Genomic DNA, 288,358 nt, shown 5'->3' with positions numbered 1-288,358 from the left:
CAGATTACCAATAAACCCAGAAAAAAGAGAGAGTCCTTACTTTTGTGAGGTACTTCGCCAACCACTGAGGGAGAAAGATGCGAGGCAGAGACAAACCGACGGAAGCGAAAGGCAGCGACGGCGACAGTGCCGGCGAAGGAGCGACAGGCTCGGAATCTCGTGTGAGAGTGAGAGACTGAGAGTGAGAGGGCAGAGACTGAGAGTGAGAGGGAATGAGAGTTCGAACTTAGTTTTTTTTTTTTGTGTGTGTTTGGTGTGTGCTGAAGTGCTTTGTGTGTTTGGCTTTTTTGAGTGCGTTTTGAGTGGCCTGCGATGGTTGACACGTACACAAGGAGGGTGCTTTTTTTTAAAACAAACCGAGTTCACGATGGTTGACACGTACACAAGGAGGGTGCTTTTTTTTAAAACAAACCGAGTTCAATGAACTCAGTTTGCAAGAATGGAAACCGAGTTCATTGAACTCGTTTTCCAGTCTTACAAAACGAGTTCATTGAACTCAATTTATACCTATAAAAATTGACTTCAATAAACTCGGTTTGAAAGAATACAAACCGAGTTCATTAACCTCGTTTTCTAGTCTTACAAAACGACTCCTACGAACTCGATTTCTGGCATATCAGACCCACCTCGGGGACTGGCAAAATAGGAAAATCGAGTAAACCATACTCGATTTTATAACGCAAAAAACGTCCCCTCTGAACTCGAGTTGTTATATTCCAAATTAGTTTCAAACGTTTCCTAACTAATGATATTGTTTGAATTTTATTGTTATTTTCTAAAAAACTCCCTTAAAACGTTGTACCTAAGTTTTGTCATATATATATATATATATATATATAAACCAAAAATTGATTTGTGGTTAGGGTACTAGTTGGGCTGCTCCTTTCATCATGATTTCCACCCTCACCAGCTAGTTTTAATAGTGGGCTAAAATCGAATCTTCTTATTAAAGAACTTGAATTCCTTTACATATGTAAGTAGTTTGTCTTAAATTCTTAATTGCATTGTGAATTCGTGACAATTATATGCACAAGTCACGAGATGGTATTAGGGTGGTAAATAGTTGAGAGATAGCATCCAAAGAATAAGAAGAAGAAAGTAGAGAGGAGTTGGAAACGTAGGATAACTTTGAAAAGGTGTTATATTTTCTTAGTTACATATGCCTAGCATAGGACTTTGCTTCAAACTTTATCTTTTCTTATATATTTTATTGAAGACTCTTAAGGGCCTGAATGTCAGTACATTTCAAGATTCTTGCACATATTATCAGTGAATGTGATAAAATTACTATTTGGCTAAATTATTATTAGGCGCGAGAGCAATAATGCACAATTTGCTAAATATTCCACAATATTGTATTATGGAAAAATATTATTATATGCTTACTGGGAAAATGGGCTTTTGCCCTTATTTTTTAAAATATTTAGCATAATGTTCCTGTTTTGAAACTATTAAGCATCATGTTTCTATTTTGAAACTCAATTTAAAAAAAAAAATCAAGTTACAATTTTTAAGTGAAACTCGACTTTAGCAAAGTCGAGTTTCACTTAAAAATTTTCATATAACTTGATTTTGAGGATATCGAGTTTTATACAGAACTTGATTTTGTCAAAATTGAGTTTCAAAAGCAGGGACATCCTGCTAAATAGTTTCAAAATAAAGATATTGTGCTAGATTTTTTTAAAAATAAGGGTAAAAGTCCATTTTTCCCCACGCTTACTATTGCACATTTTGTACACACTCTTTAGAAATCTATATTTATATAACATCTAAAAATTAAGCATGTAATATAATTTATTGTCTTGTTGAGTAACATCAGTGTAGCATTTTGGTCCAGTTTGGTCTATTTCAATTCAATTCGATCTATTTTAGTCCACTTCGGTCCATTCAGTCCAATTTGGTTCACTTTGGTCCAATTTAGTCAACTTCGGTCCATTCAGTCCATTTAGTTTATTTTGGTCCAATTTAGTTCATTTCAGTCAGTTTCGGTCCACTTTAGTCCATATACACACTTATATAATATTCTTTTCCATGTAAATTTTTTTTAATAAGTACATAAAATGTAAAAGAAGTCTTCAAATTATTCTAGGTATAAATTTGCTTACAAAAAAAAATGATTCTACATATAAATGATAGTGTTAGTTTTTTTTTTAAGCTTGTAGTTATGTGCTTTTTAGAGTAAAAATAATTACATACAATTTATAATTGACACACACATCTATAAGTACAACCCCAACCCCCCCCCCCCCCCCCCCCCCCCCAAAAAAAAAAGATCTTCTAGCTCCAAAATATGAAATACTCAAAATAATGAAGATAGTAGTAGGTATTTATTGTATCTTAGCAGTTGAGCACAACAAATGGTGTATATGTATATGATTGGCTTGTTTCCAAAATTTGGTTGGCTCATGGCAGATAACGATATTTTAACCTGAAAATTGGGTTACACTTGCACTGAACACTGATCTGAGTGCAGACTATAAAATTTCTCTGTCAATTAGGGAGTTTGGCAATGCAATGCTTGACTGTCTTGTATATGATAGGTGCTGTGGAATTTACTCCATGATGAATGGCAAAATGGCATGGAGCTCTCAGCTCTGGATTTGCATACTGCCATACTGGATCCCAGGAGAATAACATTTTTTCTGTAACTCGTAACCTTCAGTTGGAAGAAGAATATCTGTTCCCTAATTTGTTGCCTTTAGCTGTTGAAGTTGTTTGAATATATGGTGGAAACAAAACATTAGGTGTATATGCAGAACATTTTGAACTCCAGTACTTTGTGTTTGTTTCATCTGTATTTCTTCCCTTAAAAGCGTTTTCTTTTTTTAGGCAAGGATGAAGAGTCTGATGTATGTATAACATTTACGAGTAATATCATAATTTTGTCTAATAATTAAACCATCAGATGTCTTTTTATCTGATATTTACATATTTGAAAGAATCAGAATTTCGTTGAACAAAGATACCCTACCAATACAGACCAACAGGAAAACAGAACCACACTACTGCAGAAGCTACCTGCAGCACCAATCTGTGAACTGGCACACACTTTACGTGAACAGAACCAAACAAGTACCAGTGGACTGATTAAGTGATTATAATTCAAACTATAGATACTCAATTAACACCATCTGGGCCTCTGTATAACAAGGCAGTATTGATCCCCCATCTACAGCAAAGAACACAGTTCAATATTGAGTCTTTCAATAACATTTGGCCTTCAATTCGTCCTTGGACATCTTTCTTAATGACTCTAATGAGTTGTTCTTTAGTGTAGAACCCCCTTGCATGGATGATAGCATTTCTTTGATTCCACAAATGGTACACAGTTGCCCACCAAGCTAACTTACACTAACTAATCTAAAGCCTCTTCCCTTATGGCGAACCACACTCCAATCAATCAACTCCTGCTAGTTTGACTTAGGACCAGATAATAGACAAAAGCTCATGATAGAATCCCAAACTCTTTCTGATATCCCTTTCCTTTGAAGCTGTATTTAGTTTTGGTGAAGCATTGAGATAAGAATTTAACGTTCATAAATCAATTTCAGTGGCGGGCTTTTCAGTTGTATGACCCGTCAGCAAGTTCTTCAATACTGGCGTGGCATATACTAGACTTGTTATATTATATTCCTTGGTTGAGTTTAAGATTCTTGGTTAGCTTGACATCTCTCTCACTCTAGCATTTTAGTATTTTACCCTTCCCCCAACAGCATTTTAGTATGTTCTATAAATCCCAAATAACACCATTTTGGTAATTACAAAACTTCATAAAGCAATGACAAAAATAAAATTTTGTATTTCATCTCAGATTTATTGCAAATAGAAAATAGAAGTTACAATAGACTGGCAGTTGAGTTTATCAAAAACATGTTAAAAAATGAACCGATTAGAAATTCCTAGAGTTGATATACCAAGCATAAATTAAGCCGGCTTGTAGTATTTTGTTGGTACAAATGGCATTTTCGTGACTACCCCATCGTAGGCCTTTCCTCGAATCACAAACTTAACTTTGGTGCCTGCCTTGTGTGATCCAGATTTCACATACCCCATAGCTATATTCTTCTTAAGGCAAGGGCTAAATCCTCCACTGGTGACTTCCCCAATGCTTTTTCCTTTGTCATCCTGAATCTCACTGTGGCTTCTGGGAGGTGGTCCTGAAGAGAAAAATCCAACACGCCTGACAGGTGGGCCAGATTCAAGTTGCTTAAGTATCACCTCAGCACCTAGAAAACCACCTTCAGCCCTTCTTCTCTTCCCTATGGCCCATGTGAGTCCTGCCTCTACAGGAGTTACATGTTGTTCCATGTCATTACCATATAAGCAGAGCCCAGCTTCAAGTCGGAGACTGTCCCTAGCACCTAGACCAGTCAACCTTACCTTCCCTTCAGATTTCTCCAAAATTGCTTTGGCAAGATCTACTGCATTCTCTGAAGGCACAGAGATTTCAAAACCATCTTCACCGGTGTACCTGAAAATCTCATAGGAGAGACAAAAGGATAATCATCTATCTTTCATGCCACCCTATGCTCTCAATAACAATGTTTTGTTATGATTTCTGGATGGATAGGTACAAAACAAAACTTAACCATGCTTCATTGATCTTCTCATTCAATAGAGAAATGCATACAAGCCCAGTAACTAATCACTATGGGACTAAATCAATATAGACAAATTGTCAATAGAGAAAAGAAATTGAAAAAGAAAAATATACCCTGTCCTTGTTAGAAAGCAGTGCGCTCCATTGATATCCAAGATATGGAACTCCCCAAAGTAAATCTTGCTCAAGTCCTCTTTTGTCAAGTGCTGAAGAGTTGGAGCAGCTAGAGGACCCTGCACCATAGAAATCAAACAGAACTCTTTTTGCACTTAATGGAACAATAAACCAACTAAAGAGTCACTATCTTTCAATCAAAGTAAAACCATAAGCCCACTTCTTTCTCATAATCATAGCAACATGGTTTAAATGGCTCATACACAAATATAATTCATGTTTCAATTGAATATAAAACCCAGTATCTCTTAGTAGTTGCAATATTAATAACTTTCCAGAAAATATTCATATTTTGATATAAGTTTCATCTTTCAACTCAACATCAACCCCACCATCTTTCAGCTATACTATTTATGATATTGTTGTAGGAGAATTTTTTTTTTATATATATATAAATAAGGAGAAACAAAAAAAGGAAAAGAACAAGAAGGAACAAAGGAAAAACACAATGTATGGAGTACTCTTAATGTCAATAATCTGTCATAACAATTGAGCAGCGCCAATCATGTTATAAGAAGTCAACCCATGTAATATGGATAAATACCTATTAGAGAGAAAAGAAAACAAGTCCTTACAGTTTCCTTAGACACTATATCAAGACATACATAAGAACAACTTTGAGCAGCTGAGGAAAAAAAAAGCATTAAGCTTGTAGCAGTTAACATGCATATTCCAAGGCAAAAATTTAAGACATAGGAGAACATGGAATGAGGAATCTAGCATTGACCTGGAGAGCTAGAAGAGACCTCTCATCATGTATGTGCCATGAGACATCCCCACCTTTAGCCTTAAATGCCTTCATATGCTCTTCAATGTGAGCCAGATCCTTATCCCTACACCCTGCATTGACGACCAGATATAAGTGATCATCCTTCACCTTTGTAATCACTGAATCATCAATTGCTCCTCCCTTTTCGTTTGTAAAGACAGTTAGCGTCCCAGCTCCGGGGGCTAACCCAGCAACATCAGCAATGACAAGCTTTTCAAGAAAAGGTACACAGTCTTTCCCCTTGAGGCTCAACCCGCACATATGGGAGACATCAAAAAGGCTACCATTCTGCCTACAATTTAGAGTAGAATCCATGATTGAGTCCTTGTACTGGATGGGCATGCTCCATCCAGCAAATGGCACCATCTTCCCACCATGAGCAACATGGAAGTCATAAAGAACTGTCTTTTTGAGCTCTGCTTCTGAAGCAAAGTATCGACGAGCTACAGTCTTCTTATCAGACTGAGCAAGACGGCGGGTTATTGATTGCCCAAGTTGCCACAAACCAGCCCCTCTCATCCTTTTAGCAGAAAATACCTGATCAGAGGAATTTGAGGAAGTTTCAGATACAAAATAGAAAAATCCAAATAGTCTCTAACAAAGCACCAATGGCTTCTCAACAGAAACAAAACAATACAGAAACTTCTCATTGCCAGCATAACTCATAGTAGCACTTTAATTAAAACAAATGCACGAAAAAATTATACTAAATAAATAAAGAGATTATTATCCCTATAATTCATGAAAAACAATAATCACCATATGCCAACTTTTCACTTTTTACTTTTACAAAAATAAGCTACCAATGAGTTATGGAAATAAAAATGAAACTTGTCAAAAATTCCTAAAGGGTATTTTTGTAGAAACTAAATCAATCTATTGCCAATGCAAAAAATAATTAAAAAATCCGTGAAGTGAAGGCCATGGGGTTTGTGGATCCGGTGAGTTGTGTGTGTGATTTTGGGCTGAAGTGGGTTATGGGTGTAAGAAGATTGAATGAGAGTTCTTTCACACAATTCAATTCTATCTACAACATTGTAAGAGTAAGCAACCAATGAACAAAATATAACAACATTGAAGCAGAGATCAATGGTTAATAAATAAACCCATTACATATATGATGATTTCAAATAAACAAATAATGAAAAAAGAGAGAGGAAGAGGGCACTTACAGATATTGGTTTTCTTCTTCTTTGTTCTGAGCTGTTTTAAGAACAAGCAAATATGAGAGAGAGCCAAAAAAGCATCTCTACACGAAATAAAAAGAAGTTTGCCTTCTATATATATATATACTCTGTGTTTATCTGATATACTATTTGTTAAATTAATTAAATAAATGGGAATTTATAAATTTAAAAAAAAATGCTGGTTGTTGGGTATGTGGTGGGTAAAAGAAAAGGATTTCTGTTCTTCCAAAACCTCATCGTTAGTTAGTGGTAGTGGTTCTACAAGAAGACTAGACCTCATCTCACTCTTTCCCTCCTCTCTCTCTTTAAAATGTCACTTAGATGTCCTATGTTTTATGTGTACAAAGGTATCTGCGAGTTCCATTTAACTCAACTGGTAAAATTTGTTGGCCTCTAATAAAAGATTTGGGTGAATTCGAACTTGTAAAAACTAATTAGTATTTTAATCAGAAGATAATCATAAGTTGAAATTCTATCTTATCTATAAACAAAACTCTTATACCTAGAAGCAAGAAATGGAAATCATTAAAAAACTTGAAAGCAACAACGTAGTAGTAAAATAATAGACGTGCCAAATAATTTCCAAGACCAAAAATTAAAGGTTCAATTTTGATTCAAAAGCAATAATATTTGGGACCATTCAAAAGATTGGTGGCTTCAGTATGTTCCACACCCTTACAAGATTCTTCATCATACACTATTACTCTATTCTTCATAGTGCTCTTTCTTCTTCTTCTCTCTCTCTCTAAAAACCTTGTCTTGGGTGCATTTCTCTCCCAAATAAGCTTATCTAAACCCTGAAAAGGCAACACATATTCACATTGTTTTCTGTTTTTTTTTTTTTTTTTTTTTTTTTTAAAATATAATATACTGATGTGTTTTATTTTGGGAGGTGGGTTTGGAATAACAATATGATTTGAGCTTAGTATTAAGAATGGTGATCAAAATTATGAGCTAAAAACTGGGCTGTTGTTAATGTTGTTATTAGTGATGATATGGGTGTTTTGTTTTTCTCAAGTCCTGAAAAAAAGTTTGAGGAAGAAAAAAAAAAAAAAAAAAAAACCGAGTGCAAGGTGCAAACAGGAATATGACGACTTGGACTGCATACTTTTACTGTATGTGTGATTAGCGTTGGTCCAAATGACAAATAAGCTGTGTGTGTTCTTGGATAATTTGTTTTGAATTGGGAATATAGAATCATAGGAATATGATGACTTTTGACTGCATACTTTTAGTTTTTCTGTTTCTAGTTGCCAACTAAGTTGAGGAATTAAGAAGAGAAAGGGATTGAAGTTTTATCTTAGCAAACTAAAAAAGAAAAAAGCAACTTTTTTTATTGGAAATTAATTGCATAAGATGTAATCAAGTGGATTAGTTTGATTTTTGTGAACTGGGTCTGCAGAGGCCTTTGTTCCTTTCTCCCTTCACTTCACTTGTATTTTAAGTTAATTTACGTTAAGAGAGTCCAAAAGGAGTTGAATGACACACTTTGGATCACAATTGTAGGATAGTTGTAGCAATTTTTCTCATAACGGAATTCTGTACTTTTCGGATACTGATATATTCCTTGTACTCATTTTGGTGTTTGCTTATCTCTACTTTTTTTTTTCTTTTAAAGGTGATATTACCATGGTTCAATCATGCTGATGGCGTATGCTCCGGGAGCTATAACTAAGTGCCAGATATATCTAGACTCCAATACATTGCATGAAGCATCTCAGTGCAAGATTACACATGTGAATTCCTTGATTAATACTTCAACCTGTCCCAACCTATTAAGGAACCCTTGTAGTAATATACTGCATAATTCCTTATTTTCTTGGAAAGGCCGTAATCAACTTACAAGCCATCGTGTTTTGCATCACACTGCTTCAAAGAGATGGCTGGTACATGGTGTTGCAACCGCTGGCTGAACTAATACATTTTTACTCAATTTTTGGGGTTGTAATTCAGTGCTTGATATATTTACTGTCCTGTGCATCATAGTGCCGGTTGCATGATTCCATTCCTGCAGATGATGAGTACCGTTCATCACGCAACATAGCAATCAGTTTGTTTAAGCGATTCAAGAATGCTGTTGAGCGGGGAGGAGGTGACAACCTAAAAGTACATACTTTGGGTTGCTTGAACCATTACTTACAACATCAGTCCTATAATCCAGTTCAAATAACACATTTAGCTACTTGTACCAGGAGTTCATAAGTGCTGGGGTGAATGCATATGCACTGGGATGTACTGATGAAGGATTACGGAAAGAACTTAATGATATGAGGGAATATGGTATTGAAATTGAAGCAATGCAAAGTTATGGCGGAACCACCAGTTTGAAATCCAAGATTATTTTGGAGGAGGTAAGTCACTTCTTCCTAGTGAACTTGAAATATTTGTCAAAGCATGGCTCTTGAGCTTAATTACTGTCACAGGATATGTTATTGTCCCAAAAATTATGGTTATGAAGTTCTTAAGAACTTTGTTCAATTTCGTTTGAAGCAAAGAGGTTCATCTTTGTAGACTGTGGGTCATAGAAGCATGTCATTGTTAAATTTAATCATGATATAGTATTCTAGATGCAAACTACGCCCTTTGTGATGAAAAAGCAACATTTGTTATGATTATTTAGGCGGTCACTAAATCTGCTGAAAGGTTTTGGAATTGGAATCTCATTTTTCTAATTCAAAATGCAGGTTGATGAGTGCATTCTCTGGTTGAGCATTATATTCATCACCGTCTTGTGTACACCACAACCTACTATTGTTAGATGGTCGTCTACACCTCCGGTGTCAGATGACGTGAGGGTTCAGTGGAAAGGCTTTTGTGCTGTTATAGCAAATGCATACTTTGTGAGGGGAATGGCATGGTGTGTTGCTTTTAGCATATTTCATTTCCTCTTTTAGTTGCACGAATATTATCAAGCATTCTTGTATTGTTGTATTTAGGCAGGGAGCTTTCTAAAATGGATGGAGCACCATGCCAATGAAATTCTATATTACTATTTCTCTTAGATATGATAATGCTTATTACCTGCCAATTATTTACATTGTTATTACTCTTGCACTTAAACCAGCATCTTTAATATTTTGTGTGCACCAGTGCATGTAATTTGTAACTTTGCTCATTACCTCATTATGTGAATATACTTGTTTAATTCCTCTTGGTATTTTTAATCTGCTTTCAAGCAATATTGGCTGATGCATAATGTTAAAATCCTTGGTGGAGGCACACCATTTAGTTAATTCTTTCATATGTTCAATGAAGGCTTCCGGTAAAGACTCTTCAACTAGAGCAAATGGCAGTGGTAGGTAGAGCTGAGGAGCCATCTATTGTTGCTAGCCGAATGCGATTAGTGTTTACCACACTTGAGGTTAGCTATCTGTATCTCATTTTTCTAATAACTGGAGAAGATCAATGATGACATAACTAAGGTCTACTGTCTTTAATGATTTAGCATAAGAAGAAACATCAATGCATTAGACTCTGTATGTTACTGATCTATCCTCTCTGTTAATTAATTGGTTTATGTTAAAAGTTACTTTGTGGAGTATTATGATCCTTGCTCCGACCATTTGTGTTGATGACATTAAATTAGGTTCTCCACTCAAATGTGATAATAGATCAACTGCACAAGTGAAAGAACATTTCTCTTTGGTGTCCCAAAATAATGTTTGTGGGTTTTTTTTTTTTAATGGATATATTGAATGTTTGTTTGATGAATTGACGGGTTGTGCAGGTGGTGAGTCCACATTGGCCTAAAGCATAGTGCTCCAGTATAGAGAAAATTCCATTTTCATAGAATCTGATGTTGGGCTTCTAGTTCCATTTGAAGTCGCAAATTAGTCTATAAGAATTTTCAGCCCAAGAAGGGGAAAGATGTAAAATAACATTCAACATATAAATTATCATGTAAAAGTTTTATTGTAGACTTAGTTTTATTATTATTACTAGTCGCTAACCTGTGCGATGCACGGGAAAATTATTGACTATGAAAAAAAATCCAACAATGAATGAAGAATTTAAGTTATCACTTATTCAATGTTGTTGACAATGCTAAATAGCCTTAAAAATCTGAGATAAACCCATGGAATAGATTCGAAATTTGTTCACAAAGAAAGAAAGCCTTACGTGAAAAAATATATTAAATTAGTATAAATAAAAAAAATTAACTAAAATAGTCCAATTTAAAAGGTTTCAAAGTAATAATAGTCCAATTCAAAATATAAATAAATATATTAAATTAGTACAAATATAAAAATTAATTAAAATAGTCCAATTTAATATAGAGACATATATTTCTTTATATATTATTGGTCAAAATTCATATAATTTTTTTAAGATGTTTTAACTAATATATCAATACCAGACCCAAATCTTTACCCAATAATAATAACAACTACATTTTCTAGAATATTACAATTATAATATGAGCCTAAAAATAATTATAAAAAAAAAAAAAATGAAAAAGAAGAAGAATAGGTTGACAAAAAAAGAAGAGAGAAACATGACATACATATTACATGGTGGAATGGAGGGTCTCAAAATTGAAATGAAATGTGGCTTGGTTTTCAGACTTGGTAAAGAAAGAAGTTCAAGGTTTTTAAGGTTGGACCTGAGTTTGATCGAGGTCGAACCGCAATAATGTCATATATAATTAATTTAGTAATTAATTAATATGAAATAAATAAAGTAAATATATACAAATTAATGATCTTGATTTAAAATTTAAAATATCCGAAGATATTCAAGTATAAAGGAGGCTTAAAAGTGGGTTCTAGTTAGCTCAACTGATAAAGTCTCTAATGGTTGAATAAGAGATCTAGGATCTAAATAACTTAGCTATAAACCATTTTGACCGTGGCTTTTAAGACCAATGGTCAATACAGTAACCATGTTGGAATAAAACCAAAAATTCATACCCTCACCTCTTTCTCATAAACAAACGACCCATGTTCTGCAGAACTCATTATCTCTGACCAAAATCACAAGGTAAAGTATCACCTAGTCCACGGTGAAGCTGAAATCGTGAAGAACAAAGTCTATGGTGGAGCTGTGACTTTAGATCTGGTTATTTCAAGCATTCTTCTTCCTCTACTTAATCATGGGTGGAGTCGATAAAAAAAAATTGACTTCTCACCTCATCTATCTCTCTCTTCATCCTCTCACGGCAAAGGAGGGTGTTGTAATGGTAGTGGTTGTGATTTGTGGATTTGGCATGTGTTTGTGATTTATGGGTTTGGTTTGTATTGGTTGTGTACTATGTTTGGAGAAATTTACGGGATGAAGAGGAAGATGATGAAGAGAGAGATGGGATTATTTTGGTTTTGGTGATTTATGGGCTCGTGATATAGAGGGAGATGGGGATGAAAGGAAGAGAAAGAGTTGATCGGTTTTTTTTTGGAAAGGAGAAGGAGATTGGTGGAGAGTTTTTTAGAAAAAGTATCAGGCAAAAAAATAGTGAGAAATAGTTTTTCCAACAATCTCGTATTGGAAGGTTGACTGCTTATCATGTCGTCTTCGTCGTTGTCATCATCTCTTTCAATTATCTGTTTCTTCTAAACCTTCATGCTTCCTAACATGGCTTCAATTTGCTCGGTTTGAGGAAGGAGATCGACCTCTGTTTTGAGGAAGAAGATGGCTGTTGAGGGTGTGCATTTTGGAGAAAGAGCTGAACCTTCATGCTTCCTACCATGGCTTCAATTTGCTCGGTCTGAGGAAGGAGATCGACCTCTGTTTTGAGGAAGAAGATGTCTGTTGAGGGCGTGCATTTTGGAGAAAGAGAAGGCAGAGCATCGGGTTCGGGTTTTAGAAAAGTTTTATTATTATTATTATTATTTTAATATTGTGCTGATGTGGAAAATTATGGGACTTTCAAAAGTTTCGGTTTTATATATATATATATATATATATATATTGATTACTATTGAACAAGATGGAGAATGAGTTTTTGAGTGATTGTTTAATTGTGAATAAAGAAAAAGCGATTGTCAAACAAATTAGTTTAGCATAAATTATGAATGACTTTAATACACACAACTTTGTTGACTTAAAATTAATTTACAAAATAAAACACTTTTTAGACATAACAGTTCAGCCCAAACTTGAAAAAAATTTCTGGATCTGTCACTCTGTGTGAGTGTGACCTACCTGAAGCTCCCACTGGTCACGCTTATAAAGGTTTATGGGTTGGCTTTGTGTTGGGAATCAGTAAGCAGGATTGCTTGGCCAAGTCGGTCTCTAACATTGGTTCATGTACTCCAAAGGAAGAAGGAAGGGTCTTGAATGCTAGTTGTTACATGAGGTATTCCACTCAAAAGTTTTATTATAACTCAAGTGATCTAGTGGGAGGAGATAATCATGGTGAGTTTTAGTCTAGGATGCACGGACACTTTTTTTGGGGTGTTGTACTCATGTCGTAACGGTGTTCAATTTACTATATTATGTTATAATTTCTCAAAAATTGCTCTTGTCGCGATATTGTACCCGTACCCGAACCTATACCCATGTTCGTGTATCCTAGGTTTTAGTTTACATTTTTTTTAACTCATTAAAACAATTAGTCTTATGATGTAAAACAAACTGTCATAGCCTTCCTGGACATTCACACGTGCTTGAAAATCATTGCACAAGGCAAAAAAACACTAGTAGAAATCATAGGCCTCGGGGTCGAAATCGCATGAAATTTGGCAGGCTAAAGCGAAATGACCTTCTGAGTAATAGTCGTGGTTTTACCACAAAGTACTCCCTGAAAATGACGAATTCCTTCATTAGGCCTTGAAAACTATGATTTTACCATATATAGTAATTTTTGTTTAGTTAATAACTTTTTGCTCAAAAGTTAGAATAAGGTTCCGTTTGTTTTGGGACGACTCTTAAGGTCAGTAGTTTATGATTTTGTATTTAACTCAATTTTGTTATTTTTGGTAAATTTTGGTATTTTGTTACTTAGGGTCCATTTAAATACAGCTTATTTTGCTGAAAACTGAAAATACTGTAGTAAAATTATTTTTAAATTGTGAATAGTGCCATGGAACCAATTTTTAATATTTTTTTCTGAATAAAGTGGTTGTGGGTCCTGTGAATAGTGCATAATGTCTTTTGAACAGTGTAACTGCGTGCATCAAAAAAAAAAGAAAAAGAAACGCTAGACGCAGACGTTGGCTTTTCATCTGAATCCAAATATATACTTAATCGTGTAATTAATGTGAATTAGGGTTTTAGACATTTTTGTTTTGTAGCTGTCAAAGGCAGAATAGACTATTATCAATGAACACAGACGTTTTGTCAAATTTTCTTCCTTGGTGGATTCCAGTTTATCATATTGTGGATTCAAGGAACCCCTCGTGGATTCGAGGTTTACTACCCAGAAGCTAACAATTTAATTTCTATCCATCAAAGAGAGCATCGAGTGTGGTTTCTTTACTATTTCCTTTAAGTTCATCAATGAGTTGTGTTGGAATTGTGTTTGAACTCTAGAGGGGAGAATTTGGCCTTCAATCTTCCTCTAAAATTTTTGAGAAGCTCTTCATCTAGAATTTTCTATGAACGTATATCAAATTGGTAATTGCATAATCACTTTGTCGTTCTTGTTGATTATTTATTTACTACTATTTTTTTTTTTTTAATTAGATGCACTTCATTATTAATATGATAGATGATAGAAAACCCCTTCAAACATAGATAATTCCACTAATGATGCTGACAAGTGCCCTAAGGGCACTCGTTAACAATCAATTTTAGAAAAGTTTTGACATCACTTTTATGGGAAATGAAAAAAGCTATCAAAACATTAATTGTTTTTTTTTTTCTTTTCCCATAAAAAATTTCTTTAATTGGATTCTTAACCAATGCCCTAAGGGCACTCGTTAGCATTTCCTTTTGTATAATTATCCAGTCACACAATTTAGAATTCTTTTTGTGTGTATATATATTGTGGGGCCCAATAGTTTATGGGCCCGGCTCGCTCGCTTATGGGAAGTCCACAGGCCCCAAACTAAAGGAGGCCAGGGCCCAAGTCCAAGAATAGGAAGCCAAAGGCGGCCCGAAGATACAGCCGAGGACAGCTTAGTCCTCGGCAGACCCAAAGCCTCAAGGATCAGATTGGAATACAAACTAACTTAAAGGATCAGAAAATATCTCGGGGAAATATCCTTAATACCCCTCATTGATGTGACGTTGCACCTAACAGATCCAGATTTTTAGGCTTTATTAACCCTGCCCAACAATGCTGGGATGGGATGGACGGGACAAATATCAGTCCTGGAAAAACTGACCCTACACGTGGACGAGGGACAACGAACGTAGGCTGGTATAAAAGAGAACGTAAGGTAACAAAGTGAAGGATCCCCCATCTGACTTCCGAAAAAAAGACTTCAGGAGGAAAAATGCCCGGAGAATATGTGCGCATCACCCCGAAAAATCCACCGTCGAATAACCGGAGAAAAACACTAGTGCTCCTCGGACATGATCCGAGCAGCCCAATCCCTCAATCTGTAAAGTTAATGGGCTTAGATAACCGGACTAAAGCCTTTTCTAGTCTAGGTTTATCTAATGTCCGGTCTGTACTGACGCCCCATGACCCAACTCTAGCCTTTCAAGCCCACTCTCTACAAAATTTATTGTGAGGGATCCATCACGCGTGAGCTCAACGTCATTGTTGGGCCGCTTGAGAATCGTGTCCCTACAATTGGCGCCGTCTGTGGGAAGGCTTGCGCGTTGGCGCGAGTGGCGCATAAGTCAGCTCTCTAGCAAGCGGAGATTCACGAGTCTTTCTCATTTCCGGCGACGTGCAGTTGTTGCTCCGCCATAAACTTCTGCTAGGGGTTACGCCTTGCACCGCTAACGGCGCGGGTTTCTCTAGGGGCTTCCGACCCCAAGTCAGCTCCCCCCGTCATGGCCAAGGGGCTGACCTCCAAAACAAGAGATCTTAAAAAAATTTTGGACAGAACCAAGGCATTGCATGGTCCTCGGACTCAAGCCTATGGGGAAACCAAATACAAAAAAAATTTTGGACAGAACCAAGGCATTGCATGGTCCTCGGACTCAAGCCTATGGGGAAACCAAATACAAAAAAAAAAAATTTGGACAGAACCAAGGCATTGCATGGTCCTCGGACTCAAGCCTATGGGGAAACCAAATACAAAAAAAATTTTGGACAGAACCAAGGCATTGCATGGTCCTCGGACTCAAGCCTATGGGGAAACCAAATACAAAAAAATTTTGGACAGAACCAAGGCATTGCATGGTCCTCGGACTCAAGCCTATGGGGAAACCAAATACAAAAAAAAAAAAATTTTGGACAGAACCAAGTCATTGCATGGTCCTCGGACTTAAGCCTATGGGGAAACCAAATACAAAAAAAATTTTGGACAGAACCAAGGCATTGCATGGTCCTCGGACTCAAGCCTATGGGGAAACTAAATACAAAAAAAAAATTTGGATAGAACCAAGGTATTGCATGGTCCTCGGACTCAAGCCTATGGGGAAACCAAATACAAAAAAAAATTTGGACAGAACCAAGGCATTGCATGGTCCTCGGACTCAAGCCTATGGGGAAACCAAATACAAAAAAAAAATTTTGGACAGAACCAAGGCATTGCATGGTCCTCGGACTCAAGCCTATGGGGAAACCAAATACAAAAAAATTTTGGACAGAACCAAGGCATTGCATGGTCCTCGGACTCAAGCCTATATTTTGGACAGAACCAAGGCATTGCATGGTCCTCGGACTCAAGCCTATGGGGAAACCAAATACAAAAAAAATTTTGGACAGAACCAAGGCATTACATGGTCCTCGGACTCAAGCCTATGGGGAAACCAAATACAAAAAAATTTTGGACAGAACCAAGGCATTGCATGGTCCTCGGACTCAAGCCTATAGGGAAACCAAATACAAAAAAAATTTTGGACAGAACCAAGGCATTGCATGGTCCTCGGACTCAAGCCTATGGGGAAACCAAATACAAAAAAATTTTGGACAGAACCAAGGCATTGCATGGTCCTCGGACTCAAGCCTATGGGGAAACCAAATACAAAAAAAATTTTGGACAGAACCAAGGCATTGCATGGTCCTCGGACTCAAGCCTATAGGGAAACCAAATACAAAAAAAATTTTGGACAGAACCAAGGCATTGCATGGTCCTCGGACTCAAGCCTATGGGGAAACCAAATACAAAAAAAAAAAAAAATTTTGGACAGAACCAAGGCATTGCATGGTCCTCGGACTCAAGCCTATGGGGAAACCAAATACAAAAAAAATTTTGGACAGAACCAAGGCATTGCATGGTCCTCGGACTCAAGCCTATGGGGAAACCAAATACAAAAAAAAAAAATTTTGGACAGAACCAAGGCATTGCATGGTCCTCGGACTCAAGCCTATGGGGAAACCAAATACCAAAAAAAAAAAAAAAAAAAAAAATTGGACAGAACCAAGGCATTGCATGGTCCTCGGACTCAAGCCTATGGGGAAACCAAATACAAAAAAAAATTTTGGACAGAACCAAGGCATTGCATGGTCCTCGGACTCAAGCCTATGGGGAAACCAAATACAAAAAAAATTTTGGACAGAACCAAGGCATTGCATGGTCCTCGGACTCAAGCCTATGGGGAAACCAAATACAAAAAAATTTTGGACAGAACCAAGGCATTGCATGGTCCTCGGACTCAAGCCTATGGGGAAACCAAATACAAAAAAAATTTTGGACAGAACCAAGGCATTGCATGGTCCTCGGACTCAAGCCTATGGGGAAACCAAATACAAAAAAAAATTTTGGACAGAACCAAGGCATTGCATGGTCCTCGGACTCAAGCCTATGGGGAAACCAAATACAAAAAAATTTTGGACAGAACCAAGGCATTGCATGGTCCTCGGACTCAAGCCTATGGGGAAACCAAATACAAAAAAATTTTGGACAGAACCAAGGCATTGCATGGTCCTCGGACTCAAGCCTATGGGGAAACCAAATACAAAAAAAAAAAAAAAAAAAAAAAAAAAAAAAAAAAAAAAGTTTTGGACAGAACCAAGGCATTGCATGGTCCTCGGACTCAAGCCTATGGGGAAACCAAATACAAAAAAAAAAAGTTTTGGACAGAACCAAGGTATTGCATGGTCCTCGGACCCAAGCCTGTGGGGAAACCAAGTACAAAAAAGCACCATCGGAATCCCCTACTTCCCAGCCGATTGCTCGGATGGATTATTTAGAGATTATCGGCCTTGGATGGTGTTCACGCGCTTATCACAGAGTGTTCGACTGTTATCCCGGTTAGTTTCCTAAGTTTGATTTACTATGAATTATCGATATAATGCCTGATAGTATTGATAAATTGGAGTTAGTTAGATTATGTTTCGAGCTATTTTGTTCTAAGTATTCTGAAAGAAACACACGCATGGGGCACACTCACTCACAAAGTAGTGTAATCAAAGGAACAGTATCCAAAACAAGCAAAGAAATTTCCATTACCACTAAAACAAAGAAATAGTACAGCGTACAATGAAAAGCTGGAATCAGTTTGCATCAAAACTCATTACATAACCGAAAAGAAAGGAAGATACAAGAGAATAAAATGAAGCTGAGGGAGTAGGTCAGAGGAGAGGTTGGCTACAGCCCCCGGACCTTGTTCTTCCTCAATGCTTTCACATGCCCACAACTCAAACAGCCAAAGAGACCCAACTTGAGCCTGACACCGTTGAAGGAAAGGTGCAGGGAGTTGGAGGTTGAGGGGCTTTCTCTAAATATACGTCTGCCGCAAAACAGAGGCGCTGATGGCGGAAAATCTTTCTTCTGACATACCAAAATTCTGGCATGAACAGAACCTGCTTCGGATTTTGACTAAAAGAGGGAGAGACACCCTTCCCCCTCGGTCGAAATGGAGTATTCTCCTGAACCTATGCTTCCTATGCCCATACCGTACTATTCTAAGTCTCATAAAGGCACAGTGCTTCTGCGGCGGAGAGAGTTCTTTCTTCCCAACCCTTGCCTTAAACATGTTATGCTAAGAGAGGAGAGCTCCGGATATGGAAGCTATGATGGGGGAGAAAACTGAGGGATTTGTGTGTATATAAAGCAATTTTTTCTCCCTCCCATTTATTTGAAAAGACAAGGTGATGGCAGTCAACTCACGCAGCGTCCCAAGGAGCGCTACAGCCAAAAGGGTTCTGGCTCAACTTCCAACGTCAACTGCAGCCCCAAGATTAAAGAAGCCTCGTAAAGGCGCACCTCGCTCATTGTGACGTCATAGAGTACCGCGTGGCCAGATTTTGCAGAAATATCTCTTAATTCGTGGGCTAAGGGAATTCGCGGCCCAGGCCCGCTCTGCGTGAGGGCCCAGGGACTGCGGCCCCCACCGAGAAATAGCCGTAGCCAAGGACGACCCCTGCTCGGCGCCTTATGAAAAGCCTGATGAAAGGGAGAATCTGAACTTGAAGAGTCTTGGACAGAACCTGGGACTTGTGTGATCCTCGGACTCAAGCCTATGGGTAAACCAAAGACATAAAAGTCTTGGACAGAACCTGGGACTTGTATGATCCTCGGACTCAAGCCTATGGGGAAACCAAAGACATAAAAGTCTTGGACAGAACCTGGGACTTGTATGATCCTCGGACTCAAGCCTATGGGGAAGCCAAGTACATAAAAGAAAAAGCATAAGTTTTAAGTGAAATCTAGGCTTTGCGAAGTCCTCGGACTCAAGCCTCTTGGGGAAGTCAACTGCTCGGATGGAGAAGTTAAGGCCAGTGTGTTAAGGAGATGGTGAAACGAACTGATGATTGTTAGCCTAAGGAAATTGTTCATTAGGAAGGTGACATGTCCTCGGATAACTACTTGTTATACCTTATTGAACACTTAGTCCCCATCTCGACTAATTTTAAGGTAAGTCTCGTTCATCACTGGTCGGATTGTTATGTCGAATAATCATTTTGTTAAAGTTATTATGGCGTCTTTTTATTAGCAAGTATTTTGGCCTTAGTTATCATTGGTTCAAATGCTATACTACTGTGCCGAGCAGAGCTTGCAAATTTATTAAAACAAATAAACAGAACATACGAAATAGAATAACAGTAACTTTCATTAATATAAAAAAATTTTTATTACAACGCACAAGGAAGGGCTTAAATAAGCCTATACAAAAAATGAACTGCCAAAGTAGTAATAACATCCGTAATACAGATAAGTAAACCGTCAGGTGTCCTTTAAACTCGCCTTCAAAGTATCTCTGAAATCTTTGCCTCAGTAATGCTCATATCAAGAGAAGAACCTTATATAGAAAAGATGAAGGAGAAGGGAGAAGAATTGGAACACATGGAAGCACTTCAGCAAGCTCTTGTCGCTGAGGAGTGCAAAGGAAAAAGAAGATGGAAGACATGAGCAGGAAGGAGGAGAAGAAGAGGGAAGCAATGAAAAGAAAGTAAAAGGAGCAAAATAGGGAAAAGGGGAGCCATATTAGGTATGCCCATGAGAGAGCGGATGGAGATGACAAGGGAGGTTTTCGACTCAGTCACACCGGAAGTGGGGTGTGACAAGTCCCTGCTTCGGATTTTGGCTAAAAGAATGGGGAGGCAAATCTTGAGTCTCCGCCATCCTTGCCCTGACCGAGCCATCTCAAGTTTTGTTAGGACATGGCGTTTCTGAGAAAGGAAGGATTTATTCATGGCTGACTATTATGGGGGATGTATTATTGGATAAGGAATAACCGGACGGAAGAAGTGGACTATGAGAAGGGCCTGAGGGATTCAGATATGAGAGAATCACCTTTTGTCTTCTCTCTTTATATAGGGGAGTAAGACGAGCGTACGTAACACGTTCTGATCCCCAAGGAAATCTGCGAATAAATGTGCATCCGTTTCATTCCCCCACGCTATCAGTAACCGTTAGATTGGGGAGGTCTCGTAAAAGGGAGATATTAAAGGTGTGCTACGGATAACTGAACGGTATAAGCGCATCACGCGTAAATCGAGGGAAATATCTTGTAGACCGGCGCATTCCTCGTGGAGGTGAAGAGTCGCCAATGTTGATCAAGGGCCGAATTAAATGAGCCGCAATAAAGGCTCGGTATTACCAAAACCCACCTTTCCAACCAAGATGTTGGACAGCAGGGTTTTGAGGGGCTATTGTGGGGCCCAATAGTTTATGGGCCCGGCTCGCTCGCTTATGGGGAGTCCACAGGCCCCAAACTAAAGGAGGCCAGGGCCCAAGTCCAAGAATAGGAAGCCAAAGGCGGCCCGAAGATATAGCCGAGGACAGCTTAGTCCTCGGCAGACCCAAAGCCTCAAGGATCAGATTGGAATACAAACTAACTTAAAGGATCAGAAAATATCTCGGGGAAATATCCTTAATACCCCTCATTGATGTGACGTTGCACCTAACAGATCCGGATTTTTAGGCTTTATTAACCCTGCCCAACAATGCTGGGATGGGATGGACGGGACAAATATCAGTCCTGGAAAAACTGACCCTACACGTGGACGAGGGACAACGAACGTAGGCTGGTATAAAAGAGAACGTAAGGTAACAAAGTGAAGGATCCCCCATCTGACTTCCGAAAAAAAGACTTCAGGAGGAAAAATGCCCGGAGAATATGTGCGCATCACCCCGAAAAATCCACCGTCGAATAACCGGAGAAAAACACTAGTGCTCCTCGGACATGATCCGAGCAGCCCAATCCCTCAATCTGTAAAGTTAATGGGCTTAGATAACCGGACTAAAGCCTTTTCTAGTCTAGGTTTATCTAATGTCCGGTCTGTACTGACGCCCCGTGACCCAACTCTAGCCTTTCAAGCCCACTCTCTACAAAATTTATTGTGAGGGATCCATCACGCGCGAGCTCAACGTCATTGTTGGGCCGCTTGAGAATCGTGTCCCTACATATATATATATATATATATATATATATATATGGATTATGGAAAATTATTGTATACTTTCGGAGTACCATAAATGTGTACTCCATCCTCTCATATGAATGGTAGGTCCCACTAATTAAATTCATGGTGGGACCCACCATTTATGTGAGAGGGGAATACATATTTGTGGTACTCCGGGAGTACCTAATAATTTTCCATGGATTATATGGATATTACAAAGTGCTTTAATTTCATTTCATTTTTTTGGTAAAATAATAATTTCATTTCTTTTCATTTATTTTTGTATTTAATTTCTCATGTATATAATTATCGTGCCTGCTAGTCCTTACTTTGGCTGCAACAACTCTAGCTTTGGATATTGTGTTCATTATCACAACTGTTGTTTGTATTGAAAAAGAGGAAAGGTATCTATGTTTTATATTTAGATTCAAAACGATTACTTGTGATTCACTTTTAATCTTAAGTGGTTGTTCAGTTAATCAGCCAAATTTATTTTATTTCCCATATCCCAGTAATAGCTAATAGCATCATCACTATCATCCTCATGATCATCATGATGAATAATAAGCAAGATGGTATTATAACATATAAGCATATTACACATCATCTCATTCTTTAAGTTTGTATATATTTATATACTAAATATATTAGTTGATTTCATCAAAAATCATTCATTCACCCTAATCATTCTTTCACTCTAAAATTCTTCACTTAAGCCAAATTGGAGTCATGTCACGCTCTCTCGAAAGAGTACCAATCTATTGCCACTGCATGAGAGTGATTGCAAATACAAATGGGTTGACTAGGCTACGGCCTAACGTGCAAGAAGGATGGCATGCCTCATCTCTGTACTGGTATGCAATTTGATTACTTTTTTTGATTTTTTTATTGCATAGATACTTTTAATCTCCCTTTTCATATTAAACTAAATGATTCATTGTGAATTTTGTGGACGAAATCTATTATAAGTTTTTTCCATTATTTCAATAATTTTTGCCAATAACTTAACTATAGTTAGCACATTTCTAACAAATACATCCAAAATTCAAATTTCCCACCCCCAACTATTGATGTATAAGAAAAATTATTTCAATAATTTTCCTTGTAAAAAATTGTAATATTTAGTTATTTTATAGACAAAATAGAAAGACACTAAGAGTAGTGTAGTGATTCGATCATATAATATATATGTGTTTACAAATTGAAAAGTGCATGATATAGTGGTTAATATAGATAGGCATGTTTCATGCCTACTAAAAAAAAATGCAAATATTCTTCAGTTAATTTTTTTTTTACATTCTTGATTGTGTATTACTATTTTTTCTTCCCTTTTTATTCGCCATTGTTTCAAAAAAAAAAAACAAAATTTGAGCAAAAATACCATATATCAAATCAATTGTTTCTCACATAAAAAAAAAATCAATTGTTTTTCATATAAATCTTAGAAATAATTAATATAACAAAATAAACATATTTATTCAGTTAGTAAACTATCTAATTACATAGAATACATACTACAATGTTAGTTCCCCCCCTCCCCAATCCACACACACATAGTTATATATAACATGTCATTGAAATGAGTTAGAAAATTTAAACGGTTAAGATTAATTTTAGTATCATAAATATTTAATTTTTAAAGACTTTTGCATCAGTTGTTTGCAAAGCAACTAAACATGAGGAAAAATGTCATATTCTATTTTTTTTTTTATTCTAACTAAAAATTATTTCTTATATAGAGTTTATAAAAATAATCATATAAATTCATTTAATATAAATAACTAATGCACAACTATAGATAATTAATATATACATTTACTCTATTGACTAATTCAATTAACTAATACCTTGATATAAATGTAAACTTTGTTAAAGTAGAAGCCTAAATAAAGAGAATTTCAAGTAATGTGCCACTTGACACAACCTTATATTCTTCAACATGAGATATCAGCTTTTATATATACTAGTGTGCAACCCCGTACATATGCATGGGTACAATTAAAAACAATAACAATTACACTATTCAAATTATACATGGTATTAGTTTACACATTTTTCAAACTATACATTTCTAAAATATGTAATAATTTATCATTATATATATAAATATATATATATGTATATATATAATTTAGAATTTAATTGGATTTAGACTCTTCAATTTTTGCATCCAATAATTCACTTGCCATAAAAATTAAAAAATTAAATAGACATGTAGCGCAAAATTAGACTTCAATTGAAATCCAATTTCAAATCTAATTGAATTTGGATTCTTTGATTTTTACACTCAATAATTCTCTTGGCACAAAAATTAAAAATTAGATGGAATACGTGGTGTAAAATTGAGAATCCAATTGAAATCGAATTGAATTTTCTCTTTGGCTTTTAATATATATATATATATAGAGAGAGAGAGAGAGAGAGAGAGAGAGAGAGAGACTAGCAATGAGCCCACGTAATGCACTAAGCTGCTATGTGAGAAGATTATATAGAATATTAAAAATATTTTAAAGTAATAACATGAGTTACTAGTAGTGTTGTGATAATATGAAGAAATTTTTATTTAATTAATGATGTAATACAAAATTAAGGGGATGAAGAATTTAGACTATAGAGTAAATGTCGTCATATAATTAGAAATTAGTTATTGTGTGGTGTAACTAATAAGTTGATTGTTTTTTTAATTATAGTTTTTGTTTCTTCAATGCATTGGAGTTAGTATAAATTTTTTGTAATATCATGTTGATGTTTAGTTGGCTTATGGAAATATCATTGAAAATTTATAATGTCACATTTATGTGATTGAAATATGATAGTGCTAGGTTAAACACTTAGTGAAAATAGTATTATCCTAAGATTTTGGTTGAAGTTACTTAGAGACAAAATATGCTTTAATATGGCCAACAATTTAGGGCCCGTTTGGTACATAAACTTAAACACATGTTTTCATTTTTTTAAACAATATTACACATATTTTCATACACTTTTTCACCCACATGTATTTTAAAAAAAAAAAAACTAAAAACTGTTGTTTAAACACATATACCAAATAGGCCCTTACACTTTAGAAATGAAATGATTTTATAGATATCTTATATAAACTTATTGTAGGCTAAAGTATGTGCATAGTTTTAAAAACCAAATTAGACTGATCTGTTCAACCAGTTGAATCGGGAGTCGGGCACCAATTCAGTCCAGTAAAAAGCTTGAAAACCAACCAAAACAAGTCAAAAACCCAAGTAAAACTTGAAATTAGGCCTAAAATCAGTTTTTTGACTGTACTGGTTTTTAAAACCATGAGTGTGTGACAAATTCTAGAGATTTAAGGGGTCATTTGGTATAGGAGTTTAAACACATATTTTCAGTTTTTAAACAATATTACATGCATTTTCTACATATTTTTTTACCTACACGTATTTCCAAAAAATAAAAATAATATTACTAGAACAACGTTACCTAACTACCCTTATTTTGAGATAAAAGCAATAATATTGTCTGAGTTACATAAAAGCTCATACAATGTGCCAATATTTTATTAAAAAATAAAATAAATCTGAGATGTGACTACAGTCTACCGTCTCTACTTTTATCTGTCACTAGGTGATCCACACGTTGAGAAAACATTCCCATTATACTGTGTGGGACTCCAATGTTAGACAATGCATTTTTCTTTAAAGATGTGTAGTGGATAAATGAAATCATCGAATGAGGTAGTTGTGTTTTTTGAGACCTAAACCAAATTATAATATATAAGTTCAATGTTACACAACTTTTCTTGCAAAGTGACGTTAGTACTACTGGACTAGTGTCCAATAATTGATCTGAAGAATGATAATTAAACTCAAATTTATTCCCTGCAAATAATTTATTATCAGGCAGATCTATACCAAAATCAATTCAATTACGTGCCAACCGAAAATCGGGCTCATTTTATTTTATTTTATAAAGAAAAACATAAGACTCACTCACCATTGTTCATGGTACACGATCAATAATTGTTTCCTATGGATGAAATATACAAACACAACGTTTCTTTCTCTAAATAAAATGTACCATGCATTGTTCATGGCCCTCCTCGATAATTGTTGACTCTGGTACACAAATCTACACCACACCTCCCTCCCTCTCTCTCTCTCTCTCAAAACCAATATTGGATTCTATTGTATTGTTAATATAAAATTTACATCCGAAGCTAAACAAATTTACATTGTACACATTTGTTTAATCTGAAATGCAAAACTTATGTTAATGGTATAATGTAAACTAATAATTTTTTTATTTAGTTTATAATGTTTAAAAATCAGCCTAGTGTAACAAATGTTTATAATTTTATTTTGTTTTAATTAAAAAAAAAAAAAAAAAAAACGAACTGTTTAGACAAGCTTATGGAATTGTTCATCTCCTTAGACCATTACCCAAAAGAACTATTTGATAATTAATTTTATAACTATAGTTAGATTATATTTTTTTTTCCTAAATATTCATGCCAAATTTCGTATTAATATGTTATATATTTATTATCTAATCCATAAACTCTTATTTTTGTATATAATTTTAAAGTTAAAAAATATTTACAAAATAGTTATTAATCTTTAATAATTTAGGTATTTTATAAGCAGGAATTATTAAAAAAAAAATGTAATCCAATTATTGATTACATTTATAACTGTAAAGGGCCAATAATTTTGAGCCAACTTAGCTTGCAAAGTAACAAAATGCATGGGGTACTATAAAAGGGCCAACTCAAGGATGAGGAACTAAAGTAAGTTAGTCTGAGAGAGATGTTGAAGATGGGAGTACTTATAAGAGCATCAGCAGTGGGGCTTGTATATGCCAAATGTTAGGAACATTTGGCATTTAAGCCCCAAAACTACTCAACAATGGGAAGGCCATATGCAATATGCCAAAAAAAAATTTGGGATTTAGCTACAGTACCATCTCAAATGTAAGATGGTACTGTAGCTGAATGTTATAAAAAAAATAATTTTTTAATACTCTCATTTCTCTCTCCTCTCTCATTTATCCCGGTAAATTTCTCTCTCCTCTCTCATTTTTTCTGTTTCTTTTCTCTCTCTTCCTTCTCTCTCTTTCTTCCTGCTCTCTCTTCTTCAACGGAATGGAGGCAACGGCGTGGAGGCTCGATCAGAAAAGCTATGGTGGAGGCGTGGAGATCGTGGGTTTCCGGCGTTAGGGTCGAATTTGGGTGGCGTTTGGGTGGTGTTTGGGTTGGCGTTTGGGTGGTGTTTGGCGTTTGGGTCGAAGATGATGATGATGGATTTGGGATGAATCCAGACGACGACAGGTGACCCTCTCTCTCTCTCTCGCCATTGCTGCCGACGTTTGGGTGGTGTTTGGCGTTTGGCGTTTGGGTCGAAGATGATGATGATGATGATGACGGGTTTGGGATGAATCCAGACGGCGATGGGCGACCCTCTCTCTCTCTCGCCATCGCTGCCGGTGAGAACAGATGGGTTTGGGTTTGGTGAGAACAGATGGGTTTGATTTTGGATTTTGGTTTTGATTTTGATTTGGCTGGATTTGGCTGTGCTGTGTTGCCATTGGATTGTGTTTTTTCTATTTATTTTTGGTTCAGCTACTGGGGTTTGTGGTTATGGCTGGTGAGCCAACGGTGGAGGTGGTGGAAGTAGTTGTGGTTGGTGGGTCGACGGCTGGGTGGGTGTCTATGGCTCTGTCGGAGTGGGTTTTGGGTCAGTGGGTGGCAGGGTGGGTTTGCTGCCTGGGTTTTTTTTTTTTTTTTTTTTTTTTTTGGTGTTAACGGTAAATTATGGGTTGTTGCTAGTGGTGGCAGTGGCGGTGGCGGTGTCAGGTGTGTAGTGCGTCGGTGGTGGTGATTGTGGTTGTTGAACAGAAATAAAGAGAGAGAAAGAATAAATAATGTGTTTTATTGTAAATGATGGAAATTGTGGGATATATTATTTTATTGTGTAAAAATATTATTTTAATGAGTAGAATAGGAAAATAAAAGTTGGGATGTTGGGTGTATTGTAAAATGGTATTGTATAATTGATAAAGTAGATTTTTGGGATGATAAAATAAGATGAGATATGAGATCCGGATGTGGATGCTCTAAAGAAGGGTATGTAGGATCAAATAAAGTAAAAACACCACAGCACCAATACGACAACTCTATAGTGGAATATTGAAAGTAAGAAAATTGTGGCCATTAGCATGGATTAGAATGACAGGGCATCAAAGAAAAAAAGCTTTGTTATTCTCTGCCTCCCACCAACTCTTGGGAATCTTGTGTTTGGAGTGCATGCGCTGCAGGTCTCAAAAAACTTCATATTTTAATGATAAGATCAAACTAACCTTTGACCCTTTCAAAGAAAAAAAAAATCTTATATGTCGCACGTATGGAACGCCCCTCTCATAAGGATTGTGCGGGGTTCACGCCTCTCACATATGAGAGGGACGTTATGTATATCTGATATACTATATACCTTTTCTTTTTTTCTCAGTTGGGTTTTTGACTAAAATGAGCTCTGTATCAACTATGGATCTATTTTGAGCCATGAACTCATTTGAGTATTAAAAAGAGTAATGTTAGGGGTGCAATATTTTTTTTGCAATTATTAACTTGATATATTATGATTAGAGTATATTACTCATACATCAATCAGTACATACTATATCAATTCTGTAATGGAGAAAAAGTTGTAAAAATTATTGTATCTTAAGCGTATTGTTCAGCCAAAACCTCCTTCAATAATAGCTTACCGCTTGTTGATATATGGGTATGAACATCACCTTGTTGTGTAGCACATCTTGCTTGCCACCTTCTGGCCAATTTTCTCTGCCTCCTCATGAGGATCACACTCCTCAAAAAGCTCATCCAAATGGGAAATCTAACTCTCTGGACAACACCATGGTTTTCTATCACCCTAGTAATTTCTCCAATTGAAGGACGAAGCTCTTCATTTGATGAAACACATCGAGCTGCAATACATAACATGTGTCTCATCGTGGCCTCCATGTACGTAGGCAATAATGCAATCCTTGCGTCACAAATTTCACGGACACGTAGCTCTCCAATCAATGGTACTGCCCAATCCACAATAGAGGCAGGAGTCCTACACATATCAATAGCTTTCGTACCACTAATAATCTCTAATAACACAACCCCAAAGCTAAACACATCATTTTTTGTGCTAAGTTTGCTAGGAGTAGTGTAACAAGGGTCCAAGTACCCAATAGTACCAGCAGGTAATTGACTCACCTGGTCATCACTTTGTAGAACCGCAAGTCCAAAATCTGCCAATTTTGCATTCCAATTTGAATCAAACAAAATGTTTGCTGACTTGATGTCTCTGTGAATAACCAAAGGCTTGCCTTCATGAAGAAATTGCACCGCTCGAGCGACTCGGATGGCGATTTCAACTCGCTTAGGCCACGTTGGTGGTGTGGTACAAACATGAAGCAAGTCATGGAGAGAGCCATTAGGCATGAGTTCCATGACAAGGAGTTTTTTGTTGTTGGCTGAGTCATGACTCGTCCCAAGAAGGTTGATCACATGTGGGTTTTCACGTAGAGACAACAATACACGTATTTCATTGTCGAGCTTTGAGTTGTCATGAACAACTTCTGAGCTATAAGTTGGCTTCTTTATTGCAACGAGTTTGTTGTCTTTGACTGTGCCTTTATAGACCGATCCATGACTTCCTTTGCCAACGAGTCTCTTTGGAGAGAAGTTCTCTGTTGCCTTTACAAGTTCTTCATAGTCATATTCTTCCATTTTCTTCTTCTTGAACTTCTTGGACTAACTTCTTTTGTTTATAGCAAAGGGAGGGTTAATTAGCTTTGAGTTCAAAATACTCAAAGCTTGCTTGGAAGATGGGGGCTTCAATATATTCTTGGGGAAAGCTTGCTTTTGTAGAGCTAAATAAAGACACTATGCTTTGCTAGGCATGAGGAGAAGAATTTTCTAATACATAAATTTGTTGAGAAATGAAAAAGGTAAGTAAGAAAAAGAAAGAGTCATAGAAGAGATCAAAAGAAAGCATTGGTGTCCTAGCTAAAAGGGAAAGGTTCTGACGATGGATGAGATGCCCATTTGATAGTTGTTGGGCCACCACTAACTTTTTATTTCACTTCCATTCAATTGATTTTAATATATTTAATCAATTATTAATATTATTATTATTCTTAGAATTATAATATTCATTGTTTAGGTGCAAAATCCTTTGTATGAGAATATTATGAATTATTAAATTTATAGAAACTGTCATAACAAAGATGTGATCTTTCTTGGTACCATTATTCTGGTTAGAACATAGAATCTTATAATATTCAATTGTGTAAAACTATAAACTAAAACTATGCAAGTGAGATTTTTTAATATGCACAATCTATGAATGCAGTATATGTAATTTGAGTATTATACACAAGTGAAGGATAATTTATTTATGCCTATATCTTTCTTTTTTTTTTGAGAAAATATTTATGCCTATATCTTAATGTGCTCTAACAGCCCCTAAAACTCCAGATGAGTTGCAGGAAACCAATTTAAATTTGTATTTAAAATCACATAATCAACCTAAGGAATAAGATGTAGTGAAGATGTCAGCTAATTAACTAATCGTGAGAGGGAGTGAAAGAAAGAAATTATGGGCAACCAAACGTTGATAACCAGGCCTTAGAGTCTATCTTTTCACCCTAGTAATAGAAATATTAGGTTAACAAGGTCTTAATGAGCAGAGGAGAGAGGAATGGATTGCACTTGTAAGGTACATTTGAAGAAGATTGTGACAAATGAAGTTATAAACTAATAATCAATCTTGATGTCTTTGGTCTTCATATGAAAGACATCATTGTGTCTAATTTATATTGCACTTTTGATTATTGCAATAAATAATAGTGATAGAAGATGAGGTAACCAGTGACAAACCCACGTTAGGGCAGAGGGGGGCCACGCCCCCCAAAAGAAAATTGAAAAAAATATAGCATTGTACCTGCTAGTAGTCATATGAAAATGGAGATTTAACAGCCGGTGTTGTTGCAAATATTTGAAAATTAAAAACAAACAATATGCTCACTGAAAAATATTCACTAGGATATAATTATGCATAATTCTTAGTAGATGTTAGTTTTGATTTTTATAAACTTTTTTGTATTTATACTCCCCCCTCCCCGAACTTCGAATCCTGGTTTCGTCCCTAGAGGTAACCTCTCATATCTTGAAGAAACCCATGCTTGGAAGAATGTTAGACACCCAAACCTATCCAATCCAAGGATAAGCCCCGGCATATATCACTATGTCCATGTTAATCTAATGATCTAACAAAAACATACAAGAATAACATAATTATCTAGATCATATATATGGGCATGCCACACAATTCACAGTTTCACACGATAAGGGGTGGATTGACCTAGCTAGTTATAAGATTTGCAATATTTATTTCTCGGGAGAGCTAGCAACATGTGTATTGTGTAAAACTGGAGAAATGGGTTCCGAGGCAAATAGTTCTAAATTGCAAAGAGAAAACCTCTAGGGAGCAACATGATTGAAGCAAGGCAGATACTGTGGGAGCAACGCAACTGAAGAAACATGTACACCCAATAAAAAATAAAAAAATAAAAGGGGGGAGAGAAGGATTTTCAATAGCCTAGATGTGATATGATATGATGTCTAAATAACTGTTTATTAGTCAACTGTGTGTAAAACTATATAAGAGAAGCATATTTATAAACACACTCTATGAGTGTAATAAAAATAGGACAATGTTAAATTTATTGCAAGTTTTACCGTATAAAACATACAATCTTATGAGACAATGAAAGTGATTGAGAAGTTTCTTTCAACAACCTAACAAATAAATATTTGAATGAGTATTTTTTATTAGTAATACATCAATTTGTAAGCTTTATATAGTAAAATTTGTAGTATTTCCAAGCATCACTCATATGCCTGATCTTTCAATTTTGATGAGATGTACCATGGCCATGCTACTAACGATCACCCTTTGCTCACGTGATAATATATATTGAGGTGATTGTGGCTTACTTAAGTTGAGCCTTTTTATTTAATTTGAAGAACAACTGCAGCTTAAAGACTTCTTTTTTTTTAATTGATTCTGGTTTTTTGGTTATGGTTTGCGACTTTATGTTAGAGAATCTCGCAATAGTTCTTCACAATAGTTGTTCCAATGGTTGATTGTGGAGGAAATCTTCTCAATTCTAATAGTTGTTCTCCTCACTATTCCAACCTAGTTTAACTTTCTCTAAATGCAGTTTCATTGTTATTTTGGGGCCAAACTGTGGGGGAAATCTTGTAAATACATGTGAGGAAATGTGAGATGTTGCTAAATGGTATCATAATTTATAATTATAATATATACTCTTTGTTAAACCTGTTGCATTTGAGACTTTTGAAATCATGAATTTTTGCTTCAAGAACAACATTGAAATGGAGTCTTGATATTAGAGTGGATAAACTATTAGCCATATTTAGCTGGATGATTTTTGTGTGTTTCCTTCCTCATTGTTATGGTTACTTCGATGATCTTGGCCTCGTCCATGGATTTAAAACACATATGATTCAAAGAATCTGAAAAGTGAGAGATTTAAGATTTTTAAGGTCGAATTAGGGTTCAACTGAGGTCAAACTGTATGTAAGAAGCATTAGAAACAAATTCTAATTAGTGTCTTGACTTGATAATAAAAAAATAATCATCATGGAGACAATACCATAAGTTGAAATTCTATCTTATTGATCAAAAATATTGTTCGAAAATACGAAATAAATTCTTCAATTTTTCACAAATCATTCCTTCACTCTAAAATCAACCCTCGTCCTCATGGGGGCTCTTCTTCATTTTGCAAAAGGTTTCATCATCCTAAACCCAATTTAAGTAGCCCAAATCATTATCAAAGAAGCCCACAATGTAATTTGATTGGGTCGAACATTTTTGTTTTAGGGGCATATTTGGGCTTAGTTAAAAAGCCCAACAATTAAGTAAATTGATTAGGGGATAGGGACTCAAGAATGTGAGACACGTCGATGGGCCCATCCGACGGACAAAAATGGGAAATTGGACCCCACCAAAAAGGACACAAAAGACTACTAATTGTCCACACTATAATAGAGTCCTACTTCTCACGCGATTCACTGGCGCGTGATGTAATCTACCCACACATGGGTCAATTTCTTCATCATCCCCATCATCAAAACAAACCAGAAGCAGAAATATTGATAGGAAAAATTGAAACATAGTTATGTAGGTACGGTATATTAGTCAAACACATGTTTCACATTATTCGATTTTTTTTTTATTATATAATTTGATGATTACAACGAGGGAGCAAGTATTTGAACCCTAAATGTAGGGGTATAAATGAGAAAGTTATTTATGAAAAATTAGAGCTCGATTTAGGAAAATATTTGTTTATTTTCATTTGTTTAGCAAACAAGTTAAGTTCAAGCCTAAGTTTAGACTCAACTATTAAATAAGTCAAATTCGAACATAATAATGTATTCGTGAACATAAAGCTCAATTTTACTATATATAATATTATATTTTTATATGTATACAAGTATATTTATACAGACTTGGTATTGGATTGTGTAAGTTAGTAAATATGTTTATATGATATCAAATTATAATTTGTAGTTTATTGATAATATAAATAGTCCATTCGTAGTAAAAAATTATGAATTTGTGAATGAGTAAAAAAATTTAGTCATGGTTTTGTTATATATGGGAAAAAATTAGTTAAAGTAGCTCGTGAACAAGTTCGACAAGAAAAACAAAAGTTAAACATGTAATATTATTAAGGGTACGTTTGGTATACTGAATGTAGATTACATTAGAAATAGTAATTTTTATTACTAGAAATAGAAGACATTGTAATGGAATAACTATTACTATTCATAAGTTTGGTTGTTATATATGGAAAGCTTGTAAAAGATGATGTATAAGGAAACTTTACATTTTTGGAAATATATTAATTTTAAAACCTATTATATATACTAAAGAATAGCTATTACATCCATTTTAAAGATGAATAATTATTCTTCAATTTAAAGAATAGTCATTTCAATGTAATAACTAATCCATGTAATAAAGATGCAACCAAATAACCGACTTGCTATTATACATGAATAAGTATTCCATTACAGGAGTTATTATAGCATACCAAACGTACCCTAAGTGATGAGCTTTAAAGCTCTGCTCGTGTTTGCAATAAAATTAAGTGAACAAAACCTGAAATTTAAATACTCAATTTGACTCGGCTTTTTTACGACTCTCCTTAAATATGTCCATTAAAAATACTAGAAAACGTCAATTAAATTACAAAACTCTTAAATGGTGATATGAATTTAAGAATACAAATCCTATGTCCTACTTTTTTTGTATTCAACGTTATTTTCTATCAATCATAACTTGCTATATCATCACTTGACTTTTTTTTTTTTATAAAATAACCAAAGTTTGAATTAGAAAAAAAAAAAATTAACCACATAATATACCATAATTAGTGAAGTATGTAATGAGTATGATAAAAGGATTTATTGCGGAACAAAAGGATGTGTTTTTTTTTTTTTTTTCTAGAAAAAAAAAAAAAATCAAAAGTACTGTTAAGTACAATCTAGTAAACTGTTCGTGGATTTTACTTAAAATTCAAAAAAAAATTTACAGCCGTAATTGAAAAAAGTTTACCAAACCCAGCAAGCGAGGCAATGAGAAGAACACGTGACATGCATGTGCGGTCAAACTTCATAATTACTGCCAAAATCCGTATAATCATTACCTTTCCCACCCACACTACCTACAGTGCTGATGTCACTCCTCACTCTTTTTGACTCTCAATTTTTTTTTTTTTTTTTTTTTATATATATAAAAATATTTCTATCCCTCTCTGTGTCTTGGTGGTGGGTATGTCTGTGTGGGTGTGAGTGTGTCTCTGTTTTCTGAGATTATTACTGAGAGAGACAGAGTCTGATACTGTTTTACTTTGCATCGTACACGATTCATTTCCCGCCAACAAGTACCAGTTAAAACTGTCCCAGTAATAATAATAATAATAATTCATTTCCAACACATCACGCACAAGAAGTACATAACATATCTATGTAATGTTCATTACGAAAAATGCTATTCTAACGACAAAATACGCCTGGCGTAGTATGAGTAATGAAGTTGTAGATTCATATAAACTCAGCGATGACAACTCGAAACGTAAGTAATGGTAAAAATTATGCAGTTTATTATGGTCACCAATGGGGGAGTTATAAACAACAAAATCTTCCATAAGGCCTGCTCCATGTCTTACAAGGGCGTCAGCACACAGGTTAGTCTTCTTGTAACAGTGCTTGAGCTTGACCCGAGGCAATTGATTGAGGAGATACTTGCAATCTGCAATAAGAGGAGAACAAGAATTATTGGGACAATTAAAGCCACCAACCCAATCAACTACAATTTTGCTATAATTTATGAGTAATAAATAATTACTTTTACATGAATTTTTTTTTTTTTTTTTTATCACTTATAGTCAAACATTTTAACAGGTTATGATAAAAGCTATGGAAAAAGTTGTATTTCTAAACTTTTTATTATTAATAATGTTATTTATAATTACACATACTCTTTCACAATTTTTATATTGAATATTTTTCTAAAAAAAATGTATGTTGTCTTTACATTTATTATTATAATCTTTTTGCAACTATTATATAGTCCATTATAATATATGATTTCAGTGGTGAATTCATATGAAAGTAACTTAGTAACGTTACAATGTTGTGAACAAAAAAGTTACATCCTTAACATTTTTTGTTTGTATAGCATCACTTCTTCCCACCTCTTTTGTGCCTTTGACAACTAAGCGTGCACCTATTTGATTGTAATAAACTTAATTAGTGGTACAAAAGTTTTTTTTTAATTTTTTTCAATATTGTTGAGATGATTTTTGTGATTTTTTTTTTTTTTTGAGAAAAGATTTTTGTGATTAATACATGATAAAATTAATATATGTAATAAGTTATTGTATGTCCATATGAAAATGATGTTATTTTAATCATAACTTATCGCATTAATTTTACTCAAGACAAAATTATCTTAACCATGACATATATTGTAAAAATTACTTATTAATCCAGAGGTGCCAGTTAAGCTACAAGTCTTATGATCATTTATTGATCTCTTAAAAAAAAAAAAAAACATTATTCATCAAGTTCATATTTGAAAAAAGAGACAAACATTATTCATCGAGTTGATATTTGAAGTATTGCTTCTTGTAGAGACTAACTGATTAAGACATTATTTTTGGTGGTATTTACCAACAAGAATTGGTTTAGTTTGATGACAACTATAAAAATTTTGGTGAATATATAATATAATATATATAAAAAATTCTTAAACTCCAGTATTGTGAAAATGAGGTACTTTTTTTTTTTGAGAAATAATTATAGCATGCTGCTAACCCCGTAGATCGAACTCTTTCCCCCGTAAACCCCTAAACACTTTGTACATGGGGAGGTTTCAATTCAGCGACAAGGCCTTTGGCTGAAAATGAGGTACTTTGACAATTGACAATTAGAGCCGGAGAATATACTAGATGTTTCTTCAAGTCATTGGCCAAAAGAAATCAAGAGTGTGGAGTATGCACTCCTAGAAAAAGGGGTACGGTGAACCTATCTGGGGCTAGTTTCTCTGTGCTAAGAGAGGTGGCTCCCATCTCCTCTTAGGTTGTAGAATTGGAGTTCCATCTTGTAAGGATTTGTCTCCCCTCGCGTGACAACGTTACGTGTAGGGTTAGTGGTTTTCTCTTTTCTTTGGGGGATTGGGAAACGGTTTTTTTTTCTTTGTCTTGTTAGGCTCTTGTCTATCTTTTTCTCTTTTCTTTTCTGAGATCTAACTCATGGATATCTCACAAAACATTGGAATTGCCTCTCCCTTTTTGAAAGAGAAGGTGATGACATATGCATAAAGAGAAATCGTTGTTCCACAAAGCATCTTGTTGCAGATTTTTTCTAACCAGGCGAGCTCTCAACATGGATGCAGTGGCAAGGACATTTAAGCCTCTATTGCGTGTTGATAATGGATTCATAGTCAGCAATGAAGGTGCACACAAGGTCCTATTTAGTTTTGATAGTAGAGAGGATGTGGATCGTAGCTTATCTGGGGAACCTTGGAGTTTTGAAAAATCGTTGGCAGTACTTTAACGGTACAACAAGCTCATTCCCCTTGAAGATTTGGCCTTTGATAAGGTATCTTTTTGGGTTCAGGTCCATAATATTCCTATCGGTTATAGGACTAAGTCAGTAGCAGAGGACATTTGCGAGTCGATCGGGGTGGTGGATCGCTCAACAAAAGCTTCAGAATGTGAGGGTGGTACCTATGTGCGAGTCCAAGTCTCTCTAGACATCTATCAGCCTCTATGTAGGGGTCGAATAATAAAGGTGGAGGGTGGAGAGAAAGTTTGGATTAATTTTAGATACGAGCGCCTCCATAACATATGCTATTGGTGTGGCTGCTTCGACCATAGTGATAAGGACTGCAATATTTGGATTGAGAGCAAGGGTTCTCTACGAATCTCATCTCAGCAGTTTGGCTCTTGGTTACGTGCAAACCAGACCGGTCCATCCAAGAAGAATGTAGTACGTGTTTCGGGTTTCTATGAGGGTAGAGTAGAAAATATTTCCACAAGGCAGGGCCGAGAAGGGAAGCAATTCCATAATCAGGCGAAGACATCGGAAACAGTGAGACAACCTAAAATGGAAACCTCTGCTATGGAGGCGGATTTTACGAAATGTCCAAATCTCGAACCCTGTGATGCTACGTCTCAATTTGGTAAGTCAAACTCGTCTTTTCAGGAATGTGAAAATTTGGGAGAATATTTTTTGCAAAAAATTAAGGAGATTGATAAGGATCTTGGTATTTACTTCAGTCCCTCTAATTTAGCCCAAGCCGAGAAAGCTCTCTCAAAAAAGGAAACATCTCCACTGTTTGACTTGGCCAAATTAAGAAATGGGTTAGAAGAGAATGAGTGTCCACATCATGCCCATAATCTGATACTCACATCTCATGGGAGTCTTGGTACACCTCTCCAGGATGTAACAAACACCCCTCAGAGACCCGGGTATACTGATGCAGCTCTACAAGCAAAATGGAAGCGCTACCCTCGACCGATTGATAATTCTTCTGTTACTAACGATGATATTCATGCTACCAATGACGATAAAATCGGATCGAAGCGCCCCATCACCATGCTTACTGATCAAAGTGAGTTACCAAGTAAAAAAATTCTGGTTTCTTACAATGATAAAGAAAATTTTCCTGTATTGGCAGAGGCGGGTTCCTAGACCCATCAGGCGCAATGAGTTGCATCATTTGGAACTACAGGGGGCTTGGGAACCAACTCGCAGTTCAAGAGCTTATGGAATTGGTGCAGGCAAAAGCTCCCGCTGTCGTGTTCTTGGCCAAAACATTGGCAGATGAAGCTAGGCTAGATTATGTGAAGGAAAGGATTCGGTTTGATCACAAACATGTTGTTCCAAGAATTACTAGAGGAGGTGGATTAATACTGTATTGGAGGAATGATACTAAAGTTGAGGTTGTATCTTCGTCACTTAACCACATCGACGCTATCATCAATAAAAGCTCAGATTTAGCTTGGTGCTTCACTAGGTTCTACGGCGAGCCTAAAACACATAAGCGGCATGAATCTTGGGATCTTCTACGTCGATTGAATGGGTAGAGTTCATTACCCTGGTTATGTGCCGGGGATTTCAACGAGGTGATAAAACATTCAGAGAAGTCAGGTGGGAGGTTGCAACCACGGGCTCAAATGCAGGTCTTCAGAGAGGTGTTGGACGAGTGCAACTTCATGGATTTGGGTTTCAAAGGTTTCCCATTTACGTGGAGCAAACATTTTCGTACCAAAGTGTCAATTTGGGAGAGACTAGACAGGGCTATAGCCACGGCTGAATGGTTTTCGAATTTTTCGAGTACTTGGGTACATCATGTGGATAGTACAACTTCAGATCATAAATTGCTATGGATTGAACAAGCCGGTTTGGAGTTCCAACAGAAGAAGAAGTCGTTCAGATTCGAGGAAATGTGGATGGCTGATAAAGGGTGTGGGGAAACTGTGGAAGGCGTTTGGGAAGCAAGCTACGATGAAGGTGACAATCGACGTGTTCACAGGAAAATAGAAAACTGTGGGAAAGAACTCACTTGGTGGAGTCAAGAATGCTTCGGCAATGTTAGGAAAGAGTTGCAAAAGAAGAAAAAAGAGCTGGCTCAGGCAGAGAAGTTGGCATTACAGATTGGAAACTCATTATGGGTTGTGCAAATTCAAAAAGAGATTAACGTGCTCATGGGAAAAGAGGAGAGGATGTGGAGACAAAGGTCACGGACCTTATACCTGAAAGATGGTGATCGAAACACACGTTTCTTTCACTATAAAGTCACCCAAAGGAAGAGACGTAACCACATAGCAGGTATCCGAAATCAAGTGGATGATTGGTGTACTGAACAAAGCCAGATTTCGAACATGTTCTTGGATTACTACAAGCAGTTGTTCACTTCATCCAATCCGATTGAGTTGGCTGTTGAGATAGACTCCATTCCTAGAGTGGTGACTGAGGAAATGAATGGGATTCTAACCAGTGAGTTCCGAACATGGGAAATTGACAATGCATTGAAGCAAATGGCTCCTTTAAAAGCACCGGGTCTGGATGGAATGCCCCCATTGTTCTACCAGAATTTTTGGGAATTGGTAAGAGGTGATGTAAGTGGTTCTATTCTCAATTTTTTGAATTCTGGCTCCCTTCCCAGTCCTTTAAATCATACTTTTGTGACATTGATCCCAAAAACAAAGAATCGGGAGAGGGTAATGGAATTTAGACCAATTTCTCTATGTAATGTATTGTATAAAATATTTTCTAAGGTGCTTGCTAATAGGTTGAAGAAGGTGCTTCCTTATATAATATCCGAACACCAAAGTGCCTTTATTAAAGGCCGTCTCATTACGGATAATATTCTAGTAGCATATGAGACCTTACACTACATGAAGAACCACAATTCTAGGAAGTCTGGTTACATGGCGCTCAAACTCGACATGAGCAAAGCTTATGATCGTGTTAAGTGGTCCTTTTTAAAAGATGTCATGGTGCAAATGGGCTTTCAAGAGCGGTGGGTTGCTCTAATTATGGAATGTGTTACTTCGGTAACTTATTCTCTCTTGGTTAATGGAGAGCCATGCGGTAACATAAAACCTAGTAGGGGGATTCGTCAAGGTGATCCATTATCACCCTATCTTTTTTTGTTGTGTTTGGAGGGTCTTCATAGAATGATCCACAAGGCAGCAAGCAATGGAGACATCCAAGGGATATCTATTTGTAGAAATGGTCCAAAACTAACACACTTATTTTTTGCAGATGATAGCCTCTTATTTTGTAGGGCCACATCTCATGATTGTCAAAAAATGTTGGAGATTCTATCCTCTTATGAAAGAGTTTCGGGGCAAAAATTAAATCGAGATAAAATGACACTCTTTTTTAGTAAGTCCACTCCCATTGACATGCAACAAAAAATCATGGATGATTTGGGAGTGACTACTTTGAAAAATTATGATGAGTATCTTGGTTTGCCATCCATGGTGGGGAGAAACAAGAGGGTAAGTTTTGAGCACATGAAGCAAAGAGTTTGGAAGCGCCTAAAGGGGTGGGAAGGAAAGTTGTTATCACAAGCCGGAAGGGAGGTGTTAATAAAATCCATCATTCAAGCCATACCCACATACACAATGAGTTGTTTTAAACTCCTGGTTACTTTGTGTCATGAGTTAGAGTCTCTTGTTCGGAAGTTTTGGTGGGGTCAAAGGGGAGATCGAAGAAAAATTCATTGGGTGAAGAGGAATGATTTGTGCCAACATAAAAATCAAGGGGGAATGGGATTTAAAGATCTCATGATGTTCAATGAGGCTATGTTGGCTAAATTGGTGTGGCGACTCCTCAATGATGAAAACTCTCTTTTCCATAGAGTGTTTAAGGCAAGATTCTTCCCTAGAGGATCGATCTTAGAGGCAAAAGATCCCTTTCGGCCTCATATGCATGGAGAAGTATCCTTGTAGGTAGGGATGTGATAGCTAAAGGAGCACTATGGAGAGTAGGGAATGGTAAACAGGTCAGGATTTGGTCTGATAGTTGGCTTCCTACGAGACATAAGGCCAAAATCACTACCCCAGTGATATTTGGACAAGAACATTCATGTGTTGTGGTGCTGATTGACCCGGTCCAGAGGAAGAGGCGAGATGAAGTAGTTGATCATGTTTTTGAGAGAGCTGAAGTTGAAGTCATCAAGAGCATTCCCTTGAGTTCCACCAGTCAACCTGGTGCAATTGTGTGGCCATTTACTCCATCAGGCCGATACTTAGTTCAGTCGGGCTATAGATTTTTGCAAAACAGTTCTAATGCACAACAAACACCAGCTAATGATTCGGAGTTTTGGAGAAATCTATGGGGGATGGAGGTGCCAAGTAAAGTAAAAAAATTTATATGGCGAGCATGCAAAGAAGCTCTACCAACGAGGAGAAATTTGTTTTGCAAAAAGATCACCACGTCTGCCCTCTGTGAAAATTGTAGAGTGAATGATGAAGATTGTGCACATGCTACTTTTTATTGTCCTAACTTGCAAGTGGTTTGGAGCTCGGATCCACAATGGAGTTGGCTAGCATCTATGCAGGGATGCAATATCAAGGAAATTTTCTAGAGGGCTTTCTCGGAAAGGAAGGATGTTGAACTCCTAGCATTCATAGGCTGGACCATCTGGAATAGAAGAAATCAAATCAGGTTCAAGGAGGCCGTGTGTCCTATAAACCATATCCTCCCTTTGTCCAAGGAAAGGAAAGCAGAGTTTCAGAGTCTTCATCCAACAACAAGGATGGTCCAGCACAGGAATCATACGAGATGGAAGCCACCGGAACCAGAGGTGTACAAGGTCAATTATAATGGCGCGACCTTTGCGGATCAAAGGCGAGCTAGCATAGGAGTATTCATTCATAATGCAGAAGGAGCGGTCATGGCTGCACTGTCACAGCAAATCCCTCTTCCAACAACAGTGGCCTAAGTGGAAGCGTTGGTAGCCAGGAAAGCAGTTGAGTTGGCTTTAGAGACTGGCTTTACAAGAGTCGTCATCAAAGGTGATTCAGATACTATTTTCAGAGAACTAAGTAGCATTGATCCATCCCTAGCTTTACATGGGCATTTGATTCAAGATACTAGATGTTTAGCTTCCTCTTTTGTTAGTCACAGTTTTTCTCATGTTCGCCGTCAAGGAAATAATGTAGCTCATGCTTTAGCAAGATGGGCAGTAAACTCTCCCAATTTAACTGTCTAGATGGAAGATATACCGCCGGACATTCAGTGTATTGTTCAGGCTAATTTGGCCTATGTTGGTTAATGACAATGAAGCAGGTTTCTCAAAAAAAAAAAAAAAAAAAAAAAAAAAGAGCCGGAGAATATACTCAGCTTTCACTTGTTATTATGGAATAGTTTAATATATGGTCAATTTATTGACAATTAAAGTATGACTTTTAATTAATTAATTTTTTTAATAACGTAACTATACTTTTATCTATTTTAACTTTTATACAGAATAAATAAATAAGTACACTTTACTAAACGCACATTCAATTATTTTATATTTAGGTTAAAAGAGACACACGATATGCTACTTTTTTTTTTTTTTTTTAGAGAGTTTCAATTTATGGCGTCCGATCTTAATGATAGCACTTTATCATCACACCAAGATACCAATCAGTTTTTGGTGTAGGGGGATATTAAATCCCAGATCTCTTATACAACCATCAGAGACTTTACCAATTGAGTTAACTGGAACTCACAATATATGCTACGTTTTAAGTGCATTAGAAATATTGTAACGAAATATAAATGCACTCTAAATTGTTATGAATAATAATATTATATATTTTATAGAATTTAATTTCTTTAATTTTGTGTATGAACAAAGTTTAGCTACAAAATTAGTTGTAACCTAAAACTATAACCTTATTCAATATCTTTTTATTGGAGGTGAATTTTGATAAATCCACTGTTGGATTACATCTTTTTCTTATAAACTCCATACTTGCAAAATTTCTAAAAAATTAAAGATCAATCAATGTCATCAATAAATTGTTTAAATTGCAAGTTTTTGTAGTTTAAAATTAGGCGTAAAATATAAGCTTATAGTTTTTTTTTTTTTTTGAGAGAGAGTTTCAATTTATGGCGTCCGATCTTAATGATAGCACTTTATCATCACACCAAGATACCAATCAGTTTTTGGTGTAGGCGGATATTAAATCCCAGATCTCTTATACAACCATCAGAGACTTTACCAATTGAGTTAACTGGAACTCACAATATATGCTACGTTTTAAGTGCATTAGAAATATTGTAACGAAATATAAATGCACTCTAAATTGTTATGAATAATAATATTATATATTTTATAGAATTTAATTTCTTTAATTTTGTGTATGAACAAAGTTTAGCTACAAAATTAGTTGTAACCTAAAACTATAACCTTATTCAATATCTTTTTATTGGAGGTGAATTTTGATAAATCCACTGTTGGATTACATCTTTTTCTTATAAATTCCATACTTGCAAAATTTCTAAAAAATTAAAGATCAATCAATGTCATCAATAAATTGTTTAAATTGCAAGTTTTTGTAGTTTAAAATTAAGCGTAAAATATAAGCTTATAGATTATACAGTAAATAATATCTGTTTGACACAAAAATTGACATGTGTATTAAGAGAGTAAAGAACATGTAATTCAACGATTAGATTTTCAAAATATGCAATAATTTTTATTTTGAGTAAGGTTGTACCTAAACTTTATCCTATGTGTAATTGGCATTTTATTCTCTAAGACTCACATGCCATATCATCTTTTTTTTTTTTTTTCCCCTTATTTCACTTTTTATTAAGATTAACTTGAAAAAAAATTATATAATAATGATACTTATAAATTTTTTTTCCTCTTTTTTCGCCCTAAATCTTTCTGGCCACTCAAAGACTTGGGTCATAATAATAGTAATTATTATTATCACTTTAGTTCTTTAGGCATCAAAAATTTGTAATTCAATTCATGTCAAGAGCTTATAGTTCAACTGAAATCTCATTGTGTTTCCAACAAAGATGTTCAGAATTCAAATCTTTTCTTTGCCAATTATTGAATTAATTAGTGGTAAAAAATCATTTCACACCCTTAACTTTAAAATCTTTGTCAGTGTGAACCTTCTGTCATGATTTGTTAACTGTGAACCATAATATTATCCAAAACTTTTTTTGTTTATTGTTGATTATCTTGAGAAAAGGACCACGTTAATAAGAATTTCAAATTTGAGGGTGTTAATCGTAAATTTTTAGTTAAAATTTATTTTACATTCTCTAATTTTGAAGTCATTTCGAAATCAATTTATAAACTTTTAGAGTTTTCTATTTACACCTCGAACTATCACAATAATATTAATGCACTCCGTGTGTTATTTCATTTTATTTTTTGACATTAACTTATCTAAAAACTTTTTTTTAATCTTCTATCCAAAACAACATTGTTTTCATGTGGAGTAATGGCACAATTAGAATGAATGTTAACAAAAATGGGCACATTGACATCTATATTCTATATATATCTAAAAACTAAAGTGTAACATTTATTATTACTATACTCTAGTTGAGCCACATTAGCTCCACATCATTATCTTTTTTCTTTCCAATTTTTCTATAAATTTTTTTAACATTTATTTTTTAAATATTTACACTTCTCCAACATTTCTCATTTCCTTACCCTTTTCACCTTCCCACTACTTCTCCAACCTTTCTCCCTCCCTTACCTTTTCATCTCCCTACTACTCTCTACATTAATATCATTTTTCCTATTTTCCTTCATCTTCCTTTATTTTTTATTTTTCTTGCATCTCTACTTTAGGTTGATAATTTTTTATATTCTTTAAAACTCTACTTTGGGTTAATGTGATTTAGTTTTGTTTTTTGAATTGTTATTGTTGTTGTTGTTGTTTTTTTTTTCTGTTTTTGGTCACTTTGATTGTTAAATGTTATCCTATTGCGTTATAAAGAATTAAATATAGCATATAAAAAATAATATTATTCTATTCCATAGTATGATTTGGATAATTTGGTATTTATTCTATTACATAGCATGATTTTTTATAGTGCTCAATTTAGATTTTAAACTGTGAGACTTTACTAATTTTTATTTATTTTGTAATCCTTTGTGGTGAACAAAGTATTCTTAATAGTTGTATTAGAAGTACTCTATAATGCCATTTATTTAGAAAAAAGCAGAGGTTAGCCAAACGAAAATAATTGGATGGTGACAAATTTTAGCTTTTGCAATTTTATTTTAATTATTATTATATTATAACAATGCATATATAGAAATTTAATTCTTAGATTTTGCTAATAATTGTTTATAAAATAATATGTTTTTGGTGGATGAAATTACATATTTTGCAAAGCAAATAACCTTAATAGATTATCAACAACAATTATTTTTTTAGATTTCCTAATTTGTCCAATTAATCATTGTTAAGTTTTATTAATTTTTTAGTTATATTTTTCGATGTTTTGGATTATAGGCAGAAAAAATAAGGTTTAAGAAAGTTTGTTTAAAACTAAAAAAATAATTTTCAAATTTTATATTCTTTTTAATGATTTACAAAATGTTACAATTTGAGAAATATTTTCGTTGACTTGCCTTTTGAATTTCTGAGAAAAATTGTATTATTTTCATTTTGGTATAACAAAATTTATATTTATGATTTATGATTGCTCCTATATTACATTTATGATTGTTTTTATAAATTACGAAATACATTACTCATTATTAGATTAGTTTAAATTATAAAAAAATTAATAAAACTATCATAAAAATAATTATCACGCGCACCGTGTGGGTTCGCGGCTAGTTGTTTTAATAATCAAAACTTTAAATTGCAAATTTTCATCATCAAATGGCCAATGTAAAAGTAGCACCAAATTTAGACGATGGAAATAATATTTTAACCTAATTTATATAGTCAAAGAATCAAAATGACAACTGTGTGGGGTTCGAGGACCGAGGAGTAGTTAGCTGAGGATCAACTTGCCCAATTCAAGCCCAGAAGGATAAACGAGCTCTGAGGACTCCACCTACCAAGGAGAGTAAGAGAATCAAGACAATTGATATCCTGTGAAGGCCCAAGGAAAGGAGAAGATATAACAATGGGGGCAAGGATGGTAGGAGGAAGTTTCTTGAAGGATATACCTCTCACCTCCTCATTCAATACCCTACACCAACTTTATTAGCTACATTAATGTGAAAATGACCCCTAAACAGTAACTTCATAGCTAGCAGCCCCTTCTACCACTTTCAGCAAAGACTTGATGGGACAAGTATCCTGAGAAGTGCCTGAAAACATATAGGTGGAGGGTTAGGATGCGTGAAAAAGGGATACAAAAGGACGGGACCCCCCCCCCCACCCACGAAAAGAGGGTGGGATATTTTTCTAAGGACCAATAGAACAAGAAAAATATATAGTGAATTGCTTGTGTAAAACTGGAACGAAACATATATATAAGATATTGATCCTCGAACTTGCCAAAAAAGGACATTATCCTCAATTGCTGTTTAAATTGCGCTTATATGTTACTCTGAGCTCTTCGGCCTTAGACTTGGACTTAGCTTAGAATTGCACTTGAATTAATTTCTCACTTTCTTTAAAAATTCTATTGTTTGGGCCTAATTTGAAGGATATGGTATCACTAATATAATCTAAGTGGACTTGGACCTTTATTTTTAGAGTCCCTACAACAACAACATAAAAATTAGGGAAACAAAAAATTATTTGAAATTTATTTTCCCTTTCAACTTAGAAAAGGTCATGGAGTTCATCATAAAAGAAGAAGAAAGAAATGGTCATGGAGAGTAGGTTCTTGCGTTTTTTTTTTTTTTTTGGGGTGGGGGGGGGGGGGGGGGGGGGTGTTGTGGAACATTTCCATAATTGGAGAAGTGAAATTTCTTTGAGCTCCCTATTTCTTCCCTAAAAATAGGTAAGCTATATATATTTTCTTAAGATTGTGTTGGAATCAATCAATCTATAGTAAAATTTTCATACAAAGAGCTGCAAGCAATTTTTTTCAAACCAAATGATTATAACCATCTATTTCGATATGATTAGGACACAGCTACTACGGCCCTAACAAAGGTCATAAAAGCTGTCCTACACAACCGTACGTGTACCTCATGTTTAGCTGTTGTGCATGAAGAGCCCTACAATAAATGCTTGATAGTGACATGAAAGTGTGAAAACTATTAAATTTTCTTCTAAATTTTGGGCCATTGTACAAATGTATCAAAATATTAGGGCTGATGCCATAAAGTTTGCATCATCTAGTTTTTAACTTTTACCGTCCGCCTTATGTGAGGGACTGAAATTGAGAATTACCGAAAAAGGCAAGAATGCAGCTTTCTTTGCCATCTTGGGGTAGATGCTCATTTTGGTTGCAGCTTTTTTTAGTGCTTATTATTAGCTTGCCAAGCCAATATTAACTCTAGATTTATTCAACTTGTTTTAGTACAATACTTGAGGCTTTTTTGTTAGGTTACGGTTAATATATGACTTTAAATCATTCTTTAATCATACATTTTATGAAAAATTTGATAGATTATCAAAAAAGTTAGTTATTTTTTTTTATTTTTTTTAATAAAAAGTTTTTTAAAATTGTTTACTAGAGCATATATTAGTAAAACCTTTTTTGTTATATATTTTAATTAGGGTTTGAAGTATTTGAAAGATAATTATGAAAGAATTTAATGATCGGATATGAATTTGGTGCAATTATTGTACCACGCAATAACCATGTTGTTATAATTTTTTATGGGTCTAGTTAATGCATGCCTTTAGGATACAAATTAATCATTCATTTTAAGAAATTTTTTATAGAAAATTGAAAAAGCTGTAAAAAAAGTTAATTACTTTTTCGTTTTTTCATTAAAAAAAATTTCTAAAACGGTTTACTAACATATGCCCTAAGGGCATACATTAGTAAAACCCATTTTTTATTAGTAATTGATGCACTAAGGGTGTTAGTTTATATATATATATATATATATATATATGTGTTTTTTTTTCTTTTTTTTGGAGAAACAGTTTATAAAATTTTTTTAAATACTTTTTATGGGCAAAAGAAAAAAGTTATTGATTTTTTGACAGTTTTTAATATTTCTCATAACAGTAGTTTTAAAACTTTTTAAAAATAACTAATCAATAAATGTCCTAAGGGCACCCGTTACCCGAACACTTAGTATTATGGGCAATGTTAGCGTCAACACTTTTATGATAAGGGTTTACAAAATTTATTATGATTTTTTTTTGAAAAAATTATTATGATTGACCTGAGTAATATCATTTCTTACTCTCTTTTTTTTAAAGAAAAATGTCATTTTTATCTTCTTCTTTTTTAGAGATGTTTTAATATTTCTCATAAAAAGTAGTTGTAAAACTTTTAAAAATGGTTAATCAACAAATGTCTTAAGGACACCTATTAACTGTACACTTAATATTATGGACAATGTTAGTGTCGACACTTTTATTATAAGGGTTTGCAAAATTTATTATGATTTTTTTTTTTTGAGAAAATTATTATGATTGACCTGAGTAATATCATTTCTTACTCTCTCTTTTTTTTTTTTTTTTAAATGTCATTTTTTTTTAAAGATAATTATAACATGCTGTTAACCCTGCAGTTAGAACTCTTTCTTCTCAAAACCTCCAACACTTTATGCATGTAGAGGTGCCAATTTAGTTACAGAACCCTTAGCATGTCATTTCTATCTAAGTATATTATCGATATTACTTTTAAGTTGTATTACAAACTATACACATTTGGTTTTTGAGTGGAGTTGTAGTGTGCCTTTGTATTAGAACCCCTTTCCCTCTTCTTTGTGTGTGTGTGTGTGTTTGTTTCTAAAAAAAAAAAAAAGAATAAGTAATTGTCTCACATTACTTAAGAGAGTGTGTTATGTGTAATATAACTTGCCCCACCCTCCTTTAAAAGTTACCATGGCTTTTGAGTGGAGTTATGATGTGCCTTTGTATTAGAACTATTTTCCCTCTCCCTTGTTTGTGTGTGTTTGTTTCTATTAAAAAAAAAAAAAAAAAAAAAAAAGCTATACACATTTGGCCAAACAGTCACAAAATTGTAAAAAATATTAAAAGCTATAACCTTGTTGGAGTATATATAGTAATTCACTTTATAATAGTAATAACAAAACCATGAATCGAAGAGAAAGTAAATTAGTGGAGATGAAAAGGTTAAAAAGGTAAAGTCAACGGGAACAAAAAGAAATGAGGATCACCAGTTCACCACTGCACTGAAATATCATTGTTGGTGGGCATAGTAAATACAATTTGACAGCAGCTCACAATTTTAAAAATACAAAGGACTAGTTATTCAACGAGTCTTTATTTATTTGAACTAGTCCAAGTGGGGCTGGTATTTCTGACAGTACTGTGACACCATCATCTTGGAATGTGGTGTAGTTTTATTTTTATTTTTTTGTTAGTTGGAGTAGAATTTAAGAGAGAAATAGATCAAATAAAAAAAATAAAAAAGCTTGGACGGGTCACTATCAAGAATCCCTTTATTTATTTATTAAATATGGAGAACCAAACAAAGAGGGCATGATTATAAACACTAATTCCCACTGTGACCACTGTCCTAGCCTAGCAGGCACTACAGTGAAATTAATATTGCTAATACCACTGAAATTACATATCCACCCATCCATCATATCTCAATCTACAATTATACCCATCACTCAAATTTAATAGCATGCAGTGTTATGATTTCGTCAAAAATAGGCTATCTGACTTTTATATAGACTCATTATTTTTTTCTACCGTTTAGAGTCTGTTAGACGAAAAGTTGTAACATTTTATGTGGTTTTAGAATTTTTATTGAGAGAGAGAGAGAGAGAGAGATCTTATCTATTTTTTAATTATTGTGGAAGATCATGTTAATTGATTTTGTGAATTGAATATTGTTGATAGGATAGAGATAAAGATGTGGGTAGGGTTTGTGTGGTTACTGGAATTAATTAAGTATATTATTAGATGATTATCACTTCAAATTATAATAGTTTTTAAATAGTGAAAGTGGGTCATGCCTGGTTGATTAGTGATTTGATATTAATATAAATATATATTGTTTGGTTTGAAGTTTAAGAAAAAATGAAAATGATATGAGCAACCCTTCAAAATTCTAGATTTGCCCGCTCTAATGATGAGAGGACCAATACTTTTCTTAGGGCCAAATAATAATAAGCAGACTAAACTGTACCTTTCTAGTCAATAGTTAAAAAAAGACATACAAAATCATGATGCTCAGAACATTTATATAGGACAATTTCAACTCAACAGTGACAGAGATTTTGAAAATGCTTGTAATGGAAATGGTTCGAATTCAAAACAATCAATTCTTTCCTAGGTTTCTTTTTTTTTGTTATTTTAGATTGTTCAATCAATTTTGTAGGGGGTAGTTGGAATACTTGCTGAGGTGAATTTTAGATCCTCCAAAAGTTCAGTCTATTTATTTATTATTATAATTTTTTTGTGAGAATCCATAAATAGAGTATTGGTGTAGTTTTTTTTTTTGGTTTTCATATGGAGTATTTATAGGCAGCAATTAGTAGAGCTAGTGGACACTTTCCCATGATAACCCCTTTATTGTCCCCTAAAGACTATTGATGGACATGAACAAGAGGCTGAGGTCTCCACTTCTTTCACTGTTATAACTATCAAATTATATATATATATATATATATATTTATTGTTTCTAAAAAAAAAATTTATATATTTGTTATAACTATCAAATTATATTATATTTTTTGTTTCTAAAAAAATTACATATTTGTTATAACTATCAAATTATATATATGTATATATATATATATATATATATATATTACCCTGCTTGAAAAGTAATGCAAAACTTAAAATTACATTACCAACTTTAATGTTGCATACAAGTACGGACAATAATCCACTTTAGTTTTCAAAAACTCTCTTCTGTTGGAATTTGGTGAAAATTTGTCTTGCAGTGGTCCATATTTCATAATGATCAAATATGAACTAGTTTTCAAAAAAAGGTAAAGCATTTGTCTAGTTTATAATCCAGTGCTCATTTGTATTCACTAAAAGAAATGAGGGTTATAGCCGTGTTTCAAAAACGCGGCTATAGGCCCCAAAAAACGCAACTAGCGAGAGTGGAATTGAGGGGACCTTTTATTTTTATTTTTTTTGGGATCTGAAGCCGCGTTTACCAAAATGCAGCTCTAGACATGGGCTCAAGCCGCATTTCCAAAAAATGCAGCTTCAGGTGTGCCTAAAGTCGTGTTAAATAAATGCGGCCATAGGAAATTGTGCGCGCCAGAAATGAAATTATTGGGCCTAACTTCACTTTGGCTCACAACTTATTTATGAGGTGGGTTTTAGGATTTCCTACTTTGGGTTGTTCTTAGCACAGAGACTCAAAGTAATATTCCCACTCTCTCTCTCTCTCTTGTTTTCCCTCTTTTTTTTTTTTTCTGAACCCCCTTTTCTTCCTTAACTTCTTCTATTTATAGCTCTAAGTTAGTGGGGAGGTCATGATTACTGCCATTGTTAGTGCAATCAAAGGTCCAATATTATTTGTTGTAAGTGGGTGTTTAGGTGAGAGTGGAATGCTGAGATTATGGCTTTGGAACTTGGTTCTAACTCAAGCTAATATGCCCGGTAGTGATGTTTCTTGGAAATTGCCGAGCACCCTATGGTATGTCTGGATAAAAGACTTTCTTAGTTGTTTAGGAAATTTATGCCAAGCACCGATTAGGGGGCAAGATTAAAACTCGCAGTTTATGAAGGTAGTTTAAAGCAAAGATTTGAAAAATGGGGCCGTGCTATTGGGCCTGAACCCTGGGCCCAATTGGGTTTGGGTACCTCGGTGCCGTACAGAAATCATTTTAAAAAAATTTATATATATATATATATATCAGCTGGACATATAGCCGTGTTTTCTAAACGCAGCCATAAGCCCTACACAATAAACGCCGGTACAAACATTATAAACGCGGCTACATATATAGGATATAGTTGCATTACGAGCAATGTGGCTCGAGTTCTAAAGATTTAGCCACATTTATATCAAACACGGCTATAAGGTGGCTATAGCCATGTTTTTTACAAACACAGCTAAAAAAAACGTGGCTATAGGTAGTGTTTTTTGTAGTGATTACACATAATCCAAACCCTTTAAATATGTATATATAAAAATGGAAGGCTTACTAATACTTACGGTCTTTGCGCCACATCTCTAAACATACCAAACTAAACTAATTTACATAATTTTTATCATATAGAATAATAGTTAAATTTATTAAAATATATTTCTTAATAAAAGATATCACCTTTGTATTAAAGAATTCACACACACACATATTTGTATATTGAGAGAGAGAGAGAGAGTCATGTCCAAAACTCCCAAAGTTGGGGCTATAATTGATGATTATAACTTGATTTTTTATTGGTTAATTATACCATCATACTTTAACATCTCAGGAATGATACTTCACCCCAAACTAGATGAAATGACTCTATCCACATTGATGTTTGAATAAATGCATTAAATAAGTCTATGCTCTCTCACATTGTGATTTTCCTAATGTGTGTGTGTGTATGCACACTACTCTTTTATACAAACCTCAAAGTGGAGTGTAATTATGTCTTAGTTAAAAGTGAGTTCCAGTTAGTTCAACTGGTAAAATTTCTAATGGATGAATAAGAGATCTAAGGTTCAATCTCTGTTTACACCAAAATCGATTAGTGTCTTGGTCTGATGATTAAGAGTTATTATAAAAAACGAACATCATAGGTTGAAATTCTCTAAAAAAAAATGTCTATAATTTGGGTATGAATATTTTTTAAAAGAAAAGTAGAATGTTCTACTAGGGTAATCAAGTAATTACCTATTAGGTGCATTTATACAAATTTAAAGAGGAAGATGGTCATTTTGTTCATAGTGTGGAAGGTGTCATTTGGCGATTTTTTTGATACGTTTGGTTGATGAAAACTTTATTGTGATTGTTGTGTTAACTTCACTATTATATATATATTTTTTATATATAATTCATATGTAAGGAAAATGAATTGACAATGACAACTAAAATTATTTATCTAGTGCCATTTTTTCATGTATATAAATACTAATCAAAGCCTATATCACACCCTGATTCATCCACTTTATACTACTCTACCAATAGTAGTAAGTCACAAACCTTTTGTTTTTTCTTTTACTTATAAAGTAACTAAAAATTTATAAATAAACAAATAAATAAGATTCATGACATACTACAAAAATAATTTTAATTTTAAAAAATAGAATATTAAGAGTGAGAAATGAGATTTTTACTCCATAAATATTAAATACATACGGTTAGAATCAAAATCTTTTATCCCACTAAGTGTGTAATTATATTTTTCCTAATTTTTTTTCCCTCACAACAAACACTGTTGATATAGATATTTTCAATGGTCACTGTTGATATTGTAGTGAACAGGAAATTTGATTATGCGTGACATCAAAATCCAGAATGGTATGCCAAAAGGATCCAAATCCATTACCCGGTAGCCGGTAGGCCACACTCCATTCCAATGCCCAATTATGGAATAATGCTAGTACGGTTTTCACAACATTGCAGAAAAACATTTCTAGATCTCATCAAAAAAAGAAAAACATTTCTAGAGATTTTTTTTAAAATATTAATTTTAATTTTAGGGTACGAATAAGTCGTACTCTCCAATTTAATATTGAAATACGTTCTATGCTAGTACTTTTTTAAAATTTCTTTTCAAAATACCAATTATTAGTCCTTACTTTCCTAGCTTTTTCCTCAAAGAAGTTTAAGTCTTTAACTACTACTTCATAACGAAGTTATGAACTTTTTTTTTCTTTTCAATCAAATGTGAATCACATTCTTCAACTTTTCTTAATGTAAGAGAAATTTTATACATACATATACGCGCACACAAAAAAAAAAAAAAAAAAGGTACAATGTAATACAATTTATTTATGTTTTATGCTTTTAATTTGTATTTTTTTTAAAGCAAAAATGAAACTACACTTGCCTTGAAGGCTTTGAAGTATTAGGAAACAAAATGTTTATGAATAGAGACTATTTATGCCTATGTAGGCTACGCTTTATTCTTAAATTAATTGGGAAAATTACACTCTAGTTCCAAACACATTGAAACTTGGGAAATTTTCCATCACGAATATATTTTCAAGAAGGTTTTTTTAGAAGGTATTTTCTAGAAGTTAAACACAGCCTAACCTTTATATATTTCTTAAAAAAATAATATATATTTTACTTTGTTAAACATTTTCTAAAGTTAACAAACAAATTCTTGAAGAGTTAAAGTTGCATTTGGACCTATTATTGATGGACAGTGTAAAAATATAGAAAGAATTGAACTTCTTCAAGAAAAGAGATTTAAAGCAAGAATTAGAAATGTCTAAAACATTTAAAATAAAACTTGTTAATTCAGTTGTTATCTTCTCCACAAGATGCAAGAACCATCCATACAATAAGAAATCTAGCTTGTTTGCATATTTGAGTTAAATATATAGGTAATTAGCTTATCTTTCTTTTAAATTAAAAGTAATGTTAAAGACACAACATTTTTCACGACAATTGTTTTAGATATAAAGAAGTGGTGTCTTAGCCGTTGGCCAGACCATTCCACCCCTTTCTCATAATATACTTTGAAATTCTCATAAATTAATAGTGTGGTGAATTGAGCCTAGAACCAATGAGCTCACAACTCAGATACCCTATAAGGGTATATTTCATAATTATTAATATGACTTATTTGTGATTCAAGAAATATCATTTTCACCTAAGTCAATTACGGAAATCACTTGAAAGTTCCTATCATATATATTATATTAAAGCAAAAGCACAATTATAATCCAAATTGAATTCAAATTAGTTTATATAAGTTATCTAATTTTGTACACATGTTCAATTTCATTTTCTTAATTTTAATGTCAAATAACTCATTCATAATACTTAACACAAAATCTCAAATAATCACCTCATTCAATTAGATAAAATCACCCCCATAATCACATGTTTTCCCGTGTAAACATGAGTTACTAACATGGTACAACTTATTGCTGAATCATAACATGCCAATGCCATTGCCACATCAAAGATTGTGAGAAATATTTGTATCAACAAAATCTATTGTCAAATTCAAAACTCTTTCTAATACATTTGACTATTTGTTTGGCATAATTGATCTTTGCACCCTTTAACTATTTCCAATGGTCCTGGCGAAGTAGTTTTCAAAATTATTTCTACAAATTTTCTGGCACTTTTGGCTTCTTGCTTCCATTTTACATGGCACATTTTGTCTCATTAGCCAAGTTGATAACAATTTGTGAAACGTGTGATTATTAAAATCAGTGAGCAAAGGGCAATAGAGTCCTCACCAATCCCAAATCCTCCAATAAACAAAAGTAAAGGGTGCCCCAGTTGACTACAACCCAAAAGAAAAAAAATTTTGAAATAAACAAATGTGAAAAATTAGAAAAAGAGAAGCAACAAACACAGTGTGGGGTTGGGTTGGGATGAGCTGTACTACTGCATTAGATGCTTTATCTGATGCTCTCACCTGTGTTGTCTAGCTGCTTGCTACTCTGGACACGTATATTTACCAATAAGCCACTACTCTCACAAGCAAAACCCAGTTCTTTATTCACATTTTTTAAACCTTAATTTACATAACTAATTAGCATTTGCTAGTCACTGTTCAAACTTCAAAGTTTACCACATATAATGCTTTTATGGACTAGGGTTTCTACATGAGAATAGGAAAAAGAAAATCCTTCTGTATATTATGGACTGCAGAAACTGTTGCACCACGGCATGTGAAAGAAAGAGTAGCTACTGTAAAAAATTGCAGTATGTTTTTTGAAATTTTCAAGGTCATTTTTTTCTGGACATGAACATCTATTTTTGTAAGTTGGGGCACTTCATGTAACTTAGAAGACAATATTGACCCAATTCAAGAGTTTTCAGACGACTTTGGTCAAAAAGCATTGAAGGACAAGTTTGGTTTTTCATAGATGAGTTTCTGGATTATACATGTAAGAACTAAAAAGTGCTCCAACAAGTTTTCTACTTTTCTCTACTGGGTTTTTACTAGGGTAGTAAATAGTATATTTGTGTTGTGTAAACAAACAAAGGCCAATTTTTGACATTCCTTTTACGAGACCCCACGAGTGGGCTTCTGGCTTCTGCTACTTTTTTCCTCTCCCAGTTCTCTCTCTCTGTCTCTCTCTCTCTAAAGCCTCTTATTACTTAACCTACTCTTTCTCTCTCTTGCAGCTCAGGAAGACAACAGTCAATCCCAAACCAAGAAAGAACCCCACAAACTCTTAGTCCTAGTAAGGTCCAAACTCCAAACCCTGCAAAAAAAATTTAGACCCTTTTTCTTTCTCTCTCTAAAACAATAGGGTTATTAAGAGAAACAAAGAAAGATAGATGGGGTTGATGAATCACACTTGAACCCAACCAAAAAAAAGAAGACCCATCAAACCCCACCCCTTATCCCCACTCCCCCACATCCCCACCAAATGGAACTAACAGATTTGCAAACCAACAAACAAAACAACAACAACCCTCACCACCATCACCACCACCACCACAACCACAATCAAAACCAACACCAACACCACCTCCACCAAAATCAGTCCTCTTCTCATCTTCCAATATCTTTTGATGGCAGATCAGGAGGACCACCCTTCATGGGCTCAATCTCCATCCAAGCTGGACTCACCTCCACAACTCATGGTGGTGCCTCTTCCTCCTCTTCCTCTCTATCCACTTCCTCCTCCTCCCCTTCCTCTTCTTCCTCCTCCACTTCCACCTCCATAGACGCTTCCCTCGCCATCGCCACCAGATCCGACTCACACCCCTCAACCCGATCCGTTCCCTTACTCGACTCCATAAAAAAGAACCCATCTCCATCACAACAGCCTCAACAGCAACAATTGACAATTGCAACAATTGCTACGACCGCCACTGCAACGACAACAACAGCTATTACAACAACCATAACACCAACAGCCAAGCGATCCACAAAAGACCGACACACGAAAGTAGATGGCAGAGGTCGCCGTATCCGAATGCCAGCCACTTGTGCCGCGAGAGTCTTCCAATTGACAAGAGAATTAGGCCACAAGTCCGATGGCGAAACCATAGAGTGGCTGTTACAACAAGCTGAACCAGCAATTATCGCCGCAACAGGTACTGGTACAATCCCAGCAAATTTTTCCACTCTCAACGTCTCGCTTCGTAGCAGTGGCTCTACTCTCTCAGCTCCTCCTTCAAAATCAGCACCTCATTCTTTTCATGGCGCTTTGGCTCTTGCCCACCATCCTTACCATGAAGAAGGGTTTACTCATCCAGCTTTCTTAGGCTTTCATCAACACCAACAGCAACAACAGCACCAGCAGCATCTAATGACAGCAGATCAAATAGCAGAAGCGCTTCCGAGTGGTGGTGGTGACAGTGGTGGAGGTGGAGATTCTACTGAGAATTACATGAGAAAGCGGTTTAGAGAAGATCTATTCAAAGAAGATACTCAACCAAATGAAAGTGGTGCTAGTGGTAGTGGCGGTGGTGGTGATGATGAGTCTCCAAATAAATATTCCAAGAGTGGCTTACAAATATCCAAACAGCAACAACAACAGGATTCTGTTACGGCAGGATCTTCGGGGTTGCTTAGGCCTTCGAATATCCTGCCAGCCACTGCCATGTGGGCAGTGGCGCCAGCACCAACTAGCGGTACCGGCAGCACGTTCTGGATGCTGCCAGTCACCGCTGGTGGTAGCGGTGGACCATCCGTGGCCACCGCTACTTCTGGTGCTGGTCCATCAGAATCTTCTCACATGTGGACTTTCCCAGCAGCAACGAGTGGGAACACATTGCAAGCGCCATTGCATTTTATGCCGAGGCTTAATTTTCCGGGCAGTCTTGAATTCCAGCAAGGGAATAATAGTAATAGAGGGAGTCCTTTGCAATTGGGTTCTATGTTAATGCCACAGCAACAACAACAACAACCTTCTCAGCATCTTGGACTAGGAATGTCTGAGTCAAATTTGGGAATGTTGGCTGCTCTAAATGCTTACTCTAGAGGTGGATTGAATATGAATTCTGATCATCAGCAAAATCATCCTTTGGAGCATCATCATCATCATCATCATCAACAACAACACCAGCAGCCTCAAGCTACTGATAGTGGAGATGAAGACCCAGAAAATTCTCAGTGACAATTCTGAATTAAATACGAGTTGGGTTAGTTGCTCTTATACTATTTATTATGTACACCAAAAAAAGAAAAAAAGAAAAAAAAGACAGCTTGGTTTTCTTTCTTTTTTTTTTTTTTACATTTCATTCTATGGGAGATGGAGCTAGAGGTTGTTGGCTTTGTTTTGCAGATTTGGAAGTTGGGTTTGTTTTGCAAATGGATCATCGTCGTCTGTGAGTGAAGAGAGATTCCTAGTTCTCATTGTAGTGTCCTTTGAATTTTTTGAGTTTTTTTTTTTTTTTTTTTTTTTTTTTTTTTTGGGATTTTACTAGATTGATGTGAAGTTTGAGATGTAATTTGTTAGTTTGGTCCAAAGGGACTAGAGGAAACAGGCAGAGAGATTGTATAGGAGGATCAATATTTGTTCGTGTTTGTTTACTAGTATTGCTATTTGCTTTGTTTGTATGAGAAAATGGTAAAAAAGCAAAATGAAAAACGAGCAAAAGGAATTGAAAGTTATTTGAACAAAAATCTTTTGAGTTGTATTTTTAATCTTTTTGAGCTGTATGGGAAGATAAATACTAAATAGAAAAAAATGCATGTGAAGTATGAACTCTCATAGAAATGGAAAAGGAGCAGATAGGACAATGAAAGAAACTCGGCAGCGAACTAATCCTATATATGTATGTGAGAGAGAAAGAAAGAGAGCCATTACGTACAAATATTTACCATCACTTTCTCACTGTTGCTGTAGAGACGGTCCTAACTCCAAAAAGCCAAAGGGTATGTCTGTTGGCTTTACCTCCTACTTTTTATTTTTCACCCCTTCTCCTCCGCATTGTAAAGAGTAAAAACTATTCTCTGCATGTAATTTTTTGTACTTTGTTGGAGTATTATATATGGTAGTATTTTGAATTTTTTTTTTTAAATATATATATATATATATATGGTAGTATTTTTAGTTTTTAGGCTAAACCTAATTTGGTCATTCAGCCATCAAACGCGGTTTAATTTTATCTCACATTTATAAATTATGTTCAATTTTGGTTCCTCAAATTTTGAAATCAAGTTAATTTAACCCATTTAAGTACTCATCTTTGTTAAAATTTTGACGGGATTATTTGTGAGCCCTTATTAGTAAAGCAATGCTCCAAAAAGATATAAAGTAACCTGTAGTGTGGATCTAACTCGAGTAAGAAGTATTGTGCATTTGTAATGTGTTTTTGTGTTAGAGTTGCTTTCCCTCTCCTTTGTGGATATGTGTGTTTGTTTTTCAAAAAAAAAAAAAAAAACTCAAGTAAGAAATCTACTCCAAAAGACTAGGAAAAGAAGAGCGTTGATCTACTATCTCTGACTGCGCATCCCATTGGAGCCTAAGAATTAGGCTAATTTCATCCATTTGTCTCATTTTCGTTAACACTTTGACTGGAATGTTTGATCATAGTATTGATGAAAGTAGTTATAAAGTGTGTGCAACTAACATGTGTTCCATTTGTCAGGTTACAAAATACTGTTAAAGAATTTTAACGGAAAGTTCAAACGATGAAATTGACTTAATTTTGAGAATTAAAGATCAAAATCGACACAATTAATAGTCAAGAACAAAAATGGACTAACCTGTTTGTTGAATGAAGAAAGTGAATTTTGCTTAATGGTTGAATGACTGGAGTTAATAATATGACTTATATTTTTAAGTTGGTAGAAAAGTAGTAGAATAGTAATAGTTGATGGATGGGAGAATTCAGTCGTTACCTAATAAATAATTGAAGAAGATATAATTACAGCTTTTCAATTTGAATGACTAATATAAAATCTTGCCCAAATTTTAAGGATCAAAATATATTTTATCTTTGTGATTTTCAGTTAGCTCAATTGGTAAAGTTTTTTATGGTTGAATAAGAGATTTGAGATTCAATTCTCGTTTACATCAAAAATTGATTGGTGTCTCTTTATCATTAAGAGCGGACACCATAAGTTGAAACTCTCTAAATATATATAATCCTAACAAATACTATATCTATACTAGAATATTGTTGGCCCCTTAAAATCATAAAAAAAGGAAGAATATTTTTTGGCTGCTTTCCTAGTCCCTAATTTTTTTTAGGCATGTACTGATTTCTTTTAAGGCAGACTCACATATTTTAGATATCTCCCTGATTTTCAGCCTTTTGGAAGATTACATCATTACAATACTTGGACGGTGGATTGTTTAATACTTACCACCATTTTTAAACACAAAGTTATTAATCAACATAAGAAATTCTGAAAAATCTTTTGGATTTTGTAAAAATTATATCAAAAATAAAAATAAAAACAAATTAATGAAGTGGATAATAACTATGCGCTAAACCCAAAAGTCGATATTCAAGTAATAGCCCAATAATAATGTTATATTTTGCAAGATTGTAATGTCCCATATTACCAATTTTTATTGCTTAATCATTATTCTCATTTATATATGTTTACATGCTCCTTTGAGTTGTTGGTACTGTTTCTTGAATTTACACCTTGGTCTCCCTATTTTGTTTTCTTTCCCCCTTTTTTTTGGGCACCGATTTTCTTTCCCTTGTTAAAGCATCCATCACATCAGTGAGAAAAAGATTGGGTATCTATATAGATAAGAAGCATTTATTATAGGGGCATCAATGTAGATAAGAAGCATATACTTATAATATAAGGCGATTCCTTTTACCAAATTCTTGAGCATTTTAAAACTTAAAAAAATGGAAAGAATTTTAATATGTTACACCCTTGCCACATCTAGTTTTGGGCAACTATGATGGAAATCATTACATGCTACTAAAATTTCTGCATCTTGTAGCCAAATTTGGATACTGATAAGATCTTAAATCTATATACAGCTTAATAACCAGTCCATTTACATGTGCATAAAAATCAGATCTAAAAGAACTTAGCTAAGTGCAAGACAGGTATATTCAAATGCTTCCAATAGAGAGGTTCTTAGTTCTAGTTATGTTCTTTTTAGTATCAAAGATAAGATTTTGTATTGAAAATTACAATGATTCTCCCTTTTTAAGTCTTGTATTGATTTAAAAGGAAAAACAACAATCCTTTAAGAGTGAGGCTTATAGATATCTCAACGAAATAATTGCATTTGTTGTTTTCTGTTTCACATCGACCAATAATGCTGCGGATCTTGGATTTTTCTTTCAACACTCACAAAACCTTCCCTAATTGACAATAAGTTCCCCTATCACACTTGTAAAAGCACCCTTCAAAGCTTCTAAGTTAAAAAAACAAAAAACAAAAAATTGAACATTATAGATTATATAATTAATAATTATATGTAAACTAAAATAAATATTTCAATAATTATAATTATAATTAAAATTGAATAATAAAATGGATAGTTAAAATAAAAGAAAAAAAATACTCTAAATTACATTAACTAAAAAAATATGTATTATACTAGTTGGTTTAAACTTATTTAAACTTTAAAGGGTTTAAAGTTTAAACTTTAAGCTATACATGAAGGCATGGAGTTGGACTAAATTGCAAGCTTAAGTCAACCCACCCCCTATTTTCATTTATAGGCACTAGTTTTTGAGTTGTATAATAGACAAAACATAACTTTCATATCCTTTTCTCAAGAAAAAAAAATTATAAAAAAAGAAAAAAGAAAAAGGATTTGTGTCATTGTGCAAAGCATATTCACATATTTAGTTCATAAACCTTTCCCGCCTCCATTTTTTTATGACATCGGCTAGTGTTCCACTAATCCGCAATTTCCGCGACCAAAAAGCTACAATTGGGATTATTATATTCTTAACTTTCTAATTAACAAAACAAATATAATAAAAGTACACATTTTGACCTTTATAATAATTCTAATTATATAAAAAAAAAATAGATGTAATTATTAAAAGTGATATGCGTTAGGAGTACAAAAATTTCATAACTGAATTTAAGTAACAAGCTTTTAATAGTAAATTAAAAAACGACATTAGTGGTGGATCCAAATAGAACCAATAACAATTTATCACTATAAAAATATTATGTTTGAGTAGTGTTTTAAAATATTATTCTCTCTTATCGTGTTTGTTAAAATAATTAGTATTAAAAAAAAAAAACTGATTAGGGAAAGGACATATAGAGGTGGGTGATGATGATGATGATCGTGAGTGATCTGTAAAGTGAATTGACGGCTAGGATGATTCTGTCTTGGCTGGCTCCATGGTCATGAGTCATGAAGCTATAGTATTTAGATATACTTGATTTTGGAATAAATAAAAGTTCCACGCGCTTCACGTGCTCCAATCATGGAGATCATAAGTGCGGATTTGGTAATTGTGGACAGCGATAGAGCGCGTGGACTTTAAAAAGAAAAAAAACACACGCACACACAGGTGACATTCCCATACTATACATACACCTTCATTCCCTCTCAAAATCTTTGCCCTCACTTTTCAAGATTTTTTTTTTTTTTTTTTTAATCTTTTGGATGTTAAATTATTAACCGCGTTATTCTGAGACTATGCTATTTGTCACAACTTAATATAGTAATTGATTATGATTTATGAGTGATATACAATTTATTTTCACATGGACTTACAATTTTCTCTTTTACTCACAAATAATCATTTTTAAATTAGTGGATTTTAATTAATTCAATTGGTAAAATCTTTGATGGTTTAATTAAAAATCTGGAGTTTAATCCTTATCTACACTAAAAACCGATTGATGTCTTAGTCTAATAATAAAGAGCTATCATCAGAGAGAGACGCATAGGTTAAAACTCTCTAAAAAAAATCATTTTAAAATTGTGACGTAAAAGTAGTGTCTTTAAACTTTTTCAATTATTAATTGGTAAACATATGAACGGCTAATTAGTGTTTATATATATATATATATCGTTTGGTACATGACTATTTTATAAAATTTATTAAAAAAAATTATGATTATATTTGTTACAAACTTGAATTTGAATTATTTATTTAGTTATTTACTGTTAAGGTAGATTACAGAAACACCCAAAAGATTTGGTGTAAGCATATTGTTATACCCTATTTTTAAAAAAATGACATTGTGAATCCCTACTCCCAAAAAAATTGACACTTCGCACCAACCCAGACTCTTGAAGGTTACTCCCAAAGTAATTGACACTTTGCACCAACCCCAGACTCTTGAAGGAGAATCAGATGATTAAGAGGGTGTTTCTATTTAGAGACATTGAATTTTTAATTAAGCTTTGGCAAATGGAAACCAAGCAGAGGACGTATATTAACTTATAGAGATCGCTTTATGATAATTGTTTTTTGTTTTTTGTTTTTGTTTTTTTTTTTTTGTCAACAACGATAGGTTTTTTGAAATAGGCAAGATTTGAACACAAGTTCCTATTCGACAATTGTGGACTATTTCTTGAGCTAACTGAAATCCATAGCGTTAAGAAACTAAGAAAAGACAAAAAAGGCACAGTTTGAAAACAAAGATAATTGCAATGAGAAAGCAATGGTCATAACACCCTGTATGGTGGCAGAATTGCAATTCGGCCATCAATAGCTATCATTGAATGATTTTTTTCGTGATTAAATTTCTGTACATATGAAAGCTAACATACACAAGATACAGAATTAATTATTAAACCTCTATGCTGCTCCTATACTTTACCTCAAATTTCCATGCTTAGTTTATACTTTATATACACATTAGGCACAAAATTATCTGTATCCTGTCACACCATAACAAAATGAAATCATGGAATCCAGCTATCCTCTTGGAGTAAACTTTGGAGAGAACCAGCTATTAGGCATTTTGATTATTCTTTTCCCCCTCTATACGCAAGTTAGATGAACAATTTGCATCAGCATCACTGCATGCCTCCACCAAAGTTTCCTCTTGACTTTGGTTCACCATTTTTCTGAATGGCAAGTTAAAACATACATTAGAACACATTCTATATAAGGGAATTTTCTTCAGATATCAACAATAAAACTTACTGTTCATAAATTGTCTTAGCATTAGGCCAGAACTTCTTAATGTGCCTTAATTTCTTGAGTTTTGTCTTGGGGTTTCAAAGGCAAGAGAGACAACACCCGCAGCCTGCAGAACAAGGCCAATCAAGACATGCGGAAAACATTGGTCTCATAATATAAGATTCAAACAATGCCAAATTTCCTTTTTGAAGCACTACAGAATATCAAATCAATGAGAACGAATCTTGTTGCACTATAAACAAGATAGTAGCATGAATTTCATCAGGTGCTTTGCAGATATATGATCTTTCAGCACATTTGCACTAGTCTAAAACTATAGTCTTTTGTATCTCAAAAATCAATGTTTTCCCAGGTACTTCTATTTATTTTCTTAAATAACATGTCATATCTAAATGAGTATTGTAAGCTTCCAGGAATAATTGGCCCAGGCCAATAACTAGACCCATATTAGCAAAAGTATAGAAGTTTGAGTAATATGACCATAACTAAAGAAGAAGAATCAAGCAGCAGAGTACCTAGAGCTTCAGTATTTGTAGAACAGTCACTTGGTAGGAACACTTTCTTTTTAGTTTGAAAGGGCTGTTCATTTAGTTGTGTTGGTAGATCTACTTTAATTTTGTTTTCTATTTTATTCTATCCAAGCCATAAATACTATACAGAAGAATAATTAGCTAAATAAGGACGCAAGAGTGTGTGTGTGTGTATGTGTGTGTGAGAGAGAGAGAGAGAGTCTCTCGAAAATGGATTGAGCCACTCAAGCCTGGCTTATAATTGGGTCAATTAAAGGGTTCTCAGATCAGTCATTAGATGAATGGGCCATATGGCCAATCTACTATATGATCACTTTTTTAAAAAAGTAAGGTCTTTGTCCCCTCTCTCTCTCTCTCCCCTCTCTCTCTCTCTTGATTGGAAGCTATCAAGATAAGTCAATCTAGACTTGACATGGTGGCCAAAGTAGGTAGCAAGCAGAGAGGGACGGCGTATTTGGAGGGAAAGGTAGTATCAGATTAGGTTTTGAGGCATATGCAAGGCTTCAGAAAATTTTCAGATGTCCTGATTGAAGGATTCAAGGAACAGGCCATGTGCCTGTTATGCAGAAATAGCACAAAATTGGAGAAAAAGGGAGAGACCAGGGGTTAAACAACTAGGTCTGGGTCCTTTGACCAGGTGTACCAGAGAGCTTTAGAATCAGGCATCTTCCACTAATTATGATGCTAGAAAGGAAGGGGTGAACAGGAGGAAAGAGAAGGCTTGGGCTTTTTAGATAACCAAAATAATTTATGCATTATTTCTTGCAATGCTAGTGGCGTTGGATTATTTCTTGGTAACAGTGCCATACTAATGAATGAATGGTGATATCAGATAAAAAGAATCCACTCCATTCCAAGAATATCACAAATCAAGATAATTATGCCTAAGAAATTCTATAAAGCCCACAGTATTTTAGAACACATTTCCTAATGTTCCATCAATTCAACAGAGAAGAATTCCATTGACAAGACAAACTTATCCAAATAAGAGCGGTTTTTTCCATCTACAGCACATCAGAAAATAAACATTGTTATAGAATTTTGTACATTCACACAATACTTTTATAATTTATTCTTTTGCTCCTTTGAGGTGGGGCAGCTGCCTGACAGAAATTATCCACCAAATTGCCTACGACTAAGAGACCTGACAAAAGAAAATTTTCTAATCTAGTTGCCTTGTTTACATCATAGGTAAACCGCAAAATGGAAGCCTATACTCTATACTTCCAAAAGAAAAAGATATAAATAGTTGCTATTGACTCAATAGCAACTATTTATATTGACCCACAAAATAGGAGGTGATTATGAGGTGCTCAAATAATATCTGAACTGGACCATTGTATCTATAACAAATCAAAACATAACTTTTTTTGAGCATAGAGACAACAGATAGAGAGGATAGCTTACGACAAACTGTCAGCTGCGTAAAATATTGGAAGCCTTCCCAATCCAACACCTCTCCATTTTCTTCTTGGAAAAGAAATATCCTGCTCAGCGCCTGAGCAAGTTGCAGCCAGAACAAACTGAAAAACACAACAGTCACACGCATTAATGAAGAAAATATAGAAGCACATTTGAACTTAAGTAAAGAGGAAAATTCTTTAAATTTAACAGTTAACAGAAAAGGAAAGTGATTGTACCAGCGGAAAGAGTACAGCCATAACCCCATAGCTCACAAGAGGTGAGACGAAGAAAATAGCCAGAACACAGGGGCTTCCTGGAAAAAAATTAAGGAAAATAATGACCACAATCCTGAACATGCGAAAGAAAAACAAACAGAAAGTATGTAGGACCTCTTATGTTCCCACAGCATTGTTTGGTGCAAACAATGAAATTTGAGACATCACTGAGATCACTTTTTGTATGCATAGATCTAATTTGCTTTGTAATGCACTAAACATTAACTTAGAAGTTCTTATAAAAATTACTTTTAGATTTTCCTTTTTCCGTCAACTGTGCCACTCACTCCTTTAAAACAACCAGACTATCCTCTTCTTCAATCACTGCTCCTCCAGCTCATGAGTCATGAAGGAGAAACAACATTGTTCAAAAAGGGCCACCAGAGTCAGATTCAATATATTGTATCATAAAACTGCAAAACACCTGTATGATGTCCTCAGTCCTCACTAACCATCAGAATCTCATAGGTAAATCATTTATGAGACTGACCTAGCCAGGTGAAAAGCTTTGTGTTCTGAAGCTTATTCTTTTGAAATAATTGAAATCACATGTCAAATTTAGCATGGACTTTACCAACAAATCAAGAATATATTTGTATATATCTAAAAGAGTTCCTGATCATTGTATATTTCTACATGTTTATTCCTTCTTTCTTTCAAACGTATACATATTCCATCCACATCTCAAAATTACCAAATAAGATCTGTCCATTTGGAAAGAAACTTCACTTAAACATTATATGAAGTAAATATATGTGTTATAATACTGTTGGACAAACATGCACTTGTTAGGTAGTTCATTTTTCACAATTTGATATACCCTCAAATATTTTTATTGCTAACTAGAGAGTCTTTCAAGACTCAAGTATATCTTACAATACACAATAATTTAAGTCATGGTATGCAGCAATTCACTACAGAAAACAGTGATAATTAAAAAATTTATTAGATTCTAGGATTCCTCATACCCAATATTTGGTATTGATGACATTAACCAGTACATAAAGATTTTGATTAAAGCACACCATCATTCCAAATACTTGACTAAACTACTCATGTCAACTACTCAATCTTCCTTTATCAGCATTGTGGAAGCTGGTGCGTACAGTTATCAAGTCAGCTTCAATTTCTAACCATTAAGCCACATTACTAAGAACTCGGGGTTTGCTTCTAAGATCAGTACTCAAAAGAGTTTTTCATATCAGAAACCATAAAGCAAGCAAATAAAGAGAACCCAGGTGTACCTGAGCAACATATTTTGCCATGTGAAACTAAAAGGTGCACTAAAGCAAATCAAACTAAGCAATTGATTTGACTGAAAAGTAATTTACCAAAACCCGCAAAAAATGCCCAGTTGGATTCAAAGTAGTCCAGTCTTTTGTCCAAAGCCACTTCAGAAAAATTCCATTTGTATCTAAAAGGTACAAAAGCTTAATTAGTAATTATCTAGCCAAATGCGAGTACAAGATATTGAACAACTGATTTAATGCATCACATACTCAAAACAGTAGTAGGCATACATCCAGGACAGGAGTAGGAAATTGATCGCTTTCCCTACATAAGGTATAAATCCTGTGGCAAAAACCTGCATATAATTCTCAAAAACTATCATGTCTGTAACCCAAAAAGTAAAGAGATAACAAATTGAAATGAGTTGTTGTAGATTATAAGCATTTCCAATGATACAATATGCTTAAAGAACTGCAAAACAAAAAATGCAGTAACAGGTTCATCAACAGGCAATAAATGTACAAAAACAGGCACACACAAAGAATATAATGATGTAAAGATATAGTTTACCTCCAGGAAGAAAAAACTCAAAAGAATAACTGAAAACACCTGCTCTCCTATCCCAACCATGACACTGAACAAGAATAAAAAAAATCTTTAAGATTTTATTGTAAATCATTTGTGATTTGTAAATAAGTTCCTGCAATTGGCAGCAAAGAATCCATTTTAAAAACCAATCCATTTGTTATTTGTGATTAAGTGCATGCAATCAGCAGTAATTAATAAATTTAAAACACCATTAATAGGAATTTTACCCGCCCAGGCCAGCTAGTCTTTCCGTATGAGCTGTACTTTGTGCAGTCAATGTCTCGCTTGGGCTTGACGGTTCCACTACAGAGGACCCAGATCTCCCCATTGCGGCAAAACCAAACTTGGCAATGTCATTGTACCTGGATGAAGAATAGTACAGTTTCGGATTAGGGAAGACAACAAATTAAGCCTTAGAGGGGATGCCTAGGGAAAAATGAATTAGGGGGGAAAGAAACTTGCTCTGGTATAAAAAAATTAGGCTGAGAAACTAATATTAACTCAGATAATCTAATTCTCTCTTTCTACTCAACTGATGATGTAACAAGTTGTGATTAGAAACCAAGCAAAATCCCAGATTCCTCGTAATGAGATTAAACATTTATATTCAGTTCATATAACAGTGCATGACCATAAACATTCAAAGATGCAAGGTGAGGCATATCTAGGTCCAACTCATAGCTATAGGCACCAAGCTGAAACAATCAGAGATATACATAAAGCAAAGAACATAGCCATGACAAGGGAAACAGTACCAGAGACTGCTTAGAATTAAGCTGAACATGTATAATGGGTAGAACCAAAAGACCTGCAAGTAATAATTACATAAAATGATCAGGGCCACTGAAAGCAACGGAAGAAATTGAAAGAGAAATAAGTTCTTTAACATGGAAACAAAAGCTACAGATAAACATATGGTGTCATCACCTGCATATTTCAACAAGTTATGTCCAATATGCTGTTTTATTCTAACCTCCTTATTAAGGAAAACAAACTTTAAGAATACTATGACTCTCTTTCAAAATAGGGGAAATGGGTTGGGGGTGTATAGCCTCATTAGAAATTTGGAACACAATAAATCTATGATAATCATATCTGAGAATATATATATTCGTTGGATAAGCAGGGTTTTATAGTTTTACAAGAAATTCAAAGTATTAGAAGGTAGAAAATTATAAAGGGAGGAGAAATATCCACAAGACTAGAGAAAAGTGTGACAGCAAAAGTCAGATCAGCACTGAAACCAATGGGATGGCTTAGACTAGTTTGTTTTGTTATTTTTTATGATCAAGTCCAGATGTAGTCATTTTAATTTGTTAGAAACTTGTTTGTCAATCAGAATATAGGAATAGTTTCTGTGTAACAATTACAGCCACTTTCAACTTTGTATGTAACCTTTAACAAACACCTAGAGCGGTAACAACAATGAAGATCAAAATATAGTTTGGTAGCTTGAAAAATCTTGAGTTTCTGTGATTTGTCTCAACCATGGTGGGTTTTTTTTTTTTTTTTTCTTCCATGATTCTTTATAAAATTATTAGTGAGAATTCCAAACCTCTTTCAAAGTTCTTCTGTGAGGCAACATGTCATTCCTGGTCAATTAGAACCTCAGCTTGGGACTCTAGATAGTGCATGGGAACTCTATTTTCATGTGCCCAAAGCTAAGAAAACATGTTTCTAGAAACTCATTTGATCATTACAAGAGTGGGCTGTTAAGAAATTTGAACTGGCTCATGCAGCCTATATGGGATTGTGCTTATTGGTATCTCAATTGGGGTTTTATGAGTAATATAGGCATTTGATTTGGGTTTCCAATATGTGCTCTTTTGCTTTTATGAATGATACGAATTAATCCAGCTTCCTGATATAAAAAATTTAATAAATACAATTGAAAATGCTCAACCAGTTTACATTCCTGCAATGATCATTACAAAAGTTACATGAGTGAGGGAATAAAATGATAATTATGTTACTTTCACTTACATAAAAGAGTTGTATCAGTCCAAGCCGCAAGACAGAATACAATTTTAAAATGCCGCCAAAAGAACATGGTACTTGAGTACTAATCTGTGAGCACTGATCAGGTAATATCCAGAAGAGCATTGGGATGACCACAGAATTTAGGACGATCATGCTGCACAGAGATATTGAAGATATTTAAATTATTTGATCGTAACATGCATGATACACTGCTACAACCAACAGAAGCATTACTACATAAACTAACACAGTATATTGAAATTGGGAAAAAAATGCTCAAACAACTGGAAATGGATATGAAAAGCAAGTTAGAAACCACCGGATAAATAAATTTCCACTTATTATACCAATTATAAAAAATAACACAAATATGAAGGCAACAAGTGGAACTTTTTTATTAGAGGCTACCCTCCACCCCAAAAAATATATAAAGCAATATTCAGTTAGATTTTTTTATACGTAAAAAGCATTTATTAATTATTGAAATCCCCTAGAGAGAAAATTTTAATGCCTAATACACATGAAATTTCTTGTCAAAGAGTATGAGGAATTTTTAATAGAATTTTCCATCACCTATGAAATGCTTGTGTCCAAAGTATTTTTAAGTTACAAGGGTTTGCTGTGTTTTCATTCATGTAATCAAGCTAGGGCATTGAGTCATTAGGATTTAATAAGCCTAAAAATATAAGCTTTCAGTTTCCTATGATTGACAATTGCTGCTTCTTCTTTTTCCGCTTTTTGTGTGTATTTTCTTGCCCCATTTAGATAGAAGTTGTCACCTAAGTGATGATCAAGTTCCATTTACCTCATGGGATGGCATTACAGCACAAGAAAGGACAGACCTTGTGAAGGGATCACAATTAGGGAAGATTTAACCTATATAAAAGCTACACTGCTAATCCCAGATATCTCTAGTATAAACTCTTTTGGGGGCGGGATTTCCTAGTATACTTATGTATACTTGAGACAAGAGCCTCATAGCTCAACTAGCACCTCCTGATGTTTCCAACAAAGATGTCCACGGTTCAAATCCCCCCTCTCCCAACTATCTATTATCAAACAATGCTTTATGTATACTTGTCTTTCACCCTCCCTTCTCTCTCTCTTAATAAAAAGTCTTCTTAATAAATGGCATTAGAACTTGGAACTCATAAACCCAGTCACACCTCTAAAATTAACAATACAAATGCAGGCTAAGACATGAATACGATAACACCTTGGAGAGACTCCAAAAGCACAAACCTATGTGTTTGGGCCAAATTATAATTATTTTTCCTCAACTACCACTTATCCTGTCCTTTAGACTAATCCAAGTTTGGAGCTTTATGATAAATTTTGTGCCATAGTTAATACAAAAACAACCCAATTGCTCAGCTTCTATTTTATGCACAAAGTATCACCCATTGTATTAAAAAACAAAAATTGAAACCAACCCAATTGAAATTTCTAACTAACTGAAATAATTGAATGCCCAAAATCAAAACTTTTATACAATTAAAGTATCTAAAGAGACTCAAAGAAATTTACCTTCCTAAGAAAATAAAACCATTCAGTAGAAAACATTGCCCTGTTCTGATCAAAAGCTTTCTCGACCTGCCAACAAACTTTTGCTTTTCAAAAATAGAAAGAAACAAATCCATAGACAGTAATTGAATATTTAAAGGACAAAAAAAAAAAAAAAAAATAAACACAAATTTGAGAGAGAGAGAGAGAGAGAGAGAAGGGACCTGAGGCAGAGAATGACGACGCGATGAAGATAACATGCTTCTTTGAAACCTTCGAGCCATAGCAGCGTCCCTTGCTTTAGTTTTGCGATACAAAGCTTCATTAACGGTTTCATGGCTTCCATTGAGAGAAAGAGCTAAAAGAGTTTTGGTGTTTGAGACAACCTGGGCTTTTTGTTTTGAGTTTTGAGTGTTTGACACTTTGACTATTAAATAAGTTACCTGGGGCTGGGGGTAGTGATAATATCACTGCTGAGTTCACTGATCTTTCAAAGATATATATACTGGTGGTGGTGGTGATGATGATGAGTGGGCCACGTGGACATGAGCAGTTCTAGGCAATTTGGTTTATAATTTTGCTACAAGGGATGATTACAAAATCCAACCCAACTCAACCCAATTAGTCATACTTATAATTTAGTGTGCTTAGGCCGGTCCAGTTGTTTAATTGAACCAATAAAACTTAGTAAGGCCTAAAGGTTTTCTTGCAACCTGTGCAACCCAAATGGGTAATTGTGATCTATCCGATTTTGTGATTTTAAATAAAATTACATTTATAGGTTCATTGTAGTACCTTTCTTTTTTATAAAATTTTTAAAGGATAATGAAAACAGAAATTTTATAATAAAATTGATGTTTGACTTCTCGATAAATACCAAGTTTCAAGTTTTAGTTCACATTGTAATCCATGAGATTAGATCAACTAATGAAATTGTAAGATATGTTTTTATTCCTCAAATATTAAGAAATATAATGCAATAAGATTTTATTTAGCAAATACTTTAGTATAATATGACATCCTCTAATTTTATGTATATTTTTTAGTGATGTTACTTGTGAAACCTAGAGTCTGAAATATATTAGGTGGCTTGTTTTTTAGACTTAATTTTAATTAATAATTTAGGTATGCCTATTTTTATCAATTTTCATATTTATTTTATGACTACTAAAACTTATGTATATAAAATTTTTATTTTCTATATAACTATGTGGTTCGTCTAGTGACTTATTGGTTGAACCAGTGACCTAATGACCTGGCCCTTAGACCGGGTTAAAGAATGGTCTGGGTTTAATAAATATTTCTCCTCTATATACACAAAATTTGACAAAACTTTTTACAACTGTTGATGTAACGAGCCTGCATATTGTCCGCTTTGGGGTCCATGCCCCTCACGGTTTTGTTTTCCCTCAAAGCACACAGCAGTGAGGGAAAATGCCTCTACACATTAAAGGGATGTCATTTCTTATAAATACATTCTCATGTACTTCCCTTGGCGATGTGGGATTTCATGGAATGCAAGACCCCCCTTTTTGGGTCATTACAGTTGATGTAGCAAATTGTCTGTGATAGATAAAAAAGTGACGTCAATGTGTCAATGGTAGGCTCAAATGAGAACCAGTAAAAGCTCACCAACTTAATTTTTGTGAAAAATGTTATGAAATTTATTGTGTATATAAAATTGTTAAGGGGCATACACAATTTAGTGTGGCCAATTCGGGGAGGTATTCTGCCACACCTACTATCTCCCCATAAGCTTGAGCAGACCACACAGTATGAGTGTGTGTTGGGGGTAGAATTTATATTAGGTGTTGTACATTAGATTTTCCAGCTAAATTCTAACATATAATTGCATTGGCCAATGAAATACAAATAGTGTCAATTAAGGATAATTAAATTCAATGCAACTAAGTGTTTGAATTCAATTAGAGAACCTAATAAATTGCATCTAAGGAATTGTATTTAAGTTTACCCCCCTCTAACCACCACACACCCTTGGTGTGATGGTCACTCCACAAGTAATAAAAGTGATTGTGGGTTGTGAGGGTAAAGGCAGGGGTTCAAGTCTCTAGGAGGGAGCTTCACACACATATACACTTAGATTAGGCTAGAATATAAATTCTATCTTGTATAAAAAAAATAAAAGTTTACCTCTCTCTCTCTCTCTCTCTCTCTCTCTCTATATATATATATATATATAAAAGTTTGGGATACAATGTCATTTTTTAAGGTTTGGAATGGGTTGAAAAAAATGTTTATTCAAAGTTTAGGTCCTAAAAATACTATTATAGAGGTTTTTGAATTGTTTTGTGAGCTCACCTTGGGATGGCATCATTCGGTTTCATATGCATAATTTTAGAACACATTGACGTCCTTATTGAGACAAAGTCATCTAAGACTACCCTATGACTATTGGTAGAAAAATGCTCACATACCATAGTTAGGTATTTTGTGTAAAAGCATGTATACTTCAATATCTACATATATATATATATATATATATATATATAGTGTTCAATTATTTTTAGGGTTGATTGGAAGCTCTTGTTGCTGTAGGGGGAAACATGTCAAGGTTTGCGAGGACACAGCTCTGCACATAAAATATGAAAGACTAAGGAGGAATGCACACGCGCACACGTGCACCCACACACGTGCGTGCACGCACACACATACACATATATATTCCTTGAGATTTTGATTTGTATATAACAAATAACCCTTTTTAACCATTATAATTTAAGTCTAAATACATATGTTTCAAATTTAATTCTCATCCACAATAGCCTTAAAATAAATTTTACTAACCATATTGGTAATATGATAATTTAAAAAAAAAAAAAAAAGCTATGTCATTTATAAAAAAGAAAAAAAAGTTTACAATTATTATTAAATAGGAGAGCTTATCAACTTTGATAATTTAAATAAAAGACAGTTGATTGTCAAAATAAAGGCCCAGGGCTATTTTAATTGAATACATTATTAGTTTCTACAATTAATTTTTAATAGAAATTTTTTTAATTAGTCAATGCATTAATATCACGATAAAGAGAAAAAGAAAAGAAAAGAAAAGAAATAAATGGAGTATCCGAACTAATGTAATGCAATTTAATTGTTGTTAAAAAAAATTAAGAAAAAAAGTTAACAAAAGTAAAAAGTAAAAGTTTAAAAAGTGGAATGTGAAAAAATTTTGTGAGAGAGGAGGGTGAATTGCACTAATGTAATGCAATTTAATTGTTGTTTCCCATCTCAAGGATTTGGATCTAATGATACCCATGATATTATGTCTTCAAAACCTCTAACCAAAATAATTATATTAAAAGAGATATGTATGGAAACTTCATTTTATTCCGCTCAAATGAGTAACATGACAATTCCTTATCCATAGCAGTGGAGCTAAAAATTTAGTTTTTTAGCTCCACCAAAAATTACTTTATCTATTATATTTACACACATGCTGCAGCAGTGGATCTATTTTAGCTATCAATGCAATAAAATAATATAAACATCACAATAAAATAATATATCATCTACAATAAAATAATATATCCCACTACCCAAAAAACAACCAACACCATCCACAACCACCTCTACCATCAGCCATAGCCACAACCACCACTACCACCACCACCAGACACAACCAAACCCACAAAGAAAATAAAAAATCAAACCACCATCATAGTCACCAATCCACCACCATAGCCACAACAACCACCATCGCCACCACCACAGCCACCAAACCTACAGGAAAAAAAAAAAAATCAAACACCGTACCACCAAACCTTAGCCACAACAACCACCATTGCCACCACCACAGCCATCAAACCCACAGAAGAAAAAAAAAATCAAACATCATTCCACCACCACAACCAAAATCCACAAACCCACTGTCAAAATCATCCACCACCACTACCATAGTCAAAATCAACCACCACCACCACAGCCACCAAACCCATATGAAAATACATTAAAAAAAAAAAAAAATTCAATCACAGCAAAGAGAGAGGCACGGACTGGGTGATGGGGCTTGGGGAGATCGGCGAGCTGGGTCGGCGATGGGGCTTAGGGTGGGTCGGCGAGCTGAGAGAGAGAGGTGAGAGTGACTGAGAGAGAGAGAGAGAGGCATGGACTGGGCGATGGGGCTTAGGGAGATCGACAATGGGGCTTGGGGTGGGTCAGCGTAATATATTAGCGATGAGGGAGCTGGCCAGCGAGCTGAGGGATGAGGCAGCGGTGGGTCGAGCTTCAGCTGGGATGGCGTCAGTCAGCTTGAGAGATGGTGAGAGTGAACCAGATAGTTTTAGAGAGGTGAGATGGAGAGATGGGAGCTTGAGAGTGATGAGAGAGAGGACGGTGAGATGAAGAATAAAAGAATGAAAAAAAAATAAACAACAAGTATTATTTTAATCGGGAGTGCTGAATAAAAAATTATTATTATTTTTAAATGACTGCTACAGTGCACATCTATCTATAGATGTGCACTGTAGCAGTTTAGCTAAAAATTATTGCTATACCTCCATTGCTGCGTGGCCCTTTTTGCTATTTTGGTGGAGCTAAAATAGCATTATAGCTATTTAGCTCCACTGCTACAAATGTTCAAAAAACAAAAAAGACTTTCCCAAAAAAAGTGCAATTTGCCTGCAATTTAATGGGCTGTATTTTTAGGTGATTGGTGAAGCTTTTTGCAATGAAATGCTCTTCTGGATGACATATACATTGGTGATTTATGCACTTGCATCCAGCTGGGTGATCGCAATTGATAAGAGCATCGCAGTGCTCATACTCTTGGTTGTACAACCATTCTTGCATCAGCTATGATATGAAATTACACTTTCCCACCTTAAATTATACCATATGTTATATTTTGCACCTAAACTTTTTGAATGAATGTTTTGCATCCTAAACTATGACTTTTGTTACACTTTGCACCCTAACATTAAATTTGGTGTTAATTTGGATGGAAAAGTATGACACTATGTGAAAAGACCTAATTACCCTTAAAAACAAATGAAAAATTACATTTTACCATTCTAAACTATATTCCTTATTACACTTTGCACTCTAAAATTTGAATTTTCATCCAAGTTAACACCAAACTTAACGTTGGAATACAAAGTATAACAAATGTGCAAAACGTGCACTTGAAAAGTTTAAGGTGCAAAGTGTAATATATGGTATAACTTAGGGTGGTAAAATGTAATTTTTTCTATTTTTTAATATGCTTGGAAAGTTCTCTCATATAGTAGCTCCTTCACTACACTTTTACTAGCTAATCACTTTTTTTTTTTCAACTTTCTCAATGCACTTCAACCACATCATTTAAATTACTGGATCCTATAATTTACACATAATAATAATAATAATAATAATAATAATAATAATAATAATAATAATAATAATAATAACAAAACTACTTATGGCCTTATACTAATAGGGCAAAAAAACCTCTATGTTAAATTTTTTTCTCTTCCATTAATTTTTTGGACGTTTTTACAATTACAAATGATGTTGTTTTGCTATAGATCCAAAAATTTAAATACTTTGAAGAATAAAGATATTTTTTTTTCATATATATATATATATATATTTAAGCAATCAAGGTGGTGAGACGTATAACAATTTTTTTTTTTTTTTGGTCAACTACGTATAACAAAATTTATTACTATACTCTTATTAATTTTACATTGATTTATTTTCTCAATTTATTTTAAGGAACTAAATTAGATGTTTAAAATTTATGTATTTATATTAGTCTCTTATATTAATTGTTATTAATAATGAATTGATTGTTTTTGTTCATTTATTTTGATGATATGAAATTAAGAAATGATTATTTTCATTGTTATTTTATTTTGATTAACAATTATTTGTTTTTTTTAATATTAATTAATATATTTTAAGTTAATTTCATCTTTCAATCTTGCTTTTTTAATCTTGCCTCCCTAGACTGAAATTCTAACTCCGTCACTGTCTGCTCATACGTCACATTGTTATTGGTGCTTAATAAAAGTAGTATTGGTGGTAGACTATGGTAAAAGTGATGTTGTTTTAATCACATCTTAAAATTTTAACAAATTGTAAAAAAAGTTATAAAAGAAGTTGTCTTTAGTATTGCCTATATCTCAATGTACGGATGTTAATGCATGCATTATACTAATAGTGAACAGTAACACAGTTAACAAAAATGTAAAATTTCTTACTATAAGCAATTAGCAAGAGCGCAAGCAAGAAAGCCAATTTCAGGGAAGTCCTGTCCATATCTGTTTGCTTGGTGTGTAGAACTTTGATTTGTAATGGAGTAATGGTTGTGATGTTTTGTTATTTGCTTGGTCTTTCTACCTTTGGAAATATATAGGTGAAACCATCAGCTAAAAAAGGTAAGAAAATCTGATGTAATTACATAGGTGAACCCATTGGATCAAAAAAGGTCAGAAAATCTGATCAAAAAAGGCAAGAAAATTAATATGTCCAAAAATATGATATTTTGGTAATTTTATAGAAGTAATGTTACAGGCACAAACTATTTTACAACATTTTTGCAAACTGTTGATCTGTTCTTATTGGTTTTCATCTAGGCCTACTATTAACATCATTTTTCATTTATTAATAACCACTCACCATATCAGCAATTTATAAAATAAAAAAAAATTTGTAAAAAAATTTGTATCTCTAGCATCGAACCCTTGACATTTCTGTTATAAACACCTGAAAGTATTAGCATGTGTTTGGTTGGGGTGATTTGTGGGAGAAGGAAAATTGAGAGGGAAAAATATGAGGGATTTTGAATAGTTGGACTATTTGGTTGGGAGAGGAAAAGGGAAGAGAAAATGGTGGACCCAATAACAACATTTTCACTTAGGAATTTTTGTAAAAATATTGTATACGTAATATTACTCTTTTTATATAAGTTTAAGGACACCAAAATTTTTACAATTTTTTTACAACTGCTCATATGACATATTGTTATTGGTGCTTTATAAAAGTAGTGTTGGTGGTATATCATGGTAAAAGTGATGCTGTTTCAATCTCAACTTGAAAATTTTAAAAATTGTGAAAAAAGTTATAAAAAAAGTTGTGTACTTAGTATTGCTTATATCTCAATGTATGGATGTTGATACATGCATTATACTAATGGTGTAAAATAATACTCCTATAAAAAAACAATAATAATACTAATACACTTTCTCCTCTTTTCAGTGCTATTCATGTTCGGGTTAGTGCCTGGATACACATTTAATTTGATATCACATGATTAATTCTTACAAAATAGTTTATGCAAGAACAAAAGTGAAGATTAAAAATATAATTTGTCCTAAGTATTGATATGTAGTGAGAATTGTGATTCGCTAACTCTCTCTCTCTCTCTCTCTATATATATATTTCCAAATAAATAGTCAAATTTTTACAAATTTTTTTGAAAAGGTAAATCACAATAACGTCCTTTTAAGGTTTGGATAAGAGCCAAAAACTACCCCCTTTGTCTTAAAAAAAAAAACCATTCCTCCTCGTTTTATTATTATTATTATTTATTTTCTTACCGTATAACCAATCTAGTTACTAAGAATTATTTTGAGATTATTATGGTTGAGATTTTTATTTTTGATACTATGATAATTACAATAGAAGATGGGTAATTTGAACCCTAAATGTTATAGGATGAAGTTATTCACTCCTATGAGAGGAGTCCTCCCTCCTCACATAAGTGTAGGTTCCAAAATAAATATTTGAAATGGTTTTGAGTTAGGTCGCATTTTCTTTTGTGAGAAGAATAATACTATGTGGTTACTTGCTCATAACTATTAAGAAATAAATGAAAAATCATCTCCAAAAGTGCATACTTGAACATGAGTTGAAGGTGGTAAAACTAAAAACATGATCCATGTTGAAAAGTTTATTAGGTTTTGGTATGTTTATATACATTATCTCATTAGACATTAGGTTGGGCCTTTTGGTGTGTTTATATACACGATTGAACCTTATCGGGCCAGGTTGGTGGGCGAGAACACCGATTGCATTTCCTGTTCATGTAGGTAAAGAACTTTTATATTTCTGTCAATTGGGTTATTGTGCACTACTTTAGTAAAATGGAAGCTCTCTTTGATATAAAAATGGAAGCTACTTTGGAAGCTACAAAAATGGTAGCTCTCAGTAGATTTCCACATCATAGTTGATGTAAGAAATGTTGTTAAATTTCCGTTCAAATCCACAGATAGATGCCCTCAGCTAGATAGATGGCATTGCAAACACAACCGTTGTGTGTCAACCTTAAGAAGAGGATTTCATTGCAACAAGCTTGCCAATCACCTAAATATGCAAGAAGAAATTCCATTACATTAAGCTGCAGGCAGATTGACCAAGGTTGATAACATCATCTACTTACATTCAGGACGAAGTCATGATTTCAAGTTAGAGAAGTTAGAAGTATAAACAAGAAATATATCGGTTGATTATTTGTTGTCAAATTTTTATTTTTTATTTTTGTAAGAGGTTTTGTTAATTTTTTTAACCTTTTTTTACCTTTTTTTTTTAGAGAGAAACTTAATTTTTTTGACGTGATCGTGGTTGTTTAGGTTAATTTGTGGAAGGGGGTCAAATTTTATTTTCCTTCGGCTTAATTCAAATTAGGCCTTAATATATCAACAAATATTTATTTTGTCCTACAACTTAGGGGGGCCAGGCCCATGGGCCCTAGTGTGGCTCCATCCTTGAACTTTGGGTGCAAAGCAAATGTGCAATATATTAGGCTTTATAATTAAATTTTGCATATGATTATATTGACCAATAAAATAAAAATAATATTATATTTTTCCAAAAAAATACTAAGTATGCAATAATTTGTTTGAAATTATTAATAGAGTTTCAATCTATTTCTGATAATTTTACTTTTTATCATTATATCAAGATATCAATCAGTTTTTGGTGTAGGTGAAAATTGAACTCCAGATCTTTTAATCAATTAGTAAAGACCAAACAAAACAATGACTAATGACTAATGAGCAAGCAAAACAATTTTTATTTGCGTCTAAAAAAAATTAATTAGTATATTGATTTAACGAAAAAAAAAAAAAAAAATCGATATGTCAAAAAACGGCAAACCGTATTCGCCTGTTGTGTCAAACTGTTATATCTTAGACTCTGTTATTCGAAATAGCGTAAACGACCCGAGAAAGATTGAGAGAGAGAGAGAGAGAGAGAATGGCACAGGCAACCAAAGAGCCTTGCAAGAAAGAAGCTTGCGACATCCAAGCTTGTCTCACCAAGAACAACTTCCTCCCTCAAAAGTACGCTTTCTTTTTATTTTTATTTTTATATTTATGTATTCGTCAACCTCTGTTTGGTTGCTGAGAAAGTATGCGAGAAATTTAAGTTTTTTTTTTGAGAAATAAAAAAATTGTCCTGTTTTGATATTTGGGTTTTTTGGTGGGTTTTTGTTCCTAACTTGTAGCTGTTTTTTTTTTTTTTTAATATGAAAATTCTTTTAGTGATGAATTGGTGGATTCTGATGATTTAGGCAATTATGGCTTACAATATTGATTCAATTGCTTTGAAAATTTTTGATGATTTATATTGATTTCAATGGTTGATTCTTTCTGTGCTTTGATGATTTATGTTATTACTATTTTGGAAAGACTAGAGATTGTCTGTGATATTTAGACCAGATGTTAAATCAGTTCTAACTAAAATCAAATTTGATGTTCGTGATACACAAGGAAATCCTTAAGATGGAGTTGTGAAGGGTAATTGTATTGGGGGTAGAGTTGCTTCGATAGTCGACGGGCTTTTCCAACTTAAATGTTGCAACCAACTTAAAATGTGGTGAGGCTGTTCCTTAGCTTTACCCATGGTTGGTCACTTGGCTTGCTTGTCTAAATGTGATTCATTGCTTGAGGATCAAGTAAACATGTGCTTCAAAAAAATTCGACACTTTATAATCTGTGATTTAGAAAGGTGGCAACTTTAGGCACGGGTTTTCTATCTGATGATATCTTATAATTAATTGATTACTTTCTAAACCATTGGCAGACCTATACCACAAATGGGCAAAATGGGGTTTACTATAATTGATTTGTGTGCTTATCCATAATTGAAGTCTCCTCTCATGATATGATATGCCATATTGCGCAATTAGGGTCACATACATCCATCATGGTAGATTTTATTCTGAAGTCAAAACACTCTTGCACCTCTCTTGTTGGCTTGACTCCGTTTCTGCTTTATGTATGAGGTCATGCAATATGTGGGGTTTGTGTTTCTAAACCTTCACAGTTATTTTGGATTGCAGATGTTTTTGAGTTGTAATGTAGAGCAGAAAGCGTAGCAGGCTCTAAATTCTAATACCAATTTGATGTAGGATCTTTGGGAATTTGGCACTAAAGTAGGTTTCTTGATAAGTTCATCAAGGCTTCTTGAATGAGGTCTGATGTTTAAGGACTTAGGGATGGTTAGATTATAAAAAAAAAAATATTGAATCTTAAAATAATTTGATGGCTGTTTGGTATTAAACAATGAGTTGAAGAACAAAGAAACAGCCTAGGCCATCATACCTAGGTTTCCTCAAACAACCATGCCACATAGGAACGAAAAGGCAATTTACACGTTTAAAGTAACTAGGCATTCATTGAACTCATCTCTCTTCAAATTCTGAAAGAATACATTTATATTGGATATTCCCAATCCTTTTTCTACGAAGACTGGGGTTCCTCAATATAATAGAAATCTTATTAAAAGAACTTCAAACCAAGTAGGAAGCTTTTACAGAAAAATAGGAAAAGAATAATACTAATAAAAGAAGACTCATGGCCTTTAGCACAACTCATTCCAACAAATCTTAGACCTGCATCCATCTTTGTTATCATTTGTTAATACTTTGCACTGTAACCATTTTCTATAACTTTGAGAGTTATCTTTGACACTATATACAATGTATCAGCAATTACTGTTGGTTTTCTTTTATATGTCAAGAGCGTCCCTTAAACCTCTAGATTCCATTCTAGGTGGTTTTATGTAAGGAGATGTTAAAGCTTCAGTTGAAATCTCAATCTGTGTAATGTTGATGCCATTGCAATATTTTCTTTCCTTTTTAAGAATTGTTTATTTAAGCAGTGTTTTCAAATGGTGTAGGTGCCTTAAAGTCATTGAATTGCTGCAGTCCTGTTGCGAGAAATGTGAATACAAATCAACACATTGTGCTTCTGTCTCTGGACTTTTGAAGCAGAAGCCCAAGTAAAAGTTCTTACCAGACAAGTTTAGACAATAATGGCTAATATAGCTCTTTGTTCTGCCATGTTTTGGGCAAATGCTGCAGAATGAAAACACTAGATGCAGTTATTGAAATTTTGGAGTTAGCATTGCTCATTGGAGAAGCTCATTCCAAACTAAATGCAGTGCTTGATTGGAGAGGCGAAGAAAACAGTAGCATAATTCTCTCATTTCAACAAACCTAGTGAAATTATGAGATGGGGATTAGTATTACTAACTATTGAAATATGCATCATTTTAGAACTTGGGTTTTTTTCCTTCCCCCAATTTTTTAAATATATCTCTTATAATAAGTGATATGAACTTCACCAACAATTGTGATGAAACCCAATAACAATGATGGTTTGGAACCCCAAGATCATGTAGACAAGATTTGTTGAGCCTTGACCCGTCACCTAACCAGATGAAAACCAAGACTACGATAGAATTGAGACGCCACACCAAGAATTCCTAAGAATCTCTCGAGAATCAAAGGTGATAAGTTTGGTTGTTTGAATGCCACAAGATTAACTTGATAAGTTCAAGAGTTCTTTTAAGAACCAAGAGGATCATAAGACTCACAAGGAGAGTAATTTTCTAAATACCAATCTGTCCTCTTTAAAATTCGTTCTACTAGATATATACTTGGAACAACCCTCCAAGAATAGGTAAAAATCATAATTACAATTTCAAAAACAACACAAAAATTAATATAATCAAGTTCCCACGTTTTTTAGTTTTCTAGGACTTCCAAAGGCAGTCAAAATAGCTAAAGGACTAAAATTAACATGCCCAGCCAATACCAGGACATCTTCCCATTTAATATCATTGGAACTTAACAAATTCACACCCTTTTATGGTCAAACCATGCTACCAAGACATCTTCCCATTTAATATCCTTGGAACTTAACAAGTGTCCAAGAGTCATGCTTATCCCATAATTAGGATAAGCATGACTCTTGGACACTTGTCACTTTTCTTTGACTGTCACCTTACCTTAAATGCAACAATTGCTACATACAAGGTTGCAACAAATTTTCTCCATTTTCCTTAATCAAATTTAACAAGTAATTAAGTTTCTCAAAAAAGAAAAAAAATGTTAAATGTATTTTATTTCACGTATTTTAATTTTTAAGTATTAACTAATGTACTTTGCTCATTAAAAAAAATAAAAACTAACTAAACAAGTATACTTTTGCCTTCAGCATTTCAACAGCTTTATCTTGTTTTCGGAATTTGTATTTTCAACTATTAGTCGAGACCAAGATGACAATCAAATGCAAAACAGGTCGTTAGCCTTCCCAAAACCCATGTCAGATTGGTGGATTCAAAGAGATAAGGTCACGCAACCTTTATTTAATTTTCATTAATCGTCGAATCAAAGAGTCCATTAGAAAATATCTTCCCTTTTATTTCAAAACTTAGTTTTTTTGGGTACCATAAATAAGTTGGTAGATTATTGCTTTCCAGTCCTTAGATGGAATCCCAATCTTATTTTTTATTTTTATTTTTATTTTTGGGATGAAAAAGAGAATGCATTAACAGCAACTAAGAAGTAACAACAGGTTCAAGACAAAGCTTGTCATAATATAGACCAACAGAGTCTGAGCTCATAAGCTTTAAAATATCCACGGGCGGACTATCATATAAAATAAAGTTCCTATTATGTCTTGCACCCAATTTAGCTAAAACATCAGCACACCTATTATTAGCTTTACGATAGCAGTGACTGATCTAGACTAGGGAAATATGGGAAATCAACTGCTTGCAGTCATCCACAATGGGGAAGGCAACATTGTTAGAATAACGAGGATTAGCAAGAAGACCAACAATAAATTTAGCATCAAGCTCTATATCTACAGTCGTTAACTGAAAATTTTTGCACATAATAAACCCATCCTTTTTAGGGCCCACAGCTCTGCAAGAAAACTAGTAGAGATCCCAATGTTTCTGGAATATCCACCAATCCATCCTCCTACCTCATTTCGAACTATGCCTCCACTACCTGCCATAGGCCGGTTTTGAAACACGACATTATTCCTGTGTTTCTAGTTCATCCAAATGGCAAAGAAGAACACGGTTTTTTGTTATCGAGAATTGTAAGTCATTTGTATATATTAAATAATAATAAAAATGTCATAGTATTAGACTATTAGTCATGCACAGAATTATTTGAATTTGAATTTTACTTTTTTTTTTTTTTTAAAAGCCGGCGACTTGACCTTAAATAGTGAAAACAAACACAATCAAGTTTGAGATTTATTATCATTTTTCAGCTAAAAAAATGTATGAGATGAGATTTATTTTTATTGCGTTAGTAAAGCTGGATTTCATTTTGGGAGGAGTTTTCACATTTTCTAAATTTATACGTGATAATCATTTTTTTTAATTAAAAAAAAATCGTGGAAGGCATTAAGCATGAGCCCCATGGACCATGGCGCCTCTGGTCTTCAAGTATTGCCAGTTCTAGATTTTTGTTTAATTAAAAAATTTTAATGTGTCACAACCATTTATCATCGAGTCTAGTAGATAAAAAAAAAAAGTCCAGTAAAAGAAAAAGGAAAGAAGAGGAAAAATAGCAGATATAATTATTTTAAGTGAAAAAAAATGTCAGACTATTATTGAGAATATAAAATTGTAAGTACCAAAAACACACACACAAACAAAACTGCGTGAGAGAGAGAGAGAGAGAGAGAGTCAAACGGGCAAAAATGCCGCGGATGACAAAACGCGTGAACTTTGAATGCGTAAACACTCATTCAACTATTGACATACGTAATTTTAATTACTCTATTAAGCTTCCAATTCTGGCTGCATTAATTGTAATTTACTCCCTAATTTGTTTTAGAGAGAGAAAATAAAACAGTGTGATACTGACATAAACAGTCCACAGTCACACCCTACATTACTTCAGTTTCTTTCTGTCACCTCCTTTAATCTCTCTCACTTTCATTTCATTTGTGATAAGAGTGATATAGTGACAAACAAACATGCATGTATGAAGACTGAGGACCGAAGAGTTTCTTTATATATGTGTCACTACCTTTATGATTTCATTGATTTGGCACTGAATTCTAAGGAGAATTAAAAACTTTGTTTTGGGTTTTGGAAAGGAACCCATTTTTGTTTGCTTATCAAAGGTCAATGGGTACTGTCTTTATTTTGAGTTTCTTCTTTCTCATTATCTCCATCTCACCTTCTTGTAAGTACCTGAATTCTCTTTTTCTCTTTTCCTGTTTTTATATTTATTTATTTGTTTTATCAATGAAATGAGATTCTTTGTTAAGTTTTAATTTTTTTTCAAATTTGATTTGAGGTACAGATGGGTATGATCCATTAGATCCTCATGCCAATATAACCATTACATGGGATCTCATGCTTCAAAATGATGCAACATATGATGTAAGTTTTTTTTCAATTATATTTTATTTTAATGATTTGCTATCATATATTCTCTTTTATTTCATTTCACTTATTTGTGCACTCTTTGTGTTTTTTGATTGTTAAGACTAGATAGAGAGCCATTATTTAGGTTTAGGCAGCAGAAAGATTAGATGTTATTCTTTCATTCTTTGTACTTTGCTGGTTTTCTTGTCCCACCCCCATTCCCATAACAATTTTTTTTATTTTTTAATAAATAATTTTGTTTTTGATATGAGCAATATCTTTGACTTGGCCTTCATGTGATTTGTGATAGTACTTTGTTGTCTTTTTGTCTGCTTGGAAATGATCAGCTGAGGCATAACCATAGTAGTTTACTCTTTGCTGTTGATTTTCTGTCCAATCACTGTGCGCCACATCATATCACTTAGGGCATTACAGTCTTTTAGAGTTCAGACCTTTTTTTTTTTTTTTTGGATGTATTCAGACCTATTAATAGAGGCATGTTTGGTGAGATAATAAAGGCCCCAAAACATTGTGCACGTTTCATCTTGCTCGTTGCTCCAATCTCTCTTTTTTTTTTTTTGGATCAAATCACAACAAACAAACTGAGCAATATTATTATTATTATTATTATTATTTAAAAGGAAAATTATATGATTATTTTTTTTGTCAAGTTATATTATGGCACGTGGGAGTTGAAGTGTTGAAGGGACCATTAAAACTAAATTTATTTTTAAGATTTTGTTTTGAATTTGAAATTAAAATTATTTTTGAATTTGAATATATAATTTAGTTTTAATGTTGAGGGTTTTAACTTTTAGGGGATTTCATTAGGCTATTTTCGTAAATCGACATGCCATGAGTATTTTATCAAATACTTACTTCAGGCTAGCAGACAAGGGAGAAGAAAATTCCATATTAAGTATTTTATAAAATTCAACCAAAAAAGTTCTTTTCATGCTATAGTATAAAGGTAACATAAACTTGATTACCAAATAAAAATAGAGAAATATTAGTGTCACAAAAAGTTTCACAATTTTTATCATAATTTGTCATGTGATGAATTGTGAATGGTGAAGATGTGGACCCCCATAGATCACTAATATTTCTCCACCACTTACATGGTAAAAATAGTGAAACTTTTTGTGACACTAGCAATTCTCATAAAAAGGAGAGATTTTCATTGATATCTTATTATATTTGCACCCTGATCTGATCTGATTAGGAAAACATTAAAATCTAGAAGTTTGAAAATTACATAAACTATTAAAAATTAGAGTATGCTTGATCATCCAATCTATATCAACATTCAAGAACTTGGACTAAAGGACATTTCCAATTGCGCGATTTGTTTAGGGACAAGTGGCAATTCAAACTTGTTGAGCCATTAGGAGTGTTGACACCATTCTAGTGGTTTATTTCTTGCCATGCTAAGGCTTCACCTTAAACCATTTCTTCCTCTTTTACTCCAAAAAGTGCATGAACTTAACTTAAAATTTTTTTAACAGGCCTTAACTAGTTGTTGAATTATGTGATTGGAGGAGAATCTGAATACCATATCTATAATGTCATCACACTATATATCAGCTACGTAGATTATATATTTGGTTGTTTTGTTATTTGTCCTAGCTTTTATTTGATGTTGTATGTTATAGAATCTTGGTTTTGCTAAGATGTTGATTAACTAGTATTTGAAAGCATACTGCATATTTCTCAAATTTTGCTCCTGCATCAACATAATGTGCACCAAAACATCATTCTTTTTTGTGTCATATATAAAAGGTCGTGCCTAGTGCACTAAGCCCCCATTTTTATGGAGTTTAAGAGAGGTAATTGGCTCATATGTAACTATTTTAGTTTCCACATTTGTAGGTAAGGGTATCACTCTACAACTTCCAATTATTCCGGCATGTGGACCGGCCTGGTTGGAAATTGAGTTGGACGTGGATAAGCGACGAGGCAATATGGGATATATGGGGAGCAGAGGCCACAGAGCAAGGAAATTGCTCTAGATTTAAGGGTGGAGTACTTCCACATTGTTGTGAGAAGCAGCCAGTGATTGTTGATCTCATGCCAGGAGCACCATATAACAAGCAGTTTAACAATTGTTGCAAGGGAGGGGTGCTAACCTCTATGACACAAGACCAAACTATGTATGGTGCTGCTTTTAGGATGAATGTTAATAAAGCTACCATTAACAATACAGGCAATCGCTTCTTCATGCCTTTAAATTTCAACCTTGGTGTTCCTGGATATACTTGTGGAGATCCATTTCAAGTTCCACCAAGCAAGTTCAAGGCAGATGGAAGCCGTCGATCAACACAAGCTCTTGGTAAGTATTGAAGTTTCTAAAAAAATTTCTTAGAACTTTTTTTGTAAGTGAGGTTGATTGAAAAAGGTGTATGTAGAAAAAAGTGAAGTTTTAAAAAATTGCACTTAAAAAAATTGTAGTTTGAAATTGTTTCGCCAAATAGGCACATCATTTTCATTTTCTTTGGTGAAAATGACAATCACATTCTCCTCCAATCAGTTATTGAATCCTGGGAAAATAATTTCTATTGAATACCATATCTATTAATCCTGGAAAATATTTTCCAGATAAAACCGAGTCTTTTTTTATTTTTTTAAATTTATAGGCTTGTTGTCATGTACATCTTCTTTACAATACACTATGATAATGGTATCTGCAAGACTGCAACATCCAATACCAATCTTCCCTTTCCTTTTCTTTATCAGTCAAAACAAATAGAATTCAAGTATGTTGATTGAAGGATGTGTAGGTACTATCATTGATAAGTAATTTTTGAAATTGCTATATTATTTGAGATTGTATTATATGGTTTAATGATGCTCTACTTGTTCATGACATAATTGTTTGGGTTTATGCTAGAGACTTGGAATGTAACCTGTATTTACTCGCAATTTCAAGCATCACTTACTCCAAAATGTTGTGTTTCCTTATCTGCATTCTACAATAGTACCATTATTCCTTGCCCCCAGTGCAGCTGTAATTGCGAAGGACTAGGTGGAACAAAATGTGTAAAGTAAACCCTCCTTCTCTCTCTAATATATTTCTTGTTGTGCTTGGAAACAACTTCTATAGAAGTTTAACAAGGCAAAACTAACATATTTGTATTAACTTTATATTATTTTGGTAATATAGTTCCTAAGCAATCTGATTAAGAGAAGGGGAAGAGATTCAAATAGTTCTTTGGGCTAATTGCAATTTTCCCACCCCTCCCTAACCTATGGGGTCAAATTTAATCCCCCTCTAAACTATGAAGTCAAGCATTGTCACCCCTAATAATTGGTAATAAGCAAAATACCTCTGGTTATTAACAGTTTTCGTAAATTTCAAAATTTTAACGAAAATTGTTAAGGATAGGGGCATTTTACTTATTATCAATCAATCAGGGTTGGTTGCTTGATTTTATTGTGTTTGTGGTGAATTGAACTGACTCCATAGTTTAGGGGGTCGGGGGTAAAGTGCAATAGTTTTTTTTTCTTCCACTCCTTTTTTTGTCTAGTAGTTATATTGTCAATCTGGACATGTGAGACATGATTGTTCAATGACCATTTCAACTTTCCAAGTGTCTTTTCTTCAAGTTGCTTCCAAGCAGCTTAATTTCTTATGTCTTTTATTATACCACCTTCTCTTCCTTCATTTTCAAAGTACCTGTTTCCATTTTGTCCCGACTTGCAGGTCTGATAAAACTCCTTCCTTGTTGGAGCTACCACATGCAAATGATGAAGAACCACAACCTTTGGTGAGGTGTTCTAACCACATGTGCCCCATAAAAGTGCACTGGCATGTGAAAGAAAGTTACAGAGAGTACTGGCGAGTCAAAATCACTATCACAAATCTTAATTTTGTTAAAAACTATTCCCAGTGGAACTTGGTGGTGCTACACCCCAACTTGAGAAATGTCACTGAGGTTTTCAGCTTCAACTATCTGCCCCTTAATCCGTATGGAAGCATTAGTAAGTCAAACCAAAACCATGCCATTATTAATTTATTATTATATCTTAAATACATATGGTCCCTAAATTTTAAGCCATGAGCGATTTTAGTTCTTGAAGTTTAAAGTGATCACTTTTAGTCCCTTAGATGACGTTGTCAAACTAAAAAAAATGATGTGTGATCACTCTATTAAATACAATAGGGACTAAAATGGATCACTTTAAGTTTGTTATAGACTAAAAATGATTCCTTTAATCATTTGAAGTTTGTTAGGGACTAAAAGCACGATCACTTTTAATTTTGTTATGGACTAAAACTAAAAGCCATCACTTTAAACTTTGAGGACTAAAATTATTCATATGCTAAAGTTTAGGAACCAACATTATATTTAATAACTAATACTACTAGATGAGCTTCATTGAGGCTTTTAAGCAGTTAAGATTTAGTAGTACTACTTAGTATAGTGTAATGAAGTTAAGATTTAGTGACCCAGTTATTGTATTTGTTTTATTTTCTTTTCTTCCCCCCCTCTTCCCTTACCATAATGAAGTCTTTTGGTATATTTTTCAGATGACACAGGGATGTTTTGGGGGATTAAGTACTACAATGACATGTTACTTCAATCAGGACCAAGTGGAAATGTACAAACTGAGATGCTACTAAACAAAGATCCAAGTATTTTTACTTTCAGAGAAGGATGGACTTTCCCAAGAAAAATTTCTTTTAATGGTGATGAATGTGTCATGCCTCCTCCAGATGAATACCCTAGGCTCCCTAACAGTGGTCATAGTGTCACAGAAAAGCCTTCCCTAATTTTCTTCTCTTTGTTTTTGCTTATAGTACTGGTGCTTTGAACAATAGGTGTCTTGCATTAGAGATTAGGACTTATAATTATAAATATATATATATATATATTCATTTCCTAATGTATCACTTTAGCTCATAATTTTGAAATCAAAAATATGAGATCAAGTAGACATGGTATGATTTATCATTGAAGAATAGCAGTATTAACAAGTAGACATAATTAGTTTTTTATTATATTGTATACAAGTAGATTTCTGATTCACCAATCCACTTGTCCTCTTGGAAACAACACAGAATTCTCTGAACTGTATGAGTGATTTTCATTTACATTTACTCCTTAAAAGATAATTCTAGTTTTCTAGGATGGAGTACATATTAGTAAATTACTTTAGAATGTTCCTGACATGATTGCTGCTGTTTAAAGGTGGGTGAATTAGGTTACTAATCTTGGACAAAAACAGAAAAGTGGTGGCGAATTCAAAGTTTTAAACACTAGCAAATTTCCTAAGTGGAGTAAAACATGGTAAGTCCTGTAAGGCATTCACTGCTTAAATATATTCAAAACCAGATTTTAATGCGACCAAACCATTTAAATAATGATTTTTTTTAGTGATGCTAAAAAATCCTACACTACTACTCGAACCCGATCCCCCACCCCTAAAAGGGTTCTAATTTCTAAGGCTTTAGGAAGTACATCCTGTCTAACAAGTGGGTGGTGGATAATCACCATTTAAAATAGGGAAAAATTTATAAATGTCTTAAAAATATTGGTTTATTAAATATTTTTAAAAAATTTTTATAAAAAAAGAAAAAAAAAAAAACAATTGATGTTTTAACGGCTTTTTATATTTTTCATGAAAATTGTGTCAAAATTTTTTTAAAATTGTTTATTAATAATTTTCAAAAAACACTCATTAATAAGACCTTTTAAAATAATGATTTGCCAACCAATACAATAGATAATAGTTGATAAAGTGGGTAAAAAGGAATGGCACTACAAGAGCAATTTTCCAAAACCATTACAGTGTCCTCCACTCCATAGACTCCTATATTCGTTTTTGACGATTTAGATAGCGTTCAACATTTTCTTTGTCATCGAAAACTATTGCAGATTAAGACAAGTGAAAAAGGTATATGCTTATTGCTCTAAAAGAAAAGAGAAAGTTGAAGGGACTTTTCAATTTTTTATCGTCCATCTTTGTAGTTGTGGTTGTCTTTAAATATTAGATTCGGATTAAGGCAAAGCAAAGCGATCATATTCCAAGCATTAAAATCAATCACCAAAGTTAAAGAAGATACATACAAAAAAAAATGATGCTGAAATAATGGCAAAAATGGCTAAATAGTTTTAATTTTTAAACTATATAGTTAAACAATCTATTTTTCAAATTATGTAGCAAAATACCATTGTTTTGAAACTCGATATTAAACATTATTGATGTCGAGTTTCAGGCCGAACTCGACATTAAGAGTATCGAGTTTTATGCGTATTTTGACACTTAAATTTTTTTTTTTTAATTTTAAATTTTGCTTAGAACTCAACATTGTTAATGTGGAATTCCACTTAAAAATATGCATAGACTCAATTTGCTAATGTCGAGTTTCAATCAAAACTCAACATTAAAAATGTCGAGTTCCAAAAGAGTGGTATTTTGCTAGATAGTTTGAAATGAGAGCTGTTTGGATACATAGTTTAAAAATTGAGCCTATTTAGCCATTTCCTCTTCAAATAATTTGATAGTTAGGGTATGAAAATTTGAACTGTGCCAATTAAGTTACAATACTATGATGCTGAAGTTAAAACTTATACAATTAACTGTTCTACTAATCCATTAAAGCCATTATTTTCGTAGGGCATACGATCATACAAAGCTTCAACATTTATCAGGACGTGTCAAATTATTTGCTACAAATTGAATTTGCCTTTTTTTTTCTCCTCTAAAGAAAAAAAGAAAAAAAAAAAAAAAAGAAAGAAAGAAGAAAATAAAATAATTCACAAGCTGACTTTATAAATGCATTGGCATCATAAATAGTTAGGAAAATCGGCCAGCAAGGATATGTTGGGGACATTAAAAAATTTCTCCATATATATTAATGGTGATGTAGTGGATGCCACCCAGACCCAGCACTGCATTAAGTATATAGCATTTAGGACCAAGACTTTTGAGTTTTGTCACCTGCTCAACCGACATCATATGTTATTTCCCAACAACCCCCATATCTTATATCATTCACCCTAGGAATTCTGTCTCATCTGCCTGTAGGACCCTCTTTCAATAATATAAATAACAATTAAAATAAATAAGGTTTTAAAAAAAATTAGTATCCCAGATATATATATTTTTATATATATATATCTTCCTTCTTATGTTTAGCGTCTAGGTGTACGTATATCCAGCACATTAGAAGAGAGAGATATTTGGTATCAAATAATTTCACGTCAGCAATATCAAAGCTAATAATTAAGAAACTTCTCTCTAAAAATAAAAGGGTAAAGCTTGGCTCCAGTTAAACTGGAACTATTGAGAAGAAAACGTATGGCTAAAAGTGGACACGTGTCATAATCTCAACGGGTCCATATACTAAATGTACTGAACCTAACCCAAGTCAAAAATAAGCTATCTTACTAATAAATGAAAGATATGTGTTAATAGATAATTATTTTTGCACATATGTCTCTTATTTATTGAATTTTGATATTGATGACGTAGTATCATTTGATACAGTATCAAATAATTTCTCCAGGGGGAGGGGTGGAATGGAAAAAATAGAGGATCGACAACCACCAACCTAATGAAAATTCAATTGATTAATGTTCTCATCATACTAAAACAAAACCCTAGAAGTGTAAACATGAATTTCATTTAAATCAGTTTACAAGTACACTCGTCTTACCACAATGCAGACTATGCAGAGTAAAAGTAATGCACATCCAAACAGCACCATCTTTGCACAAAGTTGAATTCCACAAATTGTGGAAACTTCAACTGAATAATTTTCTCATCATACAAAAACAAAACCCCAAAGAATAAACATGGATTTCATTAAAAGCATGTTACAAGTACACATTTTCTTATCACAATGCATTGAAAGTAATGCACATTCAAGCAGCCCTAAACATCTTTGAACTAGGTAGAATTCCTCAACAGTGGAAACTTTAATGGGCAACAAAATGAAGCATACAACTTTCATGATTATAATAATCTCTGAAACATACAGGACAGGACAGACCGAATCATCGGATCTGTTTTGAGTTACCACCTCCGGTAAGTGACCCGCTAGAAATTGAATAACTTTCTGGCGATGACTACCAGGTGCACATAAAGATATTAGCTTAGCAAACGGGAAAGAGAATAAAATGGTGAAAAATCAAAACGCACAAAGCTGCCAGAGAAACGTCACCAAGATTGGAGGAGCTCTGCTTTATCGCGCACAAGGGAAACAACAATTTTGGTCATAGACATGGCAATGCCAATTGAGGAAGAGAAGGGGAGAAATAGACAGTTCTGGACCGATCACAAATCTAAATGCGGAGTGGACCAGTCACAGGATCACGGCCTGAATTAGCATCCTTGTGTTTCAAAGAGAGATTTGCAAATTGGGAATCTAGGTAGTCCCTGCTTTTAGAGCGTCGATGGCTAGAAGATGGCTGCTGTTGTGGCTTTTGCTGCTGCTGATACAAGGTTCGTAGCCTCCCAATCTCCCTTTCCAATACTTCTTGCTCCACTGAACATGGTATACCACAGTTTAGTCTCATTCCATGAAAATAGCATGTATATATGTAACAATTTGCTGCCCATGACATAACAGATCAGTGATTTCCTTCTGGATATATTGGTCTTTTAATCATTGAATTGCCTTTCAGGGTTAATTGATAGACTGTTGATGTGTTGGTACAAAATTTACCCTGAAAATTTCAGAGGGACCCAATGCATCCAAAAGGAGACCTATGCTCTGAGAAAATCAATTTCCCAGGGACTGCTTGTTTTGTGGATTAATTTCATCAACACAAGCTACTTATTGGCGCTTTCAAAATGCAAATTATAACCAGTAAAAGGTAGCATGACAAGTCTGCTAAGTGCTAAATGTTTCTTCTTGAAAAAATTAAAGAAAAGTAAGTCATACAACATGGTTGTTTATTAGTAAGTAGGGAATTCCAAATGCAGTATAGCAGGTCCACCACATTCGGCAAGTCATCTAACCAGTAAAAAGTAGCATAGCAAAACTAGAATGCAACATCATAGCCAGCAAAATGTAGCATAGCATGCCAGATAAAAGCTTTTAATAAGTAGCATAATATAAAGCTAGAAATTCACATTCAGATTTTATGGAAAGCTACTGTTAAATAATAATTATTTTTTCATATTTTATTTAATTATCCATCAGTCTAACATATTCTTCTGATTGTTGCCAGACCCATCAACATAGACAGAAGAAATTAATTGTTAATCTACACCTAGACCAACATTTACACCTGTTGTCTAAAAAGCATACAGAATGATATGGCTAGGATCTAACTCGTAGACAGAAATCAATACAGGAAAATCAAAGGCATGCTTAACTCATACTCATGCTTGTCATTGAAATGAAACTTGCAATTTATTTATTTATTTTTTTAAAAGAATCAATCTGGAAATTTTGGAAAGTGCAACCTGCCTTAGAACTCCTAATCTCTGACAGCATTTTAACCTCCTTTCCCATTTTTTTGGGATTCATTCAAACCCTAGATGTGCTCCACCATTGGTCCTTTTTGCTTTTGCCCAAAGGCCGTTGGCCCTCTTTGCCATTTTAGAAAATAAGCATAACTGTCAACATTAATTTCCCATATGTTTTAGGTTTCTAATTCTCCTCAAACTGCACTTACATATCAAATTGAACATCTAATATGGAAATACTCATTTTTAACACTCACAAATGTCAACATTCACATTGGCCATTGACCTCATAAATAGAAAATACATTTTTATTAAAAGGTGCTAAAGGGGACAAAACTAGTGCAAAGGAAGAATACTAGTGAAAGCCCTAAAGAAGGAAGAGTGAAGAAAGCTAAAAATGGAAATAATTTCAAGCAATTAAAACCAATATCCATTTGCAAGTAACAAATGAGTCGGGTAAGGATGGAATATCAAGCTTACAGTATTTGATAAGCTGCTCCTGGGCTAAATTTTCTAATCGCTGCTTAAGGGCTTTGTTCTCCATGCTCAAAATAAGATGCTGCTGGTTGAGAAATTCAAGTTCAGCTGAAACTTCAGACCCTTCTGCCTGTAAAATAAAACGTAGAGAAGTAAGATTTCAACTCTTTAGTACAGCACAAAGTCCACTTAAACACCAAATCAATTTTATGTAGTATTTCAACTTCTGCTGATACTTGCCTGTAAAGCTTGTACATTCCTTTCAAGCTCAGCTATGTATTGAAGCTTCCGAACCCGTGAACGTTGAGCAAATTGCCTGCACCAAATAGCAATTCACATTTAATGATATATAAACCCCTTCCAGATACAGCAACTTTTTCTTTCTCTTTTGCATGCATTTTATCCTATAAATAAATACCAATTCCATTGTTGTTAAAAGATCCTTACAATTACAAATACCCGATTAGATTGTTTATTAGCAAAAGTAACATCAATGAAACATAAAACAAAAGTTAGCTGTATGTCCCAACTTAAGAAACAGTCATGCACAAACTATGAATATAAATATTGTGCACCCATGTTCCAATCAATGCTTCAGAATTAGAGAAAAAACATGTGGGTGTATGGATAAACAATTTCAACTAACATATCTCTCATCTTTTTTTTTTCTTTTTTTCTTTTTTTATAAAAAGAAATAATAATTTTTTAGAAGACAATTGAACAAGTACACAGGATGAACATACTACATCCTCTCAAGATTTACGGCAAAAAATTTAAAAAAAAAAAAATTCCAACAAAGAATCGGAATGTAAACTGCTCAAAGCGCACAGCCAGTTGAATACTGAGCAAAGGAAAATAATTTTCAGTGAGCTTTCACTGAGCTCCATGCAGTTAAAAATGCAGTTACAACTCATTTCCCAAGTTTTCCGCATTATACAAAGATAAATTGTACCCATATCACACCTCTCTTGACAACTAACTGCCCATTTGGCACAACTTATTTTTCAGCTTTTAGAAAATGGGATGTTTGAAAAAGCTGTATGTAGAAAAAACTGGGGGGTTTTTAAAAGTTGTACCATGAAAATATGAGGTTTTAAACTGCCCACCAAATGGATTCTAAATCTCCCCTTCCAACTAGCAAATTCTTCCATCACAATCTGAGGCATCACCCAACACACCCAAAATAAAGACAAAGCTAATGGCCAAAAGTGTCTTGATATGGCACAATGTAATAGGAGATAGTTTACAGTCTCACCACAATCCCAGTACATGCAACATCCATCCATAATGACTTCTCTTCTTCTTTTTTTCCTCAAGTTGTCAATTATCAAAATCTTACCCAAAGCAATTGTCCACCAAAAAGCACTACTTTTGACACCAGATATTCTTCCATGGAAATTCAACCATTAAACACTTTCCACGAGCCTCTAGAATGAACTAACCTCAAACCTTTCTTTCTTAGAAAGCTCCAATACATACTATATTCACCTCCACCCGATGCGAAAATAGTGCATAATAAAACAAAAAAGTTATCAACTGACTCTACCTCCCAAACTTGCAAAAGGGTCTCATGAATCTAATGTTCCAATATCCTGTTCCTTCACCTGCCATTCCCATATGCATATATGGGATGCAACTGGAACTTCACAGTAGTTAAGAATAGGTCCAGAAATTTATCCTTTAATGCCATTGCATCCATACCTTTTGGTGTCCAGTTCCCATAATAATTACAAGAAGAACACAAAACAAAAGGTTGCAGACTTTTCTATAAGTACCAAACTATTTACACCTTTCACCCATCATAGAAAACACAAATTTATCAAAACATTACCACAACATAGTCAATGCTAATTATAATTCTAAACAACAATAGCTGCATTCTGGATGAAGTTAATACAATACAACAAACATTTAGGAACCATTAATTTTTATTATTGTTAAGCTACACATGCACCTAGTGGGTCTTGAGCCCACAACCTCACCCTTCACCTAACATTTGCAAGGGAGGAGGTGCCAGACCAGTTGAGCTAGACCTCATTCGCAAGAACCATAAAATATTAGGCCAAATAACTATTTTGGTCCCTAATTTATGAGTCAGAGTTCAATTTTGTCCCTAAACCTTTTTTTTTTTTTTTTTTTTGTCAATTTAGTCCCTGAAGTTTTGAAAATCATACATGCTGTCAAAGTTAAGTGCAGAAATCATACAAATCATGCATCTTTTGAGCTCTTTCATCTTGTATTAGTTACAATCCATTTTAATGACAAGTCAATCACTAAATTTGTAAAGCAATTTCATAAAATTGCTCAATTTTTTTTTTTTTTTTAAGAGAGAAAAAGAGTTTTTTTTTTAATAAAAAAAGAGAGAAGAGGGAAAGGGTAATATTGAACCATTTTAGAAACTTCAAGGACCAAATTTACATAATTGATAATTCAATGACAAAATTATAGAATATATATATATATATATAATGTAACATCAAGTAAATCAAAAATATCTTTCAATATAAAGAACATTTAAATTGGCTACATACTGTTTAGCGCGTTTTGTATCTGTCTCAGAAGCAGAAGGCTTAGCATTTGAATCCCTTCTTTCAGAAGTAGCTTTTGGATCTTGTGGACATGATTCAACTTGATCCTGCTTTTCGCTTGCAGTACATGAAACCACATCAGCTTCATGTGGTGAGCATGATGATCCTGAACTCTGATGAACAGTGTTATCCTTGACAGAACAGCTGCTTGGGCTAACCACAGCATTCAAAGATGGATCCCATGCCCTATTCTTCTGCTTTGCCAAGTGGACATCTGCATAGAATGAAGCATGCTGCACATCTTTGTGAAGATCAAAATCCTGAGATCCCCAAGAAGGTACAGAAACCATATTTTTATATTTGAAATCATCCTGAGCTGCATGATCAAAGTTAGAAGCATTTGCTACATCTATGTAAGCAAAGGAATCACTTGATGAACGCCTATGACCTCCTCTGCGTACAGGTGTCTCTGGTTCATTAAGAAGATCATCAAGCCAAGAAGGTTGCTCCTCTATGAGCTGGCTCTCAGAGGAAGTTCGTTGGTGGTGTGCATTTCCCTCTCTAGTCTTTTGAGCAGCTTTTGGTCCAATAGCAGGACCTGGGACATAATCAACATACGAGGGGGAAACAATAGGAAATGGACTTTTAGGAGGAAGCAAAGCGTGTTTTCCTGAGTAGATCAAATTTCTGATGTTTGATGACCCCTTGGAATTTGCCATGGCCTAAGCTCAACCAGTCCCTGTCAAAATTATATGGAATGAAATGACATAAAAATAAGGATAATATAACCATCAAAAAACAATATTAAGCAAGAAAAGGAAAAATCCCAATCAACATTGTTGCAGAGGCCTCTTCATCAATAAATTGTTTGGCAATAACATCTTGAACCAACAAGTAGAAACAAGTAAAAGGTCCAAAAGGCAGTGCTGAAACTTGAAGGTAACATAGTTACTTTTTATAATCAAACAATATCATAGGATAAATATTTAAAATGGTATTGATATTTTTACTAGGTACAACACTTCAAATCAATGAAATTTTCTAAAAAGCAAACAAGTCCAAAGCATGTACATGCATCTGCACCACGCAACCACACTCAAATCCAGGTAGCATAGCAAGACACATAAGGAACTGATAAGAAACTAATTACATATGTAATCCATGTGTCAAACTGGCATCTAAACAACAATAACAAAGCCTTAGTCCTAAAATTTTTGGGGTCGGCTATGGATTCTCAACATATTAGTCAAGGTTGACCACAAACTTGCATCTAAACATTATTGCAAAAAAGGGATCCATTAATAAGTTATATCCAACTAAATTGAGAGGGCAAAGGAAAAGGAAAAAAAGTTCCATCTACACAAATTAGGCAAGGCCATTGAGCTCCGGTGGAAGAATGGTTGGAGGCTAAGGTGGTGTGTTCATAAACCAGTGCGTGCGTAACTTACCAATAAAAAAAATCATGGACAAAGTTTGGCTGGTTACAACTCCACTCAATATATTGAATGTTAATTTTAACAAATCTATCATTAGATTATATTTTCTTCTTATATCCTCCAAACTTGCAAAATTTCCAAATGATCAAAGATTAATAGCTACGTCATCAATCAAATGTTTAAATTTCAAGTTTTTGTAATCTAAAATTATGCATAAAAAATAAGTTTATCGATCAAATAGTAAATAACATCCGATTGACAGAAAATTTTACATGTGTTAAGAACATAAAAAACATGCAATCCAATAGTTAGATTTTCAAAATATGTAGCCATGTTAATTTTTGTAGTGGGGAGTTGTACCATCAGCTACAACCAAATTTGCAGCTAAACTTTGTCCAAAAATCATTTTAAAATCAGGCAAGTACTTCAAACAGGTAGACTTGGCAAATAGGGTCATCCCATCATGCCGAAAGGAAAACTGAAGCATTACAGCTTCTATGGCAGTATGGCACATTGCAATACAACAACAACAAAAAAAACCTTAGTTCCAATTTTTTTTGGGGTCGGTACAAACAACACTTTATTGGTTGCAGGTATAACTTACTAATACACACGCACCCAATGGAGCTTGACATCATTCTTCACCTTACTCATACAAGATGAGGAGATGCCAATTGAACCGAAAAAAAAAATTAAAAATTTTGAAGACTCTAGTAATAGATAAATACATGATACATTATACATATTCCTAGAGTCTTTAAATTTTTTATTTTGTTCTAGGAATATATATACATATACAAATACAAGAATACATTATACATATTCCTAGAGTCTTTAAGTTTTTTTATTTTTTATTTTTTCTACCGAAGAGCTCTACCTCAATTGGCACCTTACAGGGTGAGGTAGTAGGTTCAAGAGCAATCATGAACGTGTGTAATTTACAAATAAAACAATTGATTTTTTGTTCATCAAACCAACTCATACTTAAAATTCAATGAAGCAAAAATTATCCTACAATCTAATTACCTAACAAAATAATCATCAAGTTCATAAATTTAATCAGAAAATGAAAAATCAAAGAGACAGACATCAATAACCCCCTAATTTCTGTTAGGCAAACAAGAAATTTTTTTTTTCTTAATAAAAAAAAAAAAAGTTGAATAATACCATATCCCTGAGCTAAGTTCAGACAAGCTTTTTCTTCTCGCTTTTCTTAGCTCCCAAACAACGCGGAAAAAAAAAATCGAAGATTCCAAAAAAAAAAAAAAGTTTTGTTTTTCGGTTTCCTACATTTTCTCGTCAACCAAATGGAACATATAAATATAGAAATAGAAAACGCACACAGCACCTGAAACAACAACAAAAATAAAATAGGGAAAAAAAAAAAAACAGTGATTCAACGAAACGAATTGTAGCAATGTGGAACTGATTTAACCAACTGTGATATACGGAAACGAAAACAGATTCGATATTCGTAACAAACAAAAAACAAAACAGAATGTGAATTATTTTTTTTATATATATAAATTCGCTTACCTTTTTTTTCTGTTTTTCAAAAAACAAATTAAAAAAAAAAAAAAAAAAAAACGTACCGGTTGTGGAACGACGAATCGAGATCTCACAATGGAAATGCGAAAAAAAAAAAATTGTATGAGAAATAGAAATCGAAGCTCTATCTCTTAGGGTTTTGATTGTTTTTGTGTTTTTGTTATTTTGATTTTGGTGTTTGAAGATATTTCTTTTCTTTCTTCTTCTTCTTCTGCTTCGGAAGCTTTGGTTTTGTTTGTGTTTCTCTCTCTACTTTCTCTCTCTTTCTGTCGTTGAACTGTGTGTTGAATAAGGAGCTGGAATTCATCGAATTTAATAATAACCATTAAATGTAAAAATTGTAAAATAATTTAATTTATATTTAAATTTAAATTGTTTCTGAAGGTTGTATTTATCTCTTATACCACGTTATATTAATAAGCTAGTATATTAATTTTATATATGTAGAAAAATACCTTTCTTTTTTTTCTTTTTCTTTTTTGTATGTATATATGAGTTTATGCTATGACATTGACAGTCATAATTATTATATTTTTCTTTTACAATTAGTAGATAAGCAAAACTCAGTTTACACTTTAAAAGTCTACAAAACTTGCTTCTTTGTAATATTTTAATTTTTTTTTTTTTTATGAATTATAATCTTGTGTTAACTATAATAAAGGTTTTTTTTTTTATCATTTTTTTATTCTTTGAAGAATAAACTAGTCTTTCTAAAGTTTCAAGTGCTTTGATTATAGATTTGGTTTGACTATAGCTAAGTTAATTTTAAAAATAAATTAAGTCAAGTTTTGATTATGTTTGGTGTGTCAAAAGTTTTGTAATTGAATTGACATCTCCCTATTTATTAAGTATTTGAGAGTTTATGGAGGAAAGGGCGACAGTTTAAAGAGGAAATGATTCGATTTGTGGGATTAACAATATATTGTAATTATCTCTATAAAAAAAATTGTGTTTGGGGTAATTTATGTAGATTAAATAGCCAATATGTATCTTAAAAATTATAACATTAGTTTTATTCAATTCATGTCTAATTTTGAGTTTTTTTTTTTTTAAAGACAATTCCTTAGTGTTGAAAAGTTTTACCAATAAATAAATAAATTATCAAGTTTAGTTTTATGATTTGTATGACACCCCAGCTTATAAGATTTTATCATATTAGGAATTTTTTGAAGAGGGAAAAAATAAAAGGAAAGAGAGTGAGGGGTGAAGAGAGATTGGGGGGTGGAGAGGGGGTGCTAATTTAATTTGACTTCATGGCATAACAATGTTACTACTATTATTAATTTTTTTTATTTTTTATTTTTTATGGATAGAATATAAAAGTGCAAATGGGTGGAATATTTTTCTATTAGGAATTGACAAGTAAGTAATTACACGCAAAGTAGCAATGTGGAGCAACTTGTCTATTGATTATAAATGATGAGTGGCATTTATAAAAAGATGTGGAGAGAGAGAGAAGCAAATAAAAATAAAGTGCAAATTGGGACAACTAACTCCATATATAAAGTGCACAAGAAGACAACAAATTCCATACCTATATTCCAAGACATGTCCACAAGATCGAGCCCACACAACAGCATGAAGCTTCCCATCCTAGAAAGCTAGTATTTTCAAAAACCTTTTTTAGCTTGATTTGTTTTGACAATGGATTATCTTTTAAAACAGTGTAAACATAAAAAAATGATGTCTTCAAAACCTTCCTTTTTTTTTTCTTTTCTAATTTAAAAAAGATATAAATTCATCCAAAACATCATTTTTGTAAAGAAGTTAAAAGTAGTCGATGTACATCCATAAAGCTAAATTGGGAAAGAGTTATAACTAGTTATTATGAGGGTTGATTAATTTAATTTAATCCATTGTTAGAAAGAGATTTTTTGCAGAGGGGAAAGTGATTATTTTTAATGGTGGATCTAATCTGATAATTAGTGAACACAGTGGGTTCTATTTCTAGCACCCAGAAAAAGAAGAAAAGGGACTGCATGTGCATGCAACAACGGATATACAGGTCTGGTAGATAGCAACAATTATACACCCTGTAAAAAGTTGGTGACCAACTCATCTGGGACATGAACACCCCACTAAGGACAAATCAACTCTGTTTGTAGCTCTTGTAATCCCATTTTCAATTTTACAATCACTCAAAATACTTTTATGTACAAATTATGCTGCTTAGATGAGTAGGGAAGAAAATTGCCACACCATCTTTAATCATCAGAGATTCCAAATTCTCTATTTATGCGTGTCATCCTTGCACGGGTCATACTAATCTTCTCTATATCGTTCCAATTTTATAGGATGTCTCCGCTAGGGGACTTAATCTTAATCATCAGAATTCTACGAGAGTGAATTTGTCAGCATTATTGGCAGAATTACTGTAAGCAGTTCAACTTCCAGTAGAAACTGGAAACCATTCCACAATGCAATGACTGTAAGCTCATAACAATGTCTACGCATACACAAATTGATTGAAAACAGAATATTATTGTGATCTCTATGTATAGGACATTGATATATATAACAAAATTTCAGAACAGGTTGGAGATTTTATAGCAACTCTCATTATGTACAGAAACAGAAATTCCAAAGGAAGTTGCATCATCCCCATCAACTACAACATAATTTATGTATTTATCCTTACATGTATCAAAAGAAATTTGATAGTCCTCAACTACACTTCAAAGATTCCCATTACTGGGATTCAAAAAATAGATTGTAAAGATGGTGGTGTTCAAATATTGAAAAGCACAACTAAATATGATAATGAGATGAACTTATGAACCGAGCAGCTTCTTCCATCTGGCATATCCCAAGACAAACAGGAAAATAAATATACATAATACTGTAATACCACCAGCAAAGTACCAAAATACCCCGTTCACATTGTACAATGGAAAAGGGATGTTCATCCCAAACCATGCTGCTATCAAGGTTTCAATAGCAACAGCAAATGATGCAATGGTCAATGTCAACTGCAGTTGAATAAGTTCGTTTCGCTGGTTGTCAAGTTGGATGTTAACATAGTCTTCTGTGTCACCAATATACTCCCGAACCTGCAGAACGGGGGAATTAACAGTAAATTTCAAAGACACGAAATTAATTGTCATGCCTCTATTGTTTCAAAACGTTTTGAAACCTACATCACACCATCAAAATAATCATAAATTTCAGGTCTTAAGGCCTCAAAAGTTTATTTCCAGTAAGAAAAGTACCTTTAAAACATGAATAAAAGACCAATCACATGCTACCATCTTTCCCAAATAAATAAATTTGAGCTCATTTTACCATCTTAAAGTACAAGAGCTTACCAAGAAGCCCATCAGCATCAATTCTTTATGTTGAGATGGGGCTACCTCATTAAGATATAAATCGGTCCATTAACAGACAGGTAGCTGATGGGTTAACCAATCCTTTCAGCAAGCCATTCTTATGCTATTTAAATTGTTTCCAAATTAGAAAGGATCTATCAACTCCAAATTGGACCCTCATAAGTTTTGAAACAATCCGAATTTCCAAACTAGAGCTTTGTGTATAGCATGAAAGATACTAGATTTATCTATCTGGTACCAATATTAAATTTACAAGTTAGTGTTAAGCTTGACCATATTACTGTTGCCTGGTTTAACTGGTAAACGGTGCTAAGGAAACATTGCAAAGGATTAAATTTAGAGTTTTAGTTTAAAAGGCTTATGACATTTGCTTATGCTATTGTCAAAAAGGGTAATACTCACAGACAATATCTTGTTACGAGTTCCATCCAGCTGCATAAAATAGGCTTCAAGCAACATCTCCAGATCCTCTACATCATTATCATCCTGAAAGTTGCTAGTCACCAAACTTCCGCTCCTGGCAGAACCAAGTCGGCGGAGATGGGAATGAGGAGAAGCGGTAACTATGCTATTTGAAGCAGCAGCTCCCAATAAAGCCTCAGGAGGCTGATTCTGGATCCACTTCCTTGTGAGATATAAATGTGCCATATCTTCATTGTCATCTAATAGATGTTCGATTTCATCCCTTACCTAGCATTAGACAGATATGTTCTCCTCATTATAGATAATATGATGCATAAATAATAGAAGACATGAAAAATCATAAACATCTGTATGGAGATATTTTATTTTATTATTATTTTATTTTTTTTGATGATGTGTGGAACCTCACCAAGGCAGGACCCTTTGGACCCACCCCCAGGGAGTAAACCATGGATATATGACTCCACCTACCACAAATCTGTATGAAGATACATACTCATTTCAAGTATAAATAAGTTTCCCAGTAGAGAGAGAGAGAGAGAGTAACATTTATTTTATTTTATTATTATGTTAGGGTAATAAGAAAAAGATATTTTTAATTTTTTTGATTAATAATAATTTTGAAATTTATTGCTTAAGACATCTAATCTGTTGATTAACATTCAATTTTCACAAAAAAAAAATGAATTATTGAAATATTTTTTAATATAAATAATACACAAAAACATAATAAAAACTAACCCCCCTCCCCAAAAAAAACTTTGAACAAGTTATAATTACTAATTAGTTGTAAATTTTATTTATAAATTCCGACCATTTTACTTTTAGATCCTTCTACATCCCAACTCTCAAAGCACAAAATTCATATTTCATAAGGCAATATCTTTATTGTTGTGTCCAATAAATGAAAACTATATAATAATTGGTGTCACTCTAACATTTGCTCAATAGCAAGAAAGGTTAATATCTTCATAAAAAGGTTGATATGATTGGTCTCTCTCTCTCTCTCTCTCTCTCTCTCTCTCTCTCTCTCTCTCTCTCACACACACACACAAAGACAAACAATCTCATTAAGGAGAGGAGGAGGATGACATAAAACAGACAAGGTACATAACAGGAAATACATAAAAAATCCTATTGCCCTATAAATATATTCACAAGAAATTTACTAAACTTAAGGAGGGAGAGAGTCAGCCAAAAGGTGTATGCTTGAATGCATCTAACGCCTCTAAGAGGCTGCAGAAACAAAGGCATAAGTTCTTTCTTATTCATTGGAGCAAGGGGCAGAGAATGGGTGCCTGTAGTCCAAGAAATAAAGGAGCAAGGCAGGTAATTTTAGTGATCATGATTAGTAATGCATTTTACCCAAGTAGTAACGATAACCAAGAACTACCAAGTTTGACACCTTGCAGCATGAAGACCATTCTACTCTTTTTTTCTTTTATTGGTAAGTTACATACAATAGGTCTCCAACCCACACCATCACCCTCCACCTTGCTCTTGCAAGACAAAGGGGCCCATGAAAAATCAACCCAAGATGCCTTGTCAAACTCAAAATTCAAATGCCACTATGAGTTCTTATCATTTCCATACAAAAGCAATATGCTATAAAATATTTGTTATTAATTATTTTTATTTATTAGAGCAGATGAAGACCTATATGACTGACCATTTGTAGGGTTCAAGGGCTTTCCTTTTATAATAGAGGTTATGACAGCATTTTATGGGATTCTTGACTCTTTATTATCAAGAATAATTGATTTCACCTTTCAAGTTCATTTAGTAACTATAGGGTTTAGTTGTTTGCTTAATTTAGGACCCAAGAAACAGCACTCTTGGGTTTTGCTTCATTAAGCACCCAAGAAAAGGCTATTTATCTGCTTTCCTTTGGGATAGGCTTCAACGGAGATCAAAGCATCATTCCATCTTATCAGACTCCCTGACTACATCGGTAAAGAAATCCCCCCTTTTTTCCCCGATAAGTAAGTTTTAAGGGAAGCCTCAAACTAATGACCCTCGCTGTGTGAGATGTGGTTCCCAGCATGCGTCAGTAAAGAGATCAATGGATGCAAAGAAATCTCAATATATCTCCTTTCTTCAAAATTCATCTTTATCATGAGGTGACAAAACATATTACACCCGGAAAGTAAAAGATTTAAGAACCCAAAGAAAGAATGAAGTAACAGTTAACAGCATACCTTTTGCACACGTGCAAGCAGCCGGGTAAGATTGCTTTTCAAACTTCTCACATATTCAAGATTCTTGGTGCTAACATTCCTGGCCAGTTCATCCAACACAGGGTAAGCATTTCTCTCGAGGTCAGCCACATTGGAATCCAGATATGTACAGACAACCTCTAATGCAATCTCCAGAACCTGAAACTCAAAGGGAAGCTCACACTGCAGACCTTCAGTTGCTTCTGGAACGGGCAACCATTGTCTCCCTGTTGAAACACGCATTTCGTTATCTTGTTCATCTTCATGGCCAGCTCCATGGAATGGGCTTTTACAAGGAAGTTGTTGCCTTAGCTGCTCCACGAATGGAAGAACCTCTGGACGGAGAGGATCAAACAACAGCACTTCTTCGGCTGTAACTATGGCCTTTATAAACTCCAAATTGACAACCATCGCTTTCTCCCTTGCTGCAAATAAAGGAGAGAGAGTTTAGTTAAATTTTTCATCAGAATCAGCCACTAAAAATGCTAGCAACAACCAATAAAGCAGAAAGTGATCTTATATGGCTTTGATACAAACAAACATATGGGTTCTGCAATATGACCTTTAATATATAAACACAAAAGTACCTCAAACACATCTAAGCAAAGTCCAAACAAAAGCCAGACACTTTCAACTAGGATCCTCTCTAAAGTCTAAAGAGTTGGGTTTATCAACACGAATAATCACGGATTGACTGCTATGACTCAGCCATGGGAAATGAATTATCAATCAATCCATGATTTACTCATGTTGAAACACAATGTGAATACCCTTTTTTTTATTGGTAGGTAATAAGTTACACATGCACTAGGTGGGTTCTTGAACTCATGACCTTGTTGGAAGTTGTTCACTTTTAACATACCCCACCCTTCACTTAGTTTTTACAAGGGAAGAAGATGTCATTTCAGGTACAGCTCATTGGCGATAAGGCAAAGTGAATACTTTCAAACAAGTAGTTTGAAGCTACCCTTGGTGCGACTACAAATCACAAAATTCGAGTCCAAGAATCAACCTCTCCCCAAAAAATGGGGGAAAGGCTACCTACCAATTACCTCTCCTAAACCCCACAAAAGTGATAGCTTTGTGCAGTGGGTATAAATCATAGTCAAATAATTAAATTCACCCCTTCATAAAAGCTTAAACAGTTACAACAATAATTTAACATGTTCACACCATGTCTCCAATCTACCTCACATTTAAAAAGTATAGAAATTCCACAAGTTAAACCCTACTTCTCAATAAGGATTGTTAGTCCACTTATGAGAAAATTGTTATTAATAATAACCAAATTCATCCTTTTTCTAATAACTTAACTTAAGCTTTTGGAACAAGCGATTAATCAATAACCAAACCCAAATATTTTCCCAAATTCTACACACACAAAAAAAAAAAAAAAAAAAAAAAAAATATCCTTTCTTTGCATGAAACCTTTATACTCACAAACAATACTCTCAATCCAGAAATTGCAACAATTGCTTTTAAGTCCTACAAGATTGTGGGATCCACATACCATATCAAGTGGGACCCACCCACTCTAAGAGTGAGAATGTATACACCCACTACATAAGATAATAATCCCAAAAAATTTCAATTATAAAAAAAATCTTTTTACAAAAAGTTTTGTAACGCGTGATGTTTCTATCGGCATTCGTGATGACACCTACGATCAAATCTTCCTTCATATTATTATTGTAACTATCAAATCATCAAAAATACTAAAAACCCATTTTTGCTTCCACTTTTTTGTGATAATTTCTAACAAGAACAACTTCAAGTCCAAAATCAAAATCAAAACAAAGGAGAGAGAGAGAGAGAGAGTAAAAGTGAAAGAGTATAATATACCAAGGATATTGGAGGAGTGAGAGAAAATAGGGCCAAGGATTCTCAAATCCCTGGCGGGAATAGAAGCGCGACGAATGATAGCGTTCTTGTCCAACTCCGTCAGCTCGTGCCGCCCACTCCGGTCCAGCCTCATCCATAGCCGAGCTCCGCCGGTCTTCTTCTTCCCTTTTCCAACCAAAATACAATTATTGTTGTTTGGAGGCGAGGCGGCTCCTCCTCCGATCTGCGGAGGCAGCAGCGGCGGCAGCGGCGGCGACGACCCAACCTGCTTCTTCAAGCGCCGGGACCTCGGCGATGACGTGGCCGCCTTCTTCCCCATCAATTCCGCTCAAACTCTCTCACTCTCTCAATTTGAGAGTAATGGGTTTTTTTTTGGGAATAACCCAAGATTCCAAAAATCCCAAGTCTTCTTCTTCTTCTTATTCTTGCCTTGTTCCATAAACGCCTCCACTGGTTTTGAGACTTTTGAAAATCAATTTTTTACTATATATATGGAGAAGCAAACAAAAAGTGGAGAAGAGAGAAAGGTATCCAAAAAGTAACTGACAGTCAGTGAGTCAGTTTAGGGGCCACCCCCTCTTGTTATTATTTGCTATTTTTATTCATATTTTACTTCAAGCCATTTGTCATTTTCTACTTTTAAATTATAGATTAAAATTAAAAATTGCTCTTTGACTTTGTTTAAAAATTTATTTCAACTCAATAACTTTTCTTTCAATTTAACCCCCCTTGTTTTAGTTTCCATCATAATTTCAAATACAAAATTATGTGGTTTTAGGGTTATTTAAGAGTTCAATTTTGACGAAGGCTAATGGGAGTATTGAATTGAATAAAATTAAAAGTTCAATTTTTTTTTTCTTTTTACAATAAGACGTGTTAGGTATGATCACCTTTGGAGATAGCCTAGAGGTAAAAAACTCTCGTGACCATTACTTTGCGAGTCTAAAGTTGTGAGTTTAAGTAGTGACAAGCCTTATTATTGCACAAGTGGTCTCAAACCATTCATGAATATGGTTTAAGTGGCCTGGAGATATGATTACTCCTACGAGCTTCCTTTCTATAATGAAAATTCCTATTTGGTTGCATATTTATTATAAGTAATCGTTATTTCTTAGGAATAACAATTACTTAAATTGAGAAATAGTTTTTCTACCTTTTATAAAAATAAAAATAAAATAAAAATTTGAGGAAAGTTTTTCCTCTTGAAAGTGTTTTTTTATTATTATTATTATTTTTTTTATGGTTAAAAACAATAGGTGTAATAACTTCTAAAATAATATGTTTTCGAAATATACAAACCTTCTATATGCACGTTGTGGGGGTAAAGTTCGCCAGTCAACGTTGGGCCATAGTACATGTACTAGGTCCAACCACAATAAGAAGCGAAGACATGGGTGGAGGACCCCCCAGCCCAATCATGTTGGGCCGGGCTTGCTTAGGGGCGTCCGAGGAGGAGTACCTCCTTGGACGCACCAAATGGGAGTCCGATTCACACCCTTTACATGGCGAAAGGTCATCCAGTATCAAGGAAGAGTGCATGACGTTCGGGGAGGGGGGCAACCACAACTGCCGCATTAAATGCCAAGGAGCTACTTTTCCAGCCGCATTAATGTGGAAAGGACAGGAGAACAGAATTATCTTGGCCAGTGCAACTCACAAAAAAGAAGGAGGATGTCCTATGGGACAGGCACTCAAGTAGAGGCCCAGATGATTAATAAGTGTAGGGTCATTATCGTAGAAATGATGCTATATAAGAGAAGAAAATCCCCATGGCCAAGGGATCGCAGAAAAGAGGAAGAAAAAGGAGAGAGAAAGAGAAAAGGAGTGGAACGAACAAAGCATAAGATACAGCCCCATGGACTGTTATCCTAAAAGTTTAGAGGAATATCCCCACGTCCAACTGGTTGCATAGCTTGTTCGTAACTATATTCACGCTGTCAAAACCTAGTTCTGTAACCTACTCTCTACAAATACATTGTTGAGGGACTTTTGGGCCAGAATCGCTCGCCTGTTGGGCCTGAGCCCCAAAAACCGCCCCTACACACGTAATAATTACAAAAAATAAAAAAAAATAAAAAAATCTCTCTTACATTTAATTATATCATTATTTAGAAAATAGATTTGTATAAGTATAACTATGATATTTCATAAATATAGATCTAGAGTTTTATTTTAATGTTACAATTAAACATGTAAATAAGTAAATTTATTCCATTACAACATTTTTTTTTATATTCAATAATAAAGATTATCATTCATATTGTAATCTCTATTCAGTGAACCAAATATGCCTTATAATTATAATTTTTTTAGAAGGATGGAAATGTGAGATTATAGAAAATATGAATATTTCAACGAATCTCTTGAAAATTTGATCGATTGCAATAAAAAAACTCGACTTTATTCCCTAAAAAAAGTTGATCAATTATTATGAAAAAAAAAAAAAGCTCAACATTAACATTACATTTTGGCACTCATTAACCGAACTCTAACAAATATATGAATGATAGAAACGTGAAAAAAAAAAAAAAAATTGCAATATTTCCTCATATGTTTGATAGAGAGGATGAAAAATGATAGAAAATATGATTTGAGTAAATTTACTATGAGACCATTATGATATCAAAAGAGGATGGAAAAAGATTGTAAAGATCCATATAGTAAATTCCATATAATAAACATTTCCTCCCTATTTCCTCCCTTACTTTCCTCCTAATTTGGGACAACGATCTTTGGTAGGCCCACATAAAACACTCCACCCACACCAAATATGGGAAAACGATCATTTCCCTTCTTTCATTTTTCATTATTTTGTCTTTTCAATCAATTAAACATCGTATTAAGTATGTGAATGGTATCAACTTTATTGACAGTTGAATGAACAACTTAACAACAACTTAAAAACTTAAAAAAGACAAAAAATGATAATAAATAAATCTTAAGGATGAAAATGATATTTTCCTATTCCTTATTTTATTTATAAGTTATGCTAACAAGTGCCCTTAAGATGTTGATTAACAATCTATTTTATGAAAGTTTTGACACAATTTTTATGAAAAATAAAAAAATCTGTCAAAATATTAATTGTTTTTCTTCTCATAAAAACTTTATTTGAATTGATTATTAATCAATACCCTAAAAGTGTTCGTTAGCATTTCCCTTTATTTATTTAGTCTATTACTGTTTTGTCATTATTTTATTTTTCTTGTTGCCTCTCCCATTTCCTCACTTTTATTTTTAAATGTTCACTTGTAATGGGTCTTGCATGGATCCCACCAAAAAAAAAATAGTAAACCCATCTAGGGTTGATGTATAGTCACAACCGCACAAGAGACTCCTTTATAATAATCTATAAGATTACTCAAAAACTAATAATAATAATAAAAATCTATAAGAGAGTGATTGTCAACTTACCAAAATAATAGAAAACAAAAATAATGCTTTCATTTTTTTTCTTTAATTGGAAGTTATTAAAATAATGGAAAAAAAAAAAAAAAGACATAACAATTGATAAATTATTTTGTGTTCTGGGAGGACCACGTCAATAGTGATCAAAGGTTCTCCCACCAAATAAACAAAAAAAAAAAACATGTATTTTAAGTTATTTACTCAAATTTTAGTCACACTACCAGTATGAACTTTGAAGAGGTCAAAAACATCGAGCACGATGTGTCATTGGCATAGCATAAACTAGAGGCCTCAGACTTCTTAAATTCTGATAGACTCATCCACCCAATTGGTGGCAATGTTGGTGTCATGTCAACGCAATTGAACATGACAGCGGACTCAATAGAGTCATCAAGGCTTGACAAGAGCTGAATGAATAGGCTATCAAAGATGGGGACATTTAATAATTCGGTACTAGCCATGTCACACATGTTGCTATACGTGTGCAACAAGACTCTTTTTTTATTTAGTGAGAAAGGAGAGAGTCCTAAAACTCTCTTAGAAACAAGAATGAACCCACATCAGAGAACAAAAATACAAAGAACGATTAGAATCCACTAAATAAAAAGAAAATAATAAAGAAACCCCATTCAACCAAGAAACTAAATGCGGAATAGGCTATCAAAGATGGGGTAATATTAATAATTCTATATCAACATAAAAGGACTTGAGGTTATAACAATGCATGATCATATTATAAAATAAAATAAAAGAGATAAGACTTTGTGAGTCATTAAGAAATATTTCATTCGCTAGTAAATCCTTAACCTATATTAAATCACAAATACCATGTTGTTTCTCTTAAAATGAGTTAAGGTTTAATTTGTTATTTTTTGAAATCTCAAGGTTTTATTTATTACGTTTAAAATTATAAAGTTTAATTTGTAGCCCTTTAAAATCTCCAGAATTAATGTGTTACTTTTAAAATTATAAATTTTAATTTATTAAACCCTAAATTATAGGGTTTAAAAGGTAATTTTCTAGTCTAATTAGATACTTGACAACTATCTTGCCATGGCATTACCAGCCTTATACTCCATAGAAAAGGCACATCTTTGATAGTGAACAGGTCTGTCACCAAATTTTGAACAGTTTAAGAATAGCTTATTTACCTTTTTGCTAAAGATTTTTTTAGTTGTTGAAGTGTGCTAAAATTGTACCTTGAAAAAATGAAAAAAAAGAAGAAAAAAGAAAGAAAGAGATTTTAAAAAGCATTACATAAAAGCTACCTCGGCAGTGCCAGCCTAAACCAAAATGGGCATGCACATATAAGTAACTAAAGCCTTGAATTCTGAATAATTACATCCACTTCCGAGCTGCACTACCTAAAGGCTAAAGCCATTTCCACTAAGGTATAGGGCATACTCGCACAGTCGCACTTCAAAGTTCAAACAATGTGAAACAGACGGCTACAATTTGCATGTTTAGCAGTGGTACACCATACAACAACGATAACAAATACGTTGTGCAGGTAAGCCCCTAACAGCAAAATCACTTAAAAACCTATCCATTCTTGAATATTTGGCCATTCCATCAATTTAAGTTAGCCAAGGTACAGAAATATCAAAATACATACATTTCATTCATGGGGAATAAAATATATACATGTGAAAACATGATCCAAAATAAGCTCACTACATAATTACGTTAAACCCACATCACTGGTGTAGCTTAACCGAGCTGAAATATGAGCATAGGAAGGCATCAGATGAACATGAGAGTATAACTCAGTCAAGAAAACTACAAGAACTAGCACTACATGAGAGTATACACATGTTGATGTACAAGGCGGAAACGTTATGGGGTGAACTAACAAACTACTGCAAATTTTTATCTCTTCAGAAAATACAAAAAAATTTGCGTTCTGTTTTGTGGGTTCAATACCGTGCTAGGAAGTGAGGACATTTCATTTAGAGTGCCAAAACGATGTTATATTGGCCATTTTATGTTATAATTTTTTAGAAATTGTTTATGTTACTGTGTCGTACCCATGCCCGTACCCATACCTATGTCCATGTCCATACTTCCTAGATACCGTGTCATGTTTCTCCACTTATCCTTCAGATCAACCTGAGAAAATAATACTCTACTTATATTTTGGGTATAAATACTTAGAAAGTAAAGTAAGACATTGCAAATGAGTACAGTTACCTCTGTTCTTTCTTCAAAAATATCACGGTGGGAATTTAAGATGAGCTTCCAATTTCCTTTACCAAACCTTCAGCAGGAAACATGACAAAAAGAAAACGTGAGGATCAACATACTTTCTAGAGGAATTTAGAGTTTATTTATAAATAAAAAAATCCTGTAATTTTCAAAAATATATTCTACTGATGTGGTTATTTTTGTTTTTTTAATCAGAACAAACACATACTTCTGCACACCAGTCCTTAAAGTGTCTTCCTCCAATAAACTCCATCTCTTGATTGTTCTCCTAACAAAATTTTTAACCTTATACTTCCTCAAAGGAGAAACAATCTTTCTCTTTGGGTTAGGTAGGTGAAGTCTATTTGCACGATCGGTCATTCCTTCTTGTGAGCCATCTATGGAATCATCCCACTGCAAGGACATACAAAAACTTTCAAAAAATGACACACTATTTTTTTTCTTTTCACCAAGGCAGGGAAAAAATGACACTCTTATGTATTATGTAACAAAGGCTATGTGAGAAAGAAAGTGCAACTAGGCTTCAACTAGTTCAATAATTGTCTATCATCATAAGGACATTAAGATGATCTCATGCTGATTATGTTGTAAAAAAAAATTAAAAAATTAAAATGAGTTCAGGAAAACACAAGTCAATGCAAGACTACTCTAAAAAATGACACTACGCATTATGTACATAAATGATTTAGACAAGAACATGATGTATCAACTATTAGAATGTAACAAAATATTTTATCCCCAGTTACCACAAGATTAGAAGAAAACAAACCAATAGATTTTGAAACAACAAAACATAAGCACAGGTACCTCATAAGTATGAGCAGTGCTATCCCGCTCCATTAAGCTTGGTCGAGTAGAATTGCTCTGAGGAATGCAGGACTGATTTCCACAACCAGAGTCAGTAGCTTGTGGCGTTACGCTTTTGTCAACGGATGGATTGAGTGCATTTATGTCTTTTCCACTCTGATTTTCTACAGAAGGTTCATGTGTCTTATCTTTTTTCACCATGTCAGACATTACAGATTCAGCCAAACGTAATGCATCAGGGTGAGGGTCCTTCACCACTGCCTGTAACTCCAAAGAACTGGATTTAAGTGCCTCTTTTATCCTATTAACTTCAGGGGTAGGCAAGGAATCGTATTTGCTACATAATGCGTCCATGTCCTCTTCTTCAACAATCCTAACTCCGCCTTTAGAGCATTTATGGCATGCACTGTGATTGCATCTAGGAAGCACATTCCCCTTATGCATTTCTGAGTAAAATGAAAGGCAAACCCAAAAAAGTCAAAAGGCAAGAAAAAATCCGTAACTATATAAATGTGAAGCTCTAGAATGATATTAACAAGCTTGAGTAGTGACTAATCTGATCATGGAGCATGAAAGTAGAAGGATGACCATAATTACGTATATATTTGACCAATCATCAATTTGGAAAAGTTGATAGCTTTGACAGGTCTATATCTACTGGAGTGGCAATGTTGTTAAAGTTTTCAATTTTTTGAGTTATATGTGAGGTTTAGCAATTAACTGTCAGATGAAATGCCTCTCTGTGAGCTGTGTATTTTAATGCATGAGTTTTTGGCTTAGATTTTGACCATGTAATACTTACTCAATTTGGTTTAATTTGATTGAGTTATTAGAAAATAGATAGCATTTTCAGAAAGAATGACTTCTGGCAGTTGCATTTTAATTGGCCATATAAGAAGTGTGAAAGGTGAGCTAGAGGCAGTGCAACCTAGAGTGCCTGCTACTCAAAGGGACCTTTAAAAACCTGAAACTTTAACTTTAAGAAGGTTATTGTTAGAAGTAATTAAACTGAACTTTAAACATGTATTGAAGTGTAAAAAGAAAGTTTGGCCTCCAATGTCGGCCACCTCCTAGTATAAATTAAGATAGGAGACTCCATTTTTAGGGCAATTTTGTTTCTTTAATTTGCAAGTGTTTCTTCACTCTAAAATTGATGAGTATAGATGCTAATCTTTAATTTGAATGACTGAATTATACTAATAACAAACTAAAGCAAGTTGCTACCATATGCTTTACTCGTTGTTGTCCTTTGATGGGTGTTCCTTAAACACCTTTTAGATTTTAGTCACCAATGCATTGCAACACATATATGCTATGACCAGTGTAAAGTTCATGTGAACAACATTTTCATTCTATTATGAGTATTGAGAATACAAAATTATTAACACAGAGCGTGCAGTCATAGTAATGTTTGAAACTTTACCTTTCCCAGCCACAAGTTTATCCTCTTCATTCGCAGCCAACTCCGGAGCCCGGGCCGCCGCTACTTCAATAAAGGAAGGGCCCATGAGTGCCCAAGCCTCCCCTAAAAAAGCCCTAAGCTTTTGCAGAGCCTCGGCCCTTGTATTCAAATTCATCAACCTCTTTGCTGTTTTGGCATCCCAAAGCGCCGCCTCCAAATCGTTCTTCCACCGAGTCAACTCGGCGTTATCCCCAACCAACTCGCTCTTGTTCCCCGATTTCTCCAAATTACCGATTCTGCCCCTCCACACTCTCTTCACCGCCTCGAAGTACTTCCCATTGCTTCCCTCCAAAGCCAAGCACTTCACCGTGCACTCCACCGCCGCCGCCATATACGCCGCCTTCAGTGACTCTCCGATCTCCACACCGTCGTTTCGGTCCATCTCTTCGATCAGTTCCAGCGCCTGGAGCGTCGTCTCGGTGACCGTTGCGTCGGATATCTCGGACTGGATTGTACGGAGGAGGACGGCCTTCTTGAACCGAGTGTCTTCGGCGGCGGCGGCGGAGGAGAGCGGGAGGACTTGGAGGAGGTTCTTGATGACGTGGTCTTGCACCGCCGTGCTTCGCATTAGGAATTCGAAAATCCAACGGCAAATGTCTGCGTCCATTATGATATGATCATGACCATGTTAATGATGATTCAAAGTGATGATTTTTGAGAGAATTTTGAAAGGTCAGGGCTTTGCTGCCATGGAAGTCTAACCGGTAAAGCTCCCTCTGTGACGTTTGAACTTTTTGAATTTAAACGGGAGATTTGTTGGGCTGGTTTGATTGACCAATAGTTACTGGGCTTCTTCTTTTTGCCAAATAGTATAATTTTAGAAAAAAAAAGTACAGGTTAACCTGATTTAATCAACCCTGAGTTCCAAGTATTATGAGAATCTGATCAAATATCTTGAAACTTGAGATTGATAAATTCAAGTTTTATTGGAACTCGAGTTTGGAGTTCCAAGTATTATGAGAATCTGATCAAATATCTTGAAACTTGAGAATGATAAACTCAAAGTTTTATTGGAACTAGAGTTTTAACAAACTCGAGTTCCAAAAAACATGTTACATAATTAAATAAGTTGGACCATGTGTTATTTAGTAAAATTTTCCAAAAACTTGCTAACAAAAATTATGCTATATAGCAAATTTTTCCTTGGTTCTTGTATATCTTGTTGATTTATATATATAGAATTCTACTCTTTTTAATCTAGAGTGTATATATACATGTGAAATTTGATTTGGATAATTGAACTCAACATTTGCCCCACCTACGAATAGTTCTGGTATCTCTAATCACAATATTTCCTGTATTTTAATTTAAGGTCCCATTAACGAATACTCATAGAATAATTATTATTATACCATTTTAGAAAAATTTTAACACCAATTTTATGAAAAATATGAAAAGACATAAAAAAATTAGTTATTTTTTTCTTTTCCCATAAAAAAGTTACTAAAAATATATCCTAAACCAATGTCATTAGGACATCCATTAACTTTTACCTATAATAATTTATATAACACAAATTTAGTCACACAAAAAAATACATTTGAACTTTTAAGAGCTCAAGAATATGAAGCACGATGTCATTGGAATATAGATATGCTAGATGCCTCTAACTTCTGAATTATTTAGGCGATGGACTCATCAAACCCCAATTGGTGACAAAAGCTGAACAGGCTATCAAAGATTGTCTCCAACGAGAGCTGGAGGCGAGGAACGCCACATGTTGGAGGGCCAAACTGATGGATTGTGAGTTCAATACCCATTGGATTCTAGTTCAAATGTTGAACCCAGCCAAATCTTGCCTGTTTAGAAAACTGTAAAAACAAGGAATATATACAACTGCAGATGGTTTTTAAACAATAGACCCAGATAGTTAAACCATCCATGCGGCATAATTCCACAATAAGAGTCACCCACTCAATAAACTGATATTGGTATTTCAACAGTCACCATTAGCAGTTAACATTTTATCTGAAGGTTTTAGTTTTTTTTTTTTTATTTGGAAGGAGTCTGCACCTAGAGTGTAATAGGATTATAATTAAACAACCAGAATCACATGTCAAATGCCAATAGTATAAACTAGTGATCAGTGTATTCTTTACTACCAGAATTTCAGTAATTCATTTAAGTTGTAAAGTTAATAAACAAACATAACAGTTTGAACATGAATCCACGTAGGTATTCAGTGCCAAAATTTAATTTCCATCCAAATCAATAGTCATCGCCTCTGGAAATGACCTCTTTGCAGGTTGGCCGGAGTAAGATGGTATGCTCAAACTGAGAGACATAACTGCCCTTAACATCGCAGAGCGGAGGATAAGGCTGCCCAAAAAAAGGAGAAGAATTAAGAGAGTACTTGACAGCAATATCCATGAAGTGAACTCGTACAAGATGGTGGCAATAAAAACTACATCACGATGTAGCTCAAGGACCTACTATATGAAGTAGCAATCCTGTCATATTCTATCTCCGCCCTTCATAGTCTTTATATATTTTGGAATAAATATATTCTTTAGCAAATTAAACTCACTTTTGAACTTTCAAATTTGAATATATCCATATATTTTGAGACAACCCAAAAAGAAAATGTTATCATCTATTGTGGGAAAGAGGGACCATATACAAATCAATTGGTGAGAAATACCTGAACAATGCCAGCATCACATAAATTCTTTAGTGCCATAAGGTATTTAGTCTCCCCTAGGCGGTCTAAATACCGTCTGCAGAAGGCCAATGTGGAGAAGTTCTTGTTAATTGTAGCTAGCAGTTGCTTTGCCCTGGGCAACCTCAATGGGATATGACCTGCTTCAAAATTTTTCATGTAATGGCTGCACTCTAGATCTTCTCTGACATATCCTTTTCCTGAATATAACAAACAATTAATTGTACTTCAGGTCTCAATATACATTAACTGCAAATATTTCTTGTCAGATTTGCATCACTGCAAAAGCAATTACCAGTTGATGCAAAAGTTTCAATTGCGAAAAATTCGCCCTCTTCCATCTTCGTCTGCTCTCCTCCTTTCACAATAGGGACAGATTTCCCAGCATGGATCTGATAGCGCCCAATGCTATGTCCGTTCAAGTTTCGAATACTCTTTACTGCCAACAATAGCCAACGTCCACTTAATGTAAAAATATATCCACGTGACATTTTAGACATAATTTTTAGACATAAAAGATATCATACACTATATAATAACTGTTGCATCATACACACAGTGTAAAATGGATACTCTCTCCATTTTACTTTATATATACCCTCTCCATATATATATATATATATATATATACACTTGCTACAAATGTCATACCTTGGTACACCTTTCCATTAATTTCAACCTCATATGATTCCATGACCTCTTGAATTGCAGCACCAATATCACAAAGTCGCACATCAATTCCAGCTTCCTACACAATTACAAGACTATCAGTAACATGGTACTATGTGGTTGGGGATTCATGACTTCCGGAATTGGTAAAAGCCGTAGCAGTGAGTATATACAATACAACCCAAAGAAAATTTCTTCATATGTTATTTCTGATGTCCAAAAAAGAATTAAAAAGATACAAAAATAGTAAATTAAAAAAATTTAGATGTAGCAAGAGACAGTGTCCATTAAAAGAAAAGACAGAAATCACAGAGGCAGAAAATAATACTTAAAGGTCTAAGTTTCTGGCCTACCAAGTGATCTTATTTGAAAGATATTGAAACAGAGAAGGATGAAACAAGGGGGGACAGTAAAGAAAAGAAGTCCAATAGTTCTACCCCATTGATGTAGGTTGAAAAAGCGAGCACAATATCAAAATTATTTCAATTTCAATATTATCTCAAATTAATTGGTATTAAAGATATAATATTACTATACCATTTAAAAATTCACTGATCAAAGGATATTAAGTATATTAGAATATACATAATAAACTACAACAGTATTAACTTCCTCTCATCATTATCAGTAGTTACATCTTACATCTTATTATTATTTTGGGAAAATTACACTTTACCCCTCCCTCCTAAACTATACCCCATGTTACACTTAGCACCCTAAACTATACGGATGCACACTTACCCACCTAAACTATTACCCCTTGCACACTTTGCACCCCACTGTTAAGTTAGCTGTTAATTTGGATGGAATTTAAACTCGTGCAAGTCATGTGACAGCTGCAAAGATGGCATATAATTAAAAGACCAAATTACCCCTTTCGATCTCTTAAAACAACACAACTCTCCCTCTCAGTCTCAGTTCTCAGCATTCGCTCTCTCGTTCAGTTCCAGTTCTATCTTTCTCCTCTGTTTCTTTTTCTTATTTCATTTTAATTTGTTTTAAACAAGCACAAGCTCTCCTTTATATTGGGTTAATACATCTATTGATTTTCTACGATGGTGAAAGACTAATTTACATTGGGTTAATACATATACTGATTGATAACATGCTCTCCTTTGATATACGAATACAATTGGCATTCTTTTATATATGTAGCCATGGGTTCCAGTAATGTTTGAAAATCTGTAAAATCCAAATTCAATTTCTGCTTAACATCAATACATTATATTCTTAATCCCTAAGCTTTGTTATAAGAACACGGTTTAAGGAATCAAACTTGGACCTTTATGAAGCACTCAAAAATTAAAATGAAATAAGAAAAAGAAACAGAGGAGAAAGAAAGAACTGAAACTGAACTTGCTACACACAAACTAAAACTGAGGGAGAGACTGAGTTCAGGTTTTCAATTTGGGGTAATTTCAGTCTTGGGTTATTTGGGGCTGGGACTAGGACTGATGGAGTGTAGCGAGAGATTGAGAGGAAACGAGAGACCTGTGATGTTGAACGGAGGAAGAAGGCAAGGACTGAAGTTTACAGGCCAAAAAAAAAAAAAATGAGTGCCATCTAGAGAGAACACATGAGAGGGAGATGTGTTGTTTTAACTTTTAAGAGATTCAAACGGGGTAATTTGGTCTTTTAATTATATGCCACCTTTGCAGATATCACATGACTTGCACATGAGTTTAAATTCCATCCAAATTAATGGCCAACTAAACAGTGGGGTTCAAAGTGTGCAACTAGTAATAGTTTAGGGGGGTAAGTGTGCATCCGCATAGTTTAGGGTGCTAAGTGTAACATGAGGTATAGTTTAGGGGGGTAAAGTGTAATTTTCCCTATTATTTTTTATATATAATAAATATTCCATGGAAGAAATGAAAAGAGTTTTACCCAATGACATGGGATGTATACATGAATAAAAGCCAAAAAACAAGTACAACAACAATTACAACAAAGCCCTAGCCCCAAATTTTTTAGCACCAGCTATGGATTCTTGACTAATATGGATTCTTAACAAATTAATCAGGGCCAGCCACATGTATTCTAAAAATTAACATATCTAGAAATCAAGAAAACTCACGGGAAAATCTGGATTCAATAGTCTTTCCTCTCAGAAATCTACCTTTGGAATAAATGCTTTAATATCTTTACCATTGTCTCCCTTTCCTCAAATGTGAGCCTATTACTTTTTCTCCAAATAAACCACATCAAACACAGATAGCTTTCCAAGTTTCAATTCCCTCTTCCCACCCAACTGACCTATCCAACATGCCAAGTACTCTATCACCATTCGTAGAATCACCCATGTAATTCCCACTAAACAGAACACCAAGTTCCATGGCGCACAAGCTATTAGGCAATGTAAAATTAAATGATCCACATCTTATTAAAATTTCTCCCAAAATAATTCAGATATTTTAGCTGTCACCATCAGCCTTCCTATTCCCATCTTAGAATCTTAACTCAAACTAACTTACATTGGTTCCATCTTATATCCTCGAGCAATCTTAGAAACATCTTTGTCAGCATCCTCCTCATCAGTAATGGAAGTACTACATGCCTCAACTTATTTTTGGGGGTAAGTATATTTCTTCCAACCTACTACATGGTGACTAAAATAAGCATCCATGTGTACTTTTTTCATGGCCTATTTAAATGCCCTATTTAAAAGTCATGTAACTTGTTTAGATGACTTAATAAGTCATCTAAACAAAATACATGTGAACAAGGGCGGAGCCAAATATTTTTAGCTTAAGCAAACTATTGTATTGATACACCAATTAAGACAACCTCAAACTACATACATACCTTTTTTTGGTAAGTGACATAGACATACATACACATATACATATACAAGTATAAGTGTTAGTATTAGTGTGTAAAAATAATTTTCTAATATTAAAGCATGTCATAAATCATAAATATACTGTAAATAAAGTTATCAACTTCGATGTTATACACATACATACGCACAAACACAAGATCATTTATTAAAAGAACATAGCATCTTCCCACATTCTAACGAGTACAAAAGTTGTCTAGTTTGCTATAGACATGTACCCAAAAAAAAAAAATCCATCAAAGGTATGCTTCCATGTATAATCTGTACATATATTATTTTAAAAAATTAACGTTGTTCACATGGATAGCCATTTCAACTGCCGCCAGTTTGGAGGAAAATTTTGTCAATCTATTATTAACTCCATCACTTCCATTAAGCCCACAGGCTCAGCACTAATGGTTTGATATATAATAATACCATACAACATGCTGTTCCCTAATGCAAGAGAATGTAAAATACTGGATTATAAATTTTGATGAAACATCACTTGTAAATTGTAATCACTAATTCAAGCACCCAAAAACATGTAGGACCATTGCTGATCCCAGTTAAAAGAGAATATGGTCAATTCTAAAAAATGTCCAAATTAAAAACCAAACTCTGCTAGACTTGATAAGTATAACTCTACAAATAAATTGAACAAGCTTTTCAGAACAGACATTAGTTTAAAAAGTTATTCAAAGGTCACTTTTTTATTCAATTGTTGCTGTCGCCTTTACATCCATTAATGCAGCAAACATAAAAAAGAATGATCCACACTGCTAATTTTCATTCCATAGGGATAACAAACATGATCATATGTAACCAAAGAGCAAGATTAACAAATCATTTGCCAAAGTGATTTATTGGGGACTGAACAGTACCTTGATACCTGTATTGGTCGCTTCACGAGAGGCTTCAAGTAGTGGTTCAAACATTGGATTGAATGCCACTGTAAATGCACAGTCGACTATACACCCTGCATATCAAAGAACCCATGACTGATACAACAGCCAAGAAAAATAGTAGTATAATGCAGTAAAGATAGAAATATAGAATTCTACCAACACAATAGCCAAAATAGAAAATCTGAACAAGTTACAGATGGATGGCATAGAAGTGGGTAGTACCATCGATATGAGTTCCAAAATCCAACTTCATCACATCATCATACTGAAGCACAGTCTTATCTCCTGAATTTGGGGTCCAATGAGCAGCAACCCTGACAACAAAAAAGAGCTTAGACTACATAAATGGTTTTATGACATTATGATCAAACAAATAAAATTCTCTCAAATAACAGACTCAAAATGTTTACCAGTTCAGAGAGCACCCTGTAGGGAAAGCAATGCCAGCTTGCAGACCATTCTCTGATATTAGTTTACGGACTGTATTCTCCAAAGTCTCACACAGGTCAGTCATCAACATTCCAGGCTTCAGAATACTTTTGATGTATTTCCGAACCTAATTATAAGTAAACAAGCTTCAGTTGAATGCAATGTTTTAAAAACCAAACTGGTTACTGAACTGGATTGATGAGCAAGTCAATGGTCAACCGATTTGATTAAAAAATACATTTATAATTAAATAAATATTATACCATATATATATTGCTTACAACAAGTGAGGGTATTCAAACCCAGGTTCGAAGTAGGCAATGCCATTGAGCCGCAACGCTCTTAGTATACATGTGATAATCTAAATCTTATATTTTGATTCAAAAAGTGAAAGACATACCGAGTGTTTGTTAAAAAAAATTATAAATGTGATTTTTTTTAAATTTTAAAAAGGAACCAATTTGATAAAATTGCACTAGTTTATTGGTTCATTGACCCGTTGAATGGGTAAACCAGCAGGTTTAATCCAATTCAACAAAAAGAGCATTAAGGAGGTGACGAATCAGACTGGAAATGAGCCCAGTTCATGGTTAAACCAGCTGTTTTGATCCAGTTTCTTAACCAGACTGAATGTCAAGAACAAAAGGTTCTCTAAGCTTTCCTACTCTCAACAGAATAAAGATACTTGTTTTCCTCACTTTGAGCAGTAACATATGTCAATATTAAAACAGATTGCAACCTGACGATGAACTTCGGCTGCTCGCCGAACTGAATTGTACATTGGTTTTTCGAGGCGCTCCAACTCCCTCTTCTCTTCAGATGTGGTCCTCCATAAGTTACTGATATACAAGCACAAATTTTAAATACCAAGATCTTCAGTTACTAAAAAGGTAAACCAATATGCATGAAGTAGCGGTTCCAATATATTGACTGGAACTTGGGACAATGATTGCACTAGTTAACAACCCCTTAACCATACACATGTATGCATAGAATCCCTAAGATAAAAATTGCCACAAAAAAAAAAAAAAAAGCCATATTCTGCCTTTTAATTTTTATGTAGGGAACCTTACTAAAGAAACATTTCTAAATAAGCGCACTTCGGACTCGCCTCTAGCCAGTAAAACCTACGGGCAACTAACCCCACCCACTGGAACCAATTACTGGGTAATCTAGAGGCATTCACCCTGACAGGCTAAGCAGTTTATATGCCCATGCCTAGGAGCAATATTCTGTTGGATAGAAATAGCCAACCCCAATTAAGTTGGGGTTAAGACTTAGTTGCAATGAGTTTGTAGAAATAACATATACTCACTCGTCTTTATATTGCTGAATCTCACCCTCAGGAAACTCGCCAGAAGGAAAAAGGTCAGTAACAGGAATGGACGGAGGATCAGTCTGCTCAGGTAGTTCTTTCTTTTTCCTGTGTAAAAGAAGAGAAATTATATACTACCAAGTGAAAATGTACTTCAACCAGAAAGAGAGAAATTAAGGCTAGAATAAGGTCCTCACTTGCTTTTATTTTTCTTCTTTTTTTTCTTTGTAACTTCTGTAAAGAAATGGTTTAAAAATGCAAGCAAGTGCACATATTAGCAAAAAATTGACGAACTTTAAGTACAAAATTTCTGAATGACCATACAAATAAAGTACATATAATTAATATTTTATATTTGATTAACTTACCAAGTCCCATCAAAAGGATACACAACAACAAATTATGCCCAGGAAAGAGAACTAGTTGCTTATCACAATTAAGATTCTTCATTCATAAGGGGAAGGGAGGAAAGAAAATATAAACAAAATGTACCCAATTTTTTTACTATTCCCTCTGCTTTTTTTTTTTTTTTTTTGGATAAGTAAGAAGAAATTAATATTAATAAAAGAATAGCAAGAAAAATACAAAAAGTTCACGACAGTGAACAAAGAAAAATAAGGAACAAAAAGACACAAGCAACCTCTAAGCTATTCTAATAGGCGAAAGAAAATCCATAAGGGTAGAACAATCCGAGAGACCCCAACACCGAGACCAATCAAAGACGGTCCGTTGGCATAAATCTAATAACTGAACCACAGTTTTCTCCTCATCCTCAAAAGACCGCCAATTCTATTCAGTCCAAATAGTCCACATTAAACAGTCTAGAACCAAATTCCAAATATCAGAACTATGCTTCCCAAGCCAATGATACCAAAAAAAATGTAAGTCCACAACTAAACCTAGCATGACCCAATTGATCCCAAACAACCGAAGCATATACGTCCACAAAGAATGAGCTATTGGACAAAAAAGCAACAGGTGATCCACAGATTCCGCATTACAACAGCAAATACAACAACAATTTGCCAAAGGGCGACCACAAAGCATAAGGTTATCCAAAGTTAGAATCTGACCATGAGCTGTTGTCCACATAAAGAATGCCACCCTTTTAGGAACCTTAACTTTCCAATTGTCCTCTCCTTTTTCAAAATAATTTAATTATTCAAGGGTGAATTTTACCTACAAAATCCACCGTGTTGCAAAAGGGTGGATTATTATTCCTAGACTACTCAATAGCTACTCCATATTGACTTTCATACGTACATAAGCCATTTGTTATGACTTAATTGTTAATGTAAGCCCGCTTATTTTCTTAGGTGCTACTTAATCAAACCTTGTTCTTATCTCACAGTAATAAGCTATATACCAAATGCACATATAATATATAATGTAAAATATATTTTGGTTGGTAAGTAATGCATGCACCCAATAATACTTAACCCACAACCTCATCCTCCAGTTTAATCTTAAAAGGGAAGGAGATGCCATTTGAGCCAAAACTCAGTAACCCAAAGGTTAAAGCATTGATTGACTCAATGACCAACTCTCTCATCCATATTAATTCTTAAGGTAACTCCACCATAGACCCAAAATCCTATCCATCCATTTTAAAATAAGTAGATTAGATTTAGCTATGTCATCAATAATTCAAATAGATACAAAAAAGGTGATATAGTCAACATTTGTTTAAGCGTTTATGACATAGCAAAATCCAATCCACTCATTTCAAAATGGATAGATATGATCTTAAGAACTCCATGTTAGAGTTTCCCTAAGAACTCCAAAGGACCCTAATCCGTCTAACTGGTAACCAATAACCATAATGACACAACATCATTCACAACTGCTGAGGTTGTAGATTGTAATTCCTATAAAATAAAAGTGATATCAACGGTAGTCCCACGCGAAAATGATTTTGCACTAAGTGTGGTTCTACTATTCTAGGACCACAAACTATTTCACAACTCTTTTGTCATAACTCGGACAGGACAGACTGTGAGTGGTTGCCTATCACTTATACATAAACCCACTATTTTTTCTTCACTACTCACAATCTGCCTCATCAAAGTTGTGGCAAAGAAGTGTAATAGTTTGTGATTCTGGTTTTTTTTTTTTTTTGGCACTTATCACAACCTGCCACCCCCAACAAAAACAAAAAGTTATGAAATTTGTTATGGGTTTTTGAAGCTTTGATTGAAAAAGTATACTCTAGTTATGTATCTGTAGCTATGACCTATAAATGCCAATATCAATACAAACAAACAAAAAAACCAAATAAAAAATCAATCTTTAGAAACCCATTAGACTAATTTGAAAAGAAAAGCATCACCTTTATTGCTCTCATCTTCATCTTTGTCCAATGTTGAAGAAGGTTCAGACGAGGTCTCTTCCTCATTTCCATTCACAGCTTCCGAAGTATTCCCATTCTCTTCTTCAACAGGAACAACAACTTCCGTGCTCAACTTCACCTCCTCCGCCGCCATAATCAAAAACCTGAAACACATTCAATCCAAAGATACCAAATTTCAATTCCACACAAATAAATAACAATAATCATTGAAATATTAAAAACCCAAAAGTTTAATAGCATGAGAAAATTGAGAATTGGAACCCTAGGATTAATAGTGGAAAAAGATAAATCGAACCAATTGGTGTTTGGGGTTTGGCTCTTGTAGTAAAGATCGAGTTTTGAGTGATCTGTCTGTCAAAGATGGCGGATATGGAAGATATATACATGGGCTTCCATGTAATTTTCTGGAAAAGGTGAGGGTGTTTCGGAACATTCACACAACTTAATATGTAAGTTCTAAAAAAAAAAAAAAAAAAAAAAAAAAACTTAATATGTAAGTTTTTGCTTTTTCTTTTCACTTTTTTTAGATTTTTTTTTTTTTTTTTTTGAGGAACCAAATTTTTTAGATGGTTTGAAGGGTTAATTAACTTTTTTCTTTTTGATCATAGGATATAATTTTAATTACTATCGTTCATTTCATAATGATTGTTGACATCACTTGGTTTTTTGGTGTTAATAAGATTTGAACTTGTTTCTCAAAAAAAAAAAAAAAAAAAAGATTTGAACTTTGAATCTTAAATCTCTTATTCGATGATAAAAAACTTTACAAAATAAGTTAATTAATATAATTTTTGCTTACAATTGTTGATGCATTCTTTTGTGATTAGAATAACGCCTCTTTCACATACTATTTTTATTATGCACAAATCATAATAAAATATATTTAGGTTATTGTAAAAATTATTATTATGTTTCTAGACTTAATAATAATGACGATGATAATAATGTTAATGATATAAAATGTGAGAAATGAATGTCACCCTGTTCGAGGGTGTTCACAAAAAAATTGAAATTATTACACAGTGAAAATGATATAAAGATATTCACAAAATGAAAATTCATAAGACATTCTAATTGTACTTTTAATTGCATTATTTATTTGATAGTCATGTGATTTATTTTATTTACTTTTATAGATAACTTAGTATTTCAATTGTTATCATTGCATAGAGTGTTTGAAAAGCTTCATTTAAATGCAAAGTGTTTGAAGAGCTTTCTCTAGATAGGTTTGGAGGAAAATTTTTATAACGACAAGAAAATAGAGTATAAGAATCTAGGACTTAGCACTTATTAGGCCTCCTCTCAGCACCAAGCAAAGAAAAATCACTAGGAATGAACACTTAGGCTTGTTGGAGTCGGCACCAAAAAAAAAAAAAAAGAAGAAGAAGAAGAAGACAAACAACAAAAACAAAAACAAAAGAAAATTTCATTCATCAAAATCATTTCTAATCATGTATCATTTGGACCATTTGGAAGAAAATGAACTATATGGTGTTAGGGGATATTGAACGACCTATCATGGTGATGAAGTGAGCTTTCCTGAACTCATTATATTAGTGGATGGTGGCTTTGAGCATCCATTCTTTTACTAGTGCTTTGGACTTCACTGATTGCTATAATTTTATTTAATTTTTCGGCATTTCTAGTACACTTGTTGTGAACACTTAGGCTGGTTGGAGTCGGCACCAAAAAAATAAAAAAGAAGAAGAAGAAGAAGAAGACAAAAAACAAAAGCAAAAGAAAATTTCATTAATCAAAATCATTTCTAATCATGTATCATTTGGACCATTTGGAAGAAAATGAACTATAGGGTGTTAGGGGATATTGAATGACCTACCATGGTGATGAAGTGAGCTTTTCTGAACTCATTATATGAGTGGATGGTGGCTTTAAGCATCCATTCTTTTACTAGTGCTTTGGACTTCACTGATTGCTATAATTTTCTTTAATTTTTCAGCATTACTAGTACACTTGTTGTGAACTAGCTGCTGCTGGTTATTATTATTAGTATTTTAATTTATATCAATAAAGCTTTCTTACTATATATAAAAGATATCTCTAAATCATTTCTAACCGGAGTAAAATAATTTGCTTATATAGAAAAACTAAACCCTAATTTTATGTAGGAAACCCTAATTGCCTTATTACAAGAATAAACTTGTTTCCAAATATTTAAATACCAAAAACCTAATAAACTATTGAGACCTAATAAATAAAAATACAACTGACTTACAAAAGTAAATAATACTAAATTCAAATAAAAATATGCTTGTCTCCTGCATTATAGATGTTTTATCACTACAGACACACAGAGTCCAACATGTCATTAGTGCATCACAAATCACAACACCATGGCGTGATAACCAATTGAGAAGGATTCCAAAAAATAAGAAAGACAATGATAAATTACAAATTATTTCCTTTCCTTAGAAACAAAAGTTCCAATAATAGTCGGTGTAAGATTAGCACCAAACATGTTATAAAGTAATCACTAGCGGTATTTATAACATAATATATATCATTGCCTGTTGCTAAAAACTACAGTTGGTATTTACAGATCAGTTTTACTCTGTAGCATACAAAGTTAAACCTCATATTACAGGAAAACAAAGGAATGGAACTAGTGCAGGGAAGGAGCTAAGCTGCAGAGAGAGGGATTGGCTTCACAGTATTTTGAATTCGCTGGAAAGCTGTTCGTACTCTTTCTTTTAGACCTTCATTTTCACTCTCAACATCCCCAGTCTGTTTATCAAGCTCTGCAACATTCCCATCAACACTAATAACCAGCTTCCCATTTTCTCCGGACTTCACATCTCCAAAGAGTGAAACAAGGAGGGCATAAATAACCTTTTCTACCTTCTTTTCATTCTCTTCCTCAACTTTTATTGCCTCTGATTCAGCAACTACCTTGGGGATCTCTCGGCCGATATTTAAAACCAAAGCCACAATAGAGTCTGAAACCATGTCACTTATAGGATCCGATGTCCAATGCAGTGAGATGTGTTTCTCGGAATCTTGCTTAACTGTTACCCGTTCATGAACTAGTGTTGGGACCCCAGACTCCTCATCCATTGAAGACTCTACACTCTCATATATCTGCTTAAGCCGGTGATTCAATACACTGAATGCTCCACCAAATGGAATAGTAATCTTCTGAGTAATGTTTGCAGTAGATAGCTGAGAGAAGATGTGGAGATCATCGGGACCCATTATCTGATATGTGAAGCCTTTCTTAACCAGTAAACCACTGACGGTCTCCCCCACTTCTGGTGTCTTTTCAGCAAGCCTTCCAATAGTCTTTGCCATTTTCTGAGAGTTGAAGTACATTTCAATAGACTGACAATTCTTTGGATTGAAGACTTTAATGTTACGATCAGCAAACTGGCTTATGAGTTTCTGTTTAAGCCTCCCCATCTCATTAGCTTCTCCATGAACAAGAATAATATTATTAGGCAAGAGCTCTTCCAAAAATGCACTCGTCTGAGCAGAGTCTGCATGGGCAGAGAATGATATGTAATGAACCTGCATGTTGAGAGGAGCAATGAGTCCATTCATGAGAGTTACCTCCTTGGGTTCATTAATAATGGTCTTTGCTAGTGTCCCCTCAACCACATACCCAGGTAGAACACAAGCATTTTTCCTATCAGAGCACCACATATCGAATAGTTGTCGTGACAACCCACTTTGAAGCGTACCAGGACTTGCCATCACCACTGATGGGCCTACATCTTTGAAATTTTCAATGCTCTTTAGTGGTGATATGTACTTGAACACAAAGGGGTTAGACTTTGCTGCATGTTGGGCGCGTATCCTGTCATTCATTGAATGTATGTATGTCTCATAAACAGACAAACACCTTTTCGCAAGGGGAGAAGCATAATATATGGGAATGTTTTGGATCTCAGGATGGTTTGACCAGTACTCATCAAGAATCAAAAGAAGTTCTTGAGCACGGCCAAGGGCAAAAGCTGGAATAAGGACACGACCACCTTCAGATATGGTTGAATGAATAGCATCAGTGAAGTGCTTCTCTCGGACATTCCGAGGTTGATGTTGCCGGACACCATAAGTGGATTCAATTATGCATATATCAGGGGAGAACTGTGGGGTCTCAGCAGCTCGGAGATGCCGGTCTTCCTCACGGGAATAGTCACCAGTGTAGAGAACTCGAACACCAGCAATATCAACCATAAACATAGCAGCACCAAGAACATGGCCAGCAGTATAGCACCAAAATCGAATGCCATTAACCTCTACTGTTTGATGGAAATCGATAACCTGTAGTTACTATGCTGTTAGGAGACAACTATGGAAGATTTACAAATGCTTTTTGGGTTTATAGGGTCCAACCATAGGGTTATAGGTTAAGATTACACATAACAAAATGAATAACAATGCAAGGATGTAAACCTGGATATGGAAATTTATCAATAAACAAAGTAAAAATCAATTCAAAGAGCTAGGGAGTGAACTGACCCACAACTGAGTCAAATACCTTTTCTTAAATAAATATCTTACTCTTTGAGTACATTTTTGCAGTCCAGTTCCATAACTATATATTTCATGACAAATTTTATGGCATTAGTTTATCATTTGGTCAAGGTGAATCCATGTTGGAAGGTCTACCTCCTGTCCAGGTAGACTGGACCTAAAGTTATATCATTGGGTCAAGAAGCTGAATCAATGTTGGAATTTTTATCTGCTGTCCAAATTAGACCTGACCTAAAACAGCCTCAATTTCTATGAAAAAGGGTAACTTCCATGTTAAACTAGGATGCATGATTCATGACGGCACTAACCATGGACAACAAATGCATAATCATGTGCACTTAATTTCTCTGTACAAATTCAAGTATTTTAATAATGTTGCAGATCCAGAGCCAATACCAATTCTCTCTACAAGAACTCTCATAGAGAGAGAAGAGAGGGAAGGTGCGGCAGAGAGAGAAAGAACACATACATATAAAGTAGACAAAATGTATATGATGCCATATTAAGATTAACTGAAATATAATCATATAGCCTTGTCCTCCTTGACAAACAATCATAAAAGTAAGACACCTAATGTCGAACTAATTCCAAGAAGACCCTTGCAATTCAAAGGTTGATCCATTGAAGAGAGATTTAAAACACCACTTATATAGTCCATAGTCCAACATAAATGCTATTAATCTAAAGAGGTCCCAATCCTTTATCGCATAAAGCGAGTGTGTGAGGAACCAGAATAGCATACTCATGTCCTGTAATGTGTGTTATTTATGAACAAGAATAATGACCATTTCCCAAAGAAAATAAGTATCAATTATATGTGGAAAAAAAGTGCTACAAAAACATCTTTCTACCAAAAAAAAACTCAATATTATTTAAGGTATCACCAAGCTCAAATTTGGAGCTGATTCTGAATGAAGATCAAAGCCCCTTGGTGCAATGCCCATTGGGAAGAATAAGGAACAGGTTCTCCACATTAAAAAATATGTCTTATTCAGGGGAATCAGCACAACGTGGATAGAACTTACCATAAAAAACTATATGGAATGACCGGAAACCAAAAATAAACATGTAGAAACCTGACCAAATGACCATAAAAACGTAAATATCAAAGAGTTAATACAGTTTAGGACAAAGTGTGCATTGAAATAACTTCAGTCAATCTAAAATATAGAGCCAATTTGGGCAACAATAAAAACCTAGAGACCAACGGGAATTGAAAATTGCATAAATGATAAAACACAGACCTCAATTTTATCCATGGAGCGATTGATGTCCTGTTCATTATACAACATATCTTCAACTGAAACTTTGCTGACTTTTACATAATCGGTCAACAGCAACTTGTAGATCGCCTTTGTTGGATAAGTCATGAACACCCGACCTTTGAAGGTGGTCTAAACAAAATTTCAATATATTAGTTTCCCATGGAAAAAGATCCATACATAACACCTATGTTAATTCACAAAGAAAGCAAGAAACCTTCTCCAGAAAATAAGGTAGGGATGCAGCATGATCCAAGTGAAAGCTGCAAGCAGAAAGCATGACTTTGTATTAGATTTGAGGATCAACACCATTGTCATCAACATCGTTGAAAAACACAAATACAACTGCAGAACGAGAACCAATTGAAATATAGAGAGGGAACTCTATGGACCCCATGATTCCTTAACTCCATAACAGGGAAAAGAAAGAAAGATGGTGTTAAAGTACCATGATTTCACTCAACCAAAAAGATTTATTGTAAAGTAGATCCTCTCTGCAATAAATAATTAAAACAGGAGATTTGACAATACAATGCATCTAGTCTAATAAGCAACCACTTCCAAAAAACTCAAAACTTTGTTTATAAAGTTAGAATCTCGAATATAATATAAAAGAGTTGGTTGATAACCTAATATAAATTTACTAAGAAGGGGAACCCTAATGTACACAGGATGCATAAGCAAGCCTATCCTAAAATTTACAATAATAACAAGTTACATTCGAAAAAGACAGAAATCAACAGCCTACAATAGAAATTGCATCATTGGTGCCAAATGTGTGAGATCACTTGAGCAACAACCTCATTTAATAAGGCCTTAAGCGAGAAGGAAGAAAAATACATACTGAGTGATGAGAAGGACGTCAATTGTTGAAGGATCTATCTCATCAAAGTAAGGCAAAGCAGCCATGCCCGAGTAAGCCGGATGAATTCCACAATCAAACTACCATCCAAGAAAAAGAGACAAATGAAAAAGGAAAATTAAATCACCATATGAAGAAAAACAGCCCTAAACACTGCTCTAAAAACCAAGAGTACACTATGTTAATGGCATACCAGGACAGTTTTCCCTTTGTAGGACATGTACATGCAAGACCGACCTACTTCATTACCCGCCCCTAAAGGGGTTATAATAAGTTGATCGTCTTCCCTAGTCACCAATGAATCCCGTCTCTTGAGAGACGGTTGTGGCCCGGTTGAAGCCATTTCTCTATTCTTTACCAAGAATGCACACAAGTCCTTCAATCAAACTGCAAATTAATCATAGAAAGAAAAAAAAAAAAAAAAAAAAGAAAAAAAAAAAGGTTTACATTCCAACCAAAGTAATTACATTTTTTTGATACATTGTAAGCCTAGAAATGCCATTTGACCAAAAGGTTATTGGCAATTCCAACTAAAATACTAATTATCAAACCTATCCAAACAAAAACACTAAAGACTCGCTAATTGAAAAGGCAAAAATTGTGGGTTCCAAGTAGCTCAACTGATAAAATCACTTTTTTTGTCAAATAAAAGATCTGGGATTCGCATAAAATAAATAAATAAATAAATAAACCGTAAGGCAACAGTTTCTCCCTTTGGCTGCTAAAAGTTCAACTAATGCATCAAAATTTTTTTTTTTTTTTTCCCTAAAAATCACTATGGCGACTAACAGAGGGTGCAAGCATTTGAAGAAAATGAGAAATTTGTAACCTAAAAACAGTTTTCTTGGAAACCAAACAGAGTTTAAAGTAGTTCAAGTGGTAAGAAAAGTTCCGAATAGGATATCAGTAACCTAAAAACACTAAAATTAGAGCTGAATCTTAGCTCTGAAAAACCAAAAAAAGAAGAGATTACAGTGAAAGAGTTAATGCAAATCAAGCAGAGAAAATGAATTACAGTGACCTAGAATTTCTAATAATGAAGACAAGTTGAGAGAGAGAGAAAGCTTACATTTTTCGAAGATTGAGTTGTGTGTGTTTGTGTGTATTTCATCATATTATTTGGGTTATTCTTGGTTGAACTTCTTATTTATGGTGTTAACCGGATTTATCATTTTGTAGGTGCTCGTTATAACCATTATCGCTGCCTTTTTCAACTGGTGGTTGCTGGTTCTTATTTCTCAATAAGTCAAGATGGTAAAGGCTTTGACCTCTCTTGGTGTACTTTTCTTATATGCTGTATATCTCATTGAATCTAGAAACTTTTGCTTGCATTGTATTATTTAGTCTATGTATTGGAATTGATACATTCGAGATTATGCAAGACTATACATGAAAGATCCTTTTTTGGCTCTCTTTTTTGCTAGTTTTTTCCTTATCTTATGTGTGCTCTAAAGGTTGCAGGGAAGTTTATGTTTGTTGTTTCTAATCAAATCCTTCATGACTCATGAGCCTTCTTAATCATTATAAATTCCTTTAAAACTCTTCCTAATCACCTATGTTGTCTCTGTTTGAAGAACCTGCTAAGCACTTAGAAATTGAAGTGTATGATGCTGATCAATAAAAAACGCAAACTTAGACTATAAAAAAGAGAGAATCAAATTAAGGCTTAAATTAGTCTAACCTCTCAAATAAAAGCTAAACTTCCTATAAGACACAACCACTCTGATCTGGAATCCAATTTCAACATCAAGATGTCAAATTGAGATATGGCAGCTCATGTACACAACAGAAAAACAATCATAGTAGTCGGAACAGAAGCTTTTGTAAGTAACAAGTGAAAACTCAGTAGTATCTACGAAAACAAACTCAATACTTTCAAATAGCTCCAGCATTTCAAATATGCCATCTTCAGCAATGCTTAAGCATAATAAAAGCAATGTAAAAGCCTACATATACTACAAACAACGTTATGTGCTTTTGCTTTTCTTCCCAGAGGTGTATGCATGTGTATCATTTTTTTTTTTTTGGTTTTTCATTGATGCTTAAATGAGCAAGATGATTATGCATTTTTTGTGTATTAGAGTAAAATGAAGCTAAAAAGCAGTAGATCAGTGCATTGTCATCAAGGTTCTAACACTGCACTTTGCAAAGTTTGGTGAAGCTCAAATTTGAGCAATATCAATTGTAGGTTTATATTTGTTGCCTTTGTTTGCTTCAAGAACTACAATTATACTACCACTATTTAGTGTCGAGGGTAAATTGCATTTTTGGTCCCTCAATTTTAAAAGGTTTGATTTTGGTCTTACAAATTTTTAAATTTAACAATATAATCCCTCCGTCTAAAAGCCATGAAAGTTGAAATATTGGAAAACACCCATTTCCAAGGGCAAGTGCAACTCTACAGACTCAACTAAAATATATGGTTCATATTCGTGTATTGAAATATATGGTTCATCTAAAAGATGTATCCAAAATATCTGGTCATATAAAAGCTGAGAAACATGATAGCAGACTTCTTGGTAAAGACCACAAGTAAAATTCTTTATCATTCCAAATTTTCTCCATAACAGCAAATTGTTAGTTTCAATAAATAGTATTTTTGCTGTTTTCCCCTTTGTTATCAGAACTATGCCCACCACAAGCACATAGAGATAGACATATCTAACCCCCAACTCCCCAGCAGCACAAATAAATAGATTCCAAAATCTGTCAAACTCAGAGGGCCACCTCGCATAGAGAGGATACACAAACACTATACTGGAAGTGCATTTACAATACCCATTAAGCTTTTTATCACTAAAGAATGTTAAAAATTTGAATTTTATTTTTATCAAAAGCCCATAAACACAATCGTGATTCTTGAATGAGAAACATAATAAAGAAAACTCCTTCATCCATTTATTCCCAACCCACCAAAAACAAAACACAGGGGTCTGATTCCAATGATATCTATGTGTGTCTACAAATATAAAGCAATAATTATAATCAAAACCAAAAATAGGCAGGTCTCAAAAGCAGCCAAAAACCCAAATAAATCCACAACCCATGAAGAAACAAAAACAGCAGCAGCAACAAATCTCTCAGCCAAAATAAGTTCTAAAATTTTGATTTCAAATTCAAACAATCATGTAACCCACCAGTAAAAAGCCCAAATCTATAACATAAATTCAGCAGAAAAGGAACGGAGAATTGTTACCTGGCAAGCAAGATGAAGAACGAAGCAGAAGTAGGAACAGAGAATTGAGAGCCCGTGGAGACTGAGAGAACAGAGTAGCAGATATACATGGAGGAGTATATAATTTCACACTGTTGGCTCAATACTCAAATGAGCAAAACCTTCAAAAAGTACTGGCGGCTTACTCTTAAATAGAACGCATTTGATTATTAATTTGGGACTTGAGTATGTCAAGGAAAGTGATGCCGCAATTAATTTATGTTTGTTGTTTCTAATGTGTTGATATAAATGTTAGTTTGGGTATTTTCAGTGTGCAGGGAAGTTTACTTTCTTTTTTTTTTTTTTTTTTTTACAATATTGGTCTTTACTTTCAATTTGCTTGTAAGTATATATTGTTGTTTCTAATTTTATGGAGTGACAATGAGACCTACCATATTACACGGGTCATGAACAGGGATATAAATATTGACTCACAATTTTTGGGAACATATCAAAATACTCTCATGTCAGTTTCTGATTCTCCACTTGGTGAAGGGGATTGTGGGTCTGGACTTGGTGACACTTCCAATTTTGAGAGGCCAATTGGTAGGAAAGCCGAAAAGGCCAACCGAATGAACAAAGCCACCGGAAAAGATGTAGGATAATATTTGACCAAGAAATTGAAATTTATTGAGGAATCACAAGAACATGACAAAGAGAGTCTTCGTATCAAAGTAGAGAAGTTGCGCTTGGGAGAGTTGAGAGATAAGGAGAGAACTTGATTGGAAGAGGAAAAAAATGTTTATTGAGAGGGAAAAACTTAGGATTGAGAAGGAAAGAGTTGAAGAAAAACTTAAGATTGAGAAGGAAAGAGTCATGATTGAGAGGAAAAAATTTGAGATGCAACATATGTTAGAGGAGGAGAAAATCATGATGAAAGATACAAATTCCTTGACTGGAGCACAAAAAGCTTTTTGTGAACAATTGCAGGAGGAAATCATGGTAAGACGAAGTTTACGTAATTAATGGATTTGATTGCATTTTGGATGTAGCTTAAGCCTTTATGTATTTTGTAATATTAGGAAAAGGTTGGCACATTTAGGTGATACTTTGGTAGTGGCTTATGATAGGCCTTTATGTATTTTGGTAGTAACTTATGAGAGGCTTTCATGTATTTTAGTAGTAGCTTATGTCACTTGACTTTAATCTTAAACTAGATGTATGTATAAACCTTTAAATTTATTGTTCATCTTGTTTGTGTTGTGACTTGTGCGTGTGTGCTTGTGGGTATAATGATTGCTTATGGCACTAAAAGTATGGATTGGTTATGTTTCGTGCATCTATAGTAATAATTGCTTTCCAATTGTCTTGAAGATTGCATCCATGAATTGCTCTTTGTTTCGCAAGTTGCTTCTTGATGACTTAGATGAAAATGAGATAATTGAAGAACTTATTATGGAAATATCATAATATAAACGTCGTTGCTATATCCGACGTAATCATTTGGTAGGCCATGAGAGGCTTTTTCTTGACTACTTTACTCCCACACCAATATATCCATCCGCTTTATTTCGTAGGAGATTTCGAATGAAGCATTCTCTTTTTCTCCGTATTCAATCTAAGGTAGAAGCTCATGACTCTTATTTTGTCCAAAAAAGAAATAGTGCCAACAAACTTGGTTTATCTTCATTACAAAAGATAATTGCTGTACTTAGAATGCTTGCGAATGGAGTATCGGGTGATTTGATGGATGAATATGTGTAGATTGGAGAAACTACTGCATTAGAAATTTTGAAAAATATTGTTACTGCAGTTAAAAAAATTACTTGTTAACATTAGACAATTATTTGCTATCAAGTGGCGGTGGCGGCGGCAACGGCGGCGGTGGGGGTGGTGGTGGCAGCAGTAGTGGCAACGGTAGTGGTAGCGGTTGCGGTGGTTGTGATTGTTGTTTATTGTAGTGGATATATTATTTTATTGTAGTAGATATATTATTTTATTGTGTTGAAAGCTAAAATAAATCTACTATTGCTAGATGTTTTGTAAAGTGAGCAGGTAAAATAGATAAAATAACTTTTTGTGGTGCCAAATAGCTAAAAACATGAGATATTTGAATACAATCCGCAATAGTGGTGCTATCATCTAAGTGGTGATATCATATTATTAGCTTAAGGAATAGACTAGTGCCAACTAAGGAAAAATGTTGCAGAAAACACACATCTACATAACTTATAAATAAAAAAAATAAAAAATTAGCCTGCGTCATTTCCCAATATTTCAAGAGAACCTTCATTATCAAGTAGAAACAAAAAAATAGTTTCCACTGGAACCTCAATGAAATATACAGCTAAAAGATATTATAACTATAATGAGGAGCCTCTGCAACTCAGCAAAGGGACATTTTGTAGCCCCATTTCTCAATAATCAATCAGACAGTTCAAAAGTTCCTCAAACTATAATTTTACAAAAAAAAAAAAAAAAAAAAAAAAAAAAGGCCCCATTGTCCTTTTATGGACTGCACAAATATATACTTTACATGTTAAAACCATCTCAGGAATCAACCTTACCAAAAACAATTTGTGGTAAGGCTACGTATCAATCATCGTTCCCATAACTGTAGAAGTGGACTTTTGTGCATTAGGAATGAAAAGTTAAAACCAACAGCATTGTAGATCAAAATTTGATCATCATCCCTCTCTATTCTTTGAGTGTATGGGGGTATTTAGAATTATTCAAACTTATATATCATTGACTTTATTTCCAGGCTTAAATTAACTAGTTAAGTGGTTAAGACATCTGGAAGAGTGGTGGGGGCTCCAAGTATTTTACCACCAGCATCAGGGAAGGATTCATAACCACTCAATGAATTGAACAAACTTTGCTAGACTTGATAAGTATAACTCTACAAATAAATTGAACAAACTTTTCAGAACAGACATTAGTTTAAAAAGTTATTCAAAGGTCACTTTTTTCATTCAAATGTTGCTGTCGTCTTTTCATCCATTAATGCAGCAAACATAAAAAAGAATGATCCACACTGCTAATTTTCACTCCATAGGGATAACAAACATGATCATATGTAACCAAAGAGCAACATGAACAAATCATTCGCCAAAGGGATTTATTGGGGACCGAACAGTACCTTGATACCTGTATTGGTTGCTTCAGGAGAGGCTTCAAGTTGTGGATCAAACGTTGGATTGAATGCCACTGTAAATGCACAGTCGACTATTCACCCTGCATTTCAAAGAACCCATGACTGATACAACAGCCAAGAAAAATAGTAGTATAATGCAGTAAAGATAGAAATATAGAATTCTACAAACACAATAGCCAAAATAGAAAATCTGAACAAGTTACAGATGGATGGCATAGAAGAGGGTAGTACCATCGATATGAGTTCCAAAATCCAACCTCATCACATCATCATACTGAAGCACAGTCTTATCTCCTGAATTTGGGGTCCAATGAGCAGCAACCCTGACAACAAAAAAGAGCTTAGACTACATAAATCGTTTTATGACGTTATGATCGAACAAATAAAATTCTCAAATACCAGACTCAAAATGTTTACCAGTTCAGAGAGCACCCTGTAGGGAAAGCAATGCCAGCTTGCAGACCATTCTCTGATATTAGCTTACGGACTGTATTCTCCAAAGTCTCACACAGGTCAGTCATCAACATTCCAGGCTTCAGAATACTTTTGATGTATTTCCGAACCTAATTATAAGTAAACAAGCTTCAATTGAATGCAAAGTTTTAAAAACCAAACTGGTTAGCGAACCGGATTGATGAGCAAGTCAATGGTCAACCGATTTGATTAAAAAATACATTTATAATTAAATAAAAAATAAAAAAAAAAAAATATATATATATATATATATATTTATTTATTGCTTACAACAAGTGTGGGGATTCAAACCCAGGTTCGAACTAGGCAATGCCATTGAGCTGCAGCTCTCTTAGTATACATATGATAATCTAAATCTTATATTTAGATTCAAACAGTAAAAGATATACCGAGTGTTTGTTAAAAAAAATTATAAATCTGATTTTTTTTAACTTTAGAAAGGAACCAATTTGATAAAATTGAAATAGTTTATTGGTTCATTGACATGTTCAACGGGTAAACCAGCAGGTTTAATCCAATTCAACAAAAAAAGCATTAAGGAGGTGATGAATCAGACTGGAAATGAGCCCAGTTCATGGTTAAACCGGCTGTTTTGATCCAGGTTCTTAACCATGCTGAATGTCAAGAACAAAAGGCTCTCTAAGCTTTCCTACTCTCAACAGAATAAAGATACTTTTTTTCCTCACTTTGAGTAGTAACATATGTAAATATTAAAACGGATTGCAACCTGACGATGAACTTCAGTTGCTCGGCGAACTGAATTGTACATTGGTTTTTCGAGGCGCTCCAACTCCCTCTTCTCTTCAGATGTAGTCCTCCATAAGTTACTGATATACAAGCACGAATTTTAAATACCAAGATCTTCAGTTACTAAAAAGGTAAACCAATATGCATGAAGTAGTGGTTCCAGTATATTGACTAGAACTTGGGACAATGATTGGACTAGGTAACAACCCCTTAACCATACACATGTATGCATAGAATCCCTAATCAAGGATAAAAATTGCCACAAAAAGAAAAGCCATATTCTGCCTTTTAATTTTTATGTAGGGAACCTTACTAAAGAAACATTTCTAAATAAGCGCACTTTGGACTCGCCTCTAGCCAGTAAAACCTACAGGCAACTAACCCCACCCACTGGAACCAATTACTAGGTAATCTAGAGGCATTCACCCCAACAGGCTAAAAACTGCCCATGCCTAGGAGCAATATTCTATTGTATAGAAACAGCCAACCCCAATTAAGTTGGGGTTAAGACTTAGTTGCATTGAGTTTGTAGAAATAACATATACTCACTCGTCTTTATATTGCTGAATCTCACCCTCAGGAAACTCGCCAGAAGGAAAAAGGTCAGTAACGGGAATGGACGGAGGGTCAGTCTGCTCGGGTAGTTCTTTCTTTTTCCTGTGTAAAAGAAGAGAAATTATATACTACCAATTGAAAATGTACTTCAACCAGAAAGAGAGATATTAAGGCTAGAATAAGGTCCTCACTTGCTTTTAAAGAAGAGAAATTATATACTACCAATTGAAAATGTACTTCAACCAGAAAGAGAGATATTAAGGCTAGAATAAGGTCCTCACTTGCTTTTATTTCTCTTTTTTTTTTTTTTTCTTTGAAACTTCTGTAAAGAAATGGTTTAAAAACGCAAGCAAGTGCACATATTAGCAAAAAATTGACAAACTATAAGTACAAAATTTCTGAATGACCATACAAATAAAGTACATATAATTAATATTTTATATTTGATTAACTTACCAAGTCCAATCAAAAGAATACAGAACAACAAATTATGCCCAGCGAAGAGAACTAGTTGCTTATCACAATTAAGATTCTTCATTCATAAGGGGAATGGAGGAAAGAAAATATAAACAAAATGTACCCAATTTTTTAACTATTCCCTCTCATTTTCAAAATAATTTAATACTTCAAGGCTAATACTCTCTCCTCTCGCATGAATGGTTAACTCCACAATGAACTTTACCTGCAGAATCCATTGTGTTGCAAAAGGGTGGATTATTATTCCGGGACTACTCAATAGCTACTCCTTATTGACTTTCATACATACATAAGCCATTTGTTATGACTTAATTGGTAATGTAAGCCCGCTTATTTTCTTAGGTGCTACTTAATCAAACCCAGTTTGTTCTTATCTCACAGAAATAAGCCATATACCAAATGCACATATAATATATAATGTAAAATATATTTTGGTTGGTAAATAACACATGCACCCAATAATGCTTAACCCACAACCTCATCCTCCAACTTAATCTTAAAAGGGAAGGAGATGCCATTTGAGCCAAAACTCAATAACCCAAAGGTTAAAGCATTGATTGACTAAATGACCAACTCTCTCATCCATATTAGTTCTTAAGGTAACTCCACCATAGACCCAAAATCCTATCCATCCATTTTAAATTAAGTAGATTAGATTTAGCTATGTCATCAATAATTCAAATAGATACAAAAAAGGTGATATAGTCAACATTTGTTTAAGCATTAATGACATAGCAAAATCCAATTCACTCATTTCAAAATGGATAGATATGATCTTAAGAACTCCATGTTAGAGTTTCCCTAAGAACTACAGAGGACTATAATCCGTCTAATTGGTAACCAATAACCCTAATGGCATAACATCATTCACAACGGCTGAGGTTGCAGATTGTAATTCATATACAATAAAAGTAATATTAGTAGTGGTCTCATGTAAAAATGGTATTGTACTAAAGAGCGGCTCTATGACCACAAACTATTTCACAACTCTTTTGTCATAACTCGGACAGGGCGGACTGTAACTCGGACAGGGCGGACTGTGAGTGGTTGCCTATCACTTACACATAGACCCACTATTTTTTTTTTTCACTACTCATAATCTGCCACATCAAAGTTGTGGCAAAGAATTTGTGTAATAGTTTGTGATTCTAGATTTTTTTTTTTTTTTTTTGGGCACTTATCACAACCTGCCACCCCCCAAAAAAAGTTGTGAAATTTGTTATGGGTTTTGAAGCATTGATTGAAAAAGTATACTCCAGTTATGTATCTGTAGCTATGAGCTATATATGCCAATATCAATACAAAAAAAAAACCAAATAAAAAATCAATCTTTAGAAACGGCCAAAATTGGGAATTAAGCCCACTTTCCCAACTATTTAGTTAGTAGGCATGGTTTTGAAACTATATTTTTTAATAACATCTCGAGTCTAAAAGGGTCGATTTTGGGCTATAAATCGAGTCTCAGAGGGTCAGTTTTCATATTCTGATCAAGTCTGAGTTGGCACTTTTGTCCACCTGGAAGTCGAGTCTTAGAGACTCGATTTTCATACCGACCATTAGAAGCTCGATTTCTGTGTTCTAAGATTTGACGTAGACGCCACTTGGAAATCAAGCCTTAGAGGCTTGGTTTGCTAAAAGTGAAATCGAGTCTCAGAAACTCGATTTTTAAATTGTGGTGAAATATTACTCCATGTGGCTATCACGTCTAGGTCTTCTCTCTCACTCCCTTTCTCTCTCTCTCATACAATCCCAACACTCATTGTAGTCTTCCCTCTCTCACTCCCCCTCTCACTCATACAATCCCAGCACATTTGCACATCCTCATGTTAGGTAAGGGTCTGTTGGTTGTTTAGTGTATATAATGTTAGTGGATTTTGCTAGTGTTAGTGTATATAGTATTAAGATATATTTGTATCATGGGTATATATCATGACTTTTGTTGTTTGGTTTGATATTTGTCTTTAGGTTTTTTTTTTTTTTTTTTTTTTTTTTTTTTTTTTTTTTTTTTTTTTTGCTTTAGTATGAAATTATAATCATTGATATATTTGTATTGTTAGGTTTTTATCATGGGTATGTATCATGAATTTCTTTTGTTGTTTGGTTTGATATTTGTCTTTAATTTTTTTTGCTTGAGTATGAAATAATGATTGATATATTTAAGATGTATTGTTGGTATATTTGTATTGTTAGGTTTTTAATGATTGTATTGTTGTTTGGTTTGATATTTTTATTTATATTTTTGTTAGAGCTGATTTGAAATTTTGTAATGGGGTGAGTTTTGTCTTTAGATTTTTTTTTTTTTTTTTTTGAGTATGAAATGATAATGATTGTGTGTTTGTATGTGATGTGGGGTGAGTATATGCAAATGTGGGGTGACAAGTTGTAATTATTGAACTTTGAGTAGATAGAATAGGTTTTGCAACTGATGTTAAATGAAAGAGATAAAATATGTCACTAACATATTACACTTGACTCTAATAGGTTCACAATCTCTGAAGAATATTGATATAAATGTATACTATGGTGGATCCCTTGTCAATCCAACAGAGCTTGACGGATTCCCATTTAGAGGGCCCGATATTGAATGCTACTACATGATGATATGTCGTAAGTTGAAGACGTTGAATGATTTGAAGAGGAAAATAATGGAAGAATTGAATTTGAACCTTGCTTGTTATGACATAAAGATTATTTATCGTTATCCACAAGAAGTCCTTCATGAATGGATAAATTAAGGGTATATGGCGATCAAAGAAGACAAACATGTAAAGATCATGTTTAATAGGATCCATAAAATGCCCTAAGTAAATGTTGCTGAGTTGTACGTAAGTTCGGAGTTGCTTGTAGAAGTTGATACTGAGCAGGTGCAACAAACAATTACATCTTTACAATTTTGCAGTCTTAGATGATGGATGCACTACAATGGGAGGCTATACAATAGGAAGTTATATGCTCCCATCTCAAGATCATGCTGCTAATACTGGTGAAACACTCCAACCTCAAGAGACGCATTTAGGGGAGGAAGACGAAGACGAAGATGAAGATCATGCTGCGAATAATGGTGAAAATCTTGATGGTATGGATGAGTACGAAGAGAGGATTGAGTAAGGCGATTTTGACAGGGATGTGGATGACCATGAACTCGTTCCCAATTTTGAAGAGGAAAATATGGAGTACCATGATGAAGGTGATGCAGACGATGATTTGGCGTCTAGCATGATACAAATACGACCACTGCCTACACACCTCCTGTCGAGTCATTCTACGCAAATACTTGGGAAAATATGGTTGATCCTTCACGTCTTTATATACCATTTGTTTCTACTTGGGAGGATGGGATGCATTTTAGTAAAGGGTTGACTTTTGCAAATAAAGAGGCGGTGAAGCGTGCATTGATAATAGAAATTTTATTATCCGAAGGTCAACCAAAACTAAATTGTATGTTGGGGCATTCATGAAGGCTAAATTTAATAGTCTATGGATGGTTACGTCTTATGTGGGTCCACACAGTTGTATACCCTTTGACCTACGAAGAGACGGTAAAATGATGGATTCTAATTTTGTTACATTAGAAATTGTGGGAAAATTGCGACAAAATCACACTGCTCGTATTGATGAGTTCTAGGAGATCATATATTCTAAGTATAATCATGAGCTTTCTTACTATAAGGTATAGGACGCAAAACAAAAGGCAATTGCTAAGATATTTGGGGATTGGGAGGAGTCTTATCAAAGGTTGAGAAAGTTGTTGTTGGCATATTTGGATCAAGATTCGGGTACCCAGTACAACTATTACACTATACCTAGGGACATAGCTGGTACTACGTTACTGCGCTATGTATTTTGGGCATTTGCTCCATGTATTGCTGCATTCAGATATTGCAGGCCAGTGATTAGTATTGATGGGACTCATTTGTATGGTAAATATCAAGGTGTGTTGATAATTGCAATGGCAACCGATGCTAACTAAAAGGTTTTGCCTTTCACCTTTGCTGTTGTGGACAAGGAGTCAGGGCCTAATTGGTGGTGGTTTTTAGAGCGTCTCAGGATTTCCATAGGGCATGTGATACCTGACGAGGGCATTTGCATTATTTCTGACCGGCATAAAGGTATCAAATGCGCCATTGAAGAGTGACCTAGAGGTGATGACAGAAGCTTACGGGTATTTCACCGATATTGTCTTCGACATATTGCTAGCAACTTCAACACACACTTTGATAACCAGACTCTAAAGGCATTGGCCTTGAAAGCTGGATATGTGACTCATGAAACTAAATTTGAGTCCATAATGCAAACCATTAAGGATGTTGAGATTAATGCATTGAGGAGTGTAGACCCTGATGATCCCCATGTTGCACGCTATATGCCATACACATATCTAATGAGTGAGGATCTGGATAAATGGATCCAGTCACATGATGGTGAAAAACGTTACGGGGCAATGACAACCAATATTTCTGAGTGTTTTAATGGGGTACTTAAAGGTGCCTGTGGCTTGCTCATTGCTACAATGGTTGAGTTCACTTGGTGCAAACTTGTTGCATATTTCCACGATCAACATAAAGAAATTACTTCTGATCTCTCTCGAGGTAAGGTGTGGAGTGATTATGCAATGGGGATCTATACCAAAAATGTGCAGAACATTACAAGACACACTTTGAGGAATTTTAATCATGAAACTGGTGTATATCAAGTGGTTACCCCGTACAACGACCATAGAGGTGGAGGGGGAAACCACAGTAATGAAGTGCACGTATTTGCTAGAACATGTGGTTGTGGAAAGTGGCAAAACATTAAGATCTCTTATTCACATGCAATTAAAGTTCTTCAAGGTCTGCACATCTACGACATTCAAGAACAAGAGATCAATATCTAGAACTTTCCTACTAAGATAATGTTATGATTAAAACTATAATGTAATCACATATAACTACTAAGATAATCTTATAAATATTTACTCAATTAATAATATCACTAGAATAAGAAACAATCCTTATAAAAAACAGAGCACATACAAGCCACATGATAGTCACAAAATTAGAGTATATTAATGTAATCATATATATTGAACCTCTATTTAAATTTTTTTAATGTTGACATAAATAATTCCTAGAAGCTTTAAAAATAAATAAATAGAATCAAGTTACATGATTGTGGGTTTAGGTAATGATCACATAATGTATATGATGTATATGAGGTAGAGACTTACTTAAGGGATGGTGGACCATGCACTGGAGGACCATAAGCACTCACTGGCGGGCCACGCTTAACTGCCGGGAACAAATAGGGGAACTTGGCCCACGCCTAATACTGGACTAACAGTAAGCACCCACTAATCTGACTGGCTTTTTTATCACTTGCTCTGCATAACTCTCAATACAACCATGCAAGGCAAACACTTTCCCAACTGTACCTTCGTGGGTTGCAAAGATCTTGCAACTGCTGCACCCACATTAGATGCACCCTATCGCCGGATTTGTCCATGAAGATTGTGTCTCCCAATAGCCCTAGGATGTAGCATCGTGTGTACTTATGCAGCCGATCCTTTTTAGTATTAGGCGGCAATGGATTGGCAACTTGCTCCAAAAGCCGTTTAATGAGAATCCTCTGGCCAGTAAATTGCATATGCTCTTGATTTATAAGTTGAAAGCCAAGGAACTCATGGCACACATTCTCCCATTCTTTCTGCGTGCTCCCTGTTACAGCATCACCATCAACAAGAGGCCCGAGAAGAACCTCCACATCTTGCAATGTGATGGTGACCTCACCATGTGGCATGTGGAAGGTGTGAGTCTCGGGCTGCCATCGCTCCACTAAAGCCGTTATCAGGCCATGGTCAATCTCTCTACTTGGGATCTTGAGGAGTCCCTCTAAACCAAGTGCCTTAATGATGTCAACAACTCGGTCGTCCACCATTGGCTCTCGATTGAAGAACTCTTCACTACAGCTATAGCAGGTAAGGGACCCTAGATCCTACACAAAATAGAACCATGGATTAACATACGTTAGCAAGTGCATGTACATTGTATGAATTAAATGCGTGTACATTTGTTAAATCTTTAGTGCTGTGTTTTACCTGCCCATTCCAAATAGCTTCTGACCGATGATTGGCCTGCAACCTTAACACCAAGTTGTCAATGGGGCCAGGTTGCACATGGTCAATCTGTCCAGCATTTGTAGTAGCCATACTGCACAAGAATGATAAGCAATTAACACGTAATAGACATTATTGAAAACAAAAACAAAAACAATCTAAGAAATATTCTCAAAAAACAAAAAACCATGTTATATCCAATGGTTATCAGAATAGAGACAATTGATGGCAAAATGAGGCAAAAGTTATTCAAAGAGTTTCTTGGTAGTTATTCTTCAGAACATGATAAAGTTCCACAGAATACTCAGGTCCATCCTCATAACTGGAATACACAAAATAACCTGACACTACAAGACGTAAATAATGCCTGATGCAGCAATATACACTAATGCCACATAACACTCAGCTTCTACTAGCAACCAAAAAAGTCACATTGCCCTTATACAAAAAATCACAAATTCCCAATAGCCCAAATAAGTATAAAAGCTGCTAAAGTAGGAATCAAAGTATATATATACTCGATACTCTCTTGAACTTTATATGCACCATGCCTTTGCCTCAGATAAGTAAGAGTGTTTCAACAGCTCCTAATCCTACTCATGACATAAAATATAACCACCCATAAAAGGATCCTAGAAAAAAAGAAATGGCAAAGCATAGAAATCTCAACACAATTGGGTGTACAATTATTACACAGTCCAAACAGTTTATTTGACAGGAGAGTTGCATTCCACTTTGTTTACTTCACTCTTAATGCTTGAAAAAAAAAATTCTATAGAATTATTTTCCTTAGTATAACTATTCCTTGCTAAAACTAGTTTTCAACTCCCTTGCATTAGTCACCAACTCCCTCCCTTCCAAGGATTTCATATTCTAACTCCCATGACCCTTAACAAATTGAATATCAACTGAGTTGTACATGCTAGGTAGCAATTAATTCTATAGCCCTGTGGCAAATACTTCAAAAAGAACCCTACCAAATGACAACAGATTTTATCTTCCATATGAATTAACAGGTAAGTACCATGGTCAAACAAGGAAAACAAAAAGAAGTTGAAGGCACTGACTATATATAAGCCACTAGTACTAGATAGCATCCATCAAAGTAATCAAAAACGCCTTCAAAGCGAAATAATTTTTATGATCAACATAAAATATAAGTTCCCAAGAAGATTATACAGAAATTTCATGTCCAAATTGTCATACACAAAATGATCTTTTTAAGCCAATCAATAGAAAGAATATGATCAGTGAAAAGGAATAGAACCAACTTATGCCAATGATAAGGCATGTTTGATTAATGGAGAACTCAATTTTACTTATCAAGTTATCATGGCCCATGAGGATGAGGGAGGGTTCCTCACCTGAAAACCCAGATTCCAATTAAGAAAAAGGAAGAAAAAAAAAGGGTAAATTCAAGTGCCTCCCCATCTAGACAGTTTAACATTGTTGCACACAATGAAGTCATTTCTATTTCCTATATCTTGAACGTAATCTTCCCAAGGCCAAAGCCTACGAATAACAAGCAATTACTTTATTTTCTTAGTTTTATTTAATTCAACTTCGTGTCATCATTTATATTATGAATGATTGAGTCTATAATGTTTAAACCAATTTTTTAAATAAATAAAATAAAATTCCACCAATTTGATTTCTGCACAATAACCTTTACATTACCTATGAATGAATGCCATCTAATATCATAATTTTTGATTGATCCACATCAAACCAGCTAATGTCAACAAAATGGCTCTTAAATAAAATTTAACACAATAATGTTAGACAATACTAATTGTTTGGTTTATTGTTACAAATTAAGTTCACCTTTTTTTTTTTTTTTTTTTTTTTTTGTTGAGCTGAACATGACATGATTTACATTCATGTTAGACCATACTGATTTTAGAGAAAAAAGTATATATATATATATATATATATTACTAACATCTCTAAAATCACTAAATCAAAGTATATTTTCTCCAACAAAGAACTAAAATTAAATCCTCAGTAACCTAGCAGGCCAATTTTAATATAATTTTTTAAAAAAAAAAAAAAAAAAAAAAAACTAAAGCATTTTGTCCACTCTAGCAAAGTTTAGAAAAAAAAAAAGCAATAAATCAGAGTAAATTTTTTCCAAAAAACAACTAAAAATTAAATCCTCAGCAAACTAACAAGTATATTAATATATATATATATATATATATCTCCAATTTCTCCATTCTTAGTAACATATTTACCATAACTGACCAAATCAAACTTAGATCAAAGTAAATTTTGATCAACAAAGCACTAAAATTAAATCCTTAGCAAATATAAACAAACCCAGAAACATAATCCGATTCCACATTCCAATTCAATCTCAAAAAATAATAAAGCTTTGATCTTTTTTAATAGTTCTATTAGAAATTCAATACAGAAACCAAAATAGAAAAAAAAAAACGAACTGAAACCAACGTTTCTTTGATTACTCCCACTGTTTCTCAACAACCAAACGGTGAAACACACACATAAACCGACTCACCTTTTTTTTTTTTTTTTTTATAGTTTTGAGAGACTGCGTAGACTGAAGGCACTCAAAGCTCTGTGATAAGGGTTTGATACAATCTCTATACACCTCGCTGTGGCTCTGTGTCGGAGTAAGAGTGGAGAGGGTGAGTGAGAGAAGAGGGTGAGTGAAAGAGTAGAGAGGGTGACAGGGTGTCTGTGTGAGGGTGGAGAGGGTGATTGAGAGAGGCGTGAGAGTGGGTTAGTGAGTGAGAGAGGCGTGAGAGTGCTCTGGTCTGTGTGAGAGTGAGAGGGTGAGTGAGAGTGGAGAGGTGTTAGAGATAGAGTGCGTTAAATTTTGAAAAAGCCCTATTAGAAATCGAGTCTTAGAGACTCGGTTTCCAGGTGGCTTCCACGTGGATCAACCACATCACATACAAATTGCCATGTCACACACAAACCAATGCTTAAAGGGTTGGCTTATAAATCGAGTCTATAAAACTCGATTTCCAGGTGGACGCCACGTGGAAAAAACACCAACTCAGATTTGATCCAAACATGAAAACCGAGTCTTTGAGACTCAGTTTATAGGCCCAAAATCGAGTCTCTAAGACTCGAGATATTAGTAATATATATATACTTTTGAAACCGTGCCTACTAACTAAATAGTTGGGAAAATGGGCTTAATTCCCAAGTTTGGCCGACCATTAGACTAATTTGAAAAGAAAGCATCACCTTTATTGCTCTCATCTTCATCTTTGGCCAATGTTGAAGAAGGTTCAGCCGAGGTCACTTCCTTATTTCCATTCACAGCTTTTGAAGCATTCCCATTCTCTTCTTCAACAGGAACAACAACTTCCGTGCTTAACTTCACCTCCACCGCCGCCATAATCAAAAACCTAAAATGCATTCAATCCAAAGATACCAAATTTCAATTTAACACAAATAAATAACAATAATCATTGAAATATTAAAAACCCAAAAGCTTAATAGTATGAGAAAATTGAGAATTGGAACCCTAGGATTAATAGTGGAAAAAAGACAAATTGAACCTATTAGGGTTTGGGGTTTGGCTCTTGTAGTAAAGATCGAGTTTTGAGAGATCTGTCAGCCAAAATTGGAAATTAACACTGTTTGTCAAACAATATAATTAGTAGGCACTGTTTTCAAACTATATATATTACTAACATCTTGAGTTTAAAAGACTCGATTTAAGGCCTATAAATCGAGTCTCAAAGACTTAGTTTCCATGGTCTGATCACGTCTGATGTAGCAAATTTTTTCCATGTGGCGTCCGCTTGGAAATCGAGTCTCTAAGACTTGATTTATGTTTAGGAAAAAACAAAATAAAAAAAATTTAAGATAAGATTAAAAACATCTCTCAGCCTCTCTCTTCTCTTGTCCCTCTGCTTCTCTCACGTTAACAACCAACAGTGATCGCAACCACCACAAAAACACCAACAACCACCGCATCCATACAAAACAACACCGATCTCAATGCTACCATAAGCAACCCATAAACTCACTTATCGCAACCCACGAAAACCCATTCACTGCCAAAACACCAACAACCACCGTGATAGACGAACCCTAAAATCCAACCCATTGTGACCGTCGCACACAGCCTAAACACCCATATATACCGTCGACCCAAAACACCCAACTCGCAGACCCACAGTCGTGAACCCACGATCGACTAACCAATAGCCAAAATCAATCGCCACCACCTCCACAATAACCCCACCACCACCAAACAAACACAAACCCAAAAATCAACAACAGCATTTTCATTCTAAGCTTTTATTTTTTGGTACCATTAACAATAGAGAGAAAGCAAGGCTTCTTCTCGGCACTAAAAGAAGAAGTAGTCCGAGGACTCTCACCGTCCAGGTCATGTGCCAATAGCCTGGCTCAAACCGGGTCAGCCACGATAATGTCCGGTTTACTCCAGCGAAAGAAGAGCCACCACGTGGCCCAACATGAGGTGGCATTGATAGCGAGATCCGGTAGCCTGAGGCTGTTGGGGGAAACATTGACGCTGTTGATGGAGGGTTCAGACCAAGATGGAGCGGAAATCGGAGAGTCGAAGAAAAGCGAGTCGGGTTTGGGTTAGTGGATGAAAGGACAACTAGGTAGAACTCCTTCAGTGACAGCTTCTTCCATGGGTTACAATAATAGCAGCAGCAGCAACAACACTAATAATGTTTGAATAATATGTAAAGTGTTTTGTTTTATTTGCTAGCACATAAGGGTCGGCTTATAAATCGAGTTTCTAAGACTTGATTTCCAGGTGAACGCCACGTGGAAAAAACGCCACATCAGACGTGATCAGACCATGGAAACCGAGTCTTTGAGACTCGATTTATAGGCCTAAATTGAGTCTTTAAGACTCGAGATGTTAGTAATATATATAGTTTGAAAACAGTGCCTACTAATTACATTGTTTGGCAAACAGTGTTAATTTCCAATTTTGGCCTGATTTGTCTGTCAAAGATGGCAGATATGGAAGATATATACATGGGCTTCCATGTAATTTCTTCGAAAAGGTGAGGGTGTTTTGGAACATTCGCACAACTTAATATGGAAGTTTTTCCTTTTTCTTTTTCTTTTTTGAAAGTGATTTTTTTTTCTTTTCACTTTTTTTAGATGGTTTGAAGGGTTAATTAACTTTTTCTTTTTTATCATAGGATATAGTTTTAATTAATATTGTTCACTTCATAATGATTGTTGACATCAGTTGGTTTTTGGTGTTGACAAGATTTGAACTTTGAATCTTAGATCTCTTATTCGATAATAAAAAATTTTACTAGTTGAGCTAACTGGATGGATAAAAAGTTAGTTAACATAATTTTTGCTTACAATTGTTCATGTATTCTTTTGTGATTAGAATAATGCCACTTTCACATACTATTTTTATTATGCACAAATCATAATAAACTATATTTAGGTTATTGTGAAAATTATGAGTCCAAATCTTCAGTCTCATGTGTTGTGCTCCACTTCATACTCCATCTATAATATTTGGACAGTTAGTCTCTTTCTTTTAGTGACATAACGCCTCTTTTTTATTTGAGATAACGCCTTTAACATTAGTGAGATAATAACTCTTTCTTCTGGGGTTCTCTCAATTCAATATCTTCATTATCTGATTTTTTTTCCCTTCCGCCGCTCTTGTTTTTGGTTTTGTTTCTTCTCTCTGTGGTCTTAATCTGAAGTGTTCATCTTCATCCTTACTACTCACCAGATGCAGACATATCCGCCTCTCTCTATGAACTACCAGTCACCAACTCTCCCTCTCTTCGAATCTTTTGCAGTTCTTTCAAAAACCAATTATGCTTCTATTGGTTTGTGGAAAAGAACATTTCTGGGTTTTTTTCGCTACCGAACGTTTTGAGGGTTTGACGTGGGAGTAAAGTGTGAAGAGAAACAGAGTGACTTGTTTATGGTGATAATGGTGTTTGATTTTTGTTCCATTAGGAAACATGTGGAAAGAAAAAGTTTCTCTTTCTTGTAAAGGTTGTTTCCAGTAAATATTTGGGGTTGCTAGATTTTGTATTTTACATGTTTGTTGAAATTCTTGAATGAGTTTTGGGACGGGAAGCTTGCTCTCTTGTATGTATATTATTGTAGAGATCACAATTTGATTTAAATATACGAATAACATTTTATTTAAATTTTAGATTTCATTATTTTATCAAACTCTATCTAATAAGTACGACTTAGTTGATGGCTATCTGTTGAGAATGCTTGGACTAATATGTTTTGGTTTTGTGCTTCAATTAAGATAAGGTCGGATTTGTCTCAATAAATGGTGGGGTTTAAGCCCATAAATTGGTCGGATATGTGTAGTAAGGAAGGAATACAATTAGATCACAGATAGTAGAAACAAAACCATAACAAAAAACAAAAAGCAACGGACAAAAATCAAAAAGTTAATCAAATGAGATTTACCTCAACTGATCTTCTATTTCCCTAACATTAAAGGCGTTATCTCAAATAAAAAAGAGGCGTTATCTCACTAAAAGAAAGAGGACAACTGTCTAAATATTATTGGTGGAGTATAAAGTGGAGCACAATACATGAGACAGAAGATTTGGACTGGAAAATTATTAGTGTGTTTCTAGACTTAATAATAACGACAACGATGATAATAATGATAACGATATAAAACGTGAGAAATGAATGTCACCTTGTTCGAGGGTGTTCACAAAAAAATTGAGATTAGTACACAGTGAAAATGATATAAATATATTCACAGAATGAAAATTCATAAAACATTCTATGTGTACTTTTAGTTGCATGATTTATTTGATAGTCATGTGATTTATTTTATTTATTTTTATAGATACCATCGTATTTCAATTGTTATCATCGCATAGAGTGTTTGAAAAGTTTCCTTTAAATGCAGCGTGTTTGGAGAGCTTTCTCTAGAGAGGTTTGGAGGAAAATTTTTTCTTTCTCCCCTATTTTTTGTCCAAATAGGCTATTAGGTGATAATCACGAATGAGAGAGGGCTAACAATTGTGTAACCCAAGTTTTACATTAAAAATTACTGCAAAAAAGTGCAAGGATTGCATTACCACAAAAGCAATGATAAGGTCCATTGTAATATTTTTAGTAATTTTTAAATAATGTAGTAGTTTTAAATAAGAAAATAAAGAATAAGAATCTAGAAGTTAGCACTTATTAGCCGCCTTAGAGTCTCGGCACCAAACAAAGAAAAATCACTAGGAATGAGCACTTAGGTCTAGCTAGAGTTGGCACCACCAACAAAAACAAAAGAAAATTTCATTAATCAAAATCATCTCTAATAATGTATCATTTGGACCATTTGGAAGAAAATGAACTATAGGGTGTTAGGGGATATTGAACGACCTACCATGGTGATGAAGTGAGCTTTCCTGAACTCATTATATGAGTGGATGATGGCTTTGAGCATCCATTCTTTTACTAGTGCTTTGGACTATACTTTCTTTTCTTTTCTTTTTTGGACTTTACTGATTGCTATAATTTTCTTTAATTTTTCGGCATTTCTAGTACACTTCTTGTGCACTAGGTGCTGCTGTTATTATTATTAGTATTTTAATTTATATCAATAAATCTTTCTTACTAAAAAGAAAAAAGAAAAAAAAGATATCTCTAAATCATTTCTAACAGGAGTAAAATAATTTGCTTATATAGAAAAACTAAACCCTAATTTTATGTAGGAAACCCTGCTTGCCTTATTACAAAAATAATCTTGTTTCCAAATATTAAAATACCAAAAACCTAATAAACTATTGGGACCTAATAAATAAAAATACAACTGACTTACAAAAGTAAATAATACTAAATTCAAATAAAAATATGCTTGTCTCTTGCATTATAGATGTTTTGTCACTACAGACACAGAGTCCAACATGTCATTAGTGCATCACAAATCACAACACCTTGGCGTAATAACCAATAGAGAAGGATTCCAAAAAATTAGAAAGACAATGATTAATTACAAAATATATCCTTTCCTTAGAAACAAGAGTTCCAATAATAGCCAGAGTAAATAAGTGAAACAAATCTCAATAGGATTAGCACCAAACATGTTATAAAGTAATCACTAGCGGTATTTATAACATAATATATATAATTGCCTGTTGCTAAAAACTACAGTTGGTGTTTACCGATCAGTATTACTCTCTAGCATACAAAGTTAAACCTCATATTACAGGAAAACAAAGAAATGGAACTAGTGCAGGGAAGGAGCTAAGCTGCAGGGAGAGGGATCGGCTTCACGGTATTTTGAATTCGCTGGAAAGCTGTTCGTACTCTTTCTTTTAGACCTTCATTTTCACTCTCAACATCCCCAGACTGTTTATCAAGCTCTGCAACATTCCCATCAACACTAATAACCAGCTTCCCATTTTCTCCAGACTTCACATCTCCAAAGAGTGAAACAAGGAGGGCATAAATAACCTTTTCTGCCTTCTTCCCATTCTCTTCCTCAACTTTTATTGCCTCTGATTCAGCAACTACCTTGGGGATCTCTCGGCTGATATTTAAAACCAAAGCCACAACAGAGTCTGAAACCATGTCACTTATAGGATCAGATGTCCAATGCAGTGAGATGTGTTTCTCGGAATCTTGCTTAACTGTTACCCGTTCATGAACTCTAAGTGTTGGGACCCCAGACTCCTCATCCATTGAAGACTCTACACTCTCATATATCTGCTTAAGCCGGTGATTCAATACACTGAATGCTCCGCCAAATGGAATAGTAATCCTCTGAGTAATGTTTGCAGTAGATAGCTGAGAGAAGATGTGGAGATCATCGGGACCCATTATCTGATATGTAAAGCCTTTCTTAACCAGCAAACCACTGACGGTTTCCCCCACTTCTGGTGTCTTTTCAGCAAGCCTTCCAATAGTCTTTGCCATTTTCTGAGAGTTGAAGTACATTTCAATAGACTGACAATTCTTTGGATTGAAGACTTTAATGTTACGATCAGCAAACTGGCTTATGAGTTTCTGTTTAAGCCTTCCCATCTCATTAGCTTCTCCATGAACAAGAATAATATTACTAGGCAAGAGCTCTTCCAAAAATGCACTCGTCTGAGCAGAGTCTGCATGGGCAGAGAATGATATGTAATGGACCTGCATGTTGAGAGGAGCAGTGAGTCCATTCATGAGAGTTACCTCCTTGGGTTCATTAATAATGGTCTTAGCTAGTGTCCCCTCAACCACATACCCAGGTAGAACACAAGCATTTTTCCTATCAGAGCACCACATATCAAATAGTTGTCGTGACAACCCACTTTGAAGCCCACCAGGACTTGCCATCACCACTGATGGGCCTACATCTTTGAAATTTTCAATGCTCTTTATTGGTGATATGTACTTGAACACAAAGGGGTTAGACTTTGCTGCATGTTGGGCGCGTATCCTGTCATTCATTGAATGTATGTATGTCTCATAAACAGACAAACACCTTTTCGCAAGGGGGGAAGCATAATATATGGGAATGTTTTGGAGCTCAGGATGGTTTGACCAGTACTCATCAAGAATCAAAAGCAGTTCTTGAGCACGGCCAAGGGCAAAAACTGGAATAAGGACACGACCGCCTTCAGATATGGTAGAATGAATAACATCAGTGAAGCGCTTCTCTCGGACATTCCGAGGTTGATGTTGCTGGACACCATAAGTGGATTCAATTATGCATATATCAGGGGAGAACTGTGGGGTCTCAGCAGCTCGGAGATGCCGGTCTTCCTCACGTGAATAGTCACCAGTGTAGAGAACTCGAACACCAGCAATATCAACCATAAACATAGCAGCACCAAGAACATGGCCAGCAGTATAGCACCAAAATCGAATGCCATTAACCTCTACTGTTTGATGGAAATCGATAACCTGTAGTTACAATGCTCTGTTAGGAGACAACTATGGAAGATTTCCAAATGCTTTTGGGGTTTATAGGGTCCAACCATAGGATTATAGGTTAAGATTACGCATAACAAAATGAATAACATTGCAAGGATGTAAACCTGGATATGGAAAATTATCAATAAACAAAGTAAAAATCAATTCAAAGAGCTAGGGAGCGAACTGACCCACAACTAAGTCAAATACCTTTTCTGAAATTAATATCTTACTCTTTGAGTACATTTTTGCAGTCCAGTTGCATAACTATATATTTCATGACAAATTATGGCATTAGTTTATCATTTGGTCAAGGTGAATCCATGTTGGAAGGTCTATCTCCTGTCCAGGTAGACTGGACCTAAAGTTATATCATTGGGAAGGTGAATCCATGTTGGAATTTTTATCTCCTGTCCAAATTAGACCTGACCTAGAACAGCCTCAATTTCTATGAAAAAGGGTAACTTCCATGTTAAACTAGGAAGCATGATTCATGAGGGCACTAACCATGGACAATAAATGCATAACCATGTGCACTTAATTTCTCTGTACAAATTCAAGTATTTTAATGATGTTGCAGATCCAGAGCCAATACCAATTACAAGAACTCTCATAGAGAGAGGAGGGGGAAGGTGGGGCAGAGAGAGAAAGAACACATACGTATAAAGTAGACAAAATGCATATGATGCCATATTAAGATAACTGAAATATAATCATATAGCCTTGTCCTCTTTTACAAACAATCATAAAAGTAAGACACCTAATGTCGAACTAATTCCAAGAAGACCCTTGCAATTCAAAGGTTGATCTATTGAAGAGAGATTTAAAATACCACTTATATAGTCCATAGTCCAACATAAATGCTATTAATCTAAAGAGGTCCCAATCCTTTATCGCCTAAAGCAAGTGTGTGAGGAACCAGAATAGCATACTCATGTCCTGTAACGTGTGTTATTTATGAGCAAGAATAATGACCATTTCCCAAAGAAAATAAGTATCAATTATATGGGGAAAAAAAGTGCTACGAAAACATCTTTCTACGAAAAAAAACTCAATATTATTTGAGGGTATCACCAAGCTCAAGTTTGGAGCTGATTCTGAATGAAGATCAAAGCCCCTTGGTGCAATGCCCATTGGGAAGAATAAGGAACAGGTTCTCCACATTAAAAAATATGTCTTATTCAGGGGAATCAGCACAACGTGGATAGAACTTACCAAAAAAAACTATATGGAATGACCAGAAACAAAAAATAAAAACATGTAGAAACCTGACCAAATGACCATAAAAACGTAAATATCAAAGAGTTAATACAGTTTAGGACATAGTGTGCATTGAAATAACTTCAGTCAATCTAAAACATAGAGCCAATTTGGGCAACAATAAAAGCCTAGAGACCAACGGGAATTGAAAATTGCATAAATGATAAAACACAGACCTCAATTTTATCCATGGAGCGATTGATGTCCTGTTCATTATACAACATATCTTCAACTGAAACTTTGCTGACTTTTACATAATCGGTCAACAGCAACTTGTAGATTGCCTTTGTTGGATAAGTCATGAACACCCGACCTTTGAAGGTGGTCTAAACAAAATTTCAATATATTAGTTTCCCATGGAAAAAGATCCATACATAATACCTATGTTAATTCACAAAGAAAGAAAGAAACCTTCTCCAGAAAATAAGGTAGGGATGCAGCATGATCCAAGTGAAAGCTGCGAGCAGAAAGCATCACTTTGTATTAGATTTGAGGATCAACACCATTGTCATCAACATTGTTGAAAAACACAAATACAACTGCAGAACGAGAACCAATTGAAATATAGAGAGGGAACTCTATGGACCCCATGATTCCTTAACTCCATAACAAGGAAAAGAAAGAAAGATGGTGTTAAAGTACCATGATTTTACTCAACCAAAAAGATTTATTGTAAAGTAGATCCTCTCTGCAATAAATAACTAAAGCAGGAGATTTGACAATACAATGCATCTAGTCTAGTAAGCAACTACTTCCGAAAAACTCAAAACTTTGTTTAGAAAGTTAGAATCTCGAATATAATATAAAAGAGTTGGTTGATAACCTAAATAAATTTACTAAGAAGGGGAAACCTAATGTACACAGGATGCATAAGCAAGCCTATCCTAAAATTTACAATAATAACGAGTTACATTCTAAAAAGACAGAAATCAACAGCCTACAACAGAAATTGCATCATTGGTACCAAATGTGTGAGATCACTTGAACAACAACCTCATTTAATAAGGCATTAAGTGAGAAGGAAAAAAAAATACATACTGAGTGATGAGAAGGACGTCAATTGTTGAAGGATCTATCTCATCAAAGTATGGCAAAGCAGCCATGCCCGAGTAAGCTGGATGAATTCCACAATCAAACTACCATCCAAGAAAAAGAGACAAACGAAAAAAGAAAAATTAAATCACCATGCGAAGAAAAACAACCCTAAACACTACTCTAAAAACCAAGTGTACACTGTTAATGGCATACCAGGACAGTTTTCCCTTTGTAGGACATGTACATGCAAGACCGACCTACTTCATTACCCGCCCCTAAAGGGGTTATAATAAGTTGATCGTCTTCCCTAGTCACCAATGAATCCCGTCTCTTAAGAGACGGTTGTGGCCCAGTTGAAGCCATTCTCTATTCTTTACCAAGAATGCACACAAATCCTTCAATCAAACTGCAAATTAATCATAGAAAAAGAAAAGGTTTACATTCCAACCAAAGTAATTACTTTTTTTGATACATTGTAAGCCTAGAAATGCCATTTGACCCAAAGGTCATTGGCAATTCCAACTAGAATACTAATTATCAAACCTATCCAAACAAAAACATTAAAGACTCGCTAATTGAAAAGGCAAAATTTGTGGGTTTCAAGTGGCCCAACTGATAAAATCACTTTTTTTGTCAAATAAAAGATCTGGGGTTCGCATATAATAAATAACTAAAAAAACCGTAAGGCAACAGTTTCTCCCTTTGGCTGTTAAAAGTTCAACTAATTCATCAGAATAGTTTTTTTTTTTTTTTTTTCCCCCTAAAAACCACTATGGCGACTGACAGAGGGTGCGAAGCATTTGAAGAAAATGAGAAATTTGTAACCTAAAAACAGTTTTCTCGGAAACCAAACAGAGTTTAAAGTAGTTCAAGTGGTAAGAAAAGTTCCGAATAGGATATCAGTAACCTAAAAACACTAAAATTAGAGCTGAATCTTAGCTCTGAAAAACCAAAAAAAAGAAGAGATTACAGTGAAAGAGTTAATGCAAATCAAGCAGAGAAAATAAAATACAGTGACCTAGAATTTCTAATAATGAAGAAAAGTTGAGAGAGAGAGAGAGAGAGAGAGAGAGAGAGAGAGAGCTTACATTTTTCGAAGATTTAGGAGAGAGAGCGAGAGAGGGAGAGAGAGCGCTAAACCCTACTTTGAACAAAAGGTTTCTGAAACTGGACCGGGTTCGGGTTTGGGTTTGAGGGTAAAAAGAGAAAAAGAAAAAGAAAAGTCGACCACAGTGGGAGTCGAACCCACGACCTTCTGATCCGAAGTCAGACGCGCTAATCCACTGCGCTATGCGGTCTTGATGTGAACAAGACTGGAAATTTTTTTATATATCACAGTATTTCATTTCTTTTCCCTTACTCAGTCCTACATTTTCAAGAAGAGCTCATAAGTCCTACTCTACCCTTTCTTTTTCCGGGTTTTTGTGTGTGTGTGTGTGTGGAGCTTTTAGCATGATTTTACTAACAATTTCGTTATGTGATAAGTTTTGCAAACATATTAGTTAAGTAGCATCTCGAGCTCCATCAAATTGCCACTACTTAGAAGTATTGATTTGATTTGCAACACTAAGTAGTGGCAATCTTGAGCTCGAGTCCCAAATAGTGGCAATTTGGTGTCAGGACAAACCTTTAGCTGTTGATTTGATGTTATTTCTACCTGGTGATGATGCTACTTGGAGAATTCGTTTTGGTGGGACATCAGATTTAATTGTGGGACACGTATTGAGAAATCAGGTTTATTAGTATGTACGTTAGATTTAGTAGTGGAACACGTCATATTGGAAGACATTGCCTCTCTTCTTTTCATAGCCTTTGTGAAATTTTTTTTCCCTTTGACATAAGTTTCATGTGGATTTTTTATTCACATTAGATTTGTCACCTCTTGAAACCTGAGTTTCTAAGACTCGAGATGCTATTTGACTAATATGTTTACAAAACTTGTAACTTAACGAAATTGTTAGTAAAATCATGCTAAAAGCAAAAAAAAAAAAAAAACCCTTTTTCTCTTTTCTTTTTAGATATAGAATTATAGAGTATAGACTAGTGTTATCTCCATCCCTTCTTCTCCTTCTCATTATTATTATTATTATTTCTTTAATTTATGAAGCGAACCTCTCCTTTTGGTGGAATCCAAACAAGCCTAACGTCAAGCATTTGGCTTGGAAATCATGGACTATCTCTACCAATAGATGAGTGATGGCGGTCTGGGATTCAGAGAAGCGAAGGACTTTTATTAATAAAGCATTACTTGCTAAACTAGCTTCGATGGTAGCTTCCTAGAGAGAAAGCATGTGTATGGGTGTATTGAGGAGCAAATACAAGGTTAAAAAAAAGGACTGGATGAGGAGGGACCCTATAAAAAATGCCAAGAAGACAATTGTAAAAGGGCATGCTATACATGGCACTTACATTGGAGACAATGTGGTCATTGAGAAACAAAGTAGTGCACAATGATGGGCAGATGAGCCTGCTTGTTGAGCTCCACAGCTTAGAATGGAAAGAATGTTTAAGGAGAACATTCTTGCAAACATTCTTGCAGCTCAGTCCAAGACAAGCTGTGACTTGCTGGAAGGTTCCACCAAATAGGTGATGAAATTAAATGTTGATGCAATGTGTTCAAATGAGGAGTCTGTAGCTGTGGTAGCTAGCCCGGGATGGAAATGGAGATATTTTAAAGGTGTGGGCTAAAAGTATAATGGTTAGTAGTCCCAGTTTTGCTTTAGAGATGAAAAGTTCCAAATTATAATTGTCGAGGGTGATTTTAAGGTCTGTGTTGATGCCATAAATAAGAATTTGAAGGAGGCATGTTAGAAGATTCAGCCACTGATGAATGATGGATTAGTCTTGGCTAATTCTTTTGTGGGTTGTTGTTTTTGTTGGATTGAAAGGGATGCTAACTCTTTAACTCACGAACTAAGCATGTATGTCTTGTATTCAAATATCTCATGTTTTTGTAACTGTGTATCACTTCCTTCTGCTATCATGGAGGCTAAGAAAGAGATGTATTATTTTGCTCCTTTAATAAAATATTCACATTTATAAAACATGAAAAAAATGAAGTGAACCTCTCCAAGGCTTGGCCCTTTAATATATTATTGTTCATTTTATATTTATTTTTAGGTCGCATTGCCTTCGAAAGAATTCATCATAATTTTTATACAAGCATTATCCACTAATTTAATTTCTAGTTTGAATGGAGCTCTATCATCATCATTGGCTTTTGTAATTGTTGGTACTTGGTACAATTTTGGCATGGTATCTAGGAAGGTACACTAATTTTACATATGTTAGAGAGGAATGTAGATTACGATCTCTAGTGTACCATGTTTGTGGTTCAAACCTCACCTCCCTCTCTCTCGTTGTCTATCTATCTCAAAAAAAAAAGAAAAAAAAGAAAAAAAAATGTTTGGATGTCTTAGGCTCTTAGCCTGATGATGAAGCATAGGCATCTTGGACAAGTTGCCAAAGCCCCATTCAAGAAGTGGATTGTAATTAGCAATACCTCATATTTGTAAACAAAAAATTAGTGCAGGAACCCATGCCAATGTTGTTTTTGCTGGAAAAATCTATGCCAATTGTTAATTTCAAATTTTCTATCATCACCAATAGCAACTATAGTCTCATAAATTTTGAGGTTGATTATAAAATATAAATCCTCAATAAATTAATCCATGACAGATATGTGTGTGTGTATATATATATATATATATATTCTATGTGACACCTAATTCATCCAAAACACTAAAATATAAGCAAAAGAGTACCAAACTCTAAATTTGTTACAACTCTGAGACGATAGAGGCACCTCTGCACATTTATTTTAACGCCAATGATATCATATTATTTGCTTAAGTAATAGACTAGTGCCAACTAAGGAAAAATATTGCAAAAAACACACATCTACATAACTTATAAATGAAAAAATAATAATAATAAAATAAAATAAAATTAGCCTGCGTCATTTCCCAATATTTCAAGAGAACCTTCATTATCAAGTAGAAACAAAAAAATAGTTTCCATTGGAACCTCAATGAAATATACAGCTAAAAGATTATAACTGTAATGAGGAGCCTCTGCAACTCAACAAAGGGACATTTTGTAGCCCCATTTCTCAATAATCAGTCAGACAGTTCAAAAGTTCCTCAAACTGTAATTTTACCAAAAAAAAAAAAAAAAAAAAAAGGCCTCATTGTCCTTTATGGACTGCACAAATATATACTTTACATGTTAAAACCATCCCAGGAATCAACCTTTCCAAAAACAATTTGTGGTAAGGCTGCGTATCAATCATCTTTCCCATAACCATAGAAGTGGAGTTTTGTGCATTAGGGACGAAAAGTTAAAACCAACAACATTGTAGATCAAAATTTGAACATCATCCCTCTCTATTCTTTGAGTGTATGGGGGTATTTAGAATTATTCAAACTTATATATCATTGACTTCATTTCCAGGCTTAAATTAACTAGTTAAGTGGTTAATACATCTGGAAGATTGGTGGGGGCTCCAAGTATTTTACCACCAACATCAGGGAAGGATTCATAACCACTCAATGAACTGACGTTTCCATCTCTGCTGACCTGAATTGGATACAACATTAAATTTCCCTTCATCTCCTTCTCCTCCTCAGCCACAAATGCTTCCCAATTATATGTGGCGATTTTATTGACATGCCTAACACATTCAATGCTTTGTGGTTCATGAAAGGTATCCTCAAGTTCGCAAAGGTGTTCAGCCCATAGAGACATTCGATAGCCGTATACCTGCATCCAATTGAAGTTGTTGCAATGAATAAATATGAAGAGACATACATGCATGTGACTAGAACTATGATAAAAATGGAGCTTGTTAGAATATAGTAGGCCCAAGACTAGCTGTCTAGATTTAGTGTATCAATACACTAAATTACCCTTGTACTACTGTACTTTCTCTTCCTTATACATTCACTAAACAATTTTTTTCATTATCAGAAACTGCTAAAAGAAATAAGAAAAAATTAGAGGTAACTAAATAAATTATCAGGTGAAAAGAAAAGTTGAAGTTTCAACCTGGCCGTGTGGATGAGAATTCTTTCCTGCCCATGTGTAGTTTGGTTGGTAAGCACCCATAGCAATTTCTGTGTCCCTTGAACCATCCAGGGATCTCTGGTTAATGTTTGCAGATCCCATGATTATATATTCATCATCAACTATCATACCTTTAGCATGTACATAAATCATAAAACGACCAAACTTTTGAGCTGCTGCCTGTTAAGGAAGAAAAAGAATACATTTCTACAAGTTATCACGCGTGTATAAGCAGTCTCATAATCGAATACACATTTTGGTAAGGACAATGCTAAAGTTACCATCACTTTTACTACAAAACCTAACAAACTGTCGTGACAATGAATGTGATTGGTGGCATATCAACAACGAAATAAATAAATTTCTTAATTACATTTTTGTGTTGTGTTCAAAAGTTAACATGTTTGTTTGTAAGGCTAATGTAGTAAAACTGTAGCATTCCTAGAATGTATTAGTAATTATTTTCATGTCATCAAGATAGCAGGACAGTGTTCAGACGCACACAATGGAAAGCTTTTTTTTTTTTTTTTTTTGAGAAACAATAAAAGGAAAGCATTGATTGTGCAACTATATTCAGGCTAGACATCAAAATTGAATTAGAAAAAGAACATATAATTAATCAAGAAAAAGACTGAGTAACAAAACAGAGTTGAATAAAATTTTAGTGTTATTCACCAACACATCCAGTACATTACTAATTTACCTTAGCATACCAAGGAACTTAAAATAAAATAGTAAATCACTGACATACTTCAGACCACTGTACTACTGTTTATCCAACCATGCACATTTAATTTTCATGGCTAAGTGACTTACTTTTTGAAATAAAAGTCATCAGGAGATGTTTAAAGTGTGATATAAAAAGCAATAGCAACCTTATTAGTAGTGTACAGAATAAATAAATAGCATACCAATGAATGGTTTTCAGTTTCTTGATTCCTCTGAGATGAACTTCCCGAAGATGAAGCTTCACGCTTACCAAGACAGTAAAAATTCAAATAATCCCGTGGATGATAATGATCAGAAAGGCCTGCTTTTTCAAGGGCCTGTGCAACAATCTTGTACATCATCGCCATTGTTTGTCCCTGCACTCATTTGAATTTGACTAGAAATCATATATAGGTGTTTAGTATCATAGTATGTCAGCATGATATTTAAAAGCATTCATCACCATTAAGTAGATGACGACAATGTGGAGGAAAAATAAAATCAAATACAGATCAAAGATAATTATCACATCTGAAACACCAATAAAAAATCGCTATCTCCTACCCTCTGTCTCTTTTCTACATTTTATAGGTTGATGAAAGCCATACGTTAACAGGTCAGTGGACATATTGAGGTTAAAAAAGCACATATTAATCATTAGCTCTTTTCATGTCATAAACTCGGCAAAAGCATCTTCCCCAATCACAAGTTGCAATTCAATATTATAAAATATCTGCAGCCAACCCAAAGAAGCATTAGGCAAATTTTGAAGCTATTTTTTTGGGTGAATCTTCAGTCAGACTAGAAGGTTGGATAATTTGTGGATAAACGTAGGGGTTTAAAACCACAGTTAAGGTCACTTGAACTGAGGTAGGCTTTTTAGGCTTTTGTACTTTTGAATTTGCTCAAGAGTAAGATTTATAAGTCAACCTCCAAAGTTGTCAGTGAAAATGGCTGGAGCTCAAGCCATACCATCTCACCATCATACTAAGATGGCAACAACAGATAAATAAGTAATTTATGGAAAAACCAATCTTGGATGTTCATTATATCCTAAAGTAACCATACACAGAAAGGATAAAGCAACAAACAGCCATACTACTGTAAAAGGTCCCCCCCCTCAGCGTGCGGTTAAACAGAGAAGTCAATGTGCAGATTTGCTGTTACAAGTCACACAAATGATAGATTGGTCTAACCTGCCAGAATAAAATTTCCTGCACAGAAGCACTAGTTGGGACACCCTCTGGCCACAATGGTATCACTATATATACAGCAAAACTTTCATTTGCACTGATTTTGCTGGCAATTTTCAAGGCCAATTCCATAGGAATCAAGTTGTCTGCACCTGTGTATATAATTAAAATCTGAAAGGCACGTATGTGTCTATATATATGCATTTATATATATTAGTATTGCATATACATAGATAAAGCAAATTGAAATGGACAATTTTATGGCCATCGACATAAAAGTGACAGATGCTAAGAGGCATCCAGGTATAGTGTCCTCAGAAAAAAAGCAGGCAATATACAAAGTCAACCTCATGTTGAAATAAAGAAAGAATCAGGAAAAATAAAAACAAGGAAAAACCTAACAAAATAATATTGGATTGTCAAACCTCCTTATTTGTTAATAATCAACCTGGAAGCAGACATAGATAGATTAATGATGAGCTATTGCAGACATTACTGATGCAATTTGGATTCATATTATCCATTTCAGCTAATAGATAATGGAATATACAAATAGTTACCTAGATACATAAGCATAAATGTATTCCAGAAGCATTTCAACTTTTGAGTAGATTGCAGTAAAAAAATCTCATTGTATATTTATTATTCTGAAAGAAATGGGACCTATGTAGCCATTAGCCAATCAAGGACCTAATAGTTGATAGTATTGTTTGCGCACAAGTCCAAATCTCACAGGACCAAGAACCAACAAACATGACAGTGTTGAGGACAGTTATATGTATGTGTAATCAATCCAATCAGTTTCACAATCTTATTTGATGGGATCATAAGGCTGAAATACATAATCAGACTTCATAGTAAACCACAATATTAATAAACTTCAAAATGTTATTCATTAGATCAAAATTTGGGTATTAAGAATGTCAAAATAATGCATCAAGAAGGAAGTTAGTAATTAGAATTATCAAGATGATGAAAACATTGAAGACCCAGTGCTCAATATACCTGCATTTTTGTATGAAGGCCAATAATACGATGACCCAATAAAATACTGGTTCTCTATGTATATAAAATGCTGTGCTGATCTTATTGCTTTCACATATGCAGCATGGATGCTCTTATCTACTTTCAAGTTCTTTGCACAGACAAGTTTCTGCAAGAAAACAAGAGACAGAAGTGCAATTAACTAACAAAGATTTTTCCCTTTTCTTTTCAGTTTCACTTTGAAGCAAATTAAATGTTAACCAGGTTGAAAATAATTTATAGATATTGAACTCCATATGCCATAAGTAGCATCAAATAAGCCTGGTTCTAACCTGAGCCTCAGCTTCGTGAACACCCTTTGGAAATCCCTTCACAGACCCTGAATCAATGGATCGGAATACCTATCAAGGAGAAGTAACAGTACTCACAACTTATGCAGGATCTCATATTAGAGGGGCTGGTGCAAATAAATAATTTGAAGCATTGTCCTCCCTACCTGCACATGCCAATTCTCAGGATCTTTTTCGTCACTAACACGGACATTATGATCACCATCAGGACCAGAAGAGGGAGTGACCATCCATGAGAGCCGGTCTATCTTTATTAAAGAATCGTCATGCCATTTAGTCACCTTTTTGAGCCTGAAGTCGCGCCATTTTGTTTTCCTCCATCTTTGTTCAAAATTTGTCAATATATCATATGCAGCAGGACCCTCGATTTTACAATGTAAATCATGCCATGGTTGCCTTGGGCCATTGACACAAGACTGTAAATATTGCCAGGAATTCAGATAACAAACTATATATTGCATACTGGACACTACTTTTTAAAGCTATTATCTACAATTTTGATCTTCATGAAAAAAAAATCATGACAATATATTAAATTTGATTACTAAAAGATGCATGTTGGCAGCAAATCATTAGCAGAAAAAAGGCATTCTGTTTACACATCTATACTACATTACATTTTTTCACCTAAAGAGAAGAAGATGATACAAAGAATAACCACAATACAGATCCACTAGCTCAATTTGACCCGCACAGTTACTATTTTGAGTACATAGGCTGGCATCTAGTGCCACTGCTGTCAGCCATATTCTTAAGCATTCACAAAATTACCAGTAGACTAGGAGACAACAAGCTCTTGCAAAACTGGATATATAATTGAAACTCAGATAAATGATGTGAGTCTGCATATCATCTAAATTTTTACTTGTAAAGTAATTAGAAACATGTATCTTCATAAAAATATACATGAATTATTTATTAATCAAGTGTCTTAAGAGTAGCCTGGTCATTGTTTCAAGGCTATAAATAAAATTTTTAATATTCACAATGATAAATTACCAATTGTGCCAAAAGATTAAATTGCTAGAAAAAGGTGAATTTAATCCTTTAACCATAATTCTAACACTACCCCTCACGTGTGGGCTTAAACTCCTCATTAATAAGAGGGGGTCCAACACGTGAGATTTTTAACTTTGAAATGGAAAGTAGAGTAGAGACAAGATTTGAACTTGAGACACCTACTCTAATATAGTGATAAATTACCGATTGTCCTAAAAGCTTAAATTGTTCAGAAATGGTGAATTTCATTATTTAACCATAATTTTAGCACACAAGAATCTAATTAGACATCCTTTCTCTTGTTTCCTTTGTTGTCCTAGCACTCTTTCTCTCCTTTCTAACTTCAATCTTTGCCTCATTGTCACATGGCAACAAAGTTGCTAGAGAAATATTAATCTCTATGGCACTTGAACTTGGGATAATGCTGGAGTCTTTGCTTTTTTTTCTTCTGGCTAAAAAAAATTAATAGAGGGAGATGAGTGGATGAAGCTCATAAACTCAAGCCTCAAGCTGAGCCCTAAAGGAGTATGTCAACTCTTAGGGTGGCTCAGGCACTTTTAAGCTATCATCCTTCCTTACTCCTTACAACTCCCATATATTTTGAGTAGTATCAAGATCATTTATATTTACAGTGCTGGCATCATTCAAATATAAATAACCATGAATTAGATGTTAAATCAGCTATACAAAGGGTTTTAAAGATACATACTATCCACTTACTGGAAATGTAGGATTATGAAAATCATTTTTAAAGACAGTGTCAAGATCACCGAAAAGCCTGTGCTCAGGAGTATCATATCTGCCATCACACAAATCCAGACCACCAATAAAAGCAGTTATTTTTCGGTTGTTTCCAGAAGCTTGAGTGTCAAGAACTACGCACTTCTGATGATGTGTGAAAAGGGTTCCCACCACCTGGACTAGGAGATTCTATTCAAATCAGTGAATGAAATTGTTTAATGGAATGGAATGGAATATATGACTGATAATCAACATATTGTCATTCACTGATTATGCCAGAGATAAGTCAAAGTAGCAATTAAATTATGACATAGTTAAATTTCATATACAGAAGTTCCATACCTGTTGCTTGAAAATACTAAGCTTATTGCTCGCATAACGAGGAGCAAGCACACAATGGACACTAGAGTGTTTGAAAAACTTTTTAGTTTCTTCATCATGGGTCTGCATGACACCTTCCTGCATTCAGGCCTATCATTAATCAAGGAGAATTGTGTATAAAAATGGTTATGCATCCATGAGCATGTTTAGCAACTTCTTGAAGGAAGAAGGGTATCAGATATCCTGTAAATAAACTTTTTATTGTATCTCATGAGGGCATCAGATATCCTGTAAATTAACTTTTTTTGTATCTCGTGTGGCTTTTCTGAGAGAATAAAATGCATCTATTGAACTTCAAAACATTACTCCATCTAAAGGTCGACTTTACTAGCTTTCTAGCAGAATCTTTCTTGTCTTTTCTAATTTTAATTTCCTTTTTTTTTGGGAGGGGGGGAGGAGGGAGGAGGGAGGGAAATGAGTGATTATCTTAAGAATCACTGCAACACATATTGCTTGATGCATAAGAAGAAACATCATGATTTACTCGATGTGGAAGATTAATTTCCATGCACACCACTGGGTATTAAAGAATATAATGAATGCTTTTCAACATGTAATAAGAGACTTAATATGAACTATTGTTCATTGGGGGTGAATAAGCATTACCGTCTTTAACAGAAATTTGTCATGTGAAGTTTTATCATCCCAAATCATCATAATCACTCGGACCCCTTCTTGTGACTTGTATTTCAACAGGTCCCCAAGGGAAAGTACTCCTTCGGCAGGTAACTGCTTTGATGATTCCCTCACAAGCTTTACACGATGGTATATAGACCAGCCAATAACATATATGAGGTGATGAGCTTCCAAAATTGCTTGGCATATCTCTTCCCAGCATTTACCATGCTTATAAACCTTTCCCCCATCAAGTGAAATTTCAGGTAGCATACCATCAGGTACATGAGCATCTTGGTAAAGAATCACACTCCCTCCTTTGCGGAGAGGAAAGTATGAATTTGGAACTCCTCTATAATCTGGCCCAGCACCAACACCATTCTTATGTAGGGAAATCTGTTCAATTGGCCTAAAATGAATAGAAACATGCAATTCAGGATAAGGTTTCAGACAGTTCCCATAATGACCAATGATAGGGAACCAATCATTAATTACGCTTCCTGAAAGGATTTTCTCCACAGATATCTCCACTACTCCAATAAGTTCAGCCCCAAGAATATCATTATCCTTGACATGAAACTCCAATTTTACGACAGGGTGAGCAACTGGAACACAAAAATGCTCATCCCACAAAGGGTTTTCACAGTTTGCAATTACTCCAGTTTGAGCTACTGTAGCCCCTGCTAGGCAAACAGATACGTAAGGGTCACTAGTGATGCCCGGATGCTTGCCAGGACGAGTTGTAGGCAGTGCAGGCCAAGGTCCAAACACACTGAAACATTTTCTCATTCTTTCCGAAGTTAAATCCATATTTGGAAGAGATTTAGCTTCTAAAATCCACAGATTCAATTCACCATGCATAAAAACAGGTTCTTTAGATGAGTCAACCCCATTGCATTGAGCCTTATGGTCATTGTTACTATCACTACCCATTCAGACCTGTGAACTAAAAACACAATTTGTGTGTGTTTTCAATTTGTCATTCTGTGCTTGTTAGCAATATTTGAATTCTAGATTCATCTCATTATTGGAAATGAAAGACCTATGACATCATTGACAAGACCTAAACATCATAGGTAACCACCAAGGAGGAACAGCCCTTCCTCACATGAGAATTCATTCAGTCATATATAACTTCAAGTTTCAGAGATACATCATCTTCATTATCACAAGCAAGCAGTCAGGCAAGTTGAAGTTTGACATCCTAAAATATTTCTTCTTACATAATCACCAACAGACACCAGTCTTAGTAAGCTTTTCCAAGAATCATTCCCCCACTGAAAAACCACAGATAGAAACAGAAATGAGATAATGAACCAACCATTTACACAACTACATATATATGGACAAGTAGCAATGCTCTGAAAACTATTAATACATCATATGTCACTCATTATAAAAGCTATGAAAGCAATCTCTTTGATACTACAGATTTTCAAGCAATTAAGTATGTTGGCATTTCATAATGGATGGAGATAATCATTCCGTTACTGAGAGAGGCGGCTGAAATATAATTTTCACCCTTGCAAGTTTGATCTAAATTTAATTTTCATCTGCCAAAGTTAAAAAGTTGCAATTTTTTCCTTTGAAGATTTCTAAAGGTATTAATTTTGTTCTTTCATCCATCTGCTGTTTAAAGAAATTGCACGCATGGCGATGTGGCATGTTAAAAGGCTAAGGCGACTTGGAATAAATTTAACAGCAGAAGGATGAAATGAAGAAATTGATACCTTTTAAATTTTTTAGGACGGAAATTACAAATTTCAAGGATGAAATTGCACTAACAACTGAATTTACTTGATTTACTGAGGGAAGAAGATTTCAGCAATTAAGCCTATGATCAACAGAAATGTTCACATCTCCCATCGTATATAGCATATAAGCACACTGAAATGCTCAAATCCATGAAACCTATCAGCCAATAGAATATTCAGAACATTAAGACAAATAATGAAATAAATGATAAATTGTCAATTGTCTCAAAAGCTTAACCTGATAGGAAATGGTAAATTTAATTCCCAGACTATTGTTCTAATACTCCCTCTAAAATGTGGCAGCTTCTCTTAATAAGTGGTGTCTAACATGTAGGATTTTTAACATTTTAAATGGGAGGATAAAGTGGATATAGAGTTTGAACTCAAGACTTCCTCCTCAGATACCATGAATGAAAAAAAATCAAACAACAAATATGTTGTTTGATTTGCTTTCTCTACCATTTCCTATTAATAAATTTCCACACCATAAATCACAACATTTGACGGACCCCAAAAAAAAAAAAAAAAAAAAAAAAAACACAAAAGCAAAACCCAGATAATTTCATCAACTTAATTGTACTTGTAACAACATCATCATCATAATTAAAAAAAAAAAAAAAAAGGAGATCTTGAATTCAATAATAAGATGAGTATAATTAATAAGTGAAGGATCAAGTTATGACCTGACTGTCTGTGACAGAGCTTCAAGACTATTTCTTTTTTCTTTTTCTTCTTTTTGGGTTGTTTTGTTTGGGATGAGAGAAAAAATTTAGCAAACACCCACATGAAAGAGAGAGAGAGAACCGAAAATGGCGGGAAAATGTCCGAGGAAACGAATGGGAACCATGCCATCTCCACAGAAAACGGTCACTTCATTCAAATGTCTGCTTCCAAAGTTAGTGTACTAAGATTTCTGAGTTGTTATTCAAACGGTCACTTTTCTTTTTCTTTTTTTCTCAAAAAAGAAAAAAAATTTCTGACTTGTCATACGTCAAAAGTCACCAAATGAATTTGAACAAATTAAAAAAAAAAAAAAATATATATATATATATATATATATAAATAGAAAAGAATTTTACCAAAAATTTAAGGATAAAAATGAGGAGTAAAATGCTAGTGAGATAACAAACGTTTATGTCATGAGATCATGTGTAAGGAGGTAAGGCAAATTTAAGGATGTTGTGTTTCTAGCATTAGCATAAAAATTTCAGAGGATTGAAATTTCAGTGTACTCAAAAAAAAAAAAAGCATAAAAATTTCAGAGTTTTTGGATAAGTTAAGAGGATTGAAATGAAAAAAAAAAAAAAATCAAAGTTAAAGTTAAAGTATATAATTTTTAATTTAACCTTTTAAATAAGGTAACACCGTATACAATTTTTTCACCATAAAATAGAGTTTCTTCATTTATTGTGATAAGGAAAGATTCCTAAGAAAGATCTCTTAAATTTAATAGAAGAGTATTTTTGGCAACCACATCGTTGTTTGAATCATGAAAGTTCTATTTGTATTTTAAAAAAGAGAATGTTTTAAGAACAAATATGCAAAATCAATCTTTATAAAGACAAAGTTTAGTTACAAATTTAGTTGTAGTTTAAAACTACAACTCCTACTTAAAAAAATCAATATAAATACATATTTTAAAAAATCTAATTATTAGATTGCATGTTTTTATGTTCTTAGTACATATGTAAAATTCCATGCCAATCGAATTTTATTTACTATTTGATTTATAAACTTATTTTTTATACATAATTTTAAATTACAAAAACTTGAAATTTAAACATTTGATCGATGACATAATTATTGATTTTTGATCTTATGGAAATTATGCAAACATGAAATATATAAGAAGAAGATGTAATTTAACAATGTATTTGTCAAAATTCGCATTTAATAAAAATATATTAAGTGGAGATGTAATCTTAGATTATAACCATTTTTATTGCCAAACTTTGTCCTCAATAATATCATTCTATTTCCGAATCTCTATAATATCATCAATCTCAAAGTGTCGCACCAAATCCCATTTAATCAAAATCCTTTTCTGATATCATGTATTACTGACATCCATAATTTGGTTTTATGATAGGATAATATTTGTCCGCCTAGATAGAGTAAATTTGTGGAATAGCAATTTTTCTTACATGATAATCTCGCGTAAAACTGTATTCATTACAGCCTTAATTCCTTCCTAGCGGCCACGATTACATTATCATGTTCATGAATAACATCCTTCGATTTTAAAAGCACAGCTGCATAAATTCAGAGTTTGTTCATCAAATTCAAAGCATGAGATAGTAGCGAATGGCACGTTTCCAAACTCAACATTATGACCGTCTAAGAGTATCTTCAATGGTCTATGCAAAAGCAAAATATTCTCTATAATAGATAATGAGACAAAAAAAATACCACTCCAATGGATTCCCTATACCCAAAATTTTTTTGGCTCTTGAACAGTAACTCATCAAGTTTGATGGGCTACTATTCATTCTTTACATTCTTTTTTTCTATTATAATAATCAGGTATTAAATAAAAAAATGTTGGAAGATGTGTAATTGTTAAAAAAAAAAAATGAATGAAGAAATAATATTTAAATGAGATAGAGAATGGAATAGAGAATCTGTTAAAAAATGTATTAGAAAATCATTGTTTATTCTTCAAACAGTACAAAAATTTGATAAATTTGCTGAAGATGCTCTCAAGTTGGTAATTGCTGTTAGTGAGGCATCATCCCACTTGATCCAGTGCTCTGACTTATGCAAGTATAAAATAAGGGTTCAACTGAGTGAGAATTCAATTGGAGAAAAGATCTATAAAACAGTTACTTTGCTTCCAAAGACAACAATCACATAGAATTGGATGGAAGCAGAAATTGAAGTTTTAAGCTTAAAAAATGAAATTTGCCGGTTCAAAAGTCAACAATCAAATAAAGAGCACCAGAGAATAAAAAAGGCAGACTATTTACCATGACAAACTCAAAAGTTTCTTTTTTTTTTTTTTTTTGTTTTAATGAGTGCTACAAAAGTTCCTAAACAATTTTTTTAAAGTAAAAATTATTTCCAATTCAAAAGAAATACAAAAGTTCCTAAGCATTTTCTCCTTGCTTGCGAGAATGAAGGAGAGAAACGTATCTTCTTTACAGATCCCTTCTCATCTTAGTCTTGAATAACCATCCGTAGTGTTTTCAATATCGCCCCTGCAGAAACCAATAATCACATTATGAATTATGAGGGACGGCTAAACTGAAATGGGGTCAGTGAGTTGGAGTAGGCATAAGAGAGGTAAAAATTCCCTATACTTTCAGTCTTCAAAAGATTATCTCTAATGAATTATGAGGGCTTCGACCAGAGGTCTAAAATCCAGAATAAAAGGTAAATTCGGCATTGAGAAATCAGGCAATACGTTTCTACCCTTTTATGTTCTTATTTGCTTGCATGGAACAATTCATGAGTCATAAGTTCATTGTCTAAAAGCTACTATTAATACACTCACTGAGATGCCTTTTTGTGGATGAATACCTTTTTTTTTTTTTTGATAAATTCCTTTTTGTGTATGAATACTTTTAATCCAATAAAGTGCTCCTTTGTACTACTCACCCATATGGGCAATATATCTCACATACAACAGGACATCTGAAATACTCTCATTTTCATAGCATAACTTTCCACTTCAAAAGGAATAGTTCCACATCTGAGCCTGTAAGGGCAGGATTTAGGGGCTTTAAGAAAGGCCACTCTCAGTAGCCCACATTTTCCACAAAAAGGGAAATGCGTTATATGGAAATTTTATCATGTTTTCCAGCTCATTATTGGATTCTAAAGGTACTCTACAGGTCAAAGGTTCACATTAGTTACTAAAAGGGGAATGTCTTACTTGGTCACTTCCCGTTTGTCCCATTGGTGCATAGGTCCTTTGCTCTCCTTGCCAGTTCTTCTGTTCACCTTGTGAGAACCTTTGACCTTCTCCAGGCCCTGGGTAACTCTGCCCATAGCCAGAACTTGCTCCCTGCTTATAAGCTCCCTCTGTTCCTTGGCCTTGATATCCACCTGCTCCTTGCCCATAAGGTCCACCCTGTGGAGGACCATAATTCCTATTCTCTCCCATAAAATTCTCCTTCCCAGGAGGCACATAAGCACTCTGATTTCCTTGAGGGAAGTCTCTACGTTCTTGGGGATGATAATTTCCCTGCCCTTGGTTGTAGTTGCTGTGTTGTGAAGGCATTGGATCTCCCCTCCCAGACTGGTGACTGCCCATTCCTCCAGGGGCATAATTCATGTTGTTCATGGGCATAGGATCTCTTCTTTCTCCTTGTCCTGGTGGGCCATAATTCTGCCGTGGTGCTTGTCCTGGAGGGCCATAATTCTGCTGTGGTGCTTGTCCTGGAGGGCCGTAATTCTGCTGTGGTGCTTGTCTGGGTGGGCCATAATTCTGCTGTGGTGCTTGTCCTGGAGGGCCATAATTCTGCTGTGGTGAATAATTTTGTGGAGCGCCACGGTTCCTTCCATCTCCTGCCTGGTAGTCGAATGACGGTCTTGATTGATTATATGTTGTTTGGTTATTTCTTCGATCACGCGGTCTCCCTTGCCTTCCATACTGAACTGGTGGTGGCCTAGGTATAATTGTACCATTAATGTATTTATCTCCTGATAAGTATAGTGTGTTAGTCTAAGCTGAAAATTGAAATGCCCAACATGGAAGGAAGGTCCAACTCATTATTTTAACAAACAAAAGTAAAAAAAAAAAAAAAATTCACCATAAAATAACAGGACAAATCAACTTACAATATGAACTGCAAGTATTCTCTAACTAAAAATTTCAATTTAAAAAAAAAAAAAAAAAAAAAAACCTACCTCCATACTCCTTGTTTGCTGGATCTATGTAAGAATCTGGCAATACAAAGGTAACTCCAGGTAAAGCTGTTTCAAACAAAATGGAAAGTCAGCATCTAGGCCAAATGCCATTTTTATTTGTGATCAACACTACAAACAGTTACCTTCAAATTTTTTAGACTCCTCTTCTGTCATCAAAACTTGAAAGCCAACATATGTTGTTGTGCTACAAGCATAAATTTTCGTTTTTGCCTCCTCCACACTGAAACCATAAAAGAATAAGACAAGCAACAAGCAACAGCAAAAAAAAAATCCACGTGATCGTTGCAAGCCACAAAGCTCCAAAACTTAAAGGTACCTTGATGTACCAAACACTGGAAATGTCCAGCAGGAAACTAGTAGAGCTTTTAAGCCATTCATCAAATTAATCATAAAAAGAACATTATAGCTTATTCTCTTGTGGTACAAAAACTACATACAAATATGTATGAAAACTAGTGATGTAGAACAGAGCAGAGCCTATTGTACATATGGTCAGCGGGATGCCTTCAAGATTAGAAATTGCTGAAGATTTCAGAACTGAGCAATATTAGTAAACTAGAGAGAAAAGATAGAAAAATCAACACAAAGATCTACATGGTTTGGCAATGTGAATGCATTTTGGTTGAGAATTAAACTATGTGAAAAGGACAAAGTTTTCCTCCAAACCGATTTAGAAGAATCTGGCAATTCATAACAGCATCACATGACTCCTTAAATTATTTAAAGTCACATGAATCGCCACATATTGTGTTGAAGAAATTTTCCTCCAAATGGGTTTGGAAGTAAACTCTGTCCATGTGAAAAATAAGGGCTTACAGCGAATTCATACTAGCCTAGAAACCCTTGCCCAATGCATGGAATTTCCCAATATACTCTTACATACCCAACCTTTTTTTTTGTTAAGTACTCCCAACCTATTTTTTTAATAAGGGATTTATTAATAAAATAGGTTACACAAGCTCAAAATGATGAGCACTTTGTAACCTAAATGAATTTCAAAACATACGCACAAAATAGAAGTGATTCTCTGAAATCTATAACAGTATTTATATGACCCCATGAACAGGACCAATCAAATAGAGTACGCATTACCAAAGAAATCCCCAAACATAACAAACTTAAACAAATCCACATTCTAAACTAAAGAAAAACTCTTTTTTTTTTCACATTCATAATAATTAATCCTTTGCTAAAACAAGCATCTATAACCACACAAAATACAAGGAGGTTCAAAGGGTGTTGTAATTTGAAGCTTTTTAGGAGAAAGCTCTACAATTTTCCATTCATGCCTGATAAAGATAGAAACTTTAAAGCAAAATTCACTATAATTTGCCAAACGCTCAAAACAATAAAAAAAAACTTTTCAATTAAATCTCTATATTGTGATTTTTTGGACCTTATGAGTGTTCTTTTATAATTCTTTTACGGGTGCTCACATTTGAGCAATCCTTCTTTCTAATAAGGGTTCATTTGGTTAGGCATTTTGGGAGATTAAAAGAGCATTGTTAAAACCTTTGCAACCACAACTCCTCATAGCTTTTTTATTATAAAGGGTCCTTTTAAACTCAAAACACAGTTTTCTAACAACTCATACAAACACACCCTAAATTTTACTCTTATGATAAAAAAGAAAAAAAAAATGCAAATAAGCAATAAGCAAATAAATTTCACTCTTATTGCAAAAGCTTTACAACTAAATGCTCTAATACCTACAGCAACGCCAAATGGGTACTTTAATTTAACAAAGTTTCAGCAAATAAGCAAATAACGTTTTCAACAAAAATGCAATAAGCAATAAGCAAAGCATAGAAAAACAGCGAAGTTCAGAGAGTGCAAAACTACAAGTCGTTTATAGATAGAGAGAGAGAGAGAGAGAGACCTGATATTGAGACCTTTGGCACAGGTCTCCTCGTAGGCACGGACCATTTCCTCAGGCGAGAGCCTATTCTCCTTGCCGAAATCCATGACAATTAGCCAGTGGTTGTAGTCGCAGCCTTCGAAGAGTATCGTATCGGGTCCGATCTCTTCGTTGCTGTTGGGGTTGTAGGTCGAGCGAGACGAGTAGAGCGCGATGGCCGATGATCTGAACGGCTGGGGTTTAGCGAGGAGATTGGTGGAGGAGGTGGTGGTGGCGGTGGCGGTGGAGGAAATGGGGCCGTGGAGGAGAGGAGTGGAGGTGGAAGCGGAGATTGAGGGGAGAGAGCGGTGGAGAGTGGAGAGAGAAGTTAGGGTTCGGCGGAGGCGGAGAGAGTACAACAACGCCATTGCTGGTGGTTGTGGCGGTGGTGGTGGTGGTGCTCGGAGTTGTACCTTTGGGGTTTTAGGGTTTTAAGGGTTTTGTGGAGGGTTCTAGAGAAAAGAGAAATAATGTGGTGGTGAGTAGTACAAGTAGTGACTGAGGGACTGAGAGAGGGAACTGAACTAGTATATCTTTTTCTCTATTTTTTTTTTCTAGAAAGTTTTACATTTCTTTTAGAAGAAAACAATAATGTGTGCCTAAACATTTTACAACATTTTCTATACTATTATTTAAGCGGCTTTCTCTATTTGGATTTCTCATTTTTTAAGTTTAAAAATATCCCTACACCCCTATATTTAAGACTTTAAGTAGAGACAAAACTAAAGGATAATTTGATAAAAATACAACTTTAACTCCCACTACAATATTACCTAAAAAATACGACCACTCTTTTGTTATTTTTCAAATTGATTTATTCACTTCTAAATTAGATTTTTAAAATAAAAATTATATATATATATATAAAATAAATAAATAAAACACAATTTTTTTTTTTTTTTTAACAAAATAGGACTACTAAAAAAAAAGCCTCATCGCACGCGCGAAGCGCATGTGATAAGGCTAGTTTTTTTAATTGCAGTGGGTCATGGACTAATATTTTATTTAATTTTATTTGACATATAAACGACGGATGTAAAAATGTTGCGACAATTTATTGGGTATTTAGAATAACTACACTTCTAATGACAAAAATAGAGTCCAAAGATTGGAGGGCTTTTCTAATGACCTTGAATTAGGTTGTGAAATTAATACAAATGTCTAATAGTGGTCTTTGTGTTGAATTGGGAAATGGGAAAGTAATGCACAATCTAGAGAAAAATTGTTAGGATTTTAAGTGTTGCTTAATTTCATTATGAATTTCTATGTATTTTGGATTATACTTCTATTGTAATTTTGGGTGATAAAAACCATAGTTGAAGCTGGAAAAGAAGTGCTTATCAAGCTAGTTCGTTCAAGTGAAGTCAAAACTCGGTTGAACTAGATTCAAAATCTTAGTCAAGCGAGACGATTGGTCTCCTATGTTTAATTGATTTTATCATCAAACTTAAATTAAAGGAATGTTTGAGGGTTTTTTAATTTAAGTAAGGCTCCAAAATTATGTTTAGAACTTGAAAGATAAATTCAGAAGTTCGATTAAAGATATGAAATGTGTTAAGCATCTCACAATACTAATCTCATGCCATTCCTTGTTTTGACCTATTCTTAAGCTTTACTCATCGAAAAATAAATTGGGTTATTGACATTTATTTTTTAGAGTACATTGTCCCATTGTACCCTAGTTACAAGTTTTCCAAACCACTCAAGTAGTGCCAATTTAGTGTGCATTTGGCATGATGAAATTTGCCAGCTTAATTTTGCTACTATTCATGGGTCTCACTACACTTTTTAGTACTATTCATGGGTTTCATTGTACTATTTCAACTAATTTTTACATTTATATACAATACTTTTAGCAAAAAAATTTCAATTTCAGTAAAATAAACGGATCTCAAACTGTCCTTTAGTTATAAGAAGTATTTTAAAGGAAATTTGAATGCTTTAACAAACCAATGATTGCCATCGCCACTATTTCATAAGAAAAATATACTGAAGCTTATTGCTTAATTCCTAGGCTCCAAAGATTATTTCTTTTTTTAGGCACAAAGATTACCTAAATAACTTTTTCTTAAAGCTTCTTCTATCACCATTACCAAAAAAATTATGTTAGGGCAATGTTTTGGCTTTGACACAAAAAATGTTGCTACTACAATTACTTTATGAAAAATATAATTATTTTCATGACCTCTTGTCTCTTTTTCAAGGAAACCCCTATCCATGATGTGGGGACGCAGGCCCAAATATATATTGGGCCTTAGGCTTGTCCAAGGAGGCATAGTGGTTCGAGAATAGATCAACAGTAAGGAATGAATAAGACCAAGAACTTCATGAGTAAACTATGGCTGTAAAGGTTGGGAGAGGTAAGCCGAGGAGAAGTATCTCCTCGGCTAAACAAAGAAGCGGTCAGAAGGTGAGCTCTATTATCCTGAGTGACATTCCAGGATGTTTTGTTGATAAGGATATGCACTGTGAATGTATGGGACAAAGTGGGAGTTGAGAAATATTTAAGAAAAAGCTGCTACCAATGCATTGAATGCTCTGCAGCTAATTCTCTGGCCGCATTTATGTGGAGAAGACCCCTGAATAGTGTTGTCTTAGTCGCCCAACTCACAAAGAGCCTATGAAGGTGTCTGATGGGACAAGCACTCAAGTGGTGGCTTGGAAAATCGATAAGTGGAAGGCCAAGATCATTCAAAGGGAGATATATAATGTAAGAGACCCCTGAGGAAAGGGGGATCAGAAATAGAAAGAAAAACACTGATCTCCTCGGACTACGCTGAGGACAATTTTTTTTAGATTAAACTAGTCCATTTACATTTTCTTGACATTTGAATCCACTTCATTTGTGGACCGATTTATTAAAACCCAGTTTTCCAACCCACACTTTATAAATTCATTGTATTAGACCTTTTGGGCCTAAGTCCATCTATCATTTGGGCGAGAAACCCAAATTTGGTCCTTACACATGATATGTCAATTTCTACAACCAATGGCTATTAGAGAACTAAAGCCCTCATTCCTCACATCAAAATAATTGATGGTATCTTAATGTAGTATTCAAAAAAAAAAAAAAAAAAAAAAAAATTGCATGCATTTGCAAATATGGGCATCAAAATTATTAACCAAACTCACTTTACTGCTTCTAACATAATAGAAGTTTTTCTACTAGAGAAAGAGATTTTCCAGATACATAAGATTATTGCTCTTTATTTTCTCCTGTTGGATATTTATTACTTAGCAGCAGTAGTATTACTATAATACTCATGAGTCATGAGTCTTGAGTAGAGCAATTTAACCAAAGGGCTTTTGATTATAGCAATCCAAATTGTTTCCATAGTCCAGTCCCAAAATGCCACAGTACCTCTTATAGAACCCTATCCTATTAGCCACCTTCTCATAAGCCTCCTTATCATTAGAACTTTTCCCACATTCTTGACCACCATTGATTATATTAGTGATGACACCATAGCCTGGGACTCGACCAGCTGATGTATCTGCAGGGGATGGTGTCCATTGGCCTATGATGACATCGTGGCTTGATGGCTTGTTGGCCTGTGGAGTCATCCAAAACCATATAGCTGTCTTGAATGAGATCATTGGGTCTGTGGCTACAAGATCTGGATTGTTTATTAGGTCCACCTTGATGGCTTTACCAACTAAATCATAGTTGTAATTGCTGATGAAGTTAAAAAAGATCAATAATCAATGTCAGTGTCATGGTATAGAAAGTTAAATTTAGTATATGCTCCAAACTATTGTGTTGACAGGCTCATGTATATGTCTATGAACATAATTTAAAAAAAAAAAAAAATTTGTTGACATAGTCTATAATAAATGTGATGTAAATAATGAAATTAAATAAAAAGGATATTGCAATAATTGAAGTTTGCAATTGTGAAATGGATTGCAATTAATTTAATAGGTAAAGTCTTTTATTGTAAGATAAGAAATTTAGAGTTTGATTGATCTTTACCTACGCAAAAAAAAAAAAAAAAAAAAAAAAATCTTGATTTGATGGTAAAAAACCATCATAAAAAATAAAACTAAGTTGAAACTGTCTCTTACAAAAAAAAAAAAAAAAGTTTGAAATTGTGAAAAATTATCGAAGTCACATCTCACATGTGAGGATAACATCATTAAAGTTTGGTTGCAGAATTCAATTTGACTAGTACAAACATCTACAGAAAGTGGGTTCCCTTGAATTTTGACAATCTTTTGACCAATTCAATTCCGTATAATTTGTCTGAAGCATGTCAGTTGAATTAATGTTAGGCAAACGAATATTCCAATAATGTTCTATTTAGTAATACAGGACGTGTAACATTTTAAGCCCTAAATCTGCATTTAAATGGAGACCTTGTGATAAAGCCAATGAAGACGATCTCATGAATGTTTGAATCTTCAAAATAAACACTTACAACTTTTCCATCATAGAATTGTAACTTGAGACACAATTTTCATCGAACCCAAGTGGCAAGTTAGTTCTATTAATGGTAGAATAAGATTCTAAGCTTTCTAAATCTTCCATTTAAATGGAGACCTTCTGATAAAACCAAGTGATTGTTCTAATCTTCCATATATGCACGTACATTGCCTAACATCAACAAAAATCCCATCAAATATTTGCAACTTTGAGACACTTTTCATGTAAAACAACTTGTGCAATGTATGTCATCTAGCATGAGTGTGTTAGCTAGTTGCAACTTGCAACCATGGATATAGATGCAGATCATGTAGTATTTCTACGTTTTATTTTGGTTGAGTTTCAAGAAATTCACAAGTGACTAGCATGAGAGACGTACTGAGTGAGTTGGATGGGTCCTCTTCCATAATATTGTTTGCCAGGAGGGCATGGCGCTTTGTTATCACAATTAGTTTCCATTTTTTTCTCCCTTATAAAGCAATATCCCCATGCATATGGACCATCTGGTGCACTTGCCCACCCTCCTACACAAAATAACCATATTACCATACTATATGAGTTAACAAATCCACTACATTAACAACTAAATCAACAATAATTAATGTTAAGAGATAATGACTCATACTCTGAATGAAAGGCAAGAAAGCCAAATAGACACTTATCTTCAACAATAATTGTTATTTATTTATTTATTTTTTCTGAAAACTAATTCTTGTGACTTATTGTTAATATTTCAGACTTAAATATTAATCAAACTAATTATACCTGTAGTCTCATGAGAAGTTTGAGCCAAGAAAGCAGCAAGCTCCCTTTTACGAGTATTAACATCACCAGTGGTGCCAAACCCACCAAAAGATCGAGCAGTAGTGATGAAAGCATCGTAGGTATAGAATCCGTGACTGGGGCAGCCGTTATCGTTGCGATGTTTAAGCAGTTCATTGAATAGAGAGAGGCTGATGAGGCTGCCAACATCACCACCACCACCACTAGGGGTTGGGGTTGGTTTGGAAGGTGTAGTTGCTGCAGGCTTACATTGGCTTTGGCAACCATTTCCGCAGTACTCGGTTGTGGTGCCACACCATCCATGTTGGCTACAACATAGCCCATTTGGACAAATAGCACCATTAGCTTGTCTTCCACATTGTTCTGCCCAGGTACTTCCTAGCAAGAAAGCCAAACTCAAGAGAATAAACATGTAGGACTTCATTTTTGCTTTGTGTCTGTGTGTGTGTGTGAGAGAGCATGTGATGGCTTTGGTTAAATGGATGAGATTCAAGTCTCTGTACGTACGGTGTTGGTTTTTTATTTTTATTTTTATTTTTTTGTCCCTATTGATTTTTCTTGACTATCCTTCGGTCAATTAATTCTAGTCAATATGGACTGCTTGTCTTATTTAAGGACTATTTACATGGTGGAGGGGTGTCCCACCGACACCCTCCACCAACCACAACTCGTCACATGGGCGAATTGTGGCTTTTTCTATGCCACTTTATGTGGCACAAGATTTTTCTCAATTTATCATGTCAACATTGGAAAAAGGGGACAAAAATAGTGCCACTCTTTGATTGATCTCTTGGTGTAAATATAAATGGATTATCTTGATGGTAATTATCAATACCATTTGTTTCTATCATATAAGTGCAGGATTCACCACATGGGTGTGGCCTGATGGTAGGAGTTTTGTCCTAACACCCAGAATGGAGTGGTTTGAATGATAGTCTCAGCAAGTTCCGTGTGGTATACGTGGTATTATTTATTACCGTCACGTAGTGTAGGGCTGATAAACCCACATCGGAGACCCCATTTTTTCATTTAGCGAAAAAAAAAAAAAAGAGGTGCAGGATTCTCTTCATTTGAAATTGATTAATTTTATGATTAAGATTAAATATCATAAATCTACATGTATATCTTGTATTACATCACTCTTTTTGGTTGGGACTTGGGATGATGAAAAAGTGAGAGCACGAAAAATGTTGGGATAATAAAAAGTGAAGGAATAAAAAAGATTTTAGGTTTCTATCACTAGTGTTTGGTTGGAAGGATGGAAATTTAATACAATATAAATTTTCTTTGCTTAATTGAGACGAAAAATAAGAGGATAAAAAGATATTTTGTATGAATTTACTCTTATGCCCAATTATATTGTATATATAAGAAGTATTTTAAAAAAAAATATTATATAGTAAAATATATTACTGTGGGGGTAAAATCCGTCAATCGACGTTGGGCCATAGTACATGTACTAAGCCCAACCACGACAAGAAGAAAAGGCATGGGCATAGGATATCCCAGCCCAAACATGTTGGGCTGGGCCTGCTTAGGGGCGTCCGAGGAGGAGTACCTCCTCGGACTCGCCAAGTGTGTATCCGATTCGCACCCTATACATGGCGAAAAGTCATCCAATACGAAGGAATAGTGCATGACGTTCAGGGAGGGGGGCAACCACGATTGCCGCATTAAATGCCAAGGAGCTACTTTTCCAGCCGCATTAATGTGGAAAGGACAGGAGCACAGAATTATCTTGGCCAGTGCAACTCACAGAAAAGAGGGAGGATGTCCTATGGGACAGGCACTCAAGTAGAGGACCAGATGATTAACAAGTGTAGGGTCGTGATCTTAGGAAGGATGCTATATAAGAGAAGGAGATCCCCATGGCCAAAGGATCGCAAGCAGAAGGAAGAAAAACATAGAAAAAGAGAAAGGAGTTAGAGATAAAAAGCAGAAGATACAGCCCCACGGACTGTTATCCCAAAGGCTTGGAGGAATATCCCTACGTCCAACTGGTTGCATGGCTTGTTCATAACTACGTTCCCGCTGTCAAAGACCTAGTTCTGTAACCTACTCTCTACAAATTCATTGTTGAGGGACTTTTGGGCCAGAATCGCCCGCCTGTTGGGCCTGAGCCCCAAAAACCCCCCCTACAATTGGCGCCGTCTGTGGGGAGAACTTGTGTCTCGACAAGTGAAACAGTAAGGGATGGAAGGATCAGGTCCGCGCCAAACCGGACGTGCAGAATCTCAACGACAGGACAACTTTGTAAACCTTGAACGAGCGACGGACCAAGATAATCAACGAGAGGGCAGTGTGAACACCTCTCACACGAGTAGAAGTCGCTCGAGAGGGAAAGATCACGTGTCCCACCAGCACAACGAGTGGAAGGCTCTACAGCAAGAGATTGATGATTTGAAAAAGAAGCTGCGTCGAGCCCAGCAAAAACATCCTTCGCCCATTTCGGATACTAGCAGTGGTGAGGATGATGAATACAGACGAAGGACGAGAACCCCTCTGAGCGAGACGTTCTCCTATGAGGAAGAACGACCTCACAAACGCGGTCGCAAAGGCCCACCTTACCAAGGCCTAGTCAATGACGCCATGAGCAAGGCCCTGTATCGAATCTCCCAGTCGCCATTTACCCGTAGAATAGAGAGGGCGGTGCTTCCTCGGCGGTTTAATCAGCCAACGTTTACCCTATACAATGGTCGAACTGACCCAGTGGAGCACGTGAGCCAATTCAACCAAAGGATGGCCGTCCACTCCAGGGACGAGGCGTTAATGTGTAAGGTGTTTCCGTCCAGCCTGGGACCCCTGGCCATGAGATGGTTTGATGCCCTCCCACCGAATTCCATAGACTCCTTTAAACAGCTGACGCAGGCTTTTGGTTCCCGTTTCATCACCAGCACTAGAGTCCCTCGGCCCCTCGATTCCCTCTTATCCTTATCCATGCGAGAAGGAGAAACGCTGAAGGCCTACTCGAACAGATATTGGGAGACGTACAACGAGGTAGAAGGAAACCACGATGACGTCGCCATCAGTACCTTCAAAAGGGGCCTGCCGACAGAGCATGGCTTGAGAAAGTCTCTTACTGGGAAACCAGTCACCAGCGTGCGACAACTCATGGACAGGATAGACAAGTATAAAAGGGTCAAAGAGGACCAGCAGATTGGGAAGGGAAAGGCGAAGTTTGTCCCTCAGGAGAGGAGGGACTTCAGGTCGGACCGCTTCAATAGCAGTAATAAGCCGAGGAGAGATTATATGGAACAATCTGGATCTACAGGGGCTCAGGTAGTCCACACTGTGTTCTGAGAACCATTGCACGAGATCCTGGAGAAGATAAAGCGCGAACCCTTCTTTCAATGGCAGAATAGGATGGCAGGCGACCCCTCAAAACGCAATCAGAATCTATACTGTGCGTATCACCAAGAGCCTGGTCACGTCACTGACGAATGTAGGAACCTGAAAAATTATTTGGATTGACTTGTCCGAGAAGGAAAGCTAAGGCATCTGTTGCACCGCCCTGAGCAGTCAAATGTCGATACCAGGCAGAGCGCCTTGAGGCCGTCCATAGGCACGATAAATGTCATTCTTGCCGCACCTGGGAGAACCGGTTCCGGCCCGTTCAGAGTGATGTTAGTGGGTAGGTTCCCGACAGAGCCAGGCGAAAGAGGATCCAAGAGAGCCAGAGAGAGGGCCCTGCCATTAATTGGGTTCACGGAGGAGGATAAGGAGGGAACTATTCAACCCCATGAAGATGCCCTAGTCGTGACGCTCAGAATAGGAGGTTATGACGTGAAGAGGGTGTTAGTTGATCAGGGTAGCGCCGTGGAGGTGATGTACCCAGACTTGTATAAGGGGCTGAATTTGAAGCAGGAAGACCTGTCGCCATACGATTCACCCCTGTTTAGCTTTGAGGGAAAAATCGTCATCCCAAAAGGCATGATTAGGTTGCCTGTGCAAACAGACTCAGAAGTAGTGGAAGTGGACTTCATCGTGGTGGACGCATACTCCCCCTACACAGCAATTGTGGCACGGCCATGGCTTCATGCACTAGGAGCTGTGTCGTCAACCCTGCACCAGAAAGTGAAATATCCGTCAGAGGGTCGAATCAAAGAAATAGTAGGGGACCAAGGAATGGCCAGGCAATGCATGGTATCGGTAATTTCTCACCGATCAAGCAGCGGACCCTCCACTTCAGCCGGGAATAACTTATAGCAATCAAGGACCCTGGTCCTAGCTACGGGTAATGAAGAACCGGCCATGGAGGTGAGCTGTGAGGAGCTAGAGAAAGTGCTCGTCGGGTCAGACCCCGAGAGATTTTTCCAAATTGGCTCAGAATTACTAGCACAGGAGAAGTCGGCGCTAATTAATTTTCTTCGACGAAATGAGGACGTATTCGCCTGGGATCCTTACGAAGCCCCCGGGGTTGACTCAGACCTAATACGTTATCACCTTAACGTTAATCCGGCTATTACACCAAAGAAGCAGCCTCCCCGACGCCCGTCAAAGGAGCATGCGGACGCTGTGAGAGAGGAAGTCGCAAAATTGAAGAGAGCTGGGGCTATCAAGGAAGTATTCTACCCCGAATGGTTGGCGAACACAGTCGTGGTGAAGAAGAAGAGCGGGAAGTGGCGAGTCTGCGTGGACTTCACGGACTTAAATAAGGCCTGCCTGAAGGATCTTTTCCCGATGCCGCGGATAGACCGACTGGTAGACACAACTGTCGGGCATCCCCGAATGAGTTTTTTGGACGCTTTCCAGGGCTACCATCAGATATCCCTGGCCACCGAAGACCAGGAAAAAACTGTTTTCGTCACCCCAGTTGGCAACTATCATTACAAGGTGATGCCTTTTGGCCTGAAGAATGCCGGGTCGACCTATCAAAGGATGATGACTAGGATGTTTGAGCAACAGATGGGAAAAACTATCGAGATGTATATAGACGATATGGTAGTAAAGAGTAAATTGGTGACCGACCACATCAGAGACCTCGATGAAGTGTTTCAAATCCTGAGAAGGTACAAGCTGCGACTGAACGCATCCAAGTGCTCATTTGGGGTGGGATTGGGGAAATTCCTTGGCTACATGGTAACCCACCGGGGAATCGAGGTTAACCTTGACCAAATAAGGGCCATTCACAGTATGCAGCCTCCTCGGAATCCCAAAGATGTCCAGAAGCTTACCGGCATGAGAGCAGCTTTAAACCGTTTCATCTCCCGCTCAACGGACAGATGCAGGCCTTTTTTCCTCCTATTGCACAAGTGGAAGGGTTTTGAGTGGACTGAAGAGTGTGATTTAGCATTCCTATAGCTCAAGGAATACCTCGCCCGACCACCGATCATGTCCAGTCCCGAGGCCGATGAGGTGTTGTATGCATACATCGCAGTCGCCGCTCATGCGGTGAGCCTAGTACTAATCTGAGAGGACAACGGCACGCAGCGGCCTGTGTATTACGTAAGCAAGTCGCTACAGGAGGCGGAGACCCGGTACCTCCCCCTCGAAAAGGCAATATTGGCTGTCGTGCAAGCTACAAAGAAGCTCCCCCACTATTTTCAGGCACATACAGTGATTGTGCTAACCCAACTTCCACTGAAATCAGTCCTCCGTAGCGCCGACTACACGGGGAGAGTAGCTAAATGGGGAACCATCTTGAGCGCCTTCGACATCAGATACATGCCTCGCACCGCCATAAAGGGTCAAGTCCTCGCCGATCTGGTAGCTGAATTTGCGGAGCCTACCTTGGAAGGGGAGGAAGTGTCGGGATCACCGAGTGACGGTAGGAAATTGGTCAGCACGATTTCTCTGCAAGAACACGATAAGTGGAGAGCATACATCGATGGTGCAGCAAACCAAAGGGGCTCTGGGGTGGGGCTCGTTCTAATCTCTCCCGAAGGTGTAACCTTGGAAAAGTCGTTGAGACTGGGATTCCCGGCAACGAATAATGAAGCCGAGTATGAGGCACTGCTGGAGGGGATGTCTATGATCCGGAAGTTGGGTGGGAAATGCGCGAGCATATTCTCGGATTCGAGACTCATAGTGGGGCAAGTAAGCTGGGAATTGGAGGCGAAGGATGAAAGAATGCAACGGTACCTTGCCCGAGCTAAACGCCTACAAGCCCACTTCGACGACTTCCGTTTAACGCATGTACTTAGAAGCGGGAATACCCACGCCGATTCTCTGGCCACGTTGGCCACCTCCTCGGCTCAGCCCCTTCCGCGGGTTATTTTGGTCGAGGACCTTTGCCGCCCAACGGAAGAGGAGGCTAACGCTATTCGGGTACACAACGTCGGTGAGGGATCAAGCTGGATGGACCCTCTTGTCCGGTACTTGAAGCACGACTCCTTACCGGACGATAAAGTCGAGGCTGACAAAATCTGGAGGAGAGCTCCTCGATTCTGGTTGTCCGAGGACTCCAAGCTTTACTGACGTTCATTCTCAGGGCCATACTTGCTGTGTGTGCACCCAGGGGCTATGGAACTCATTCTGGAGGAGTTGCACGAGGGGATTTGCGGAAGCCATACGGGGGGACGGTCCCTCTCCCACAGGGCCATGACGTTGGGTTACTGGTGGCCGAGCATGCATAAGGAGGCTCTGGAATATGTGAAGAAGTGTGACCAATGCCAAAGGTTTGCTCCGAATATACATCAGCCGGGTGGAGTACTTAACCCACTGTCCAGCCCCTGGCCATTCGCACAATGGGGCCTAGACATACTAGGTCCGTTCCCCAAAGCTGCCGGGAACAAGAAGTTTCTTCTCGTCGGCACCGATTACTTCACGAAATGGGTCGAGGCTGAAGCGCTGGCAAACATTAGGGATGTTAATGTCAAGAAGTTTATCTGGAAAAATATCGTCACCAGGTTCGGTACCCCACACACCCTAATCTCGGACAATGACCTCCAATTTGACAGCAAGGCCTTTAGGGAATATTGCAGTGAACTGGGGATTGTCAACCGATACTCTACACCAGCCTACCCGCAGAGTAACGAACAAGCAGAGGCCATCAACAAAACCATAGTGAATGGGCTGAAGAAAAGGTTGGACGACGCGAAAGGGAGGTGGGTTGAAGAACTCGCCCATGTCTTGTGGACGTACCGCACCACGCCCCGCCGATCCACGGGAGAAACCCCCTTGTCGTTGACCTACGGGGCCGAGGCCGTCATCCCATTAGAGATAAACTTTCCCTCCCAGAGGACTACTACATTCAACCCCCATTGCTAACAATGGGCTTCTAGAAAAAAGCTTGGACCTCCTCGAAGAGAGAAGGGAAAGCGCGATGGTGCACCTAGCTTAGTATCAACAAAAGCTCAAGCAGGGCTATGACGCTAAGGTGAAGTCGAGACCCTTGGCGCCCGGGGACCTAGTGATGAGGAAAGTCCTGGGCAACGCGAGGAACCCTGCATGGGGAAAGCTTGGACCAAACTGGGAGGGCCCATACCGTATCACATCAGTGGCTGGTATTGGAGCGTACTTTTTGTAAGACTTGGACGAACGTGTAGTGCCACGTCCGTGGAATGTAAATAACCTGAAAAGGTACTTTTATTAATGAAAAACACTATACTTGATACCGTTTTACTGTACAACTATTTGGGATAAGTGTTAAACAGAACCCAAGTCCTGCATGGCTCCTTGGACCACAGACTTGGGGGAAATTAACCACGTCACGATTCTTAATAAGTGTTAAACAGAACCCAAGTCCTGCATGGCTCTTCGGACCACAGACTTGGGGGAAATTAACCACGCAACGAATCTCAATAAGTGTTAAACAGAACCCAAGTCCTGCATGGCTCCTCGGACCACAGACTTGGGGGAAATTAACCACGCAACGAATCTCAATAAGTGTTAAACAGAACCCAAGTCCTGCATGGCTCCTCGGACCACAGACTTGGGGGAAATTAACCACGCAACGAATCTCAATAAGTGTTAAACAAAACCCAAGTCCTGCATGGCTCCTCGGACCACAGACTTGGGGGAAATTAACCACGCCACGATTCTCAATAAGTGTTAAACAGAACCCAAGTCCTGCATGGCTCCTCGGACCACAGACTTGGGGGAAATTAACCACGCCACAATTCTCAATAAGTGTTAAACAGAACCCAAGTCCTGCATGGCTCCTCGGACAACAGACTTGGGGGAAATTAACCACGCCACGATTCTCAATAAGTGTTAAATAGAACCCAAGTCCTGCATGGCTCCTCGGACCACAGACTTGGGGGAAATTAACTACGCAACGAATCTCAATAAGTGTTAAACAGAACCCAAGTCCTGCATGGCTCCTAGGACCACAGACTTGGGGGAAATTAACCGTTATACGATTCTCCATAAGTGTTAAACAGAACCCAAGTCCTGGATGGCTCCTCAGACCACAGACTTGGGGGAAATTAACCGTTGTGCGATTCTCAATAAGTGTTAAAGGGAGCCCAAGTCCTGCGCGGATTCTTAGCCCAATTATAAAGTATCGCCATTCTAACATATTCATTCATTATTGCTTGACTTTCAGCAGTAAAATGGCAAAACCAATATCCATTCATGATGAAAACAAAATAGAATAAAGCAATGATATCTGAAATGAAATAACTTTTGTCATTTAATGTTCAAAGTAACTCGGTTCACAAACATTAGTAAGGGTCAAACAAAACGAGGCACAAAAAGCAAAACGAACGAGTTCCTATACTACGTCCCTAAGAGCCCTGAGTCGGGGCAGGCTGATCGTCCGCTGCTGGGTTCTCTGGGGCGATTTCCTGGGCCTGGGCAAGGATCTTGCTGATGCGAAGACTGTCCTCGGGTGACTGGCCCTGCGTAGCTTGCTCCGTGCCCCCAGTCTCGGGAACAGAGGAGTCTGTTGGAGGAGGCTCAGTGGAGGCGACCTCGCCAGGAATCTCACGTATCTCCGCAGGGAAAAAGATGTTCTCAGCTTTCCTGAGATCAGAATCTGTGGGGACGGCTGCTCGATCCATGGCCACGCCCCAGGTCGAAGTGACATATTCCCTGCAGACGGTGGCAACTTCCTCGGCCAGTCTCTCCTCAGTATCGTGGACTCCACGTTCATATGAAGCCGCCACAGCCCTCTCGGCAACCTCCCTGGACAAGCGAGCTTCCTCCTTGGTCCTTGCAAGCTCAGCTTTAAGCTCTGAAACCACCTGTTGCTCCGCTGCCAGTCTTTCCTCAGAGAGACGGAGCTGCTTGCGCAGCTCGTCAGCTTGCTTTTCAGCATTTTTCAGGCCAGCCTCTGCACTCGCATTGGCCTTCTTCACCTCCTTTAGTTCATTACCCTGACGATCAAAATCTCGTTTGAGATCGCCAGCGGCCCTCTCAGCTGCAGAACGGGACTGAGCCTCCCTATGCATATCCTCACGGGCCTTCTTGGCCCACTCCTCAGCAACATAAATTTGTTGAGTGACCTGCGCTCGGACGGAAATGAAGACGATATCAAAACAAGACGATAGGAGGGTACTCAGTACAAAGACAAGATAGAAGATTCCACGTACCATGGCCATGTCCCTTTTCAGTGACATGAAAAGTTCTGGCTGACGAGTCTTCCTGAGACCCTCCATGTCACGGGGCAAGAGAAGAGGCTGCTGCAGCGCCTCGGCCAAGAACGAAGCCTGCTCTCGCTGGGATTCCCATAGGGTCGCATCCCAGAGGATTGGAGGACCATCTAACTCGATCCGAGGAGACCACGTTCGTGGTCCCCTCAGAATGGCCGCCTCATCTCGGCTCTCAGTGGACCTGGTCCTTTTCTCTTGGGGCTCTTTCGTTTCCTTGCCCTTCTTTTTAGGCCCGGCCTTCTCATGGGCAACCTCTCCCTCCTCCGTCTCTTCTACAGGCCTTTTTCGCCTTAAGTTAGGCATAGGCTGCAGTGCCGCATCCGATGATGGAGGGGGAGGAGGAGCGGGAGCTTTGGGGACGGTCTGTCCCTTTGAGACTTCCTTGGAGGTCTGCCCCTTGGACCTGTTAGATAGAAGACCCTTGAGGCCAGTTCTCGGCTGGAGATCCATTCCTTCTTCTTCTTCTGTGTCTTCGCTGATATCAAGTTGGGCGATGACCAAACCAGTACCAGGAGCCGCTGAGGCGCGGTCTAAATCAGCGTCAGAGTCGGAGAGCTCTACTACTCTGACCGAAGCCTCCCCTTCCTCAGTAAATTGAAACTGGTCTATCTGATCCTCTAAGGATGAATGTGAAGAGCCAGCCTTCTCCTCTGGGATAACTACTGGGGGAAAGGCACGTTGGGGAGGTAACTGAATAGGAGGCAAGTCTGTGGCAGCGAGAAACCCTGGTATGGAAACGTCAATGCGTGCCAACCTCGGACTACCAGCCCTTATAGCTTGTCCGGCTTCCACCTGGGCTCGAGTGAGTGGAGTGTAGTCCAAGATCAAAGGAGCCGACCGTAGTTGTCCATCCTCGCTAACGAAGATCTCGGACCTCAGGAGGTAATTTAGGGCCGGGATATTGACCAAGCTCAGCCGAGGGGATGTTCGCTCCTTGTCTGCAAAGGCCGTTAAAAGGTTTATGTTAGTCTGAGGAGACATGCAACCAAGCCAGCAAGTTTAAAATAAAAGAAAAAGGAGGGGGAGGAGCTTGAAACTAAAGTCCTCCCCACGGAATCTAGTTCTACGACACCCCACCTGGCGTTCCCGCCCTAGTCGGACAGTGAGGGCCGTCATACCATGGTCCGGAGACGATTAAATGGTCGTCCTTCAAGCCTTTGCTGGACTTCGGAAGGCAGGATATCAACCTCACTTCGTCAGTCCTGGACTTTAGATAGTATGTGTCGCCGAGCCTATGGCATTCATAAAGATGAACCACGTCGTGCCATGAGAGGCCGAGGTTCATCTGATCGTTCAGGGTTTCGACGCACCCCAGGATCCGGAACAGATTAGCGGTGCATTGATGGGGGGCCAATCTATGACCACGTAGGTAATCCCTAGTTATTCTCCCCATTGGAATAGTCATTCCTCCTTCCACGAAGGCTATCATTGGAATGGCGACTTCCCCTGTTCTCCGCTTGAGCAAAATGTCCTCCAGATGACAGTACTCTAAACCTACCTCCGGTGGGATACGATACTTCGCCCTGAAGCCCGCCATACCGGCCGGAGAATCTACCATTTTCTCAAGCCTACCCATCCCCTCTAATCCTAAAAACAACTTGAAGGCAGTATGATTAATGAAGAATAACGGGGAAGAAGCGCGCACTTACGGGTAAGAAGCTCGAAGGAGTCTTCAAGAGAATGGCAGCGGAAGTGAGAACGGACTGAAGGAGAAAGCCCTGAGACGTTCTGAATATTGGAATGCTCGACAAAAGTGAGGGACAAACGCCCTCAAAACCTATTATACTCAGAACAGGTTGAACAGACGCACTTACGTCTAAGGCGAGTGAAACGCTGTCCACCGTAGATCCGGTCTTCAACCGTTGGATTGGACGAGTGTAAAACCTCGAAAGCTGCGGTTACTTTCCCCTGGGTCATTAAATGCCCTCAACATAAATGAGGCACATGAAGGCATGCTCCCCCCCTACACGTGTGAAGCAGTGATTCACCACGAACTGTCTAGTGAGTATCAAAATCCCGCCTTTTCTCCTCGGACCCAGAAAAAAGGCAGGAATTTTGAGGGGCTATTGTGGGGGTAAAATCCGTCAGTCGACGTTGGGCCATAGTACATGTACTAAGCCCAACCACGACAAGAAGAAAAGGCATGGGCATAGGATATCCCAGCCTAACCATGTTGGGCCGGGCCTGCTTAGGGGCGTCCGAGGAGGAGTACCTCCTCGGACTCGCCAAGTGAGTATCCGATTCGCACCCTATACATGGCGAAAAGTCATCCAATACGAAGGAATAGTGCATGACGTTCAGGGAGGGGGGCAACCACGATTGCCGCATTAAATGCCAAGGAGCTACTTTTCCAGCCGCATTAATGTGGAAAGGACAGGAGCACAGAATTATCTTGGCCAGTGCAACTCACAGAAAAGCGGGAGGATGTCCTATGGGACAGGCACTCAAGTAGAGGCCCAGATGATTAACAAGTGTAGGGTCGTGATCTTAGGAAGGATGCTATATAAGAGAAGGAGATCCCCATGGCCAAAGGATCGCAAGCAGAAGGAAGAAAAACATAGAAAAAGAGAAAGGAGTTAGAGATAAAAAGCAGAAGATACAGCCCTACAGATTGTTATCCCAAAGGCTTGGAGGAATATCCCTACGTCCAACTGGTTGCATGGCTTGTTCATAACTACGTTCCCGCTGTCAAAGACCTAATTCTGTAACCTACTCTCTACAAATTCATTGTTGAGGGACCTTTGGGCCAGAATCGTCCGCCTGTTGGGCCTGAGCCCCAAAAACCCCCCCTACAATTACTTATATCAATTTTTTTTTTTAGATGACCTCTTATAAAATTCAACACATCATACTTATTATACTCCTACTATATTATTTTTATTTACTCGTCCATTTGTATATAAAAAATTTAAAATGCTATTAATTGACTTTGTTAAAGAATAACATTGTATTAATTAAAAAAAAAAGTGTTTCATCTATAATATTTTCATAACACTTTCACAACATTAATTGATATTTTAATTTGTTGCACGGTTGTTATATATATATATATATTATAAAGTAACTAACTTTATTAATGAGAAAGAAACTTATTATATGCCATGCTGATCTGTCCATTATATGATTCATGAATGCTAAGTATATGCCACGCTGATCAATCCATTACCGATATCACGCGATAGGCTTATATGGCCCATATCTCTCCGACTGTGCAAATTGGGCTAGAAGCCCGTGCCTTTTCTCCTCAAGAAATCAAGGCTCTAGGGCCCACTTTTTCATTTTCATGGCTACATGATGAACTCCCTCAATCAAAATCCCTATTTAACTAATAAACAAATAAGTTTTTAGTAAAAAATTACATTCAAATGCACCGTAATTGATCATTGACTTTTGCCATTTTTAGAAGATGACTCTGCTGATGCGTTTTCATTAATCTTTTTTAATGTACATTGATCACGATTAAGTTAATCTTTTTTTTTTAGATAGTTACTGTAAGGACTGAAATTGGATTAGACCCAATATATGATTGAGTTTTAGCCCAAAAAGCTCAAAAAATAAATTTGTAGAGCATGGATGAAAGAACTAGATCTACTCCAGAAGAAAAATGATAAAATTTGCTAATTTAAGTCTATTAAACACAAGTAAGATAAGAAAGTCTGTCTTCGGAGTGGCCTGAGGAGCTTATATTATATTATCTTCTTCATGAACAAAGTTACAAGAGCTCATAGTATTATTACCAAAATTTTTTGATTTTTTCTGATCCCTCTCTTTAGTCCATCTTCCCATGCTATATATTACAATCTTGGTATCATCTTTACCATACACGTGTAGGTTAGATTCTAGAAACTCCTTCTTGTCCCATCCAACACCTCATAGAACCATCATCTAGTAGCTGTAAGGCTGCTTAACTATTGTTCAGGCATCACCTCTACATTAATGCGGCCAGAGAGTTAGTTGGGAGGCATTTAATGTGGAGGTAGCAACTTTTTGAAGATATTTGTTGCCCTTCCCCTTTCTTACCCCTTGTTCAACGTCCAACTCTTAGTTGTGATGTAACTTTGAAGAAAGTTCATGATGATATGACACTCTTACTGATCTCGGACCCTTATTTTTGAGATGGCTTTTCTCCTCAGACATTTGTTGGACTTATCTCATATTATCTTTACTTTTTTCTTTACTTCGTTCCCCTTATAATCTTATCTGGCCATCCTCGGATTAGCTAATGTCTTTGGATTGGGCCATAGGCCCAGTTAGTACAGCCTTAACAGTACCTCTTGATTAACTGGCCCCCACAGTTACAATATGCCGCCATAGCTTGAATATTTTCTTCCCTAAACCTCTAAGCACTTTGTATATGAGGAGGTGTCAATTAAGTTACAAGGTTCTTGACAATAATTAAGCCACAATGTTTAAGTTAATCTAAATATATATAAGTATAAGAGTGATTTTTTTTTTTTTTTTTTTTTTGGGTTATGCTTGATATGCATTGACAATAGCTTAATTTTGCATATTTATATCATTGCTAGAAAGTATTATTATACTTATTTTGAGTTAATTCATGCATTTTATATTTGGTCTTAGAATAATGCTGAATAATCAACTTTGTGCTTAATTGAATCTTATTGCGTGAATTTGTCTTTTGTAGGAAAATGGAATTAATTAAGTTAATTTGTGCAAAGAAGAAAGCTAGTGGAATTTACTTTTACAAGGGTTATGATGAAGTTAAAAAAGGCTAACCCAATTAAATTTAAGTTCAATTGGAGTAAGGAATCAAAGGAAATTTGTACCAAATCCAAGTTTAATTCGGATTAGGATTCTAGCTGTACATCAGTTAGTATTTTTGGCATAACTTTTGGATCAGACGTCCAATCAAGATGATTCAAGTTAGGTTGGAAAGTTAACTTAAAGGGCTACAACTTTGTAGTTTACCAAAAGTCCAAATTCCGAAGTTAAATAGGCCAAAATTGTCGGTTAATTGATGTCTAAAAATCTGGAATTTTCTCCAAATATGAATTCAATTTGTAATAGGATTCTTGGACATATTTAAAGGCTCTTTAGGGAAAAATTCACAGGAGGCTAGTGCTAGGGCTGGGATGACAAATAGAAAATTGGAGCAAGAGACAGTGCCGCCGCATGTGGCTTCTTAAATATTATCGGTAATATTATAGTTGTTCTTTAATGATTTAAATTGTTTTTGCTTCATATCAATTGACTAAAATCAGATTCTAGATATGAGTTCAATCATGTTTTTCTCATGATTTAGGATTTATCTTAATTAATTGTATGCTTGGTTTATTATTTCTTGATTTTAAAATTGGATATTTCTTGTGATTTGTTTGGCTTGGATGCAATTGATGATTTGATTTTATACCTAGGAAGCGAAGAAGAGCATGCTTTAGATATTTAAATAGAAGTTTTAATGATAATATTTTCCATGATAGCAAGATTGATTTCTAGATTATCATGTAGTAGTTGGAAAAAATTAATGATTATAAATATATGCTGATATGACTTACAAGGCGGATTCCAAAACCTTGATTCCTTTCTCTAGATTGTTTACATCTCTTTACTATTTTATATTATATCTTTGCTTAGTTTAATTATTTGCTTAGTATATTTAATTGCAAACAATCAATTTTTATTAAACTAGATTAGGATTAATTTTGTTAAGATTTGATTAATTTTCCTACGTTCATTCAAGTCTCTGTGGGTTCGACCTCGTTCTTGTCAAATTATACTTCGGTACGATTCATACACTTGCGAGTACTTTAAAATTTCACAACAATGCCCGACTATCCAAATGTTGTGTAAGTAAAACACAAATAAATCAAGAGTTTTTTTAAGAACAGTAATACAAGTATTACTAGTCCTCTAGAGGACGTGAATCCTCTGTTAGAATTTGACAATTCTGAGTTGTATTTAAACAGGCGTTGTCCTGTAACTCTTGTTAATTTCTAGTTTTAATGCAATTTCCTGATTACCAAAAAAAAATACAAGTATTACTACATATTAGTCTTACAAACAAATTAATTTTACTATAAGTATAAGAGTAGATTTCCTTTTTTTTTTTTTCTTTTTTTTTGGGGTGGGGGGGGGGGGGGGGGGGACATGCCCCGATATCCAAATGTTGTGTAACTTGTGTTAGTAAAATATAGATGGACCAATATAGATTTTTTAAAGAGTAGTACTACATGTACTATAAGTTTTACTTCATATTAATCTTACAAATTGATGATGTGTCACCAAATTTTTTTTTTTGATATACGCAAATCAAAATTTAGTTTTGAGGTGGTTGAAAGTTGAAACCCACAAAACATATTCATTACCATATCAGTTTTTAAGTTTCATGTAGTAAAACTTGTAGTATCTTAAACATTTTTATTTTTTCTAGGATGGGTTAAGGATTCAACCATAGTGAGCTTAATATGTACTCCCTTTGTCCTAATTTGTTTGTCCTGTTTAAAAAATCTAAGCTTTTTAAGGGAACATCATTTATTGTCTTACTCTTGTTTGCTATATATAAATGTATAAGTTTTACCACTGCACATCCTTGGTGCCATGGTCACTCCACAAGTGTAGGGGATAAGAGCTGGGATTCAAAGTCTTTAGGAGGAAATTTCACACATATATAAACTTAGATTATTCTAGAGTAGAATTTATATTTTCTTTATAAAAAATAGTGTAAATTTTCAAAACTACTCTTAAATAAATTTATCAAAAATGGTCTTCAAAATAAAGTAAGAATATAATAGAAATATTAGTAAATTAATAACTTTTAATTTTAAAAACATAATATTTTGAGATATTTCAAAATAGAATAGATTACCAATAGAATAAACATCCACCACTGGTCAATGAGAACGTGGGTGAGAAATTGCGGCAGCAAGTCTAACACGACACTCCGAACTTCTAATATCATTCATCTATAGCATAATTGTTTAAAGTCAGAAAGATGTGTATGTTTTTTCTGAAGACGTGTGGTAGTTGACAATTGGCCCTAGTGTCTATGACATTCTTACATTATGTTCAGACTTAGAGACAATTCATTAAATGTATTTTAAATTCTTTAATCAAATTTGATCATGCATTTTTCATTGGCTAATAAATTGTCTTTGAAAAAAATAATTTATTTGTATTATATTGATTAATACAAGTATGCAACTATAATTTTAATTAAATTAAACAATCTAAAGCACGATATCTTAAAAAGGGTTACCTTGAAAACTGCATTTACTTAGTCAAACATAGAAATGATAAAAAAGTTCACCTTCTTTTTTATTTTTTTTTTATGAGAAAAAAAAAAAGTTCACCTTTTTTGAATTATGACATGAGGCAGCGAATGTTGGTGGGAACACGTTTACTAATGTTGATCGTGGATTCATATAACACCGTTCATTGCTCATCGCTTCTCTTTCCAGGGAATGAGAGTATATGAGCAGTGCTACATAGTTAATAAAGAATTGTCATGGGGTCTTCCTCTCTTTGCATCATGTTCATGCGTGTGCTTTTCTTAGTTTCTCTGTCCCAGCTTATTGTTCTCACTCATTCTTCTCCTTCTATACAGTCACTATGCCATGATGATGAGAGTTCGGCCTTGCTGCAATTCAAAAACAGTTTCAGCATAAAAAGGTCTGAATCTAGTGACCCATTGGCTTGTCCCAAGGTTGCATCTTGGACACTAGAAGGTCAAAACAGTGATTGTTGCACATGGGATGGTGTTATCTGTGATGAGGACACAGGTCACGTGATTGAACTTGATCTGAGTAGCGGCAATCTTTATGGTTCAATCAATTCCAATAGCAGTCTCTTCCATCTTGTTCATCTTCAAAGACTCAACCTCGCCTTCAACAACTTCAACTACTCTCAAATCCCATCCCAGGTAGGCAATCTTTCAAGACTAACATATCTCAATCTCTCTTCTTCCATGTTATCTGGTGAAATCCCTGTTACCCTTATGAACCTGACAAAGTTGACTTTTCTGGGGCTTTCGTCCAACAATTTTCAAGGCCCAATTCCAAGCTCAATAGTCCACCTTTACAATCTTGAGGTTCTTGATGTTTATAATAATAACTTGAATGGCACCATGGAACTTTGTATGTTTCTTAATATGAAAAGCCTAGGCATGTTGGATCTTTCTCATAATGAATTGTCATTACTCATTGGTGAAACATGTACCAATGCCACTTTGCCAAAGTTTTATGGGTTAGATTTGGCTGCATGTAACTTGATTGAATTTCCAAATTTCCTAAAAAACCAAGATGGGCTACAGTGGCTAAGCCTAGCTTACAACAACATTACTGGCCATATACCTGAGTGGATGTGGCACATAAGTAAAGAAAGTTTAAGGGTTATGGATCTTTCTTTCAATTTTCTCACAGGCTTTGATGGTCAAGTTCCAATTCCTCTTCCATGGACTAATCTAGCCATTCTAGACCTTAGCTCTAACCAGCTCGAAGGGTCACTTCCTATTCCACCATCCTCCACTTTGCGCTATAATATTCCAAACAATAAGTTGAGTGGAAGAATTTCACAATGGATTTGCAACATGACTTCTATTCAGATGCTTGATTTGTCTAATAACAGCTTAAGTGGTTCACTTCCTCAATGTTTGAACAAGTTTGGTGATTCTTTATTAGTGCTTAATCTACAAAAGAACAAACTTGAGGGAAGCATTCCACAAACTTGGGCAAAGGGAACCCAATTGCGAATGATAAATTTTAGTGAAAACAAATTCCAAAACCGGTTACCAACATCATTGGCCAATTTAATGATGCTAGAGGCTATTGATCTTGGTGTCAACCAATTCAATGATTCTTTTCCCTATTGGTTTGGAAATCTTCCAAATTTAATGGTTCTCTGTATAAGGTCTAACAAATTCAATGGTCCAATAGTCATTCCTAATGCTGAGTATAAGTTTCCCAACTTGCGAGTCCTTGATCTTTCCAACAATAGCTTTTCAGGAAAGTTGCCACTAGAAATATTTCAGAATTGGAAGTACAGGGATTTTGAGAACGAAAGCCCTTTAACTTATATTCATGTGAAGACAAATTTTACTATACCAAAAGGTAGTTGGAATTATCATTTGTCTTATGATTACAATTACTCAATGGAAATTACAAACAAAGGCATGAATATGGTATATCAAAGGGTCCAAGAGCTCTTTAGAGGTATTGATATGTCAAGCAATAGGTTTGAAAGAGAGATCCCAGAATCAATTGGTGATTTAAAGGTGCTTCATTTGTTCAATGTTTCCAATAACTTCCTTAGTAGCAATATCCCATTTTCATTGGGAAATCTTGCAGGGTTGGAATCATTGGACATTTCTTTAAACAGACTCTCAGGTGAGATCCCACAACAGCTAACACAGCTTAATTTCTTGCAATATTTCAATGTCTCTTATAATAATCTTACGGGACACATACCAAGTGGGCAACAATTTAATACATTTCAAAACAATTCATTTGAGGGAAATTCAGGATTGTGTGGGAGCCCATTGACAAATAATTGTGATAATTTTGATACTTTGCTACCTCCAGCCTCAATCTCAGAGAATAGTGAAGATTCAGATTCCCCATTTGAATTTGGTTGGAAAATAGTTGTGATTGGGTATGGATTTGGTACAGTTGTTGGAGTGATTATTGGGCATGTTGTGACTGCAAGGAACCCTGATTGGTTAAGGAAGACATTTGGAATGAAGCAGCATGGGAGGAGACATAGAAATTGATTTAATCAATTTGGACAAGAGTCTTCCAAAGATGTAAATATGTACTTTATTTTTATTTTTTCACTTTTCAACTTTTGGGTATATTTTGTGCTGGGATTGCATTATGGCATTTTATGTAAAAAGTAATGGTGACTTCACCGATTTGCGAATGTGAAGTAATAGCACTAGCTTGTATTCAAAGTTTGTTATTTCTATTCATTTAGTTCCAAAAAAAATATCAATGTTGAACTAATACTAGGCTAGTTTTTAAGGCTGAAACTGTTTAATAAATAGCTGATGTCCAGCGCCATATACATACTCTGTTATTTCATTCTAAGTAATTTGTAGTAGTTTTCTGTATGATATATTATACGCGTAGGACTCATCACCATATACACCGAATTTTTTTTGGAGAGAATATACACTATATACTGCAATTTCATTCTAAACACTTTCATTCATTTTACCGCTTGTAAAAACATACTAAAAGTTTTTCTACTAGGGAAAAAGATTTTCCAATTACATAAGATTGTTTCTCTTTATTTTATCCTAGAGTACTTAATAGTAGCATTATTATAATTCTCTTGAGTCTTGACCAGAACAGTTTAAGCAAAGGGCCTTTGATTATAGCAATCCAAGTTGTTCCCATAGCTTAGTCCCATAATGTCACAATACTTATAGAAACCGATCCTACTAGCCACCCTATCATCATGGCCACGATTGCATTTGAGGCCACCATTGATTATGTTGGTTATGACACCATAGCCCAGGACTCCACCAATTGATCTATTTGCAGGGGATGGTGTCCATTTGCCTATGATGACATTGTGGCTTCATTGATTGCTTGTTGCCCTGTTGTGTCATCTAAAACCATATGGCTGTCTTAAATGAAATCATTGGGCCTGTGGCTACACGATCTGGATTGTTTATCAGGTCCTCTCTGATTACAAGTTTAGGGCATGTGGACATAACAAGTAACAACCCTTTCTCAACAAACTTTTAGTCTCACACTTTCTTTCTTTTTTGTTGGAGAATCCAGTCTCACACCTTAATTGTAATATTATGAAATTACCTTATATATATATGTATATGTATATATAGAATCAAGTACCTAATAATCTTAATACACACATTTTTATTTCTTATCGATCATTTGATACAGAAGAAATTAATCAAGAAATAAGTATATAAATATATAATAAGAAAAATGTTATGTTCATAATATTTTTACAACAAATTTTAAAGTAGCAAGTTTATTGATGTGTAAAAAAATAATTTCAATTGTGAATTTAAATTAGAACTAATAACAACTTACGAGTTACTACTTAATATTTGTTGTAAAAATATTGTGAACATAATACTTCACATATAATAAACATGTGAATACTAAGATTAAATATAGTAGAAAAAAAAAAACTACAAAAATAGGAAAGCATTGCAATTGGTCCTAATTGCTTAATTTAAGTTTTGAGAATGAAAAAAATTTAGTTACAAAATTAGTTATAACCTAAGACTACAACCTTACTCATTAAAATAAATAATTTAGCTTACCTCCGATAAAAGTTAAGAAATATATTAGAATTGACTTTACAATATGAGACGGAATCTTGAGAAAAATACAATAATTTCTTTGTGTTCGCCGCGATTGCAGGGTACGTCAATTACCGACTGGCCTGTTCCTATCCAATCATTCCATTCCCCCCCCCCCCCCCCCCTTTTTGACTTTTTTTGCTTCTTCAAAAGAAAAGTCAAACAAAACAACAAAAAACAGAGCCATCAGCCATATCTCTTTACGCAATTTGTATATTTCTGTCTATATTATCGCAATATGTATTTTAATGTATGAGAAATCCAATTTTCATAACATTTTAATTAAAAGAGAGAGAGAAAACGAAGATAAATATTATGTCACAATATTTTACAATATTTTCACAATAAATCATAAGTGTGGCAGGTTGTTATTGGTTATTACGAGTAGATAACAAAGTATTTTAAGTTGTAAATTCAAATTAAAACCAATAAAAACTTATCACTTATGATTTTATTATAAAAGTGTTGTAAAAATGTTGTGGACATAGTACTTTTAAGAAAAATAATGCCTCTAGACCAAATGGCATTCCTACTTTTCAAAGTTATGGAATAGTGTTAGCAATAAATTTAGGGGTGTAAGATTGCTGTGATTGGAGTATTGTAAAAGAGGATCAATTACAACTTATCAGTGGGTTCTAGTTAACTCAATTAGAAAAATCTTTTGTCGTCAAATAAGAGATTTAGAGTTCAAACCCTAAATTCGTTTCTTGGCCAAATCATAAAGGACAATCATCATGGAGTAGATGTCATAGATTAAAAATTTATCATATCTATTAAAAAAAATTGCAATTTATCATCTTACAATTAGCATTGCTCATGGTGTTTAAATGGCCCTTTTAAAAGAAAAAAAAGGAAAAATAAAATTGACCAAAGTAAATTAGTTTGAGTAGATGCAACTTGTAAGCAAGCTCATAGAAGTTTCAGAGGACGCGGTGATGCCAGCCCCTTGGAACTCAACTCGTAATTTCATGGAAACATCAAGAAGTTATTATTTATAGAGGAAGAAAAAAGTGCAATATGCTACTGTGTCCAAGTTTCAAGATCTAAAGCTTTCTATAAGCTCCAAATTTTTCCTTCAATTATAGCTTGTGAGTCTCTTCTTATAATTCCTACACATAGTAATGTTTTTGTGTATAAATAAATCTTTATATAATACTTTGCCTTATTGTTATAGTTATTATTTTTCCTGTGTGTGAAATTTATAATGCTTAATTGTCTTTTGGAAACTGTTTGATCAGATTCAAGAAGAAAGAAAATTATAGCAATGGATACTAAACTGTTCAATGCTACAATTTCTGGAAGTGGAATTGGGAGTATTGATTCGAATATTCTCGAGTAGTTGACAGCGAGAGGGGCTCTATTCTTCATGTGGCAGCAAAATCTGGAAAGGTGGACTTGCACATGATGGAAAAAGTGTTGGATTCAAAACCATCACTCTTGTATATGAAAAATCAGAAAGGCAACACTGCATTACATATTGTAGCAAGCTTAGGTCATATTGAAATGACACGGTTTCTAATAGCTCATGCAAAAGTAAAACATGATCAAGATGTTGAAGTGAACATGGAGCTACTAAGCATGGAGAATCATGAGAAGAATACAGCATTACAGGAGGCTATAAGAAACCATCACTCTTGTATATGAAAAATCAGAAAGGCAACACTGCATTACATATTGTAGCAAGCTTAGGTCATATTGAAATGACACGGTTTCTAATAGCTCATGCAAAAGTAAAACATGATCAAGATGTTGAAGTGAACATGGAGCTACTAAGCATGGAGAATCATGAGAAGAATACAGCATTACAGGAGGCTATAAGAAATTATCATTGTGAGATTGTGGAGTTATTAATTAGGGAAGACCCAGGGTTGACTTTGTTTACAAATAATGTTGGGGAATCCCCTCTATTCCTGGTTGTGGATCGAGGATTTTACAACATAGCTCGTTGTATACTAAAAGCTGTTCCAGATTGCTCCTATGGAGGAAGGAACAACATGAATGCCTTGCATGCAGCAGTTATTCGCGCACAAAGTAAACCCATGTAGCTCTAGTTGCATCATCAACAATAGTCAAGAAGTACTTGTAACCATCTAAGGTAGGAGTGGAATATGGACTCCAAACATCCATATGCAACAAATCAAAAGCAAAAGTACTGAGATTATTATTAAAAGGAAATGACAAACGTTTTTGTTTAGCCAAAGGACAAATGTTACAAGCATTATTACAAGAATTTTTCTGAAAAGGAAAAACATGACTTAAAGCTTGTAACCTAGAATCTGATGGATGCCTTAATCTGCTATGCCAAAGGGAAGGAAGTGTATTGGTTGAAGTTGCAGCTGAGAAAGAATTGGAAACTATACTCAGATTATGACTTGCTAGAAAATATCAAGAGAGCTTGAAGAATGCTGAAGAGTGCTACTAGATTGTAATAGGTACAAACCATCATTTGCTTGCCCCACTCCAATCATTCTCCAACAGGTAAGGTCTTGGATAAAACAAAAGGTAGATAGGAAAACAAGGTAGCAAGGGTTAGATTTAGTGATGGTGCTAATAGAGAGAAGGTTAAAAGTGAAAGAAGGCACACGTAAAACATTATGAAGTGTGAATGAAGAAGAAAGATCAATAGTTCCAATATGTGTGACAGAAGCAATTTCACCATTGGGTAATTCAACTACAGACTGAGCAATAGCAGTAATAGAAGACAAAAGATTCACTGAGCAAACAATGTGGTCAGTAGCTCCAGTATCAATAACCCAAATATCAGAAGTGTAAGCCCTTTTGTTAACTACCTTTGTAGAAAAAACAGAATGAGACACATCTATACCTGCCATTGCAGAAGAAGAAGAAGGAACACATGTTAAAGAATCATCCTTGGCATGAATATCCTTGCCTTGAACAACAGACACGAGGAGAACAAGGATTGATCAATGCAGGAAGCTGTTGACACTGTTTTGGAGTAAAAGCTGAACTGTTGGGATTTGGACAGGGTAGTAACTCCTGTGACCAAATGGTTGAGACTTGATGAGCTTGATAAGCCATTAGAGGCTTATTCTTGAACTTAAAGCCAGGAGGAAAGCCATGTAATCTATAGCACTTATCTACTATATGGCCAGTCTTGCCACAATGAGTACAAACAGGTTTGTCCTTGCCCTTGACACCATTACCACTAGAAGTAATACTAGCATTAAAGGTTTGCATCTTTGCAACCAAAGTAGTTGAATCAACCTTCACACTAGATTGATTAGTAACTGATCTTTGCATCTCTTCTTGTATTAACAAAGAATAGACTTTGCTAACAGAAGGCAAAGGATCCATGAGCAATACTTGAGACCTTACTTGTGAAAAAGAATCATTTAAACCCATTAAAAACTTCAATACTGATTCTCTAACTTGCAGATCACTAAGCCTTTTATTCACATTAAACACAGATTTTCCACATGTACATGAAGCAAATGGACTATAACTTTGCAATTGGTCCCAAAGCACTTTCAATTGAGTAAAGAAATCAGTTACAGAAACTTCACCTTGGTGTAAATCAGCAATTTCCTTCTGAAGATTGTAAATTCTTGGTCCACTGCTCTGTGCAAATTGATTCCTCAAATCAGTCCAAATCTCCAAAGCCGTGTCTTCATAAATGATACTTGCTTGAAGTTTTGGTGATACTGAGTTAGTTAACCAAGTTCCAACCATATTATCACATCTGATCCAAACTTGAATAGTTGAAGAAGTAGACACCAATGGAGATGATAAAGTGAGAGAAGCATCAATGAATCCCAGTTTGTTCTTGGTGAGTAATGCTTTCCTCACAGCTCTAGCCCATGCTAAGTAGTTCTCTCCACCAATCAAAGTCTATGTCACAAGAACTGTACTCGGGCTCTCTGCTTGATGCAAGAACAGGGGATCATCCATTGGTGAATCTTGTGAAGATGAAGATGCAACATTCTCTGATGTAGTAGCACCTTGAGTTGCAGCAGAAGCCATTGTTAACAATGAAGAATTTTCTTAGAGAAAGAAAGGAATTTTCTCAGAGAAAATTTGAGAGAGTATGAACCCTAAGAACTCTAAAATTTGGGAATTTGCTTTGATACCATATCAGAGAATTTGGGAAAATACTTCTCGATATTATAAGAAAGATCAGATTTACATCTTATATATAATACAGAGTATGGGAAAACTAAGTAACTAACTTTTAACTAACTGAACTATGCACGTGTGAACAGTAAAAATAACCAACTAGCTCACGTGTGGTAACTAACACTATTAAATACAATGCTGCATGTAGTTTTAATCCTTAAGCTACTAGCCGTTTACTATGTTCAGTAATTTTGCAGCTTCAATTGGTCTTGCTTCTGTCATGGCATGATTTGATCCTTGCTCCTCATGCTACTCACAGTTCTGTTCCATATTCTGATACACACTGGAGAAGACAAAGTTCGGAGAATTAAATTTCAATTTATCATGTCGACATAGGAAAAAGGGGACAAAAATAGTGCCACCCTTTGATTGATCTCTCGCTCGCTGCAAATATAAATGGATTATCTTGATGGTAATTATAAAAGAAATTTGTTTTGAGGTCACAATTTGACTCCCTACAACCATTCTAAAAATAGGCATGTATGGTGTGATGTCGAAAGTTATAAAAGATTTGAGTGTATCTTCCTCATTACTAATTGGTTTTGAGATGGAATAACACAACTCACAGTCCGACAAATTGTTTCTATCATATAAGTGCAGGATTCTCTTCATTAGAAATTGATTAATTTTATGATTAATATTAAATATCATAAATCTACATGTATATTTGGTATTACTTCACTCTATTTGGTTGGGACTTGGGATGATGATAAAGTGAGAGTATGAAAAATGTTGGGATAATAAAAAGTGAAAGAATAAAAAAGATTTTAGGTTTTTACCACCGCTATTTGGTTGGGAGGATGAAAATTTAATACAATATAAATTTTCTTTGTTTAATTGAGTCAAAAAATAAAAGGATAAAAAGATATTTTGTATGAATTTACTCTTATGCCCAATTACATTGTATATATAAGATTTTTTATTTATTTATTTTTATAAAAAGTATTATATAGGAAAATATATTACTTATATCAATTATTTATGTATTTATTTATTTTTTTGTAGATGACATCTTGTAAAATTCAACACATCATACTTATTATAATCCTATTATTTTGTTTTTATTTACCCGTCCATTTTGTATATAAAAATTTAAAATGCGATTAATTGACTTTTTTTTTTGCCAACATAATTTTTTTTTAGAGAGTTTCAATTTATAGTGTCTGCTCCTGATGATATTTTTTATCATCAGACCAAGACACCCAATCAGTTTTTGGTATAGGTGGGGATTGAACTCTAGATCTCTTATTCAACCATTAGAGACAATTAATTGACTTTGTTAAAGAATAGCATTGTATTAATAATAATAATAAAAGTGTTACGTTTATAACATTTTCATAACACTTTCACAACAGGTAAGTTGTTATAGTTCTAATTTAAACCTACTATTGAAATTACTTTTTTGCCCATTAATAACAATCCGTAACAACATGCCCCTTATGATTTATTGTAAAAATATTGTAGACATAACATTTTTCATAAATCCAAAGGCCTTGTAGCTAAATTGACACTTCCCCATGTACAAAGTGCTTGGGGGTCTAGGGAGGGAAAGGGTTCGAGTTACAGGGTTAGCAACATGTTGTAATTATTTCTCAAAAAAAAAAAAACATTTTTCATAAAAAAAAAGACCTAGTGAAAGAATAAAAAGAAAAAAGATAAAAAGAAAGAGGTAGATTAGAACATGACGAAAGAAAAGAACAAGCTATTGTGTAGGTGGTTCTGTGGTTGAAGTTTGGTGAAAAATACAAGACTAGAACCGGGATGGGTGAAATTAAACACAGATGGTTCATCACATGGCAATCCAAGATTTGCAAGAGGATGGGGACTAATCCATGATGAAACTGGGAATTGGATTGTGGAGTTTGCTTGCAAAGTGGGGGTGACAACTTGCTTCCTTGCTGAGCTCTGGGCCCTCCGTGATGCCATAGTCGCAATTTCCCAACTGTAGAAGTCGAGATAGATGCTAAGTCTATTGTGGATGCTATGTGTAATCCGAATTATTCTAACCTATTCGTATCTTCTCTCATGGATGACTGCAAGTGCCTGGCTTCCCAGATTCCCCGGATTCGTTTTAGGCATTGCTTTTGTGAAGCCAACAAATGTGTAGATGTTTTAGCTTGTATGGGAGGATGTCAAGCCGTTGATTTTGTTATCCTTGAGAGTTTGTTTGGTTGGGGTGAAAACAGGGAGGATGAAAAGTAGAAAGAGGAAAATAGGGTAGAAAATGGTGTTTTCTACTGTTTGGTTGAGGAGAGAAAACAAGAGAGACAGAAAATAGAGGGAAAAATTTTCCCTCCGAGCCCACATTTTTTTATCCTCCCAATTTGGGAGGAAAATAAGGAGGGAAAAGTGTTGAAAGATGCACTTTACACAAATACCCTCAATTTAAGTTGCATTTTTTTTTTCCTCTTGGGCATTAACATTGCCTCTTTTTTTTTTTTTTTTAAATTTTTTTTTTTATTTTTTAGGGCTTGGGTGTGATGGTTTATTTTTATTTTTATTGGATGTGATTTTTTTTGGAACATGTTTTTTATTTTTATAAAAAATTTGGGGTGATTGCTCCTTTTGGTGTAGTTATTTGTCACTTTTTTTTTTTTAATTTGGCATAATTCTTTAATAAGAGTATATGAGTAAATTTATTCAAACTCATTTTTTCCATTCCTCTACTTTTCCACTCCCAACCAAACAAAAAGGGAGAGAAAATAAAATATTTTCTATCCTCCCACTTTTCCATTGTCTCATAATTTTCTATCCTCCCATTTTTCCACCCTTCCAACCAAATGGACCCTGAAAGTCCGCCTGTGGACATCACAAGTGTTTTGGATTTTGATTTTAATGGGTTGCATTTGAACAGGCTATGTCCTGAGACTTTGTTTGCTTTCTAGTTTTTCTTAATGCATTTCCTTTGAATCAAAAAAAGAAGGTTGGTGAAAAATGAAAGGGCATTTGTGTCATATTATTTCGACCCTCATTTTCATCCTTAATTTCTCCCAGATTTGAGGAGTTTTTTTTTTTGAGCTCGGATAAAAAACTCCTGGAATCATCTCATTTCCTCTCCATTTTCCATTGCATACCAAACAAAGGAAAATACTAGTTTTCTTTCCACTTTTTTTCTTCCCTCCTTCTCCATTAGCCACTTTTCAGTTTTCGCTATAATCAAACAAACTGTTTAATTTTTTTATTAACTTTTAAATGATCTAGCACTATGTACACCATCATATCTGAGATAAAAAATATTTAACATGAAATGAAATCTCTTTATTAATAATGCACATTGTTCTATTTGAAATGAAGAGAGTCCATTTTGGTCCAATTCAATTCATTATAGTCCATTTTAGTGCCCTTCAGTCTATTCGTTTTAGTTTGGTCCAATTTAGTCTATTTTAGTCCATTGTGTCCAATTTGGTCCACTTTGTTTTTGGCTAGTTTTTTTCTTTCAATTAATAGGCAGTTGTTGATTATGATGACCTAATGAAGATTCCTTACTTTTAAGGATCAAATAGAGAAATTAACAAATGAGGCTATAAATTTAAGGTATATTAAGTTCCTCTGGCAGTGGATATTTTCTTTCCTTAACGTGATCTCAAATTTATTACTTTGGTAAAACCCATTGAAACAGAAGGTATGGGTATTGGTTAGATGACAAATTTCTTTGAATGTCTATGATGCTAGTAATAAGAGTAACAGTATCCAGTTAGTCTAAAACAAGAATTTTCAAAATTGAAGGTCTCTTTAAAATGAAAATGCATCTTTGAAAAAGTGGCTTTATCATATTGGGTCGCATCTAATTGGGACAGATAACCACCTTAGATATCTCCTAGATTGTAAACTATTCAATTGGTAGATCATCATGCAAATTATCCAATCCATTCAGGCTGCTAGAAGCAGCCTAAAAATCCAATCCATTCAGGCTGCTAGAAGCAGCCTAAGAAGAATTTTTCTTTTTCAAAGATGCCCTTGAAATTTTCCTGGGATGTTGAACCATGGTTTCATCATAGATTGACCAGCCTATGAATTCAGACTATCGTATGGTCATTATGTATAAATTGGCTAGAAGCCCATGCCTTTTCTCCTCAAGAAATCAAGGCTCTAGGGCCCACTTTATCATTTTCATGGCTACATGATGGACTCTCTCAATCAAAATCCCTATTTAACTAATAAACAAAATAAGTTTTTAGTAAAAAATTACATTCAAATGCACCGTAATTGATCATTGACTTTTGCCATTTTTAGAAGACGACTCCGCTGATGCGTTTTCATTAATTTCCCATCTTTCTTATGTACATTGACCACGTTTAAGTTAATCTTCTTCTTCTTCTTCTTTTTTTTATTTATTTTTATTTTTATTTTTTATTTTTTATAGATAGTTATAATATGCCGTCATAGCTTGAACATTTTCCTCTCTAAACTTCTAAACACTTTGTATATGAGGAGGTGTCAATTAAGTTACAGGGCTTTTGACAATAATTAAACCACAATGTTTAAGTTAATCTAATTATATATAAGTATAAGAGTGGTTTTTTTTTTTTTTTTGGGTTATGCCCGACTATCCAAATGTTGTGTCAGTAAAACACAAATAAATCAAGAGTTTTTTTAAGAGCAGTAATACAAGTATTACTACATATTAGTCTTACAAACAAATTAATTAATTTTACTATAAGTATAAGAGTAGATTTCTTTTCTTTTCTGTTTTGTTTTTATTTTTTATTTTTATTTTTATTTTTTGGGATATGCCCCGATATCCAAATGTTGTGTAACTTGTGTTAGTAAAATATAGATGGACCAATATAGATTTTTTAAAGAATAGTACTATATGTACTATAAGTTTTACTTCATATTAATCTTACAAATTGATGATGTGTCACCAATTAGATATACGCAAATTAAAATTAGGCGGTTGAAAGTTGAAACCTACCAAACATATTCATTACCATATCAATTTTTAAGTTTCATGTAGTAAAACTTGTAGTATCTTTAGCATTTTTATTTTTTCTAGGATGGGTTAAGGATTCAACCATAGTGAGCTTAACATGTACTCCCTTCATCCCAATTTTTTTGATCTGTTTAAAAAATCTAATTTTTTAAGGAAACATCATTTATTGTCTAATTACAAAAATAGAGTCCAAAGATTGAAGGGCTTTTCTAATAACATTGAATTAGGTTATGAATTTGTTGTGAAATTAATACAAATGTCTAATAGTTCTCTTAGTGTTGAATTGGGAAATGAGAAAGTAATGCACAGTCTAGAGAAAAATTGTTAGGATTTTAAGTGTTGCTTAATTTCATGATGAATTTCTATGTATTTTGGATTATACTTGTATTGTAATTTTGGGTGATAAAAACCATAGTCGAAGTTGGAAAGGAAGTGCTTATCAAGTTAGTTCATTCAAGTGAAGTCAAAACTCTGTTGAACCAGAATCAAAATCTCAGTCAAGTGAGACAAGTGGTCACCTATGTTTAATTGATTTTATTATCAAACTTAAGTTAAAGAAATGTCTCAAGGTTTTGTAATCTAAGTAAGGCTCCAAAATTATGTTTAGAACTAGAAAGTTGAATTCAGAAATTTGGTTAAAGATATGAAAGGTGTTAAGCATCTTACAACATTGATCTCATGACATACCTCGTTTTGGCCTATTCTTAAGATTTACTCATCGACAAATAAATTGGGTTATTGACATTTATTTTTCAGGTTCAATTGTCCCATTGTACCCTAGTTACAACTTTTCCAAACCACTCAAGTAGTGCCAATTTTGTTATAAAAAGTATTTTAAAGGAAATTTGGAAGCTTTAACAAACCAATGATTGCCATAGCCACTATTTCATAAGAAAAATATGCTGAAAATTATTGCTTAATTCCCAGGCTCTGAAGATTATTTCTTTTTTTAGGCACAAACATTACCTAAACAACTTTTTTTTTTTTTTTAATGCTTCTTGTATAACCATTACCAAAAAAAAAAAAAAAAAAAAAAAAAAAAAATTATGTTAGTGCAATGTTCTGGCTTTGACACAAAAAATGTTGTTACTACAATTACTTTATGAAAAATATAATTATTTTCATGACTATTTGTCTCTTTTTCAAGGAAACCCCTATCCATGATATGTCAATTTCTACAACCAACGGCTACTATTAAAGCCCTTACTTCTCACATCAAAATAATTGATGGTATCTTACTGTAGTATCCAAAAAAAAAAAAAAATAAAATAAAATTGCATGCTTTTGCAAATATGGGCATCAAAATTATTAACCAAACTCACTTTACTGCTTGTAACATAATAGAAGTTTTTCTACTAGGGAAAGAGATTTTCCAGATACATAAGATTATTGCTCTTTATTTTCTCCTGCTAGATATTTAGTACTTAGCAGGAGTAGTATTACTATATTACTCATGAGTCATGAGTCTTGAGCTGAGCAATTTAACCAAAGGGCTTTTGATTATAGCAATCCAAATTGTTTCCATAGCCTAATCCCAAAATGTCACAGTACCTCTTATAGAACCCTATCCTACTAGCCACCTTATCATTAGCACCTTGCCCACATTCAAGACGACCATTGATTATATTGGTGATGACACCATAGCCTGGGACTCGACCAGCTGACGTATCTGCAGGGGATGGTGTCCATTGGCCTATGATGACATTGTGGCTTGATGGCTTGTTGGCCTGTGGGGTCATCCAAAACCATATGGCTGTCTTGAATGAAATCACTGGGTCTGTGGCTACAAGATCTGGATTGTTTATTAAGTCCAACTTGATGGCTTTACCAGCTAAATCATAGTTGTAATTGCTGATGAAGTTAAAAAAAATCAATAATCAATGTTAGTGTCATGGTATAGAGAGTCAAATTTAATACATGCTCCAAAGTCCAAACTATTGTGTTGACAGGCTCATGTATATGTCTATGAACACAATTTAAAAAAAAAAAAAAAATTTGTTGGCATGGTCTTAAATAAATGTGATGTTAATAATGAAATTAAATAAAAGTGATATTGCAATAATTCAAGTTTGAAATAGTGAAGTGGGTTATAATTAGTTCAATTGATAAAATCTCTTATTGTTGAATAAGAAATCTGAAATTCAGTTAATTCTCGTCTACAAAAAAAAAAAAAAAAAATTGATATCTTAGTATGATGGTAAAAAAAATTAATAAGAATGAAAACCAAATGAAAATTATCTCTTAAAAAAGGGAAAAAAAAATGAAATTATGAAAAATTATTGTAGTCACATCTCACATGTGAGGATAACATCATTAAAGTTTGGTTGTAGAATTCAATTTGACCAGTACAAACATCTGCAGAAAGTGGGTTCCCTTGAATTTTGACAATCCTTTGACCAATTCAATTCCGTATAATTTGTCTGAAGCATGTGAGTTGATATAAAAATATTTTGAACTAATGTTAGGCAAATGAATATTCCAAATTTCCAATAATGTTCTATTTAGTCTTATGATAAAAAAAAAATTGATATCTTAGTCTGATGATAAAAAAAAAAAAAAAAAAAAAAAAATCAAATGAAAATTATCTCTTAAAAAAGGGGGAAAAAAAAATGAAATTGTGAAAAATTATTGTAGTCACATCTCACATGAGGATAACATCATTAAAGTTTGGTTGCAGAATTCAATTTGACTAGTACAAACATCTGCAGAAAGTGGGTTCCCTTGAATTTTGACAATCTTTTGACCAATTCAATTCCGTATAATTTGTCTGAAGCATGTGAGTTGATATAAAAATATTTTGAACTAATGTTAGGCAAACGAATATTCCAAATTTCCAATAATGTTCTATTTAGTAATACTGGACGTGTAACATCGTAAGCCCAAAATCTTGCATTTAAATGGAGACCTTGTGATAAAGCCAATAAAGACGATCTCATGAGTGTTTGAATCTTCAAAATAACCACTTACAAATTTTCCATCATAGAATTGTAACTTGAGACACAATTTTCATCGAATCCGAGTAGCAAGTTAGTTCTATTAATGGTTGAGTAAGATTCTAAGCTCTCTAAATCTTCCATTTAAATGGAGACCTTTTGATAAAACCAAGTGATTGTTCAAATCTTCCATATATGAACATACATGTGCCTAACATCAACAACAATCCCATTCCCATCACATATTTGCAAACTTGAGACACAAACTCATGTAAAACAAATTGTGCAATCACTGCAATGCATGTCATCTAGCATGTATGTTAGCTTGTTGCAACCATGGAAATAGATGCAGATCATGTGGTATTTCTATGTTTTATTTTGGTTGAGCTTTAAGAAATTCACAAGTGACAGGCATGAGAGACGTACTGAGTGAGTTGGATAGGTCCTCTTCCATAATATTTTTTGCCAGGAGGGCATGGCGTTTTGTCATCACAATAAGTTTCCATTTTTGTCTCCCTTACAAAGCAATATCCCCATGCATATGGACCATCTGGTGCACTTGCCCACCCTCCACCTCCTACACAAAATAACCATATTAACATATTGTATGAGTTAACAAATCCACTACATTAACAACTAAATTAACAATAATTAATGTTAAGAGATAATGACTTATACTCGGAATGAGAAAGTAACATGGATCACATGTGATCCAAATAATTTAGCCAATTTATTTTGATAATTTTTAATGTCTAGGCTGAACAATAATTTTGGGGGTGTGAAGCAAAACCGTATAGTACTACATTAGAAAATTCAATGTGTGAAAAAATTGTTCCTAACTAATTAAAAATGAAGTTTTTAAAAAGCTGTATTTTGAAAAAGTGCGTTACCAAATAGACACTTATCTTCAACAATAACTGTTAATTTTTTTTTTTTTTCTGAATTAATTCTTGTGACTTATTGTTAATATTTTCAGACTTAAATATTAGTCAAACTAATTATACCTGTAGTCTCATGAGAAGTTTGAGCCAAGAAAGCAGTAAGCTCCCTTTTACGAGTATTAACATCACCCGTGGTGCCAAACCCACCAAAAGATCGAGCAGCAGTGATGAAAGCATCGTAGGTATAGAACCCGTGACTGGGGCAGCGGTTATCGTTGCGATGTTTAAGCAGTTCATTGAATAGAGAGAGGCTGATGAGGCTGCCAACATCACCACCACCACCACTAGGGGTGGGGGTTGGGGTTGGTTTGGAAGGTGTAGTTGCTGGCTTACATTGGCTTTGGCAACCATTTCCACAGTGATCGTTTGTGGTGCCACACCATCCATGTTGGCTACAACATAGCCCATTTGGACAGACAGCACCATTAGCTTGTCTTCCACATTGTTCTGCCCAGGTACTTCCTAGCAAGAAAGCTAAACTCAAGATAATAAACGTGTAGAACTTCATTTTTTTTGCTTTGTGTGCGTGTGTGAGAGCATGCGATGGCTTTGGTTAAATGGATGAGATTCAAGTCTCTATATATACAAACACGTAAGGTGTTGGTGTTGGTTTTGTTTTGTCCCACTTGGTTTTTATTGACTATTCGTTGATCAATTAATTCTAGTCAATATGGACTGCTTGCCTTATTTAAGGACTATTTGCATGTGATTTTTTGGTACTGACTGATTGATTTGCTTCCACAAGACCACACTGGAGAATTCAGAGAATTAAGTTTCAATTTATCATGTCACGATTGGAAAAAGGGGACAAAAATAGTGCCACCCTTTGATTGATCTCTCGCTGCAAATATAAATGGATTATCTTGATGGTAATTATCAAAGCAATAACATTTGTTTCTATTGTATAAGTGCCAGATTCTCTTCATTTGAAATTGATTAATTTTATGATTAAGATTAAATATCATAAATCTACATGTATATCTCGTATTCTCTTGGGATGATGAAAAAGTGAGAATATGAAAAATGTCGGGATAATAAAAAGTAATTAAAAGAATAAAAAAGATTTTAGATTTAATTTCCACCATTAATATTTCATTGAGAGGATGGAAATTTAATATGATATAAGTTTTTTTGTTCAATTGAGATGAAAAATAAGAGGATTAAAAGATATTTTGTATGAATTTACTTTTATGCCCTATTACATTGTATATATAAGAAGCATTAAAAAAAAATTATATAGGAAAATATATTACTTATATCAATTATTTATTATTATTATTTTTAGACGACATCTTATAAAATTCAACACATCATACTTATTATACTCCTATTATATTCTTTTTATTTACTCGTCCATTTTGAATATAAAAAATTTAAAATGAGATTAATTGACTTTGTTAAAGAATAGCATAGTATTAATAAAAAAAAAAAAGTGTTACACATTTTTTTAACACTTTTTCACAAAAAGTTGTTATTGTTCTAATTTAAACCTATTACTGAAATTACGTTTTTACCCATTAATAACAATTTGTAACAACATGCCACTTATGATATGTTGTAAAAATGTTATCGACATAGCATTTCTCTAAAAAAAATCTAGTGAAAGAATAAAAAGACAAAAGATAAAAAGGAAGAGGAAGATCAGAAACGACAAAAGAAAAGAACAAGCTATTGTGTAGGTGGTTCCGTGATTGAATGTTGGTGAAAAATGAAAGGGCATTTGTGTCATATTATTTCAACCCTCAATTTTGTCCTTATTTTCTTCATGATTTAAGGAGATTTTTTTTTTGAGCTCGGGTAGAAATCACCCGGGATCATCTCATTTCCTCTCCATTTTCTGTTGCATACCAAACAATGAAAAATACTAGAGGTATGTTTGGTAACTACTTTTTCCCTTATTTTTTGTTTTCAAAAACAAATTTCTATTTTTGAAACTAAAAAACTTGTTTGACAACTCAAAATGGACAAAAAACAAAATCTATTCTCAAAACTCAATTTGTGAAGGAAATTGAAAACATGCAAAAGACTGTTTTCAGTTTTTAATTTTCAAAAGTCAATAAAAATACGCATTTAGTTTAATGAATCTAACTCATTTAATAAGTTATCATTAGACTTCAAATCTTAATAACAACATATTTTAATATTTTCTATTTTTTTCTTTGAAAAACTATCTTTTTAATTTCAATTAACCAAACGTGTTTTTGATTTCAAAAATACAAGAAAATTGTTTTTTCTTTATATTTTCAAAAACAAGTTTCTGAAAATCGAAAACAAAAACTGTTACCAAACATAACCTAGTTTTCTTTCCACTTTTTTCTTTATGCCTTTTCCATCAACCACTTTTTAGTTTTCACTCCAACCAAACAAGTTGTTAAATTATTGAGATAATTACAGTAAACCCACTTGAGGTTTGGCCTATTTTCACTTTACCTACCCGTGGTTTAAAACTTTACACTTTGCCCACCTGAGGTTACTTCCGTTTAATTTCTGTTACCCACCTTTGTTATGATTGTTAAAAAACACATTTTTAAGACAAAAACAAACATAAAACGAATCAAAAAATTAGGGTTTGATATTAAAAATAAATTAGGGTTTGATATTAAAATTCTAAACAACTACAAATCAAATTGTTTGAAATTAAAACAAGTACAAATTAATGAAATGCCCATAGATTATGGAGAGTCCACATATTACAACAAACACATAACACGACACAAGATCAGAAAAAGAGATCGGTGAAGCTTGAGATACGGGTTTGGGTTTGGTTTAGAACAGAAAAAGAGAGAAGAAAAGCTTGAGTAATGGCATCTGGTCTAGTGCCGAAAAAAGAGGGGCAGGCAAGGAGGCTTCGCCATGGGTGTGGGTCGGCATGGAGATCGGTGAAGCTTCTGTCATGGAGATCGGTGGTGAATCGGTATGGTGGTCCTGGAGATCGATGGTGGTGGGATATGGTTATGGTGGTCTTCATGGGGGCTGGCTTTCATGATGAAGGTGGGTATGATGGGTTTTGATTTCGGATAGTTAGTCCTAGAGGGGCTGGCTTTAAAAGGTGGGGGAGGTCCAATGATAGGGGAGGTCTGAAAGTAGGGGATCCGAAGCAACAAGATTGGAAGACTAACGAGGTGGATAGCATGACAATCTTGTGGGCAAGATTCACGAAGGCTAGGCTAGCATGGCCTCGGGGTGAGATCGATAATGACTACCGAGATCGGCAGAGGCTGGGCAACAATGGCCTTAGGCGAGATTGACAGCGGTAGGAGATTTCTCTTTGGTGTTTGTGGCTGGTGGTCTTCATGGGGGCTGGCTTTCACGGTGAAGGTGCGTATGGTGGGTTCTTTAAAATGCATAGATGTAATTTATAGCCATTAAGCTTGTGATTTGAGTTTTGCAAGAGATCCATATTCTGGGTTTGAAAAATTTTTGATCTTGTGTTCTGGGTTTGAAATTTTTTGGATTTGAGTCATGTTCTAAGAGATGCCCATTTTGATCTTGTTTTCTTTTGTTTTTATTTGTTTTTTTCTTTCTTTTCTTGTTTTGAGAGGAGAGAGACATAAAATGAGAGTAAAAATACTTATTTACCCCTCTTTTTAACAGAGGTGGGTAACAGAGACTAAACGGAAGTAACCTCAGGTAGGTAAAGTGTAAAGTTTTAAATCACGAGTAGGCAAAGTGAAAATGGACCAAACCTCAAGTGGGTTTACTGTAATTATCCCTAAATTTTTTTATTGACTTTTAATGATGTAGCACTATGTACTATGTCCAAGATAAAATAAAATATTTAACATGAAATGAAATCTCTTTATTAATAACTAGCCTCTGAGCACGCGCTCACGCACGTGCTCAGAGACTCTTCTATTTTTTGGGTAAGGGTTAATTTAGAGCATTTATTATAATTTGGGATTACTACATTTTCCAATCACAAAAAAAATCTAGGGGTGTGATGAGTATCATGTGTGAAGAAATAATTTTTCATTACACCCCTAGATATTTTTGTGTTAAAAAAAATGTAGTAATCTCAATTTATAATAAATGAGAATTATTTACATTTACCAAAAAATAGAAGAGCCACTCACGCACGTGCTCAGATGCTAGTTAATATTTATGCATTTTAAACTACTAATATGACCAAAAGTGTCATGAGAGTCACTCCAAAAAAATGAACACTGATATAGCATTGAAAACATATGTTCGTATGTAGATTTATGGAACAAATTCTTACTAAGAAAAACTAAAATTTATGGAATAAATGTTTCACCTTACTACCAAAAAAAAAGAAAAGTATTACGTCCACAACATTTTCATAACAAATCATAGGTAATCCTTAGGATTTATTGTAGAAATGTTATAAACATAGCATTTTTGGAAGAAAAATATGTACAGCATGACTCATAACTCCAGTCATAACTTCTTTGCGCTTGAGATTCCGTTCCAATAGACATAGACATAGAACAATTGAAAGACTTAACAGCTGCCAATATAAACAATCGATTAGCAGAAACAAACATATGACATAATCATTATCATTAATATGTAGTTTACTATAATTCCAATGACACTCTTTTATTAAAAAAAGAAAAAAAAAATCATTTGAAGATAACTTTTTATTCACCTTTACATGAGACTGTGACTTTATGTGCCATTTTTTATTGGCATGTACCCAAGGCTAGAAACTAAATTTGTTAGAGGAATATCTTAGCACGAATGAATTTCTCTTTTGTTGAAATAGTATCATAATTTCTGGCATTTTTCATTAAGAGCGGATAATTTCTATTCAATTTGAAAATGCTACATGGAAAAGAACCAATAACACATCAACATAAAAACAAATACGTAATAGTTAAATCAAGTTCTGCATTACTAACCTTTGTATGCATTTCTCCGTCGATTCCTGTTGCATATTTTCAAAGATTTAGTTTTCATTTATAAATGTAGTTGAATTGATGAAAGTAACTTAGGAAAAATCCAAACAATGGGAAATGTGCAATTCAGGGGATCTTAGGAATTGCTCACCATCATCGTGGGCTTTGGTTGAAAAGGCAAGAGTCGAATAAAATTCTTTAAAATTGTTTGATGGAAGGATAGATTGGTAAGTCACCAGCCCTATAATTCATTCTAATTTTTCTCTAGAGTAATGGTGTAACATGTGCAAGGTGAAAACTAAATCTAAAATAGGAGTGGAATGGGATTATTTGGAATTGAAGAATGAGTAGAAGAGCAGGTAAAAGTGGGGGAGATAGAGATATAAAATTAGTAACTGATCCCAGGAGATTTTGATTTAGTGGGAAGTTAGTGGGATGGACGGATGGTTGTGTATGGTGTTTGAAGAGTGGGAGTCAGTTATTCGAGCAAATAGTTTGTAATTTATATATATATATATATATATATTTATATATATTGCTAAAATTTAGGAGTTTTTAATTATTAATTTTACATGTCTAACCCTATTATTTAAGCTTTACAAACTGGTCAATTTGAGGGTATGTTGGGCATCAAAATTGAGGAATCCAAACAGTGGAAGCCCTTTAAATAATATAGTATAGATGCACACGGTTTTATTTGAAATGAAGAGAGCCCATTTTGGTCCAATTCAATCCATTACAATCCATTTTGGGCCCCTTTAGTCTATTTAGTTCACTTCGGCTCAATTTGGTCCAATTTAGTCTATTTTGGTCCACTGTCCAATTTGATCCACTTTGTTTTTGGCTAGTTTATATTTAGATTCACATTTATGTCACTGGATTTTACTGGTTTGCTCTCTAATGAATAAATTTTTTCTTCAATTAATAGGCAGTTGTTGATTATGATGACCTAATGAAGATTCCTTACTTGTAAGGATCAAATAGAGAAATTAACAAATGAGGCTATAAATTTAAGGTATATTAAGTTCCTCTGGCATTGGATATTTTCTTTCCTTAAAATGATCTCAAATTTATTACTTCGGCAAAACCCATTGAAACAGAAGGCATGGCTATTGGACCATTGGTTAGAAGACAAATTTCTTTGAATGTCTATATGATGCTAGTAATAAGAGTAACAGTATCAAGTTAATCCAAAACAATAATTTTCAAAATTGAAGGTCTCTTTAAAATGAAAATGCATCTTTGAAAAAATGGCTTTAACATATTGGCTCACATCTAATTGGGACAGATAGCCACCTTAGATATCTCCTAGATTGTAAACAAATTCGGTTGGTAGATCATCATGCAAAGTATCCAATCCATTAAGGCTGCTAGAAGCAGCCTAAGAAGAATTTTTCTTTTTCAAAGATGCCCATGATCCTGGGATGACGAACCATGTTTTTATCATAGATTGACCAACCTGTGAATCCAGACTATCACATGGTCATTATGTATAAATTGGGCTAGTAGGCCATGCCTTTTCTCCTCAAGAAATCAAGGCTCTAGGGCCCAGTTTATCATTTTCATGGCTACATGATGGACTCCCCCAGTCAAAATCCCCATTCAACTAATAAACAAATAAGTTTTTAGTAAAAAATTACATTCAAACGCACCGTAATTGATCATTGACTTTTGCCATTTTTAGAAGATGACTCTGCTGATCCGTTTTCATTAATCTTTCTTTTGTACATTGACCACGTTTAAGTTTTGTTTTTTGTTTTTTTTTTTTTTTTTGGTTTATTTTTTTGGAAGGTAGTTACAATATGTTGCCACAGCTTGAACATTTTCCTTCTTAAACCCTAAGTACTTTTTGCATGAGGATATGCTAATTAAGTTACAAGACTCTTAATTAGCATGCAACTATAGTTGACAACTACCTAACTAAAATTCTTTTAAGTGTATTTTAAATTCTCTAATTAAAATTGACCATGCAATTTCATTGGTTAATAATTTTAAAAAAATATTGTTTGTATTATACTATTGATTAATACAAGAATTTTTCTAACCTATATCTTTAGGACATACATTAACAAACTATTTTAGAAAATTTTTTTATGAAAAAAAATGAAAAATTACTAACTATTTTGGTAATTTTTTTAATTTTCTATAAAATATTTTCAAAAATAGATGATTAATATATGCCCTAAATATGTACATTTTTATTTTAGAAAAATAAGCACATTCATTAACCAAATCCTTAACACAAGTATGTCAACTATAATTTTAATTTAATTAAAGAATACAATACCCAAAAAAGGGTTACCATGAAAACTGTTAGTCAAACATAGAAACGATAAAATGGTTCACCTTTTTTGACTTATGATGAGTAAGTGAATGTTGGTGGGAACGCATTTATTAATGTTTATTAGGACATATGTGATTCACTTGTTAGGAACATATGTCACTATTTTATGTAATTGACTAATCTTTTGACAAAACGCATTTTGCTTGTAATTGGATAGATCTAGGATGTGTTTAATACTTCAAGAGATAGTGTTTCAAGATCAAGTGTTAAAACCATGCAAGTTTGTCCAAGAAACAAGCTGAAGAAGTGTTGTTCATTAAAACTCGACAACTAGCTTGATAGCTAGCTATCTATCGAACTTAAAGAGCTATTCAACCCCGTAGCTTGACAGCAGCTTGACAGATAAGGTATCTGTCGAGGTTTATGAAAAATAGAATTTCAGTTTTGTTTTGACTCTAATCCATGATTATGTGTTTGGGCCTTCTTTTCTCACAACCCTAAACATATAAAATGATTATTTTAAGGGCCGTCAAATGTGACACAAGTTACACAAGTGTTGAGCAAAGTTTGTTCAAGCAAATTGTGACCAGAGACAGAATTTGCCCTAGTTCATCATTCTTGTGAAAAAGTTGTTGTGTTTGTGCACCGTAGGGTTTTATGATTAAGCATCTTCTTAATTTTCATCGTTGGGATGAACTGAAGAATTTTGTAGCCAACAACTTTCTCTAGTTGGTAATTGAAGTCGCGTTCTAGGATCCGCACAATTGGTTAGTCATGTATTGGGAGCCGTGCATCAAAAGGAGAAATTGTCACTACAGAACAGGTCCAATTGGGTATTGGGGTAAGGGTTCAACTGTAGGTTGTATAATGTACTAGGATTCCTTTACTTGTAATCGTTTGTTATGATAATAGTGGAATTTTGGGAGTGGTGATCTGAAAATCATCGAGTAGAGTTTTTGTCATGTTGGTTTTCCCCATTTGTAAACAAATCACCGTGTCAAATTTATTTTCCACTGCATACTTAGTTTATTGGTGATTTGTTTGTGCTACCATGCATTTGCATATTAATTAACTTAATTAATTCACTTGGCTAAATTAATTGGTTAATTTATCACAAGGGGTCAATTCGTTTTTGGCCTATCAATGTTGACTGTGGCTTCATGCCTTCATAAAACACCATTCTCTTGCATGGCAATGAAAGCCTGAGCAGGGCTAAACATAGTTATAAAGAATTGTCATAGGGTCTTCCTTTCTTTGCATCATGTTCATGCGTATGCTTTTCTTAGTTTCCCTATCTCGGCTTATTGTTCTCACTCATTCTTCTCCTTCTATACAGTCACTGTGCCATGTTGTTGAGAGTTCGGCCTTGTTGTAATTCAAAAATATTTTTAGAAAAAAAGGGTTTGAATCTAGTGATCCATCGGCTTGTCCCAAGGTTGCATCTTGTACTTCCTACATATAGTAATATTTTTGTGTATAAATAATTCATTATATAATACTTTGCCATATTGTTATAGTTATTATTTTTCCTCTGTGTGTGTGTGTGAAATTTATAATGCTTAATGGTCTTTTGGAAATTGTTTGATCAGATTCAAGAAGAAAGAAAATCATAGCAATGGATACTAAACTGTTCAATGCTACAATTTCTGGAAGTGGCATTGGGAGTATCGATTCGAATATTCTTGGGCAGTTGACAGCGAGGGGGGGCTCTATTCTTCATGTGGCAGCAAAATCTAGAAAGGTGGACTTGCACATCATGGAAAAAGTCTTGAATTCAAAACCATCACTCTTGTATATGACAAATTCGAAAGGCAACACTGCATTACATATTGCAGCAAGCTTAGGTCATATTGAAATGACACAGTTTCTAGTAGCTCGTGCAAAACATCAAGATGTTGAAGTGAACATGGAGCTACTAAGGATGGAGAATCATGAGAGGAATACAGCACTATAGGAGGCAATAAAAAATGATCATTGTGAGATTGTGGAGTTACTAATTAGGGAAGACCCAGGGTTGACTTTGTTTACAAATAATGATGGGGAATCCCCTCTATTCCTGGCTGTGGATCGAGGATTTTACAACATAGCTCGTTGTATACTAAAAGTTGTTCTAGATTGCTCCTATGGAGGAAGGAACAATATGAATGCCTTGCATGCTGCAGTTATTCGTGCACAAAGTAGTAAGTATCTTCAACTCTATACAGAAGCAGAAATAGTTGTTAGACTACAAGCACAATGATTAAATTTATCATTTTCTAATTGCTTATATTTTGGAAGTCATAATCATAATCGACAATTTATCATAATATCAGAGTAAATTTGCAAAGCATGAAATCTTCCATTGATCACTAGAAAAATGGGAATTATTCAAGAGCTTTTCCAAGTGTAGCATCTTGTATTGATCATCAAATCCTAACTATCACGATAGATATATATATATATATATATATATATGAGGTTTAATACTAATCCCCGACTACACAAAAAAATCAATTAATCTCTTGACTTTTTGATAATAAAGAGAAATTATCATGAAATTCTTTAGTTATATGATTCTTAATTAAGTTGTAAGTTCAAATTTTAGATCTTACAACATTCTTGATTAATTATATCATTTTCACCAACCTTTGTTACTGCTTAATAATTTATCTCTTGTAGGCAAGCAGTTTATATCCATTAAGAAAAAGGCTGTGGAGCGCAATTATACGCTCTTCTACATTAATAACTTCCTTCGTGCTGCTTTCAAGCTTCCTCTCACCCAGAAAGTATATGAACGGATGACAGAAGTAGGTAAATACATGCATCTCGCTTCTCAGACATTTTTTCTTAGTTCCCACTTGTTGTGCAATAGTTCCTATAGGATTAAAATTAATTATAATAAATGAAAATAAATCAATAAGTTTTCACTCAAGAAATACAATAATTTACGTGATTAGACAATTTCCCTACATCTTGGATGCCGGTGATAAGAAATTTTTACTAGGAAAATAAAATTATTGTAACAGTGGCACAAAAACTCTCAAGAAACCCAAAACTCAAATACTCCAAAAACTCTATCTTGCAACTAACACTAGTACATGGCAACATAAGAAAATTTCACTTTAATTAATTCTCTAGCCGCATACACACACAAAAAAAAAAAAAAAAAAAAAAAAAAGAAAAAAAAAAAAAAAAAAAAAAAAAAGAGAGTTCGTGCGTGTGTGTATATGTTATGTCACTCAATATATATATTTTTATTATATGTGTATTTTGAAAAATCCACCATTGAATTATATTTTCTTCTTATACCATTCATGATTGTAAAATTTCAAAATGATCAGAGATCAATAACTATTTCACCAATAACTTGTTTAAATTTCAAATTTTAATATTTTTAAATTATATATAACATATGAGTTAATGGACCAAATAGTAGTGTACATGTTAAGAAGAATAAGAATTTAGATCCAACCATGGAATTTTTAAATTTTTGATTGAGTAAAATTATAAAATTTAATTTGAGCCATGAAATTGAATTTATTTAAAATGGAGATGATCATTTTTATAAAGGAGTAGAGCCTACTTTGGGGTGTCATTTCTTGAAACCCTTATCTAAACATTTTTTTTTTCTCAATGTAAGACTCTATTTTCAAGTGATGATATCCCAAAAATATAGATGCCGAACCTAGCTAAGTATTAACAATACAATTCTCTCTGTTTTTGTAGTGTTTGTGGGTGAGTTGTTAGAAACAAAAATTTGTCCATCTGCAATTCTGGAAGCAGATGACTTTGGATGGATTCCTCTTCATTACGCTGCATACATGGGCAGTGGACAAGTTGTCAAACTATTTTTGGAAAACAATAACTCCACTGCCTACGTGAAGGACAGAGAAGGAAAGTGTGCTATTCATATTGCAGCAAAAGAAGAGCATATTGATGTATTGAGAGTGATCATTTTAGAATGTCCAGATACTTGTGAATTGTTAGACAGCAGAGATAGGACTGCTCTTCATCTCTTGCAGTGGAAAGTGGAAGGAGAAATGCGGTAAAGCTTTTCCTACAGGAATTGGCTTTTCGGGATCTGATAAATGAGCATGATAATGAAGGAAACACTGCTTTTCATTTGGCTGCCATCAAAGGGCATTATGCACTATTAATGATGCTGGCAGATGATAGGAAAGTCAACCGGATGGCTATAAACACAGCAGGGATGACTACCATTGACACTGTTCGATCAGATAAACGACTTATGTCATATGAAAAGGTAAGCCTCTTGATTTTGATATGAAGAGTACAGTAATAGCTGCATTCCCCAATACCTTTCATAGTGAATAAACTGATAAGTGTAGTAATAACTTTTGTTGACATTTTAGTAATTTTTCCAAGATCATAATGAATTTGAAAATGGAGTTTGTTAAAGAAGAACGCAATTTATTAACAAAGTAACTAATATAAAGAACATTAGTTAGTATGTTCCATTACCAGTTAATAAATTAGTGATGACTATCCCTTTGGTCCATAGTTTGAATTGCAGTGAAGATCAGAGGAGAAACTAATTTGTTGACATTATTCTTGTTAACTATCACATTGTGTAGCCATATTGTTGTGTTTCTAATGTAATATATACATTGTAATAAAAAAAAAAAGAAAAAAAAAGCGTGATTACAAGCATGTAATGCAACATGTGTTAATATTTGCATATTGTTGTTGAATGAATGTAATAAATGTATGATTATAGCGTGCAGAATTAGGTGCGCAATCATTTCTTTTTAGGAGAGCAAAAGGAAAATTATGTTCCAACATGTTTAGGTTTGCAGTAAGATATATGCAAGACAGGTCCAAAAACATAAAGATATATAAAACAATGTAAAAAAAAAAAAAAAAAAAATACATGCATTCGTATTTCATTTTATGAATGAAGTCATTGAATTAGGATAAGGTATCTATATATAGATTAGAATCTTCAATTTCAAATCTTCTTTCGTGCAAATAATGCATGATGTCTTAGTGACAGTTTTCTCTAAAATCTTGCAGGATATAATCATATCAAAGTTGAATAGGGACGACTTTCTTCTGAGTTTGGAACAAATGGTTGATAGACAGACAATTTCAGAACCTGCAGAGGTCTTGAGAAATGCAGGCCTTGAACTTGATAGAACACAAGTAGTGAAACAAACAGCAGAAGAAGCTGTGTACTCACGCCTAGATGTTCAGAATATTGCCAACATCAACTTACTGGTAGCCACAATCATCGCAACCGTGACCTTCTCAGCAGCCATCCAAGTGCCTGGTGGATATGACTCAGAGGGAGTGGTAATTTTAAGCAAAAAAGAAGATTTTAGAACCTCTATGATATATGATTCGATGGCTTTTGGTTTCTCAGTCCTCTCAATGTTTATCCACTTCTTGGCTGCATTTTTTACTAAATTTACCAGTATTGCATACCCCATTATGTGTGTATTCATGTTAACTGTACTTTCCCTTCTCTCCATGTTCTTCGCTTTTGTTCAGGGCACACAAGCAGTTTTGGCTGAAAAATCAAGGCTTGCTACTAATGTAAATATTGTGACTAGTGTTTTGCTTTCCTTTTTTATTCCTTTCTTGTATTTTTGTTGGTGTATTTTGACAAAAATAAATAAATAAATAATTATGTTTACTTTTTTTTTTTAATATAAGGAAGTGGTGTCTTAGCTTTTAGTTAAATTATTCAACTTCTTGTCTATGAGATATCTCAAAAATTCTATAGACCGATAGTATGGTAGATGAAACTTGAGATTTTTAAAATTAGGGCATGTCTTTCAAGTCCAATAAACCTATCATCTAAGTGCCTTTTTTTTTCTTGAAATCACAAGTGTCATGAAACTTGTTGTCACAAAATTTGTTGTGATATAAATATAAATATATATATATATATATATATATGCCACGCTGATCAATCCATTACCGATATCACCCGATAGGCATGGCCCATATCTCTCCGACTGTGCAAATTGGGCTAGAAGCCCGTGCCTTTTCTTCTCAAGAAATCAAGGCTCTAGGGCCCATTTTATCATTTTCATGGCTACATGATGGACTCCCACAATCAAAATCCCTATTTAACTAATAAACAAATAAGTTTTTAGTGCCCATCCAAAAAAAAAGTTTTTAGTAAAAAATTACAGTCAAATGCACCGTAATTGATCATTGACTTCTGTCATTCTTGGAAGATGACTCTGCTGATGCGTTTTCATTAATGTTTCTTATGTACATTGACCACGTTTAAGTTAACCTATTTATTTAATTTTATTTTATTTTTGAGAGAGTTATAATATGCTGCTACAGCTTGAACATTTTTCTCTCTAAATTTCTAAATATTTAGTGCATGAAAAAGTATCAATTAAGTTATAAGATTTTTGGTAATATTTAAGCTACAACGAATATATTTAAGTATAAGAGCAAATGTATTTTTTCTTTTTTGGGTTATGCACGACTATCCAAATGCTCACAGATAAATCAATAGTTTTTTTTTTTTTTTTTTTTTTTTTTTTTTTTTTTTTAAGTAGTAATACAAATATTACAAATTTTACTATTTATTAGTCGTGTACCACAAATTAATTATTTTTTGGAATATGCCCAGATATCCAAATGTTGTGTGACTTGTGTTAGTAAAACACAGATGGACCAATAGAGATTTTTTTTAAGAGCAGTACTGCATGTAAGTTTAACTTCATATTTATCTTACAAATTGATGACGTGTCACCAATTTGTACTACCTAAGTTTTTGTTCATTGATTTATTGCAAAGAAATTTATAATATCTAAAATGTAGAAAAATTAATTTTCAGATACATTTAATGAGCAAAGACATTTAATAACCATTTATATTTAATATAATAAATATTTCAAACACATTTATTGCAACTTTTGTTAATGAATGCCAAAAATGGAAGGTGGGAAAATTGCACTCTCCAGTGTCTCCACCCTTGAGGTTTACTAAAATTACATTGTCTTTCCCTATAATTCCAATTGATCAAAGACCTTCTTAGCTTTTTTAAAATAAACAACAACCACATTTCTTGCAACTTAGCATTCTTAAATCTTTTGCTCAAAAAAAAAAAAAAATTGTTAAAACCATTAAAGAATATCGTCAAAAACCATATGGCACACTTTTTTTTCCTTGTTTAAATAATTTAAGTATGACATGGAGCTAAGCACAAAATAGCAAAAAGCATTCACATAATTTACCAAATTGCACAATTTTCTTTCTAATTGTATGTTTACAAAAACTAATGAAAGGCAAAGGACGAAGGTAGTTTGGAGGAAATTTCCGAAAAAATGTATCCTTTCATCATTGCAAATTATCAATAAAAAATTGATGACTTTCCCACCATTTTGTCAATTATTTTTTTACCTTTAGAGGAAAGTAAAGTAAAACTAAGAAAAAAAGAAGAAGTGGAAAAACATTGCTCACTTTTGAGAACCATGTTGATGCCCTGTGTTAACAAAGAACTCATTAACTCAAAACTTTTCATGTTGTATAATGAGGATTTCACCCTACACCTTCTTTTCTCTCTCAAATAAAAAATCAAGTAGCATTTAATTAGGGGCTGCTGATTGCTCCAACAAGTTTTGACGAGGATCTTTCATCTTATGAAAATGGTTTAAGGCATTTAGGTCAGCCATGTTAATGACTCTTAGGTAAAATAGCGACAATGACTCCTTTTAAGACGGAATTTTGCTTAATAATGGACTAGCCTAATACCCAGTGGCCTCTTTTGCTTTCGCCTTCATTTGGTTGGTCTTGAACTAGTTCTAACACCACTATAAAAAGTAAGGAAGCTAGAAACGTGGGGAGGCAAATTATAATTATCTCTGGAACAAAAACCTTAACATGCACATAGTTACTTTTTTTTTTTTTTTTTTTTTTTTTTTTTTTTTTTTTTTTTTGAGAATAACATACACATAGTTACTTAAAACACTTGAAACCTCTTAATTCTCATTCAAGATTTATTTTATAGAATGCATTAATAGATTGAACCTTCAAAATTAAGATTTTCTGATACTTTGTAAAATGATTGTTTTACCCTTTTGTGAACCATCAAAATTAAGATTTTCTGGTGCATTGCAAAATGATTGTTTTACCCTTATGTGAAATTAAACAGAGGTTACAAAATGGGGTGTTTACAAAAAGAAAAGCTTTTATTTAATAAAAAGAAAGGAAAAAACTAAGCCAATATTGATGTCAATGACACTACCATTCAGTTAGGTCACATAATCCATATAATTTTTCCTCATAAAATCATCAATTTTTATTTATTTTGATATGTAAACATTTCACCACCTTAATATTTATGTGTTCCAATTATGCATCTTCACATTTTGTCCCGTACCCATGTTATATAAGTAGAATCCATCCTTTCGTGCCGTCCAAATGCAATAGTCCCACCACAATTGGCTTCAAGCTTACTATCTTCTACATACACATCAAAAGCAGCACGGAGGTTTCCATTAAAAAAATAGCAGTAGAAATCTGTGGTCTCAAAATTTGCAGGGTGAAAATGGAATCCCCACTGTCTATTGGGTTGAAGAGTTCTAAGGCCTAAATCGTTATCTGCAGATTTACAATGATAGATAAGGGGCTTGTTGTTGAGATGGTTGACAATTCGTACATATTTTACTATGTCATATATGAACTTCAAAGAAGTACTTTGGCCAAAGGCTAAGAGAAGGATAAACACAAAACAATAAAGTTGGGTTTTTATCATTTGATTCATTTTTCTAGTGCTCAAAAAAGATATTTGGTTATACTTGAAATGTATTGCACTTCTTATTTATAACTAGAGATTGTCAGTTGTACATTTACAAAGCATGTTCAAACATTAAATGGTTGGTAGACGTAATGAATGCACCTTAACTTTACATTAAGGAAATTGCACTGACCTCTCCAAAGGTTTACTGAAATTATACTGACCTCTCCCTTCTTTCAAATTGTACCCAAACCTCCATAGCTTTTCAAAAAGAATTTGTGCACTCACCTCCCTATTATGTAAAATCATTAAATCTAATATATATATATTGTATATTTTCGCTTTTACCCTTCATTGTCAAATGATATGATTCATGCAATTTCCTCCAAACTATCTTCGGCCTCTACCCATCATTAGCTTTTGTAAACATATAGTTAGAAATAAAATTCTTAACTCAATGAAATATATGAATGCTTCTTGCAATTTTGTGGGTAGCTTCTAATCAGGCTTAAACTCACTAAACAGGAAAAAATAATGCACCATAAAGTTTTTAATGATATTCCTAAGAATAATGTTTTTTTTTTCATGGGAAATCATATACTTATTTGATGGGATATATTGAATTTTGCAATATTGATACATTTTCATATTTTGGTTTGTTATTGAATTTTGATTAAAAAAACTTTCCTTTTGTTTTTAAACCATATGGATTAGAAAATGAGATTTTCATTTGTAAAGGAGGATAAATGCATAAATACAAACAATTTTCTAAATTATATTTAAAATTCCTTTAATTGATTTAACGGTATTAAGTTGCAAGAAATGTGATTGTTGTTTATTTTTAAAGATAGGGGTTTTTCTAAAATTAGAAATATAGGGGACGGCAATCTAATTTTAGTTTAATTGAATTATGGTTTTTGTTCTAGAGATAATTAAACTTGTTGAGGCAATATCAACAACCCCTAATTAAATGCTTCTTGATTTTTGATTTGAAAAATAAAAAACGATGGAAGGTGGAATCCTCAATATACAACAAGAAAAGCTTTGTGTTAATGAGTTCTTTGTTTACATAGGGCATCAACATGGGTCTACTCATAGTTATCAAAATGTGAATCTTATCGTAAATCGATTTTTAATTTTTTCATATCGTATATCATATTATATCGTGTATCATAAGATACACAAACACTTAATAAAATTTATAAAAAATTATAAATATACATATATAAAGGATATATTTATTATAAATTTTGAATATATTCAATTAATGACTAATTTTTTTTATCAGTTATATAATAATATTTAACAAACTAACTAAAAAAATCAAACTAGCATGTATTTATAACATACACATTCAAATTACTTAAATTCAAAAGTGATAATATATATTTTATATAAAAAAAGTGATAATATATTACAAATGACCTAAAAATAATTATTTATTTTCATCATATTTGTCAAATTGTCTAATCAACCTCATCTAAGTCAATGTTATCATCATGTTTATAATTTTGCAAACTTATTTCCTAATCAAAATTTTCTTCATCGTCATTCGTCATTAATATTACTAACTCTTCTTGTTCTTTTTATTTTAATAATTTTTTTTAGCATTCTAGTTTCTTGGACTTATAAAAATAATGATAAAAATAAAAAATTTCATATTGCCAATTAATATTTTATTCAAAGTATATAAAACAAATTTGTAAATATTAAACTGAATGGTAAGTGTGTACCATGTAGTCCAATTGTAGGAGAGAGAAGAAAAAAAACTTTTGAATATGTTATTTTAGTAGGCTAAATTAAGTAAACTAATAATTTTGTGTTAAAAACAATTCTAACAAGTTGTTAGATTCAAATAAAAATACAAATATTAACAAAAAATCTTATTTTAAAGCATTGGTCTATGTATCGTACGATACGTATGATTTTACATGATACAATACGATTCATACGATACGCACACTGTATTGTACGATTTATGAGCACTTATTATATGTCTGAATTGCACGAAACATAACTTTTTACACACGATAATGACAACTATGGGTCTACTGATCTCAAAAGTGAGCAATGTTTTTCCACTTCTTATTTTTAGTTTTACTTTATTTTCTTCTGACGGTCAAAAATAATTTACAAAATGGTGGCATAGTCATCATTGTTTTATTGATAATTTGCAATGATGAAAGGATACATTTATTATTTTGGAAATTTCCTCCAAACTACCTTTGCTCTCTGCCTTTCATTAGTTTTTGTTTGTCAACATACAATTAGAAAGAAAATTGTGCAACTTGATAAATTATGGGAATGCTTTTTTGCAGTTTTGTGGGTAGCTCCATGTCATATCAAAATACTTTAAAGCAGGAAAAAAGTGTGCCATATGGTTTTTGATGATATTCTTTAGTGGATTTAACAATTTTAAGTTGCAAGAAATGTGATTATAGTTTATTTTAAAAAACAAGGGAGGCCTTTGTATAATTAAAAATATAGGGACGGATAACGTAATTTTAGTAAACCTCAAAGCTGGATGGTGCAATTTTCCCACCTTCCATTTTTGGCATACATTAACAAAAGTCTCAATAAATGTGTTTGAAATATTTAATATATTAAATATACATGGCTATTAAATGTCTTTGGTCATTAAATGTATCTGAAAATTAATTTTTCTATATTTTAGATGAGTAATGCTAGAGATACAAATTTTTTTATTGATTTTTTACAAATTGCTGACGTGATGAGTGGTTATTGGTAAATGATATAGTGATATTAACAGTGGGCCTAAATAAAAACTAATAAAAAGTTGGTCACGTCAACAATTTGTAAAAAATGTTGTAAAATAGTTTGTAGTTATAGTATCACTCATTTTAGATATTAAATTTCTTTACAATAAATCAATGAACTAAATTTTTTGCAATAAATAAGCTTGTTTAATATTTGCACTAATTACTTTGTCTTACATTAATAAATGTGTATTGTTAATTTTATAGCATTAAATATACTTGCGTATAAAATGTACTCACATTAAAATATAGGCAAAAATGCAATTTATACATGTTAGTTTTGTCCAAAAATTATTTCAGTCATTTAATTTTGAAGTTGGTCATTTTAGTCCAATAACTTTTCTCAAAAATAATTTTAGTCCTTTAAGTTTGAAGTTAATCATTTTAGTCTAGTAACTTTACCCAAAAATTATTTAATCTTCTAAACTGATTGTTTTGAGTATTTCTGGGTAAAGTTACCCGACTAAAATGACCACCTTCAAATTTAAAGGACTAAAATATTTTTTGGGCAAAATTACCATACTAAAATGATCAAATTCAAAGTTAAAAAATCAAAACAGTTTTAATTTGGGCAAAGTTAGCAGGCGTAAATTGTGTTTTTTCATTAAAGGAAAATGCTAATGAGTGCTCTTAGGGCACTGGTTAAGAATCCATTTAAAGAAAATTTTTATGGAAAAAGAAAGAAAAACAATTAATGTTTTGATAGTTTTTTTTTTTCATTTCCTATAAAAATGATGTCAAAACTTTCCTAAAATGAATTCTTAACCAGTCCCCTAAGGGCACTCGTTAGCATAACCCTTAATTAAATATACATGGTAATTAATTTTTCATAGTTTTGTTTTTAAATGTCTTGCAATATACATGTTTGCTTAAAAAAATGATTTGCTATAATTAAATTTTCTTACATTAATAAATATGAGCAATTAATAGTCTAGCATTAAATATTCTTGCTAGTTTTAGCATTCATTAATATAACTTACAATAAACTATTTCTAATTTAGTTATTAAATATTAGAAAATCCTAGAGATACAAACTTTTTTACATAAAAATTTATAAATTGTTGATGTGGTGAGTGATTATTGATAAGTGAAAAATAATGTTAGTGGTGAACTTAGATGAGAACCAGTAAGAAGTTGGTGACAACAATAGTTTGTAAAAATATTGTAAAATAGTTTGTGATTATAGCATTACTCTTAAATGTCTATCTTTCCTAAAAAAAATTAATGTTTATCAATAAATATACTTGGTTAATAAATGGTGCAATGTGTACCTTATGAACAGTGTTATGTCCATAATAGTTTCACACCATTTTGAATCTTAAATTACATTGAAGTAAATGTCAAGTCTTTAACTGCTATCCATAATAAGTGATTGTTATGTTGTGTATAAGTAAATGGTACTCCATTCGTCCCAAAATGTTATCATGTTTAGAAAATTGAACATTTTAAGGTAAAATGATTTAATGCATCGTCTAGACCTTAGCTCTAAACAGCTAGAAGGGTCACTTCCTATTCCACCACTTTGCGCTATAATATTTCCAAACAATATATTAAGTGGAAAAATTTTACAATGGATTTGCAACATAACTTCTATTCAGATGCTTGATTTGTCTAATCACAGCTTAAGTGGTTCACTTCCCCAATGTTTGAACAAGTTTGGTGATTCTTTATTAGTGCTTAATCTACTAAAGAAAAAGCTTGAGGGAAGCATTCCACAAACTTGGGCAAAAGGAACCCAATTGCGGTTGATAAATTTTAGTGAAAACAAATTCCAAAACCGGTTACCAACATCATTTGCCAATTTAATGATGCTAGAGGCTATTGATCTTGGTGTCAACCAATTCAATGATTATTTTCCCTATTGGTTTGGAAATTTTCCAAATTTAATGGTTCTCTGTGTAAGGTCGAACAAATTCAATGGCCCAATAGTCATTCCTAATGCTGAGTGTAAGTTTCCCAACTTGCGAGTCCTTGATCTCTCTAATAATAGTTTTTCAGGAAAATTGCCACTAGAAATATTTCAGAATTGGAAGTACAAGAATTTTGAGAATGAAAGCCCTTTAACTTATATTCATGTGAAGACAAATTTTACTTAACCAAAAGGTAGTTGGAATTATCATTTGTCTTATGATTACAATTACTCAATGGAAATTACAAACAAAGGCATGAATATGGTATATCAGAGGGTCCAAGAGCTCTTTAGAGGTATTGATATGTCAAGCAATAGGTTTGAAGGAGAGATCCCAGAATCAATTGGTGATTTAAAGGTGCTTCATTTGTTCAATGTTTCCAATAACTTCCTTAGTAGTACTATCCTATTTTCATTGGGAAATCTTGAGGGTTGGAATCATTGGACCTTTCTTTAAATAGACTCTCAGGGGAGATCCCACAACAGCTAATACAACTTAATTTCTTACAATATTTCAATGTCTCTTATAATAATCTCACAGGACACATATCAAGTGGGCAATAATTTAATACTTTTCAAACAATTCATTCAAGGGATATTCAGGATTGTGTGGGAGCCCATTGACAAATAATTGTGATAATTTTGATACTTTGCTGCCTCCAGCCTCAATCTCAGAGAATAGTGAAGATTCAAATTCTCCATTTGAATTTGGTTGGAAAATAGTTGCAATTGGGTATAGATTTGGTACAATTGTTGGAGTGATTATTTAGCATGTTGTGACTGCAAGGAACCCTGATTGGTTAACGAAGTCATTTGGAATGAAGCAACTTGGGAGGAGACATAGAAATTGATTTAATCAATTTGGAGAAGAGTCTTCCGAAGATGTAAATACGTACTTTAATTTCTCTCTCATTTTTTTTTTTTTTTTTTTTTTTTTTCACTTTTCAACTTTTGGGTATATTTTGTGCTCGGGTTGCATTAAGGCATTTTATGTAAATAGTAATGGTGACACCACCGATTTGTGAATGTGAAGTAACAGCACTAGCTAGCTTGTACTCAAAATTTGACAGTTCTATACATTAAGTTCAAAAAAAATAAAAAAATAAAAAAATAAAAAGAAGAAATATCAACGTTGAACTAATACTAGGCTAGTTTTTAAGGCTAAAACTGTTTAATAAATATAGTTATTTTCATTCTAAGTAATTTATAGGAGTTTTCTGTGTGATTTATGTGTAAGTTCTACCAAAACAAAAGTAAGACTCATCACCATATACACCGAAATTTTATAAATTTTTTTTTGGAGAGCGTATACATTATAGATTGCAATTTCATTCTAAATAATTTGTAAGAGATTTGTAGGTGATTTATGTCTGATTTTTCTATATGGTATATGTTTAATACTCATTTTATAATCTTTATGAATTACGATTAAGAAATTAGTTTCAATTGTAATAATTGTTATTGTGAATAGGGATGACCCTTAGATTTTTTATTTAATTATCAGAGATTTTACCAGTCGAGTTAAATAGAGCCACTATAGAAATATTCTTTAATTTCATGATATCAAAAATTAGGCTCTAAGTCTAACACCCTTTCCACTAAACAAATGTTGCTACTACAAATCTACAATTACTTTATGATAAAATAATTATTTTAATGACCCTATTGTCTCTGTTTCAACATTCAAGGAATCCCCGATGCATAATCTGTCAATTTCTACAACCAATGGCTACTAGAGAACTGAATTCCTCACTCCTCACATCAAAACAATTGATGGTATCTTGTATTGTAGTATCCAATTAAATAAAAAATTGCCTGCATTTGCAAATATGGGCATCAAAATAATTAACATACTCAAACTTTTGCAAATTAAATAAGATTATTTCTCAAACTACTTGTAATAACAAACTCAAAATTTTTCTACTAGGGAAAAAGATTTTCCAATTAATACTTGCTTTATAAAACTTTCCAAATTTTCTGGACAGAATTATAAGTTATATCATAATAATCATAAAAATGATTAGCAAGACAATTCAAAAGATAAGAGCGACAATTGTATTAATCTTTTGTATACTTATCTATTTTTTCTTGATGGAGACTATATCATCAAAAGATTTTCCAATTAAACAAGATTATTTCTCTTTATTTTCTCCTATAGTATTAGGTAGAAGCATTACTACAATTCTCTTGAGTCTTGACTAGATCAGTTTAATCATAGGGCCTTTGATTATAGCAATCCAAGTTGTTCCCATAGCTTAGTCCCATAATGTCACAATACTTCTTATAGAAACCGATCCTACTAGCCACCCTATCATCATGACCACGACCACATTCGAGGCCACCATTGATTATGTTGGTTATGACACCATAGCCCGGGACTCAACCTGCTGATTTATCTGCAGGAGATGGTGTCCATTTGCCAATGATGACATTGTGGCTTGATGGCTTGTTGCCCTGTGCTGTCATCCAAAACCATATGGTTGTCTTAAATGAAATCACTGCGTCTGTGGCTACATTACCTGGATTTTTTATTAGGTTCTCTCTGATTGCTTTATCCGCTGAAGCATAGTTGTAATTGCTGCAAATTTTAAAAAGATCAACAGTCAATATCAGTGTGAAAAATATAGAAAGTTACCCAAACTATTGTGTTGACAGGCACATGAACAATTATATGGACACCATAGTTATTGTTGACATAGCCCATAATCTAAATAAAAGTGAAATTGTGAATTATTATTGTAGTAACATCACATGTGAGGAACTCATACAATCATCAAAGTTTGATAGCAGAATTCAATTTGACTTTCTACTATTAACATCCACAACCCTTGAACTTAGACAATCTTTGACCAATTCAGTTCCTTTTATAATTTGTCTGAAAGCATGTGAATTGATTTAAATATATTTTGAACTAATGTTAAGCAATCGGATATTCCGATAATGTGCTATTTAGTTTTGTTCGTATCATATAAGAGTTGGATCCACTGCATTTGACATGGATCAATATTATAGCACATATTAAATATTAGTATAAATCTAAAAGTGTATATGGTATTATGACATTTAGCTAAGTTCAGTTAGAAGGCTAGATATGTTGTAAGGGTATATAGAAGAGTGCGACAATAGCAAAAATTTTAGTTTTTCACCATGTGTATATTTGGTTGGGATGATGGAAAAAGTCGAAGGATGAAAAACTAGTATAAGTTTCTTTGTTTGCTTGAGAAGAAAAATGAAAGTATGGAAAAAAAAAATACTTATATAGATTTACTCTTATACTATATTACATATTACATATTTGCTCAAATCGCCATCCAAGCTATGTCCATTAAAAGGGATCATAAGCTTCTTTGCAAAGCCACACAAAAACATAAGCCAAGAAAACAACCACACACATTGCCACGCACAATTGGAAGCTTTTTTTTCCCTAACTTAACCCATGCTAGGGGTTTACTAGACTTCAACTTCCCCTACGGCGCTACACACTTACGAAAAAATTTAGAACCAAAACTATTTTTACCACAATTTTAATGTAATAGATTGTGAGTGACTGGAAAAAAAAAAAAAAGTAAGTTTATGTGAAAGTGACAAATAATTGCTCATAATCCACTGTATCAAAGTTGTGACAAAGATAGTAGTAATCCTAAAATAATTTTACACATTCATGTGCTAGCAGTATCTCTATGACATGCTATAGTGCCGCATGTCACTCCCCTCATAATGCCACATCAGCTGGCACACTAGCCTATCACGTTTGACACGTCATCATCCATACTGGCACCTTTGAACGTTGACTTTGACAAACTGTTTCCTACTTGATTTTTCACACTAATCTAAAATTGTCACTTTGTTTTTGCATTTGGACGTCCTAAATGGGCCAAAACGATGTCACTCACCCTATCAGAATTGGGCCTTAAGTTTGCATATATAACTTTATCAAATATCGCACGCTTTGGTGACTCATATTTCATTGGCAATTACAAAGTGCCAGCCAAGAAGCTTGATGAATCTACAAAAGGCAATGCTTAGATCGATCATTTGCGAGGTCAGCCATATTTTAGTTTTTCAAACAATTTAGTTTCGTGCTTTGAGAATGAGTTTTTGCTAGCAAATATCTCTATGCATCTAAGAAGATGTTTGTATTCATCCAAGATGGCTAACCCCAATGAAAAAGTTGCAAGCGTGCATATATGAGATATTTGTTAAATAAAATTTTACTATAAAAATTTTAAAACCCTATTATTATTAATCGACACCACTAATTAATAATCTCAATCTAACCCAACTCATCCAAGAAAAATCCCAATATAATCCAGTAAAAACAAACCCTAATCAATCACATAAACCAATTTATAGAACCTAACGAAAACTCAAAAATCTGAAAAAACAAAAACATATAAAAGATCCTTTTTTTTTTCCCTGATGAATGACATGCATGCATAACGCCTTATCTCTTTCATATTTTTTGTTGTGGACGAAGAAGATTATTTTCCCACACCTCATAACGCCTTTTTGTTGTAACATATTTCAGCCATGATGAAGTAGTTCCTACCAAGGAAGTTCATAACACATCTTATATGAGTAGTGCTTTCATGACATAAATAACAAATTGTTATTGATTTTAATCTGAACTTACCATATTATTACTTTTTAGTTATTATTACAGTTTGTCACTTAGGTTTTGTTGTGAAACTATTGCCCCATAGCACTACTCTTCTATCCTACATACATAGTTACAAATTCAGCATTCTCTTCCACAAATCATATTGCTGTATGCACTCTCAAAGATAAGAAAATGAAGCTCTTCTCTTTGATATTCCTTTTCTTTGCTGAATTCTTGCTTGGAACCTCAGCATACGAATGTGGAAGACAGAAGTTGGGTGCTCTATGTCCACATGGGTTATGCTGAAGCGGATTTGGATGGCGTTGCAATACAAGTGAGTACTGTGGATTTGGTTGCCAGAGCCAGTGCAATCCTAGTGCACTCCCTAGACACCCCAAACGACCTGATATACCTCCATCTGCTACTAGGGATACTGATTATGGCGATGTTAGCAGCATCATCAGTGCTTCTCTTTTTGACCAATTGCTTACGTATCGGAATCGCGATGTGAAAGTAATGGATTCTACGCTAACAATGCTTTCATTGCTGCTGCTCGATCTTGCAATGGCTTTGGTACAACTGGTGATGTTACTACACCCAAAATGGAGATTGCGGCATTCTTGGCTCAAACCTCTCATCAGACCACAGGTAATTAGTAGCATTCGAGTTGTTAATTCAGTAAGCGCATAGAAACAACATTTTTCTTAATTTTTTTTTCCATAACCGTTTACACTTTATACAGCTTGTTGTGGTTACTGATTAGTAAATATAATTAGAGTGGTATCAATGGTAAAGCTCAATTCTACTGCTACAAGAGTTAGGTACTTTGAATTAAATAATGTCTTTGAACTTGGTGAGAAAGTGTAATTGATTGTTACAGTGTATGTATTTAACAATTAGTTTGTTTCTCAAAAAAAAAGAAAAAAGAAAATTATGTTGTATAAAATATAATCTTCTATTTTATTTAATTTTTTTGAATATGAAATTTGGTAATTATAGAAGCTATTAATAAGCATTTATTTATTATGATTTTGTTTATATATTAATTATCTATTTTACCATTTAAAGAAAAATGACATGACAAGATTTTATTTATGGAGGGTGTAAATGAAGGAGAATCTATATAGAATCTGTATAAAATATAACTTCATTTTAAAAAATATATGTTAAAATAATGATATGTAAATTGTAAGACAACAAAGGCTAATGACAAGATATTGTGAGATAATTTTTTTTTTTAATAAAAAAAAAAAAACCTCAAACTTCGTAATTTATATATATACTAGCTTGTAGGCGTATAGCCCCTACATGATTCTAAAAAAAAGAAAAAAAAAAAGCTTATAGCCCCTAGCCCCCTACATCTGCAAAAGAGCAATTAAATAGAACCCGGCCCAATTAGGTACGCACATATGGGACTATTTTTATTTTACCTAGAAAGTAGTAGACTATATATACATATTCATAGTATTACACAAAAGTATAATAATAAATTCATGTTAAGTGTTTTTATATTTGCTAAGTTTACATAGATGAATTTGAAATTAAATATAATTGATCCAAATTAAAATTTGAGTATAATTTTGAAGGATAATTTATATGAAATTAGAGTGTATTGAAAATCTAAAAAAGCTTGGCATCGAACTCTAGTTGGATTAGAAGGATATTTGGCACAAAATTGTAGTATAAATATAGTCTAATTTAGCTTCTTAGTGGGCTTGTAGTCTTGGACACTAAATCTGAGTAACCTACATATATAATCATAAGCACTTGTTGATTTTCTTAATTAGGTCCAGTTAACAGATACTCTTATAACAATTGTTAATAAATCATTTTAGAAAAATTTTGATATCACTTTTATGAAAAATATAAAAAACCATTAAAACAATTGATTGTTTTTTACCCATAAAAAGTTTCTTAAAATAGTTCCTACTTCCTAAACCAATATCTTTAACTCCCTTCTTAATTTGTTGGGTTACCTTGATTTTTATTGCACAAGATGATTATTATTTTTTTAGGAGGGTGGGCAAATGCACCCAGTGATGACCCATTTGCATGGGCTACTGCTTTATTACAGAAAAACACAAACAAACCTATTGTACTCGAAAAGATTCTCAATTCCCTCCTAGCAAACAATATTAGGATCTATCCAACTCACATATTAAGTCTTTGAAATTATAAATTAGTTCTTCATTTTATGCTTAGAACTTTTTTTTTTTTTGGAATTTTATAGCATATAATGTGTTATTAAATGATGTAATATTATTTTCCATCCTATTCAGTACATTTTATCCAATTTGGTTCTAGTTGGTCCACTTTGGTCATATTCGGTTTACTTCAGTCCTATTTGGTCCATTAGGTTTTATTCGGTCTACTTCAGTCTTGTTCAGTCCACTTTGGTCCTACTCGATCAAATATGTTTCAACTATGTTTTTTGGGTGAGTTATGTTAGTTTTTGCTTGAAATTTAATAATGTGGCATTAAGTTTTAATCTCCACAGTAGGTTTATCAGCAGGTGATGTGGCAGCTTCTATGTAAAACAAAAGGAGATAATCCTGTTAAATTTTTACTAGAGGTAAGCCAGACCCACCTTTGTATACACGGGTAATTATTGAGTACTCCCGGAGTATCATAAATACATACTCTACTCTCTCACGTAACTGTGGGTTCCACTAATTAAATTTATCATAGGACCCACAATTCATGTGAGATAAAGGAATACGTATTTATGGTACTCTTGAAATATTCAATAATTTTCCTGTATACGTTATGTTTATACTTTTTCTCATTAATACAATTACTACCCTTGATTTCAAAAAAGAAAAAGAAAATTGTTAATGCCGAACTATGATTAGGAAACTTTTTTTTGGGGCTATTTTACTAATTTAGTGATTGACAATTTGACATTAATAAGAGAAATTAAATCCAATAATTATGAGTGTTCAAAAATTAATAATAGAGTGCAAGATTTGGGGGAGCAAATGACAACATGGATGCCCAAATTCTAAATGGGATTAAAATTTGGAATAATTTGATTATGTAGGAAATCTATATCAGGAATAATTCTTTTACCATTAAGGTTTTCTTTCAATAATATGATCTTGGTCCACCACCGCACACCCTTGTGAAGTGTGGGGGGCAAGGGCCGGGGTTCAAGTCTCCAGGAGGGAGTTTCACACACATATACACTTAGATTAGGCTAGAGTATAATTCTATCTTGTATCAAAAAAAAAAAAAAAACTTTCTCCTTCCATTTTTTTACCATGCTTTATATGTTGAAGCAAATATCATAAATCCTTAAATACATCCATTTCTTTCTATTTAAACAAATTTTATTTAATATTTAATATTCAATATTAATTATTATTATTATTATTTTGTGATTTGGTCAAGTTCACGTACAACTCGTGGTTGAATAATAAAGCTGAAATATAGATGAAGTTTCGTAACTCAAGAACTTCTGCCGAGATACTTCCTCGCAAGAAAGCTAAGCTCAAACGTGTAGGACTTAAATTTTTTTTTTTCCTTTGTGAGTGAGAGAGCATGTCATGGCTTTCGTTGAATAGATGAGATTCAAGTCTCTACTCTATACGTACGCATGGTGTTGTTTTGTTTTGTCCCCTTTTTTTTCTTGACAATTCGTTAAATAGTTCAAAGTCAATATGGGTTGCTTGTCTTATTGATGCACTATGTTTATGGATGCAGAGCAGCAGAGAAATATCAAATTAATTATTTGACATGGATAAATTTTATAGCACAAATTAAATATTAGTATAAATCTAAAAGCGTAGATGGTATTATGTCATTTAGGCTAAGTTCAGTTAGAACTTAAAATGATTGAAAAGTAGAAGGCTGGATATGTTGTAAGGATAGAAGAGTGTGAGGATAGCAAAAATTTTAGTTTTTTTCTTTATGTGTGTTTAGTTGGAATGATGGAAAAAGTGGAATGATGAAAAACAAATATAAATTTCTTTATTTGCGTGAGAAGAAAAATGAAAGTATGAAAAATGATACTTATATAAATTTACTCTTATACTTATCACGACACACTTTCCTATGATCCCTTGCAGATCTGATGATGTTTTTTTTTTTTTTTTTTTTTTGGGTCTAGTGTCATGATTTTCCATTTATCTCAAATTTTAAATTATGACATAACCTAAAAATTAAATAAAAGAAATTGGTGAGTCTTGATAAAGTAAAAAAAAAAAGGAATAAGTTAGAACATGGTCTTGAAGGAATTATACAAGTGGATTGAGAAGTTTTTTTTTTTTTTTTTTTGGATAAGTTTGTTTTGAAGACATGGATTAGTAGGAGAATGTCCTATTTTGTAGGCATTTTAAGTAGAGTTGGAAACATATTTTTACTGGGTTACTCTCAAGTTTTGTCATGGTTAAACATAAGACTTAAGAGTATTTCTGAATCATAGTTCAATCTAAAGAGGAGAATTCTTTTATATATAACTCAAAAAAATTCAGACCTTGGTTTCATTAATGTTGCACATGGCCATAATATACCTAGATCCAATTGGCCACACATGTCAATTCATCATGAAGTCTTAAAACCGTTCAAACCTTAAACCGTAGCATATACTGTTAATAAAGATCAAGTTCTTTTGATTGAACTTTTGGACTAGAAACTCGATGGAAAAGACTACCTTGAGACAAAGTCACACTACAAAACGCGGGGGCCTTGGGCCACGTTTTTTAAGCCGTGGCTATAAAAAACGCGGCCCAAGATAGACTGAAGCCGCGTTTCATAAAAATGGGGCCATAGATGGGTTCTTAGGCCGCGTTTTTTAAGCGGGGCCATAGACGGGTTCTTAGGCCGCGTCTTGATCAAGGTCACCAAAAAATAAGGAAAAAAAAAAAAAATTGTCACATTGAATTTGGCGTAGCCAACCGACGCTATCAAGTGCAATAATATCATCAATATATATTTGTTTTTGAGGAAAGAAATAGAATTATATCATCAATATCAATATTAATATCAATGCAAGTAACATTTGTAGGATTTGTTTATTTCTTAGAGAAATATCTTACTAAACTGAATGTAATTTCGACGTCCCTTCCAATTCACCAGTCTTCGCGTTGGTTGATCTATTGCAAAAGTATTGATAAACCAATCAATCTTCCTTGAGATCACAATTTGCCCAATAAGGACTCCAACTATCAATCCACATCCATAACCCACCACAACTACTTTCCAACCAAACTCAATTGAAGACATTGAGCTTTGCTTCTCTTCAAAAGTTGAAGGTGGAAGTGATGAGTTTCCAACATGACCGCATTTTTTTGACGATGGACTTCCACACAATCCTGCATTTTCATCGAATGAACTGCTTTCAAATGTCACAATCTGTTTTCCTTGTGGTATGCGTCTTGTCAGACGATTATGAGACACATTCAAGAATGCAAGGAAGTTGAGCTTTGCTAGTTGCGAAGGAATCTCTCCTGACAGCTTGTTTAGAGAAAGGTCTAGTAATTCCAAGTTTGTAAGGTTCGCCAAAGAGGATGGGATAGAACCTACAAGAACATTGTTGGAAAAGTTGAGCATATGAAGTCCTTTTAGATTCCCTACAACTTCTGGAATTTCTCCGTCAAACCTATTGCTTGAGAGATCAATGGCCACCAAGAAATCTTGGATTTTCCAATATTTTGTTTCTATTCCTTTGTTTGTCAAACTCATTTGGTAATCATATCGAGCTGACCATATCCTTCCTGGTATTTGGAAGCCTGGAATTGCATGCATATACTTTAAGCGATCTACATCAATGATTCGCATGGCTTGCCAATTTTGAAAGTATTTAGATGGCAACTTACCTTTGAAACTATTATTAGAAAAGTCAAGAATTTCTAACTTTGGGAATTCAAAATTGCTTAGAGGTTCTCCAATAACACCATGAAATCCATTAGACCGCAATATGAGAACCCTTAGTTCTGGAAGAATGCCCAACCAAGATGGAAAAGTATCATTTATATAATTTTTTCCAAGATCAAGAATTCCAGCTTGGTACAATTAAGTAGTGACCTTGGCATAGGTCCTAGTAAATGATTTTGGTTTAAATTGATCATCCTCAATTTGCTGCCTCTCATGAACATTTGTGGAATGCTACCATGAAAGTTGTTCCCTTGTAGACTAAGAATCAAAAGGTCATTCAAGTTGCCCAAACATCCTGGTAGGAAGCCACTCAAATTGTTGTATGACATTTCGAGGATAGAAAGAAGACTCAAATTACAGATCATTGGTGAGATCTCTCCACTAAACATGTTTTTAGCGATGTAGTAAACGTAGATGGAAGGTGGTGGGACTGGAAGTGATCCTTGCAGCTCGTTTCGGCTAAGGTCCAAAACTCATAGATTAGTCCAAGGTGGAAAATCTGAAGCTTGTTCAAAACCTGTGAGGAAATTGTTAGACATCTCTAAACACTGGAGAGTGTCTTTACTCAAGCTCCACATCCACTTTGGTATTTGGCCATGAATTTTTTTTTGAGAGAGTACCAAATATTCCAATTCATCTTCGCTTCGTAAGAAATTTGGGAAATCACTTAGGCCACAAAAACTCAGTCCTAATACCTTAAATTTTTCACGAGGAGTAGTAGTATTAGGCCTGACAAGCAATGAAAGATTGTTTATGGATAATTCAAGGTCGGTTAGGTTTTTGAGGTTGTAAAATAAGTCAAATTCCACTGTGCCACTCAAATGATTTGAATGTAAAGTAAGGCTTTGAAGATTCACAAGATCGGAAATCGAAGTTGGAATTGGACCATGCAATTCATTAGCCCCAAGTGCTAGATCAGTTAAATGGGTGAGATTTGCTAGCCAAGATGGGAAAGGACCAGTTAATTTATTTGACCAAAGTTGTAAAAATCTAACTTGGGTCAGGTTTACAAGAGAAAATGGAATGTTGCCATACAAGTTGGTCTTTGCTATGTCCAAAATAATCAGCTTGGTTTGCTTATGAAGCCAGGACAAAGTCCAAGGTTTGAAATTGTTAAATGTAAGATGTAACTCAATGAGCTCAGTAAGGTTACCTAGTGAAGGAGGCATTGATCCAGAGAAATGGCAGAAACCAACATCAAAAGTAGATAATGACTTGAGGTTATCAATTGAATTAGGTAGCTCACCAGAAAAACTTGTGCTTTTAACACTTAAATATTCAAGTGGGAAGCTTCTATTGAATTCTGGAATACGCCCTGAAAGATCTGGATTGGACCCCAAATCTAGTAATCGAAGATTGGATAGTTGAAAAATTCCACTGGGGAACTCACCGTGCAAGCCACAATCTTCAAGAAGAAGAGATGTTAAGGAAGTTAGGTTGGCAGAGCTATTAGGCACTGTTGAAGTTATATTAACCCCAACAAGATGAAGTTGTTCCAGGTTTGTTAACTTCTCAACCAAACCTCTTAAGCCAGGGCTTTGGAGACTCAATGGATTACTTGAGAGATCAAGCGAAACCAACTCAGAAAGCTGTAAAAGAGCTGATGGAATTTGACCGGAAAATGCAGATTCTGAGAGGTTTAGATATGTTAGCTTTGAAAGCTGCCAAAGACCAAGAGGGATTTGAGAGTGATTGAAGTGATTGTCGGCAAGGTTGAGCCTCTGGAGGTGAAGAAGCCGAAAGAGATTGGCATTGGAATCGATAGAACCATAAAGACAACTGCTATTGAGGTCAAGGCTGATCACATAACCGGTGTTCTCATTGCACCGAACACCATCCCACGTGCAGCAATCGCCATTTTCGAGCCTCCACAACGAAACCTTGGGATAAGCAGAAGGAGCATGAGATGCCGACTGATTGATAATAAAGCTTTCTTTGAATTGCAACAAGGCAAAACTCTCGTCATCATGACACAATGGCTGCACAAATGAAAAAGAGCCAGCAAATATAAGATAAAACAATGGCAATAAAGCAAGAAGGCGCATGACCATGAATAGAATAAGTGATGAACACATAATCTCTTCTTAGAATTTTGTTTAGCACTGATAGGTGGTAATCATGGAAGTGAATGTGAGATCTCTCAGATCAAAGTCTTTTGTATTTAATATCACAGCGCACATGCACGACTTCATGTAATGGCAAGTTTACAATAAAGCAGTTGACTAGACCAATTCCATGCGCGTTCTACTTTCTCTAATCTGATCACCTCAAGTCAAGCCATCTCCGTACCTCCAGTCAAGTCATCTCCGTATGTCAGGGTCCTAGATCAATTTTTTATGACCAGATCGGATTTTTTATTATTAAATTATTGATTTTGAACGTTTAAAGTTTTTGGAATACGGAAATTTAACTATTTAACTACGCACTTATAACATCACTTTCCATGTAAGTAAGAATATGTATGGGTTGGATTAAGAGAATTTTTTGACCCAATCTATCATAGTAGGTTAAAAAAATTCAACCCAATCCAATCAATCACATAAGTCCAGCTTACATGAGTCGGGTTAAATCCATGGATTTGACAAATTTTATTATTATTATTATTATTATTAAATTGAGTAGAAAAAAATATTAATATTAATATATTAAAAAAATCCAAAGATTAGTATCAATGTAACTCCTTAAAGGCAAACAACACTAATGACTAAATAACAATAGTAATTTATTAGGGTTTGTGTAAACTAATTGGCTTTTATATAGGATAAGAATAACTAGTTATTTTAAAAAAAATATTTATTATATAATATATTTATATATATATATATATATTATATTAGTATTAGTAGGAGAAATCGAGGAAGTGCTGCTCTATAGTTAGTTTTTTTTTTAATTATATATATATATATATATATATAAGTGCCCTACAGCTGATTTAAAAAAAATATTAAATATATAATATATTTTAAATATATATTAAATATGGGTGGGTCGGGTTAGGTTTGGCGGGTTTGTAATTTTATGACCCAAATCCAACTCGATCCGTTATAAAAAATTTTTTATAACCCAACCCAACCCAACCCACCAAGCCTTAAAAACCGACCCAACCCAGCAGGTCGGGTTGGGTCAGGTCGGGTTTGGTGAGTTGGTGGGTTTTCTACACACCCCTACATGTAAGTGTGACTCAAATTTGGTTCCTTATAATAGGTGAAATCCATCCAATACTTGAGAATTAAGATAATAGATGAGGTCCAATTAATACATGAGATTTTAAATGGGAGATAGAGTGAAGATGATAGAGATTGAATCCAAGACACAGTGAACAAATTCAAAATCTTTAGCTTTCATATCATGTTAAATTACCAATCAATTCAATATATATATAAAAGTAGAAATCTCATGTGAGAAAGCACGAGGTTTTGCCAAGTGGCACATTGTATGACGTCCTTCTCATTTAGGCTTCTACCTCATCTAAATTTAGGCTTCTACCTCATCTAAATTTAGCGTTTATGTCAAACTATTATGTAATGGCAAATGTATTAATTAAATTCAAAGTATCTGTATACATTTTTAACTTTACATGCTTTGAATTGATAAGGATGGATTTAAAAAATCATGGGAAATGTAGGAATAAAATTCAAAAAATTTGTATACATTTATAACTTTATATGCTTTGAATTGAAACGGATGGATCTAAAAAGTCATGGGAAAGGTAGGAGTCAAAAAAACTTTTCAATTTTCTTTATAAGACTAACTTCAATGCAAAATTGCAAGAGTCAAATTCAATGAATTGGATAAATATTATTTGTTCCACATCAATCAATATATATATAAAAGTAGAGACCTTATGTGGGAAAACATGAGATTCTGCCAAGTAGCACATTGTATGACACCATTTTCATTGAAGTTTCCACCTCATCTAAATTTAGCATTTATGTCAAACTATTAAGTAATAGCAAATGCATTTATTCCAATGTATTAATAAAATTCAAAAAATTTGTATACATTTATAACTTTACATGCTTTGAATTGATATGGATGGATTTAAAAAGTCATGGGAAATGTAGGAATAAAATTCAAAGAATTTGTATACATTTATAACTTTACATGCTTTGAATTGATACAGATAGATCTAAAAAGTCATGGGATAGGTAGGAATCAAAAAAACTTTTCAATTTTTTGCATAAGTCTAACTTCAATGCGGAATTTCAAGAGTCGAATTCAATGAATTGGACAAATATTATTTGTTCCACATCAATATATAGTTGAGATCTTATGTGGAAAAGCATGAAGTTTTGCCAAGTAGCACATTGAATGACATTCTTCTCATTTAGGCTTCCACTTCATCTAAATTTAGCATTTATATCAAACTATTATGTAATGGCAAATGCATTTATTTCAATGTATTAATAAAAGTCAAAGAATTTGTATACATTTATGACTTTACATGCTTTGAATTAATACGGATGGATTTAAAAAGTCATGGGAAATGTAGGACTAGAATTCAAAGAATTTGTATGCATTTATAACTTTACATGCTTTGGATTGAAACGAATGGTCTATGCATCCAAGAAGATGGTTGAGTTCATCCAAGATGTCTAACCCCTTTTGGGTAAAGAATAAAGACATGATGACGGTAGTTCGAATGTGTACACCGAAAGAAAAATTTGCAAGCATATATGAGATATTTGTTAAATCATTTTAGAAAAGTTTAGAAAAATTTTGATACTACTTTCATGAAAAATACAAAAAGCTGTCAAAACAATTAATTTTTTTTCCCATGAAAGGTTTCTTAAAATAGTTCACAATTTTTTTTTTTTTTTGCCCATAAAATTTTTTTAAAATAATTCCTAATTCCTAAACCAATATCTTTAACTCCCTTCTTAATTTGTTGGGTTACCTTGATTTTTATTGCAAAAGATGATTATTATTTTTCTAGGAGGGTGGGCAAATCAAGCCCAGTGGCCCATATGCGTCGGGATACTGCTTTATTATAGAAAAACACAAACAAACCTATTGTACACTACAACAAAATGTATTTTTAGTGACGAAAATTAGTGAGGAAATATTTTTCGTCGCTAAAAATACAGCTTTAGTGACGAAATATGAATTTTGTCACTAATAGTGAAAAAAATTATAACATTTAGCAACGAAAAATAAATTTTGTCGCTATTGAGATCTAAAAAATGGGCGCCAGTGGAGGGAAATTTCGGCGCGAGTGTAATTAATCTATAGCGACGAAATATTTCGTCACTAAAAGTTGAAAATTTTAGTGATGAAATATTTCGTCACTGTAGGTATTGTTGTAGTTAGTATTAGTGACGAAACTCCTTTCGTCGCTAAAAGGAAGAATTAGCGACGAAAAATATTCGTCACTAAAAATAATAATAGTATTGCACTTATATATTTTTAGTGACGAAATATCAATTCGTCACTAAAAGTATGCTACAGAGATGAAATTTGAATTTCGTCGCTAAAAATCTTGACAAAATATGGTTTCTTTAGTGACGAAAATAAAATTCGTCGCTAAAAGTGTAAGAAATTCTGGACCTTTTGTGACGAAACATAAATTCCTCACTAGAAGTGGTCTTTAGTGACGAAAACATTTCGTCGCTAAATACCACTATAAATACTCCCAAACAAAAAGAATATTACATTCACCCACTCATCCAAAAAAAAAAAAAAAAAACATTCACCCAGAAACCATTGAAGCGTTGAAACCCAAACAAAAAAAGAGAAACCCATTCGCCGTTGAAGCGTCGCCGTCGAAGCGTCGTCCTCAAAGTGTCGCCGTCATCCATTTGCTTCATCGTGGAATTATGCAATCTTACATTAATTGGTATAATCATGGAGAACCTCGTGTATTGAATGAGAACATTCATGATAATGAAATGTCGGATAGTGATCATATGGATGACATCGATGCCTTGGTAGGTGACCAAATTAAAGGGGAACCAAGAAATGCAACCGAAGATGAGGAGGTGCGTCATTTTGACAAACTTGAGGAAGATGCAAAACGTGAGTTGTATCCGGGTTGCACTGATTATAGTATCTTGAAGTTTGTTATTGAGATGTTGAATGTAAAAGTAATGACCAACTTGAGTAATAAGGGACTTGATATGATGCTAGAATTGCTGACAAAGGTTTTACCGAAAGGTAACTTGGTTCCAAGGTCAACTTATGAAGCAAAGAAGATATTACGTGACTTGGGCATGTCATACGAGCATATAGATGCATGCAAAAATGATTGTGCACTATTTTGGAAAGAAAATGAAAACCTTGATAAATGTCCGGTGTGTGAGGTGCCTAGGTACAAAGATACACGTATCCAAGGTAAGAAAATTCCTCATAAAGTATTGTGTTACTTTTCGTTGACACCGAGACTGAGGAGATTGTACATGTCAGACCAAAGAGCTAAGGACATGAGATGGTATATAGACAAACGTGTGGACGATGGGATAATGAGGCATCCGGTTGATAGTGAGTAGTGGAAGGAATTTGATTTGCAACATCCTGATTTTGCCCTCGAACCTCGCAATGTAAGGTTAGGGTTGGCTACAGATGGATTTAATTCTTTTGGGAATATGAACAATAACTATAATATGTGGCCTGTCATACTTATCCCTTATAATTTACCGCCTTGGTTGGTTATGAAGGAGCCATATTTTATGTTGTCCTTACTTATTCCCGGTCCCCATCAATCGGGGAATGAGATTGATATTTACTTGAAATCATTGGTTGATGAGTTGAAGGAGTTGTGGGAAAAAGGTGTAGAAACTTATGATGCTTATAGTAAAGAGCATTTTCAGATGCGTGCAACTTTGTTGTGGACAATACATGACTATCCTGGATTTGGTAACGTGTCCAGGTGGAGGACAAAGGGTTATCATTCTTGTTACACTTGCAACAATCAACCATATTCAGAAGCTTTGGAAAGTAAAATTAGATTCATTAACCATCGAGCTTATTTACCTATGGAACATCGTTGGAGACATAGTCGGTTGCATAATGGTTTACCAGAGAAACGGAAGAGATCTTTAGAGTTACAAGTGAGAAAGATACAAGAGCAGCTAGATAGAATGCCAAATATAATTTTAGGAAAACATCCAAGTAACAAGAAGAGACAACTCATTGGGGAGCCAAATTGGTCAAAGGTAAGTATTTTGTACAAGCTTCCATATTGGAAAAATAAGAAACTTAAGCACAACATTGATGTCATGCATGTGGAGAAGAACATTAGTGAAAGTACTTATGGTACTTTGTTTGGCATTGAGGGGAAAAACAAGGACACTGACAAGGCACAGATAGACTTGCAAAATATGAACTTCAGGCACACGTTGTATTTGAAACAACGTCCTGATGGATCATATGACAAGCCTCGGGCTTTCTTTTCATTAAGCCCCCAATGAAAGAGATGGTTTTTATGACTTTTTGAAATCAGTCAAGTATTCGGATGGCTATGCAGCCAACATATCAAGGTCAGTGAATGCAAAAAATGGTAGATTATCTGATTTGAAAAGCCACGACTATCATGTGCTACTACAACGAATTCTTCCAATTGGGTTACGAGGGTTTGCAGATAAAGACATTAGTATTGTGTTGTTTGAGTTGGGCAACTTCTTCCAAAACTTATGCTCAAGGACCCTAAAGCGGAGTGAATTGGAGAAACTAGAAGAACGTATAGTTCTTATACTATGCAAGCTTGAGAGGTTTTTGCCTCCAGCATTCTTTGATGTTATGGTCCACCTTGCTGTTCACTTGCCTCGAGAAGCAATTCTAGGAGGCCCAGTACAATATCGGTGGATGTATCCAATTGAAAGGTAATTAGATCCTTTGATGCATTCATCAATTGCATATTTTTCACGTGGTATAAAATCACATTTTGTACGTATTTTTTCCTCATAGGTACCTTGGAAAATTGAAAAGATACGTTTCCAACCAAGCTCGACCAAAAGGTTCAATTACAGAGGCTTACATTCTTAAGGAATGTATTAACAACTGGTCTTTTATATTGATGAGATCGAAATTGTGCATAACCGAAGAGAAAGAAATGAAGATTTTAGTGAATCTAGTGAAGGATTGATAGTTTTTTCACAGACTGCCCGACCTACAAGTGGTAGGCGAAATGATGGCGACTTGTCTCGTGCATTGCTTGATACTACTCATTGGTACTTGTTGTACAATAGTCCTGAGTTAGAGCCTTATTTCAAGTATGTGATTTCATATGCATATATTGTTTAATCAAGTTTTGAATATTATCTGCAATGCTTAGCTGAAAATAAATCACCTTATTTTTAACAGCGAACACAAAAGCACATTGTATAATCCTACTAGAGAAGTCATAACTCAAATCCAACGACAAGAGTTTTCCAAGTGGTTCAGAGAACGTGTAAGACATTTGAAATTTAATCACACACTAATAAAATTTAAACATTTAAATTTATTCGTCATTGCTTATTACTAATTAATATCATTTGTTGTATGTCATTATAGATGAATAGATTGAAAGTTAACGAGTCATCAGAAGCTACTAAATAGTTATGGTCATTAGCAAATGGTCCTAAGCTGTATGTAAAGGAGTACACAGTTTGTATGGTTAATGGTGTAAAGTTCCATACAAGGGACCTAGACAATCGTCGTGTTACCCAAAACAGTGATGTATGTACCGAAGGAGACCATGAGGAAGAAATGCACGACTTCTATGGTCATGTGTGCAAAATTTGGGAATTAGAGTATATGTTTCGCCATAAAGTTGTTTTGTTTCAGTGTGAATGGTACAATACTAGTACCAATGGTCGAAGGAGAACGATACGAACCGATGCACACTGCACAAGCATTGATATTACAAGTCGATGGTATCAAAATGACCCTTTTATACTTCATAGTCAAGCGAAACAAGTTTTCTACCTTCAAGATACAAAATTGCGTGACCCTTGGAAAATTGTGCAATGCATCCAACATAGAGGAGTGTTTGATGTCCCAGAAGTTGGGGGCGGAGAATCCAATGATAATACAGAAAATAGTGACGCATTCCAACAAGAAGCAATTGTTGATATTGTTCCTATCAATGTTGAAGACAATATTATTGAGTATTGTATGGGTGATGTTGAAATTGAGGTTGTTCTTGAAGGTGAAACTTCAAGAGATGCTAATCAAATTGAAGAGCATGACATATCTGATGTTGATCTTGATATGAATTATGATATGTAGAGTTCATAACAATTGTCTTAAATGTTATGTGCTTGTCTTAAAGTTTTATGCTTGTCTTAAAGTTTTATGCTTGTCTACGTTGCAATTGTTATTGAGATGTTTTGTGCTTATCTTAAACTTGATATGAATATTAATGTGGTCATTTGTTGTGTTGAGTTAGCAACAATTGTGTTCAAATTTTGTACTTGTGAATTGCTTGATATGAATAATGATGTAGACTATAACGTTAAGTTAGTAGCAATTGTACTTATCTTTCATGTCAATACATAGTTTCAAAAAATGCCCAAAAAGGCCAAATACACTCATAATATACCGAGGCATGAGATGGCAAGATTAGATAAAATGAGGTAAAACCAAGAGATAATTGATGCTTTGAGATTGAAGCACATCTCAACTTCTCTAAAGGATTCCACTTAGTCCAATTGTGCAAAAAGGAAAAGAAGTAGAGCTAGTGTTGTGGTAGATGATGATTATGTACCACCTATTGGTGACAATGAGAATGATGTTGAGTCATCTAACTCTTTAATCCATAAGGTACAATAGATGTTCTATAGGGTACAATAGATAATAACTTTGTCATTCTATTATTTGTAATAACTTTGTTGTTTCATTATATGTATGTTTGTTAGTTACATATGGCACCAGGACGACTTATACGCTCGCGAGGTGAGGCATCTATCTCGGTGGTCCAATCTACGGAAACACCTCTTGAAGCAAATCCTCTCGCCCAAAGTTCTTCTAGTGTGGAGGCTACCGACGCATTAACTAGCACGACTGGTAATTACATAAAACATACTTAATTACAACTGCACATTGTCGTTACTATTGAGATTATACTTAATGTACATAGAATGTATAATTTTATAAGATCGATAATTTTTAAATAGGATCTACTAGCAAAAATACCCGTGGAATAACACGTGGTATAGCAGTACGGGCACTTGTTGAAAAAAGTGGTAAACTGTCAGTACATATAGCGGCAGAGTATGATGCTCCTGTTGGGAAGAATGCGTGCAAGCTTGTCAATCAAATTGGCGTACAATTGCGAAGTAATTTGTCCAATTACAACGTAAAAAATTGGAAAAGTGTTGATGCTGCTACTAGAGATGTGGTGATTCAAAGTATCGCGGTAAATTTATATTAATAACGTCTAACTCATTTTTGTTGTCACTAAGCATATTAAATACATATAATAATATTTTTATAATACACATATACTTCAATTTGCAGGATCAGTTTGAGCTAGAAGGAGATTCCAACTTGGTAACGAAAACAATAAATACAAAATGTGGAAGATTATTGAATAGCGGCTCTAACAAGTTGTATCAGACTTATAAAAAGCTCGTACAATCTCATGGTGCTGACTATGCAAAAAGCCACCCACCAAAGAATGCCACACTTGAGCAGTGGATTGGACTCATTGAAGGGAGATGAACCAATAAGGACTGGCTGGTAAATTATTTATGCGTATATTATTATTATCTAATATTTACTATATTATATTGTCAAATGATTAGATTAATACTTAAATGAAGTAAATGTATACTGTTTTATTCATGATCTAATAAATATCTTGAATGTTATTTATTAGGAAAAATCAAGAATTAACTCTGAAAATAGGAGCAAAACTACAGGCAAACATAGATGCGGGACAAAGGCACTTGCTGTTAGGGTTGATGAGGAGGTGTGTGTTTTTTCATTTTCTTAAACCTTAGTGTATTACATGTTGTGATTAATTAACTATAAATAACTAACACTCGAATGTTAATTAATTAGACAAATAATAATGACGATCAAGTTCCTGAATTGGCAAAAATCTACAAAGATGTTCATTTCAATCCAAATACAAATAAGTGGATACACCATGAGGATGAAGCGACATATGTATGTGTATCATTCCATCCCTATTATTCCATCTTTATCATGTTTGTAAAGCTATAGCATATGTATTATTAATGTTGTGATTGCTTGTTTTTTTCTCTTTCAAATGGTAGGAAACTATTCTCAAAGTGCAAGAGGATCATTGTCAAGATCCTAATGCAATTCCCCTTACACAAGAGGAGATCTCAAACTTGGTTTTTAAAAAGAAATCTGGTATTGTAAAAGGACTTGGCATGAGACCTTCCTCTTCTCTAGTAACCACTACCTCATCTAGTTCCTTAGTCGAGTATATTCATCGGTTAGAAAGTGAGATAATTGAGCTCAAAGAGGCAAGAGCTAGGGACGAAGAGGGGCGAGCTAAGGAGCAAGAGGTGCGAGCTAAGCAAGATGAGGTCCAAAAGAATATTCTTAATTTTTTGAGGAGCAAGGGTTATGATGACGTTTTTACCTATGGAGGTGGTTCATCTTCAAGCTAAATCACTTATTGGTTAGTACTTTATCTTTAAGTTAAAGCACTTCATTTTTTATGTATCATTTGAAACTAATATTTGTCACATAATAGGTTATTCAGTCTTTAGTTTATGATACTAAAGATATAGAAGTGAAATTTCTGTTGGCACTGTGTAGAATTATATGACTAAAGAGTTATATTTAACTAAAGATTTATATTTGTGCATATTTCTTATTGGTGGCTTTAGGGGATTTCCTTTAGGCATTATTTGAAGACATATGAGGACATCTTCCGTTGGTTCTAATTATATTATGCCACATTTTTTGTATTGTTATAAAACATCTTAAGTTATTTTATGTGTTGCAAACAATTATTGTATGTGTTGCAAACAATTATTGTATGGAAGGAGTTTGAATTGGATACTTATTTTAATTTTAACTTGTAGAATGTATGGATCGATTTTTTATAAATGTGTTGTTGAAATAAATGTGTTAATCAAATGTGAGGTTTTAATAATGTAATGACAGGCTACAGGTTAATATCAATGCTATGAAAATAATAAAAACAGAAAATAATTTTTAGTGACGAATTTTTTCGTCACAAATATGGCAACAAAAAATTTTTTTAGTGACGAAATATTTCGTCACTAAATGCAGCGGAATTTTGTAAGAAATGGTTTAGTGACGAAAATTTTCGTCACTATATGTGTCTGAATTTTCTTAAAAATAGTTTTAGTGACGAAATATTTCGTCACTAAAATTATTTTCGGGTACATTTAGTGACGAAAAAATTCGTCACTAAATATGATTTAATAAACTGAAATGGTTTTAGTGACGAAATATTTTCGTCACTAAATACTGTTTTTAGCGAGGAAAACATTTAGCGATGAAACGTTTTCGTCGCTAAAAGTTTTTAAAAAAAAATAAATCGGACTTTTAGTGACGGGGCTACAGCGACGAAACGAATTTCATCACTAAAAGTCCAATTTCGTCACTAAAGGTTCTTAGTGACGAAAAACAGGACTTTTAGTGACGAATTTTTTCGTCACTAAAAATACATTTTCTTGTAGTGGTACTCCAAAAGATTCTCAATGCCCTCTTGGCAAGCAATATTATGACAGAGGACCTATCCAACTCACACAGTAAGTCTTTGAAATTATACTATAATGTGTTAGAACTTTATTTGTTTTTTGAATTTAATAACATATAATGTGTTATTAAATGACTTAATACTGTATACAGATGAAGAGGACCAGAAAGAGCTTTTTAATCCCTCTCCATTTTAAGTAAAAAGGAATCTGAAATTTTATTTAATTTTTGAATATAATAGTGTACAAAGTCTTATGTCATTTCAAATTTTAAATGACAAGTCCTTTAATTATTAAACTATGAAATAAATCTATTTCCAAACTTTTACACTGACTTTGATTGTTTCATTCACTATTGTTAGCAACTACAATTACGAGCAAACAGGCAAACTAATGTCACAAATAATCCGAATATGGTAGCCACAGACCACACCATATCATTCAAGACAGTGATATGGTTTTGGATGAGTGCACAGGCAAACAAGCCATCTAGCCACGATGTCATAATTGGAAAATGGAGACCATCTACTTTTGACACTTTAGCTAGTCGAGTCCCAAGCTATGGTTTAATCAACAACATTTTCAACGGTGGCCTTGAATGTGGCCATGGCTTTGATAATAGGGTGGTTGATAGAATAGGGTTCTATAAGAGGTATTGTGACCTATTGGGAGTAAACTACGGGAACAACTTGGATTGCTATAATCAAAAGCTTTTTACCTCAAGCTAAAATGGCTCTGTTCCTAGGGAAAGAAAATGTTTAAATGAGTGCAGCAAGGAGACAATAGATAGGTATTTACATTGGAGATTTTCTTGTTCAATGAGAAATCTCTAAACTTGCAAATACTTAAAAGAATAATTATAGAACTTTTAAGCAATGCAACCAGCTTAACCAAAGTGTGTGATTTTACGTTGTTGTCTAAATTATTCACTTTGAGAAAGAGAGAGAGAGAGAGAGAGAGAGAGAGATTTTAGGAAAATCATAAGAACCATGAAAACATAAATTACCTAAACATTCAAATTTAAGCACATTATTGTATATCCCAATTCACATGATTGTCGTTTATTAATTTGAGAGATAATCACATGATTGTCATAGTTTCATAAGTATAATCATTATACCATTACTCTATGGTAAGATTAAATAAGAAGTCGCATGAAATATTTTTTTGCAGTTCGAAGTGTCAGCAGCGGATGGTTTCCATTTTCCATTTTCATCAAAGTGTGATCGTTCTCATTTACTATGGATTTTTGGCAGCTTGTGGATTGGGGAAGGTTTGATATTGTGGGTCTTCAAAGATATAAGTTCATCTATAGAAGTTGTATATTTATTAATTTTTTTATATCTACTTTCAACCTTTATTTTGAACTAAAATTATTAATTTTTTTTTTTTCGCTTTTAACTAATTGTAGCATTGAACAAAGTGAAGATTTTTTTTTTTTTTTTTTTTGTTGACAAAAAAGTAAAGATATTTAACATTTGCTAATTATTCAGTGCCTTGCACGGGCTAACGACTAGTATATCAAAAAACTTAAGAATAACATTTATTTTTGTCAAGTCCCTTGAGCCACATTAGCCTAGCATTTTGGTATATTCAGTCCACTTTGGTCCTATTCTGTCCATTTCATCTACATTAGTCCTATTTAGTGTACTTTGGTCCTACTCGGTCCACATAGGTCCTATTTGGTACGTTTCCGTCCTATTCAATCCATTTTTATCCAATTTGGTTCTAGTCGGTCCATTAGGTTCTAGTCAGTCCACTTCGGTCTTATTCGGTCCACTTTGGTCCTATTCAGTCCACTTTGGTCCAATTCAATTCACTTTGGTCCATTATGTCCACTTTGGTTCTATTTGGTCCTATTCAGTCCACTTCAGTCCTATTCGGTCCCCTTTTGTCCTATTAAGCCAATTTGGTTCATTTAGTCCTATTTTGTTTGCTTTGGTTTAACTCGGTCCACTTTGGTAATATTCCGTCCAATTCGGTCCTACTCGGTCTCGTTTGGTTCATTTTGGTTCATTAGATGCATTTGGTCCATTTTTGTGCACTTTCCCAATAGGAAAAAATAAGTTTGGGTGAGAGCACCTATTTTAAATCCAAATTTACTCTCTCTATATATATCTAGATCTCATACTCGTAATTAATATCTAAAATCTTAAGCAGTGGCGGCTCTAAAAATTTTTTTCAAGATGTTCCTTGGATACATGGTTTTCTTATCAAATATTTGTCCATAATTCTAGCAAAAGAATAAACAATAAACTATAAATTCATTTAAAATATTAATAAAATTATTAATTATTGTTGTTTAGTTGTTTCATTAATTTGTTTGTCTTTTATAAATTATAATTTGTTATATTGTTATTTTATTAATTATAAAATTATTAATTGTTGTTTAGCATAACATAATTTAATTTGTTTGACTTTTATAATGTATTGGTTAATTAAATTATTAATAATTTTTTATTAGTTGCTTCCTCCCATTAATTATTGGTTAATTAAATTATTGTTTATTAGTTGCACTAGCACACACCCCATGCATACTTACTTCCCCCAATTCAAATATCCCACCCCAACCCCATGCCCCCATCCACTCCCACCATGGTTTTAAAAATTGGTACGATGAAAGAATCGGAAAAGGGACTGGTTACAGGTTTTCTGGTCGGACCAGGGTCCGGTCGATGGTCAAACCAGTGACGTCATAAATAATTTAATTAATAAATAAATAATTATAAAAAATAATAAAATTAAATAAATAAGAATATAGCTACTGATATTTACTAAAAAAAGATATAAAATTTTAGAAGTATTTTCATGTTAAATTTAACTCAAATTAAAAGAAAAATAAATTATAATTTTTTAGAGGAACAAAAAGAAGTTAACCTAAACAAACTACCGAAAAAAAAAAAGGTTATGGTTTTAAAGTTTTATAATCATATATAATTTTCAGTATTTTTAACAAAACCATTATTTAATTTAAAAATATTTATCTATGTTAATATAATTTCACATCTAAATATTTCTTCTAAAAAAATTGTATTTATTATAAAAATATTTTATGCTTGTCTTGAATATTGCAATAACCTTACCTGTATACGAAGTGCAAATAATTCAGATTCTTTGCCTTTGATTGACCACTCAAACCCACGTAAGCCATATCACAAATGTATTTCTCATAAAAAAAAAAAAAAAAAAAGGGTAAAGTGGTCTGCCTCTCACACCTAACTATCAACGTTGCCAAAGGATATCCACCCACATTTATACCAAACTTTTTAAAAAGATTATCCTCTCCTCTCCTTATCTAAAAAGTCTAAACATATTGCTCAAATCTCTTTCTCTCACTCTAAAGAAGAAGCAACGGCTGAGCTGCAGTTTCCTCTCTTTCTCTGTTTCCTCCAAAGCCTAGTTCGGCTCCTCGCCCAAATTAAGAGATATTTCTAATTTTATAATCATTTTCTCACATATTCTCTATTACAATTTTTTTTTATTTTTTTATTTTAGTTCAAAATTTGTTTGGCATAAAAAAAGTTTGAAGGTATTCCTAATTTTTTTTTAAGGGTAGATAAATAAAAAAATTTAAATTACTATATATAATTTTTTTTTCCAGGTCAGGGTGTTCCGAACCAAACGTGGCGCCGCCACTGATTTTAAGCATATCATTTATTATTATTATGCTTCTGTTGAGTCACGTTAATGTAGCATTTTGGTCTACTTCAGTCTAGCTAAATTTAAGTAAAAGTCTTTCTAAACATAAAGGCTATAAATAATTAAATACTCTAAATGTAATTTTTAGGGCAGCTACTCATTTTTTTTAATTTCATTACTTTAAAATGAATTACATGAGTTTGATTAAATACCTTCAAACAAAAATAAATAAATAAATAAATAAATTATATAAATATATAAAATTTTATTTAACTATTTAGTGCAACACACAAGATAGTGACTAGTTTTTTATAAGGAAAGAATCAATTTATTTTTGATAAAACAAATGACGATAAAATATATACTTATTTAGTTTTTTATGGTCAAATCTATTTAATTTTTTTGTTATTGATAGAAACTTTTTTTGTTTTTTTTTTTTTTTTCAAAGGCTTTAGATGGTTATTTCAAAGTTGCTAGACTAGTAAAAAAAAAAAAAAATTTAGTAAACTAAGTTTAATACAATCACTTTACGTATTTTAGTAGTTAGGGGAGTACTATTAAAAGATTCATCTATAATGTCTCAAGATCAATCCTCCATACTCCCCCTATATATTTTTGTTATGAATTCGAGTTATTGGACTGGGCAATGACGTGTTGGCTAATGAGCTAGCCTTGTATGTGGGTAATGGGCCATTTGGTGACCTGTAGATATATTGACTCTCAATCTTGGGAGCTTTCTTGAAGATGCTTGAATGAGTATGTATCCCATCTATGTGGTTTTTTTTTTTAATAATTTTTTTTTTAAAAACAATTATTCAAATACAATTTTGGGGTCTTTTATAAATGGGGGACTTACCCAATGTCCTAAGTGACCTAAGCCTAGAGTAGGCTCATTAAAAAAAGGTGACATTTATACTCTCATATCTTGGATTGACATGGATGAATATGATCCTTATTTAGGTAATTTGAATGCATGAATATAGGTTTTAGTTTTGTTTTATTAGTTAAAAATATTTCTCCTTTGAAAACAAACCTCTTAATTTTATTGAAAAATTAATTACAGTTAAAATTTAATTTTTTAGATCTAAAGAGTGTGAATTATATAAGCCAACAAAGTAATGAATAACCAGTACTCAAATTTATTAAATTCCTCTTTATTTATCCATAACCTTAGAGATTTCTCATTGGAAAAGAAATCTCCCATTCATACATTTATATCATCTCCTTATTGTACTTGGCTAAACATTTTTTTGGCCTTGGACCAGAGCTGTTTAGGCAAAAGGCTTTTGATTATAGCAATCTAGATTTGCCCCATAGCTAACTCCCAATATGTCAGAGTACCTCTTATAGAACCCAATCCTATCAGCCACCCTACTATCTGGGCCACGGCCACATTCGAGTCCACCATTGATAATGTTGGTGATTACACCATAACCTGGGACTCGACCAGCTGCAGTATCAGCTGTCGATGATTTCCATTTTCCAATGATGACATCGTGGCTAGATGGTTTGCTTCCTTGTGGAGTCATCCAAAACCATATGGCTGTCTTAAATGATATGGTGGGGTTTGTGGCTACTAAATTTGGATTTTTTAGAAGATCAACTCCAATGGCTTTTCCTGCTGGCCCATAATTGTAGTTGCTGACAATAGTAAAACAATCAAAGTCAAAGTTAAAAGTCTTTGATAAACTAAGTTACAAACCTTACACAGAGTACAGCTTTATATTTTTTTTATTTGATTTGAACTATTATTGAATATATCATATTCAAATAAAGGGAATCATAATTCCATGATCAGTGTGTCTGTTGTGGGAAGAACTAATTGATGATTTGAAAGACTTACTGAGTGAGTTGGGTAGGTCCTCGACCATAATATTGTTTGCCAGGAGCACATGGCCATTCTTTTGAAGGAGTGCAATAGGCTTGCTTGTTAGTTTCGGTAATAAAGCAATATCCCCATGCATATGCGCCATCTGGTGCAGTTGCCCATCCTCCTACTCAAAAAATAATTATCTTTTGCGATTAAAATTAAGCTAATATCCAACAAGTTAAACCAAACACACACTTAAAAACACTTTATTAATAATGACATATTTGGCCTAGTTTTACAAGGAAACAAAAATGGTAAAATACTGAAAATATTTCCCTTATAATATTTTACTGCAAACTAAACAGAGCGTAAGTAATTAACTAACCAGTGGTCTCATGAGAGGTTTGACCCAAGAAAGCCGCAAGCTCCCTTTTACGTATAGTAATATCACCAGTTGTGCCAAAGCCATTGAAAGATTTGGCAGCATCAACGAAAGCATTGTAAGTGTAGAATCCATTGCCTTTACATCGTGGATCGTTTCGATATTTAAGCATTCTGTCAAAAAGAGCCGAGTTGATTACGCTGGTAACATCGTCTGCTGAGGTTCCAAGCAAGAAGAAAGCCAAGAAAAACAGAATCAGAGAAAAGAGCTTCATTTTTCTTATCTTTGAGAGTGTGAATGCTGTGCAGCAATAGTGCTTTGTGGAAGTGAATGGTGGGTGCGCATGTGACTATATATAGGATCGGTGCAATGGGTTTTGCTCGGTTACTCGTCAAAATGGGTTGGCTGAGCCTGACTTAATCTTCAATGGCAATATACGGAATTCCTTGTCGGTTTTGTTGTGGAAAATAGTGTAGTGTTGTCGAGATAAGGCTATCTTGCATGCCTTCCTTTGCGGATTGAAATGCCTTGTTAGGACCAACTTCTACGTGGCAGAAATATGTTAACAACGGAAAAATGTGGAAAAAAGAGTTGAGACGAATCCCACACACGTATATAATATTTTTAGGGCTGGTTGAATTACACATACCATTTTTTCACACGTGTATACACATTGAATTTGAACTGATATCGTAAGTTAAAGACATATTCACCTATATATATAGCAACGACGTGTGTGCTTGTATGCAAAATGGTATGGGTAACTGGTTTTACCGATATTTTAATACTAGGGCAAGCCATTATTTATAAATATATTGTATATAAAATTATCAACTTTGACTTATATATATATATATATATTTATTTATTTATTAAATAATTTTTAGGAGAACTTATACCATCTTTTAGTATCTCCTATAAAAATTGTGCTTGATGATTTTCTTTCATATAGATAAAATTCCCTACCTTTTACTATCTTCTTAGTGAAATTCTTAATTTTTTTTTTCAAATATAAATTACAAAATTTTCAATCAAACTAAGTTAAAAAAAAAAAAAAAAAAAAAAAAAAAAAAAAAACCATAACGGAAATGTTGAAGTGTTTAAAGACATGAATGATTCAAAATTTAATTGATACAAGAGAAACTTTTATAATAAAAAATGAAATTCGAGAAAACAAAAATTACATTGTCTTTATAACTATAGAGTATAGAACAATCGGCAATTTTTTTTTTTAAGAGCACCATCGAACTAACTCAAATATTTGAGGGGCTAGCTTGCTCCTATCTTTGTAAGCTAAATATTTAAAGTTTTTAATAATTACATAAACTAAATATGAAAATTTTAAAATTTTGACAATACATAACGGACCTATTTTTGAGAGGCCTAGATCAAGCAAGATGAAAAAAAAAAAAAAAAAAAAACATTCAATCATTTTCAAAAACCATGGCTATGCGCACACGAGGTCGGTCGATATGTACGCGAGTAGGGGTGAGCTCTTTATGGAAATTTTCTCTCAGAAATCTGGTGCAAATTAAACTGATCCAACAATTGAGAGAAGGTTTTGCACTTAGATTGTCAAGTATAAAAAGTATGACTAACTCCCTTTTCAAAACACAAGCAAATATCGTTAGAAATACATATAGAACTACTATCAAAACAATTCTTGAGTAAATGAGGGAGTTTTGATTAAATTTCTTTTGAGTTTAAATTCTTGCTTGGCCAACGTCTTATCTCTTAGGTCACTAGCCGTTTAATTCAAAGCTTAGGACTTTGTTGTTTGTGTCATAGAATGGCTGCACAAATCAACTAATTAAGGAACAATTTTCTTGTAAAACAAGTACCACAATGTATATCATTTCGACTCTTAACTTCAATTTAAACGTCTAAGAGAGTAAGTATGAGTTCAGAAATTCCGAGAAAGAGCATTGGGAGGAAAATTTAAATTAAATTCATTTTCCTTTATAAATACAAGAGTAAATTAGGTATTCTTGCAAGAGTAAATTCATTCATCAAAATTTCATTATTTAATTTTGTATTCTTGCAAAGAAAAATTAGGTTGCTTTCATGCAACGACACTCTTTGCAAAGAGCACAACCAAAACTTTATGTGCAATCTCTTCTCCACCGCCTAAACAACATTTTCACATCACTCAAGCCAACCCAATTACCCTCTGAAAACCCTAGATACCAAAGCTAGAATCATTAGACACCCGAAAACACCTCCAAATTCAACCCCAAAAGCTTCACCCATCAAATTTGAAGCACATCATCCATTAAAAATTATCATCTCAACCTCATGTTGATGAAGTTTTGTAGTCATTTTCAAGAGTCCTTAATCCACAAAATCTGAAGACACTAGATTGAATATCACAAAATTGACAGCACACAACAGCAAGAAGCATAATTTCCTCCACCATGAAAGTGAGAGATCTATGCATTGATCCTAGGAAATAAGGGCAATAAATTATTCCCTATTTTATAGAGTGATCCACCATCATATCATTTGCAAGAGGTCGTGCATATAGGTAAGTATTCTGATTTAGTTAATTCTTATAATAATTAGTTGCACAAATGATGAATTTTGATGATATGAGATGGTTAACATGTTCATGTATAAAATATTATGATCATGCACATTGGGATTAGATTTTAATTTCCATTTGGTCTTATTTCATCCATTTTGGTCCTATTTGGTCTACTTCAATCCACCATTAGGTCCTATTCGGCCCATTCTGTCTATTTTGGTCTTATTTGGTCCAGTTCAGTCTTATTCGGTCCTATTTGCTCTAAACTTGTTCTATTCAGTCCACTTGGTCCACTTTGGTTAACTTTAGTCCTATTCAGTCCATTTTGTCCACTTTGGTCTTATTCGGTCCTATTCAGTCCACTTATGTCCTTTTCAGTTCATTAGGTCTACTTTGGTCCATTAGGTTCTATTTGGTCCTATTAGATCCATTTGGTCTTCTTTAGTCCTATCCGGTCCACACTAATCCTATTCAGTCTACATCGGTCCAATTATGTCCACTTTGCCTCAATTCAGTCCACTTTGGTCCTATTCAGCCTATTCTGTCCACTTTGCTCCTATTCAATCCATTTCGGTCTTATTTAGTCCACTTTGTCTGATTTGGTTGTTTTGGTCTTATTCGGTCTAGTTCGGTCCACTTTGGTCCATTCAATGCATTTGGACCATTTTTGTGCACTTACATAATGGAAAAAAGACAAGTTTGGGTAGAAAGCATCTATTCTAAATCCAAATTCATTAAAAAAAATATAGATCTCAAACTCGTAATATCTAAAAACTTAAACATAACATTTATTATTATGTTCCTGTTGAGTCACATTAATGTAGCATTTCGGTTTACTTTGATCTAGCTAAATTTAAGTGAAATTTTTTCTAAACATGAACCCTATAAATATACAAATGTAGTTTTTACAGTAGTTGCTCATTTGTTTTAACATCATTACTTTTAAATAAATTTCATGAATTTGATTATACATTCAAACAAAATATATAAATAATATATATATATATATATATTGTGGGGCCAGAGAATTTGTGACCCCGGCCCACTTTACATTAGGACCCAAGGCTCGCGCCGAGGAGAGACATTGCCGAGGACATGCAGTGAAAGTCCAAATGACCTAGAAATGCAGCCGAAGACGATCCTGTCCTCGGCATCCCAAAACCTAGAAGGGAAGAACGACACGCCATTAAAGGTAGCCCCCAAAGCGCTCCCAGAAGAAAGGACGAGTACAGTAGAACTCGCACGGGGGTACAGTGTGGGAGCGGTTCAAGGAAAAGTTGTCACCTCCGCATTAAATACACCAACAAACGTCTTGGCCACATTAATGGGAAAAGACTCCTGAACAGTGTGATTTCGGTTATTGCAACTAACAGAAAGTGGGGGAAGGCAGCTGATGGGACAAGCACTCGAGTAGTTACTTGCTTGATCAACAGATGGAGGGTCAGGATTAACTGAGATGGGCTATATAATGTAAGAATTCATCCACGAAAAAGGGGGGGGGGGAATAAAGAGCATTATGTATCGTCTCTAGGACCATTGTAACCTAGTGTAAAAGGAATAATAAGAACATTAAACTCCTCGGATGAGGTCCAATGACTGGAGCCACTCAGGCCGTGCCGGGGAAAAAGTCTTCTTGGACAAGCTCAGTTCACCTCTGTGCAATCATCATGAACACCATGACTAATGATTGTATGTTCACCAAGGCCTGGCCTTTTAGCCCATTCTCTACAAATTTATTATTTGGGCCTTTAACGTTCGAACCCAATATCAATTTGGGATCGTTACAAATTAAGTCCTTACAATTGGCGCCGTCTGGACAAGGAGATTGTGACTGCGATCGAGAAGGAGATTGTGACTGCGATCGAGAAGGAGAAAACCTAGTCTGGACAGGCTGGGGCTGTGGTAGGGGAGTTAGAGCACTGGACTGCGACCTTCCCTGCACACCCTTCCCCGGCTGGCCCTCAAGCAGGTCAAACAAGCTGGTCGGGGGCTTTCTCTTAACACCCATCTCCGCCCGAGAAGATGTTCCCACTGACAACAGTTCCGCCTCGGACAAGTCAGGGTCACCTAGGTCACCGGAAGGATCCTTGGATGGATCAACTTGGTCAAATACACTAAACCCCTCTTCGGATAAGCCCAAATCACCCTCGTCCTTCGTTACTTAGTGGGACAGAGAAGAGCTTGCCAACGGGATGCCCTCCGGGACAAGAGATCCTTCAAAGATCAAAAACCCGTGCTTGGCTACAGTGATTTTCTGAAGCCGAGGATCATTAGCTCTGATCACGTGCTTCGGGGCGGCAAATGACTTCTGGATAGGATCGTACCTTAAGATTTTGTGAGCGGCTCTGACTTGGTTGTCCTCTTTGTTTAGAAAAACCGTCACCTTGAGAATGGTTTCCAAATCCTCCCGGTTGGTCAGATGAAAGTGCCGGTGAAAAGCGTGTGGATCTGCAAAAAGAAAGCATGTTCATAGTTAGTAACCGAACCACACAAATTACGACGGTACAAAAGATTAGCCCCCTCCTACTCTCCGCACCCCACCTAGTTCTCCCTCCACAGTTGGGCAAGGAAGGTCATCGTGCCGCTCCCCAAATACAATAAGAAAGTCCTTGTTCAATCATTTGCTGAACTCGGGGAGGCACTGGATTAGCCGAACCCTATCGTCTCTCGTCTTCATATAATAGGATTTACCCCTCAAATGTTGGAGGTTGTAGCACCAGTTTACATCATGATGGGTTAGTCTTAACCCCATTTTTTCGTTTAAGGTGTTCACATAACTCAGGATCCTAAACACATTAGCAGCGCACTGGGTGGGAGCTAATCGGAAATGCCTAAGGTAATCCCTCATTACCGGTCCCATGGGGATTCTCACACGCCCTTCTATAAAGGCGAGAAGGGGAATCATCACATCGCCCGTTCTTCTCTTAAGATGCCACTCCCCCTCCTTGCAGTACCTCAAACTCACATTGGGAGGTATCCTATAGTCGGCGATGAACTTTTCCATCGCCTCTTTGGTCTCAACCAACTTTTTTAATTTACCCATCTCTAGAAGCTGCTAAACAGACTCAGGGGATGACGGGAGAAGTAGAGGAACAAGAAAAAATAAACCCAGAAGAGAGAAAGCACGAGTTAGTGAGAGCAGAAAACTTATAGAAAGGAGGAAAAGTTCCTCGGATGGGCTTTTTATACTGGAGAGAGACTTAAGTTTGGATGGAAGTTTGACTGAACCCAGGATATGTGCGCCAGAACACTTAAGTGTGAAAGTGAAGAGACAAATCAGTTCCAAAAATTATTTATACCTCCCATCAAAAGTAATTGTGTGAATTTTCCCGCCCATAAAGGTAAGGAAATCTCCACCGTTAGATTATCATCTCACCGTTGAACGTGGGAAGCACAGAGCTGCCCGCATTTAATGAAGACGCGCTTCACATACCAAGGTGCCAAGAATGTGTCTCGGGCAGATGAAGAGTCTCTAGTACTGATAAATGACAAGGATTGACAAGCTATGATAGAGGCCTAATGTCATCAAAACCCTCCTCTCCGTTCGAGGAGCCGGACAGCAGGGTTTTGAGGGGTTATTGTGGCGTCAGAGAATTTGTGACCCCGGCCCACTTTACATTAGGGCCCAAGGCCCGCGCCGAGGAGAGACATTGCCGAGAACATGCAGCGAAAGTCCAAATGGCCTAGAAATGTAGCCGAGGACGATCCTGTCCTCAGCCTCCCAAAACCTAGAAGGGAAGAACGGCACGCCATCAAAGGCAGCCCTTAAAGCGCTCCTAGAAGAAAGGACGAGTACAGTAGGACTCGCACGGGGGTACAGTGTGGGAGCGGTTCAAGGAAAAGCTGTCACCTCCGCATTGAATGCGCCAACAAACATCCTAGCCACATTAATGGGAAAAGACCCCTGAACAATGTGGTTTTGGTTACTGCAACTAACAGAAAGTGGGGGAAGGCGGCTGATGGGACAAGCACTCGAGTAGTTACCTGCCTGATCAACAGATGAAAGGTCAAGATCAACTGAGATGGGCTATATAATGTAAGAATTCATCCACGAAAAACGGGGGGGGGGGGGGGGGGGAATAAAGAGCATTATGTATCGTCTCTAGGACCATTGTAACCTAGTGTAAAAGGAATAATAAGAACATGAAGCTCCTCGGACAAGGTCCAATGACTAGAGCCACTCAGGCCGTGCCGGGGAAAAAGTCTTCTTGGACAAGCTCAGTTCACCTCTGTGCAATCATCATGAACACCATGACTAACGATTGTACGTTCACCAAGGTCTGGCCTTTTAGCCCATTCTCTACAAATTTATTGTTTGGGCCTTTAACGTTCGAACCCAATATCAATTTGGGATAGTTACAAATTGAGTCCTTACATATATATATTAGCTAACTATCCGGTACAATGCATGGGATAGTGACTAGTTTCTTATAAGAAAATAATCAATTTTTATAAGGGAAATATTTTTTTAAGGAATTAATCAAATAATTTAAAACTTATTTAATTTTTTATGGTCAAATCTATTTAATTTTTTTTTATTAACAAAATCTCACTTTAAGTATCTTAATCGTTAAAGGAGTTATGAATTCCGAGTTATCGAGCAAAGCAATGGGTTGGGCTAATGGGCTAACTCATTGAGTGCACATGAGTAGGGGCTAACTCTTTAAAGAAGTAGTTGTACACTACTCCTTCGCTTCAAAGCTTATAAGGTAGAAAGTGGGGGGATTTCTCTTCGATGTGGGACGCCTAGGACGTTGCTAAGCACGCTGAGGACGTTGCAAGGCATGCCGAGGTCGGCCAAGGACGTTGCCAACCATGCCTAGGACGTTGCTAAGCATGCTAAGGACGTTGCAAGGCATGCCAAGGTCGGCCAAGGACATTGCCAAGCATGCCTAGGACGTTGCTAAGCATGCCTAGGACGTTGCTAAGCATGCCGAGGACGTTGCAAGGCATGTCGAGGTCGGCCAAGGACGTTGCCAAGCATGCCTAGGACGTTGCAAGCATGTCTTAGGTACCCACAATAAGTTTTTTTAAAATAATTTAATTTATTTTATTTTATTTTATTTTGAAAATGATTATTCAAATACAATTTTGAGGTCTTTTATAAATAGGGGACTTGGGTAATGGCTTAAGTGACCTAAGCCTAGAGTAGGCCCGTAAAGAATGTGACATTTTCATACTCTCATTTAGTGGATTGATATGGATGAGAATGATCCTTATTTAGGTAATTTGAATGCATGAATATAGGTCTTAGTTTTGTTTTGCTAGTTTAAACATAAATATCCTTTGAAAAAAAAAAAACTTCTCAATTTCATTCAAAAAAAAAAAAAAAAAATCCATCTTACAGTTAAGATTTAATTTTTTAGATCTAAAGAGTGTGATATGTACACGTCATATTACAGGATCGTAATCGAATGAGTTTGTGAGCATCCTCACACAATTAGCTAACAAAGTAACGAATTATATATAAGCAGCAATAAAAAAATTAAAAAAAAAAAAAATCGCACAATTTGGTCAAGCTAGCTGCATTACCAGTACTCAAATTTATTAAATTCCTCTTTATTTAACTTTATAGATTTCTCATTGAACAGGAAAATATCCCATTCATACATTTATGTCATCTCCTTATTGTACTTGGCTAAACATTTTTTTGCCTTGGACCAGAGCTGTTTAGGCAAAAGGCTTTTGATTATAGCAATCTAGGTTATTCCCATAGCTAACTCCCAATATGTCACTGTACCTCTTATAGAACCCAATCCTATCAGCCACCCTACTATCCTGGCCATGGCCACATTCAATGCCACCATTGATAATGTTGGTGATTACACCATAACCTGGGACTCTACCAGCTGCAGTGTCAGCAGCGGAGGGTTTCCATTTTCCAGTGATGACATTGTGGCTAGATGGTTTGCTTCCTTGTGGGGTCATCCAAAACCATATGGCTGTCTTGAATGATATGGTGGGGTTTGTGGCTACTTGATCTGGATTACTTAGCAGATTAACTCCAATAGCTTTACCTGCAGGCCCATAATTGTAGTTGCTGACAATAGTGAAACAATTGAAGTCAGAGTTGAAGTCTTTGATAAACAAAGTTACAAACCTAACACTGAATACAACTTTATATTTGTATTATTTGATCTGAAGTTCCTGATCTATATTGAAGAAATCATATTCAAATAAAGGGAACCATAATTCCATGATCTCTGTGTGTGTTGTGTAAAGAACTAATTGATGATTTGAAAGACTTACTGAGTGAGTTGGATAGGTCCTCGACCATAATATTGTTTGCCAGGAGCACATGGCCATTGATTTGAAGGCGTGCAATAGGTTTGCTTGTTAGTTTCGGTAATCAAGCAATATCCCCACGCATATGGGCCATCTGGTGCACTTGGCCACCCTCCTACACAAAAATGGTAAAATGCTGAAAATATTTTCCGTAAAACATTTTATAGCGAACCGAACAGAACGTAAGTAACTAACCCGTGGTCTCATGAGAGGTTTGACCAAAGAAAGCAGCAATCTCCCTTTTTCGTGTAGTAATATCACCAGTTGTGCCAAAGCCATTGAAAGATTTGGCAGCATCAACGAAAGCATTGTAAGTGTAGAATCCATTGCTTTTACATCGAGGATCGTTTCGATATTTAAGCATTTTGTTAAAAAGCGACGAGCTGATGACGCTGGTAACATCATCTGCTGAGGTTCCAAGCAAGAAGAAAGCTAAGAAAAACAGTATCAGAGAAAAGAGCTTCATTTTTTTTTTCTTATCTTTGAGAGTGTGTGAATGCAGTGCAGCAATAGTGGTGTGTGGAAGTGAATGGCGGGTATATGTGACTACATATAGAGGATAAGTGCAATGGGATTTGCTCGATTACTAGTCAAAATGGGTTGGCTCAGCCTGACTTCATCTTCAACGACCAAAGTGAAATTCTTAAAATTTTCAATTTCAAATATAAATTACAAAATTGTTAATCAAATTGAGTAAAAAAAATTTATGGAAATATTGAAGTTTTTAAAGAAATGAATGATTCAAAATTTAATAGATACAAGAGATAATTTTATAATAAAAAATGAAATTCGATAAAATAAAAATTACGCTGTCTTCATAACTATAGACCAATCAGCAAATTCTTTTTTTTTTTTTTTTTAAAGAGTTCCTTTAGACTAACTCAAATATTAATTTGGAGGCCAACTCTTATTTTTGTAAGCTAAATATTTTAATTTTTTTTTAAGAGCACCATTGGACTAACATGGCCTCTCTCTTAGGTCACTAGCCCTTTAATTCAAAGCTTATGACTTTGTTGTTATTTTGTCATAGAACGGCTGCAGAAATCAACTAAGGAGAACGATCAAACTCAAAGTTTGGTTCTCACTTCAAGGTAAGCACTTTTTTTTTTTCAATTTTTTTTGTTTTCCTTGCTTTAGTTATTTAATTTCCTTCTAGTTTTAGGTTCTTTTGCTATAGAAACTAGTTTAGGCTAGAATAGTTAGAATGTTGAATTTCTGCCTCAAGACGCGCACGTCTGCCGGCTTGACTTAGCATACGCATCTTAAGGAGTTTGCGTATGTTGCGGCGTTATTTTAGAGCCAGGGGGTTCAAATTGTCAATTTTTTTTTTAAATATATATATATATATATATATATTTATATAATTTTTTTAACTTTTGTTTTGACTCTTTAAAATAAAATTTTGAACACCCTGACCTTAAATTTTATTTAAACCCAACTAAAATAAATTTGAATATGATCATCTTAATGTTATTTTCACAATATTTTCACAGTAAATTTTATATGACAAGTTGTAACTGGTTTTTATTTGGACCCGTAATTTACATCACTTTTTACCTACCATTAATAAATTGCCAACTAGATTTTGTTATAAAATTTTTGTGGAAGTATTGTGTATTGAATATTATTAAAAAAAAAAAAAAAAAAAAGGTTTCATTTTTTCTCCTTTAGACAAATTTCTTGCTCTATCAATATTGAACCCCCTAAGAAAAAAACCTAGAGTCACCACATGCATTTGTAACTTTGGTCATGCATACCTAAAATCACCTAGAAGCCCTGACTTTATAATGTTTTCGTTGGTTTTTTGTTTAATCAGTTTCTGGCTTTCGGTAATATGCTAGTAACATGCTTATGGTATTTGAATTGTTTAGAAACATGGCTAGGATCGGTTGAATATTTCATAGAGACACGTTTAGGATTGGATAAGGATAATTATAGTATGAATAAGATGTTTGATTTCAAGATGTTTTGGATTGCGAACGAATTATTTCAAAGAGAGTATGACGGCTTTTTCTTTCTTCTTCCCCATTTTTGGTTTGGTAATTATCGATCTCTTGTTCAAAAATGTCAAAGAAGCTCGACAAGGGTGGCTTTGTTTTTTATTTTTGAGAGAAGACAAAGGTGGCTTGACTAAGTTCAAAGCCAAATACAGATGTTAGTTTACCTGTCTTACAAAGAATAGGAAAATCAATTGTCATCATCCTGAGGTGTGGTCCATTAATGCCACTAGTATGTAGCCCCGTGCTACCGCACGGGAATTGATATATTATTAATCATGAGTTTATTCATATTTAAAAGGCTCAGTTAAGTCTAAATTTATATTATTAACCAGAAAATTTCATTAACAAAACTTAGCAGTATATATATTTTACATAGAAAGATTAATCTTGGTGACAATGTTTATCCAAAAGATCCATTCACGCTTTTGAATCTTCAATCTCTATTGGTGATTGAAATTTTCGCAGCTTAAAAAATTTAAAATTAAAAAAAAAAAATCCTCAAAGTTGTACTCATTTTGTAGTTTTACGATGGGTCATTTTGTAACATGATGCGCATTTGTGTGAAGAAAAAACTTCTGAAGTTCCATGGCTGATAAAAGAAATTCTCTCCAATCTCTTTTTATAGAGAGAGGGGTTTGTGCGTGTTTTTATACATCCTTCATAGTTGTATTATCACGAAGCAGGTCTAATGAATTTAGATTGGTACTATCGATTCCCAAAGCATGAGTTTTTAATGTGTTATTAATTTCATCTCATTGGCTTTTGCACATGACAGCAAAATTAAAAATAATTAGATTGTACACGTGTATAGTAAAATTAGACTCCAATTTTAGATTCTAATTGAACAATTGGAATGATAATATATGATTGTAACAACAATAGGAAAATTCAAATAAAATTTCGAATTAAATTGTAACAATCTGAATAAAAAATTCTAGTAGAAAGACAGGGTGGAGTGATCCACTCCAAGAAGGTGACCAAACTTGCGTAAATATAGAATAATAAATCTCTCTCCTGAAAATTTACATTATTCATAACCTTTACCTTCACTGAACATTTTAAAAACATAGTGACTCACATCTGCCATCCAGACATCTACAGCCGGGTCCTCTCCAATTCGCGTAAGATTCCATTGATCACTTAGTTCCTTTGCAGCCTATAAAAAGTATCATCCATCGGTCCACAGCAGTACTTTCTTCATTGTTATAAGTGCCAAACCTGAACAAAAAGTCAAATATAAGGATAGTGAATTTTAGGCATAATGTGCATCTAATCACATATTAGCAATTTATAACAAATGTAAAGATGCAAACTTTGTAAGTGAATAGTAAACAAAACTCAGTGTCAGAACTAAGAAGAAAGCACTTTAATCCGAAACTCAGTGCAAATGTAAAGATGCAAACTTTGTAAGCAATTTATAACAAAGATGCAAACTCTGGCTTTGCTATCTTTTTGGAAATTATGCAATGTACCCAAACCAAGTTCTTATCACCGATATTAATCTCTTTGGTTTTCACGTTTGACTACAAAATCAAGAAAAAACTTAATTAGCACAGTAACTCACTTGACTCGATACATAGAAGTGGTTTTAATGAGAATGAGCTCACATACATTTAACCACATGATGCAAAATTCAACTTCAATTTCAGATTCTAGACACATGGCACAAAATTAGAGTTCTAATTCGGAATTCAATTTCACACTCTCTCTGCTTCACCTATTATTTTATATATAGATTATACCTGCCAATTGAATTACTCTTTGGGTGCTGCCAATTAGCAATAGCAGTACGATTTGCGTCTACATTTTAAAGTCTTCCTTCCGTATTCAATGAACCTAGTGGATGAGTGAATAGGGCATTTACCACCACCTTGTGAATGAATTGGTTTACTAATGCCTAACTTTCCACTCGATCCAATGACTGGACATACAATTGCCTATGCAATAATCATCCAAATATATATATATATATATATATATATAAAAGCATAGATCTTATGCAAGAGAGCATGAGTTTCTGCCATGTTGCACACTCTATAAAAAGAATTGAAACACTCTTAAGCCATATAAGAAATAAAAACAACTTTAAAAATAGGGACTCTTTATTTTATTTTATTTTTGTTTAATATTTCAAGACTACATTTTGTTACATTTTATTCAATAATGTTTCAAGACTATTATTTGTTTCATTTGGTTCAATATTTCAAGACTTTTCCTCTCTCTCACACACAAAAGACTCTTTGCATTTCCATTCACCATTTTCACTTCTACTCCTTTATATACACATGCACACAACCTTCCATGTCATCTCATCTCAAATACGCTCAAACCAAAAACGATGTCATTTACCTTCAAGTCTTCAACCTTACAATGACACCTACATAACTCCAACATTGTCATACCTTTAATCCTAACCCATACGAGTAGGCTATAAACAAGGAAAGGGGCTTTCTTTTTTTATTCAGTGACGGTAGGTTATGGTTTTGATATTGATGTCGGATGTTGTGGATTTTATGAATGTTGTGATTTGCTTTGAATCTTTGGGTGTTTGAGATTTTGGTTTGGGAATGTCATAAATGTATTTTATTTTAGAATTAAAGAGAAAGAGAAAGAAACATTCTAATTGATTATTTATGAAATTAGCCCCTTTTTTTTTAGATCTCATAATGTGTAGGTTTTTTACTGCTATTTTGTATGGTATGAGCCACAGTGATTAAAAAAAAAAATTCGATGATGATCACAAAGTGTTTTCCTCTTTTTTTTTTTTTTTTTTTTAAAAAAAAGGATATAGAAACCTGTAGGGGCGGTTTTTGGGGCCCAGGCCCAGCAAGGAAGTGGTTCTGGCCCAAAAGTCCCCCAGACAATGAATTTGTAGAGAGTGGGTTACAGAACTAGGACTAGACGAAGTGAATGTCAGTTAGATGTATGCCATGCAACATGTTGAACGTGAGAATATTCCATTTACGTTTAATAGGATATCGGTCCAAGGAGACGTATAGGTGCACCTCTTGCTCTGTTTACAGACTATAGAGTTCTTTCACCTTTCTCTCTCTCTCTTTTCTTAATTCCCCGATCCCTTTTTCATGGGGATCTCCTTCTCTTATATAGCCTCCTTAAATTGATAAGGGCCTTACACTTGTTGACCATTTGAACCTTCACTTGAGTGCCTGTCCCATCGGACATCTTCCTTATCTTTCTATGAGTTGCACTGGCCAATGTAACACCGTTTGCCTGTCTTCTCCACATTAATGCGGCTGAAAAAGTAGCTTTCTTGCATTTAATGCGGCAGTTGTGGCTTCTCCCTGATGTCTTACATTTTCTTCTTTCCTGCTGTGTGAGGCTCACCCTCCTACCCATGTTCACCTGGATGGGTTCTTCACTGTGGAAGGGACGCACATTGGGCCCATATTCGTGTGTTCGAGGAGGCATTCCTCCTCAGATGTCTTTTGGATCAAACCGGGCTCAACAAGGTTGGGCCAGAAGGCGCTCGGGCCCCTATTCCCCGTTGGGTCATGGTTGGGCTTTGTGTGGATCCCCAGGCCCATATGTTGATTTTGGGGAATTTCACCCCTACAAAACCCAACTAAAAATAATTAAATTTTGATATATTGATGTGCCTTTATCCAATTTCTATTGGTTTAATCACGTTCTCTTTATGTTGATACTCATAATCACAAATGATTTCCTTAATTTCATTGAGATAATGAGTTAAGTGTTTGAAATTGAGGTTTCCATATTTGGTTATGAGAATAGAGTGGTTGAAGGAGTGTTTGTGAGGTTTCTTAAATTTATGTAATTATAGGATATAAAAGTATTATTTATTTATTTATTTCAAAATCATTTAATCAGTTTAAAAAATAAATTCTAATTTTAACAATAAATATTATAATATATTATAGTCTTATAGTGTTATACAATTTTTTTAATAAAATATGAATTCAAAAAATAAAGTTTTAAAGTATTCAACAATATTGTGGGCAAACATAAATGCTATACAACAAAATAAATAATATATTTAAGTCTTAATATACATAAAAATTATTTCAAATGAAATTAAAAAATATCTTCGCATCGCACGGGATATCATTGAACTAGGAGTGATTTGGTCTGAAAATATTGCATCTGTATTTTAAGGGTAAAAAACTACCCACTAGTAGAAATATATTAGAGTAATTTTTGAACTCAAAGCTTTAAAATGTAAGTTCAAGTAAGATTGCTTCTTAAAGATCCGATTTCATATTGAGTTGGCACTTGGCAATTACACATGCATGAGAGTTGGCACTTGGCAATTACACATGCATGACAGTATTGTTTGTCCATACGTCTATCAAGATCAGATGGTATGTTTACATAATAATCTATATATATCTAAAAACTGAAGCGCAACATTTATTGTTGTTACACTCTTATTAAGCACCTCATCCTCCACGCCATTGCCACATCATTATTGTTTTTCATATTTATATTTTACCTTTAATTTTTTTGACAATATTAAATATATAAATACATTGGCTTTACAAATTCATCTTAAGCAGATTTAACTTTACAAATTCACTTACTTTAATTTTGATGTTATAAGTAATTATTGTCTATACATATTCCTCTTAGACGGTTTTAAATTTACATATAATTTTGTCCCTTTATCTTCCATTATTTTGACTTTTCTTATTCTCATCCTCTTACTATAAATTTGTCACTTTCTTCCATTTTATGCATATTTTTCCCACACAAAAATGATATTTCTCGCCCTCTCTCTCTCTTTTTTTCATTTTTTGTTGGATTTTTTATGAGGTTCGTACTCCCATTGTCCTATTATTAACTAATTTATATATGTTACTTGATCCAAGTATTTTTTTTTGTTTTTATCATTTTATTTACAATACAAAATAGTTTTAATGTTGTTGACCAGATTTAGGGAAAAATCATATTATAATATGTCCATATTTTGTGTTGTCATCAGGTTTTAGTTTATTTGGAAAACAAAAGGATAGTCAGGACAATACGATGAAGAACAGTTAATGCAATTCTGGACAATATGCTAAAGAACAGCTAATGTAGTTGAAGAAGATGGTATTTATGCAGTTTTCTTTCATTATTTGTAAATATTTTTTTTAACAAATTAGCAACAAATTGTTATGTTTTTATTATATGATATTTTTAGATGCTTGAGTAATTTTTTTTAAGTTTACGAATATTTTGTATTGCTCATATTCCTTATCTCATTTGTGTATTCTTTGAGATTTTTAAGAAAAAAAATTCAATTTTGTGTTTAAAATTATTTATTTATCTATTGGATTAGGTGTTAGATTAGATTATGATAGTATTAACACAATACTTCTTATTTTTATAAAACAATTTCTCTAAATTTCTCCTTTGTACTCTTGGTTACAATCATTATATTTAAAGTTATAACCAACACTTTTTTTCTTGGGAATAATGATATATTTCTATTGCATCACTTCAAAATCTTATTGAAAATTTTGAATTTGATTATGCATTAGATATTTGGCTTGATCACATCACGTTTGAAATATTTTACATATTCAAAAGAAGAAGATTGGCTTTGATGTGACTTTTATTTTTCCCTTTCTTTTTTTGAATTGTAGTTTTTGTTAATTTTTTTTTTTTGATACATTTTTTTGGTGTTTTTGATTTGTACAGTAGATACAATTGGATTTGATTTTTTTTTTTTAACTAAAAAAAATTAATTTTCAAATTTTAAAAAATTTTTAATGATACACAAAATGTTATAAATAAATTGTAAGGACACGATTTACGGCCCAAGCCCAAGATGTATGAGATCTTGGTCCAATAAGCCCAATACAATAAATTTGTAGAGAGTGGGTTAAAGAACTAGGCCCTAATGAGTTAGACAACGACTAGTACTGAATTGAATGATAATCAAACACAAATAAGAGGTTTTGATATCAATGGACTTTCAGTCTGAGGAGGTCACACTTGTATAAATTGATCACAATTGGATACAAAGGAAATTTAGATTGCTACAATGTTCTCTCTCTATTTTTTCGATCCCCTTCTCAGGGAGGGTTTCTCACATTATATAGCTCCTTTTTGACCATCTTGATCCTACGCCTGTTGATCATTTGAGTCCTTACTTGAGTATCTGTCTTATCGGACACCCTCTTTGGCTTTTTGTGAGTTGCGTTAGCCAAGACAGCACTATACAGAGGTCTTCTCCACATAAATGCGGTCAGAAAAGTAGCTACAATACATTTAATGTGGTGACAGCAGCTTTCCCTTAGATATTTTTAGGTTTCCTTCATTCTCATATGTTCATGAGGCACATCCCTATTGCTGGAGCTTCTTGGAGGGTCACTCTAATTGTTGGAATACATACTTGAGTTGCCTTTATCATATCCGAGGAGGAGTTCCTCCTCGGACCACTTTCCATTCGTTCCTTACTCATGAGACTTTAAATTGGAATTCCTGATAATTATTTATTCCTCCTCGGACCATTCAATGTCCTCGAATAAAGCCCAAGGCCCAATATATGATCCTGATCCCTTATCCCTACAATAGCCCCTCAAAACTCCGGTTTTTCCCTCTCATCCGAGGATAAAAAGTAGGGTTTTGATTTTAACGAGATAAGACCAACTGATTTCTTGATTCACTTATAGGAGTGCGGTTTTACGTGCCTTATAATTGCTACTGACACTTCGTAGCCCATGAGGTGTCATTAATTGCTCCAGGCGGCGTTATGTTCCCCGCATCCAACGGTGAAGCGCCAATCCAATGGCTGATGTTCTTCCTAGAATTTTGAGCGGGATAACTCCCACTCATACTCATCCCCAATTTAAAGTTTTGGGGGAAATCATTTCCTTCTTATTTCACAAGTCTTTAAGCTTTCAGAGGTTCCAAACACTTAAACTCACAACGCTTTCCAAGCTTCCAAACTTCACTTCCCTTTTCTCTTCAAGAGATTTTTGAAAAAAATCTTTTAAAGATTTCAAGGACCAACACCAGTACTCACTCCCGTAAGTTTCTATTTCTTTAAATTCTTTCTCTTCTCCTCGGCCAACACCTCGGCCTTCTTCCTTTCCAAAAAATTTCTTTCGCGTCTTCTTAGTTTGTTTAGATGGGTAGGTTTAAACATCTAGTTGACTCTCTAGCTAGCATGGAGGGCTTTAGGACCAAATACCATATCCTACAGGGAGTGGGGTTACAATATTATCCCCTAGACTGAATACTTACCAATAGAGAGAAGGGTGAAGTTGTCATTCCAAAGATCGCCTTTATAGAGGGAGAAATGACACTCCCCATGGGTAGGATAACCAGAGACTACCTGCTTAATCATCGGTTGTGCCCCCATCAGTGCTCCCCCAATATGTTTAGAGTATTAGGGAGTGTAGACGCTCTGAACGACCAAATGAAGTTAGGACTCACGTGGCACGATGTCGTTCATATGTACGAGTGTCATTCCCTCGCTAACGCAGGATATTACCTTAAGTCTCGATCTGAAGTGGTTAGACTGATATCCTGTCTTCCTATGTCTAACAAGGGCTTAAAGGATAATTATCTGGTCGTCTCCGGGGAGTGGCACGACAATCTTCACTGCCTAATTCAGATGAGAACACCAGGTGGGGTACCGTAGGATTAGGTCCCTTGGCAGGGACTTTAGTCTTTTAAGTTTTCCTTATAATCATGCTTAGCAGTTCCTCTCCTCGGATAGTGGCTTTTACTGATCTAACCAACATTTTCTTCTAAGATGTTTTTGCAGATAAAAATCATACCGCTCCTAGGCTCAGTTTTGTCAACGCGTCGAGCCTCAACAAACTACTGCGCTCTAAAATAT

General features: G+C 34.5%; 20 protein-coding genes, 2 non-coding genes and 1 pseudogene across 37 annotated transcripts; 6 read left to right on the top strand and 17 right to left on the bottom strand.

Moving 5' to 3' along the window:
- Positions 1-3,779: 3,779 nt before the first annotated feature.
- LOC126715932 (aminomethyltransferase, mitochondrial-like) lies at positions 3,780-6,883 on the bottom strand. Its single transcript, XM_050416791.1, has 4 exons — positions 6,716-6,883; positions 5,502-6,080; positions 4,715-4,833; positions 3,780-4,471 (listed from the first exon to the last, which is right to left on the bottom strand). Exons 2-4 carry the CDS (start codon positions 6,060-6,062, stop codon positions 3,925-3,927), a joined length of 1,227 nt encoding a protein of 408 aa, XP_050272748.1. The 5' UTR covers positions 6,063-6,080; positions 6,716-6,883; the 3' UTR covers positions 3,780-3,924.
- A 487-nt stretch (positions 6,884-7,370) lies between these two features.
- Positions 7,371-10,647, top strand: LOC126715931 (uncharacterized). Of its 6 annotated transcripts, none has more exons than XM_050416787.1 (7): positions 7,371-7,390; positions 8,349-8,616; positions 8,717-8,836; positions 8,923-9,081; positions 9,415-9,587; positions 9,986-10,091; positions 10,458-10,647. In XM_050416787.1, the coding sequence occupies exons 2-7, from the start codon at positions 8,371-8,373 to the stop codon at positions 10,485-10,487; spliced, it is 834 nt and encodes a 277-aa protein (XP_050272744.1). In that variant the 5' UTR covers positions 7,371-7,390; positions 8,349-8,370; the 3' UTR covers positions 10,488-10,647. The 6 variants fall into 6 exon arrangements, with proteins under 6 accessions (XP_050272744.1, XP_050272742.1, XP_050272743.1 ...); XM_050416785.1 differs by lacking the exon at positions 7,371-7,390 and adding an exon at positions 7,397-7,535; XM_050416786.1 differs by lacking the exon at positions 7,371-7,390 and adding an exon at positions 7,424-7,493.
- A 17,495-nt stretch (positions 10,648-28,142) lies between these two features.
- Positions 28,143-29,572, bottom strand: LOC126715929 (serine/threonine-protein kinase-like protein At5g23170). Its single transcript, XM_050416784.1, has one exon. It carries the CDS (start codon positions 29,329-29,331, stop codon positions 28,273-28,275), a length of 1,059 nt encoding a protein of 352 aa, XP_050272741.1. The 5' UTR covers positions 29,332-29,572; the 3' UTR covers positions 28,143-28,272.
- A 26,358-nt stretch (positions 29,573-55,930) lies between these two features.
- LOC126715928 (transcription factor TCP8-like) lies at positions 55,931-58,496 on the top strand. The gene is made up of 2 exons (XM_050416783.1): positions 55,931-58,012; positions 58,156-58,496. The coding sequence occupies exon 1, from the start codon at positions 56,290-56,292 to the stop codon at positions 57,985-57,987; it is 1,698 nt and encodes a 565-aa protein (XP_050272740.1). The 5' UTR covers positions 55,931-56,289; the 3' UTR covers positions 57,988-58,012; positions 58,156-58,496.
- Positions 58,497-63,922: 5,426 nt separating this feature from the next.
- LOC126715927 (protein EI24 homolog) lies at positions 63,923-71,875 on the bottom strand. Of its 6 annotated transcripts, none has more exons than XM_050416781.1 (11): positions 71,654-71,867; positions 71,454-71,519; positions 69,930-70,080; positions 68,702-68,754; positions 68,174-68,308; positions 67,929-67,992; positions 67,649-67,713; positions 67,460-67,542; positions 66,090-66,166; positions 65,857-65,972; positions 63,923-64,025 (listed from the first exon to the last, which is right to left on the bottom strand). In XM_050416781.1, exons 1-11 carry the CDS (start codon positions 71,773-71,775, stop codon positions 63,959-63,961), a joined length of 999 nt encoding a protein of 332 aa, XP_050272738.1. In that variant the 5' UTR covers positions 71,776-71,867; the 3' UTR covers positions 63,923-63,958. The 6 variants fall into 6 exon arrangements, 3 of the variants coding, with proteins under 3 accessions (XP_050272738.1, XP_050272737.1, XP_050272739.1); XM_050416780.1 differs by having other exon boundaries at positions 67,628-67,713; positions 71,654-71,865; XR_007651957.1 differs by lacking the exon at positions 63,923-64,025 and adding an exon at positions 66,378-66,464 and having other exon boundaries at positions 65,871-65,972; positions 71,654-71,875.
- An 8,684-nt stretch (positions 71,876-80,559) lies between these two features.
- LOC126715926 (uncharacterized) lies at positions 80,560-82,942 on the top strand. The gene is made up of 2 exons (XM_050416779.1): positions 80,560-80,707; positions 82,548-82,942. The coding sequence occupies exons 1-2, from the start codon at positions 80,622-80,624 to the stop codon at positions 82,651-82,653; spliced, it is 192 nt and encodes a 63-aa protein (XP_050272736.1). The 5' UTR covers positions 80,560-80,621; the 3' UTR covers positions 82,654-82,942.
- Positions 82,943-85,560: 2,618 nt separating this feature from the next.
- Positions 85,561-91,086, top strand: LOC126715924 (COBRA-like protein 6). Its single transcript, XM_050416776.1, has 6 exons — positions 85,561-85,866; positions 85,987-86,066; positions 87,921-88,380; positions 88,939-89,092; positions 89,752-90,029; positions 90,580-91,086. The coding sequence occupies exons 1-6, from the start codon at positions 85,809-85,811 to the stop codon at positions 90,861-90,863; spliced, it is 1,314 nt and encodes a 437-aa protein (XP_050272733.1). The 5' UTR covers positions 85,561-85,808; the 3' UTR covers positions 90,864-91,086.
- Positions 91,087-93,832: 2,746 nt separating this feature from the next.
- LOC126715925 (uncharacterized protein At4g06598) lies at positions 93,833-101,753 on the bottom strand. The gene is made up of 5 exons (XM_050416778.1): positions 101,505-101,753; positions 98,480-99,215; positions 96,185-96,264; positions 95,952-96,074; positions 93,833-94,542 (listed from the first exon to the last, which is right to left on the bottom strand). Exons 2-5 carry the CDS (start codon positions 99,193-99,195, stop codon positions 94,340-94,342), a joined length of 1,122 nt encoding a protein of 373 aa, XP_050272735.1. The 5' UTR covers positions 99,196-99,215; positions 101,505-101,753; the 3' UTR covers positions 93,833-94,339.
- Positions 101,754-103,670: 1,917 nt separating this feature from the next.
- Positions 103,671-103,773, bottom strand: LOC126716269 (U6 spliceosomal RNA). Its single transcript, XR_007652076.1, has one exon. It is a non-coding gene; the product is annotated as a U6 spliceosomal RNA (small nuclear RNA).
- A 210-nt stretch (positions 103,774-103,983) lies between these two features.
- Positions 103,984-109,794, bottom strand: LOC126715923 (magnesium transporter MRS2-4). The gene is made up of 4 exons (XM_050416775.1): positions 109,268-109,794; positions 107,408-107,850; positions 105,189-105,476; positions 103,984-104,510 (listed from the first exon to the last, which is right to left on the bottom strand). The coding sequence occupies exons 1-4, from the start codon at positions 109,584-109,586 to the stop codon at positions 104,232-104,234; spliced, it is 1,329 nt and encodes a 442-aa protein (XP_050272732.1). The 5' UTR covers positions 109,587-109,794; the 3' UTR covers positions 103,984-104,231.
- Positions 109,795-114,273: 4,479 nt separating this feature from the next.
- On the bottom strand, positions 114,274-118,036 carry LOC126715922 (uncharacterized). Its single transcript, XM_050416774.1, has 5 exons — positions 117,111-118,036; positions 115,688-116,133; positions 115,089-115,273; positions 114,866-114,932; positions 114,274-114,784 (listed from the first exon to the last, which is right to left on the bottom strand). Exons 1-5 carry the CDS (start codon positions 117,754-117,756, stop codon positions 114,689-114,691), a joined length of 1,440 nt encoding a protein of 479 aa, XP_050272731.1. The 5' UTR covers positions 117,757-118,036; the 3' UTR covers positions 114,274-114,688.
- A 1,127-nt stretch (positions 118,037-119,163) lies between these two features.
- Positions 119,164-128,728, bottom strand: LOC126715921 (methionine aminopeptidase 2B). Of its 2 annotated transcripts, none has more exons than XM_050416773.1 (12): positions 128,593-128,728; positions 128,277-128,440; positions 126,145-126,181; positions 125,948-126,055; positions 125,372-125,471; positions 124,614-124,759; positions 124,426-124,517; positions 124,180-124,274; positions 120,460-120,556; positions 120,104-120,247; positions 119,791-120,008; positions 119,164-119,468 (listed from the first exon to the last, which is right to left on the bottom strand). In XM_050416773.1, the coding sequence occupies exons 2-12, from the start codon at positions 128,428-128,430 to the stop codon at positions 119,358-119,360; spliced, it is 1,302 nt and encodes a 433-aa protein (XP_050272730.1). In that variant the 5' UTR covers positions 128,431-128,440; positions 128,593-128,728; the 3' UTR covers positions 119,164-119,357. The 2 variants fall into 2 exon arrangements, with proteins under 2 accessions (XP_050272730.1, XP_050272729.1); XM_050416772.1 differs by having other exon boundaries at positions 128,559-128,722.
- A 1,944-nt stretch (positions 128,729-130,672) lies between these two features.
- LOC126715920 (cleavage and polyadenylation specificity factor subunit 3-I-like) lies at positions 130,673-162,931 on the bottom strand. Of its 5 annotated transcripts, none has more exons than XM_050416771.1 (6): positions 162,827-162,931; positions 135,106-135,299; positions 134,895-134,992; positions 134,268-134,313; positions 134,033-134,182; positions 130,673-132,575 (listed from the first exon to the last, which is right to left on the bottom strand). In XM_050416771.1, the coding sequence occupies exons 2-6, from the start codon at positions 135,253-135,255 to the stop codon at positions 130,935-130,937; spliced, it is 2,085 nt and encodes a 694-aa protein (XP_050272728.1). In that variant the 5' UTR covers positions 135,256-135,299; positions 162,827-162,931; the 3' UTR covers positions 130,673-130,934. The 5 variants fall into 5 exon arrangements, with proteins under 5 accessions (XP_050272728.1, XP_050272726.1, XP_050272724.1 ...); XM_050416769.1 differs by lacking the exon at positions 162,827-162,931 and adding an exon at positions 138,050-138,384; XM_050416767.1 differs by lacking the exon at positions 162,827-162,931 and adding an exon at positions 138,109-138,384 and having other exon boundaries at positions 135,106-135,288.
- On the bottom strand, positions 141,255-143,694 carry LOC126705594 (methionine aminopeptidase 2B-like). Its single transcript, XM_050404677.1, has 6 exons — positions 143,639-143,694; positions 142,994-143,101; positions 142,425-142,524; positions 141,641-141,786; positions 141,427-141,546; positions 141,255-141,303 (listed from the first exon to the last, which is right to left on the bottom strand). The coding sequence occupies exons 1-6, from the start codon at positions 143,692-143,694 to the stop codon at positions 141,255-141,257; spliced, it is 579 nt and encodes a 192-aa protein (XP_050260634.1).
- Positions 157,579-162,931, bottom strand: LOC126715919 (cleavage and polyadenylation specificity factor subunit 3-I-like). The gene is made up of 6 exons (XM_050416765.1): positions 162,827-162,931; positions 161,952-162,144; positions 161,742-161,839; positions 161,115-161,160; positions 160,880-161,029; positions 157,579-159,434 (listed from the first exon to the last, which is right to left on the bottom strand). Exons 2-6 carry the CDS (start codon positions 162,099-162,101, stop codon positions 157,791-157,793), a joined length of 2,088 nt encoding a protein of 695 aa, XP_050272722.1. The 5' UTR covers positions 162,102-162,144; positions 162,827-162,931; the 3' UTR covers positions 157,579-157,790.
- Positions 162,932-162,962: 31 nt separating this feature from the next.
- TRNAR-UCG (transfer RNA arginine (anticodon UCG)) lies at positions 162,963-163,036 on the bottom strand. Its single transcript has one exon. It is a non-coding gene; the product is annotated as a tRNA-Arg (tRNA).
- A 2,893-nt stretch (positions 163,037-165,929) lies between these two features.
- Positions 165,930-173,706, bottom strand: LOC126705586 (phospholipase D delta-like). The gene is made up of 10 exons (XM_050404666.1): positions 172,765-173,706; positions 172,120-172,236; positions 171,757-171,951; positions 170,184-170,453; positions 170,020-170,088; positions 169,709-169,856; positions 168,707-168,855; positions 167,714-167,887; positions 166,785-166,982; positions 165,930-166,499 (listed from the first exon to the last, which is right to left on the bottom strand). Exons 1-10 carry the CDS (start codon positions 173,704-173,706, stop codon positions 166,206-166,208), a joined length of 2,556 nt encoding a protein of 851 aa, XP_050260623.1. The 3' UTR covers positions 165,930-166,205.
- A 3,782-nt stretch (positions 173,707-177,488) lies between these two features.
- On the bottom strand, positions 177,489-181,794 carry LOC126715917 (multiple organellar RNA editing factor 1, mitochondrial). The gene is made up of 5 exons (XM_050416764.1): positions 181,279-181,794; positions 179,522-179,619; positions 179,379-179,444; positions 178,402-179,171; positions 177,489-177,724 (listed from the first exon to the last, which is right to left on the bottom strand). Exons 1-5 carry the CDS (start codon positions 181,662-181,664, stop codon positions 177,713-177,715), a joined length of 1,332 nt encoding a protein of 443 aa, XP_050272721.1. The 5' UTR covers positions 181,665-181,794; the 3' UTR covers positions 177,489-177,712.
- Positions 181,795-184,411: 2,617 nt separating this feature from the next.
- LOC126715912 (endochitinase-like) lies at positions 184,412-186,971 on the bottom strand. Its single transcript, XM_050416761.1, has 3 exons — positions 186,485-186,971; positions 186,099-186,243; positions 184,412-184,972 (listed from the first exon to the last, which is right to left on the bottom strand). The coding sequence occupies exons 1-3, from the start codon at positions 186,924-186,926 to the stop codon at positions 184,588-184,590; spliced, it is 972 nt and encodes a 323-aa protein (XP_050272718.1). The 5' UTR covers positions 186,927-186,971; the 3' UTR covers positions 184,412-184,587.
- Positions 186,972-203,422: 16,451 nt separating this feature from the next.
- LOC126715911 (receptor-like protein 6) lies at positions 203,423-241,321 on the top strand. The gene is made up of 3 exons (XM_050416760.1): positions 203,423-204,864; positions 205,341-205,379; positions 241,275-241,321. Exons 1-3 carry the CDS (start codon positions 203,504-203,506, stop codon positions 241,303-241,305), a joined length of 1,431 nt encoding a protein of 476 aa, XP_050272717.1. The 5' UTR covers positions 203,423-203,503; the 3' UTR covers positions 241,306-241,321.
- LOC126715913 (endochitinase-like) lies at positions 217,694-220,834 on the bottom strand. Its single transcript, XM_050416762.1, has 3 exons — positions 220,336-220,834; positions 219,758-219,908; positions 217,694-218,249 (listed from the first exon to the last, which is right to left on the bottom strand). Exons 1-3 carry the CDS (start codon positions 220,778-220,780, stop codon positions 217,880-217,882), a joined length of 966 nt encoding a protein of 321 aa, XP_050272719.1. The 5' UTR covers positions 220,781-220,834; the 3' UTR covers positions 217,694-217,879.
- Positions 241,322-245,597: 4,276 nt separating the features above from the next.
- LOC126705579 (endochitinase-like) lies at positions 245,598-264,633 on the top strand (annotated as a pseudogene).
- A 4,049-nt stretch (positions 264,634-268,682) lies between these two features.
- LOC126705573 (uncharacterized) lies at positions 268,683-279,059 on the bottom strand. The gene is made up of 7 exons (XM_050404643.1): positions 278,741-279,059; positions 278,510-278,660; positions 277,933-278,300; positions 274,446-274,708; positions 269,740-270,085; positions 269,388-269,538; positions 268,683-269,185 (listed from the first exon to the last, which is right to left on the bottom strand). Exons 1-7 carry the CDS (start codon positions 279,009-279,011, stop codon positions 268,816-268,818), a joined length of 1,920 nt encoding a protein of 639 aa, XP_050260600.1. The 5' UTR covers positions 279,012-279,059; the 3' UTR covers positions 268,683-268,815.
- Positions 279,060-288,358: the final 9,299 nt, after the last annotated feature.

The sequence above is a fragment of the Quercus robur genome, chromosome 2 (assembly GCF_932294415.1).
Source record: "Quercus robur chromosome 2, dhQueRobu3.1, whole genome shotgun sequence".
Taxonomy (NCBI): domain Eukaryota; kingdom Viridiplantae; phylum Streptophyta; class Magnoliopsida; order Fagales; family Fagaceae; genus Quercus; species Quercus robur.
Note: the sequence above shows the minus strand (reverse complement) of the source record. Positions and strands in the feature narration are given on the sequence as shown.

What these genes read in the sequence shown, in the direction of transcription:
- LOC126715924 (XM_050416776.1), top strand. Translation starts at nt 85,809, where the DNA reads ATGGGTACTGTCTTTATTTTGAGTTTCTTCTTTCTCATTATCTCCATC. An exon ending in TATCTCCATCTCACCTTCTT is followed by an intron (nt 85,867 to 85,986) that starts GTAAGTACCTGA and finishes TTTGAGGTACAG; the next exon opens with ATGGGTATGATCCATTAGAT. An exon ending in TAATCCGTATGGAAGCATTA is followed by an intron (nt 90,030 to 90,579) that starts GTAAGTCAAACC and finishes TATATTTTTCAG; the next exon opens with ATGACACAGGGATGTTTTGG.
- LOC126715929 (XM_050416784.1), bottom strand. Translation starts at nt 29,331, where the DNA reads ATGGAAGAATATGACTATGAAGAACTTGTAAAGGCAACAGAGAACTTC.
- LOC126705594 (XM_050404677.1), bottom strand. Translation starts at nt 143,694, where the DNA reads ATGGATTCTGCAGGTAAAGTTCATTGTGGAGTTAACCATTCATGCGAG. An exon ending in ATTCAGCAATATAAAGACGA is followed by an intron (nt 142,525 to 142,993) that starts GTGAGTATATGT and finishes CTTGTATATCAG; the next exon opens with TAACTTATGGAGGACTACAT. An exon ending in ACAGGGTGCTCTCTGAACTG is followed by an intron (nt 141,547 to 141,640) that starts GTAAACATTTTG and finishes TTTTGTTGTCAG; the next exon opens with GGTTGCTGCTCATTGGACCC.
- LOC126715921 (XM_050416772.1), bottom strand. Translation starts at nt 128,683, where the DNA reads ATGTATATATCTTCCATATCCGCCATCTTTGACAGACAGATCACTCAA. An exon ending in AAGAAGAAAAATAAAAGCAA is followed by an intron (nt 126,056 to 126,144) that starts GTGAGGACCTTA and finishes TCTTTTACACAG; the next exon opens with GAAAAAGAAAGAACTACCTG. An exon ending in CAGCCGAAGTTCATCGTCAG is followed by an intron (nt 124,760 to 125,371) that starts GTTGCAATCTGT and finishes ACTTATAATTAG; the next exon opens with GTTCGGAAATACATCAAAAG.
- LOC126715911 (XM_050416760.1), top strand. Translation starts at nt 203,504, where the DNA reads ATGGGGTCTTCCTCTCTTTGCATCATGTTCATGCGTGTGCTTTTCTTA. An exon ending in AATGATTCTTTTCCCTATTG is followed by an intron (nt 204,865 to 205,340) that starts GTTTGGAAATCT and finishes GAAATCTTGCAG; the next exon opens with GGTTGGAATCATTGGACATT. An exon ending in TTCTTTAAACAGACTCTCAG is followed by an intron (nt 205,380 to 241,274) that starts GTGAGATCCCAC and finishes ATAGACTCTCAG; the next exon opens with GGGAGATCCCACAACAGCTA.
- LOC126715931 (XM_050416787.1), top strand. Translation starts at nt 8,371, where the DNA reads ATGCTGATGGCGTATGCTCCGGGAGCTATAACTAAGTGCCAGATATAT. An exon ending in CTGCTTCAAAGAGATGGCTG is followed by an intron (nt 8,617 to 8,716) that starts GTACATGGTGTT and finishes TGTGCATCATAG; the next exon opens with TGCCGGTTGCATGATTCCAT. An exon ending in TAGTGTTTACCACACTTGAG is followed by an intron (nt 10,092 to 10,457) that starts GTTAGCTATCTG and finishes CGGGTTGTGCAG; the next exon opens with GTGGTGAGTCCACATTGGCC.
- LOC126715927 (XM_050416780.1), bottom strand. Translation starts at nt 71,775, where the DNA reads ATGGAAGCCATGAAACCGTTAATGAAGCTTTGTATCGCAAAACTAAAG. An exon ending in GGCATTTTTTGCGGGTTTTG is followed by an intron (nt 66,167 to 67,459) that starts GTAAATTACTTT and finishes ATTTTTTTCCAG; the next exon opens with GAAGCCCCTGTGTTCTGGCT. An exon ending in TACGCAGCTGACAGTTTGTC is followed by an intron (nt 64,026 to 65,856) that starts GTAAGCTATCCT and finishes CTTGTTCTGCAG; the next exon opens with GCTGCGGGTGTTGTCTCTCT.
- LOC126715919 (XM_050416765.1), bottom strand. Translation starts at nt 162,101, where the DNA reads ATGGCTTCAACTGGGCCACAACCGTCTCTTAAGAGACGGGATTCATTG. An exon ending in GACGTCCTTCTCATCACTCA is followed by an intron (nt 161,161 to 161,741) that starts GTATGTATTTTT and finishes TTCTGCTCGCAG; the next exon opens with CTTTCACTTGGATCATGCTG. An exon ending in TACCTTATTTTCTGGAGAAG is followed by an intron (nt 161,030 to 161,114) that starts GTTTCTTTCTTT and finishes AATTTTGTTTAG; the next exon opens with ACCACCTTCAAAGGTCGGGT.
- LOC126715922 (XM_050416774.1), bottom strand. Translation starts at nt 117,756, where the DNA reads ATGGACGCAGACATTTGCCGTTGGATTTTCGAATTCCTAATGCGAAGC. An exon ending in TTAAGGACTGGTGTGCAGAA is followed by an intron (nt 114,933 to 115,088) that starts GTATGTGTTTGT and finishes TTCCTGCTGAAG; the next exon opens with GTTTGGTAAAGGAAATTGGA. An exon ending in TTTTTGAAGAAAGAACAGAG is followed by an intron (nt 114,785 to 114,865) that starts GTAACTGTACTC and finishes TTATTTTCTCAG; the next exon opens with GTTGATCTGAAGGATAAGTG.
- LOC126715926 (XM_050416779.1), top strand. Translation starts at nt 80,622, where the DNA reads ATGGCACAGGCAACCAAAGAGCCTTGCAAGAAAGAAGCTTGCGACATC. An exon ending in AACAACTTCCTCCCTCAAAA is followed by an intron (nt 80,708 to 82,547) that starts GTACGCTTTCTT and finishes CAAATGGTGTAG; the next exon opens with GTGCCTTAAAGTCATTGAAT.
- LOC126715925 (XM_050416778.1), bottom strand. Translation starts at nt 99,195, where the DNA reads ATGGCAAATTCCAAGGGGTCATCAAACATCAGAAATTTGATCTACTCA. An exon ending in GATACAAAACGCGCTAAACA is followed by an intron (nt 96,265 to 98,479) that starts GTATGTAGCCAA and finishes TATTTGGTGCAG; the next exon opens with GCAATTTGCTCAACGTTCAC. An exon ending in TGTACAAGCTTTACAGGCAA is followed by an intron (nt 96,075 to 96,184) that starts GTATCAGCAGAA and finishes TTTTACAGGCAG; the next exon opens with AAGGGTCTGAAGTTTCAGCT.
- LOC126715932 (XM_050416791.1), bottom strand. Translation starts at nt 6,062, where the DNA reads ATGAGAGGGGCTGGTTTGTGGCAACTTGGGCAATCAATAACCCGCCGT. An exon ending in GGTCTCTTCTAGCTCTCCAG is followed by an intron (nt 4,834 to 5,501) that starts GTCAATGCTAGA and finishes TCTATGGTGCAG; the next exon opens with GGTCCTCTAGCTGCTCCAAC. An exon ending in TGCTTTCTAACAAGGACAGG is followed by an intron (nt 4,472 to 4,714) that starts GTATATTTTTCT and finishes TGAGATTTTCAG; the next exon opens with GTACACCGGTGAAGATGGTT.
- LOC126715928 (XM_050416783.1), top strand. Translation starts at nt 56,290, where the DNA reads ATGGAACTAACAGATTTGCAAACCAACAAACAAAACAACAACAACCCT.
- LOC126715912 (XM_050416761.1), bottom strand. Translation starts at nt 186,926, where the DNA reads ATGAAGTCCTACATGTTTATTCTCTTGAGTTTGGCTTTCTTGCTAGGA. An exon ending in AACTTCTCATGAGACTACAG is followed by an intron (nt 186,244 to 186,484) that starts GTATAATTAGTT and finishes TATTTTGTGTAG; the next exon opens with GAGGGTGGGCAAGTGCACCA. An exon ending in GGACCCATCCAACTCACTCA is followed by an intron (nt 184,973 to 186,098) that starts GTACGTCTCTCA and finishes TAACTTCATCAG; the next exon opens with CAATTACAACTATGATTTAG.
- LOC126715923 (XM_050416775.1), bottom strand. Translation starts at nt 109,586, where the DNA reads ATGGGGAAGAAGGCGGCCACGTCATCGCCGAGGTCCCGGCGCTTGAAG. An exon ending in TCACTCCTCCAATATCCTTG is followed by an intron (nt 107,851 to 109,267) that starts GTATATTATACT and finishes CTTTATTTGCAG; the next exon opens with CAAGGGAGAAAGCGATGGTT. An exon ending in TGCTTGCACGTGTGCAAAAG is followed by an intron (nt 105,477 to 107,407) that starts GTATGCTGTTAA and finishes GTCTAATGCTAG; the next exon opens with GTAAGGGATGAAATCGAACA.
- LOC126715913 (XM_050416762.1), bottom strand. Translation starts at nt 220,780, where the DNA reads ATGAAGTTCTACACGTTTATTATCTTGAGTTTAGCTTTCTTGCTAGGA. An exon ending in AACTTCTCATGAGACTACAG is followed by an intron (nt 219,909 to 220,335) that starts GTATAATTAGTT and finishes TATTTTGTGTAG; the next exon opens with GAGGTGGAGGGTGGGCAAGT. An exon ending in GGACCTATCCAACTCACTCA is followed by an intron (nt 218,250 to 219,757) that starts GTACGTCTCTCA and finishes TAACTTCATCAG; the next exon opens with CAATTACAACTATGATTTAG.
- LOC126715917 (XM_050416764.1), bottom strand. Translation starts at nt 181,664, where the DNA reads ATGGCGTTGTTGTACTCTCTCCGCCTCCGCCGAACCCTAACTTCTCTC. An exon ending in GCCAAAGGTCTCAATATCAG is followed by an intron (nt 179,620 to 181,278) that starts GTCTCTCTCTCT and finishes TTATGGTTTCAG; the next exon opens with TGTGGAGGAGGCAAAAACGA. An exon ending in GGAGTCTAAAAAATTTGAAG is followed by an intron (nt 179,445 to 179,521) that starts GTAACTGTTTGT and finishes TGTTTGAAACAG; the next exon opens with CTTTACCTGGAGTTACCTTT.
- LOC126715920 (XM_050416771.1), bottom strand. Translation starts at nt 135,255, where the DNA reads ATGGCTTCAACCGGGCCACAACCGTCTCTCAAGAGACGGGATTCATTG. An exon ending in GACGTCCTTCTCATCACTCA is followed by an intron (nt 134,314 to 134,894) that starts GTATGTATTTTT and finishes TTCTGCTTGCAG; the next exon opens with CTTTCACTTGGATCATGCTG. An exon ending in TACCTTATTTTCTGGAGAAG is followed by an intron (nt 134,183 to 134,267) that starts GTTTCTTGCTTT and finishes AATTTTGTTTAG; the next exon opens with ACCACCTTCAAAGGTCGGGT.
- LOC126705573 (XM_050404643.1), bottom strand. Translation starts at nt 279,011, where the DNA reads ATGAAGCTCTTTTCTCTGATACTGTTTTTCTTAGCTTTCTTCTTGCTT. An exon ending in TCCCGGAGGGCATCCCGTTG is followed by an intron (nt 270,086 to 274,445) that starts GCAAGCTCTTCT and finishes TCCTATATATAG; the next exon opens with TCACATGCGCACCCACCATT. An exon ending in AACCTCTCATGAGACCACTG is followed by an intron (nt 269,539 to 269,739) that starts GTTAGTTAATTA and finishes TTTTTTGAGTAG; the next exon opens with GAGGATGGGCAACTGCACCA.
- LOC126705586 (XM_050404666.1), bottom strand. Translation starts at nt 173,706, where the DNA reads ATGGGTAGTGATAGTAACAATGACCATAAGGCTCAATGCAATGGGGTT. An exon ending in TTCACGAAGCTGAGGCTCAG is followed by an intron (nt 169,857 to 170,019) that starts GTTAGAACCAGG and finishes GTTTTCTTGCAG; the next exon opens with AAACTTGTCTGTGCAAAGAA. An exon ending in AGGAAATTTTATTCTGGCAG is followed by an intron (nt 167,888 to 168,706) that starts GTTAGACCAATC and finishes AAATGAGTGCAG; the next exon opens with GGACAAACAATGGCGATGAT.